The sequence below is a fragment of the Carettochelys insculpta genome, chromosome 27 (assembly GCF_033958435.1).
Source record: "Carettochelys insculpta isolate YL-2023 chromosome 27, ASM3395843v1, whole genome shotgun sequence".
Lineage (NCBI taxonomy): Eukaryota > Metazoa > Chordata > Testudines > Carettochelyidae > Carettochelys > Carettochelys insculpta.
This window is the reverse complement of record NC_134163.1, coordinates 10,567,361-10,811,153: the sequence shown is the minus strand read 5'-3', so window position 1 is coordinate 10,811,153 and position 243,793 is coordinate 10,567,361. Positions and strand designations below refer to the sequence as shown.

Genomic DNA, 243,793 nt, shown 5'->3' with positions numbered 1-243,793 from the left:
CTTGTGCACACTGAACCAACAGAAGAGGAGCCTTTTTAACCAGTCTCAACTGGTTCTTAATTGGCCCCAGGTGTTCTAATTAGCTTGATTGCCCTGATTGATTCAGGCAAAATCCTTTTAGTTTACCCTGGGACCTATTTAATCTGAGGCTAATATATTTCCCTGCTACTACTCTCCTGTAGCCCTCTGGCCTGACTTTGTCACCATGCCCTTTCTGGCCAGTTAGGCCATCACAGGCCCTGACAATGGAGTCTGCCTAACATAACAGCAGTGGTAAAACCACTCTCTCCTCACTGACCCATTTGTCTGCCAGGTTTCAATCTGCCCAGGCAGCTGTGGTCACCTCTCAGCCAGTTTTGAACCAATCAGGGTAGCCATGTTGCCAATCTCCTTAAATGTTGTTTTTCTAACAACTCAAAATACAGCTGAAATCAACTTCAGGAAGTGACATATCTTTACGTGTCCACTGATTTATTTTGAAGGCAGACTGCTGGCTGTCCGCCTGCCTGATGGTGACACCATCCTCTGGCTGGGCACAAAGCACATATGTTGAAATATCAGCCCGGAGTAGGCAGCACCCTTGGGTTTTCCATTAATTCATTCCAAATACAGAGTGATGTGCTGTAAGGATGGGCCCCTTGCAAAGGGTGCAGCAGCTGCAGGGGCTGGCCCCAGTGTTTCCTGTGAGCTGAGCACTTGGGCAGCCACCCAGGTGCGTAGCAGAGCACCCGCAGCCAGCCACCTGTGTTCCTATTGGTGGTGCACATCCACACATGCCTGAGTGCACATAACAAAATATATTTTGCCCATGGATGGAAAAAATTAGAGGGAACCCTGCTCCCATCCCCTTTATTCTCGCAGCAGCTGACCAAAGAGCCATGTTATGCCAGCATGGGTTGCACTGGCCAGCACGGCAGCCAATAGAGTTCAGATGTTGTAAGGCCACTTCCCTAATCCTCCTTCTCTCCCAGTTCTGGGTTGGGCAGGTGGGAAGGAAGAGGAGCAGCACAGCCTGTTTCATGCCAGCTTTTTTTTTCTTCCTGGGGAGAGGGGAATTGAGGATTTTAGCTAGGCCTCGTCTACACACAGGCATGCACCATTTTAATTAAACTGGTTCACTTAAGCTATTGCAAAGCCCTGTGTGGATGCTTCCTTTTCACTTTAAAAGTGGTTTATTCTTATTTAGTTTAAAACTCTGCCCCCCCTCTGCCCAACACCCAACTACGATGCAGGTGATACTCAGATCCAGCCAGGCTCAGCTGGCTCATCTGCCAAAGGCATGGGGGGGAAGGGAGGCAGGTTGATCCGGCAGATTGGACTTGGGGTGCTGACGCAGGGTGCACTGGGCACTGTGGGGTTTCCTCTCTGCCTCAGTCCTCCCCTCGCTCCAGCCCAGAAAGGCATTTACAAACAACGGGCCAGGCTGGAGGGAGCTGGTGAGTTGCAAGGTGTGGAGGGGTGGGGAGAGGTGGACAGAGCTTGGAGTTTGGTTTACAGCTGGGAGGGTAGCACTGTGCTATACAGCTGCCCTTGGGGCTATTAGAGGTGATACATTTTTAAGTCATGCCCAGGATGGCTAGAGTGTCCAAAGAGACATGTGCTAAAATACACATAAGCAAACAACAGCTGGTTAACAGATACCGAGTGCTGCAGGTTTGCCCGATGGCCATGAGTCATCCCGCACGCTCCTTGTTGTTTCCAGTATAAAAGGTTAGTGACTAAGGGCAAAAACATCCATTCCATCTTGTGCTGCTTGGCTGGCCCCTGGAGCCACTTCCAAACCCCTCGGCTGCACGCACATCTTTAAAGGCATTCTCCACCCATGTGAGGCTGTTGGAATGTTGCAGTGTGCAGCCCAGGGGAAGTAGCTGGGCTCCTGCACTGGATCCCTCAGCCGTCTGCAGCTCCTGCTTGGCTGGACGATGTACCCACGGCCTCCAACGGTCCCATTTCTCACAGACAACCGGTTCCCCCATGTCTGCTGTAAAGGGCTCAATTGAGTGACAGCTGCACTGGGCCTTGCAACCTCAGACTCCAGATTTGACTGGCAATCACACTGCTTTTGAAAAGACAAGCAGGGTCGGGTTGTTGTTATTGCATTGCTGACGGGAGCCTAAGGTTGGACATTTCTGTTGGACACTGGGCTCCACGCACCTATGGGGGAAACAGCGCATGGAGGGCTTTTTGCCCAACTCTGCTTAATTTTCTCTGCCTTCACCTTGATTGCAAACAGCTCCATTGGGAGGGTAGCATGGTGTCCTTGTGATTACAGGTCTAGGAACAAGGTGGAGATGGTTGATTCCCAGCTCTGCCACTGATTCCCTATATGATCTTGGGTGAGTCACTCCATCTCACCCAGGACTCAACTGACTCGGGAGATGATAACTTGCCTCTGGTCTGTTCAGACTATAAGCTTTTGGGGACTGGTGTATTTAGTCTTGCCTCCGCACCGGGGACAGGACCTAGGCGATCTCTTGAGATCCTACATTTCTTTGATTCGACTACTGTCTCCAATCCCCAGTAACCAGCCACACTCCAATAGCCTCTGTCTTCATAAAGGCAAATCCATGGTCCCCTGGCAGCCAGCAACATTCTGGGGCGACAGGATGTCATCCCTGCTGTTTTTACTGTCTCCACCTCCGCCGCTTCTCTTCCATCCCGCAGCTGTTCACCATACACCCACGCCATGCAGCGCACAAACCATCCTAACACCACTCAGCTCAAAAGGGAGCAACTCATTTATTACCGAAGCCTGTGGGAGAACACTTCAACCTCCCTGGACACTCAGTAGCAGATTTCAGGTTGGCGGTCCTGAAACAAAGAAATTTCAAAAAATATCAAATGGAGAGAGAAATCTCTGAGCTGCAATTTATTTGCAAATTTTACTCCATTAACCAAGGATTAAACAGAGACTGGGAGTGGCTCAGACCTTACAAAAACAGCTTCTCTGCCCTGGCTGTTAAGATCTCCCCATTACACTGGGACAATAGCTCATATCTGCCAGTCTGATCTGACTTGTTTTTCCTCTTTTGACAGGTTCTTCTGACAATGGGCCATTTCCAATTGCTGAATAAACCTTGTCAGCTCTGACCCTCCCTTTTACTGGGACCCCACTCTTTAAATACCCCTCTGAAACCACCCTCCCCCCTGCACTCATGCATCTGGTGAAGCGGGTCTTTGCCCACGAACGCTTATGCTCCAAAAAATCTGTTAGTCTCTAAGGTGCCACAAGACATCGTGTTGTTCTCTAAGCTACAGACTAACACAGTGACCGCTCTGACACACATCATTTATTACCCAACTGTTCCCTGTGCATTGTCACTTACATGACTTACAATCCGTGGGCTCAGCGGAGCCATCCGTGGCCCAATTCGTTGCTACCACAAAGCTGCCAAACTAGAAGCAATACGTGAATTCCTTGAGTGTACATGAAGGGTATTCAGCTCCCCACCCCGCAACACATGAAAGCAGCTGAAACGACCTGGTCCACAGCATGGGTTCAGTGGCTGTTAATTGCTGCCACCGTGTGGTAGCCTGGCTGTCTCGCCCCAGTCAAATTGTTTCCCACAGATCTTTACATAAACCAATTTTCAGAAGGGCTGAGCACCTGCCAACTCCTATGGGGTCAAGAGCAGCGGTGGGCGGCTGGCGTTGCTGCCACCAGGCCCTGTTCCCCATTAATTTCACCTGAATTTGGGTCAGGCACAGCTGGGAAGGGTGTGTTCACCCAGGGCGGCTACTATGGTTCTTCCACATCTACTTTCTTCCCTGACCAGCAGGGGGTAGGAGCTGGGAGCATCGTCTCCCTGTTACCCTGGCCAACTAGGCAGGAGAGAGACCTGCAAGCACTGTCCCCCAGGCCCTAATGTAGCATCCCACTTTCACCTGGCTCAATAGTAGCCCGAGGAACCACCTGACTCGCATGCAAAGTGGACTTCTGGCCTAGCACTCATGTCTTACTGGCCATAAGGGGAAGAGGATGAAGCTGAATGGAACTGCCCAGGAGCTGGTGACCATATATCCCTCCACATATCAAAGATCACAGTTTGCCAATCCCAGGGCCCCAAGTCCTTGTTAGCATGGTGTGATGGGCTCAAGGATTTATCCCATGAAGAGGATCTGCCTCCTAGGGGGGAGCTGTCACTGGGCAGGGGCATCAGATGAGTCTCCCAGCTGGGAGGATGGTCTCTACATTGCATCAGAGAAGTGGGGAATCTTTATCCCTAGCCCTGGCAGATCGCGGCCTGGGGCAAGAGGAAAGACTCCTATCTGTACGAATGGGTGGGTGAGGCCACAGAGGCTGGAGACAATGCGGCAAGGAGCAGGGGGTATGTGAAGCTGAGGGAGCGTCACTCAGATGGCAGTGCAAGGGCGTTGGATCATGCATGGAAATATAGACAGAGTGGAATGGGTAAAGATTTATGGTTGATGGGGAGGGAGGGGCAGTGAAACACTGATAAGGGGCAGGGGTCAGAGTTAAGGTTAATGGGACTAGAGGAGGGGTCAGAACTAAGGTTGATGGTGAGAGAAGATGGGTCAGAGATTGGCTGATGGGTAGGGGTGAGACAGAGTTGTAGATGGGGAAGAGTCAGAACTAAAGTTGATGGGGACAGAGAAGGTTGCTAAGGTTGCTCCCAGGCCCTTAGTCAAGGATTCCCTGACATTTTCTCATTTCAAGTCCAAAACCTGCTCCTACTGAAGCCAATGGCTGAGCACAACTTCAGCAGAAGCTGAGGACCTGGCCACTGTATTTGCAGGTTGAAGGGGAGGGTGGCTCTGTACCACTCAGGTGCTGGTGTAGTTATAGAAGCTCTGCATGACTACATCCCGCTGGTCAGGGAACCAATCCCGCGTGAGGCACAGTAGCTCCAGCCACCAGGGGTAAAACACCTCCCGTGCCCTGGTGGCTCCCCCTTTGATGATGGCAAGTGCGGCATCAGCAGCTGGATAGGCATACATGGACACCTTGCCCCTGTAAGGGAACAATCATCTGGTCACACAAGCCTACCTATCATGGTGCTGTCCTGCTCCTTACGAACTGACATCTCAGTATGAATGATGCAAACCACCTCCACCCTTCCACACTCATCCACACTAATACATGCACACACTTGTGTTCACACTCATGCACACACACTTGTGTGTTCACACTCACGCGCACACACATTTGTGTTCTTACACTCATGCATGCATGGGGCAAACATTCTTGCCCCATTCTTTTACACATGTGAATGCCTGGATGGATGCGCACATTCTTGGGCATGTACACACACATACCTTATCTTTTCCAAAGCCGCGTCAGTGTTGATCAGCCCCAGAACACAGAGGGTGATGCACACATCTTGGTTCTGCATGGCAAGCTCCTGGCGCAGGGAGCCAAAGAACCCATCCAGAGCAAACTTGGTGGCAGAGTAAGAGGCTGTGAAGGGGGTGGAGAACTTCCCTAGAAGGCAAACAAGAGAAGAGGGAACCAAGTGAAAACTCTGGCAGACCACGCTGGGGGGCAAAGGTACAGCTAGGAGAGAACTCACTGGGGGGAAAAAAGATCCAAGTGGGAACAGAATATTTGCTACACTGCACCAAAGCTATTACTCTCAGGTTCTCTCACCTCAGTGCTGCTCAGTACTGGATGTATTAGAAGACAGAAACATCCAATCTCATAATGGACCCAGACAAGCATTACTGACATGGGGGAAAAGATTCCATGGTGTCTGGGCTGCCCCTGTAGCAATCAGTTTCACATTCTTGGCCAAAGTATTCAGGTGCTAGTTTGGCTGCTTCCCCCCCATGCCCTAGGACTGGCTACATTTCACTGGTGTGGCCAAGTGTTTGTGCCCTGGGAAGTGCTCAGAAGGTTGGGGCCCTAGAGGAACACGAAATGACGTAACCCACAGAAGCCCTGACGAGGACAAAGTCCTATTTCCACTGCAGTTCTGACTCCTGCTGCAGGCAGTGAAGCACTGCATGCAGGAGGGATACAGTCTTTACCAGCTAGAGCTCTGAGCAGGCTTCAAGCACTAACCCGTGAGGGAAGAAACCACAATCAGAGTTCCTTTACTCTCAGCCAGACTGGGAAGAGCTGCTGATGCCAAGGCCACATAGCTCAGGAAATTCACCTGGCATGAAAGGAGACAAGACAGGGGAAAAAAAAATGAGAAAGTAGCAGCCAAGCCTTAAACTAAACATTTGTTGGTAGCAGGAGGGCTGGACATGGGATTACCCACCCAGTGCATAGGTCATGAAACGAATGTTTGATTTGCTATATGAAACACCCAGGGAAGAGCTGCACCTATCCAGGGGTCTGGACTAATAGGATAAAAGGACCACTGCACTTTTGGGTACTTTAAGATTTGATTAATAGGCATGATCAGAGTTGAGGTTATTGCTGGACATTCACCCAACGATTTCCTGGGTCTATACATGTGTAGCAAAGCACAGATAGCTGTTCTCAAGGTTTTGGCCAGTAAGGCAGTGTCATTTCTCACCCACGTCGTAACAGCCTGGATTTGGTCCAAATTTCTCCTCTTCCTGGGTTTACCTTTATTGTGAACTTACTTATTAACAAAGAATAAGCATCAGGGTAGGGCTCCAAGAGGTAGCCTTGCTAAACTGTATCTGCAAAAACAAGGAGTCCTGTTGCACCTTAAAAACAGATGTTATTTCATGGGTAAAATCCACTTCATCAGATGCATCTCAGAAACCTGAGGTACATCTCATGAAGTGGGTTTTATCCATGAAAGCTTAAGCCCAAATAACTCTGTTAGTTTTGAAGGTGCTTCAGGACTCCTTCTTGTTTCATCAGCCTAAGTTTTCTCTTGACCTTGACTCTTCTTTCCTCTCCCAATCTCTCTGTCCGGAGCTCTAGTTCTTGTTGTTCTGAGAAGAGGCTCCAGCCCTTTCATATCATGGAATGAAGTTATTAGGACTCACCTGATGTAGCTTCCCAGTGAGTCAGAAAAAAACAGTTCAGCATCGTTAGGGTCCTAAAACCTGACTTCAGTTGTTAGGTCCTATTAGTTTTCCCAAATTAACATTCCTCGGCTTGGCAGGGTTTGTTTGCCTCTAGATTGGCCACAGTGTTACAATTCATTTCAGGGAGAGGGCCCTGGCTTACATGAGAGAGACACTCAGACCTACAGAAGACCTTTTGAATTTGAACCATCAGTTCTGTCACAAAAAAACACAACATAGCAAAGAAGACAAAGATAATCCAAGCAGCTGGGAACTTGCATAATTATCCCTTTGCAGGAGCCCTGTCGAAAGTAAGATGACCCACCAGAGGTCCTTGACATAGCAGGTTCTAGGAAATCTTCCTCTCCAAATGCCATCTTTAATCAGAGATTTCTTTTAACACTTGCTGTGTTTCAACTGGTTTTCCTTATCCATGTTTCCTCAATCTAACATCTTGGAACTGATGCTTATTAGCACGTAACCCAGTCAGTAACCATGGTATTCTTGTGCTTCTTCCTCTGTTACTGTTCCAGACTTAAAATATCTAAACTTCGTATAAACTGGAACCTTGCTGTACCTCTGATGGGTAACAACACCACTTGCTGATAGCAGCTCACTATCCTGCGATGCAAGATCACTTCCAGAGCCGTCTTTAGGCCAAATATGTTGGTTAGTTTGACTAAGAGATTGCCCCACAAGCTAATCACCTGCAGGCTTTTGCATCATTACTTTATACCGCTCCTAGACCATACATAGCACAAGTCCATCTGCGTATGGCACAATAGCTGACCACACATTGAGGTGATTCAGCCAAAGATGCTGCATCTGTAAGCAGGGTCCTTGGAGCCAATGACATGTTACGCGCCCTCACTAGCAGGTACTGCAGAAATCAGATAGAGCTGGAGAGAGATTGAGAGGAGGCAGAGTGGGCATAACCTAACCAGATCAGCTCCCTCCAGCCACATCTCTGACATCTCAGTTGGCTTCTCAATCCACAGCAAAGCATTACAGAGCTTTTCACGGCACCTTTGTTTAGCATCAAGGGCTCCATTTCAGTGGAATGGGCCAGGTCTGCATTTGTCCCAAGTCTCCCAAAGCGAGGGCTGATCCCACGAAAGAGCACTGGCTGCTGCAGAAACCCACCTGCATGAGCCAGCGGGTGTGTTCCACATCCCCATCCCACATCTGGAAAGGGCTGCTGCCAATGTGATTCAGCACCAGGTGATCCAGTCCCCCTGCAAGCAGCACAGCAGGATGGGGGTCAGGGTCACCCAAGGGTCAAGACATGCTGCATAAAGAGGGAAGCAAACCAGATAACAATTGTGTTTGGATTGCTGGGAAGAACTCCATCAGCTGGAGCCCAGGACGTGCCCAATTCAGGCAACACCCCTGGGCACCCTCAAAGCAGCTCCTAGAGAGATGGCAATGAATGTCTCTTTACAATGCCACTTGGCTCCTGGTGAAGCATTGCATGGTGGGAAACGTAGTGCCTGCCTGTTGCATCTTTATTTTAAAGGCAGAGGGCAGCTGCAGGCATTGTTCAATATCTCCTGGGGCACACACATGGCTCTGCCTTGGGCACTAGGTAGCTGGAATTGGCTATTCAGTTTACACATACACTCAGCCAAACAGAGGTATTGCTGGGACTGCAACCGCAACCAGGATGGAACAGATGCACAAAGGACACCCCTCACACATCCATCCATCACTGACTGAAGTGGGTATACTGAGGCACTCAGACATGACGCGATGGGGCTACATGAAGCCATGTCAAACCCAAAGAGAATGAAGCCAGGCACAGAACCCAGGAGTCCTGACACCCCACTCCCCAGCTCTGACCAAGGCCACACAGCTGAAATTGATCAACAGCACAGCCAGTGAAGGAAAGGAAAAGACAACTCCCTCCCATGCTTGTAGTAAATAAAAGCAAATCCTTCCAGGGAGTCATGCAGCAAGAGGAGCCTTGTGTGATGGCTTGTGACCTGGAGAGTCCTGCAGCTCAGCTTTCCCAGGCATTTTTGAATTTGCATTTACCAGAATCGACGCCAGGTGTTCAGAGGGAGCTCAGTGGATAGAGACTCTCTCAGGTCTGCGGCTCCCAGTTTCGATTGTCCTTTTGGGGTCATTGGGGCAGGGTGTAACACAGCCTGAGAAAAGCTGGGGCAGGCATAATCTGCAGCTAAACTAGAGAAAGGCCCCCATGTGGTTCTAAGAGACTTACATGACTTCCTGTGGCAGCAGAGTCTGAACACCTTGCAATCTTTTTAGGGTAGTTTCTTTCCAATTCTCTGTGGAGCACAGCAGGGTATTACGAGGGACTGAGCCATAGAGTGGCAAAGTGAGTTGCCCAAGGAGAACTAGGAAAGCTGTGGCACAGCAAAGAACTGAACCAGTCTCCTACAACCTTCCTCGGCCAGTGCTCTAAACACTGAGCCATTCTTCCCTTCCAACCTTCGCATCCCTAGCAGACAGAGCCTGCAGCAGGGTCCCCTCCTGACCTAGGGAAAGTCTGTCAGCACATCCAGTCTGTTAGATTCCCCCTCAGTCCAGAGGGACCCACTCCCAGAAGTTCACAGCCCACTGAGTACTTAGTCTTTTGTTAGAAGCTACTACGGAGGAGCACCTGAGGCTAGATGGGATGGTGCGGTCTGTGATGTGGACATGCATCCCTTAAGATTGGACTGAGGATTCCTTACACACACTGTCCGCATGGGAAGAGTATTCTCCAGCTAGGCCCGATCTGTTGGATTTAATCTCACTGGCACTTGTATAGGACCAGCCACCATAACAACAAGGTCTGATGCTGAACTGCCCTGTGCCTCATTCTCCCCCTGTGAAATCAGAATAACACTGGCTTCTCTCCATCCCTTCCTCAGAGAGGCATTGTGAGGGTTAATCAACTACCACCACTCAAAGATGGAGGGCTTGATTTGCATCTGAAGCAAGACCCCCTTAACATTGCTCTGACAGTGGACAAAGGATATGAATATACATCCACTTCGAGGGTGCTTTAGCAGAGCAGTGTAAATGAGAATCAGACTCAGAAATTCGGTATTATTAGGGAACCTTTCCCACCAGGCCATTCAAACTGAGACATATGCAACCTTATTCCCCTCCAGCCAAGAGGAACCTGGAATTGTTATAGTCCGAGCCTCCCTTTCACAGAGGCACCTGTTCTCCCCTAGCATCAGTCCCTTTTCTTCAGACAGCACAATACGCACCCAGTTTTTGCAATGCAAACTGCACCACCTTTTCAGGTGCTTGTGAAGAAGACATATCGGCTGGGATGTAAAAGACTTTCTTTGCTCCCAGCTGCAAACATTTCTCCATCACCTAGAGGAATAACAACAACCACAAACAAATCAAAGTATACTTTCTTTGGTGGGGAGAGACAAGAAGCTGTTTCAGCATTCACCTCACAGTTTTCATGTCATTGTCAGTCACAGCCAACCATGAATAAAGCCACGTGCTTTACACCCACATTTACTTCCATCCAGCTCAAAAGGGAGTGATTCTCATTTAACCAATAACAATTATAATGCTTTAAATTAAACCCCTAACCACACAGAATAAGAGTGCCCACATGTAAAACTGTACTAGACTAAACCAGGGGTCCTAATGATTTATTAGGGAATAAGCTTTCATGGGTAAAACACACTTCATCAGACAGACGGGAGTGAAAATACAAAGTCAAGAAAATTACTACAAAAGAAAGAAGTGACTATTTATTCCCCTGGGCCCAGCCTTTTCTGTCTCGCTTCCAACGGACTTCTGTCCCCTGCTGATACTTGTGAGCCCTCGCTGGGTGTGTCTCCACAGCAGCCTTATTCCGAACTAAACTATTCTGGAAGAGCTTATTTCGAGCTAACGCTGCTATACACAAAGTGCATTTCAAAGTAGCGCTCAGCTGTCCCCAAATACAGCGTCTACACACAGCCAGCCCATCTCAGACTACTCCAGAAAAGCTTATTTAGAACTAACGCTGCTACACACAAAGCGCATTTTGAAGTAGCGCTATTGTAAATTAGGGGGAAATCAGTCAAGGCGACTGTGGTCATTCAAAGTACCTGATAGGGAGATGTGAATGTCTCTGAGGCTAGGTCCACAGAGCAAAGTTATTTCAAAATAACTATCCTAATGTCTACACAACACAACCACCATTTTGAAATCATTTCCAAGTAGCAGCTGGCTTATTTTGAAGTTGGTAAACCTCATTCTACAAGGGATAGCTACTATTTCAAAATAGCTATTTTGAAACAGGTGTTAAGACAGGAAATAGAGCTTATTTTGAAATAAGCCATAGTGCATCCAACGGCTCTATTTCGAAATAGGCTCTGTGTGAGTAGATGCCGTATTTCGAAATAGCTAAGTGCCATCTCAAATGCATTTTTGTGTACAGCAGCCTTATTTCAAAATAAGCTATTTGGGAAATAAGGCTGCCATGTAGACATACCCTCAGATTTTATACTGGAATAGCTGTTGTATTTTAAATTTATAGTTTACCTTAATCTGAAATAACTCTCGAATGCAGACAAGCCCTCAGGCCGTGGCACGGCAAAAGGGCCTGTTGTACTCATACAACACGAACAAGAATAAAGCCTAAAGGTGACGCTTGGGTGAGCCCCATCCGAATACAATGTTCTTACGTTCACCTTCCTCAAGACCCAACCCTTCAGAATGTTACACGGGGCCTGTTCTCACATGACTTCTGTACTCCAGAGATGGATGAGTTTGTATTTCCAATTTACCTGCACTGATTAGAAATCTTCCCCCCCCCAAAGAAAATTTTGAGTTTTCAGTGATATATTTTACCTCAGAACGGAAATCTTTCAATGCTGCTCCCGTGCCTCATGTGAGCTGTCGTCCAAGTACCTCCCACTTCCATATCTCCTCTGTTGGTGGGGTTCCCTCGTGGACTACATCTCCCATGATGCACCCCGGCTTCAGCTCTTGGTGAGTCCATATGGTGAACCATAGCCATTGCGCAGTGGCGTTGCATCATGGGAGATGAAGTGCGACTTGACATCTTGATCCACGGACAAGAATGGCAGCATGTGGTACTCAAGCTGCAGCTCCCAAAAGGCATTTTGTCAGCATTTTAGAATTGAAACATTTTGGTTTGGCAGCACTTTCCAGCATAAAGAAAAGTTAACATTTTACTACAGGAAGCAGACGCTGCCCACGTAAAAATGAATATGGCCAACCCTCCCCTCTCAGCCATTTCCTAGGCAAAGACAGTTTTAAGGAAAATATCTGACCAGCCCCAGGGTCTACAACTTGCAGCTCTGGAGCTGCATGTGGCTCTTTAAGGACTTCTTTGTGGCTCTCAACACTATAATAGCAAAATTAAAAAACAAACAAAAAAAACCCCCTCCTGATTATTTTTGATAAATGTCGAACATCTAAAAGCCCAAAAATGAACAACTCGTACCTAAATACAAACGATGTGTAACTCCCACTTTAACATGTGCAGTGCATTGTGGGACATGATACTGTATCTGTGTTTTGTTCGTGTTGCTAATAAAGTCTTCTTTTTGAAAAGGAAGAAGCTTGCGGTATTCCTGCTGCGAAGGGCAACGCACATTTTAAGAAAGAAAACGGCAATTAAACCTGATGTAAAATTGGCATAATTAACGTGGGTTTGGGAGTGAAAGTCAAGAAGCACTGGTATAAACACACACGTAAAGTGTGAGGAAACAGAATATGTAAAGAGTTTGTGAACGACCTGCAGTAAACACATATCACATTGCTAAAGTGACTAGAGCCGTGTCTACATGTGCACGCTACTTCGAAGTAGCGGCACTAACTTCGAAATAGCGCCCGTCACGGCTACACGTGTTGGGCGCTATTTCGATGTTAACATCGACGTTAGGCAGCGAGACGTCGAAGCCGCTAACCCCATGAGGGGATGGGAATAGCGCCCTACTTCGACGTTCAACATTGAAGTAGGGACAGTGTAGTCGTTGCGCGTCCCGCAACTTCGAAATAGTGGGGTCCGCCATGGCGGCCATCAGCTGAGGGGTTGAGAGACGCTCTCTCTCCAGCCCCTGTGGGGCTCTATGGTCACCGTGGGCAGCAGCCCTTAGCCCAGGGCTTCTGGCTGCTGCTGCTGCAGCTGGGGATCCATGCTGCATGCACAGGGTCTGCAACCAGTTGTCGGCTCTGTGGATCTTGTGTTGTTTAGTGCAACTGTGTCTGGGAGGGGCCCTTTAAGGGAGCAGCTTGCTGTTGAGTCCGCCCTGTGACCCTGTCTGCAGCTGTGCCTGGCACCCTTATTTCAATGTGTGCTACTTTGGCGTGTAGACGTTCCCTCACAGCGCCTATTTCGATGTGGTGCTGCGCAACGTCGATGTTGAACATCGACGTTGCCGGCCCTGGAGGACGTGTAGACGTTATTCATCGAAATAGCCTATTTCGATGTCGCCACATCGAAATAGGCTACTTCGATGTAGGCTTCACGTGTAGACGTAGCCTATCTGTCCCGTATTAGGCAGGAGGGTCCCGTATTTGGGATGCCGAAAAGGTGCCTTGCCTCATTTTTTAAAAGTGATGAATTGTCTCGTATCTGGGCCGTTCCCCACCCGCAACCTTTTCCGCCAGCAGCTGCGCAGGCACAGCTGCTGGCAGAAGTCACTTCCCTGAGCCTCGGGGAAGCGGGGGAGTGTGGGCAGCTGCTACTTCCCCAGGGCATGGGGAGTGCTGGCAGCTGCAGCTTCCCCGGGGCTCCCAGGAAGGGCTGGTGGCTGCCGCCTCCTTCCCGGCTCCCTGGGACTTCAGGAAGCCGGGGAGGAGACACCCCTCCCCCAATGTCTCCCTGTCCCGCATTTGGGACAGGAAGATAAGGTCACCCTACGCATTACAATTCATTGGGCTTGTCTACACTACCACCTTCCTTTGAAGGGAGGATGGTAAGTAGGGTGTTGGGAGTTTACTAATGAAGTGCTGCCGTGCATACGCAGCACTTCATTAAGTAAGCTCCCCCCACAGCAACTTTGAAGTTTTAAACTTTGAAGTACCGGCACGTGTTTAGCCACGGCTCACCCACCGGTACTTTGAAGTTTAAAGCTTCAAAGTTGCCACAGGGGGGAGCTTGTTTAACCAAGTGCTGCATATGCATGGCAGCACTACTCCCAACACCCTTGTAGCCAACCAGGCTCGGGTTCCCCAGAGACGAGGCTGCACCCAGAAGGCGAGTGCTATATTTGGTTTAATGAAAGCACGTGACACCCGCGATGGGAGCCCCGGAGACGCCGCAGTCACCAGTGGGGAAAAGCCCGATGCGTCGGAGCTTCGCTCGGGGAGAGGCTCAGTAACAGGCCTCCTAACACTAGCTGATAAAGCTGAGCTCATTAACATAAGATTGCCTAAAATTGCCTATGCATTTCTTATCACTATCTCTGGTGGCCTACTGCCAGCGTAGCCTTGAAATCTTGGCAAGCGCAGCTTGTTCTGCAGCTGTTCCCATGGCAGTTTGCAGCTTTCACCTTGCACAGACTGGTCTGTTTAGATTCTCCTGAGGATTCACAGAGGGGTCGATCTGCTCTCATGAGACCGTTACAAACTCTTCTCGCACCCTACACCCTAATTACCATCCTTCCTTCGAAGGACGGTGATAGTGTAGACAAGCCCATTGTGTGTGTGTAGTTCTTAAAATAGAAGTTACAAAAGGTATGGTTTGATGTTATTTATTAAGGACTGTCTTGTACTCACATGCATTGCGGCTCTTGAATTATTGACTTTTTACTGGATTTGGGGAAAAAAAATGGCTCTTCCTGCTATTTTGGTTGCGGATCCCTGGACCAGCCCCACACGCTATATATTTTTACTTCCCATAGCTTTACTCCTTTTGCCTCTTACTGCATGAGGCGGCTCTTACCTTCTGCAGCAGCGTTTCCCTCCTGGCAGTCAGAACTATTTCAGCACCAAATCTGGAATAATGATATGCCATCTGCTCTCCGATCCCCATGCTGGCTCCAGTCAGGAGAACTCGAGTGCCAGAGATGGTATCTTGGGGTGGGGGTGGAGGTGGGGATGGAGAGAGAGCACAAAAAGAAGGCATTAGTGGAAGAAGAATTGGAAGGATTGGTGCAGGGAGCTCCCAAGACAGGAAAGTTCAGGTGAGTGTCCACAAGCCTGGATGCTTCTCCCAAACCATGGCAGATGTAGGATTAAGCAGGAGATCCCATGACTTCAGGCTGACCAGTGACAATCACAGGCCCATTCTGCTTCAGGCTGGGTTGCAAATACCATGGAAACATCAACTTTCCTGGTACTGGGGTCTCCACTTCTGACTGGTATCCGGAAACACAAAGGCTAGCCATGGTCTCAACAGCTGGTTCAACCCCATCTGCACTGAGCCATCTTAGCCCATCTTCCACCCTCACCCCTCTGGTCATGCTACAGCTGACACCACCCACCTTCTTCCCCCTCCTAACTCCAGTTGCCTTGCAGCAATCTCAGCCTGCCTTCCTGTAAGTCATGCTGCACCTGGTTCATCTAATTAAGTTGTAACCCATTTTTTCCATCCCTAGTTACTCAGTCTGATTCATCAGTCCCTTGCTATGTCGTCCTCTGGGGCAATGCAGAGACCACAATCAAGATGGAAGATTGTCACTAAAGAACCCCAGACCCAACAGACTGACAGGTCGATTGTTGAACTGCTGCTTGATTAATGAATCAGTTTAATGTTGGTACCGTGCTTTGAGGAGGTGAGTGCTAAGTATTGCTGTTATTGGATACCTAGGTAATACACCTTTAAACCTCAAATTCTGGGATTGACTGCCTTCTTCCAATGTAAAAACTGCACAGTGCAAATCTCCAGCAGCACTTCGTTCTTCTTTCTTGCCCCTTCCCTATTTTGGATAGGTGGTTTGTATGTCCTTCCTCCAAAGTCATGATTGTACTCCAGGCTGTCATGCAGATAGGTCCCTCTGAGGCCTGCCAATACCAGGACCGTGTGCCAGCTCCTTTGGTTACCCCTTGCTCTCCCCCTCTGTCTTCCAAGAGCTATCCCATGCATTTAGCTCCCAGGTTTCTGCAAGATAGGCACTAGCCTCCCGCAACTTGTCTTCAATTAGAGCAACCCTCATTATGCCCATAATAATTTCATTTACTTTCCCATCACAGAATCACAGAACACTAGAAATGGAAGGAACATCGAAATGTCATCAGATCTAATTCTGTGCCCTCAAGGCAGGACCAAGCACCATCTAAATCGTCCTGGACAGGTATTTGTCTAATCTGCTTTTAAAAATCTCCAGTGATGGGGATTCCACAACCTTCCTAAGCAATTTATTCCACTGTTTAATCATCCTGACAGAAAGATTTTCCTAGGCCGTGTCTACACTAGCCAAAAGCTTCGACATTGCCATGCAAATGGCCATTTCGAAGTTTACTGATGCAGCGCTGAAACACATATTCAGCGCCTCATCAGCATGCGGGCGGCCGCGGCACTTCAAAATTGAGCAGATAGGAATAAGGGGACTTCGAAGTCGCCGGGGTCCTTTCGAAAAGGAGCCCCGTCTGGATGAGCCGCGCCAATTTCGAAGTGCCGTGGCCGCCCACATGCTAATGAGGCGCTGAATATGTATTTCAGTGCTTCATCAGTAAACTTTGAAATGGCCATTTGCATGGCCATTTCAAAGTTTTTGGCTAGTGTAGATGTAGCCCTAATGTCCAACTTAAATCTCCCTTGCTGCAATTTAAGCCCATTGCTTCTTGTCTTATCCCAAGAGGCTAAGGAGAAGAATTTTTATCCCTCTTTGTGTAAAGCTGACAGACCCAGGTCATTCACATGTGAGACTGAACCTGGGATCTTAGGAGCTAAACCATACACCTCTGCCACGTAAACTAAAAGCCATATGGCCCTTAGCTGTAAGGAAGACTTCATGCTCCCTTCTTCAGTGGCCTCAGTACCTCTGGGTTACAGTTGAAACAACCTTTTAGGTACTTGAAAGCTGTTCTGTCCCTTATCAGTTCTCTTTTCCAGACTAGCAATCCCAATTCTTTCAATCTTCCCTCATGAATCATGTTTTCTAGACTTTTAACCATTTTTGTTCTTCTCTGGACCTTCACCAATTTGTCCCTGAGGTCTAACCCCCTAGTCCCCACCTCCACGTTCTTTGCTGAGCCGTTGTGAGGGGAAATGAAGATCCTACAGGACCCCGTTCATGTCAGGAGACAGCTGAAATGCTGCTTCCTGACCCAAATGAGCTGGCGGGGATCCCTCCCTGCTGTGGCAAGGGGAAGGAAGCAAGCATGTTGGAGCTGGGAGGCAGTTTAAATGCTGTGTCCTGGCTCCAATGGGCTGGCAGTGAGAGGAGCCTGCTTGCAGTGGTTATTCATTTACTTAACATCCCTAGTGTGGTGTTGAGCAGATTTTGAAATTGTGTCTATGCTCGCTTTTAAAGACAGTGCATTCTGTGGTGGATTTGAAACATTAATGCATCTGACCCTTGTTTAGCTTGTCGCATGCATTACTATGTTGCAAACCTCTCTAGTAAGACTGTCACCCAAAGCAAATGTGGTATTTATGAGCTATCAATTCAGCTGAAAAAAGTGTGTGCACCATGTTACTGAAAACACTGGGAACCACTACTCTAGACCACAGGCAAGGGTTCTACAGACCACAAGTTGGGAACACTTCCCTTCCCCCATCTGCCCTCCGCAGGTGCTGGAATTAGGGGTCCTGCCACACCACACGGATATAAATTGTTACCCTTGTAGACAGGGTTTACTGTTTGGCTCCATAACTCTCACCCCACTCGCAACTCTACAGATTATTCCAGCATCCCTGGAAGCCTCTTTCCAAGCACTGGCTGTTTCCCCTCTCCACCTACCTGGGTTGAAGGTGTCTCTCCAGAAGATAGCCAGGAGCCCAGCTACAATCCCAACAGCACAAAGCACTTTCCCCAGCAGGATCATCCTTGCAGAAGCTGTGGGGACATGGAAGAAGAGAGCTTTGAGGGTGAGTTCCCTGTGCACTGTGAGCTGGCCTGTGTGAATAATGTAACCGCAAATGTGCGATGTGTCAAGGCAAGGCAAGGCGAGTCCCCAGGGACAGTTAGGAATAGCCTGGGGAGGTCTGACTGCAAAATAGCTGCAGTTGTTGGTTGCAAACAAAGCTGGGCGGGGCCTAGCTGATCAAAGAAGCAGCTACCAGAGTTCCTATGGTATAAATTCAAAGGGCCCTGGAAGACCCTGACCCTAGTGCTGTAGGGTTGAGTCTCCTTTAGGATGCAGTGCAAGCCGTTTGGTTTCCCAAGGAGCTAGGTCATTTCAAATTTAGACACCCCTTGGCTAAGCCACGCTACAACTGTGCCTCTCCTTCACCAGGGACCTTTGATACACGTTTGATAAGGCCCCTCCTAGCAGTAAACAAGAACAGTGCAAGAACCAAAGTCTTGGTTTGGTTAAAAGTTCACAGGAAAGAAAGCAGAGGCACAACAGCACAAGAAAGCTGCCTCCCCCAGCAGAATTATTTGATTGGGTCCCCGGACTCCAGGCTCAAGATTCCCTGCCAGAGCCTCAGCGAGTGTAAATCAGCATTGAAAACCAGTGGAAAAGAGTTTTGCATACTGCCAGGTTTCACACGTTAGTCTGTCTCAGCAAAAACAAGGAGTCTGGCAGCACCTTCAAGACTTACACATTTATTAGGGCATCAGCTTTCATGATGTGCAACAAGGGGTGTCAATTAACGGGTTAATGCTTGCCATTAATGCAAGCCAGAATTAACAAGCTGAAAAATGAAAGCCCGTTAACGGCAGATTTGGAAAACCAGCATGAGCTGCTCTGGAAAGGCACAAGAATGCAAACCGCCACCAGAAGGCACACGGAAAAATATCCCAGTTCCAGCAAGACCAGACTGTGACACTCATCCTGCTCCCCCTCCCTGGGGACCTTATTTTTAAAATAAAACAGCCTGGCGGGAGGGGAGAGCTTGCCCAACCTATCCCCCTCATCCCTAAGCCCTGTGCCACCTGTAGTTGGGGGCTGAGCCCCACCCCCCAACTCTGCACTGCAGAGTCTACCCACCTCTGGCCCTACGCCACCCACAGCTGAGACGGAGATAAAAAGGAAAGGACTCTTTTGAATACGACACAAATATACTGATTATATAGAACATGGGGATCCAAACTTTTGGCTTGCCTGGGCCACATTGAGTGAAGAGGAATTGTCTCGGGCCACATATAAAATATATAATATAGTTAATGTGTATAAATCACATAATAATGTTAAAAGTTTACGATCTTGTGGGGCCACATTACTAGCTGTCCAGGGCCGCATATGGCCCGCGGGCCACAGGTTGGACGCGCCTGATATAGAAGAATGTATTGCATTATTCTATTATTTAAATAGATAGCCTTATTATTGTATAACAGCCTGACTAATCACAATTAACTTTTTAATCGCTTGGCAGCCCTAGTTGCAGCTCAAGACAGGTTACGTCCTAATAAAACTGATTTACAGCAGTTGAGTGTCTGACCCAGAGGGGGCAACTTTCCTCACTGCCCCAAATGCCAGTGCAATGGCAGCTGGAACGAAGCGGCTCAGAGAAAGGAACAGTTGCTGGAGGCAGGGGGAGAGGGGTCCGTCTGTGATGTACTCTTGTGAAAATCAAGAGGAAAGTGTTCTGAGGCTTGGTCTACACTAGAGAGTTAAGTCGACTGCAAATACACCATTCTAGCTATGGCAACTGTGTATTTAGAATTGACTTATTTCCACTCAGCTTACTTGGCTGTTTACCCAGAGGGCAGGCCCATCAACCTCCCTTACTCCTGATGATATTGAGAAGTACAGGGTTTGACTGTCGAACCCAGATAGAGATGTGCAAAATTGAACTACCAGGATCACAAAATCGAACTCCAGACGATCAACCCCGACTTGGTTGAACTTCCCAGTAGTGTAGGCAGACCCTGAGTGCCCAGTTACTGCCACCCGGGAGGTCTCAGGCAGAGCCAGGCAATTTGAACAACAAACATACTAGTAGCATTTTAGCCTTCCCGAGTGGGACCAGGGAGGGGTGTCACATGCACAGTCTCCGGCACCCGCAGATCGGACGGCATTATCCGAACAGGCACTGTCTGCTCTCATTTGCACCAGAATAAATCAGTAGCAATTCCACTGCAGTTAATATCTGTAAATGCACGATCTGTCTAGATGAGATCATTCCAAATCAGCTGCTGCCTGCACGCTGGCTTGGAGAATGCCTTGCCCTGAATCTGTGTCAGTTTGGACTTGGTCTTTTGATAAGCTTCCCCTCCTGGATCTGAACCTTCTGCGTCATGTTAAACCCCAGATTGATTTGAAATATAAGCTTTAAGAGACTCACCTGTTTAAGAGTCTGCCTTTCCGTGACCAGCCAGAATGGGTAATCTGCTCTGCGGCTACATGGCAATTGCTTCTAGAAGGTTCTCCTCAGAGGAGCTCACCCTGCTCTGTAAAATGGTGTTTGACTCAATTGCACTGGAATTTGAGAACTAAGGACAAAGAAATCTTCAGCAAAGCACAATACATTCTACAAATTGGCCAAGCTAACAATAGAGCTTTGCGTAGGCAGGCAAACAAACAAACAAACAAACCATTTGTATCAATCATCCCCCTTCCTCTCCACGCTAGCTCACCAATTTACTATTCCGGGTTTCAGAGCCCAAAGCAGTGTTTCTTCCCAGGAAGTGTCAGGAATAAATCAAGAGGGACACAATACATCTGATACATGGTTGATGCAAACCAGAAAGTTTTTACTTAAAACTCCTTTTATTTAAATCTTAAGCGTTCACACACACAAACACACACACTTATGTTATAGCAATAGGTCGGTACAATTTCCAAAGCCTGCAATGGTTTAGAGGAAGCAACAGCAAGTTGTTGATGGCCTTTCCACTGTGGAGTTTGGGGTACTAGCTTCTTTCCCCCAAGAAAATCTCCCATGGACTTCTTTGAGGTATTTACTTTTACCTAACTAGACTGTAGCTAAATTAAAGTACAAAATCAGCTCCTATTGGCCAGAAACTGGCCAATGGGAGTTGATAAATTGGGGGTGCATTGTCCTACTACTAGCAAAGTCTCTCAGTTCCTATTGGCCAGCTGCACAAAACTGACCAATGGGAACTGAGAGATTTTGCGGAGGGCAGAGGCAGTGCAACTGGGGGCAAAAACTGGAAACCCTCCCCACCAGCACAGAAAGATGCATGACACACATTCTGGGCTGGGGCTGCTGGCAGTCAGGAAAGCCTGCCCAAGAGTGCCACTGGCCAGGAGTCTGCTTCCGGTACCACACCTCAACTCCCTCCCAGATCCCGCATCCTCTCTTATGTCCCTCCCCCAGGCCAGAATCCTTTCCTGCACTCCAATAACATGCTCCAGGACACAACCCACACTCCGAACTCCTTCCTCAGACCTTCCACTGTCTTCTGTGCTCCAACTCCCTACTTGAGCTCCCTTCTGCATCAAACTTCCATCCCAGACCCCACACCTACTTCACAAAAGAGTGTGGTCCTTCATCACTTACCAAAACCTTGGAGTGGCAGCCATCAACAACTCCTGGCTTAAAGAGTTGCTTTCTAGCCTTCCATCTTTCCCCCTCTTGGCCTTTATGTTGTGTTCACGCACTACCCAAGCACTTTAGCAGTAGCTGAACTATTGATGGCCTTAGTCGTGTAGACACACACCCACTGAGATCTATAAACTCCTAACATGCAGGACACCATACAGCCATCAGATGCTGTTAACTTGCTTTCACTGCGCTTTGTCAATGACATGGAGCGGAAAGGCATTATATGCTCTTCAACTCTCAATCTCTACGAAACAGCTATGATTGTCTGTTCCTTGTACCTCACACCTGTCTGTTTTGAATGAACAGGATTTAAATAAATAAATAAATAAATAAATAAATAAATAAAAAGCCATTTCTATCCTTAGCTGGACATCACAGCCAAGAATTTCAGAATCAGCACCAACACTCAGCTTTAGCCAGGACCTGAAAATCTCAGTTTACATTAGATTCCGAATACATATATCTTATATATATATATATCTTATGAAATTTGCACTGCCACAAACTCTTACACCAGGGTCAGCAACCTTTCTGAGACAGAGTGCTGAAATTTGACCTTTTGCCCTCTATGTACAGTCTGAGTGCCTGTGATACTTTTAAAGTCACTGGTAGCATTAACTGGTCTTTTGTTAATCCACAGGCAGCATGGCTTTGAACACGTTCCCAACTGCATGGGGAAGAAGCGGTAGGGCTGAGCTCCTGCTCCACATACCAATTAAAACCTGTTCGTGTACCACTCACAGATTGCTGACCTCTATTCTACGTAATCCTCAATTTATATAAAATCTGACACACAAAACAAATTAAACCTTTTTTTAGCAGCATCAACTGATTCACCTGCCACCGCACCATGAAAGTCAACAGTCACATCTAATTCCAAGCCCCAGTAAAATAGCCACGCTTGTAACATGTTACACTTTTTACCTGTGGGTTCAAAGTAGTAGGCGCAAGTCAAGAGCTATAGAAAAGAAGAGTAACAGAGAGGGAGCTGTGCTAGTCTATATACCATCAAAACAAAACACAGTCAAGTAGCACTTTAAAGACTAGCAAAATAATTTATTAGATGAGCTTTCGTGGGACAGACGCCAATTCTTCAGACCATAGCCATACAAGAGGTGTGTGTGTGAATACACTTGGAGGGGGGAATTTTTTATTGCGACTGTGTTACCGAAAATTCGGTCTGCCTAGCTGAGAGCCAATAACAACTGGACAGGGATAAGGAAGATTTCTTTATTTCTGCATAAAGAAAGGAGAGCCAAGTACCTTGGTACAAAGGCTCTACCTGGATACAGAGCCAGGTGTCTTTTATACAGCGGTTACACTTAGCCGTTCCCTGATTGGTGGTTCACAGAATCCTTGCAAAACATCACTTTTGCAAGTTTAAGGCTGGTTTTAGCTGCTTCAGGGTTGCAGACGGGGGGCCGGGGGGGTTGATGTGTCCGCTTTCACATCACGGCTGCTGATTTGAGATGGCTGTAAACTGCCCAGGCTGAACTTTTGCGTGACAACTGAAAGGCTACAATCTGCACCAGGAAAAGCACAGCCCAGCTCTGAAATGCAGGGCATGGGAGTAGTGGGGGTGGAGGAAAGGTGCAGCTTGGCGCATGCACTGGGGAGCTGCAACGGGAGACTGGACGAGTTTCTTACAGAGGGGGCGGTGAGAGCCATTGAAACTCACTGTAAATCCTGGGTGCAACGGAAAACACTTCAAGACAGGGGCGCTGCGGTACCCCAACTCCCCCCGTCCCAGCACCAATGACCTGCAGCACCTCGCACGCCCACCCCGCGCTGAACGCACGCGCGCAGCCACAGCCAGACCTACCTGCCCGCGCTGGGGTGACCTTAAGCGGCAAAGCGATCACGTGTCTGGCTTCGCCCTCACCTGAACCCCGCCCAGCCGCCATGGCAGCTGCCGAGGCGGCGAAAATGTGCGCGCCTGAACCACGTGGCTAGCCGGGGGGTGGGGGGCTGGGTACGTTGTTTTGCGCGGGTAACAATGGTTACCGCCTCCGCCCCCCTGCCGCTGGCGATGACCACGTGACCAGTCGGCCCCGGCGGGAAGCGGAGACTACAACATCCGAAGGCCTTTGCGGCGCGAACAGGCCTGGCCGGGCGCCTGCTCGCCGCTACCCTTGGGCTGTCCTCATGGCTTCCTCGCGGCTCGTCCCCGTCATCAGGTGAGGGAGGGCCGCGCCTCGGGGCGCCGCCGCCGCCGTGGGGGAGCGGGGGGTTCTCCGCTCTCCGCAGCGACCCCCGCCTCCCTGGCCCCTCCCCCCATTCCCCCACCTCTCTCTTCAGCCGCCCCTGCGCTGCGCCCTTCCCCGCACTGCTCCCCTCAGCGGTCCCTTGAGATCCTTCTTCTCTTGGGCCCCCTCAGCGTCCCCGCCCCCGACCCCTCCAACTGCCCCTTCCCCCCCACTGTCCCCCTCAGCCTCTCCCCATTGCCCCTGCTCCCCTTCCCCCCACTGTCCCCGTCTGCTTCCCCCGCCTCCCTCAGCCTCCCCCCAACTGCGGCCCACTGCTTCCACCCCCTTCCTCTAACAGCCCCTCTGCCCCCCCCCCCCCCCCCCGCCGCCGCCGCTCCTCTCAGCCTCCCTCCAACTGCCACTTTCCCCAGTACCCTTTTCGGACTCCCCTTCCCCTCATTGGCCTCCTCCCAGCGGCCCCCCCACCACTCCAGTACCGCCCCTTGAAGCTCTCCCAGTTGCTGCCCCCCATTTGGTCCGTTTCAGTCCCCCACCCCACAGCCCTGCAGGCTCCCCCAGCTGTCCCCATTGCTCTCCTTTAGCCTCTCCCTGAACCCCACATCTGCCCCCACCTGACCCTCGGAAACCTCCCATCTCCCCATGCCTCTCCCCAGAGTCCTGGGTCCTTTGTCTTCAGGTTCCCTTCCCCACAACCTTCTGTTTCCTTGCCATGGGTAAAGGGTGGGGGGATTGGGTAGGGACTGGGAAACTTTAAAAAAAAAACAACTTGTTTCAGAATTAAACAGCCCCCTCCCTTGCTGTCTGCCTGGGGTGGGGCACACTCTGAGCTCGCATTTTTCAGGGAAGGAGTGGAGCTTGTTGAATCTTGAGCAGAGAATTCTTTACTCTGTTGTGTTAGCCAAGTATTGGCCTTAAATGTCAGCCAACAAATGCAATGTTTGAAATAATCTGATTATAAATCCCTTGCTCTCTCAGTGACTAGTTTTCACGCACTCTGCTCTTGTGATGTCACCATATGACCGGCCTCTAGTTACCACAGGGTCTTGTAGATTAGATGGGACCTGAATCATAGAATGACTGGGCTGGAAGGGACCTCAGGAGGTCATCGAGTCCAGCCGCAACTAAATCATCCCAGCCAAGACTTTGTCAAGATGGAGATTCCACAACCTCGCTAGGTAACCCATTCTAGTGTTTCACCACCCTCCTGTGAAACAGTTTTTCCTAATGTGCAACCTACACCGCCCCCTCTGTAACTTGAGACCATTGCTCCTTGTTCTGTCATCTGTCACCACTGAGAACAGCCTCTCTCCATCCTCTTTAGAATCACCCTTCTAAAGGCTACTATCAAATTGCCCCTCACTCTTCTCTTCTGCAAACTAAGTAAGCCCAAATCCCTCAGCCTCTCCTCGTAGATCAGGTGCTCCAGTCCCCCAATCATTTTCATTGCCTTCCACTGAACCTGCTTCAGTGCAGCCACATCCTTTCTGTGCTGGGGGCCTCAAAACTGGACGCAATATTCCAGATGTGGCCTCACCAGGACTGAACAGAGGGGAATAACAACTTAAGAACATAAGAACCCTAACTTCTCTAGATCTGCTGGAAATCTTTCTACTAATGCACCCCAATATGCCTTTAGCCTTCTTTGCTACAATGGCACACTGTTAAGTCACATCCAGCCTCTCATCCACTGTAATCCCCAGGTCCTTTTCTATTGCACTACTACTTAGGCAGTTGGTCCCCAGCAAGTAACGATGCTTGGGATTCTTTGTCCCAAGTGCCGGACTCTGCACTTGACCTTGCTGAACCTCATCAGATTACTTTTGGCCCAATCCTACAATTTATTTAGGTAACTCTAGACCCTATCCCTACCTTCCATTGTATCTACCTGTCCCCCTAGAGAAACATTTCTGCTAAGTAATCTGACAACTTATTGGTGAGGTGCAATAGGAACCCTTTAAACATGGATTTCTTATTCACAGCTAGAGCTGTTCCACTTCTTGAAAAGGGTAACTTAATTTTTTTTTGAAGTCCAATATCTTCATGATCCAGTTACATTTGTGAGAGTTTTTAAAAAACTGAAATAGCATCAGTAAGTCTGTACAATCTATTACATGTGGCTAAGAGGTTGACAAAGGCTATTTGACTGTAAAGGTCCAGGGTGGTAGGGAGTGGGAGAGCTAGATTTTCTTTACTTTAGATTGTAATAAAATATTAATGCCTTGTGACTGACCTGCCCCTAAATGTTTCTCTCACCCCCGATTGCCTTATGTGATTCCTCTTAAGGGTCAGAATCGGCTGGTCAAAAAGCATCCCTCTGTAGTAATGCAAACTGGGCTTGTGCTGCTTCTTATTCTGTTTCAGGTTTGTCATCAAAGGTAGCCTGGCTGGAGCTGCTGTGTATGTGGCATGTGACCAGGGGCTGCTGGGGAGTGGCAGTCAAGGAGCAGAGGCCCTCAGAAAAGCTCGAACAGCGCTGCCTCCAGCTATACAGGAATGGGCAAATTATGCAGGCTGGGAGGTAAGGTCTGCACCAGTGGTTTTCAACTGGTATGCTGTGAGAACTGTCCAATGTGCTGTGGAATGTCCTTCATTTCCCCTCAGTGCAGTTCTTGTCTAGCTTATTGTATGCACTTGTGTGTTGCAAACCTCTCTAGTAAGACCATAACCATACTAAATGTAAGTAAATATGACATGAGCAGTCAATTCAGCTGGAAAAAAGTGGACATGTTGTTTGTCTCATTGAGATGTAGTGTGTTACTGAAAAGCTTGGGAACCAATGGTCTGTGCAAACAAGCCTGCTTAGCAAATTCTCATGGTGTTGAGGGAGGAAGGGAAAGAGTGTGGGGTGGGGAAGGAGTGGTAAAATTCTAGCTCCATTGATGTGAATGGCTGTTTTGTCATTGATTTCAGTGGAGCCAGACTTCTCCCCTGTTCTTATTTGTAATAGGAGGGAAATGTAAAGGAGAATAGATCTTTAAACTTGTTGGGAGGGAGAGAACTTACTGAGTTGAGATGTGAAAGGGGTAATTTTTAAAGGATGAGAGGAGAGAAAATGGAAAACTTGATCTGGGAGGGTTTTTTTATAATGGTATGCCTGAGCCACTTTTCATCTGAGGATCTTTAAGCTCTTTATAGACACTAATGCATTGATCCTCCCTCTTAAAGACCTGTTTTCGCCTGATGCTTATCATTAATCAAGTTGCATATAAATTTTGTACTGTGTTTGTAACTGGGGCATTTTTTTCCCATCACCCAAACTGTCCTTAAATTGTGAGCAACTAAGAACAGAGACAGACTTCTTTAGAATGTTTAGAGAGCACTTACCATAGTGTGGAGGTGACCATAAATATTTAATAACAATAATGTCTACTCCAATCCCTAAAATATGAAAGTATAGTTAAAATTTTCTAAGTCACCTTAGTGTGTTGCATAAACTGCTTTTGAAAATGTTGCCGTTTGGTTCACTTTAACTGCTGTGTCAGCTGAGTCGGCATTTACTGTGATTTGCACAAGGTGACCCCAGTAATTGGTGGTAGATTCTAGATTTTGTTATCTCCTTTAAGCTGTTGTTTAGCAGTTTTGTAGCTAGATAGTGTCCACAGGCAATTCTGATTTTTCTCCCCTTGCTTTTCGCTCTTTTTTTTTTTTTTAAAGCTTCCATCCTCTCCAAAGTTTGACTTTTCTGTCTCTGACTTATGGAACACAGGTAAGACTTGACTTTTTAAGTATCTAAACTATAGAATGGATGGATTGTCAATGAGAGAATGTATCCTAGAATGCTGGCCCAGTAGACTGAAGGAGGCAGCATGGCCTAGTGAACTTGGTACATCTGGGTTCTAATTCTTCACTTTGCCACTGGCCTACTGGGTGACCATGGCCAAGTCACTACTTCCCTGTGCGTCAGTTTCCCCATCTGTGAAATAGGGATAATGATGCTGATTTCTTTAGTAAACCCCTTTGAGAGTTACTGATGAAAATACTATATAAGAGTTAGGGATTTTTATTATTATGATAAGCAGCAGGTAATTTAAGACTATAAAACTAACTACAATTATGGCATTAGCAGCATGAAGGGACACTATGATGACTTTTACTCCTGAGAACTACCATCCCTGGTTAAGGATTGAAGAGTTTATAAACACAACTGGCTTGTTGTATAAGGTTTCTTAGGGCAAAATTTGAGTTCAACTGTACTACTATGCAGGTGTGAAAAGGTAAGATGTTTTGCTGTTCTCTAGCAATTTTAATTGAGCATTTCAAAGCATCTGCAGGCACTTTGCAAATTAATTCAACACACTCATCGCGCAGGTAAATTTTCTCATTTTAAAAATGTGGAAACTCAGGCCCACCAAGGTTGACTTGATTAAGATTACACAGAGGGAATCTGTGAGAAAAGCAGGAATAAAATCCAAATCTCCCAAGTACTTGTGCTGTGTTTTCAGACTTGGTGATGTGGGACAGATTTCCCCACCTCAGGGTCCACTTACAACAGTTGAGACAGTAAAACCTCAATAGTCAATAATTACTCATGCTTATGTCAGAAAGCTCCCTAAAGGACAGATCTCAGCTGTGGAGATCTGTGTGATCTATCCTGAATAACAGTGGCAAATTCAACTTGGTAATGTTTCTCAGGACACCCCTCCACTGTTTTTCTTGCAGGAGTTCAGACCACCATTGCTACTCTATCTGTGGCTCCCACCAGGATCCATGAATACAGCCAGGATGGCTGGAAGTACGTGAAGAATCTCATCAAATGAATTCTCTCCAAGTTTTTGCCATTTCCTCGCTGCTCTGCCTCTGGGATGAGATGTAGTGCACAGCACTCGAGGGCAGCTCAGCCATGCAAAGGCTCCAATAAAAGACTCTGGAACATGCCTTTGCACCTGGGTTGATGTTGGCATGCAGGCTCTGCAATTATTATTTAATATAATTTTATGGTAGCATCTAGAGGCTACAAAGGAGATCGGGGCCCTTTTATGCTGATGCTGTGCATATACATATACTGCCTGCCTTAAAGAGTTTATACTGTAAATAGACTGTCAGGAAACTTCATCCATCTAGAAAATCCAGGATAAATTACCAGCGACGCACAGTCTAAAGTTTGGGAGGAAGGACAAATAATGCAAATTACTGTAAAACTCTGTCAAATAGGCAGGAAGGGAGCATCACCCCTTACTGCCCTAAGCATGTTAAATGATAGGAGTAACAAGTGTGTTTTTGACGCTTATCTCAGGCTGTGTCACCACAATCCTTTTGTCTCCCAGCATGAAGTCTCCATTGAATCTATTGATCATATGGTCTGTATTGGCCTCACAATTGATGATTTCAGTGGGATCACTCCTGTAGCATGGCCTATAGGTATGACAGAATCAGGCTCCTATTAGCAAAGGAATGTTAGATATCCTAAATGAAAAGCATTAGATTTCTTAAAATATATATTTAACGTGATATGATTTATTGGGCCTGGTAAAAGCAGCAATGGGTAACTTTTCAGTTCTTTTGTCTGTTTCTTCTAAGAACTGATCTGAGTGCTTTACAGACATTAGCTCTCCCTGTACCTTTGAAGCAGACAGGAAGAATCACAGACCAGTGAAAGGATTTGGCCAATAAGCAGACCTGGAGCAGGCTGACATGCTTCTGCTATATTATTGTCTCATACTCCTGGTGCAACGTTTCAATGTAGAGTGCCTCGTGTTCCCAGTACATTGTTTTCATTTTCTCAGGTTGTTGTCTGAGTTCGTTCTTCATAACTGTGCTCTGTTCACTTTTCATTTCTAAGTAAAAGATAAAGGGCAAAAACTGTCATTAATGATTCTTGTAGAGCAGCTTCCCTATTGTTAGGTAACAAGGTGGTAATACCACTGATGAATTAACAGTTGCATCTCTAATTCCCCTGTGGATGCATTGCCTATAACCAAAAGCAATGAATGGTGAAAATTTGAACTGTATCTATTCTGAACCCTTCCAATGATAAGCTGTGTTTGGAACAAGAGTTTTTGTTTGAGCCCCTTTTTCTGCTTCTGGATAAACCCACATGAGGCTTAGTTTGCTTCTGATTTGGAGGAGCATCTCAAGTGGTAGCTTTTCTTGGATGCTGTCAGAGGACAAGATGCTGAGCTAGATGAGTCCTTGGTCTGTCCCACTATTGCTATTCTTATGATCTTAGAATCATAGAACACTAGAAATGGAAAGGACCTCGCGAGGTCATCAAGTCCAGTCACCTACCCTTGTGGCAGGACCAAGCACCATCTAGACCATCCGTGACAAATGTCTGTCTAACCTTAAATAGCTCCAATGACAGAGATTCCAGAACCTCCCCAAGCAATTTATTCCGGTGTTTAACCGCCCTAGCAGGAAGTGTTACCTAATGTCCAACCTAAACCTCTCTTGCTCCAGTTTAAGCCCATTGCTTCTTATCCTACCCTCAGAGGCCAAGGAGAAGTATTTTTCTCCCTCTTCCTTATAACACTCTTTTAGGTACTTGAAAACCACTATCATGTCCCCTGTAAATCTTCTCTTTTCTAAACTAAACAAGCCCAGTTCTTTCAGTCTTCCCTCATAGCTCATGTTCTCTAGACCTTTAATCATTCTTGTTGCTTTTTGCTGGACCTTCTCCAATTTCTCCACATCTTTCTTGAAATGTGGTACCCAGAACTGGACACAATACTCTAACTGAGGTCTAATCAGTGCTGAGTAGAACGGAAGAATGACTTCTCGTGTCTTGCTCGTGACGCTTTTGTTGATGCATCCCAGAATCATGTTTGCTTTTTTGCAACAGCATCACACTTGACTCATTTAGCTTGTGGACTACTCCATCCCCTAGATCGTTTTCTGCAGTGCTCCTCCTCAGACAGTCACTTCCCATTCTGGATATATGAAGCTGATTGTTCCTTCCGAAGTGGAGTACTTTGCATTTGTCTTATTAACCATTACCCTATTTACCTCAGACCATTTCTCCAGTTTGTCCAGATCATTTTGAATTATGACTCTGTCCTCCAAAGCAGTTGCAACCCCTCCCAGCCAGGTATCATCTGCAAACTTAATAAGCGTACTATCTATGCTAATATCTACATCTTTGATGAAGATATTGAATAGAACCAGTCCCAAAACAGACTCCTGTGGAACTGTGCTTGTTATACTGTTCCAGCATAATTGTAAACCCTTAATAACTACTCTCTGAGAATAGTTAGTCAGCCAGTTATTCACCTACCATATAGTATTCCCATATAAGTTGTACTTGCCTAGTTTATTGATAAGATCATGTGAGACCTTATCAAATACCTCACTAAAGTCTAGGCATACCACATCCACTGCGTCTCCCTTATCCACAAGACTTGTTATCCTATCAAAGAATAAAGCAGTGTTTCCCATATTATGGTACACTAAAGGATTTCAAGGGGTATGCATCAGAAAATAAACTATTAAAAATCAGAAGATAAGCACTGGGGGAGTTGGTATGCCAATGAGGCCGAAATTCTGAAAGGGGTACACAAATAAGGTTGGGAAGCACTGTCTTAAGGAGTTGCATAGAGAATGGAATTCATGGCATGAAGCCTCTGTGCACAAAAACCTTGCTAAGGAATAACTGTAAATGGCTAGGCAGCTGAATGACCCCAGACTTATGGGAACAATGATATAAATGCAAAAACTAGCAACAAACTTTCATTTAGGCCCTGAATTACCTCATATTTGAGGAATTCCTGGAGACTGATCTGAATCCTCTTAACGGATTCTCTGCTGTGTTCTGCACTCAAGCTAGTGGCAAAGTGAAATGCACTAGAGTCCCCAAAACAAGGAAGCAGTCATGTAGCACCTTAAAGACTAATGACATTTATTAGGTGATGAGCTTTCATGGGACAGACCCACTTCTTCAAATCAGGTCTGTCCCACAAAAGCTCATCACCTAATTAATTATTTTGTTAGTCTTTAAGGTGTTGCATGACTGCTCGTTTGTTTTGTTAGACTACAGACTAACCTGACTACCTCTGTTCCTGTTAGAATCCCCAAGGGTCTCTGCCAGTCTGACCTGAAGAAAATTCCTTCTTGACCCCAAATATGGCAATCAGATCCAGAGCATGTGTTTGAAACTGACTAGCAAGATACCTGGGAAAGAGTTCTCTAGTAGCTCAGAGTGCTCCCTAGGTTGTGGTCCATCTCTGCATGTTGGAAATACTTTCGAACAGCGGTTGCAAGTGAGTGATATGCCACTAGTCTGTATGTTTTTTGAGGTCAGTCTTGAAACAAGATTTTTTTTTCCAGAACTTCCTTCCTCTGATGATTAGAAACTTTCCATTTAATTCCAAGCCTAAACTTGCTGATGGCCATTTTATATCCATTTGTTCTTGTGCCAACAGTAGCATTTTAATTCCTCTTCCTCCCTGGTGATCATCTCTCTGATGTGTCACTGGCTGTTATGAGCTGGAGTAACTAGGGGTCTCTCTAAATCTTTACATCAGGGTGGGCAAAATATGGCTTGTTGGCCGGATCCATAGAGGCCTGCAAATCTGTAGATATCTGCATCTGTGATCGCAGATTCTGCAGCTGACTTCTGCAGATATGGATGCGGATACAAATTATGTATCTAGACTTGGCAGATACTCACTTTATATCTGCAGGTTGCTACCTCTGCAGATATCTTTGGGGCTCATTTTTGCAGATGAAGGTACAAATTTTATATCTGCATAGGGCCTGCCACAGTCCTCTGAGTCACTAACGTCCTGTGGCCCATCAGGACCTTCAGGTAGGTTCCCTGGTTGCCATGGCTCTGCACACGCTGCTCAAAACAGCCAGCTGCTGGGACAAGTGTGTGTGTCTGTGCACTGAGATTCTTGCAGGGAGAGGGTCTCTGTGTACTGCCCCTGTCCCCAGTACAATCCTCACAGCTCTCAGTGGCCAGAAACCAGCCAACAGAATTTGCAGAGGAAGTGCTTGTGGACATGAGCAGCAGGAGAGACCTCCCTTACCCCAAGAGGTGCACTGCACAGAGACACCCACTTGCTGCAGCAGTTGGCCACTTTGAACAGCATGTGGGGCCATGGCAGGCAGTGAGCCTACCCAAGGGTCCCACTGGGCCACCAGCTGGGAGCTACCTACAGTAAGCACCTCCCAGCCAGAGCCTGCACCCAGCACCCCTCCTTCTACTGCAGTTCCCTGCCCCAGGTGACCCTGCCCTCGTGCACCCAACCTCTATCCAAGACCCTGCACCTCTCCATTAATATCTTGGAATGGTCTCCCATCAAAAATTACTGCCTACCCCAGCTTTACATCAAGATTTGAGGTCTTCAGTAACTTAGCCAGATGTTACGGGCCTAATACAGTAATGGGTGGGTAAGCTTCTGTGGCTTGTGATGTGCAGAAATCTTGAGTCCATGAACAAAACAAGGGTGATGGAGAGGAACATAGTGACAAAGATCTCTGGTGTGGTACCTTACAAACCTGTGACACTTGATCACAACTGTATAGGTAAGAGAGAGGCTGATCAGGGAGATGCTGGCCCATTAATGGGATGGAGCAGGAGATGTATTACGGGAGCAGGGAGCAGTTTTGCAGTGGGCAGTAGGTGAGTGTATAGAGAGAGCCTGCAAAAGAGAGAAAGTGATTATATGTAGGCAAGGCAAGGTTTGGTGAAGGAAGGGAAAAGAGCTTAATGGCTTGTGAGGAAGTGGAGGGGTGCAAGGATTTTATTCCCTTGGTTAGGTCGCATGTGTTTCCTACCATCCTGAAGTGACCTGAGGTGAGTACTTCAGTTTCCCTAGGCCCAGCATCAGTACATAGTGGTGAAAAGAGTTTCAGTGTGATGACGTCTCACACATAGGCCAGGCCCTCCTTGTTCATTGTAACCTAGGCAAGCAGGTGACACCTTTCTTCCCTGGGAAACAGGACAGAGGAGGAAGGAGAGGCCTGGCTTAATTGAATTGAAACTGGGCATTTGAGTGGGGCAGTCTCGTCTGGCTGGAGAGGAAAGAAGAAGGGCCAAAGCCCCGCTTGAGGGCCCCCTCTCCTCGAGATGGATTGTACTGACAGCTTCTGGTTTCTGTGCTGACGAGTCTGTTCTACGCTGTGTCCCTGTTGACTAATAAACCTGTTCTACATGCTGAATGAGTCACATCTGACTGTGGATGGGGTGCATGGCCTGGTGACCCTCCACACTCTGTAACATGGCTTCAGAGTCTGCAATGGTCAGTTAGGGAAAAACCCTGGGGAGTCCAATCCAGAAGAGCAACCATCCAACTGTCTAGGATGCCCCAGACACCAAAGATGGCAGGATCCCAAAGCCCAGATGGCTGTTCATCCAGCCTGAAGAGGATGTGATTTCCAGAAGTCGCAGAAACTCTTTTGCATTGTGTCTGCTGCATTGAGCAGAAGATGTTACCATCTAGACAGTGTGCAGCATTGCCTAGAGAGGATTCCTTCTACACAGTTGGTGGCAGGCTGTAGCTCATACACCTCAACAGGGGTAAGTGCGGTCTGTTTGTTGGCTGCCTTCTGAGGAGGCAAAAGGTTGCTGTGTGCAGCCATGCAGGTCTGTGGTCACCCCAGTAGTGAGGGAAAGAATGCAGGAGAGAGGGTTAATGGGAAAGTGTTAAGGAATTACACAGCTGCATCTCATAATGGGTCCTCCTGAAATTTTCACCTGGGTACAAGTTACAGGCTCTTCACCTCCTAGCAGATGTAAGTAAGAGTGATAGCTTCCATTTGTAGCCTAACGCCTGTGTTAGAGATAGAAGTAGAAATCAGACTTTGGCCTAACTCAGGCTAAGCAGAGAGGCGTACGGGAAAATAAGTCTGTTAGTAATGAGAAGTGAGAGAGAAGTAGCAGATAAGATGACAAAACTGAAGGTAGCAGGGACATAAGCCAGGGTTATGTTTGGTTATAACTGGTTTCAGCAGGGGTTTAAATGAGTGATTTTGAGAATTGTGGTTCTTTTTTGAAAATGTTACCTGTACCAAGAATATTAGAAGTGTGTTGGGAAAATGTTGATTTAAATAATGTGTAGTGTAAAGAGGCAAGAAAGAGGAGCTGATCATGTGGATGTGGTAATAGATAGATTTTAATGAATTAGTCTTCTAATGGGTTAGAAAAAGAAGGGGCCTTGCTACATTGGTGAGAGCTCCAATTGGCACCAAAAGGGTACCAGTAGGTTACAGGGTTATAAGCCATTTTGTCTTTGAACATAAGTACAACAGTAGTACCTGTTGTAGGAACAGCAGTGATCTGTATGTCTAAAAGCCTGTTACACCTCCCCACTCCTGTCTCTCATTGAATGCCTGTGAGATGGCTTTCCCTCCCATCCTCTCCTGGAATGTGTGTTGAGATGAATGGGCTGTCTGAGCAGCTCCCAGGTACACAACACAGCTGGGACCCTGATTGAGCACCAACCACATGCCCCACATGTGGACACTGCTTGAGGTGGGGTTTGACTAACTAGACAAGGCCAAGTCATCTCTAGCCACAGACCAGAAGGAGCAGGTCCTTAAGAGGAGAAGGAGCCAAATGCTCGGCAAGCACACTCACAAGATTGCATCTCCTCGAAAGGCCCTTTGCCCGGACTGCCTGGCCAGTGGTCCACCGCGTCTCATTCTGTCATGCCTTGGGAAGACTTACCTCCATTGCACCATCCATCGCTGCGCTGTGAGAAACATACCTCGCAGAATCCTGACATCTTCAGTGCTGTGTGTGTCCTGGGAGAATCCTGACAAGTATCAGAGGGGTCCCCGTGTTAGTCTGTATCCACAAAATCAAGACATCCTGTGGCAACCTTAGACACTAACAGATCTTTTGGAGCATAAGCTTTTGTGGGCAAAGACCCGCTTCATCAGATGCAAACTTCTGACTTCTCATTGGATTTTTTTTTTTTTTTTTTTTGGCGGGGGACATGGGGAGGTAGAATCCTGACATCTCTAGTGCTGTGCCTTTCCTGGGAGTGTGAGTACGGATATGCAAGCGTGAATGTGACCCCCTTCCCCAGCCCTTTCTTCAGCTTAGTTATTAGTGTAATAAATGTGTTGCTTTCTGCCAAACTCTGGTGGGTCATTGGTCCTTCCTAAGCTTAGTAGCTGGCCCAATTTCAGGTAACAGTAACTACACAAATAATAATTCTACACCTGTTTGCTTCACATTGTCCTATTTTAAATGAAGTTAGGGTCTAGCAAATTGTCCCTCAGGGTCCTTTATAAAATCATAATGCCTCTGCCCAGCATACAGACTGAAACCTGAAAACTGAGTTTGGTTTACTGCATCCTTAGCTTGAACAGTTTAATATTAATTGGGAGCATTTAAAAATCAAGGTTACACGTGGCTCCTCTGGTATTGGGTTGTGTGTGTAGCCCAGCAACTGTTTTTACATTGGTGTTGGTTGAACAGAAAGTGCCGGAGCCACTAAGCTGCATTTTTCCTGACCTTTTCTGGGACGGCGATTGCTGACAGACAATGTACTTACGCTGCTTGAGGAAGCAAGGAATGGACTGAATCAAATGGGAGTTGCTTAACGCAGCGACTTGCCTTTTTCACTGTCAAGTGTCCTTCCAAAGAGAAAGATGGTGCTGGCCATCAGAGCTGCCAAAGTTAGGATCATCAAAAGCACAGCCCACCAGCGTCTCTGTGGAATGGAACCAGAGCAGAATCCGATCACAAAGGCAATCTGAGCCCCATGCACCTCAGAGGGAGCCAACAAGAGCTCTGAAAACCAAGCTCTGGGTAAAAGCATGTCACTGTGGAAAGGAGTGTGGGGACATAACACTCAGCATGGTGTCCAGGCAGTTTTTCACTCCTGTGAAGGAGGATGTTGTTACCACCTTTTTAATAGGTGTAGAACGTAGGAGAGGTCACAGGATTTGTCCAAGGTCACATGTCAGCCAGGGATAAGAATCCCAGCTCTCAAGCCCCTTGTCTTAACTACTCACTCACCCAACACTTGCAGACCTACAGGCCTAGGCCTGAAAGGGGCCTGACTCATTGAAAATCTAGGCCCTAGTCACTCTGAGGGAAGGAGGAAACAAGGGGAAAAAAATCTCATGCAGCTGTTTACCTCCATCCAGTTTGATATGTCCTCCAGCTCAATGAAATCCAAGAGGGCGTTCTTCACCCTGGCTATGGGGCCATCTTCATCCACAAGCCGGCAGATGTGAAACTTATCGCAGTAGCCCATCTTGTCCTTGCACGGAGTGCCTGGGGTCAGTGGGATCTGTGTGCCGTTGAAGTACTGCTCCAGCAGAGCAGAGGATGTGCTGGCACATGTGCCCGGTTGGCCTAGAGCAGTGGTTTGAAAAGCAAAGCCTTAGGGCTCAACATAGATACACATGCCATGCACCAGAACATTGGGACTGTCTGTAAATAGATCGTGGAGTATCCTGGAGAGCCTTAAGCCTATTATAAAACAAAGCTTTGGAGTTGTGTTTTTATTGCTAGGGCCGGCTAAGGTTACTGTGTCAGGGCCTCCTCTTGTAATACATTCTCCTGAGCGGCTAGGTCTTAAAGTCCATTTGCGGCATAGAGCTGACAACTCTCCCCACACCCACCAGCCCTTGTCCTCCCCTAGCCCCGGGCTTCTGCTGCGCCTCTTACTCTAGGAAAAAACAACGTCAGGGCTTTTCAGGCAGCCAGATGGGGTTACATACCTGGCTGCTGGCAGCAGAGGTGGCATTTCGCCCACATGGACGTACTGATGCAATCACATTGCTCCAAGCCATGCTTGATGCAAAGTGATCCAATGCAGAGCTGTAATACCACACAAGGAGAGGAATAAGGAATGGGATTTATGTGGGGAGGGAGGTTACTGAGAGTAAGGGACCTGTCCAGAGCAGAGGAACCCAGAACCTTGATAGTACCTGGGCATCTAACTCTTGTTGATTTCAATAGGAATTTGGCAGCTAAATTTGGAAGCTACAGGGCTCCAGAGCAAACCATGAGGAGTCTATTTGCTGAAAGACTGAGCTCTTCTGGCAAATATTCGTGCTGTTGAATGATGGGGGGAAACATGTTTCCCCAAGTCTGGTCCAATTGGATCTATTTTCAGTGAAGGGTGCTCGTTGCCTGGATTCCTCTATTCACTCACAGAACAAACAGGGCTCCAGTAGCTGCAGGACAAACCATGAGGCGTCTACATAGAAATGGTCAGTCACGATCAGACATAGGGTCCATCTAGGCCAATGTCTTCTCTGTGCCAAGGGCCAGAGCTAGCTACTTCAGAGGAAGGTGCAAGAAACACAGCATATTGCACTTTGGCAGAACCTGCTCACAGGAAATGTTGGTTCCTAAAGGCCAGTAATCAGAGGGTTGGTTTGTGCCCTTATGTGCCATGGTTTAAATCCCACCCAAGGCTCTTGTAAGTCTGGAAATTCCTGCTATGTAAAAGTTCAGTCCCCTGTGGACTTCTGCTAAAGTCTAAACTCAGTCTGGGCGCTCTCCTGTGGCAGTGAGTTTCACAGGCTCATTGCACCAGACGTGGGGGAAAGCCAACATTGTTGCTGGTCTCTGCTCCACCTGCCCTGTGGATGATTATGGGGCTGTAACCTCCAGGGCTATCAATCATGCAGAGGGCTCCAGGTCAGTCACAGAGGTAGCTGAACACACAGATTCTGTGACTTCCCATGAGCTCAGTGACGGTTCTGCAGGGGCCAGTGTGGTTGACTCCAGGGCTGGCAGAAGGACTAGCCACACCAGCTGCTGCTGGAACAGCCCTGCAGCTGGCCACTCGGGTGCCCTCTGGTCAGCTGCATGGGCAGTGTCCAGGGCGGTTGGAGCAGTTGCTGTTCAGGTTGCACTAGGTAGCTGGTGCCAGGGCTGCCTCCCCTCAAGATTTTATAAGGCATGTTTATAGTATAAGTTCTGGATACATCAGGGTTGTCCATTCTTATTAACCCATGATCCGTCCAAAACTGTTACTCAAAATACCCCTGACTAAATCGTAGCCTCTATCATGCATTAAGAAGGGTTATGTGCCCAGCCATCACCGTAGGTCTTTTTCCAGCTCTTAGTCTCCCCAGCTCTGCCTCTGGCCCTGGGGGGGTGTTCAGTCGGCTTTGAGGACTAACCCCATTTACACAGATCCATGTCCCCATGCTGCAGAGGGTGTAATTGGCTTTGGGTAGAGGGGCGGAGCATTCAGCTGTCTGTCCAGAACAGGTGCTCTGGAAGGTGCAGTCCAGCTCCTTTTGGCAGAGCTTCCCTTGGGGTTTATAGACACAGTCATGGCTGCAGCACAGACCTTGGCTTGAGCTGGAAGAGACAGAAATAGTATATAGGAAAAATAGGTCAGTAACCAAAAATATTCCCGCTAAAGTTTTCCATCCATGGGCAGATTTTTTTCCATCCATGGGTGGAATAAATTTTTATGTGCACAAAGGCATGTGCACCACCAATAGAAACAACACTTAGCTGTGGGTGCTCTGCTAATCTGCTGGGCGGCATCTGAATCTCTCCTGAGCATACAATCATACAAGCGCCTGGCTTACAGGGAACACTGATAACCAACAATATTACTTGAACTAAATAATGCCAACACTAGGCAAGTTCTCAAGTCTTCCTGGCTCTGGTCAGGGCTCAAGACCCTTAAAACTGCCATTCACCTTCCCAATTATTTTTCCAGGTGGGTTTGGATAGCAAAGATGGAATTTAACTGATGTGTTGTGTATGGAGCACTGCAAGGCAGGAGTAGCATGGGAACCAGGACTGCTGGGTTCTAGTCCCAGCTCTGCAAGTGGAGCAAGGACTAGTGGTTAGAGCAGAGGAGAGGCAGTCAGACTGGCTGGATTCTTGACCCAGTTCTGCAACTGCCTTGCTATCAAATCACTTTCAACCCAGACCCTCCAAGGTATTTAGGCATCTACACTGATTTCAGTGGATATTAGGTCCCTAAATTTGAGGCTTCTGTTTCTGCCTCTGTCAAATGGGTCTAATAACACACACCAGCCTCTAAGAGGGACAGGGATTAAATAATGAATGTTTGTAAGGGGCATTGAGGTCTCTGGAATAAGGTGTTCTAGAAATGGAAGGCAGCAGAGCCCTCCAGAATCAAATGGAAGAAACCAAGACCAGTAACATAGATGTATCCAGAGCCAACACCTCAGGGAAGATACAGTAAAAGTCTGGAGGCAGGCAACCTTCTTGGAACATACTCAAGGGTCTTTGGGCTAAAACTGAGCACTCCCTGTTATTGTTACTCTACCTCCTTGCCCTGCTCTGCCCATTCATCTCCTCCATGTGCTCTGCCTTGGAGCCTGGGAGCATTTCCTAGATGTCTATGAGTCCCCATAGATGCCCCACCCTTGCAGAGGCCTCTGGTACTTACCACAACCTTAATGAGTAATACACGGTAATTGGAACACTCTCTAAATCAGTGAGTTACTACTACTGAGTGGCTGTTGAAAGAAGCCATCTGCACTCTTCCAAGAGAGGATGTTTCACTGATGCCTTTGAAAATGACTAAACTCTCAGGAATCACAGGGTCAGATCCCAACAAGCCTCTTGGATGCTTCTCGTAACAAACATGGCTCACTCTCTGCAGTTCCTAGGTAGGGCAAGATCACACCCTCAAAGCCCACCTTTTAAGTGACCTCTGGCATCTCTAGCAAACCATCACATGGGGATTTTGGAATCCTAGAATGCTAGAACTGGAAGGGCCCTCGAGAGGTCATCAAGTCCAGTCTCCTGCCCTCAAGGCAGGACCAAGCACCATCTAGACCATCCCTGATTGATGTCTATCTAACCTGCTCTTAAATATCTCCAGTGATGGAGATTCCACAACCTCCTTAGGCAATTTAATCCAATGACTGTAACAAATGCCCCCTGCAGAGTCAACATGGGAGAGGAAAGAATTATTGATGAGATAGTACACCAGTGAAGTGTACTTGGACGGCGTGAAGGCCAACATTGCTCATGCTGGTTTAAAACCAGATCAGCTAGAGCAGCATGCAAAAGATCGAACAGGCTGGCATGCTCTCGTACGACATGTGTATGACAACTTTGAAGGGCAGCGACCTGTATGCCTTATTGATGCTTGTGAGAGGAAGAAAGCAACAGCAGCAGCTGCACCAACAGAGCCAGGACAATTCTCTTGCTCCTACTGTGAACGCCCATGCTGTTCAAAGCTTGGACTCCTCAGCCACATGCGAGTCCACAACGATGAGCCTGTGCAAGCTCAAGACGTCGTCGTCGGACATGATGCCAGTGGTTGTCTACCAGGGTAGGTGTACTTCCTGGGGATATAGCAGCTCACGTAGATATTTGCCTCATTTTGCAATAGCTACATAAAAAACACTAGCAAAGTTTGTACAACCTAAACTTTCATGCCATGACACATTTATGCAGCTCAATATTTGTATTCTGATAGATTTATTTTAGAATTATGTGGTCCACACGAGAAAGTCAGCAATTGTGTATTCCTGGGACTAATTTTGAGGATGGATTTTGTAAGCAAGTTGTTTAAGTGAGGTGTAGCGTGAGGGGTTACAAGACAAATCAAACTCCTGAAAGGGGGATAGGACCCTGCAAAGGGGGAGAGGCACTGCTGCGTACACCTACCTGCATTGCGCTCCTGGCTTCAGCCGACACTGGATACCGTTTGGCTCCTTGGCGGCATAGCAGCAAAGGTCAGATTCATTGTTCCCCACATCACACTCCTCGCCGGGATCTACTATTTGATTCCCACAGATGGGGCGGTCGGTTTCTGCCGGGGAGGAGCAAAATAGGCAGAAGGTTGAGAAAGAGACACAGTTGTGGTGATGGTTAATGCTGCATGGGACCCTACCAGGTCAGATCATTGAATCAGCAAATCTAGCAGTGGGAATCCCCTGATGCTTGCTGACACTGTCCAATGATGCTTTAAAATCATTTTACAATGATGCATCTCTGGGAAGTGCAGGGGAAGAGCAGAATTTCAGACGTGGCCCCTACATCCCGTCTGCAGAGCCCTCCCAAATTCACAGCCATGAAACATGCACCATGGACTGTGAAATCTGATCTCCCTCTGTAAAATGTGGTCTTTCATGTGCTTTTAAAGTCTAGCTGCTGTGGATCCCACTACTCTCTCTACAGTGTCTCTGATGGAGTCTTTTCTTGCATTTATTCTGAATTTTCACCTGTCGGTTTCATGGAATAACCCCATATTCCTGTAATGTGGTGCTGCTGAAAAAAAAAGAGAGAGACTGAACAATCTTCAGCGGATCCTTCCTAATTTTAAATATCCCAGTCAAGTCCTCTCTGAGTCTATCGCTATGCACCACTATTGTCTTCCCTCTCTCCCAGGCACATGTATGTGTCTAATCACCATAATACTCTATTCTGTTCTATCCCTTGCGGGATGGCAGGTTTCAGAGATAGCCGTGCTAGTCTCTTTCAGCGAAAACAACAAGGAGTCCAGTGATACCTTAAAGACTAACAAGTAATTGTGTTTAAATTCTGCCCTTATTTGGTATGCAGGCCTTGCAAATAATTCACTGGTTCTTTGCTCAGAGCCAAGAGAGCTAACAATTTTGTTATGGCATAAGTGTTCGTGAGCTGCAACTCACTTAATCAGATGCATGAAGTGAAAGAAAAAAGAAACAGATAGGAGGAAGAGAGAGATGGAAGTGCTACTATCTGTTTCTTTTTCTTTCACTTAATGCGTCTGATGAAGTGAGTTGCAGCTCACGAAAGCTTATGCCGTAATAAAGTTGTTAGACTTCAAGGTGGCACTGGATTTCTATTCTATTCTATTCTGTTCTATTCTATTCTATTCATGAACTAATCCCCACCTCCCATAGCTATGATATCTATTTGCCTTTCCAGGATAAGTAATTCTAATTGTTGCAAATATCTTGGCATCTGTGAGATCTGCCAGCAACTCGGGTGAAGCAACACCTATCCCTTTATTATAAATTATTTCCTTTATTAAAAGCTCTCTAGGCTCTGAGCAAAAATCAGCGAATTATTTGCAATGCCCGCAGGCCAAATAAGGACAGAATTTAAACACAATTACTTGGGACTTACCTACAAAGCACTGGTCCTTCTTGGCTCTCAAAATGTTCTCAATGTATTCAAGGCTGCATGGGGAGAATTTGTCGTTGTTGTACTGCCAACCGTCGGTGGCGTGGCTGAACATCAGATAGTTCCCTTGCATGGTGTCAAAGCTGGAACGGGCACATGCTTCGACGTCATCATGCTGAAAGAGAAGATCAGCCTCTTTGAATACAGGAAGAGAGATCAAGCTGATTCTATTGGCTGAAGATAAAAATGGGGTTGGAACCTTCGCCATCCATATATGTTAATATACACTACAATCCTTTGATGTTATTAATGTGTCCTAGACTCATCTCAAATTGTTTCATAGACTTTATACGGAGAGTCAGTGTCATCTAATGCTCTAGGTTTCTAGACGTCTGGTTACAGTCTTACCTCTGCCCTCAAGTGCTGGGTGACCTTGGCTGGGTGACCTCCCTGGGCCCTGCCTCAGTTTCCTCTCCCACTGTTAAGCTGGTTTATTTTTAATAAAACCCAAGAAAATATTCCAAACCCCACAGTTCTGACTCCCCCACAAAAAAGGGGGAAGTGCCACAGATGCCACAATATCTGCTAGGCACTTAACCGTTGCTGTTGACTTAATGAGGAAGGTGCTCAGAGAGCAGGATAAAAACCTGAAAGAGATAGACAAATACGTAAACTTACAGGCTCTTCAGAGCAGAGACTGTCTCCTACTCTGGTTATGTACAGCACCTAATGCAATTGGGCTCTGATTTCATTTAGGCCCTGTAGCGATACTGCCTTGTTGTTAATGTAATTATCTTGCACAGAAGCAGCATATGAGTCATAAAACATGTTGTGTAATGATCAACCACCACCACAACAATAATAAACTAAAGGCAACCGAACTACTTCACTCAATGAAATGCAGCCACCTCTGGGACAGAATACATCAGCCCAACCTTGCCCCATTTCATCATCTGCCTGCCACCATTGTTGATATTTGCAAACTGCTGTTCTTTCCAGTCAACTTTTCCAGCATCCCAGGGACTGTTGAGGGCAGTAAGGGAGGACAAATACCTTAGGAAGCTCGTCATCCCAGCCCCAGCTAATGCAAAAACCCCAGATAGGCAGAGTCTGGGTTTTAAACAACGGCTCAGCAGAGCATCATAAATCAATGTACCTATCTCATGGAATCGGAGTCTACAGTGGTGGGACATGATCCTTTGCTTCAGGGTAGCTAGTTATTGTAAACCCCAAGGTAAAAGTACTAAATCAGCCTCTCAGTATTCCCAGTGCAACCACATGCAACAGGCCTGTGTGTGTGTAGCAGGGCTGTGAAGGGTACAAATTCCCCATCTCTCTCTGCATGCCTGGTTTCTCTCCCTTCCTCCTTGCTGCATTGCAGGGTATGATGAGGGAGCCCAAGGCACTCTGTGAGCTGTAGTTCCTTGGCCAGCTCCCTGCCTAGCGACCTGGCCCTGGAGCAAGGAAAGGACTACATTTTCCAGCATGCCCTTGGCTGCTAGCAACAGGAAATGGAGGGGGACAAGGAAATATTGTTTTTCACTTACAATATTACTGCAAGATCCCAAAAGGTAATTTCTAGAAAACTGTTATTACTGTATTAATTTTTACTACATTATAACAAATTTTTTTACCAATCACTGTTTCCACTCAGTTTTTTCATTAACCTCTTTATGCATACTCATTGCACAGCTATTTTGAACTTCTTTGTATTTAAAAGAAATTGCCATCCACGTTTACAAAAAAGCAATCCCCCTGTAAAGGCCAATGCAGCCACACAAGCATGGCTTACTCTAGGCAGGTAAACTCACCCTGAGTTGCAGTGGCATCGCCAAACTGAGATAGGAGCTAGTAACCCAGCAAATTCATCAGTGCAAGCTCCATATTTCTTTACACTTTGCAGATTCCTAAGAACTATTACAAAGCACTGGACTCAATAACAGAAGACCATACATGAATTCAGCAGCAATATCTTAGCAACACAAACCAAGCCATGAGTAGAATCACAGATTCATAGAACACTAGAACTGGAAGGGACCTCGAGAACTTATTGCATCCAGTCTCAGGCCCTCACCGTAGGACCAAGCACCACCAAGACTCTAGACCATCCCTGACAGGTGTCTGTCTAACCTGCTGTAAAACATACCCGGTGATGGAGATTCCACAACCTCCCTAGGCAATTCATTCCAGTGTTTAACCACCCTGACAGTTGGGAAGTTTTTCCTAATGTCCAACCTGAACCTCCCTGGCTGAAGTTTAAGCCCATTGCTCCTTGTCCTATCATCAGAGGTAAAGAAGACCAATTTTTCTCCCTCCTCCTTGTAACCCTCTTTTAGGAACTGGAAAACTGCTGTCATGTCTCCTCTCAGCCTTCTTTTTTCTAAACCAAACAAGACCAGTTCTTTCAGTCTTCCTTCAGAGCTGTGCATCTAATGAACAGCACTCCAGCCATGCACTTTCCCAGGGGCGTGGTAAGCATTTGAACGCTGGCCATTGGCATGTGCATCCAGTTTCCTTGAAGCAAGAGTTTGTAAAAACTAGGCAATGTGCCCAGGCCGCAAGATTTTGACGTGCTCAGAACCCAGGGTTTGTTTCAGAAACGTTTCCAAAACTAAGGTGTATTCCCATTTAGGGCCTGACCCAAAGTCAGTGGAAAGCTACGTAGTGACTCTGTTGGTCTTTGGAGCCACCCTGTGGGAAATGAGAGTGGGCCAGCAGATAAGATACTGGCTTGCACCTCTCCCCCCACAACCCTCCCACCAGGCCAGATTCCTTGGGTGAGCCTGCAGCTGCTCTGTACCTCAGTTTCCCTGCTCGTGGAAAGCAGGTGATGGTGCTGACCAGTGTCTGTAAACTGCTTTGAGATACATGGGAAATGCAATGTATTATTGCAGTTTTCTCTGCCCAGCTGTTTGCTTCTCAGCATCAGGCCCACTGTGTAATGCAGGTACTGTACTCACCGGGGCACCCAGGCTGTGGCCAAGTTCATGGGCCAGAGTGATATGGAGAAGCCTGGGAGGCAAATACTGGCCGTATGTCTGCAACGTGATCAACCCGGTGTTCAGAGACATCTCCTTGTCCTGGAATTTCCAGTGCTTGGAACATATGCCCCCAAAGTCACCTGAAACAGAAAGAAAAACCGAAGACCTTGGGGATGCATGCTGGAAAAGCAGGGAGCAAAGTACCTGGATCTGGAAGCTGCTCAGAACACAGATCTCCTGCAAATCTGAAGGTGGAGTTTGGCACTTGGACGAGCTACAGCACTTGGCCTGTGGGATGGTGCAGGAGATAGACAGTTGTTGATCTGTGTTCAAGGTTGGGGCCTTTAGGTACTACATTAATGTTAACAGCAGTAGCATGTCTGAGTTTCCTGTCAGAGCAGAGAACTCAGTGGTGCAGAGGATGTGTGCTTGCCAAGTGCCATTTATAACTCCTGTCCTGGAACAGAGGTGGACATAAACAGCATGCAGAAATGCCTCTGACAGACCTCTCTTTCCAAACTCCAATGCCCAAAGCAACTCAGCCCCGCTAATCAACTCTAGTTAAGACACTCAGAAAGGAAGATCTCTTGCTATTTGCAACAGCTCCCCAAAAAAACCATCACAAAACCAAACGACGACATGTTTATTTAACCCCAGCATGCTGAGCACCGGCTAAGTAAAACAACACTTAAGACTATGTGCAACAGCACCACCCGGTGGCTCCACTAGTAATAACAACCCCCACTTACCTCTGGACAAAACTTAGTACAGGTTGAAGTTCTCTAGTCTGGCACCCTCGGGACCTAACCAGTGCCGAATGAGAGAATTTGCTGAACCACAGGAGGTCAATACTGTCTAGCAGCATTACCAACACTTCCACTGCTTACTCGGCTCTTAGAAGACATTTAGGGGTAAAGTACATCTAAATAATGGACAGAACACAGAGAACCAGGACTGGTGGCTGGAAACAAACTTTATGGGATGGCAGAAAACTTGCCACATGATAAGTGGTTGTCCAGTTAACTAAAATCATGCTGGATTATGGATACTGCCAGATGAGAGAGTTCTGGACTAGAGAGGTTCAACCTGTACAGATAACTAAAGAGCTCTTTCTTACCCACTTGTCCAGTAAAAGCAATCCCAAGAACTCCACTGTAATCCCTGTCAGTGAGGAGATAGGAGAGGCAATAGGTGTCCCAGTTGGACTTCGAGTGCAGCATCAGGAGCATCTCTGGGCCGATGAAAGGTGAGCCAGATGGATCATCCTCCTGGATTAGCTGCAGAATGGATACAGCACAAGCTGGGCAGGGAGTTACTGTCTGTGATGCAGAGCAGGATAGGGTGTTTCTACCACCTGCTTTCACAGAGGCTACCCGATGAAAATTGTACTCACTACTACCCTCAATTAGATTTAAATGAGCAACCTGAGAATGAAGGACCCCGGCCCAACTTGTCCCTTTCAAATCAACTCTTATCTATGCTAGTTTTTATTCATCTCTGCAGCAGACAGCTGCTTGCTAGAAAATTCAGTCTGAAATCCCGTGCTGGCATTGGAGTTCTGAGACAAACCCAGCCCTAAGTGTCCAGCTGACTTACATTGAGTGTCTTCACTTTGAAGTTGATGTGCCTGATGCCACCAAAATTTGCGCCTTCGTAAATTGCATTCACAGCTTTTATGTCGCTAGCAATCTGCAGGGGAGCCAGACATGTTAATACGACAAAAAGTAAAACAAAACCTCTTTTGTAACTGGACCCTGGAGCACAACTGAGAGCATCTGGGTTTTTATTCCTTACTCTGTTACTATGCTGCTTAGGCAGGATGCCAGGTGGATGCACTGTGCCTCAGTTTCCCCACCTGTAAAACAGAGATCATGATACTGACATTCTTTGTGAAGCCTTTGAGCTCTGCTGATGAAAAGCACTCAGTGAAAGGGAGGGAGTATTTTTATTCTCCTCACACGAGAACTGATTGAAAACAGAAGAAAAAGGCAGGGAGAAGCTCTTATTGTTCTTGCTCTGATGGAGGAAAAAAATGGATTCAGGTTTACAGAAGGTTGGTCCGCAATCTAACGGGAGCAAAATGCTACAGCAAACCCCACAGGGCAGAAGAGTGCCTGTTGCAGTTCCCCTGGCAATTACGTACCTAAAACTTGGTATTTCTAGGGCAGCTGTCCCGCAAGGCCCTGTCCACAACCATAGATGCTGGAGACAAAGAACTTGTAAAGGGGCAAGGCAGACAAAAGAATAGAGTCTCCCAGTTTTAGAGCTATGAAATTGGAGCCCAGAGAGATTAAGTGACTCTCCCTAGGCCACCCAGGAGGTCAACAAAAGAGACAAGAATTGACCATGGACCTCCTTAGTACAAACCCACAACAATCTCTCAAGCATAAATTGATGCCACTTCGAAGTTTTAGTTCACATCTCTAAGACCTGGTCTCCACTTCCAAATTAGAGTGAACTCCTGTGAGGGCTGAGGGCCGTAAAAAAATATTACTGTACTTGGGCTGACCCTAACCTCTGCTGCACACATGGCTAGGTCAAGAGAATTCTTTCATCCACCGGGCTTCCCGCTCTTGGAGAGGTGGGTTACCTACATCTGGGGGAGAACCACTGTAATGTAGACATGTCTTAACACTTTTCACAAGGTTGTCTAGATGTACAGGCTGAACCTCTCTAACCCAGAAGTCTCTTGTCCAGCAACGTCTGTAATCCTGTATGATTTTAGTTAGCTGGACAACCACGCATCAATGTCTTTTAAGGCCACAGTAAGCAGTGGAAGTGTTGGCAATATGCTGGACCCTATCGACCTCCTGTGGTCTGGCAAATTCTCTCGTTCGGCACCAGTCAGGTCCCCAGAGTGCCAGACAAGAAAGGTTCAACCTGTACTGTTAAACACCTGCCATGTTCCCCCACCAGAGGTGGCTGCATTTCAGTGGTGGGTGAATGGATGGGAATTGAATATGCCATTTAAACATTGTAACCTAATTCTATAATGATATTTTTATACAACAGGACAAGAACTGTAATAGCATGATATTTATCAAATGTTCTTTCTGGATGACACAATGGAAATTCATACACATGAATTAATTACACCAAATTTCTTACTTGAGCAACCACTGCTTCTGTGGTGCCAAATCTTTGGTAGAACAAGTAATCAACTTGAAGGTACAGCAGGCAGGACGTCCTAGAGTAATCCAAACTCCTCCTCTGCCTCTCCAAGGTTTCTCCCTGTTTGGCAGAAGTTCAGAAACATGGAGGAATATTCTCAGGTAAAATTGAACAAATGGCAGCAGGTTCAGTTAGGAATGTAGGCCCGATTCAGCAAAGTCCATGGAATTGACATGCATCTGTGTAATGTCCAGTTTGGGATTAATACTTTGCTGAAGAATAGTAACCAAGAGGTAGCCAGGTTAGTTTGTAGCTTCACAAAACAAGAAAGCAGTCCTGTAGCACTTTAAAGACTAACAAAATAATTGATTAGGTGATGAGCTTTCGTGGGGCAGACCCACTTCTTCAGATCTGGAAATTCTGCTGTAGTGGAAATAGCTCATCACCTAATCAATTATTTTGTTAGTCTTTAAAGTGCTACATGACCACTTTCTTGTTCTGCTGAAGAGTGATGCTTTGCTATATCTAAGCCACAGGCATGGGCCAAGTGGATCAGACCAGCGGTCCCTGTAGTTCAGCATCTTGCTGCTGAGCATGGCCAGAACTAGCAGCTTCAAAAGGAAGTGGAAACACGATGGTTAATGACTAGCCTTAGTTTGCTTAATGACTGCAAAGATCGACCAGTCCAGCACTACCACCACCACAGTGGGAGGGGATGACCTGGGAGATGTGGAGCAGTTCATCTGCTTGGGCAGTGTTATGGGCAGAGATGGAGGGACAGACAAGGGTACCAATGCCAGCATAGGGAAAGCAACAGCTGCATTTAAGACTCTTTGTCCCCTATGGAGTTCACAAATAATATCTGCAAAGACAAAACTGCGGCTCTTTGACACAAATGTGAAGAGTGCGCTCTTGTATGGATGCGAGACCTGGCATACTAAAAAATTGTCAACTCACAAGCTACGGACATTCATCAACAGATGCCTGAGGTGCATCCTTCACATCCAATGAGAAAATATTGTCACATATGAGCTGCTCTGGAACAGAGCAGGACAAGAACCACTTGACGTTCAAATCAAGAGAAGAAAGTGGGGATGGCTCGGCCACACTCTCAGAAAACCATCATCCAGCAGAGTCCATCGAGCTCTCCCAGGGAATCCGCAAGGAAAATGCAAAAGAGGAAGACCTCGGACAATGTGGAAAAGATCTACTGAGAGTGAGGGACAACAACTGGGGGACTCCTGAAATCAGCTAGAAGTTTTGTCCCAAGACAGAGAGAAATGGAGGAATCGAGTAGATGACCTATGCTCTACCTGGAGTACAAGGGTGTAAAGTAGTAGTAGTAGTAGCAGTTAGTTTGCTCATCGGGGAAACTAGGACTCTAGTTCACCTTTTAATTTGCTCCAGCTCCTCCAGGCTCCCATCCTGGGTTCAGAACCAACCCAAAACTTCAGAGCTGACTTCTACTGAAGCCCTCTCTCCCTTTGCTTTGTCTCGTGTCTGACGGAAGCCAGAGACTGAAGGGCTCTGGTTGGCAAACAGCAATGATGTGTTTCTAAGGGCTTTTCACCTCTTTCAGCAGCATGGGGCCCAAATCACCTGCTGGGATGATCGTGGCAAACCCTACCTAATCAATTTCTTGCCAATGCAGGGGTGTCAGGCAACGGTGCACTTCAGTCTCTTCTGCTCTTTGTCTGGGGCACACAGCAGTTTAGTCTGCTTGGGTTACTGGGCTCATAGAGGCATATTTGGATGAAATTAAATGGCCTGTGCCATATAGGAACTCAGACAAGATGCTCTAATGGTCCCCTTTGAACTCAAAGTCTATGAAGCTATGAAATGTAACCTGATTAAGCCCAGCTCATTGGAGATCTAATCTGAGATTCTGAGGGGTGATGGAAATGAGTGTTGCCTGGACAATACTAATTAGGGGCCCAAACAACTGCCTTCCTTCCCTGCTCCCAACACCCTAGTTCTCCCCAAGGAAGCTGATGGAAATGTTTCACAGTTTGAAATTTCAGTGAACTTTGGAATGGGGATGGAGAAGGAGGAAAAAAAATGTTCATGGTGTCTTTGCAAGTCCCCGCTGATCCCTGCCCCCCACCCCCTTTTTGCCTCCAGCTTGCAAACATTTTTAAATGTCAAATTTCTGACGAAATTGCAAATTCTAAAAATTCACAAAAAATGTTTCAATTTTTTTTAAACCAACCAACTCTCCTCCCAAGCGCAGTGGGAGTCCAGAGCTGGACCTTGCATTCTCCACCACGTAATTAGCCTTGCATCTCTTTCTCTCTGGGAACCTACAGACCCATTTCAGTTAGCTATGAATAAGAGACACCTGCCTCTCAAAAGCTAAGTCCTTAGAATTCCATCATGTTACATTCTATGCAGAGAGTGTCAGAAGGGTCTCCGGGTTAGTCTGTAGCTTCACAAAAAAAACCCCAAAAAACAGCAGTCCTGTAACACCTTAAAGACTAAGGGTAGGTCTAGATTACACAGAAGATCAACCTGGCTAGGGTTGATTTTCCAGAGTTCAATTTTGCGTGCCTGGTAGAGAAGTGTGAAATCGAATGACCTGGGGTTGTACTCATTGATATTGCAAAGAGTAAGGGAGATCCATGGGAAATTTTCTCTCATTGACCTCCCTCTGTGAAGACAGCCAGGTAAGTCAATTGCAGATAAGTCGATTCTAGCTACACAGTTGCTGAAGCTAGAAGTGCACATCTACAATCGACTTACTTGCCTAGTGTAGACTAAGCATCACCATTTTAAATTGTTAGTCTTTAAGATGCTACAGGTCTGCTTGTTATTCTACACAGATGTTGTGTTCAGAAAATTCAAAGCAATCAATGGCCTCAGCAGTGGTTTGTTGCTCTTGTTTGTTTGTTTGTCAGCATAATAATTGTTTAAATTTATTTCATTTTCGGCTAAGAGGATTCTTTTCGATTTCACTTCACCTTTAATTTGAGCTCCTGCTGCAAATTCTGCAAGGCCTGATGTGTTCTCCTAGCCGATAAAGCAGAAGCTGGATCTTCTAAGAAGGAATAATCTAGAGCAGAAATGCAGATGTTATGCAAAGAAATATCACCATGTGGTGATACATAAAACTAATCATGCAACTTTCAAACACCTGTGGCACTCCTGAGTGTGCTTGTGGCAGAGGGCTGTGCATCAGGATTCCTGAGGCTCGATGCTCAGTAATAGGTGGGTAGAGAAACCCAAGGTAGATTAGGGAGACATAGCTCCTGGGTTCATTCATTCTCAGCTCTGCCATTGATTAGCTGGATGACCCTGGGTGTGTCGGCACCTCTGGGTACGTCAGTTTCTCATGGGCAAAATGGAACATCATAATGCACTGTTGAAAGGGGGGTTGATTGTGAGTCTTAATCAGTACATAAGAACATAAGAACGGCCATACTGGGTCAGACCAAAGGTCCATCTAGCCCAGTATCCTGTCTGCCGACAGTAGCCAATGCCAGGTGCCCCAGAAGAGGTGAGCCAAAGACAATGATCAAGTGATTTATCTCCTGCCATCCATCTCCTGCCTTCAGCAAAAGGCTAGGCACCATACCTTACCCCTTGCTAACATCCATCTGTGGACCTAACCTCCAAATATTTATCGAGCTCTTTTTTAAACTCTGTTAGAGTCCTGGCCTTCACAGCGTCCTCTGGTAAGGAGTTCCACAGGTTGACTGTGTGCTGTGTGAAGAAAAACTTTCTTTTATTAGTTTTGAACCTGCTACCCATTAATTTCATTTGGTATCCTCTAGTTCTTATATTATGGGAACAAATAAATAACTTTTCTGTATTCACTTTCTCCACACCATTCATGATTTTATATACCTCTATCATATCACCCCTCAGTCTCCTCTTTTCTAGACCGAAAAGTCCCAGTCTCTTTAGCCTCTCCTCATATGGGACCCATTCCAAACCCTTAATCATTTTAGTTGCCCTTTTCTGAACCTTTTCTAATGCCAATATATCTTTTCTGAGGTGAGGAGACCACATCTGCACGCAGTACTCAAGATGTGGGCATAACGTAGTTTTATACAGGGGAAGTAAGATATTCTTTGTCTTATTCTCTATCCCTTTTTTAATTATTCCTAACATCCTATTTGCTTTATTGACTGCCGCTGCACACTGTGTGGATGTTTTCAGAGAACTATCCACTAGTATTTCCTGTAAGCTGAGTGCTTGGGCCCAGGAGAGATTCAGGTGCTGCCCAACTGATTATTGGAGCACCCACAGCCAGCAGTGTGAGTTTCTACTGGTGTGCTCATCTACACATGCATTGGTGCATATAACAACATTTATTCCTCCCATAGACGGAAAAAAGTAGAGGGAACCCTGCTCTTAATTGCTGCATTGAGTGTTTACCAAATCCTTAGTGCTCCAGAGAGGAAAAGCCTCGTTACTGAGGCACAAAGGGAACAGGCCACAACAGCAGAGGATGCTGACGTGCAAAGATTCGTTTTACTACAACCAGTCGTGCCACAGCCCAGGAGAAGACTCACCGATGTCACTCTCATGGTGGATGGAAGAGTGGTCTGGAGATGTCCCATTGCTGGTGGACGCTCTGGAAGACTCCACATAGTAGGTGCCATTCTTGGTTCTGATAAACCCTTCGAATAGACCGTTGATGATGGCGCCATGACACAAAGATCCAGGCTCATCTGTTTTGCAGGCCCCCAGGCACAGACAAAGAGAAGGAATGCATTACCTGGTTCCCCCTGGTAACTAAGGACTGGTGTTATGAATGCCGATCAGCTGTTCATGTCTGGGATAGGACTGGCCCCTGGATTCTGAGTATGGATCATCACCAAGGTGTGGAGAAAAAGTAGCATCATTCCAGAGGCTTGTGGGGTACATACTGCAGCAAGTAAGGGACATAACTGGTGTTCGTGGTAAGCTGGGAGCTTGGGCAGCCGCTCGGGGAGTCAATGCTGCTCAGATGATTAACACAACGCTCACGGCTAGGTATTTTGTTTCTACTGGTGGTGCACATTCACGTGTACATTGGTGCACGTAAAATTTATTCCACACAAGGATGAAGGGGGGAAAAAGCCACACATGGATAGAAAAGATTAGTGGGAAAATTGTATGTAACCCTCTGCCCCTGCCTATTCCAGCATTTGGGCTCCTGTGTCACTCCTTGCCCGGAGGTTTTAGTGACTCCCTAGTGCAGTATCCACTGCTGAGGTATACCGGCGCCCCTTCCTTGCTCCCTGCGGACTTGATACTGCAGTGAACCTTGCAGTGTGTTTGCACATGCATGTTCCCGCAGCATTTCAGCCACTGATGAATTCTGCCCCAAGGTTCTAGAACCCCTGTAGGTTCCAAATCCGCCCCCCCCCTCCCCCCGTCAAGAGTCTTCACCACTGCCAATGCCCTTCTGGCTGCTGGCTCCATGGAAGTTCCTGCTACAACAGCCCCAGGGCAAATCAAAAGGCTCCTGCCCTGGTCCCAGCCATTGCTGACACCGATGCTCCAGGATGCACCAGACTGAACTCAGACCCCCACATAACATTGATAGTTTGCTGGCTGACTTCTGGGAACAGTGGTGACTGGGGGAGGGGGAGCAGAGAGGGCCATGCAGAGGGACAGGGAGGAGGCATGTGGGGGCACACATTTAGTAATTAAACTTTTGGCAGGGTTATAGGTTGGGCAGTGCCTAGTGTGCCCTGCAAGCTGAGTGGTTGGGTGGCCACCCAGCAGAGATTTGGGTGCTGCCCAGCTGATTAACAGCGCTCCCATGGCCACTCAAAGTGGCATGTGTTTCTTCTGGTGGTGCACATTTGCACAGGCCTCGGTGCATGTAACAAAATTCATTCCATCCACAGATGGAAAGTATAAGTGGGAACACTGGGGGTGCCCCTCCCCAGTGCTACCACAAATCACCTCTGCCTGGGAATGTTGGCAGCACAACACATAATCAAACCAGGCACCCAAATCACTCTCAGTAAGACAGAACTGCACTACCATCTGTGGCCGCTGTGGAATGAGTTTGCCCAGTCTCAGTCCACATGCCATCAGGCAGCTGCCCACAGCATTAAACCCCAACATGTGTAAGTGGAAAGCCCTGAAATAGAAGGGGCCCTGCAGACTGCTCTGACCATCCTATCACAGAGTTTCATTCTGCAGGGTAGCAGTTCTTTTTTACCTTGCAAGACACCAGAGTAAACATAAGAAACATCTGCAGGCTCTGAGGTGGCCTTTCCGGTTATCTTGAAATCTCTGGTGAAAGCACTCGTGTCCCTGCTTAATCTCAGCCTGAATGTCCTAGAAGGTAAGTGAAAAGGTGAAGCATCAGTCACCGGACGTCAAGCTCCTGGTCTGAGACTGGACCTCCCAGGTGCTACTGAGGTACTGTAGTAATAATTTTAGTAATAATAATGCTATGCCTACCATCTGAATCAAAACAGAACAAGCAAATGTGTTAGCTCAGTTCCCACGACAGATGGATTGATCTAGACCAGTGGACTTATTTTATGTTCATCTAATTTTTTGTATTTATCCTTTCTGCACAGTGATAAGTATGATGGCAAGTCGATTGCCTATGGGCAATTCCTTCCAACCAACCAGTTACGATTAAGTTGTTTAAACAAATGTGTTGCAATGGTTGAAAAAAAAATTGTGGGTCTGAAAATTGTAGGTACTGAGGTACTTATTCTTTTTGTTTCTTTTTTTAAAGGAGTATTTTATTAAAAAAAGTTGAGAAACACTGGTCCCTACAGTACAGATCTCCTTGATTTCAAGAACAACCAGGAGTCCTGTAGCACATTAAAGACTAGCAGAATTATGGAGCATAAGTTTTTGTGGGTAAAACCCTCTTCATCAGATGCCCTGGAGTGGAAATACAGAGGAAGGGGTAGATGCAGAGATATACATGCAGGATGAACCTTTCTAGTCTGGCAACATCGAGAGAGGTTCAACCTGTACTAGTGTATCAACAGAAGGGAGATATTTATTGAGTGTCGAGCCAATGCTGACAAGGCCAATTCAGTTAGGGTGGTTGTGGATCCTTCCAGCAGCTGATGGGGAAATGTGCATACCAAGAGAGGGGGAAATTGCCTGGGTAGTGAGATAAACTTTCTGAATCTTTATTCGGTCCTAATGCAATTATGTTAAATTTGCAAATGAATTGCAGCTCATTTCAAGCTGGCTATTAGGCTGCAAACTGCCCTCACGTTAAACTAAGCAGGATTCTACCCATCTGCGTGCACTGTCTGTAAAGAGATGGAGTAAGGTACCTCTGATAGGCTTGGAACTCTAGCTGAATGTTCTTTTCATGCTCTTCTGTAGCTCTTTTTGCCCTCTGGTGCATCCTCCCTAGAGCTGCTCTGGCATAAGTCACTTTCTCCTGGTACTTAACAATGGCCTGAAATAGTTGCCACTATTGGCTAAAAAGGGAGGAAAAAGACATAAAAATGAAAGCAGGATTTGACATTCAGGGGGTTGCATTTGCTGTATTACTTTGGAGGAAGAAATAGTCTAGTGCAGGGAGGCCAACCCGCACCTCTTGAGCCGCATACAGCTCTTTGGCTAATGCAATGCAGCTCCTGGTTGGAGCTACACCCTGGGATTGCTCATCTCTGCTCTGCACAAGTGCCCCAGCACCTGGAGGGAGAAGTGCATGGCAGCAGCTCTGGTGAGTGCCAGGCATAATGGGCATTGGGTGGGTGGGGGAATGAGGGGGACTGAAGGGTGCCTGCCTCTGGGAGAAAGGAGGGAGGTTGGGTTAAATAGTGGGGAGCTGGCGATGCCTGGTTCTGGAGGAGGGCAGAGGGACTGGGTTAGAGGGGAGGAGCTGGGGGTGCCTGGCTCTGCAGGAGGAGTGGGAGGGCATTGAGCCACTTATATTTATTTTTATCTTTTTATGTATCTATATAGATATGTGATATATATCCATATATATCCAGATAAATAAAATAAATATAGAACACGTGGCTCTTTGCGCTCTGTCCACAGCTATTTTGGCTATGTCTACACGAGAAGGCTCTGTCGCCAGAGGTCACTGTCAGAAGGGATTTCCCAGCAAAACTTCTGTCGACAGATTTTCTGTGCACATAAAATCAGATTGAAAGAGCAATTTGGTCTGTCAGCAGAGAGCAGCCAGACTGCCAGGCCCTCTCTTGACAGCACAGCGGACCAGAAGCTCTGCAAACAGGGCTGCCCGGTAAACCGGAAGCCCTATCTGTCGACAAAAGGGCCCCGGAGCGTCTACACCACTGTTGTGTCGACAGAACCCTGTCGAGAGCGGCGTTACACCTGAACGGGGAGAGGTATGACGCTGCTGGTGGATGTGCCAGTTTTTGTCCACAAACTATCAACAAAGCGCATTTTGTATATAGACGCTCTGCGTTTTTTCCCTACTAAAGCCCACTGTTACTGGGAAAAGTCTTGTGTGTAGATGTGGCCTTACTCTGTAACGGGTTGTCCACCCTTGGTCTAGTGGTTAAAGCACAGGGCTGGGAAGTAAGGCCGTTCGCACAGCAGCTGAGGACAAACCTCCCAGCTTGGGTAGACAGACTTCCGCTAGCTCCACCCAAGCTAGCATGCTAAAAATAGCTCCAGAGAGACTGCAACATGGACACTGGGTCACCGAAGCTCAGGCCAGCCACTTTCCTAAAACACTGAATCGGAGCTCCGCTGGCTAGCCTGTATGAAGCTGCCTCTGTGACAATCTTCATCCCACTCCCAGCCCGCTAACATGTCTGGGTTGGACAACATGCTCCCTCGTGCAGTGTAGACAAAGTCAAGGAGGCTTGTCTCTTGTTCCTGGCTCTGCCAGAGATCTCCCGTGTGCCTTTGCTGCCTCAGTTTCCCCTTTTGTAACAACAGCAGTGATAACACAGCCTGATTGCATACAGTGTTAGAGCCCAGAGAACCTTAAAGAACTTCCTTAAAAAGCCCTTTCCTATCCCTGGTCTTTCAGCAAAAATCTGCTTGTGATGGTCAATTAACCTGACGCCCAACCAAACTCCCTCTGGCCAGATCAGGTTGATCACACCCAGCACCCTGCACAACACCACCACTGCCCCATGCCCACAGACCCACCACAACTGACCAGAACTCCCATTCCCTAGTGTCCCAACACACATCTTTCCTGTCCCCTCACAGCCAAGCACCTCCCCCCAGCCCTTTTTATCCTATGATCTGCCTCCTGGCTGTGCTCACTAAACTGGTGGGAGGCAACTGTGTCCGCTGGGCTGAGCCAGGGGTGACTCCAGGGTGTGGAATTGTTCCACCTAGGCTCACCCAAGACCCATTTGCCTGGAGGGGCCCAGCCAAGTCCCCCAGAATGTCCACAGATACACACCTGGCTGAAATTAGCCAGCCTTCTGCACCAGTCGCCAGGCAGCTCAGCTCTGGGGAGACAGGCAGAGCCGCACCAATGGTGGGAAACAACTGCTCGGAGCTGGAGGTGCGCTGGGGTCCAGCCCCAGGCAGAAGGGCAGAGAGGAGCAGGTGGCTGATGCCAGGAGATTAGAGAAGCCTGTGGTTAGCTGGCAGGCAAGCTGAGAGGATCAAGTGGTGAGTGAGGCGAACCAGTGGGTCTTGGGTTGCTGTACAAGTGGTGCAGGCTAGGCGTCCTTCTGAGCATGGGCTCAGCTGCATGCAACCGCAGGCCCCATTGTAAACCCAGCACTGCTGGGCCCCTATGGCCTTGCACCAGAGTGCAGAATGGGTGTACAACCAGGGCTGAAAGCAATTTAAATAGCTTACCAGTATATTGGCTCAGCTGTGAGTCACTGTAAGGGGCGGGGACTCAGGCAGAATGTGGGGGGCTGGTGCCAATCTTCCCTAGCCAGCCCTTCACCACTGCCCAGCCTGCCAGTGGCAATTTCAAAAGCCCAGGGCTCTGGTTACTGCTGCCGTAGTGGCTGTGTCAGCCAGGAGTCATGGCCCCTTTTAAATCACTGTGCCTGGAAGCAGCCATACCCCCACGCTGCTCCCACTGGTGGCCCTATCAGCACTGTTCTATTTCCATCTATATGCAGAATAAATTTATGTGCACTGAGGCATGTGCAGATGTGCACCACCAAGGGAACCAGGCTGCCAGCTGTGGGTGCTTTGCTAATCAGTTGGTTGGCACCTGAATCTCTCATGGGTGGCCACCCAAGTGCTCAGCTTCCAGGGAACAATGCCTCCCAGTATGGTCCTTCAAGCATTGTTACAGCAGGGCTTTAACTTTGCCTGTGTACAGATTCATACTGGTGTCCATCTTACTGGTCTGTACCGGCTCTCTTCCCTCTCTGTGCACACCACCCCTGTCTCGCCCTTGCCTACATGAGCCAGGTACTTGGATTTAATTTGGGGTGTGATTCAAAACTTAATTAGTGCAGCCAATACAAAGCCCCGTGGCTACACTTATTTCAGTAGGAGGCAGGGTTATTTTGGTTAGGGATGGGTTTAAACCAGACTGACACAGAACACAGTCGTGCTGGTTTACAGACCAATCGGAGTTAAATCAATGCACCCATTCCGACTAACATTTCACAAGCGCTTTGCACTAGTGCAAATGACAGCACGGGGGGCCCAGAAAATAGAGAATCTGAATTCCATCTTAACGCTCAGGAGCCTGACTGTGATCTTAATTATGAAAACATCCTACCACTCCCCTGCTTTCTCCCTTACAAGATTCCAGCCCAGATGGTGCAAACAGGCCAGAATGTTTTTCGCATCAGGGACCAATGAAAATCTACAACCTGGCCTCAAAGTCTAATGAGCAGTTAGAAAAGACAAGCCTAATTCTCCTTACACCACTTTCACACTAGTTTCACAGCATGGGCTGCAGGATGTTACTCATTTACACTAGCACCAGCCTACTCTCACACACCGTTAACTTCTACAGCCCCCTCCTTGCACAGGGGCCATTCTGAGCCCCAGCTCAATACTCCCAGGGATCTGGCTTGGTGCCTTTTAATCAGGGCTGCTGCCAGCTGCCTCTCTGTTATACAAAAAGAGCATCGGCATATCCTCTGCTGTCCCAGTCATGCTGACCTCTCCTAGCAGCAAGCGAACACCAGCAAAATCTGCCTACCTGAGCCACCATCTTGGGCAACGACAATGCTGCAGGCAGCTAAAATTACAAAGCACCGAGGCAGGATCATGGCGCTGGCAGGAGTCTCCTTTGAGGAGCGTTAAGGGATTCTTCCCCCCAGGGCATCGAGCACAGGAAAATGCGTAGGCACTCATGACCCTGCCTGCAAGGACTTGTTTATGTGTGCTAAACACTTAGCAGTCTAGGGATGAGATTTTTTTTTTCTCCAAAACTCACAGGTGTGGGCCTGCAGGTTGCTCCTGTTGGTTTCTTCACAAGCACAGAAGGAACCTAGCACTGATTTTTCAAAGAACTCTTCAGTGCTGTCCCCTCTTTCAGTGGTATACGTTGATCTCCTTTAACAGGACTTAGACTTTTTCCCATGGGGGCTTCTACATGCTGCACCTAATTCACATTAGAAGAGGGAAGAACTACTAACTGTTAGGAAATTTGTCCAGCAATTGCGGGGTTTGTGGAGAGTCACTGAGGCCTGGTCTACACGAGGTCATTAGTTCAAACTCAATGGAATTAGGTGGAGTTTATAAAGAATGGATCTACGTCACTATGTCCATCCCGCCAACTCGAAGGGCCTCTGAAGCTCAGTTTTGGCATTGCTGCTTTTCACAAGGAGCAAAGCCAAATTTGAGCTTGCATGGTCAACTGAAGGGTAGTACAGATGGAGTGTTGTGAACTTCAACATTCTTGGCCTCCTGGAGGTGTCCCACAGAGCCCCTGTGACCACTCTGGCCACCACTTTCAGCTCCACTGTTTCCAGGTGTGCAGGAAATGGCCCAGAATAGTTTGAATTTCATTTCCTGTTTGGCCATTGTGGAGAACAGAGCAGGCAGCACAACTCAGCAGCACATCTGGCCATAAATTCCCAGGGTCACAGACAAGCTCCAGCATGGGGCATGCAGGGATGAACCAAGTTCTTGTGAGGGGATGAAGCTCTGCTGGCAGAATTACGAAGGAGTAAAAGAAATGCAGACATCTATGCCAAGATCTCACAAGGCATGGTGGAAAAAGGATACATCACGAATGCCCAGCAATGCCATGCAAAAATAAAGGAGCTCAGGCAGGCGTACCAGAAGATAAAGGCAGCAAATGGATGTTCTGGTCATTACTGAAAACATGCCACTTCTGCAGGTAAGTGGAGCAGCTGATTTCACTGGCAGCCAGGTGTTTTTTTTTCCCCCCAAGCCAATCCCTTCCTCCCAGGGTGTTTTGCAGCCAGATCCTGACAGCAGGGAGGGAACCTCTAGTGAGCTCTCATTTTTAATCACGCTACAAGTAGCTTAAGGCAATTGGGTGCTATCTGTGGCAGGTGCTGTACCTACAAAGGCCACACCCCCCAGAACAACTTGTAACATGTGGGGGTGGATCACCAATCCTCCCTGCACATGGCCACACAAGGTTTCTGGGGAAGCCTGCCTTATCTCAGCAAACTGAGTGATTGGGCAGCAAAATAGCAAATGAAATTTAATGTGGGTAAGTGTAAGGTAATGCATGTTGGAAAAAATAACCCAAATTACACGTACTACATGATGGGGTCAAATTCAGCTACGACAGATCAGGAAAGGGATCTTGGAGTTATAGTGGATAGTTCTCTGAAGACATCCACGCAGTGTGCAGCGGCAGTTAGTAAGGCAAATAGGATGTTAGGAATTATTAAAAAAGGGATCGATAATAAGACAAAAGATATCATACTTCCCCTATATAAAACTATGGTACGCCCACATCTTGAGTACTGCGTGCAGATGTGGTCTCCTCACCTCAAAAAAGATATATTGGCATTAGAAAAGGTTCAGAAAAGGGCGACTAAGATGATTAGGGGCTTGGAAAGGGTCCCATATGGGGAGAGGCTAGAGAGACTGGGACTTTTCAGTTTGGAAAAAAGGTGATTGAGGGGCGATATGATAGAGGTATATAAAATCATGAATGGTGTGGAGAAAGTGAATATAGAAAAATTATTTACCTTTTCCCATAATACAAGAACTAGAGGACACCAAATGAAATTGAGGGGTAGTAGGTTCAAAACTAATAAAAGGAAATTTTTCTTCACACAGCGCACAGTCAACCTGTGGAACTCCTTGCCCGAGGAGGCTGTGAAGGCCAGGACTCTATTAGGGTTTAAAAAAGAGCTTGATAAATTTTTGCAGGTTAGGTCCATAAATGGCTATTAGCCAGGGATAAAGTATGGTGCCCTAGCCTTCATAACAAGGGCAGGAGATGGATGGCAGGAGATAAATCACTTGATCATTGTCTTCTGTTCTCCTTCTCTGGGGCACCTGGCATTGGCCACCGTCGGCAGATGGGATGCTGGGCTTGATGGACCTTTGGTCTGACCCAGTATGGCCATTCTTATGTTCTTATTCCAACATCGACAATAGGACACCTTTCCACACCAAGCCAACAGTAAGGCTGTGTCTACATTTGCATTCCTCTTTTGAAAGAGGTAGGCAAATAAGGTAAATAGAAAATTCAAATGAGACAAATTTGCATATCTGGAACCTCATTTGCATATTCTTATTTCAAAAGAGCTTTTTTTGAAAGAAAACTAGGGTAGACACTGCCAGGGTAAACCCCATCTTCGAAAAATCCTTCCTCTTTTTTTTTTATGGGAAGGATTATTTCAAAGATGGTGTTTAGCTTTCAAAAGAGCAGTGTCTACACTGGTTTTCTTCTTTCGAAAGAAGCTATTTCACAATAAGAATGTGCAAATAAAGTGGTGGACATGTAAATTTGTACCTCTTTTGCATTTTCAATTTGCCTCATTTGCTTACCTCTTTCAGAAGAGGAATGCAAGTTTACACACAGCCTAAGTGAACTGGCATTATTGCAGCCTAAGGCAGTGCAGCATAAGGACCAGTCTTCTGTCTGCATTGTCAGGATCCTCTCCTTATCATTGAGTGATTTGGAGAAGACTGGCAATTGCACACTGCAACCTCGATGAAGCAGGGGAAGCTATATGTAACCGAGAGAAACTTTTAGCTGTCCCAAAAAGGTGGGTGGAAGCATCTGGTAACAGAGCCAGACAGCCCCAATAGCACAAGCTCCATTGATTGCCACACCTGTCCCCCACCTTCCCTCCATTGGCTCCTGTGGGAAGGAAAAATTTCAGTGTCCCAGAAAAGCAGGGGAAGCATGCAGCAACCATAAAAGCCACCGCCCCGATAGCCACGATACTCTCCACCCTCCTTCGCTAAGGCCGAGGCTTGCACAGCTGCAGGACCTGCTTTTTGCATCCACTGTCCCACACGTGGTTTCAAAACATGCCCCAATCCACTCCTTACCATGTCTGGCAGCAAAGTGAGTCAAGCTGCTCCTTTTAAGGTCTGTGTTGTACCCACTGCATAGGACACTTGAAAGCAAAAATTTGTCCTTGTACATAACACATCCCTATTGTTTTCCACGTAAGTTCTTTCACGAAGCTAACTTGTGTGCTTTAAAACATCTAGTCTACAGTGAATGAATCTCCCCAATGTCTGTTGTTCGTTATTTTGTTCCTGTAGGTGCAACGAGCCCTTTTAACACCTCGCCTGCACTTCCAGCTGTTAAAGATTAGCACAGATGTGAAGGCGAAAACGGATTTGGGAAGAAATGTTCCTTGAACACATGCAATCCACCTTGGATGGGGCGCAGTTAAAGGCATGGAGGAGAATGATGCTGCAGAAGAGGATGGATCATGAGGAGAGGAGAGTTCTCAGGGAACATGAAGTCCAGATCTAGAAAATGTTGCAGCTCATGGTTCAGTAAACAGTTGCTGAGGTGCCTAGTAGAGGAGACAGAGCCCCACAGCAGCCCATGCTGAACCACATGCCCTCCTCCCCAGTGTCTAATTTCCATTGGCCGCCCTCCAACCCCCAAACCAGGCCCACTAGACTGTGGGATGGTAGGGAACTGAAGGGCAGCCTTCCATCCAACTTACCGACACGTGATTGCAAAATACACCCTTCCTCCTCACCCGCTTCAGAAGCTCCTGTCATGAACTCCTTTATGGTCTGCTTCGTTTTGTTCTTTAAAACAAAATGCATAACCTCTCAACGACAGTGTCTTTATTGCTTGTGCTCCACAAGTCGGGACAGGAGATTTACAGGGTTTACACATCATACAAGGGACACCTCATTAATAGCAACAGACATGACTCATTTTGCTGTCTGGTCATTCATAAAACTGTTTTTCAAAGCCTCTCTGATTAGCAATGCCTCCCGCTGTGCTTGCTCTCATTGCCATGGTGTCTGGCTGCTCAAGAGTGGCCAGGTGATCTGCCCTGGCCTTCTACCCTAGCATGAAATTTTCCCCCTTACACTCTCACAGAGGAGGCTGCCACAAGGGGAATGTTGCAAGTCAGTAAACTCCTAAATCTGGCCTTTAAACAGCATGTTCTATTTCCACTCCGCACTTGCTCAGCCTGTACTTAAACTGCTTCTTACTGCACTCCAGGCTGCCTTTATATGGCAGCATGAGCCAAGGAATCAAAGTATAAGTTGGATCCTCCCAGGATTACTACTGACATCTCCACATCTCCAAATGGCAATTTTCCAGTCTGGGAAGAAAGTTCCATTATGCAGCTTTCTGAACAGACCAGAGTTTCTAAAGGTGTGTATGTGACGCACCTTTCCCAACCATCCCACACTGAAGTCAGTGAAACAGCCCTTGTGACCACCAATGCCTGCAACACCATGGAGAAGTACCCCTTGTGGCTAACGTTCTCTGTGACAAGATGGCCTGGTGTCAAGATAGGGATGTGCATTCCACCTACTGCCCCACTGCAGGTAGGGAACTCCACTGTAGCAAAGCCATCCACTAGGTCCTGCACATTTCCCAGAGTCACTGTTTGTCTTGTATTGACTGCCTTGGCTACTTGGATCACAGCAACCCCCACTGTAGGTTTACCCATTCTCAATTGATTGCTCAATGACCATTGGCTGTCTGGCATTGCAAGCTCGCACAGAGCTATTCCCACGCACTTCTGAACTGTCAGAACAGATATCGCGTTCCTATCACAGCGCTTTAGGGCAGGGGGAAGCAATTTGCAAAGTTCCATGAAAGTGGCCTTACACATGCGCAAGTTTTGTAGTCACTGCTGATCACCCCATACCTACAAAACAAGGTGCCCCCCCCCATTCTGAGCTTGTTTCATGGCACCACAACTGGTGCTCCAGTGCATACAAAGCACTGAATACAGTCAGCATCTCTCCATTCCTCCTCTCCACTGTGTCACATCCGTATGTTTGTGTCCTCCTCGGAGCCTTCATCGCTCTGAAGTCTGCTTAGGTTTTGCATATATTACAGCACAATGTGTGAGGTGCACATAATACTTGCCATAACAGTTTTAAGCTCTGTGGGTTCCATGCAAGCCTTGTAATGGTGTCTACTCTACACAGTTATGAAAAAAGGGTGTGAAAACACGTTTTGCCATTGCTTTCCAAAAGGAAAGGGAAAAGACAAGTGAACTATGAGATGCTGAGAATGCACACCCAGAACCATTTGGCAACACATTTTTGTCCCATCAGACACTGGGACAGAAACCCACAAAGCAATGCGGCAGCAGGAACTGGTACCTACATTGCATTGCCGACAGTCGAAGCTGGCAAACCTAATGGGGACATACTCCGTTGATTTTATGTACCAGTGTGGACATGCACCTGACTTCATAAAATCAGGTGCTAGAAAATCAACCTTAACAAATTCAACCTAATTTTGTAGTGCAGATATGTCGTGATTTCATTCTGCTACAAGTATTCACAAGGGGATTTGGACAGACCTAGTAAAAAACAAACACTGCACACAATCTTTGCCTATTTCCTCACCACTTCAACAGCCCTATGGGATTTAGTTCTTTTCTGTATCACAGGAGCCCCTTTTTCTCCTCCCTCTACCCTGTTTTTCTCCCCCGATCAAATTCAAACCGGTGTTTGTAGAGCCACTGAGACACAAGACAGTTAACTGTAAATTGGTTTTATTTACGGAAAATGGAATGCTTCATCGACGAACATTTTAAATGGGGAGTATGAACAACACATTACAAAAACAAAGGAGTTCACATTGTATTGAGTTATATAATGTGGCAGCAGCTTAAAAAATTACACATTTATGGTATCCCATCAGTTACAGGTTAATGGTAACCCTGGGTAATAGAGAATTCAACTCTGTTGCCACCTCACATTAAAAAATTAAAACACATTCAGTAGCGACGGTTGAAACGGGGGTCACTGGGTCTATTTGCTCTCTCCTGGCCTGCAAATCCTTCCCCTTGCATTCCTCTGCTATGTATCATCTGGCCTTGGCTGCCACTCTGCATGAAGCCTCCACGCCTACAAAGAGATTCACACACTAATTTTTCTTCAAAGTGTAAGTTTTCACTGCAACTGATTGTCAAATTTCTATAATCTGTTGCATTTACATTTCTTGTATGATCTTCGCTCAGTAAGTGTACCAGATAAAACCATGGGAAGATTTATTATTCATTGCTTTTATATAAACTGAAAATCACAAACACTCTTGAATGAAATGTTGCATAACTCCAAATTACTTTTGCTCTCTTGCAAAAGATTCCACTGATTAATTTAAAAATGCAAAGGAATGACTGCTCCAGAGGGAAGGGAACTGGAATAAGAGGTACAAGCCCCAATTACACTTGATGAAGTGGCTTACCCTGAGAGGCCTCCCCGATGCATTGTATGGCCTGGTCTGCCTCTGCTACCACCTATAAATAAAAAGAAAGTTCAAGCATTCCCTTTACAATTACCCCTCCTCCCAGTTTTGATTTGTTGATCCTAAGAACACTCTGGCTATGTCTACACTTGGGACCTGGTAATCAGGGTGATGGGAGATTACTAATGGAGTGCTGCGATGCATACGCAGCACTTCATTAGGCAAATTCTCCCCCAACTTTGAAGTGTCAAACTTTGAAGTGACAGCATGCCATACAGGCGTGGGCACTTCCACAGCATGCTGGCACTTCGAAGTTGCCACGGGGAGAATTCGCCTAATGAAGTGATGCATATGCATCGCAGCACTTCATTAGTAATCTCCCATCACCCTGATTACCAGACCCCCTTGAAAGGGGATAAGTGTAGACACAGTCTGTGTTTACCAGCACAACTCCAGCAGCAATTAGCCACAAAGCAGTAAGTATACCTTGCCATCTCTCATGATCTCGTCCCATCATTCCATCCGTACTGCCCTGCCATGAGCGATCTTTATGCCCCTCAAACTTTCGACCATGGTCTCCCCAGTCACGTCCCTCTCTGTAAAGAAAGAAAAATTGTTTTGGTATGTTTCTTACCAGTTCAACAGCACAGGGTGAAACCAAACCTAACAACATCTTATCCATAAACATGCTACTATTTATCAAAATACAAATTTATGAACCTGGAATCCACACTGGCCATCTGCTTAACCATAACTTAGTTCAAGGAGTCCTCGGGTCTACGTCTCCCTGTTTCATGCTGTTCTGCATTTATATGGCTGCCAAAAAGCAGAATCATTCCGTTTTGTTTCTTTACATTCCTGTGCCTCTCTGACACATCTCCCTCAACCCCCTCCATTAGAAATAAAGGGTTCTAATCCTCTTGTCAGTGCTAGCGGAATGAGTGATGACAGTGAATGTAAGCACTGCCACAGCAGTGTGGTTCTGATGGTTATAAAGCATAGCAAAAAAGGTGAACTTTCTGTTGAGGCTGCTCGCCATCTTGGACTGCAACCAAAGACCATGTGTTCTGTTATCAAGAATGCTGAAGACATAAGCAAAGCAAAGCATGCATCAAAGCATTCCCCTTCACAAATCACACAGCACAGGGCTAAAATGAAAAAAATTAAACAAATATTGGATATATAGCTGGAGGATTTGCGAAAGAACAATACGCTGGTCAGCCTAGGACATAAAAATTGATGGAGACTGCTGAAGACGTTCTCACTGCAACCCAAAGATGGTTTCACCAATTCCAGAAAAGGACCAGATTTAAAAAGGTGAGAGCGCAGGGAGAGGCAGCTAGTGCTGACATGAAGGCAGTTGAAGCATTTCCTGAAATGCTAAAGAAAGTGATTGATGAAGGCAGCTATGACTTTCTCCAAGGTTTTAATGCAGATAAGATGGGTATGTATTGGAAATAGAAGCTGACTAGGACTTGTATTTCTATTAACAAAAAGTGATCCTAACTCTGCTGGTAGGGAGCAATGCTAGAGCTGACAGAAGTTCAGGACATTGCTTGTCTATCAAAGTGAAAACCCATGTGAAATCTTGGCTTCCTGTCACATGAAAATCATACAGAAAGGCCTGGATAACCAGTCAAATTTGCTGTGATTGGTTTGTGGAACACTTTGTGCCTGAAATTAAGCAGTATTGCCAGGAACAAAATTTGACGTGTAAGATTCTTCTGATTCTGGTGCTACTACTCATGACCTGGATTATAAAGCCGTCTTTTCAAACATCAAAGTTTTTTATGCAACCTTGACAACACCATTCATGAATCTAATAGGCTGGGGTACTTTATTTGAGGAGGCAAATTTATTTGAGAAGGCAAATTATTTGAGAAGCACATTTTGAGCACTCATCTAGGAAACCCTTCTCTATTATTGCTCTTCAAACACTGTTTCCAAAAAGCGTTACCATTTCAAGTGCTGGTGAAAGACTGCCTCATTCACACATACTAACCGAGACTGTGGAGGTATCCCTCTACCTTCACTCATTCTTCTGTCCGACCCGTAGCCACCCCAGCTGTCTCGTGATTCTCGTGAATGACGATCTGGTCCTCCATGACGCTCTTCTGGATAATGCTGAAAGGTGAAGGGTACACACTGAACTGCCGTAATCTGATCCTCAATTTTGTAAGAGCTGGTCAATAGAATTTACTTAATTCTTTAGCCTAGTCATCAGCACAGGGAACGTAAGGACTGCAAGACAGAAAAGCCCATCAAGGACCATCACCACCGTAGCAAAAATTTTCCTCCTCTTAAATGCCATCCATAGCTTTTTTGTCAAGTCCATTTTGGCCTAGTTTAATCTGAATGTTACTGTGTGGAATTAGATTCTTCCAATGACTTCCCACCTCATGTCTACTTCTATCATGCCTTTGATTTTCTATGCACCCTTTTGGAACAGTTTAAGTGCAACTAGTGAGTGTCTCAGTGTGCATGTCACATACAACTCACCTGCCCATCACGATCTCCCATCACTGTTCTTGATCCTTCTCTCCTGAAAAGGAATAATTCTAATCAGAATCTTGCAATAATGTTAAACAGTAATTTATACAAACTATTTAAGGCTGTATTTTCACAGGTACCAAGCCCCAGTGTCTGCTGGAATTGCAGATTCTCAGCCTTAAAGTATTAGATTTCACATGCATACATGGAAACTGTGAAACATTCTGGACAGTTTAAAAATCTAGTCAGTCACGACATAAGAAGATAAATAGAATATTCATATATAAAGATATTTATCTGGTCTAACACGAGCTTTTAAAATATTGCAACTTTCTGACTTGCAACACTGGGAATACGCGAATACAAGAGAAACACATTAGCCATAGGGAAAAAAGTGCTGTGTGCTCATGATGCTCTTTCCGGGATTTTGAGACCCTGTATAATAAGTTTTCCTTGTAATGCTATGTCCTGCATTTTAATCAAGTTTGCTTGAAATTTATGAGATGGCCCAGACCATGCAAACACCTTGTTTTGTGAAGTTTGTTCTGGTAATATGGATTTCAAAAGTAAACACAGCAGAATTACAATCCTTGGCATAGAAAAACAATACACAAGTTCAGAGGTCCTTTGTTTGATAAATACCACCGAATTTTTTTCAAGAGGGAAAAATGCCATACAGTAAGGCCTCAGAGTATGCAAGAGTTCTGTTCCACGCACTGTCGCATAAACCCGGATTTTGCACAAGTTGGGGTCTGGCTTTTTCCCCTGTAGAACACACGTACTGCAGCTGGGGAAGCAGCTGAAAGGTAAGTAGTGCGCTTGGGGTGGGGCACCTGGGGAGGGTTAAGCCTGGCAGTGGGTTGAGGCTGTGTGAGGAGGGGTGGAGCTAAGCCTGCAGTGGGTTAGGGGCTGCAAGGGGGTGAGGGGTGGAGTTGAGCGCGGGTAGTGAGCTGGGCTGTGGGGGTCGGGTGGGTGGTGTGTGGAGAGTTGAGCCGGAACCAGAGCTGTGCCTGGGTGGCAAACCAGCCGGGGGAGGCTGCATTGGAGCCATGCGGGCGGGTGGGGGTGGGGGGGGGGGGTGGGGGGGGAAGCTTGTGAACTAGCCGGGAAGTTGCACAGGAGCAGTGTGGGGCGGGGGGAAGGCAGGCGGGCAGCTTGTGAGCCGGGTGGGTGTGTGTCGTGCCAGAGCCACGCGGGGTGGGCGGCTTGCAAGCCGGTGGGGGGAGGTCGCACCGGAGCCACAAGGGGCAGGCAGCTTGAGAGCTGGCAGGAGGTTGTTGCACCGGAGCCGCTGGGGGAGGGCAGCTTGTGAGCTGGTGGCGGGGGGGGAGTTGTGCCAGAGCTGTGCAGGGCGGCTTGTGAGTCGGCAGGGGGGTTGCGCCGGAGCCAACCAGAGTGGCTTGAACAAGAGCCGCTTACAGGTGGTTTAAATGGGACCAAGGGTGGAGTTAGGGTCAGATGTGTAAGAGTGGGGTTGCGCACTGTGAGTTCGCCTACTCTGAGACCTTACTGTACTGACTACACTACTGCCTTTACTTGATTTCAGGTAATATGCAAAAACAAATCACTAACCTGTCCACAGAATGGTCTTGATAGCGGCCACGATCCCTGTGGTCATAATCATGGAAGCGATCTTGGCGGCTGAAATCAGAATGGTATCTGTCCTCCATCGCCATTCGCTTTGCTTCTGGCCAGTAGGAGTCATCTCGCCTACAATAAAGTACATATTTAATACAATATTGTAGACCAGACAGAATGATTTTTTTTCATTTTGTTCTCTCATTCAATTACTACCTTTTTTAAAAATAAGCATAACTGTTGTCAACATATTTGCTTACAGAAGAGGAGAGGTGACAGATTTGAGAAAGGAATACAACAGGGCTGAGACAAGTAAAGTTAAGTGTATACAGAATTATAAAAATTATATGAATTACATTGAATCAGTTCCATCCATGTTTAGTCCATGTTTCTTTGAATCTATATTAAGGAAATACATTATTCAATTACTAATCTGTGGGTTAACATTCAATAATTAGATTATTAAAATCTGATCTGCCAAACTGGTATCTGTGCTTTGAGTTTCAGGAGGGGGAAAAAAAAAAAACCCAACTTGCTCCGGTTTACCCTGTATCAATCTTTACCTTAATCCTGCCTATGCTGAAACAAGCTCTGCACTTGTTTTATGATTGTCTACTGTCAGTCCATCAGTCACAAGGCCCTTCTGTATTAAATATCAGCGCAAAGCACACTGGGATGTAAATTAACCTTGTGCTAACCAACCATGCATTGGGTAGACTCTGATGCTGTGCCCTCAAGATTCCCCACTGTGCTTTGCTCTACCCCTCTTCAGCTGGTGTCCAGAGAGTACAAGGCAGGCTAGCACAAGGTAGCTTTACACTCCAGCATGTCACAAACAATTGTATTTTCTTCTGTGACCTCCTGAACCAGGCTGCTTTAACTCCAGTCAAAATTAGATTCATATCAACAAAAGCAGAAAGGTATAGATTGAGCTAAGTTTTATGCAACTAAATGGAGCTTCCGAGCCACCTTTAGGTGAATTTACTACATTCTAATTTTTTTTCAGGTCAGAACAAACAGTTAAAGAAAACTATCTGAACAATTTACTGTGTTTAAGAATGGATACTGACTGAACCATTTCACAGAAATAAACATTTTTGCATGTAACCTATTTGGCACAAAAGCCCTTCAATGACAGTTTGCCTATGCAGCGCTCTTGCAGAGAGAATTAAGGAGTGCATGAAAGGGGGAATAATTAACTCACTGTATTTGTTGATTTTACCTCCCATCTATGTCATAGGGTCTCCTCAATGCAGATCTCCGTTCCTGTTCATAGCGAAGTTGCTCATGCTGACGACGCAACTCTTCTCTCTCTCGTTGTATGCGATCCTGTTCTCGTCTCCTTTCATGTTCTATGTGCATTCGCTCTCTCTCCAGACGCTCCCTTTCCATCCGTTCTCGTTCAAGACGCTCTCTTTCAATTTGTAGTCGCTCTCGAGCTATCTCAAGCCTGTCTCTTTCTTCTCGTTCCCGTATGGTTTGCAAATGCTGCTGTCTCTCTCGACGCTCACGGGTGCTACATAAATACAAGGACAAAAGTCTTAAAGATGTAACCTTCAATGCTGCAAATGAACTACAGAGCAAAAATAAGAACTGTAACAATCCTAAGATTTGTTTTGTGAATTTCCTTTAACCAGTCTATGGGGTAGTCAGCACTAAGGACAGAAGCTCACCTGTAACTGGAGTTCAATTATATCACCTCCACAGAAGCATGCACATCCTCAAAGATCTGAACATCAGGTGCAAGGTCAAGGGACCATGATGCTAAATGCCCTAAATTCATGCCTATAACTCAAAATATCATCCAAGGACTGTGAAGAAGCAGGAAAGGAGGGTTGGTTAGTGTGAATCCGCACTGGTTAAGAATTTCACTTACAGGTGGGCGAGTAACCTCTCTCGTCCTATCAAGAAATGCCCTGGAATATCCAGGGTTAAGAGGCTGAAAACTGAACACAAAGTCTAACCCATTTAGATCTATGAAAAGATGCAGATTCTCTGGACTTGTTCAAAAAAATACCAACTCCATGCTAAGTCTTATGGAAGATTTTTTAAACACACTATCCAAATCTATGTTTCCCTAAATAAACTATGAAGTTTTCCAAAGGATGGGAAATGGATGCATGGCTAAAATGGAGTAAAGACCAAGGAATTCATAATGTGGACTCAGTACAACCCTTAACCTTTCATAAGTCACAATGAAAGGAACACCAGAGATAAATAAGCATCTGTACTACGTCCCTCTGAATGGAAAGAACAAAAATGTACCTCAGAGGGACAGTTAACAAGCTATTTCTATACCTGAACACATACTTTGTATATATGTGTAACTAGCTTTTTTAAAAATTTCACATTACTTGTAAACGTTGAATGCTCTGATGAGGCAAGTCATCTAAAAAGGGAGTTAAGATTCATAGCACCAAATGAAATAAATCTGCACGGAAAACTGCCCTATTTTGAGAGAGAATTCCCTTCCTCCTCTGAGATATCTGCCTGAAAGCACTGAATGGGGCAGGCTGGAATCATTATGGGAGATCTTCCTCTTTTGCCAAATAATCTGTGCACCCTGACCCAAGATGTATAACACTGAAAAGGCAGAGGAGGACAACTTGAGCTATGTTGTCACATATAGTATCACACTCCACGTTCAGATCCAAAAAGAGTATATGAATAACCCCAACATTCAGTGCTTTGCAGTCTCTTCCAGGTCAGATGGCCTCCTGATGTGTGATCAAACAGCAGGCATTTGAATGGACAATGTCCAACTAAATAGAAAATTAACTATACTTCAAATACAAATAATGAAGGAACTACATCCCTTTTACACAGTTTTAGTGAGAAAGTCACCAAAGTTCTTAAAAAAAAAGGGGGGGTGGGGGTGGGAATTCAAACAACTTTGCCACTGAACTTACCGGCGTTGTTCTGCCTCTCTAATTTTCCGCTGTGCTTTGATTTTGTCAAATGGCACAATTCCTTGTCTCTCTTTGCTCTCTGATTTGCGGTCCTGGCTCTTAATGCTCTGTGGTAAATAAAAAAGTTGATAAATGCTTACTGGAGTGCACTTGTAAGTACACAATTATGATAAACTAATCAAAGAACACTCATAATATTCTCTCTTCACAAATGGTATGTCTAAGAGCTTAGAATCTGCGTGATTTTTTTTAAGTACAGACAAAAACACCTCACAAAAGGAACATAACTTGAGTGCAGTACTGGAGTTTTGTGACAGCAGCTATTTAGAAGCTATTTTAATAATGAGAATTTTGAACACAAAAATTAAACTTACTCTCTCTTTTGATGTAGTTGAAGTTTTCACACTAATAACAGGTTCTCCTTTGGATTTGTCCATTACTACTATCCTCTCTGCTCCCTTACTTCCTATACAAACCACAAAAAAGGCAGATTACATAATATAATGGAAGCTGTAACTTTCAATGGTAGACATCATCAAAATGGACATATTTTTTTAAAAACATTAACCCCCTTTTCAAAATACTGTTTCACAGAAATTACTTTGAATACTACGTGCAATTTGTAAGCATAAAATAAAGTAACATTTTTAGTTTATCTTTGCTACCTTACAAACTAAGTAACACAAGGAGCAGATCTCTTGTAAGACTTCAAAATGCTACTTGATATTAAAGAGATATCTAAGTGATTAGGTACATAGTGAATACCTAATTATACAACTGTTTCAATTCCTAAAGCCTATACTAAATATAAAACTCGTCAGCATAACCTGAAACAATCAATGGTGATTGTTATAACAAAAACAGAATCCATAAACAAGGTATCTATTAAGTCTTGCAATCTGGGCAGTTTCCATTGGATTTCTACTGACCAGTTATGGTTAAGTTTTACATACTATTTAGTTTACTAAGTTATAGTGTAGACTACCCAGTGTGTGCGTATATATATAAATGTATCCAGCATGGAGACACAGTTAAAACAGAAAAACCAAAATTCTTTTTTTCTTGTTCTACCCAGCATTTGTAACGTAACTAGGGTGATGTGAAAGTCTAGTGTGACTTTTTTGATCCACGTCCTATTTCTTCTTACGTTCATTTAAAATATATATTCTAACATATATTGCTGAGTGCTTGTTTTTAAGCTTTCCCCTCTAAAAATTGACCTAATGGAGCAAATGTAATTATTTCAAATATGCACATCTAACATTTCAATTTTTCAAATGACTGATTTCATAAAGTCTTGATAGAACATCCACAGCATTTCACACCCAAATTATACATAACAACTCTCTTTAATGTCAACACCAAAGCACTTAGCTACAGTACTTTTTAAAAAGTACTACCCTGCCTTCCATCTTACAATCCCAGAAGATTTTACAGAACATTAAAATTATTTGGTTTGGGAAGAGCTAAATGTAAGCATGAATCACACTTAATATTCTGTTACAGAAGAGCAGTTTCATTACCTGATTTTGTAGTCTTCAATTGATCTGATGAGCCAGATTTCAGCTCATCTTTCTCTTCCTTTTCATCCTTTCCTTCTGTCTTCTTTGCATCATCCTGTTGGTCAGCCTTCTCATCCTTTTTAACACTGTTAGTTCTATAGAAATTAAAATTGAAAGCAAAACGAAAACTGATTTAAAATTGAAAGCAATAACAAACAAAGTAACAAAGAACCATATCAATGTATAGAAAGCCTGAGCTAAAAGCATATAAATATCCTTTTAGCATACAAGACATTGACTTAATTTGGAAGAGACACATAATATGTCAAATGGCACTTACATGGAAAATGCCAATTTGCCTGTTGGCATGAAATGAAAAAAGATCAGAACTTACTGTACAAATTCAAAGAAATTTTGGCTAGCATAAGATCAGGATACACAACAGGAACACACACACACACACACACACACACACACACACACACACACACACACACACACACACACACACACACACACACACACACACACACACACACACACACACACACACACACAGAGAGAGAGAGAGAGAGAGAGAGAGAGAGAGAGAGAGAGAGAGAGAGAGAGAGAGAGAGAGAGAGAGAGAGAGGTGTGCCTACTGACACAAGATTCCTGAGGCCACATCTATACTACAGCCAGGATCCACGCTGATATCAATCCACCAATGTTTGATTTAGTGGTTATAGTGAAGACCTGACTCACTCTACTCCAAGAAGAGCATTCCTTCCCATGGATCCTCCATGGCATAAACCCTCCTGTATCTTGACCTAAGGTATATCGACTACGTTATTTGTGTAGCAACTGACTTACTCTGAGAGAAAAATGACAAACAATGCAAACCTAGCAGCGTTTTTTCTAGTAGGGCTGCTGAACACAACAAAATTAACACTATGCAGTGGTGGGCAAAGCCTTACACAGAATTAATTAAGCCCTCACCTCTAGAAGCTTTTAAATAAAGCCAAAAACTAGTTATCAAACAGCATTTGACAAGAGAGTTATGTTTCAAGAAAACATTAAATGAGAGGACTCATCTGAACCCTTCTGACTGGTATCAGTAGTACTAAAATGAAAAGCATTGTGGAACTAAAGAGAACCATGGGAACAGAGTCTAGAACATCTGGGCTGCGTCTACACGTGCACGCTACTTCAAAGTAGCGGCACCAACTTCGAAATAGCGCCCGTCGCGTCTACACGCGTAGGGCGCTATTTCGAAGTTAACTTCGACGTTAGGCGGCGAGACGTCGAAGTCGCTAACCTCATGAGGAGATAGGAATAGCGCCCTACTTCGACGTTCAGGACCGTGTAGACGATCCGCGTCCCACAACGTCGAAATTGCTGGGTCCTCCATGGAGGCCATCAGCTGGGGGGTTGAGAGATGCTCTCTCTCCAGCCCCTGCGGGGCTCTATGGTCACCGTGGGCAGCAGCCCTTAGCCCAGGGCTTCTGGCTGCTTCTGCGGCAGCTGGGGATCTATGCTGCAGGCACAGGGTCTGCAACCAGTTGTCAGCTCTGTGGATCTTGTGTTGTTTAGTGCAACTGTGTCTGGGAGGGGCCCTTTAAGGGAGCGGCTGGCTGTTGAGTCCGCCCTGTGACCCTGTCTGCAGCTGTGCCTGGCATCCCTGTTTCGATGTGTGCTACTTTGACGTGTAGACGTTCCCTCGCTGCGCCTATTTCGATGTTGGGCTGAGCAACGTCGAAGTTGAACATCGACGTTGCCGGCCCTGGAGGACGTGTAGACGTTATTCATCGAAATAGACTATTTCGATGTTGGCTGCACGTGTAGACGTAGCCCTGGTGTCCAACTGCTGATTATCATAGCTGCACTAGATAACTTTTTTCCACGAAAGAATGTCTTGTGTGTAAGAAGTTCTAGCATGGGAACAGACTAATGTATGGATCAAAAGTCTGGAGTGGCCCCTAGGTTTATGATACTGGCATGTAGCAAGCTTCACTGCAGGCAGGCAAAAGACGACCTAGACATACTGGAAAATCTACGACTGAGAAAACACGGGTCTTGTATGCCTAACAGGTCACGCAGCTGAAATACCTGCACTTACGGTTAATGATCAGAAAGAATAGTCATTAGAATAAAATAGCAGAGAGTCAGAAAAACTAACAGGAAAATGGTACTGAGAAATGGAACTGAGGTAGGGACTAAAGTTCTAAGTGCATACAAGGGAAAATTAGCATTCCAGGAAAATAATCAATTCCTGAGATGGTTTTTTCCCCACAACTCCCAAATAATCATGATACTTCAAAGTCTATACAGGAGTCCAGGTGGAAACCTTTTAAGGAAAGTCAGGGATTTGTGTTTTCAGTTGTTTTTTTTTTTTAACTGTTTCTTTTTGCTACTTAAGTCTTGTTAGTTTCTAGTTAAACAGATACAGGTTTGATTTCTGACAGCATACATGATGAACAGTAACAGAGAGGAAGCCATGCTAGTTTATATGCTATCAAAACAAAAAGCAGTCAAGTAGCACTCCAAAGACTAGCAAAATAATCAGACCATAGCCATACCAGAACAGACTCAATATTTAAAGCACAGAGAACCAAAAACAGTAATCAAGGAAGACAAATCAGAAAAAAATGACCAAGGTGAGCAAATCAGAGAGAGTGGAGGGGAGGGGTGAGGTCAAGAATTAGATTAAGCCAAGTATGCAGACGAGCCCCTATAGTGACTCAGAAAATTCCCATCCCAGTTCAAACCAAGTGTTAATGTGCCGAATTTGAATATAAAAGCCAGCTCAGCTGTTTCTCTTTGAATAGCAGTGTGAAATTTTTTTTTCAGTAACACGCATACTCAAGTCATTAACAGAATGCCCCATTCCATTAAAATGTTGACTAACTGGTTTGTGGATCTGGAGTGTTTTGATGTCTGTTTTGTGCCCGTTAACCCTTTGTCTAAGGAAGTTAGAAGTCTGTCCAATATACAAAGCATCTGGGCATTGTTAGCACATGATGGCATATATGATGTTAGTAGAGGAGCATGAGAAAGTGCCCGTGATTCTGTGAGTAACCTGGTTAGGTCCAAACAAAAAGCAGTCAAGTAGCACTTTACAGACTAGCAAACTAGTTTATTAGGTGAGCTTTCGTGGGACAGACCCACTTCTTCAGACCATAGCCAGACCAGAACAGACTCAATATTTAAGACACAGAGAATCAAAAACAGTAAGCAAGGAGGACAAATCAGAAAAAGATAATCATTTATCTGGAGGCATAAATTGTTCCACTAATCTGGAGGTATAAATTGTCCCCAAATCAGAAATAATTGTGTGTGAGAACAAAGTTACAGAAGTCAGACACCAGACTGGCTGTGATGACATCAGGGATGGTATTCCTGATTGCTTGTAATCTGTCTTTATGTGGAATATTAGTGTACAGAGCCTCTACATCCATTGTGGCAAGGATGGCGTTATCAGGAACTTTTCCAATGTTTTGTAATTTTGTCAGGAAGTCGGTGGTATCTCGGAGATAGCTGAGTGTGTTGGTGGCATAGGGTTTGAGGAGGGAGTCCACGTAACTGGATAGTCTGGTGGTAAGAGTGCCAATACTCGAAACAACAGGGTGTCCAGGGTTTTCAGGTTTGTGGATTTTGGGAAGTAAATAGAATAATCCAGGCTGGGGCTCAGATGGTGTGTCTGAGTGCATGAGGTCCCGAGTAGCAGCAGGGAGTTCCTTCAGTAATAGTTGGAATTCCAAAGGAAATTACAAAGTGGGATCAGCGGAGAGAGGTCTGTAAAATGTGGTATTGGAGGGTTGTCTGGCTGCCTCCTGTTCATAGTCTGATTTGTTCATGATGACAACAGCACCCCCTTTGTCAGCGGGTTTGATTATGATGCCTGGGTTATTTTTGAGGCTCTGGACAGCATTTGCTCTGATCCAACTGACAGAGACCAAAAACTACAAGATCTTTACCAAGTATTCATAAACCTGAATTACCCATCAGGAGAAGTAAAAAAAAAACAAATCAACAGAGCCAGATGAATACCCAGAGACCAGCTACTCCAAGATTGGCCCGAAAAAGCCAAGAACAGAACACCACTGGTCATCACCTACAGCCCCCAATTCAAACCACTGCAAGAAATTATTAAAGACCTACAACCTATCCTTAATCAGGATGCCACGCTCCAGAAGGCCCTCGGTGACATGCCTGTTCTCTCCTACAGACAACCTCTCAACCTTATGAGAATCCTCACAGACAGCCACAGTCTATACCCTAGAAGTACCAGTCCCGGAACCATTCCTTGCAACAAAGCCCGCTGCCAGCTTTGTCCGCATATCTTCTCTAGAAATACCACCACTGGACCTAACCAGGTTACTCACAGAATCACGGGCACTTTCTCATGCTCCTCTACTAACATCATCTATGCCATCATGTGCCAACAATGCCCAGATGCTTTGTATATTGGACAGACTGACTCCCTTAGACAAAGGGTTAACGGGCACAAAACAGACATCAAAACACTCCAGATCCACAAACCAGTTAGTCAACATTTTAATGGAATGGGGCATTCTGTTAATGACTTGAGTATGCGTGTTACTGAAAAAAAAATTTCACACTGCTATTCAAAGAGAAACAGCTGAGCTGGCTTTTATATTCAAATTCGGCACATTAACACTTGGTTTGAACTGGGATGGGAATTTTCTGAGTCACTATAGGGGCTCGTCTGCATACTTGGCTTAATCTAATTCTTGACTCCCCCCCACCTCCACACTCTGATTTGCTCACCTTGATCATTTTTTTCTGATTTGTCCTCCCTGATTACTGTTTTTGGTTCTCTGTGCCTTAAATATTGAGTCTGTTCTGGTCTGGCTATGGTCTGAAGAAGTGGGTCTGTCCCACGAAAGCTCACCCAATAAATTATTTTGCTAGTCTTTAAAGTGCAACTTGACTGCTTTTTGTTTTGACTGCATACTTGTGATCAGAAATGTTATAATGAAACCCAAATATTGCTTCCATTCCTATTCCTATAAACACTAACCACAAAAAGCTACCCCTCAAATCATTTAAAACTCATACTAAGAAGTGACTAGGTGAGAATAAAAATACAACAGGACTGTTTTTTTTATATCTGGCAAAAACAGAACTAATTTATGTTGAAATACCTCTAAAATATTTGTTTTTTTAGTTAACATTGATTCTTGAAGTTACAATTACTGATGTTTTCTTTGGCTGTAAGTAAAAAACCAGAAACCCAACACTATGCTGAAAATATAAATTCTGAGACAAAATAATGTGGTGGTTTTTAATAAAAATCATACCTTTCCTATTTTAGTGATGTACTCGTTTTTTAATAAGCTCTGATGCAAAAATATTTTGCATGCATCACTCCAGACTTCTCCGCATATTCATCTTGCTTACTTAAGAAACCTTCATTTTTCCAGGCAAAGCAGAAAATACCCAGAACTACCAAACTATTTGTCAGATATGTAATCTATAAAAGGATACCTCTCACTAGCACATGGATCTTTCTTCACTTCACTCTCTTTTTTCTCTACAGGCTTCTTCCCAGCAGGCTCATTTTTTGCCTGAAATTATATTGGAAAAACACCAGTTGAAATATTTCTAAATTAAGACATTCTTAGAGGGATTACTCTAGCTTTTCTTGAGAATTGTCACTTACCTTTTCTACAGAAATTATTTTCCCATGTAATTCTGTTTTGTGAAGGTGTGTAATACATTTTGTTGCCTCTTCTGCTGTTGACATTGTAACAAACCCATAGCAGCGAGAACCAGGACTGCGAGCATTGGTCACCACTTTTGCACCAACCACCTCAGAGAGAACAGTTATATAGTCATTCATATATAAATACACATGCAGCCATTTCTAACCTTAGAAAAATATTAGCTTGTTTCCTCCTCAAACTCTTAGGCTGCATTGGAATAGTTATATCATACCTGGAACATTGTTTTTGCTTTTTTTTAAAGCAAGAAACTATACTAACAGTCTTTTGGAACCAAGCATGTACCCATTTTGAGAACTGCAATGTTGTAAAAGTTCAACTGATGAAAAGTAGACAAAGTGAAATATATCTATAAGAAATCTTTCAAAATCAATTAGCTTTACTGGGCATCACCAGCATCATTTTAATGAATGGCAGCAAGAAGAAAAATGGTTGAGACCAAGTGCAATTTCCCCCCATGTTGATGCTAGTTTAACAATCTTTCAGGATGATTCCCATTGTCAGCAGCAAAAATGAAACTTTTCAATCATAAGTACTTGTACACATAAAATATTAAACAATTTTAATTTTTTTCAAATACAATTCAGTTTGAGAGATGGGAAGCACCCACCAAGAATATGATTTTAAAAGTCTACTTATATGCTAGAGAAAAAATGGAAGAAAATGTTGAAACAGCACATATAGATAAGTATTTCCATGAAAGCTGTTTGTTTATGCAGATCAAATCTACACAGCACACTACATACACCAAGGGAATAAATCAGAAATTCACATAGGCTTCGATTTTCAAGTGCAGCTAGAATATGCTTATTAACAGACATGTAATTTACAGCAGATGTACTTTTGCCTCTTGTAAATTGATAATTAATATCCCAAAAGAAGAATTTGGATTTTTTTGTTTGAATTACACTGAACGTTGTCAGATTATTCAGGCAAAAAGGAAGACAGTTATCACTTGTATTTTTGTTTCATGTGTTTTGTTTCAGATCAAATGAAATTTTGGACTGAACTAAACAAAATGAGTATGCTACATTTTACGAAAATAGTTTCACATTGTTAATTTCTTTAAACAAAATGCAACAGCCCCCAGCAATTCAAAGACATCCACAGATCTGCTGAACTTAATTTGATTTACTGTAAGATCACAAATTTTGTTTCTCAAGTTAAATTTGTGGAAAGCCATCGAATCTGCTTTCAGTGAAACAACATTTAAGTTTTGTCAGCATCTGACAACTGTTTTAAAGGACAATACTGAGTCTCTGAGAAAGTACTTCAATATTCCCTCATCTATGAGGGAAGTCACTAATTTTAGCATCAATCAACTATTAAATCCAGCTCTTCCATTTTTCTTTTTAACCCAGATATAAGATTTAATAAAATCATATCCAGCATATAAAACCTTTTAATATCTGTGTGAATGCTAGACAAAGCAAATCTTTGGACTTTAAGCATTTTTGGAGATACCATTCTGACATAGTACATCAGAAAAAAAGAATTCAAATTCCACTATTATTTCATTACATTTCAAATATATCCCCTTCAAATTATTATCACTGAGGCTATGTCTAGACTTCAGGCTTCTGTCCACAGAAGTTTTGTTGACAGAGTACATGTCCAGACTGCATCTCTCTCAAAAGAGATCTGCTGGTTGGGAGCATTCTATCAACATCCCTGTACACTTCGTTCCATGAGACGGAAGGGATGTCTCGACAAAGGAGTTTTCCAACCTTTGGCCCCATGAGCACAATTTGCATATCTTTTGTCAAAAGTTCTCAGCAATCTAGACATAGCCTAATTGACCATGAGGGTGACGCTACAGAAAATGCAGAAATATATTAGCCTGATTCAAACCATTATCAGAGAAGTAAATGTTTTCTTATATAGGCGAGGAATAAAACTCCAAGTTTAAATAGCTTATATTTATACATCTTATTTGCTGCTGCGTGTAGCAAGAATCTATTTTTGATAACTTGCGTATCTAATTACCTGTAACTCATCTCTGGTACTAGTATTCAATTAAAATACTTTAAGTAGCAAAAACCAAGAGCAAAAATACCTTACCTTTCCATACTTGCTGAAAAGATTCTTCAAGTCTGTAGCTCTGGTAGTGGAGGCAAGTCCACTCACCCAAAAGTTTCTACCAGAACTGCTACTAGTGCGACCTAATAAAAAAAAAAAGTCAATTAAAGAAAGCAATTCCAGGCCACATTCTTTAGTCACAGGTCAACTGAAATATAATGTGTAAAATTTACCTTCACCAATTGATGATCTTGAAAGTGATTAATACTTTTAAGTTCAAAGTATTTGGAGTTATAACAAACTACAGCCTTTGACACACGATAAAAATATAGTGTAAAATTGACAAAGACTCCCACTCCACTAAATAGAGGTGGTTACTCACCTTAGGTAGCTATGGCTATTAGAAATGGTATGTCCACGTGCATTTTACTTAGAGCACAAATATTCATCAAGTATGAGAGACTGGAATTTTGACCACGAGACTCCTAAGTGCCTAAATAACTTTAAATTATGGGACGAAGCGACTAAGTCCATGCTGTCCATACTGAAACATAAGTTTTGATCAATCCTAGTACCACTTGTTTACCAGTCTCCTTAGCCTTCTGAGTGGTCAAATGTCCTCCTTAAGTGGGTGGTGCTTGGTCTATCTATTTGCAAATTAACTAACAGTTGCTCAATTTGGAGATATTTCTCTTTTGGCCTTTTAGAACTGCTCTGATATTCCTTCCAATTTCTTCACCAAATGCAAACTAGCTTTACTAGTGCCCTTCTCTGATCTCTTGACAAAGTTCTCTTTGACAAAAAGCACCATTCTTTCTCCATAGGTTCTTACTTTCAATAAGCGCTGTGCATGGGAAATGTTTCTCTGTCAATCATCCAGACTAATAACCTTACAAATGTGGTTAGCAATGATATGTGTCAACAGCCTTCTAAAAATAGTTTTGTATACAAGAGTTCTGCATATGTCACTTCACCTCAATTTTTTTGGACTACTGCATATAATCTGCTCAGATACACAGGCTGTTCTCCAATATGCTCAGAAGTTTCAAAAACTGAGCTTTCAGCTCTGAAGCTCTACCTCTTCCGTATGGCTTTTCTTGACTTTTAAGACAGTATCCAGCACTTGCCTTGGTACAAGCTACTATGGCTATCCTCACTGCTGGGGTCAATGCACTCTCAGTCGTATTCCCTCCCTGTATCTCAGAGATTTCATTTATCTTCTACAAATTCTTCTGTTTAAGCTTGCCAGGTGGGATAGTCAACCTCTCCACAGCATCTTGCTGAACTGCCCAAAAAACCATTTCAGTTTAAACTATACATCTGCCATTATTTGTCTCACAGGCAGATTTCAAAAGCTGCTCCTGAAACAGACAAAGATTCATAACAGGAACAGATGCTTCCACTGAATGACCACCTGTAAGGCAGCTACCTGTTAAGCCACTAGTTTGTCAATCAGATGGGTAAACAACCTGTCAGTATCAGATCCTCTCAAAATGTTCAGGATCCCTATGCTCACTGCTCTGGGAATCGGGGAGTAGTCTAGTAGATATAAGTAGCACAACTTATGTTAAATAGATATAGACCCTACAATGAATAAATATCAAACCGCATCGCTTCACCAATCTGCATATTTCAGTTTCAACCCTCTCCAGGCATATTAGGGAGGCAGGACCTGGAAAAGCACAGCAACTCACAACTGTTCTTCAAAGCTCTGATCAACTGCCTCACCATATACCCATCTAACAGCTTGCCGTACTGCTGCCATGCCATCAGTATGGGACATGATTCAGGAGAATGAGTATACAGGAATTCAGCCCAAATATCTGCAAGTACCCATGAGTCTAGACAACAGAATCAACACTGTACATGTACAAACACATACTGCCACTCTATTCTCTCACTGAATGATGCTGATTGTCTCAGAAAGAGAAGTTAGTTAAAATGTGTAAGCCCCAAGTCCCATGTGCAGCAGGAAGGAAGGTAGCTGAAGAAATACTACATATAACTATAGGTTGAAACTCTAATACAGCACCATTAGGACCTGACCAGTGCCAAATGAGAGAATTTGCTGGATCATGGGACGTCAATATTGTCTAGCAGCATTACCAACACTTCCACTGCTTACTGGACTCTTAAAAGACAGACACTTATGGATAAGTTACAGTTAAACAACAACACAGAATGCTGAAAACCAGGACAAGAAGCTGTAAACAAACTTGAAGGACAGAGGGAAATTTGGCCACACCCATTACAAGCGATCATCCAGCTAACTAAAAACATGTGATTATGGATATTGCTGGACAAGACAGTGTCAAACCAGAGAGGTTCAACCTGTATTACCTTCCTGTTTTTCCTGCACCTCAGTGTAACACTTTGCTGACGCACAACACAAAGCTCTCTCTTTATACATTAAGCAAAGCTAAACCTCACAACTATTGTATGTAAAATCCTGAATACATCTGTTAATTGTTAGCTTCAAAGAGAGAACTGTATAATTTCTTAGGTAAGTTTTAAGGCAAAAATATCGTAAAGCGTATTTGAAAAACAAAACTTCAGAATATAACAAACACCGGGGCTACGTCTACACGTGCCCCAAACTTCGAAATGGCCACGCAAATGGCCATTTCGAAGTTTACTAATGAAGCGCTGAAATGCATATTCAGCGCTTCATTAGCATGCAGGCGGCAGCCGCACTTCGAAATTGACGCAGCTTGCTCATGGGAATAAGGGGACTTCGAAGTAGGCGGGGTCCTTTCGAAAAGGAGCCCCGTCTGGACGAGACGCGCAGCGGCGAGACGCACAGCAGCAAGCCGCATCAATTTCGAAGTGCGACTGCCGCCCGCATGCTAATGAAGCGCTGAATACGCATTTTAGCGCTTCATTAGTAAACTTCGAAATGGCCATTTGCGTGCCCATTTCGAAGTTTGGGGCACATGTAGACACGGCCTGGTAGATTCAGAGACTGTCCCATTTTATTGCTGTTACATATATCTAAAAGAAAGGTTTCAACATAACACGTGATTGCATACCTTAGAGCACACACACAAACAAATCCCCACTGATTTTATTCTAAAGGATTTTTCAGCGTCTACAGTGGGGTACTAATACATATACTCATCCCTCACTTTACAAGTGAAATTGATTCCCAACTTTCTGCTCCTAGGCAGAAACTTGTAAGAGGGACACTAAATTCCTATTAAATTATGTGTAAAAGTCTGATTAGTTCCGAGGGCTCACAACTCAGGGAAGGAGTGGCAGCAGGTGGCACTGCTTTTGAAAGGTGAGTAGCCTTGGGTTGGGGAGGGTTAAAGGCTGAGGGTAGTTTGGGGCTGTGAACAGGAGGGAGGGTTAAAATCTGGTGGCAGGTTCAGGCTGGCACAGTTTGGTCCACGTGGTGGGGAGGGGTTGGGCTGAGGGGCCGCGGGTGGTTTGCCTGCGGGCTGGTAAGGGGGTCTGGCTGCCGTGGTTTGGGGCCACAGGAAGTCAGGCTGCAGGGGAGACAGGTGTCAGGGATGTCAGGCTGCGGGGGTTATAGGCAGCAGGGTGTGTGTCTGGCTGTGGGGCCACAGGGGGTACAGGCAGCAACGGAGCGGTCTAGCGGTGGGGGGTACAGGTGGCCGTGTGAGTGGGTATGGCTGCGGGGGGTACAAGCAGCAGTGGGGTCTGGCCGCAGAGCCAGCAGGGGTGTTGGGCTGCGGGACCCACACATGGCAGTGGGGGGCGCATGTGTTCAGGCTGTGGGGCCAGTGTAGTTTAGGGCTGTGGAGGGGGGGGGGGGTGTCAGGTGGCGGGGCGGGGTCTAGCCGTGGGGCTGGCGGGGCGTCAGGCTGCTGCAGTTTGGGGCTGCCAGGCCATGGGGACTACAGGCAGCAGTGGGGTGTCAGGCTGCTGCAGTTTGGGGCTGCCAGGCCATGGGGAGTACAGGCAGCAGTGGGGTGTCAGGCTGCTGGAGGGGGGGCATACTAGAGAGGCTGGAACAGTGGGGACGGGAGTAAGGCTCATATGAGCAGGGGAAGTTCACTCAGAGTGAACTACTGTAGGTAAACGTGTCCCTCGTTTAAGCGAGGGAAGAATGTATAGCGCTGAATGGATTCCTCAGAGCTTGAAATTAATGGACCAAAAGAGGAATTGCTGGTTAGCACCTTACCAGTAAACAAAGATCTGAAAATCCTAACAGTTCAAAGAATTCCTGCAGCATGAGGTTTAATGGTTCTTGGTCTTGGATGCTTGCAAGATAGAAACCTGAAGCCTATCCAAAGTGACAGACATACTGGGGTCAACATTTCACAGAAATGCAGGGAATCAGTATTTTAAGTGTTCACTCTAAACGGTAGTTCTTCCAGAAAAAACACAGCTAAACAAAGTATGAAGTTACAAACACCTTCAACCTCACTGAGCTGTGCCATGTTCTGAGACAAAACCCCTGTATTTCTTTCATACTTTTAGTTTCCACCTAATCTCTAATTGTGATTGGCTCAGCTCGACTGCTGAATGTGTGGGACCCGCAACACTTCTCACCCTAAATGAACTACGCTTTCAGCTTCAGAAGAAGCTAGTGAGCACATTTATTAATGCCACATGCAGCTTCTGGACATCCTGCATCCTTTCACTTGACTGTGGATCTCAAAGTTACCGCTGAAAGAATCCGAGGCTGATACTGACTCTGAGAAAAAAAATAAACTATTTGATGTTCCTATTGGCAAATTGCTGTATCATGGGAGGCTCTACCTCCAGAGTACTGAATATTGAGGCAAGTTTGTCCCTTGTAGTTATTCTGTAAAGGCGGTACTAAATCCACAGCTTGAATTTCTCCTGACAAAGACAGAATGACTGGTCACGCTCCTGCTTTCTGATATATTACTTTACAGAGTTTTTGTCTTTCAGAACCTGTACTGTGACTCTTTCAAGGAACAACAGAAATGATTTGTAAGCTTGTCAAATTGCCTTGAGTTTCAACAGTCAAATATGAATTAACGACTCTTCCCAGAACAACATGCTTTGCATTTAAATGAACCAGAAACCTGCTATGGAGACACTGCAATCTTTGTCACTGTGGAAGGACGGGTGCAGAATGTTGTTTCTCTCCTTTGCAGCTCAACTAGAGGTAGCATCCAGTGAAACTACTGTATCAGCTAGAAACACGAGGCAAATGTCTGTATTTGATGGGCTGGTAAACAAAACTTCAGCCAGCCTTGAAGGTGGTGAAGACTTGAAGTGTCATATAAGTGCACAAGGACATATAACTTAACAGATTCTTGATGTTATTGCAGCGTTTCCCTGAGACTTTAAACTCAGGAATATGACAGCCTCAACTGTGTCTTTAGAAGGTGTGCCTTTACTAAACTGGAATCTAGAAGAACCCCTATAAAATACTGTGGTCTGGACGGGCCAACCTCAATTTCAGGATCCAGAAAGGGTCCAGGACAAAGAGCTTGCTGTCCCTATATCAATACTGGTAAGGAGACTTAGGGCAGAGCCTTCATTTACAAAGTCATAGACATGGCTACATTGAATCAGATGAGATGCCCATCTAGCTCAGTATCCTTTCTGCTGATAGTGGCCAATGCTAGGTGACCCCAGGGGAACAAAGAGAACAAATAATCAAATTATCTCCTGTTGCCCATTCACAGCTTCTGACAGAGGCTAGGGGCACCATCCCTCCATATCCTGACTAATAAGCATGGATGGGCCTATCCATCATGATCTAGTTTTTTTCTTGAACCTACTTACAGTCATGGCCTTTACAACATCCACTAGCAAGCTGATTGTACATTGTATGAAAAAAACCCACTGTTTACTTTAAATCTGTTGCCTGTAATTTTATTTTTAACACCTATATAATACTTCCTTATTTATTTCATCCATACCTGTTATATTATAGACATCTACCATATTTGCCTTTACCTGTCGCTTTTCTAAAGCGGAAAAGTCCAAATCTTATTAATCTCTCCTATGGAAGCTGTTCCATGGCCCTAACAATCTTGATGCCCTTTTCTGAACATCTTACAATATACTTTTCTGAGATGGAGTGACATCTGTACACAATATTCAACAAGTGGGCATACCATGAATTTATATAGAAACAACATGATAGATTATCTTTTCTACTCCTTAATGACTTCCAACATCCTGTTTACTTGACCGTTGTTGCAGACTGAGTGGATGTTTTCAGAGAATTATCTATAATGATTGCAACATCTCTTTTGAGTGCTAACAGCTAATTTAAACCCCATAATTTTATATGCATAGTTAAGGGTTGTTTCAGGAGTCAGAGAAACAACTTTTCAAATGTAATGCTACATGAACTCTTCAAGACAGGAGTATTTATAGACTGACAAAATTTTGGTGGAAAAAGATCAGCATGTGGTCCAGAATGTAGTCTTCATAAAAACAAATCATACATAAAGAGTGTCTACCCATTAATGGAATAAGTCCATCTGGCTTCATGTCAGGTTTAGGCTCAGCCATTAGGTGAAGAGTGACCAACACACAATCAGAAGGAAGAAAATTTAAAGAAAATCATTAAGACTGCCAAAAAGGCAGAAAAATGTCCTTAAAGAGCTTACAGTAATTACTAATATTTACAAAATTGATTTGATGAAAGGGTGACTGCCAGCAGACTCTGACAAGTTCAGTTTTATTGCTGTAGTGGTAAAAGAGAACAGGATGCATAACCTTGAATGGGGAGGTGACAGAGGTGAAATGAGAACATGCAGAGACAATGGGGCCCTGCTGATACTCCTGGTTAAAAGAGTATCATCTCGCTTGTATATGGTATGCACGTGCCCTTTGAGTGCAGTCCACAAAGAAATTCCAAGAAGAAACAGAAAAATTTGACAGAGGGCTTTAGAAGACTCGTGGAAATATACTGTTATCACAATTCTGATTATCTGCATTAAAACCCTTATTTTAGGGAAGCAGATTATATATGAATATACTAAATAAATTTATCAAACTAAGTGTTGAGTGAAGAGCCCTTAATAATAAGGTGACCATGAGAATTCTGCATTTGCCACATATTAAAGGTTTTCTCTCAAGTCAACTTGTACACTTGCAGGATACACTCACCTAACATACTTACAAAATAATCACAACAACAAACATTCCACGGTACACACTATACATTTTTAAAAAAGGTTACATATTGCAGACAGACAAAACTTTAGACCGAACCTGCCACTGATTTCAATAATACACATTTACAATAACCTATTATGCAAAACCGGCAAAGACATTGCACAAGTTTTACCGCATGAATCCTACAATGAAAATTACTTTCCTTCACAACATACCTTTCTCCTCTTTTGACACTGTCTTTGTATCTTTTTCCTCCTCGGTGCTAAAGACAAAAACTAATGTTACTCAATGATGAAATAAAGTAAAATTAATTCTAAATTTTCGTACTAAAATACCTACCAGAAACTAGTTGAGAAATAAGACACCTTAGCAAACTGTATTAAGAAATCTGACATGAAATAAGGGAAGTCAGATTCCTAAACTCTCTCTGGCAGAAGATAAAAATAAGAATAATTTAATAAAACAACCTTTGAAGGTTGAGAAAAGGAAGGAAATCAAACCATCGGTTAAAAATTGAACAAGAAGAAATAAAAGATTCTTTAGGAATAGACTACAATTTCATCAGTCTTGCTGGCCAATTGAAGGAAACAGCCTATTTGCATCACTTAATGACCAATGAAAAAGATAGCATCTGGTCTAAAACTGAGAAAAAACAAACCTCTTTTTCTGATCACCGCCCTCATTGGTAGAGGACTCTTTAGTAGCAGATGATTCTTCTGAATTAGCTTTCTCTTCTGTTTTCTTGACATCTTCTGTACTATCTTTGGTTTCAGGACCTGCATCTTTATCCGCTGTTTCCCCACTAGAGGCTTCCAGACCTTGTGATGGTTTGCTACTCTGATCACTTATGTTTTCTATTACTAAAGATTCAGAGTCCATTTTCTCTTCATCTAGTGTCTGTTCATTTGTCTCCCCTTTTGCTACAACTAAATGCTTTGCTTCCTTCCTTGAAAGAACTTGTGCTGACTTGCTGTCCCAATCTAAAGCATCTTCCTCCGACTGACTGGCTGCAAGAGTGTCCTCTTCCTCTGCTAGCTTTTTGCCTGCCACGGAGTCACTTGCTTCTTCTGCATATGGCTGCTCCACTTCAGAAGTTTCTTCTTTAAGTGGTTCAGATTTACAAGTTTCCCCCAAAATGTCGAGTATTTTCTCATTTTCTATGGATTTAACAGGAATAGAATGGCACAAGATTTAATCACCAGGGAAATAAAGCAATCACAAATGTGGAACTGGCATGGCTGCCACACTAACACCAAGAGAAGTTCTAAGCTACACAGAGATTGGAAAACCCTAATGTACACAGTATTAAAAATTCTAAACTATTTGCAGCCTAACAAATTATAGTAAGCCCAAATGTTACAGGGAAGAAAATGCCCCCAACAGATTAAATAAAAACCTTCTGGTTGGTCCTTGACATTCTTCATGAAATTGTTCTGTTCTGGTTCTTCTTAATTTAACTTCCACAATCCAAGAAGCTTACTGAATGCATCAATGCACTGAAAGTTCAATTTTCTAATTTCTGTGAAATTCTTTTAGCAGACATTCCAACATGAAAACTGGGACATCTTCCGATGGTGCATGAGTATATTTTCAGTCCAGAAAGTGAATAGAATCTGTATGGCATTTCCATGAAGAAATTGTCTTCTTTCTTCTGTATCCAGTTACTAATTTTTAAAATTTTACTTCCCTACAATGGCTTTATACTGCCTTTTCTGCTCTACTAGTAAAAGAATTAAAGTACCGTGTGATATCACAAGATCTGTTTTAAATGTAGAATCTTTAGCTTTAAACTGAAATTAACTTTTCTACATACATTTACATAGTTTAGGAGGCTTTTAATAACCACTGTATGTCAGTGAAAATATGTAAATGACAGACATTACTTCACAGATCTGGGGATATGATTGGGTTTCCAATCTCTATGACCCTTGCTTGATCTGGATTGTCCACCACAGGAATAATGCAAAATATAACATTGCATTTTTTGGATAAAATAACTAGTGTTTTTAAAAGAATTAGTTGAAAAAAATTGGATTACATTGGTCTTTTATAATACCTGGCTCCAAGGTAGATTCTTCGATTTTCTGTAAGGAAAAAAAATAAAAACATCAAAAACACTATTATAATCTTCATAAATAAATAGTGTCAGCTACAAACAAAAATGGAATTTTAGAAAGTTATTTCACATTATAATTCAGATACTGTACTTAGAACTGATTTACCTAGAACCATTTCTCAAAAAAAAGAGAGACCCAAAGGCAGACACTAAAAACACGGGACACACCTGGTCAGAATTGAAAAAGACTGCTTATGACAGGGGACGCTGATGAATGATCTTCAATGGCATGTGCTCCAAGATGTAGGAGTGGAAGAGGCTTATTACTATTTTCACAGAAATGTTTATATATAATGTGTATTCGATTAAACAAAAACACAAAGCAAACCAAATTATCTGAGTTTCAGCTCCATTCGTTGTGTGTCTTGCTAGCTAACTCAAAATATGTCTACACTATGGACCTTATGGTGGCACAATTGTATCACTGCGCAGCTGTCTTGTTGTAAGGTCTCTAGTGTAGCTGTTCCGTGACGGCAGCAGAGATTTCTCTTGCTGGCATAATTAAACAAGTCCTAATCAGTGGTGGTAACAATGTTGGCAGGAAAGCATCCCCAGCTGACACCACACTCTCTATACAGATATTTTGTCAGTCAGGAGCGTACGTGCTTTTTCATAACCTGACAAAAATTTTACCCACAAAAGTGCTAATGTAAATACAACCTCAGAATACTAAAGGCATCAAAAAGGACATTTATGTCTATTATGCTAAAAACAACTATGGAGAAAACACTACACGTTGATACTAATCACTGCAATTTATGTGAGAAAAGAAAATGATGTGACATGAAAATCCGATGATGTAATGTTAATATTAATGTGGCAATTCTTCATTTTTCTCTAAAATGAAGTTAATCAAAATACGTATAAGCAGTGATATGTAAGTTCTATTGGTGCTTATACAAAAGTAACTGAAGCTTTCCAAACTAAAATCACATTTCTTTACAACTCAAATAGCAGAAGACGATGATTGCTGAAAGCGGGAAGCCAAAATTGGCAGATATGTTGAGTTTATAGATAAGCTTGTGTTCCAGACTCCAAAATAAGTTGCCACTACCCTGCTGGAGCCTCATCATTCATTATAACTGGACTGAGCATTACAACACCTATACTAAATTATAACAAATTCCAACCCGAACTGAGAGATTAATCAGCAGTTTTCTATGTAGTATTAACAATAACCACCAGAGCTAAAACTTTGATTTACCTTCATCATACATAAATCAGATGAGGAAGAGTCCAAATTGTTTCCAATTTCCTCACAGTCTTCCTGAAAGATTGAACAGAAAAACATTTCACTGTTTACAAACAATTTAAAAGAGAAAAACCCAAATAAAAAAATTGAATGGGAGAAGAACACACTACTTTGTCTGATTTTTCCCAGGAAGATACCATTTGCATAAATAGTCACAAAAATAAATAAATAAAAACAAACACACACACACACACAGAGGAACTCTGGCTCTCAAAATGCTAAAAAATGCCAGGATATTTTCCCTCATTTTTAATGAAATTATTCATTAGCAATTAAATATCAATTTACAGTGGTCTTGTGCACATAAAAAAGCTCCTAATCTGAAGAGAAAATGTGTTAATTTGATAGTTTTAAACGTGAGTATGTGTCTCATTGCCTTACTTCTGTTTCCAAAGGGAAAAAAGTAGCTTAAATTAGTAAACAAGACTGATACTCTGATTATTTGAAAACAATGCCAGTCTTACAAGTAACATACTTAGCCCCTGCTCAGAGGTGGACAATAAGATTTATCCCTCAGAGTCCCATTAGGAGATTCACAGCTGTTTTAACTTGTGGAGCATCAGAGGTTTTATCTTCCACATTAAAGAGCAAGCGCTGCACTGGCAGAACTTAATATGTAAAAATAGTAATATCAGTACAAAACTGCCATTCTTAAAATAGACAAAGGCAACATTGGGGAAAATCCTGAAGTCAAGAAAATACTTAAAATTCTCTGTTAGCCCACTAAAAATATACTGTGCAATAATGCACGTGGGTCTCTCACAACGCTCTCATGCATATAAAAGTATCATTTACAAGAATGGATATGAAGAATTAGAATAAAATAGAATATAAACACCCTTGAAACCTGAATAATTTCAATGAGAATGTTATTTACATACACATGAAGGAAATACTAATGTTGATTCCTGACATTTGAAATACACATTACCTACAATGTTCAGAAAAATATATAATAAAACCCACATCTCCCGTTACCTCATTTTCTGTAAGTTGATCTGGAAGTTCTTTTATTTCTGCATCAATATTGTCTTTACTATCAGATAGTGAGTCAAGAATATTATCAGCATTGTAATCATCTCCACAGTCTACAGCACTGCTGTTATCTATTTCAGCTTCATCTAATACGCTAATGTCCATCATGTCAATATCTTGCAAGTTATCCAAACCTGCTTCAATATCCTCCTGTAAAAAGAAAAAAATAATTGTGTATTCATTGTAACTTAAAAACAATTCTTTAACCTTCACCATGGTTTCACATACCTGTTCATCCCTAGAGTTTTCCTCCAGTCCATTGTCTTCAATGCCTTCCTCTGGTTTTCGCCCTGAAAACAGCAGCATTCAAAGAATTAAGCTAAGTATTTTATTCAGAATATACATGCTCTTTCCTTAATTATTTAACCTTGAGCTAAATTACTCATTAAGACCATAATTCTAGGGCCGCAAATAATTTGGGCTGTATTTATCACTACATGGCATCAACTTGAAAAAGTGCAGTACATCTAGTGCCTGTTCTACCCTTAGAACTTAGGTCAGGGTGGCCAACATGTAGCCCACAGGACAGAATCTGGCTCACAAAGCCTTTTCATCCAGCCCCTGAAGCTTTTCCCTGTGGCAGTGGTCCTATTTTACACAAGCTGACAAAGTGATCGTGGGGTGCAGAGTGTAGTCAGGCTGGGACAGGGTTTGGCAACTTGTGGCTCCAGAGCCGCATGCAGCTCTTTAAGGAGTCAACTGGGGCTCTCTGGCCTGCCGTGGCTGAAATAATGGAACTAAATTTAAATCTGGCTAACGGCTGACAGGAGGGATTCAGCTTGAACCAATTAAATTTAGTTCCATTGTTTCAAAACAGCAGTGCAGGGCACCGCTGGTGGGCAAAGTGAGCAGGAGAGCTGGGGGAGGGGTAGCTGAGTCTAACCCTCTTGGAGCTGTGAAGCCCTGTTGAAAGTGGAAGGGTGGCAGTGGAGGTGTAGCAGCAGCAGTGTGCGGAGCTCATTTTCTGATTGTCTGAGGCAGGTAAATCCTGGGAATGGGGGGGCCAATTTTGAGGCTAAGAGGGGTTAAGCCAGAGATCGGGGGCTGAGTTTGGGGCTGAGTGTTAAGTCTGGGGATTGCAAGGTGGTGGCAGGTTTGGGGCTGAGAGGACTTAAGCCTGGGGGCAGGGGCTTGTGGGGGGCTGGGGATGAGACAGATTAAGCCCATGGTGGGGACAGAGCGGGTTTGGGGCTATTTTGTGTTCAGCCCCCAGAACGTATAAAAATTGTCATGCAGCTCCCAGTGCCAAAAGTTCAGCCACCTCAGACTTATGTTGATTTAGCTGTGTTACTCAGGGCTTGGAAGATTTCATGTACTGAACTCTGCAATTAGGAAAAGCAACAAGGGGTCCTGTGGCACCTTATTAATTAGGCTGACCTAATCCCAGCACAAATATGGCTAGGTTAACCTAGCAAGGATCTTCTGGAGAGGTATAACAGCCTCAGCAGGCCCCCCGCAACCCCCAAAACCCCACATTCCATTGATAAGTAAACATGAAAACTATGTGCTGCTGCACAACAGTTAGACCCCTGATGTTTAGCTTTCTCTGTATCATTCTCATCCCTAAACTCCTCAATAAAGTGCATTATAAAGATAAAACTTGTTTTTAAATTCAAAATTATAAGCAGACATTTTTTCCACAATTTATTTCTTATTTATGACAAAAACAGATTAATCAATTTTCAGTTTATAATTTACCTACCACTATTGCAAGCAGATCCATGATCTTACTTTGTTGAATCAAAGCTTTTAGTTTTCAGAACACATCATGGGTAGCTATGACTCTTACTACACAAACTTTTGATTATATAAATATTATGAAGTCAATTTCACTTTCTGGATTCAGGTACTACCATAATATACAAACAAGAAAATAACTAGACAGCTAGTAAAATTTTAAATATGAGCTAAACGCAATTTTAGAAAATACGTCTTCTAAGCCAATTTTTAAGGTTTTGCAACCACATGGTTTAATAATAAGTTTATCATCTCCTTTCAAAAGAAAAGGAATTTCTTTCTAAAACATGAACTCTACTAAAAGAAATCTTACATTTAGGATCCGTTTTACTTGCTTGTAAACTGACTACTCCCACAATTGTATAACTTATTGGTTTTAAAACTCCAACTCACTGACAATGCAGGTTTTAAATCCTCACGGAAAAGCTGACATCCCACATCAAAACATAGTTAGAAAAACGGAATTAAACAAGGGTGCAGGTCAAGATCAAGTTGAGGAGATCTGGTAGAGATCTGCCTGAGGGCTTTCAGAGCAGCTGTCTCCCTTATGCCTGGCAAAATCCTGTATTCATATCACAAGTACTAAACATAGACTTGCAATTTAAAAATATGTTCACTTTAGGGTTGAAGGCCGAGTAACATAAAGTATATCTGAACTGCACAAGAATAATTTTAAATTATCTTCTTTGGTCAAGGAAATAGTGCTATAAAGGTAACGGCTGTTGATAACATAATTTCAGCTGTATATGAACAAACACTCTAATGAAAACCATAAAATTACAAGACAACTAATCATAAAGAAAACTAACAAAAAAAGAAAAGGAAAGAACTATATTTTAGATACAAGTTCCTTATGAACCAGGAGAGAGAGTGTGGTCTATTTTGTACCTTTACTAGTTCTCTTTGGCGTTCTTTTATTGCTAACTTCTGAAGCCATTGGCAGTTCATCAGGATCTCCCCCTTCTTCTTCAATGGCCTATAAACACAGAAAAACCCATTTTTGTTTTGATGACTTTTAAAAATCTGTTTTCATCTTCCCAATAGGATCGTCTCATACAGGAGAGTCAGATTATCAGCCAGCAGTAAACACCTCCGTATGAGGAGACAAGTCAGGGTGCACTGCTCACAATTTTCCAGAAAGCAATCTGCATCAGAGCATCCATTCCGTACATGACAATACCCTTAAAAGCCAGGCAGGTGACCAAATCTGTAAGCTTTCCGGGGGGCAGGAAGCAACCCTTTATGGGTAAGTACAGAACGTAAAACGGGGGCCGCCGGAATAAAAATCCTCCCTCGCTGTCTCACCAGAGCTAAGCAGAAGGGTGGGGGCAAAGCAGCGCAACAGTGGCTCCGCGGGATCAGTCTGTACCGGGAGAAGCGGTGCTAGCGGCCCCAGAGAATGGAGTGGCGGCTAATGCCGATACCCCAGGGAAGGTGGGGGGCTCTAGAGGCCTAAGAGAAGGGTGCGGAGAGGGGGAGCGCTAACGCTTCCCGAGAAGGGCGTGGGTCGCGGGACGACAGACACCGGCCAGTCGCGCCGGGTGCTGGCAAAAGCCCAGGGACCGTATCGGGGGCAGTCGGCAGCCTTCGCAGCGGAACGAGGGAGAGGGGTAAGAGCGCCCTCGAGGGCGCAGCTGCGCGGGGAGGTGGCGGACAGCTCGTTAGCGCCATTTTCCCGGGGGGGGGAAACGAGGGCTCCGCCGGGCTCGGGCCGCGCATGCGTCCTGGCAGGCTCAGCCCGGGGACAAAAGGCCCGGGAGAAGCACGGCCGATCGTCCCCTCCCCCATGGCAGCCTCGCCTCGCACCTTCCGAAGCCGCTCCATCAGGACGCTCTTGTTGCCGCCGCTGTCCAAGTTGCGGCGCTTGAGCTCGGCCCTCAGGTCGATCACCCGCAGCTCGCTCAGCCGCCGGGTCTCGGGCTCCGAGCCGGAGGGCGCCGCCCCACCCAGGAGCGGAGACTCCCCCAGCCCGGCCGCTGACTGACTCTCCGCCATGACGCCGCTGCTCCGGCTCTCTCTCGCACGGGCCTAAGTGGGATAAAAGCCGCAAGCGCGCCGCGATCCCTGCACAAAATGGTGGCGAGGCAGAAACGCACAGAGGGAGAAGGGGGCGCGGCGCGCAGGCGCGGCAAGCTGGGAGGGATGGGGTGCACGCATGCGCACCAGCTTCGAGACAGAAGGGCGGCGCTCCATTGTAGAACTTGCAGGCCATCAGTGTGCGTGGTGACTGCGCATGCGGATGATTGCAGCCCTGAAGCGGCTCCAGCGCATGCGCCTGGTTCTGAGGCGTTTCACTCAACGAAGGCTGTGGCGCTTGCGCGCATCCCTCAGGCCCGCTAGTCTCCCCGGAGTGCGCCTGCGCCGCGGCCTGTGTGCGTGTGCGCGCCTGTCTCGCTCGGCTTCGTCCCCACCATTTTGTGCTGGGAGCGCGGCTCTTCTGCCCACTTTAGTCTGCTTCCGTCCCGCGCGCGTGAGAGCCGGAACAGCGGCGTCATGACGGAGAGTCAGTCAGCGACCGGGCTGGGGGACTTTGCGCCCTTAGGCGGGGTGGCGCCTTCCGGCTCGGAGCCCGAGACCCGGCGGCTGAGCGAACTGCGGGTGATCGACCTGAGGGCAGAGCTCAAGCGGCGCAACCTGGACAGCGGCGGCAACAAGAGCGTCCTGATGGAGCGGCTCCGGAAGGTGAGGAAGGCAGACGGCGCGCGCTGAGTGGGGTGGGGGAGGGGGGGGATTTTGAGGGCTGAAGCGGCGCACGCTGTCCCAGGCCCGGGCGAGACACGGTTGAGAAAATGGCGCCAAGCACAGGGCAAGAGGCGTCATGTGACACGCCACCCCCCCGCCCCCTGGGCACGGCGCCACCGTCCCCTGCGGCGTTCTGGAACGTCACGCGCTTCTCACTCCTTCGCCTGAGGGCACGTGTTCTAGTTATTCCCATGACAGGTGGTAACCTCCTAGCCGTGGGATACGTACCCTCTTATCGTGCACGGGGCACCTGCAGGTTTTAGGCCGCTGGGGGCCCTTGTCCATTTCTCTCCCCTTAGTCAGGATGGTTGTGCAGTGTGTATTGCAGACACTGGCTGATCTAAGCTTAGACGGTGGGAGCTGGGTGTGCAGCATGGCGTGCTGTAGTGGGGGTGCTGTGGCATCACTGCCAGAAGCCCCTGTCCATTTAAAACTGAGACACGCTCATTAATTTGCTCACGTGGGGCAATGGGAAGGTTACCTGTTGATCACAGTCCAGAAGGTGTCACAGATGTTGCTCTTTTCCTGATGTCTCAGTGTTTTACTATTTCACTTTCATTGGGTCCCACTTGTATTCCATATCATATGAATCTTTTTGCACATAAGATCTGATGGGAAGCTGTTTAATCTTGCAAGGTTGAAGGCTAAGTCTAAGGTGCGGGGAGTCCTCATTAGAGATATGCTGCTCACAGATGATGCTGCTGTAATGACACACATAGAAGGCCAGCTTCAAAAATTGTTGGATCAGTTCTCCAAAGCATGCAAGGACTTTGGGCTTACCATCAGCCTAGAGAAGACAAACGTACTTGGTCAGGATGTTGCTGAACCTCCATCAATCAGCATTGACAATTACATGCTTGAGGTTGTCTAGGAGTTTACTTACCTTAGGGTCCACCATCACTGACACCCTGTCGCTGGAAACTGAGCTAAACAGGAGAACTGGAAAAGCAGCCATAACGCTGTTTAGACTTAGCAAGAGAGTGTGGAACAACAACAAGCTGTACACTCACACCAAAATGCAAGTCAACAGAACCTGCATCCTCAGCACCCTCCTCTATGGCAGCGAGTCTTGGACCTTGTACGCCCATCAGGAAAAGAGGCTGAATGTCTTCCACTTGCGCTGCCTCAGGCGCATTCTTGAGATATCATGGAAGGACAGAGTGCCCAACAACGCCGTCCTCGAGCAAGCTGGAATTCCAGCCATGCATACCCTCCTCAGGCAGTGGCAGCTCTGCTGGCTTGGCCACGTCCACAGGATGAATGATGGAAGGATCCCAAAAGACGCCCTGTATGGCAAGCTAGCCTCTGGCAAAAGACCTCCAGGACGCCCCCAGTTGTGCTACAAAGACATCTGTAAGAGGGACTTCAGGTAGACATCGACCCAGATAGTTGGGAAGAGCTGTCAGATAACTGCAGCAGCTGGAAGCAGGAACTACACAAGGGCCTTCAGAAGGGCGAGATGAAGAGCAGACAGCTGGCAGAGGCAAAGCGAGCCCGTAGAAAGGACAGCAAGGACCTGCCAGACACCCACTACATATGCAGCAGATGTAGCAAGGACTGTCACTCACGTGTGGGCCTTCACAGTCACAGTCAACACTGCAAATGACAATCTTAAATGGAGTTATGAAGGGCGTGATCCATAGTATACGCAGACTGAAGGATGCCTAGGATAGGATGAATCGCTGTTCATTTGAGAGAAGTAGATTTTAGTCATGAAAACTCATGACACAATTAATTTTTTTTAGTCTCTAGGGTGTCATAGGGTTGCTTGTTGTTTGTCAGACTGGCTTTGTTGATTTTTAGAATTTTGCTTATTTTAGTGCCCTGGAGCAATAGTACATTGTGAATAAATAGTGGTTTTATATTTGTTTCCAATAGGCAATTGAGGATGAAGGGGGAAACCCTGATGAAATTCCAATGGTGCCAGAAATAACCATCAAGAAAACACCAAAGAGAAGCAGCAAAGGTACAAAATAATTGAGAGGGGGTTTTCTCTTGGATCTTGCACCTACAAAGCAGAAACTAACTTTTCTATCTTCTTTTCTTTCCCTGCTTATGTTTTGGAATGTATTTGTATCTTAATTTGACAGTGTGAGTGAATTTATAGAGTTTCTGAAATTGTGATTTGAGTATTTTGTTGAGTCAGACAAGAACACCATCCAATCAAATGTACAGTTTAGGCTAGGGGTGTGCAGCCTGTGGCTCTGGAGCTGCAAGTGGCTTTGTAAGGACTTCACGTGGCTTTTTAAGGATAACTTCATGGGTCCTGACACTATCATTGCAAAGTAAAAAAACAAACCTCCCTGATTATTTTCGATGAACAGTGGGTATCCTTCAGTAAATATGTATCACATTACAAATTGTTGCATGGGTTACAAAGAAGTACAAGTATGGGAGGGGTAGCCGTGTTAGTCTGGATCTGTAACAGCAACGAAGGGTCCTGTGCCACCTTATAGACTAACAGAAAAGTTTTGAGCATCAGCTTTCGTGAGCACAGACTCACTTCATCAGATGTACATCAGAAGTACAGTTTGAAGTTACTTATTAAGGACCACCTCGTATTCGAGTCTGCTGCGGCTCTTGAATTAAGTTTTCACTGGATTAAAAAAAATTGGCCCTTCTTGCAGGTTTGGTTGCTGACCCCTGGTTTAGCCCAGTTCAGCTCACTCTCACTTTCAACAGCTTGTTTTACTGATCCACTTCCATAGTTTCAGACAATCATTGGTATGCTACAAAGTCTATCATTAGTGACTTACACATTTTGTTAAATATTAATCACAGAAATTCTGAAGGGGGTGGGTGTTGCAACCACATAAATAACAAATTAAAGGTAGTAGGTCTTTAGTACTAGAATTGTGCGCAACAGGGGTTTTTAAAAACTTGTAATTGATTTTAAATGCCTCATAAAAAATGGTTTAAAGCTTTCCAGTGTGTTAGACAGAGAGTTAGTGGTGATGCGCAAATGCTCATCTAATAGTATATGCCTGTCTCAGACCAATGCTTTTAGTCACTTAACGTTTGTGGATTATGTTAGCTAGTAAATTACTTTAGATCATGTTTCTCTATCTGGAAAATACATAAAATATGGTGTAAACATTTCACTATGTTACAAGGTTTAAAATGTTCAATCTGAGGTGTTTCTATTTGTAGAAGGGCTATTTCAGTGTCCGAAAGAAATTTAACAATTGCCATGGCACTGCACCCCGGGTCCCCTCCCCCTGCAGCCTGGCATCGCCTCCCAAGCCAGGCGCTCTTCCCCACCAGCCAGGCACCCTTCCCCACCAGCCAGGCACCTTCCCTCCCCATGCAGAAAGTGCCAGTGTCTCTCTGGAGCCCTGCCACCCTGTGGCCCCAAGTGAGCCTCAGGAGAAGCTGCCTCCATGTGGTGGGGCACAGGCAGAAAGCACTTCACCACAGTGCAACATTGTGGCGTCCAGTTCAACACAGGTGGCGAACGGACCACGCATTGGATGCTGCAGTTCTGAAATCTTTGGTTTTTTTATAATGTGCTTGTATTTTGGAAGGAAACACACACACACCTATAACTGTGTGACAAATTATTGGGTTTTGGTCTGTATTCCCTGTTGATCTGAGCCAGAAGTGAAGTGTATTGTTGCAGTAATGAGTGTTACCTCTAATATTATGGTTCAAGCTGCTGAATGAATTTCCAATGTAGGAAGATTTATAGACAAATTATATTAAAATTTAGAAAAGAGAAATGGTCTTTGAAATAAATATTTAAATATTAACATCATGTAGAGAAAAATAATCTAAGTATCACAGGGGTAGCCGTTTTATCAGTATCTGCAAAAACAACAAGAAGTTCTGTGGCACCATACAAACTTAACAGATATTTTGGAGCATAAATTTTTTGTGGGTGAACACCTGCTTCATCAGATACATCGAGATGTTAGAAGCCACTAAAGCTTACATTTCAAATTATTTGTTAGTCTATAAGGTGCCACAGGACTACTTGTTTTTGCAAATAATCTAAGGGTACTTCTAATTTAGACTTGTACAACTTACATTTTGTTGAATATTCAGAGTGTTCATTGTAATTTACAGAAATGTGGTGGTTAGGGTTTTAAAACTGTCCAAAATAAGATAAACCATGTAGCTTTTCTATAAAAATGGATTTTATACCTCATTCTGGGAAGATACATAGTCTAAAATAGCAATTTGTGAGTTCATCATTCTAATATTCATAATGTTACCAGGGCGTAGACTAGAAGAAGAGGGAGTTGAAGATAATGGACTAGAGGAAGATTCTGGAGATGGGCAGGTATGTGAAACCACATTTGAGGTGAAAAATAGTAGTGCTGCATTCAAGTCACAATGACTATTATATATACTTTTTTTCTTTTTACAGGAGGATATTGAAGCAAGTTTGGATAACTTGCAGGATATTGACATGATGGATATTAGTGTGTTAGATGAAGCTGAAATAGATAATGGCAGTGCTGTAGATTGCGGAGAGGATTACAATGCTGATAATATTCTTGACTCACTGTCTGATAGTAAAGAAAATGCTGATGCAGAAATGAAAGAACTTCCAGATCAACCTACAGAATATGCTGTAGGTAACTTGGAGGCATCTCCACAGTTTTCAGAAATTAAAGAAGAATCAAGAGAAATACCAGTAGTGATGGTATGGATCTCTTACATGTGTGAAATCAAATTTTTTTTTCAAATTAAATAGTGCACCATTATTTAAATAATAGCAGAAATAATTTGGGGATCTAAATTTTGTGTCCATTTTTCTGTTTGTGACAATAGCATTCTTGATTTTAAAACATGTTTAGGTTTTGTTTGCATGCATCATATTGCTACTCACAGTAGTAGTAATCTAGAAAGCATCATTTTTATTAAATTGTTTGAATGCTCAATTTTGCCTTCATTTTACATTCCCGTTTTCTCTTTTTGCATTGTTTTAGAGGGCAGTGAGGTATCAAAATGCTTTAATTGATTGACTTCATAGTTGCATAATATGTTGCATTTGGACTGAGTCAGTGTACTTAAATTGTTTTGCCTAGCTTTGGGGCTCTCAGTCAGACATTTGGAATGCTTTCATGCTGGCTTTCTGTGGTTATCATCTAATAATGGACCGCCATTCCAGCTTTGTCTGTGGTTGAAGATAAACTTTACTATGAGTCTTCAAGTTAATACTCACTTGAAACGTACAGTGGAGCAATGAAAGATAGTATTCTCTAGCCTCAACAGGAACTTCTGAATTGCATTGTGCAACCTGGGTTATGGGGTTATGTTTTTGCTTTACTTCAGGAACAGCAGAAATAACCAAAAAATAGTGTTTTTTTTCTTTTGTCAAGGGAAAACTCATGAGAACTGAGATTTTTCCAGGTAGTATTTAAGTAGATCAACTCATTCTTTAGAAAAATTGACTTTCTTGCTTTGTTTTTTTTCTGTGAAAGGAAAATGAGAGAAGTGTCTATATAGAATTTTCTGTTAACATTGAATGGCTTTTTTAAAATAAGATCAGACTTAAAGTAGGCAGGCAGAGCCTGGAGACAAAAGAGAGAGCCCATCGCCTTTGTTTTTCTTTTTTAATCCAGTTATCTGTAACCATTTTTCATCTCCGCTGCTTTGTTGAATGCTAGAAATACTTGTCTAATAGCAGTTATCAGGAAAAAAAATCAGATAAAATATTTTGCCAACTTCACAATTTCTCATTCAGGTTTCATTATCGATAAAGATGTGATGACTCTTCTGTATAGAGTGATGTATTTTTGTTTCTTATTCTTTTAGGCAGAAAGTGAGGATGTTGGAAACATTTTAGATATTACTTCATCTGATATAACTGTAGCAAAGGTAAATTCTTTTTCCTTAAATTTTATGTCAGTAATGACACATGCTGTATACATATATATCTTTTAAAACTCTTTTTCTTGGGGGAAAAATACAAATACTTAACATTTTTAGATCCAGAAAACATTGAATTTTTTCTGTAATTTGCTATTATCCATAGTAACAAAATTATGTGCTTTTCCTATGTGGTATTTGTCTGGTGATTGGAAGAGTTAAGACTTTTTATACTCTGTTCAAAAATAATTTACTGTCAAAAGGTTTATGTACTTATAAATGTACACATGTTTGTATATGTTAAATTTTCTAATGTTCATTACTTCCATAATTGGGTGTGATACAAATTAACGGAAACACAATGCCTGGTTTTCAGAAGCCTTTGAAGATCCACAGCTCCTGTTGACTTCAGTGGGAGTTGTTGGTGACTTGTACTTTGGCAAATCAAATTAGTAGTAGTTGCATGGTGGTATGAAAATGCCATTAGGCAAAGGTATTTATAAAACTGCTGATTTGTTTGCCTGTATTTTAAAGGCACTAGAGTGAATGGGTCAGTGTACTTCAGCTAATTAATATTGGTTATTTTTATTTTCTTTTGTCACCCATCCTTTGTATGGTATCAGTGGCTTAGTACTGTGTACATGCTCTGAATGTCCATAAAAACAGTTTTTTGTATTTGTATTTAACCTGTGGAAATTATAAACTACTTTTAAAATCTTACCAAAAATGATTTGTTTTAAAATCTAAAGTTTTCATTTTCCTTAACTTTTCAAAGTTGATAAAAGTTAATAAAACTTACAGGGATTTTTTTTCCTCCATATTCTCTTTTGTAAATAATTTAGCCAAGGTCAGCATATTTACATAAAATGATGTTTTGTAATATGTATATATGTTTTTCCTTATAGGAAATTGAAGAATTACCTTTGGATCCAGGTACTGTTTGGGGGGAAGAAAATAAAAAGCTATGATTTGAAATGGTATCACTCTTGCACCAAATTCCTCTTGTAACCATGTGTTTTATTTAATTGCATTACTATAGTGTGCATCATTCTAATGGTGCACAGTCCAGATCATTCAAGGATCATAGAGATTGGAAACCCAGTCATATCACCAGATCTGTGACAGTGTTATCTTTGAGAAATACGTTCAGTGTGATGAAGTGGTTGTTTAAAACCTCTTGAAGTAAATGTGTGTTAATTAATCTAAGCCTTAAAACTTGAAGGTTCTGCACGTAAAACAGATCTTGTGATATCACATGGTACATTAACGCTGTAATTTTGAGTGAAGGAGTGCAGGTAGTGTGTAGGTGGGAACTAAAAGAGTGCCTGGATTTCAGAAGAAGGAAGACAGAGTTTCTTCATGGAAATTTCATACAGATATTGTTCACTTTTCTGGACTGCAAACATGCTTATGCACCATCAGAAGATGTTCCGGTTTTCATGTTGGACTTTTCTGCTAAAAGAATTTCACAGGAATTTCAGAATTGAACTGCCAAAGAATTGATGCAGTCAGTTAAGCATCTTGGACTTTGGAAGCTAACTTAGGAAGAACCTAGAATGCAACTTGAAGAAAACTGTCAAGGAACAGACAGAAGGTTTTGTGTTAAGTTTTGGGCTTTTTCTTCCATGTAGCTTTCAGGCTTTAATATAATAGCTTGTTAGACTGCAGATAGTTTAGAACATTGAATATTGTGTACATCAGGGTTTTCCAATCTCTGTAGCTTAGAACTTCTCTTGGTGTTAGTGTGGCAGCCATGCCAGTTCCACATTTGTGATTGCTTTATTTCCCTGGTGATTAAATCTTGTGCCATTCTATTCCTGTTAAATCCATAGAAAATGAGAAAATACTCGACATTTTGGGGGAAACTTGTAAATCTGAACCACTTAAAGAAGAAACTTCCGAAGTGGAGCAGCCATATACAGAAGAAGCAAGTGACTCCGTGGCAGGCAAAAAGCTAGCAGAGGAAGAGGACACTCTTGCAGCCAGTCAGTCGGAGGAAGATGCTTTAGATTGGGACAGCAAGTCAGCACAAGTTCTTTCAAGGAAGGAAGCAAAGCATTTAGTTGTAGCAAAAGGGGAGACAAATGAACAGACACTAGATGAAGAGAAAATGGACTCTGAATCTTTAGTAATAGAAAACATAAGTGATCAGAGTAGCAAACCATCACAAGGTCTGGAAGCCTCTAGTGGGGAAACAGCGGATAAAGATGCAGGTCTTGAAACCAAAGATAGTACAGAAGATGTCAAGAAAACAGAAGAGAAAGCTAATTCAGAAGAATCATCTGCTACTAAAGAGTCCTCTACCAATGAGGGCGGTGATCAGAAAAAGAGGTTTGTTTTTTCTCAGTTTTAGACCAGATGCTATCTTTTTCATTGGTCATTAAGTGATGCAAATAGGCTGTTTCCTTCAATTGGCCAGCAAGACTGATGAAATTGTAGTCTATTCCTAAAGAATCTTTTATTTCTTCTTGTTCAATTTTTAACCGATGGTTTGATTTCCTTCCTTTCCTCAACCTTTCAAAGGTTGTTTTCTTAAATTCTTTCTAATGTTTATCGTCTGGCAAACAGAAGTAATTGTCTGTTTAAACATCTGACTTCCCACATTATCAGATATGAAAATGTTTACAAAGGTGTCCTTTATTTCGCAACTAATTTTCTGGTAGGTATTGAATTTTAGCATACACAATTAAGAGATCTATTCACATTTTGTTTTTCTTGCTTGAATAACACATTCTTTTGTCTTTAGCTGTGTTGAGGATACAGATACAAAGATGATCGCAAAAGATGAGAAAGGTATGATGTAAAATTGATACTGAATTGGAAAAATGTTGTAATGCATTGTTTAGGTCTGAATCTGCAAACATTTAAGCATATGCTTAATGTATACTAGTGTCCTATTGAAATCATTGTGACTACTTACAGTAGTAAAATTAAGTTCACATGTAAGCATTCAGAAGGACAGGGTTAGGGTTAGACCCTAACCATAAAAATGGTTAGACCCTGATCATAAAAAGTTCCTTCCTGTTTTCAGTATAACTTCTAGCATTTTCTAATCAGGATTGTCCATGCAGTGAATTTTTAAGCTTTAAAGTAATTGAGGTTAGCTTTTAGATTATGGCAAACATTGGTTCTATTTCAAGTTACTAACACAGGATGGTACAGGTTGGAACTCTCTCATTTGGCAACATCCGTAATCTGGCATGATTTTAGTTAGTTGTATGACCGCTTATCATGGGTGTAGCCAAGTTTCCCATAGTCCCATAAAGTTTGTTTCTAGCTGCTAGTCCTGGTTCTCAGTGTTCTGTTATTTAGCTGTAATTTACCAGATGAGCCCACTAACCAGTGAACATGTTGGTAATGCTGCTAAACAATATTGACCTCCTGTGATTCAGTAAATCCCCCTGTCTGGCACTGATCAGGTCTTGAGGGTGCCAGATTAGGGAGGGTCAACCTATATTTTCCATTTTGATTTAATGTAATTTTGTAAAAAATAGTTGATTATTGGTTAACACAAAGGCAAAATTTATGGAAATTTTATGTAAATGCTTCATGATCAGATTTGTAAAGTTTTGGCATTCTTCAGATAACTTCTGCTCCAAAGGAAGTCTAGTAGAAGCAGGCTAATTAGATGCACATTTCTTATACTTTCATTATTCTTTATGTCAAAACAAATAGGCTGTCTCTATGCTTGCATTCCTCTTTCAAAAGGCATGCAAATGAGGGAAATCAAAAATGCAAATGAGGTGCAGATTTACATATCTGGCACTTCATTTGCATATTATTTCAAAATAGCTGTTTGTTTCTGTTTATGGGTAGAAGGATTCTTTTGAAGATGGGGTTTACTTTCGAAAGAGCAGTGTCTACACTGGTTTTCTTCTTTTGAAATAAGCTATTTTGAAATAAGAATATGCAAATGAGGTGCCATATATGTAAATCTGCACCTCCTTTGCATTTTCGATTTCCCTCATTTGCATGCCTCTTTGAAAGAGGAATGCAAGTGTAGACACAGCCATAATGTTTCAGATTGCAAAAGTAAAACTTAATATATTTAAAAGTGCTTGCCATTTTAAAAATTGAAAACAGAAAATAGTCTGAGGGGTAGCCATAGCTCTGTTTTGAATGAGCTTTCAGGGATAAGATCCACTGATGAAATAGGTCTTACTCACCAAAGCTCACTACCTCATAAAATTGTTAGTCTTTTAAGGTGCTACAGGGCTGCTTGATTTTTGCACAATAGCAGAGCTTTTCACAGAATGGGAAGAAAAGAAATGGCTACACGACAGTGCTAGGACATCAGGATGTACCAACAATTTCTCTAATTTTAATATTAAAAATATCCTGTGATGAAAACAATGGAGTTTCTAGAACAATAGCTTTTCACTGTGCTGTTTTTGTGATATAGTAGTGATTTTGTTTTGAACCAGGTCGTACAAGCAGCAGTTCTGGTAGAAATTTGTGGGTCAGTGGACTTTCTTCCTCTACTAGAGCTACAGACTTGAAGAACCTTTTCAGCAAATATGGAAAGGTATGTACCTTTACATAGTGCTTTTAAATTAAGTATATATTTTTGTATAATAGCTTACATTTAAAGGGTGACTTAAAATATAGCTGTAGTTAACATAATCATGAATGGCATGTTGGAATAAATTGTCTTGTCTGCTTTTGCAAAACCTTAAGAGAGAAAATGGGATTGAACAGGCTAAACTGCTAAAACATAGTTTTGCCAGTTATTGAGGGACAGGTTTCCAAAGTTCGAGGCAATGGGAACTGGGTTCTTTACTGTCTTTTACGCCTTTTGAAACCTCCCGCAAGAGTACAGTCTTCTGTTGACATTCTCAGAAATGTACAATGAAGTATTGTAATGGTTGCCCAGCTAGACACGTCTACAGAAAGTGTCCAGGAGATGTAGCATGCCTGTACAGATGAATACAGGAGTTTCCAGGGATCTCCCACCCTCCACTTCATAGTCACTACTTCACCTCCCGGTTATCCGACTGGAAGTTAATGCTGTCTCACATGGTATTGACTTAGCTGGTTAACCCTTCCACATTTGCTACTATGAGAAATCCAGTTATCCAGAAATCCAGACAGCAATGTTTCTTCTGGAGCTTGTGTAAGTAAGGGAGGAATCTGGAACAGCAGGTAGCCACTTCTGATGGCACTCCCAACCAAAAAATAACCAGGATACTCTCTGAGATGCATGTTGACTGAGTGTATTGCTTAGAGAGATGAATTTTTCACATCTCTCAGTGACATAGTTGGTTGACTTAACTTTTCAGTTGAGACCCAACCCTAAGTCACTGAGGCTTTTCAGGCTCAAGTCATTCATCTCTTCAGTAAAGGTCATCTCTGAATGCTTATAAATGTTCCAGTGAAAGTCATAGTTATTGCAAATTTATTTTGAGATATATCTAAATGCTGTATTACGTAATGGGATTGAATAAATTGGTTATGTTCATGTGGAGATTTATGCTTCTCAATTTTTATATAATTTAAAGTACATTAACCATGTCATACTAATAATGGTGTTAATAAGACAGTGCAACAATTCTGTTTAGTGCTGCAGAGTGTTAATTTGTAGCTGTCACATCACACTATATAAATGGAGTTCGTGTTTATATGCACACTACTATAGCAGCACTGAGTTTTTTTGTATTCATTTTGACATTGTCAGGATGGAAGCTCCAGAAGAGGAGTGCTTATTTCAGCAATTCTGAAATCTGCTCTAGAATTTTAAACTCTGGTCTTTTCGGCAACATTGCCGCAGCCATGGGCATGTAGGGAAATACTATTAGTATTAGTATTTCACTTTGCTAAGTATTTCTCAGCACAACATTTTTAGAATACTACTGGCCAAATTGGGTATACCCCTGTCCCAAAATGTAACCTTGACATCCTCAAAATGTGGATAACTGAACTCAGATGGTTTCTTAGAAGTGCTGGAAGCTTTTTGGGGTAGGGGCTGTGTTTTTGTTCTATCTGTACAGCACTTAGCACATTTGGAGACATGGGCCAAGCGTGGGGTTTCTAGATGTTACAGTGATACAAATAATAACTAATGGAAAAAGATGTTTGAGTGGAATGGTGCCAAACCAAAGTTCCTGGCACATAGCTGGCATTTTATTCTGTGTACTAAGTACATTGTATCAATGAAGTGGTTCTCTGTATCTGGAGTTCTTTAAATCATGATTTGAGGACTTCAGTAACTCAGCCAGAGATTAGGGTTGTATTACAAGAATGAGTGGGCTCTGTGTGTGGTCTGCAACATGCCAGAAGTCAAATTAGAATAATCGTGATTCTCTTCTGACTGTGAAGTTTGAGTCTAAATATATAAGACTGTATGATTGAAAATGTTGCCAAAACAGTAATTAAAAATACTATTTCTTAAAGGTGCATGAGTGTGGGGGGTGGTTTCAGAGGGGTATTTAAAGAGTGGGGTCCCAGTAAGAGGGAGGGCCAGAGCTGACAAGGTCTAGACAACTCTGGCCCTCCCTCTTACTGGGACCCCACTCTTTAAATACCCCTCTGAAACCACTCCCCCACTCATGCATCTGATGAAGTGGGTCTTTGCCCATGAAAGCTTATGCTCCAGAATATCTGTTAGTCTGTAAGGTGCCACAAGACTTTTTGTTGTTCTCAAAGCTACAGACTAACACGGCTACCTCTCTGATGTTTCTTAAAGGTGGTTGGTGCAAAAGTGGTGACTAATGCTCGCAGTCCAGGGGCTCGCTGTTATGGTTTCGTTACAATGTCAACCTCTGACGAAGCCACCAAATGTATTGGTCACCTCCACAGAACAGAGTTACATGGGAAAATGATCTCTGTAGAAAAAGTAAGTGGTAATTTTCCAAGATGGACAACATCATAGGAGTGCATGTGTTATCTCAGATGTGTAATTGATTACATTTTTGATATATACAATTCCAGGCAAAGAATGAACCAGCTGGGAAAAAACCATCAGACAAAAAAGAGGGTGAAGTGAGGAAGGAAAGAGACAGACACCATTCTACAGATTCCAAGTCTGAAAAGTAAAGCTTTTGTTACAAAAGAACTATTTGAAAGACGTATCTGTGAATGATAAAAAGTTTAATGGAATTTAGTTTTATTGGTATTTTTAAAGTACCCAAACATACTGTTTCATGCTGCACCTGAATTACTGATTGATCTCAAGGAAGAATATACATTTTTATTGCATTGCAAATCTTGCTTCCTGGGGTGCTGTGTTTTGTCACCTCAGGACCATGAAATTGAAATATCAAGAGGTTGTAGACAGAAATTACTTCCTTTGAAAGTTCATAGATAGAAAAGCTTGCATAAAGGGGTGTCTTCAGTTCAGTACTTCCATTTACTTTTAAGGCTTCAGAACTGTCCTGTCACCCTGGTGCAAACATTTCTGACTTAAACTGGGATGCTGTAGGAAGCTGCGGAGAATATATGTTGAATTCATGAGACAAATAAGCTGACCAAGAATCCTCAATGGCAATAAATCATTGCGTAATGTTTTTTCTTCCATATTAGCTTAGTTATTGGTAGGCAAATGTTTTGGGCCCTATATGGGTATCTCCTGTTCAAGTTCATTCTCATGTAAACCCAGATAGACGCCATTTTCATTGTGATTGTTTGTGTCATGTATTTTGTCTTTATCAATGAAATATTGAAGTGCCTCTTTGTAATATTAATGCGCACCTGCGTCAGCACTCTGATTTTAAACATCTTCCTTTTGTTTAGGCAGCTTCATTTCTTAAAAGATTGTTGGAATGGCTCACAAGATGTTTGCTAAAATTTATTTTCAATGGGGCATGATTATTTGAGGGAAGTTTTATTTCACAGTATTCTTATATGCGACATTCTATATTACATTTACTTCACAATATTCCGATTGCTTATTTGACTCTCTTACTTGAACTACGTTTTATGGCACAGCTATGTGCCCAAAGCTTTTGTTCTACTCCAGTCCATATAGATATCCATGCTTAAGTGACAAAGTGGAGATTCATTATGGATGGAATTATTAACAATTTGGAAAACTTCTGTTAATATTCCAAAGGATCACCATTAAAGCCTCAATTTATTTATAGGGCTGTCAGTATTAAAAAGGATGAGAAAACAGATAAAAAAGATGATACTAAGAAAACCGAGAGAGATGGAAGAGATGAGAAAGAAGGAAAAGAGAGAGATGAACAGAAAACTTCATCCTCCAGTCGCTCTAGGACTAGCAAATCAGGTAATGTAAATTACTCAGTAGATAGCTGTTGCAGATGTGGTACATGTGTACAACTAAGTGACAAAAGATAGATGTTCCAGATGAATTAGATTATTATGCCATATCCGTTCCCTGTGCTTTAAAAAAGAGTACAAATAGGGAAAAGTTTGAGAATTGCTGAGTCTTGGGAATTTAAATCTGTAATCCAAATTATTGTGACAATTTAGTGTTCTTCAGAATACTTTAAATTTGATTACATTGTAGATAAAAGCTTTTATCTGTTTTTCAAGGTTTTTTAAATTCAGAATCAAGTATGTTTATACATTGTAAGAAAACTTGTATAGCATTAGGTACATTTTAATATGAAGACCCAGTTAATTTAAGGAAATCTTTATTATTTTACTTAAGTTATTGCAATTTAGAATGAATATTTATTACTAGAAGATTTTCCCGATATTGCCCAGATCCCTGATGTAATTTTTGGGTTTTTTTTTGGAAGATAAAATGAGAATGTACATGTTTCTTTTATGTAATTGCTCTGAGGTTGGGTGTGGGATGATGCGTTCAGTATTCAGACTGACCCAGGTAGAGAGGACTACCCTAATCCTCTATCACCACAGCAGTTAGAAGTCAGGAGACAAGCACCTCACCAGGGCTACCACAGCTCCAGTGGGCACAGCTGGGGGAGGGGTACATGTACCCCAGCTGGGGCAGGTCCAGGTTCATTTGCTCTGTGTGCTCCCTAGCCAGAATGAGGAATTCGGCAAACTTTCAACCGAGCAGCAGCAATTTGATTTAGGGTATATTGGGTTTATATTTATAAAACTGCAAAGTATATGGAGAAAATATATATTTGACTTTTTGCATCTTTTTGTTGTTTGTGAAAGTCTTGCTTCTGGTATCATTGAGCAGGCAGCAGATTTAGTTTTTGTGATCTGTATAGAATGTGGTGCAGTTCATGGAGTGTTCTTTGAATGAGAATCATAGTTTTGTGTCATGAAAAAACTGCATTTTAAGGTGAAAGAGTGGACTTAAATTTACTATTTTAAATCTTAGTCCTCTTGAGATAAGTTTTCCAAAGTTTAACAAAAGTAAGCATTTTGAAATATTCCCATTTTCTTTCATAGAAATGTCATATAAAGGTTAAAAAATAATTTCCAGTGTCTCAATTCAAAAAATTCTATAAGCATGGTTCCGCCATTGTATTTATAAACCAAGATACAGCAGGTTGTTCTTACCACAATTTAAATTATATTAATTTTTGTCTTTTTCTGGTACATTTAGGAAGTCGAGGAATTGAAAGGACAGTAATAATGGATAAATCCAAAGGAGAACCAGTTATTAGTGTGAAAACATCTACTACATCAAAAGAGAGAGTAAGTAGAATTTCAGTAAAAAATTATCCCATAACATACAGTTAAACAAACTTTCCCTGTACCCCAGCAGAATATTTGACTTGCATTTTGAAAACTGTAGTTGCTCTTTATAAATAAGGAGATTTGTCTAGTAACACGATACTACAGTGGTAAATGCTTATTTTTTTGTTAACACTTTCTTCACTGCTACTATAGGCAGAATTGCACATATTTAATGTAACAAGGCCACTAAGACATCATGCTGCCCCAGATGTGTAGTATGGGGAGCAATGTCTGTCACTACACCTTTAAAATGGTACGTTCGGGGTTGTACTGGAAACAAAACCAACTACCAGACTCTCCTCTTGCCTACCCCATCCCCTGAAAACAAAACAAATGCAGCCAAATTATTGGTATTTCTCATGGCTTTTTTCTTTATTAGTTCATGTGAAAAGTGCCAACAATTATTTGTCCCTCCGCTAAGGACTGGGGGATAATATGGGTTGTTTTTGTTGGCATTTGTCTTATCTGGTTGCTGGAAATGTAATTCAAGCACTGATATTGTGTTTCATGTGTTTTGATTAAACACAGAGCTCTAAGAGCCAGGATCGCAAGTCAGAGAGCAAGGAGAAACAAGATATTTTGTCATTTGATAAAATAAAAGAACAACGAGAGCGTGAACGGCAGAGACAGAGAGAACGAGAAATCAGAGAAACGGAGAGACGCCGGTGAGCTCAGGATCTTCATTACCCTGAGTATCAGAGTATCAGGAGTCATACCCACCCAACTGAGCTCCAACTATAACTGCACCCTGACCGACAGACCAACACCGCCCCACCTATCAAGCATTACTTTCCCAGTACCCAGATCCTGTGCTGAACCCTGCCTATTTTTATCTGGACTCCTCTGCAGACTCCACTTCTCCCTGCACTCAGTTAGCCCCTGTGCATCCATATCTGCACAGCACCTAGATCCCCATTGAGAGTAATCCCGCCCATTGGCTGTGTCTACACTACAAAAATAACTTTGAAGTTGCTTACTTTGAAGTACAACTTGGAAGCTGAGTGTCTACACACACCCTACTTCAAAATTAAACTTCAAAGTAGGGCACTACTCCATTCCCAGGAATAGAGGAGGGACTTCGAAGTTGGGCTCCCTACTTCGAAGATAGCTTCAAACTAAGGGAAAAATGTTTGTAGACTCTCTGCTGGCTATTTCGATGTAGTGCCTAACTTTGAAGTTAGTTCCTAGTGTAGACGCACCCATTATGTATGAGGAGCAGTTGGGCCAGAAGCAGCTTCCCTTTCTGGCCAAACCCAGTGCATCCAGACACCCATCCAGAATTCCCACCAAGCGTCACCAGCTGCAGAAAATGCTTTTTCCTCCCCCTCAAATGGTGCAGAGCTTTCTGCAACTCAGGAGGGAGGTTTCTGAGGATTGATCTGACCCAGTCCCAGTGTTCTGTGCAGAGGGAGGAAGAACTCTATCTCTGGAAATGAGCAGGATCTGAATGGTGGTGGGAGGGAGGATTGATTCTGCACATGTATAGTGGTGCAGAATTCCCACAGGAGTAAATTATGATGTCACTAACTAATTGAACTGTTAATTCAAACGATTCATATTTAGTTTGTTCTTATCCTGGGTTGCCTGCAGAAACACTGACTTCTTACAGTTTTGTGGTTCATAATGGCCTAGTGTCCAGTTTAACTAGCAAGGCGTAAGGGTGCTATATTGTGTATTTACTGTGTTCTGAATAACTTACTGTCCCTAATGCATCAATAAGAATCATCTTGTATAGTGGAGAGAAATTAAATATTCCTGCATCACTAACAGGGCAAAACTGGAATGTTTTATATCACTTTTTATTTAAATTGTCATAGAATATGACCTAAGGTCATTTATCGTGCTTGGAAAATCTCTGCATTTATGTAGTAACAAGAGATCATTACCCAGTGATGGTATCCTATGTTGTGAAAATGACAGTTTAGTATTGGAGCTGACACTTCATTCATTGTTATATTCAGCTTCAAAGAAATCCTGTAGCACTGTAAAGACTAACAAAGTAATTTATTAGGTGATGAGCTTTCATGGGACAGACCCACTTCTTCAGATCTGGAAAATTCTCAGCAAGTGGGTCTGTCCCACAAAAATTCATCACCTAGTCTGTGTCTACACTTACCAAAAACTTCAGAATGACCATGCTAATAGCCAGATTGAAGAATACTAATGAGGCGCTGAAATGCATATTCAGCACCTCATTAGCATGTCGCCAGCTGCAGCACTTTGAAATTGCCACGTTTCGCGCCCGTGCAGCTCGGCTGTACAGGGGTCCTTTTTGAAAGGGCCCCACCAACAGCGAAATCCCCTTATTCCTATGAGCTCATAATGAGGCGCTGAATATGCATTTCAGTGCCTCATTAGTATTCTTTTATCTGGCCATTAATATGACCATTTCGAAGTGAGTGTTGACGTAGCCCTAATGGATTATTTTGTTAGTCCTTAAAGTGCTATGAGACTACTTTTTTGTTTTGTGAAGATACAGACTAATATGGCTACCTCTGTGACTATTCAAAGTTTAGTCTCCTGTATCTTTCTCTGTTGTTCTGGGTTTATAGTTTTTTTTCCTAGTGCTATTTATTGCATGAGCAATGAAGAGACACTGCCTGGATTCTGCATTAAAGCTTTTGAATTTAAGTAGAATCTTTGTTATTCAGTAGTACTCAAGTATTTTTCAAATTTTGCATTTAACTTTCACGCTGAAGGGAAAGCAAAATTACTTTGCCCCTTCTGTAAGGCCATTGCATGCCTGCTGACTTTTTTTCCAGAAGTGTGTAAACAGGGACATAGAACTCATCACCTTATGGAAAAGCATTTTCAAAACTGGGAAGGGGGTGTCATCACTGTAACATTCTTGCTTCTCATCTTTTTGTATATAATGTTTTTAACTATTTTAATTGTTATTGATTTTTGCTTAGTGGAAATACTCAGCTGGGTTGTGGGAGAAGATCCCGGAAGCCTTCAGAATTTCACTTGAAGGCGTAGCATGCTTTTTAAAACAAACACATCTCTACTTCCCTTTTTCAGAGAAAGAGAACGACGAGAGCGAGAGCAGCGTCTTCAAGCCATTCATGAACGGGATGAAAGACAGAGGCTTCAGAGAGAGCGTGACCGACTTGAATTTCAAAGGCAGCGGCTTGACAGAGAGCGTTTGGAGAGGGAGAGGCTGGAGAGAGAGAGGATGCACATAGAACAAGAAAGAAGGAGGGAACAGGAGCGCATACAGCGAGAAAGAGAAGAACTGCGTCGTCAGCAAGAACAGTTGCGCTATGAGCAAGAACGGCGGTCTGCAGTTAGAAGACCTTATGACACTGATGGAAGGTAAGTGATTGAAGCGAGATTCCAACTTGTAGTGTGTGTTTTATGGCAGGAAGCTTAAGGCCATAATCAGTAACTACAATTAGTATGAAGTCTTATTAGAACATATGCTAAAGTCCTGGGCACCACTACTGTTTCTAACTGGGTTTGTTTATTTTATTCTGGTTAATTTAATGTTTTTAAATAATCGCAATCAGCAAAATGCACAAATGTGTATTAACAAGCTCAAAAAGCAGTAAGTGCACTTTCTAAATAGACTGCAAAATAAAATGCCATAAACAGCCATAGTAAATGATGTATTTAATACTTCTCGAAGGCATCTGTTACAACGGGGTGTTCAGCTATGCAGATTAAAATTACATCCATGATTCTTGATGAAAATGAACTCTCTCATCTCTCCCCATTCTATGATGCAGCTTTTTATCTACTTCTACCTGTAGAATGGTGGGAATATCTTCCCCATTGGCAGTGAAGCTGCTCTTCTTTAGAAAGTTCATCAAATAAATTCGCAGTAGCCTCATGGTTTTGTATTTGAATTTCAGTGGATACACAAGCTGCCAATTCCTACCCCTGAAGTGCTGCAGTTTTTCCAACAGCAGGGAGGCCTGCTTGTGTTTTTCTTCTTGGGGGCGGGGGGGCGTTGACAGGCTGATCCCATCCTGGTGTTGGAGGCAGTAGGTCATATGGAGTCTGGTGAGTTAAGGTGCTTGGTAGTTGGGATTGAGGGCGTCTCACCAAATGGCTCTATGCAGCCTACCAGGGGTTGGACCTTTCTTTTTTGTGTGCCCAGCTCTGGCCCAGGCTGCTTGCCATTGCTTGTGATAGGCCGGGAGTATGCCAAGCATTAACTCTGCCTCTCATCAGGAGCCACTCCATCAGTCCTTCCCCAAGCCCCCAGCAGGCCTGAAGGAAGTTATAATGCAGTTGAAAGTGCGTGAAGGGCCCTGGATCAGGGTGAGAACAGAATCCATCCCTCATTTCACTCTCCCCTGCCAGTGCAGGATACTTTACAACCCAGCCTCCAAGTGGATGGTCCCATTCTGTGCTCCTTGCCAGTTAGTACTGTGGTATCTCCCTGGGCCTGGTGGCAGCAGCTGCATGGCAGGCTGAGTTGGGTCTCCTGAAATGTTGAGCATTGTCAGTTCTGCCCCTTTTCATTGCTGGATTCCCATGTCATGAACAGCTGAGTCCTCTACCACTGCCTCTCACCTATAGGAAAAATCATGGTATTGGGCTAATTTTCATTTGTGTGGTTTTTGAGATCTTGGTTTACATAGTGCCTTATTTAAAGTCAAGAAACATCTTAATCAGTTGTATCTTTTTCAACATGATTGTCTGACTTTCTGTGGCAAATACAATAAAGTTCAGTTCACATAGCTAGATGAATACTCAGTGCGTTTGAATTACACCTTTTGTTCTCAAGATTTTAAAGCATGAGTTAATACAATAGAGTCTGATGGTGATTCCAAATTAGTTCTTAATCAGGTATCCCAAGCAATTTTGATATTTGACAATCCAGCTGCACACAGCTTTACAAATGATGATAATGCTCTAAAATGTGTCTCATTTGCTAGATATCAGTTTATCTTTCCTCAGTGTCTGTCTGCCTGGGAAGGTTGTAGGCTGATAGAGGAATATCACACTGAAATGCCTGAATTTTGAGTGTTTTGAAAGCTGATTCATGCGTATTTTTTATGATAATACCTGAAATCTGGGGACAAATTCAGCTGTGGTTTAACTCTGTTGAAGAGCTGGGGGATTATACCGGGGTCAGTTTTGCCCTGAGTTCATACTCTGGAGTCCAATTTTACTGCAGAAATAAAAAAATGACTCATTGGAAGCCGTTCTGTGATGTACATAATACGACATGACAGCACTCATTTATTTCTTTGACTCCTGTGGAAATTAGACTCTCAAGGGAAATTACATGAGGAACTGTAGAAATTGTGGACCTGAATCATAAAACACAAATGTCAGAAGGATTAAATAGTCTTTCTATGCTCACTTCAACATATGCTGAGATTAAAGAGTGTGTGGTATTAATGCAATTAACTTCTGTTCTGAAACTGAAATGAGAAGTCAGTTTTGCACTTCAGGGATTTTAATTATATCAAAAGTATAACTATTGACTGTTCAGCTTAACACACAGGTTGCTTTAAGTGAAACTTCATTTAGACAGAGGAAGATGGATAAATTATTGCTTCATATTGAATTAAATGTTCACTTTCTTGCAGGCGAGATGACTCCTATTGGCCAGAGGCAAAGCGAATGGCAATGGATGATAGATACCATTCTGATTTTAGTCGCCAAGATCGCTACCATGATTTTGATCATAGGGATCGTGGCCGTTACCAAGATCATCCTGTGGATAGGTTAGTGAGTTTTTTCTTCCCTTGTATTGACTGAAATTAAGACAAAATATTTAATATCTTATCAGATATACTAATTGCTTGTAAAATACTACTAAAAAGGAGTATTAGAACTTGTGTGTTCTTATGGCTATATGTATATCTGCATTTTGCAAGCTTGTATATGTTACTTATGAAAATATTGTCAGAGTTGAAAAAAAATTATTTGCTAGTATGCATCTGAAAAACCATAGTGGACTTGTAAGGCATGAAAATAAGCGCTACAAAGAAATCCACTTTCTGTACTATTCCACGAAACGTGTGGAAATCCAGAACATCGCACCTGATTGCTAGCTCCTTGGCACAAGAATAATGGAAATGCCTTTTCTTTTTTCTTTCCTCTTCATTTTTTAAACTGTTGAAGATTGATAGAAGGCTCCTTACTGGCTGTTCTATACTTTGTATACCTTCCCTCCCTGCCCCATCCCAAAGACTGCACAGGGGAAGGGGATGTTACTTTCCAGGTATTCCTGTCAGTGAGATGTGTGAGTATTTTAAACTGCAGTTGACAGAGGACTTTTTTGCGGGATCTGTGCCACTGTGATTATTTCTCCAGCTCTGTGTGTTGGTGTTATTTTTAGTATTGTTTTTTGGTCCCAAACCTTTCTTCCTGTTAGATCTGATACAGAGCTGCTGCCTTAGGTGCTTTGGCACACTAGTGAAACTGCCTCTGCGTTGCATTGACACACACAATTTTAGTGCCCTGTTATGTGTTTGTTTTGGTAAAACAGTTTCTCAAATCCTATTATATTTCTAATAAAGGAAGTTTTATCACTCCCATGCTTTAGAGTGTAACACATACCAAATTGGAAACTCCAGTATGATTTAACCAGAAGATATATCCATTGTTACTGACTTTTTCTTTTACTCTGCCCTCCCCATTCCCCACTTACCCTGCAGAAGAGACATTTCAAGGGCAGTGGTAGATCGAGATGGACAGGTAGGTTAAGTATAAATTTTTGCTTCATAAAAGTGTGCATTTAGAATAGTGCCTTTCATTTGGAAGGATCCCAGGGTGCATAGGGTTTTTGTCACATGCTGCTTAAATGCAGCTGCCACTGGCATGAAATGCAACAGCTGTTCAATAAACAACCAGTTTCCCACACTGAATGTGCAATGGACAGATCAGTTGGTAACTATGGTAGTTGTCGTGTATTCGGAAAAACATGTTTAAATGATTGAAGTTGCCACATGGATTCTCTTTTTGGGGCTAGTTAGTGAAAAGGAAGCGTTCTGGTTATTGGCTTTACATGTGTTATTGGTAATTGTAACATAGGCAAGACAGTTATCCTGGCACTCCATCCATGAACAACAAATTCATTGCCTGTAATATTGGAAAATGCAAAAGGTACAATAACACACAGGGCAAATATAACCATTTAACACATCCCACCTTTTTAAAAAGACTGGGGAGGGAGAGGTTGGATTGGTGCACTGGAAATCTAAGAATTCTGTTGAAACTTAGTGGAAGACTTGAACTAAGAATAGTTAATGTAAATTTATTTGATCCCGAGGAGAAGAACTGAAGCAAAGACAAACCATTAAAGCAGTTGTTTTCCACAGAATTATTAATAATGCACAATTTTAGAGTAGTTTGAAAGTTATTTGAAGGAAAAATACTGCTTCACAAGCTCATATGAGTAGGTAATCAAAGAGGGGTTATATAGAAACTTGCTGTCACCAGTGCTTTATTAATTTGTTCGATTGTGGTACTGGCTAAATTCAGTTGACTGGCCTTTACCAATTTGAGAGTCAGATTACAGCATTACTGTATATTTTTCAGCATTATCCGGATGAGCGCCATGGAGGACCAGAACGTCACTCGCGGGACTCGCGGGATAGTTGGGGTGGCTATGGGTCTGACAGAAGAATGAGTGAAGGGAGAGGGATACCTCCACAGTCTCGGTTAGTATGTGTAAATGAGGACAGTCATTCACCAGTGCTCAGTGTTCATGTCCTTTGAAACTTCAGATGAACTTTCTGAAGGATCATGGTGAGAATCAGTTTTACAAGTGCAAATCATCTGTCCAGATAGTTTCACTGAGGGTCTGTTTTCTCCTGGATGTGTCGTGATCTTACACATAGCTCTTATTTGTATCAAGAGAATAGAGCCCTGTAGTAAGTAAAGAGTCGCTGTACCATTCTGCCAGTGTTGTCATGATTCTTTTGTAAGGGGTAAGATCCAGTTCTTTCACTCATGCTCCAGAAATCCTCTGAAAACGGAATAATTTAGTGGTCTGGATTTGAGATGGTATTAATAGAAAGCAAGCTAGAATCTTGGTAGAAAACCTGACATGGGACTATTCTGAAACCCCAGCTGTTTCTTTTAAAGCCAGCCAGCCAGACTTTGCTTTAATTATTCTATTTAAAATGTTCTTTCCCGAAGTGATGTTACACCATAACTCATGTCATTAAGTATTGGGTGTTGCACTGTGTTGTGATATTAACTGATTATAGAACATTAGGAAAATTCAGTTTCCTGCAATGTTAAGAAGATTGTTCAACGTGTTACTAATTTGCTTTTATCTGCTGTAAATAGTGGATTTGCATAGTTATAGCTTGGTAAATGATTTAATAAGTTTATGTATTGGATATTGCATGTGGTTCACCTTTAAACTATCAAAGTGATAAAGGACACACCTAGAAGATGTTTTTCTTTTTTTAAGAGATGGACGTGACTGGGGAGAACATGGTCGAAAGTTAGAGGGGCATCAAGATCGTTCATGGCAGGGCAGTGTGGATGGAGAAATAATGGGACGGGATCATGAGAGATGGCAAGGTACACTTGCTGCTTAACAGTTTTTAGTGCATTACTGGTGTGGAACTTTTAGTGGTAGTTAAAACTTATTGAGCACTACAAAGAAAGCAAGCAAAATTCTGTGAACAAAGTATTGCTTTTTTAAAAAATTGGTCCATTTAAATACTTTTCTATTTATTATATAGGTGGTGATAGAAGCATAGCTGGTCAGTCAGGACCAGGTCATGTGATAAACCGAAGTGGAATGTCAGGGTAAGAAACTTTGTCAAAGATTTTTGGTCCTTTTCCTCTAAATAGCATGTGTGAATGCTGTAATGGAATTAGGTCAGAAAGATTTTCCATTATTTTATATGGTACATTTTGTTTCAAGAATAAAAATCATTTAAAAATATAAATAATACAAAATCACAGCACTGTTTCAAATTCAAACTTGCAGTGAAGATTAAAATGTTTTAAAAAGTTTGACTTTGTTCCTAGGCGTGGGGGCTTCATGCAGAGTGGAAACCAGACTCAGATCATACAGACTAGTGGAGTGCAAGGAGCATTTGCAGACCAGGACAGAGCAAACAGACCCAATGATCCCCGCTTCACTCGCCGCTACTGACAGTTTTAACTTTTCCTCAATGCAAGATGGTGACAGTGGTGAATTCTGTTACCTAGAGTCACCTTGAATTTATGTAATTAAAAATCTGCTGCCATATTGTAACTCTGTGTGAACTCATTTGTTTTGTTTTTTTTTTAAATAAATGTGTTCTTGTTCAAACACCACTCACGTTTCTGTTAATGAAACATTCCATTTTTCATAAATAAAATTAGTTTACAAGCTAACGCTCTTCTTTGTTTTTGTGCTCTTTGGCCATTCTTTCTTACAATACAGGTATTAAAAATGTGAATTTACTTAAACCTCCAATGCAAAATAACTATTCCTCTGAAAGAACAAGTAAACTGTGTGTGTTGTGTATGCCTGAGAGAGCTATGTACTGGTTCAGTACACTATGGCTCCTGTAAGTGAAGTGAATAACAATTTCTGCTCTTGTAAAAGTACTCGGATACCTTTAGCCACAAGTAGGCAGGCATATTCTTTTATTTCATCTGAAAGATGGCTCACAATGTTCTCTAACCAGGGTATGTGTTTGCTTGCTGATGTATGCACAGCTCTTTTGGAATCTTTGGGAGTGGCATACGTATATAAGGGGCATTGAAACCTGGAGACTTACATGAATTGAATATGTGACTTTGGGTTTTATTGGACATGTCTGAGTCAGAGGCCAAGTCTACACTATGTCAAAAAAATCACAAAATCGATTTAAGACAATTTCATGGTTAGTTGCTGTATCGTAAATAGTCTGGTTTTTTCCCTCCCCTCCACAGCAGGAGGTTGACTAGAGAAACTTTCACCCCTCACAACAGTGCCAGTGTCGAAATAAGAGACCACTATGCATGCTAAAACGAACCCTGGAAGAAAAAGTTGAACATGGTTAATCTTCCGGTAAGTATAGATGTACCCAAATAGAGAAGGTCTCCTGGTCAGCAGTGAGATCTGATGAGGTGATGCTAATGGCCAAAACTCACATAAACAGGCATCTCATTACTGAAGAGGCTGAGAGATTCTTCAGGGAACTTGTTATTTTGCTGTAAGGTGTGTACAGGTAGAAAATCCCAAGTGCTTACAAGTAAAACAAAAGCTAGAGCCATAGCTCATTATGTATTTTCAGAAGACTTTTGCTCTGACAAACTTATGTTATATAAGTTAGAATAGGTTATGGGCTTTACTAGCTTTAAAATCTAAGCATCTTCCTAGGACTGAGTCAGCTTGACGCAGGGATGACTGAGTTAGCAGGAGTTGTACAAGAGGTCTGTCAGTTCTGTGTAATACTCAAAGCACAGCCCCAAAACAGACAAAAAAACCTTTATATTTCTTAGAATGAGAAAGCTAAAGTAGCCAGTGTTTTCATTCTGAACACGTTCACCTTGGTATGGAGACCAAGTTCAATAAAATAGAAATGAGTGGCTGTATTGGAAAGGATCGTGGATGTTGTATTCTTCCTCAGTGAATTGCAGTCTCTGACTATTGATGGATAATCCATCAAGGAAGAAAAGTTGCATCTTATGAAAGGCAGGCCCTGTTCTGTAATTGGTTTTGCACAGGTGGTTATCTGGAGGTCAGTGGCATTCTTTGAGGGTAGGTCTGCACAGCTAAGTTATTTTAAAATAACAGCTGTATTTCAAAATAATTAACCTAGTGTCTACACAAGGCAACTTCTGTTTCGAAATAAATTCAAAAATAGCAATTGACTTACTTCAAAATTGGTAAATCTCATTTCACGAGGAATAGTACCTATTTTGAAAAAGCCATAGTGCACTCAATGGCTCTATTTCAAAATAGGCTTTGTGCTTAGATGATTTATTTCAAAATAGCTAAGTGCTATTTCAGAATGAGTCTGCTGTATAGACATACCCTGAGAATGCAAGGATCAGATTGAGCAGGAGCAGTTGCAGGATCAGGGCATGTTGTTGATTTGTCTAGCTGGTGGAATGCAAGCCCAGGATGTTAAGTGTTCAAGCTAAATGTTAAACATGTAGTCCAAGGTCTTCCTGCAGTAGAAAAATCTGTCACATGGTGAAGGGTCAGTAGAGAAGAACTTGATTGCGGGGGGGGGACGGGGGGACTTTTAAAATTAATCAGCTGTAGAGTGAATTAAATTGAGAACATGGAAGAAATCAGCTTTATTACTGCAATTTACAATATTTTAGTGCTTTCTGATTTAGCTGGGGAAAAAATCCTACATTTTTACCTAGTCAAGCAAAAGGACTAGTCACAAAATCTACAGGTGGAATGTTGAAATGCTACAACTACATTTCTCCCACTGTTCCACATAAGTGGCTCTGCTTATAAGTGAAGTGCTGTGGGCTTCCCAGTGGCACTGAACGACATTTTAAAGTGGAGTTCAATAACATGCACCCACTTTTCATCGCTATTTTGAAGACTGATTTTTCACAAAAAACCAGGTGGAGGGTGATTTTCTTTTACTATGACTTCACTTTAAAATAACTGCTTTATGTTGTAGATCTCTCTGAAGCCTGTGGTCCAGTTTCTTCCCTTTATAAGGGCTCTGGCTGGCCCTACAGATCTCTAAGTGTGGGTGGAATATAAGTAGTTAAGAATTTTAATTTAAAATATCTCCGTTTTAAGTGGCACAGGTGAGGATATATACAAGGTTAGCATTGTTGAATGTAGAGAGAATAGTTTGGAAACTGTTTTGAGCAATTCAGAGTTTGGTATCCAAAGGGGATGGCAGCGGGTGGGAGTGTAAGTATAGTCCATTGTGATAATCTATTCTGACCTGTATAACACATCACATAGAACTTCCCCAATGTGATTCTGAGAGAAACATCCAATTTTGATGGTTAATACACCACAACTCTTAGTAAATTGGTCCAGTGATTAAATACTCTGCCATTTACAGTTTATGCCTTATTTCCACTTTGAGTTTCTCTCTTTGCATCTTCTAGCCGGTGGATCATGTTACACCTTCCCTGCTAGATTGAAGAGTCCAATAGTAAATATTTGTCTCCTAGGTAGAAAATTGCAGTGGGTAATGAACTTACCTCTTGACTTTGTTTGCTAGAGTTCAGGAGTTCAAGCTATTCAGTTTATCACTAGGCATGTTCTATAATACTTTAATTATTCTCAAGGCTATTTTCCTATACCCTCTCCAGTTTATCAGTATCTTAGAATTGAGGAGACAAGAACTGGACACAAGATTCGAGCAGCAGTTATATCACCGCCAAGCACAGTGATAAAACAGTCTCATTACTCAAGATTCCTGTGTGTGCATCCCAGAATGGCTTTAACAGTTCTGACGCCAGCATCCTACAAGGAGCTCGGGTTCATCTGAGTGTCCTCAAAACCCTGAAGTCTTCAGTCATTGCTTCCCAGGATAGAGTTCCCTGTCCTTTTGAGTATGGCCTTTGTTCTGTTTCCAGATGTATACGTTTGCCTTTAGCTGTATTAAAATGCATGTTGTTTACTTATCCCTAGTTTACCAAATGATTCAAAGTGCACCCAACCAGTGATCTGTCCTCTCTGGTGTTTACCACTCCCCCAGTGTTTGTCATCTGCTAACTTGTATCAGCTATGATTTTATATTTTCTTCCAGGTTATTTGATAAAGACGTTAAATACTGGAGCCTGTTAAGGATCTCATAGAGCACACTCCAGTCACTGTAAGAGCCCCAGAAGACTATTCCATCTCCACAACATCCTAACTCACCTCCCCACAGGGAGGAGAACCGAGTTGCAACAGAGCTGAAAACAGCTCAGAAAGAGGTCTCGGAACCTCAGCATGAGCTTACCTATATTTCACAGACACAAACAACAGCTAAAATTGCCCTTCCTATTAATCCTGCTATTCTGGATCCTGCAAAAATAATCTGGCAAACACTGCAATTACACCACCGACCTGTAAGACAGCTGCTAGTAAGTATTATATGCAGGGGCTCCCCTTTATATGTCGTGGTTAGGGAGCGTGAATTTGCAATGTAAAGTGAAATGACATATAAAGGGGAATTTTCCCTGTATAAGACTACACATAAATACAGGGGCGTAGGGACCTTGCATGTTCCCAGTGAGCCTCCTCTTTGCAGGGTGGCCCTGGGGCTGCCCCCTCCGGCTCACCAGGTGGCTTGTCGGCTTTGCCAGATGCCCGTGGCTCCCAGTGCAGCGAGGTGGTGAACAGCACTGGAAGCTGTGTGGAGTTGGGAAGGAGATGGCAGCTACCTGCCTGCCCCAGGCTGTAGCAGTCCCCAGCACTCCCAGGAGCCCCAAGGAAGTGGCAGGGATGGGGCATCCATGGGGCTTCCCCACCCTGCCCTAGCTGAGCCCTGGGCCACAGCAGCCCCCAGCAGTCCTGGGAGCCCTGAGGAGGTGGCAGGGTCATGGCATCCATGGCACTTCTCTCCCGCCTTCCCCAAGCCTCAGCGGCAGGGACGCAGCAGCTGCTGTGCTTCCCTGCAACCCGAGGAAGCAGCAGGGCTGGGGCATGCCCAAGCCCTCCCTGCTTCCCTGAGGAAGGATAATGTATGAGTGGGGAATTTTTATGTCTTTGGCCACAATATGTCCATGATGTAAGTGTGAAACAGTACAGTGGGGTGACATATAAAGGGGGACCCCCTGTGCCACCAAAAGGATCAGAATTCCTAATCACACATCCAATACCTTTCTAGTGCATGTGGCTCACCAAAAAAATAGACATTTCCACTCAACCCCGGTGGATAAGGACCGCAAAAGGCTCAACCTGTTTGGCAGGAAAGTGTATTCCCTATCAACCCTCCAGTTCTGAGTGTCTAGCTACTCAGCCACCCAAGCCAAATATAACCATAGAAACTATGCCAACCACCTGGACTTTGTAGAAGCTAAAAGACTGCAATTTAAGGCAATTGTGGCAGAAGGACCCACTACTGCCTGCACAGCATTACAAGTGGCAGTGGACACTGCTGACACTGTAGCATGTGCTACAGCTACTATAGTAGTTATGTGCAGGGCATTTTGGGTTTTCATCTACAATGTTCCTTAGAGCAGTGGTTCCCAAACTTTTTAGCATCAAGTCCCCTTTTTTGATTTTTGAGAAACCCTTATACCCCCATCCTCTTCTTCACCATCCTCCAATCCCTGTTTAACAAAAAATTCAATTTGTACCCCAACACGTTGAAAGGCAAAAAAAAAAAATCACATTTTGTTGTATGAAATTTGAAATTTAAAAAATGTTTACGGCAGTGTTTGCCCATCTTTTTACACCCAAGATCACTTCCTAAATGTCAGGGCAAGCCCAAAGACCCCTACCCCTTTCTTGAGCCCTGCCCTCTCTGTTCCCTTCCTCTCCATCATTTGCTGTCCCCAGGCTTTCTCACTCTCACGGGGCTGAGACAAGAGGTACAGGCTCAGGGGTGCAAATATGTTGAATATTGGTACACTAGAAATGGTTCCTACACGATACAGGACAAAAGGCTTTTTTTAACTCCTGCTACCTTTTAACTACAAAGAAGGTTAGTCCAAGGGCTTCTCTGACAATGCTGCAACTGGGACCAGCTTTTCAAAAGATCTCTGCTAAAATGGCAGGAATTTGAAAAATGTTCTCATTGTCTTGCAGGACCAGTTTCTTGAATCATAGAAGAGTAGGACTGGAAGGGACCTCGAGAGGCCATCGAGTCCAGCCCCCTGCCCTCAGGGCAGGACCAAGCACTTTCTAGACCATCCCTGAAAGCCATCTATCTAACCTCTTCTTAAATATCTCCAGTGATGGAGATTCTACCAGCTCCCTTAGCAATTCGTTCCAGTGTTTGATCACCCTGACAGTTAGGAACTTTTTCCTAATGTCCAACCTGAACCTCCCCTGCTGCAATTTAAGTCCATTGCCTCTTGTTCTATCCTCAGAGGCAAGGAAGAACAAGTTCCCCCCCTCTGCCTTATGACACCCTTTTAGATACCTGAAGACTGCTATCATGTCCCCCCTCAATCTTCTCTTTTCCAAACTAAACAAGCCCAGTTCTTTCAGCCTTTCTTCACAGGTCATGTTCTCTAGACCTTTGATCATTCTCGTTGCTCTCCTCTGGACCCTCTCCAATTTCTCCACATCCTTCTTGAACTGTGGTGCCCAGAACTGGACACAATATTCCAGCTGAGGCCTAACCAGCGCAGAGTAGAGCAGGAGAATGACTTCTCGTGCCTTGTTCACAACACACCTGTTAATGTGAAAAGGCTGACCCATTGGAAAGCTGGTCATTAAGTCCCCTGGAGCCCTCAAAGGATACATGAGTGGTGTCTTGGACTTGAACTGGTTCCTTTGCACAGTGGTGAATTTCATCCAGACAGTGCAGGAAGCCTGCAGAGTGATCTCCCAGTAGTTTGGCAGGGGTTAAAGTCCCCAGTGCTCAAATAATTTCAAACCAGACTGGTCAAAAACTAGATGAAATAGTGCGGGAAACAGCCCTGTGCTGGTTCCGCTGAGCAAGAATGAACAAGGTGACCCACTAGGTGTTTTCAGTCAGTGGCTTTCATGGGAAAAACAATATAAGCTTGATATCACTGAGTGTTGGATTAGTATGGAGAGAGTGGGTGAGGAAGTAAAAGAAAGTGCTGCTGGGACTGCAAGAACTAAAAAAACGTGGACCATCATGATGTTTTTTACATTCACAAAGCACTTTTCCTCCCAGGAGGAGTGGGAAGAGGATCAGAGCTGGAACAGATGGTTGGAGCACGGGGTGGAGGTGGGGAAGGGATTCAGACTCCAGGTTATGCTTACCTCAATCAGCTCCTAAAAGCAGCAGGATGTATGCCATCTGGCTCCTCGGCAGATGTGTGGCCAGGTGGCTCTGCACATTGCCCTTTCTGCAGGCACTGCCCCCAGACCTCCCACGTTGTGATTCCTAGCCAAGGGTAGCTGCAGAACCAGCACTTGGAGCAGGAGCCAGAGTGGGGATGTGCTGCTGCTTCTGGGAGCTGTGCAGAGCCATAACAGGCAGGGGGTCTCTTTAGCCCCACTGCACCACTAATTGAACTTTTAACAGCAGTCAGTGGTGCTGACTTGCGCTGCCAAGGTCCCTTTTCAACCAGGCTTTCCAGTAAAAACCAGGAAGTTGGCAATCTTAAATTATGGTGCTGCTGGAAGGGTTCCATCGTTAAGGTTGCATTATTGAGTTTCAGTCTAGCACTGGAAAGAATGCAGACTATTTGGTGTTTTTTGAGTGAACTTCAGTAAAATGAAAAATGGCTAATTATGGATTCTCTGGTTAATTGGATGATGCAGTTTAGAGTTCTGGAAAGTTTATAATAAGCTGTTGGAAAAATAAATGTCTCAGGATGTTTTTCAGGGGGAGCAGTTCGCTTTTCTTTTTATTCCTTTTGTGAGAAATCTACCATACTCTGAGTTTTCTCCTTTACTCATACTGTGGCTTCTCATATTCTCATTCCTAAGGCATTACTCTGGCAGCAGGAGTGTGTGTTTAGTAACTTTTTAGTTATAACAGCAGCAGATATGCACAGACCTCACCCCCCCAGCTTCATTATTTGCACTCTTAACACAAAACCTGAACAGAATGAAGGCAGTGACTGTCCCCAGTGCATGGAATGAGTGGTAGTTAGATGTGCTGATCTGTTGCTATCGCAGATATAAAATCAGTGTGTGAGTGGCTTAACACTGGGGTAAGTGTTGGTTTTGTTACCTATTGGAAATGAAAGGCTTAGGGAGCACTGGAGTTTGTTCTCCAGTGTAATCAGCTGAAATAGAATGCATACATCTTTCCCCTTATTTCCATGCTTTTAGGATTTTGGATGGATGAGCTGTGTCCTGCTCTTGTCTGAACTCTCACTAACAGAACCTTTTGTTTGCAAATATATAGCCTTCCTGGCTTGCAGTTAAATTGTATTGGAGAAACTTTATTGTATGATTCCTTCATTCATTGTTTATTTCCAGCCTTCACAGTTTCTTTAGGAGTGTTTCACAGTATGAACCGCCCAGGCCTTTGGAAGGTGCTGAACCAGTTGGAAGCTCAAGCCATAGTGTTCTACACACTTGGAAATTAGGCCACGAGTAGTTGGCCACTCAAACCTCCTCCCAAAAGAACCGGGGGTCTGTGTAACTGACCCCAGTGCAGTAAATAGATTTGAAACTAGGACCTTTGGAGCTGTGCGAGCCTCTGCAGCACAAGCTAAAAGACACTATCTGCTAATGGATACAGCAGCAATCATAAATATATAATCTATATTTGTCATTAGAGGGTCACAAAAGCAATAATTCCCCCAGTATAAGAAGGCCTAGTTTAAAATGGTGCCTCTCATCAGCAGGTTTCAAAAACCTCATTCATCCTCACTCATCCCCCCATCAAATTCTTGGATTGTTGGGGTTCTTCCCTCTTTAATAAAACCTTAGCTTCCACTAAACAAAATATCCAGGCTTGTCTTGTCCTCCCTGCTAAACCTCCTCTCTTGCTGCACCTGGTTCAAACCCTTTCTTACATACTCCTGTACTGGAGCTAATGGGAAATGCCTGGTAAGGAAGCAGAAATTATCTCTGTAGCTCTGAACAGAAGCCCTGAGAGCCTGTCATTTTGAGCCTTTGTGGTAATGTTTCAAAGGGCATGATGTGGTTAATCCCATGTACATATCTTTTGAGATGCCCACTGGTTGGGCAACCTGTCTGCAAGTGCCAACATCTGATGCTTCAGAGCAAAGCGAATACCATCCCACACATATACTGATAAGCACTGGTTAGGCCTCAGCTGGAATATTGTGTCCAGTTCTGGGCACCGCAGTTCAAGAAAGATGTGGAGAAATTAGAGAGGGTCCAGAAAAGAGCGACAAGAGTGATTAAAGGTCTAGAGAATGTGACCTATGAAGAAAGGCTGAAAGAATTGGGCTTGTTTAGTTTGGAAAAGAGAAGATTGAGGGGGGACATGATAGCAGTCTTCAGGTATCTAAAAGGGTGTCATAAGGCAGAGGGAGGGAACTTGTTCGTCCTTGCCTCTGAGGATAGAACAAGAGGCAACGGACTCAAATTGCAGCAGGGGAGGTTCACGTTGGACATTAGGAAAAAGTTCCTAACTGTCAGGGTGGTCAAACAGTGGAATGAATTGCCTAGGGAGGTTGTGGAATCTCCATTGCTGGAGATATTTAAGAACAGGTTAGATAGATGTCTATCAGGGATGGTTTAGACAGTACTTGGTCCTGCCATTGGGGCGGGGAGCTGGACTCGGTGGCGTCTCGAGGTCCCTTCCAGTCCTAGTAGTCTATGATTCTGTGATATGCCTGGCTAATAGTGCAAGCAGTGCTGTTTGTGGAAAGTGACTCCATCATCATCTTTTCCAGGAATTTGGCTGTCCTGATCAATCTTGGGCTGGTTCTATCTGCATCAGTGACACTGCTTATGTCACAGGTATGCACCTTTGTTGGCAAGGGCAGGTGATATTTCCACCACCATCCTCCCTTGAGGTTTAACGGTGGTTTCAAGTGAGGACTTTTTTGCTCTCCTACTAAATGAAGCCTGTGAGGAATGTCATGCCCTGGCCAGGCAATTCTCAGTAGTCAGCCCGGCCACTCTGTCGACCGCTCTTTCCAACGGCTTTTTGGACTGGCTGTGATCTTGCAACAATAACTTCTGTCAACAGGTCTCTCTAGTGTAGACATAGCCTGAAGGTCCTTAGACATGTTTAGGGTCATAAAATATGCCCTAGGATGATCACACATGAAGTTGGGGTGAAGAGGTGTAGAGAATTGAACCCTGCTTTCCAAAAACCCAGTCAAATGCTCAACTCTTTAAACTCTCCTTCCTCCCTGGCAACAGGTCTAATTCCATTAATTCCAATGGGCTTTAGCTCAGGTCCCAAAACACCAGGAAGAGTATTGCAGGGAACAAGCTTTCTCTGGTGAAAAGTACGTGAACCTGCTGCAGCTCTTAATTTCTGTGGGTGACTGAAGTTCTGTTATGCTCCTTTTTGGACATGGGATGGCAGCGCAGCTCAACAAATCTGCTTCCTCCCTGTACTGCTGCTATTGGAATAGCTGGAATATCCTTAAATGCTTTATTTCTACCCAGTTCACTTTTTAAGATCAACATATTTCTGAATCTGCTTTGTCTGCAGATGAAATGCGCAATTGTAGCCTTGCATCGGAGGATGCTAAAATCTCCCCTGGCCTTAGGGAGCTGGGGTAGTTTTCTCCCCCACCGAGGGTTACTTCCAGACATGGAGGGTTATTTTCAAGGCTGCCCAGCAATGAACCTTGTATCTAGATTTTTTTATTGTTTCTGTAAGACATTTGGCAAATTTACTTGTTCCATAGCTGCTCCTGGGCTTGGCAGCCCTGTGAGTCATGCGCAGGCCATGGGGTTCTCTCTCAGTCAGGCTCATGAATCTCCAATCCCGGGAGTTATAAAGAACAGCAGCAACAAATAACACAAGAAGTATTCCCCTCCCCTTCCACCATACCCCCACCCCGATCCATTTTTCAGCCTTCCTATTGTCTGCAATTGACTAGATCATTTAACATGTGAGTGGTTGGTTTTTTTTCCCCCCTACGCTGGCAAATTCCACCAAGTAACCTCTAACTCTCGTTCTGTAAACTTGCAGGTGTTCTCTGTGCACAGAAAACAGGGCAGTTTTCTCTTTCAAAGCAGGATCGGAACGGCTTTTTTGTGCCTTTGCTTGCTGTGAGTTTTAAATTCCAACCCACACCATGCAATTTCCCCAGACCCCCAACAATGCAATATTGATTCCAGGCAGTGGGCCAAGGAAGTGGTGAGGACTTTCAGAACCTGATTCTGAGCTCATGCTGGGGTTCACCTTGGTTATAACTTGACTAGCTTCAGCAAAACTAGTCCTGACCGGCACTAGGATGAACAAGCTCAGCGTCAAGCCTCTGTTTTTGTGAATGCTACTTTTTTTTTTTTTTTTGCTGGTGATAGACAGCTCTTGATCACTCGCCTGTTTGGAGCAGAGCAAAGGGGGAGTTGAGAAAGGCACACTGTGGATTAATTTCCAAACTAAAGCAGAGTAAGATTACCCAGCCCTAAGGCACGTGTTCTACAAATCAGTACTGGCTAGGCAGTGTAATAGCAGGGTGAGGGACTTTCAGCTATTGATAGTTATCTACTTCTCACATAGGCTGTGCCTACACTACAGTGATCTTTTGAAGGAAGATCTTCCAGAAGATCTCTTCCAAAAAAACATCTTTTGAGACGGTGTATCCACACACAAAAAAAGCATGTTGAAAAAGCGATTCTCTCTTTCGACAGAGTGTGTCTACACAGCCCCTGCTCTTTCGAAAGAATGGGCTGAGGATCGAGAAATCTGGTGCCATGAGGACTGCTTTTCTGAAAAAAGGGTCCACGGACCACCTGCACATGCTTTCTTTCGAAAGAAGCTTTCAAAAGAATATGCTCTTCCTGATCAGGGAGCGGAAGAGGACTTCCAGAAGAGCAGCTGTGTGTTCTTTTGATTTCGGATCGAAAGAGCACATTTTCTGTGTAGATGCTCCAAGTATTCCAAAAGACTTGTGTAGACGTGGTCATAGAAGTTAATACAATGAGTACATCATGTTCAATGCAGCACAGTGAGCTGTGTGGTGCATTTCCTAGTGTTCTTACCCTTTCTGATTTGCAATGTCCTAAGGAAAGAGAAACTCACCTATTCCCACAGGAGCTTATTCAGCTTCACTTTATATTAAGGATCTATTTTTAATGATTTATGAATTTTTAATAAGTGATTAATAGCAGCTATAAGCATGTGATATAAATGAGCCCTGTATGTTCTAGTTGGCTAGAAATAGTCAACTGAGAATTTTTAAGACCGTAAGAGTGGCCACACTGGGCCAGGCCAAAGGTCCGTCTGGTCTAGTATCCTGTCCTCTGACAGTGGCCAGTGGCAGGAACCCCCAAGGAAGTGAACAGAACATGTAACCATCAAATATTTCAACAGAACATTTGTCATCAGAAAATGCCAATTTGCTAAGATTGAAACTTTGCGCAGAAGCATGTTAGCTTTGATGAATGTTTTTAGTTTTGAGAAAAAAGATTGAATTAATCCCATTTTGACTCTTTTGAAATAAGATGTTTCAGTTTTTCAGCTCACAATGACTTTTCATTTAGAAATGTACATTATTTTACCATAACAAAAAGCAGTCAAGTAGCACTTTAAAGACTAACAAAATAATTTATTAGGTGAGCTTTCGTGGGACAGACCCACTTCTTCAGACCATAGCCATAGCAGAAGACTCAATATTTAGTCTGTCCCATGAAAACTCACCTAATAAATTATTTTGCTAGTCTTTAAAGTGCTATTTGACTGCTTTTTGTTTTGATAGTATATAGACTAGCACAGCTCCCTCTCTGTTACTATTTTACCATAGTGTTTTTAAATAAGAGTGTTTTACAGCTGAACAAAATGTTTCAAATAGATTGACGTGAAACACTTCAGTTAATATAAAAAATGTTTCTGGATTTTTGATTAATGAAAAATTTTAAGAATTTGGCTGACCATGCTGAATCAGCCTTGTATTGAATCTGCCGGACACTAACAACATATTTACCAGCTGATTAACCATTTATTAAAATATTCATATTGTATTGTAAATGAAATCCTACTATACAATAGGACTGGCTTTTTTTCCCCATTAATGAACAGATCATTGTCCCAGGAGAGTATTTCACTGTACAAATCAAGGCCTGTCATTAAGTTTATAAGCTGTTTGGCGCAGGTACCTTCCTGTTTTATTAGTGTGTAAAGCCTCAGGCAGAATCTGGCCCTGCGTGCACCTGTTATGCAATAGATATAATGATTGTTTTTACTGTTCCATAGCACAGGAGATTTGGGCATTTCATGAACTAGCTCTCAGGTTACATTTTAGATTAAATAAAAGGAAGGGCATCTTCCCACGGAGTGCTGTTGGCTGGGCTATGGCATTGACTGAGGGAGCAGGTCAGCATCAAATGCTGGGACTGGATTTAAAGAAGTGCTGGATAATTTGGGGATCGATGGTAATATTTGTAGTGATGCAGAGCAAGATAAGGGCAATAGAATGTCAAGCTCCATCCCCTGCTGTCTACCTGCTCCCAGGCAGCAAACTGATGAAAAGCCTTACTGTTTGGCTTTATTGACTGTGAGGCACGAGATTACAAAGCTCCGGAAATCAGACAAACTTCCAGTTCACTGACAGAGTGGCTTGGCTGGAAACATCATATTATCTTGCTGGACTTTCCCGGACATGGGCCTCTATCCGCTGGATTTCTGTAATTAAAAACAATAAATAAATAAGAACCAAAAAACACTCCTGAGTGGTTCGTGTCCTTTGCAGCAATGTCTTGGCTCTTGCATCATTCTAGAATAAGAAAATGGTTGCTCGAAGAAAGCCTGGCAGATGGTGAATTGTGATCACTGCTACTGAAAAGCTAAGAAATGTTCCCATCTATCATGAGGATAACGATCCTGATCTCCTTTGTAAGGTGCTTTGAGATCTGTTGAGGAAAAGCACTGGATAAAGGCTAGGGATTATTATTGCTGCTATATTTGTTTCTATGGCTCCTCTTCTTTCCCTGCCCTGGCACATTTGATGGCTTCATCTTCTTGTTATGTTGTCACTGATGAGCTGATGGCAGGGGATCAAAGACATAGATGATGATATAAAAGTACAAAATGATAATTAATAATCTGCATTATTAACCCTGGCTTGGAGATGTGTAGTAAAATACAGTGGTTATCAGGATGATTATTTTCTTTTAAGCTAACAATGAATGTTGTCTTTGTACATGTTATGGAACTGAATCTACTAATTCGACCCTGTGCCTCACTCTTCCAATGACTTCAGGCCATTTACTCTTTCTTCTCTTTGCCTCAATTTCCCACTATGTGGATTATACTCCTGTAATAAAACCTTTGGCTTCCTCTCTGCTACTATGTAAGTCCAGTGGCACCTTATAGACTAACAGATTTATTGGAGCTTGAAAGTCCTGATTTTATACCACCCAGGATCACATTAGCTTCTTCTTGGAGTGATTGCTCATGTGCATTCCAATTTAGGTGTGCACTGAGCACATGCCCAGTTGCCAGAAGCTTTTTGCCCTAGCTGGTAGCCCTAGGGTCGATGCAGCACCCCCTGGAGTGGCGCCCGTATGGCCACCCATATATGTGCCGCCCGCCCTGCCCCACCCCAGCTCCCTCGTTGAGAGTTCACTGGTAGCCTTTATTGTTTCAATTAGTTGTAAATTGTTTAGATAGTTCCTCCTAGCACCTAGTGGGCCGAGGTGGGTCTCTAACTCCCTCGGCGCCATCCAGTAGCGGATGTTAGAGGACAGGAGGTATGTGCACGTGTGTGTGTGTGCACACGCGTGCGCGCACAAGTAACTGACTTGAACTTGGTGCTTAGTGCAGGAGCCGCTACAATTTGAGCTAAAAGCCTGCTGGCTTTCAGCTAAGGCTGTAGAGGAGACTCATTCTTTCTCTGGGTAAGTGGTCTAGGTGCCACTGCATGGGACAGTGAACCATACCTAGGGGTGTGGGTTACATACATTTACTTTCCAGCTGATTGCAATGTTGGGCTGCCTTTGTTAAGCATATTGAGATGTTCATATGTCAGGCTTTATAGAAGTGTAAAGTTCTTTCACTATTGTGTTATCTCTGCCCTTTTGTTACTTGCATAGGAGTGTTTATGCCACTAATCTATGTGACTTGGGCATAGTTTTGCTCTCATTTACATCCATCTAGTGCTGCATTATTCTGTACAGCGGGACCAATTCTGCACTCAGTGGGACCAGGCCCTGCTTTCAGGCAACCTGTGTGAGGTTGCATTTGTCATCCCATGCCCCATTTTGGGAGGAGAGGTGTGGGGCAGCAGCCATGCATACTGGGACTCTGCTTGCTCTTATCATAGAATCATAGAACACTAGAACTGGAAGGGACCTTGAGAGGTCAAGTCCAGTCCCCCCCGGTCCTCACAGCAGGACCAAACACCCTCTAGAGTCTCTAGAGCAGGGGTCAGCAACCAAAATAGCAAGAAGAGCCTTTTTTTTTTAAATTCAGCAAAAAAATCAATAATTCAAGAGCCGCAATGCATAGGAATACAAGATGGCCCTTAATAAATAATGTCAAACCATACTTACTGTAATCTCTATTTTAAGAACAGCATGCGCACAATGATTTGTAATGCAATACATGTTAACTGCAGGATGTTCACGAACTTTTTACATATTTGATTTCCTCACACTTTACGTGAGTGTTTTTACGGCTGTCTTCCTGACGTTCACTCCTGAAACTACTTTAATTATGCCACTTTTACTTCATGTTTCAGTTTTCTTTCTTAAGGTGAGTGTTGCCCTTCACAGCAGGACTCCCACAAGCTTCCTTTCTGAAATCAAGACTTTCATAGCAACACAATCAAAAACTGTATCAGTATCATATCCACAATGCACTGCACATATTAAATGGGGAATTATTGAACGTTTAGTGATCACATATGGTTTGCTACTTAGATACGAGTTGTTTATTTTTGGGCTTTTAGATATTTGTTTACTGAAAATAATCTGGAGGGTTGTTTTTTATTTGTGCAATTATAGCACTGGTAGCCACAAAGAATTCCTTAAAGAGCCTCATGAGGCTCCAGAGCCACAGGTTGCAGACCCCACTCCAGACCATCTCTGACAGGTATCTATCTAACCTGATCTTAAATATCTCTGGTGATGGAGATTCCACAGCTTTCTTAGGCAATTTATTCCAGTGTTTAACCATCCTGACAGTTAGGAAGCTTTTCCTTATGTCCAACCTAAACTGGGCTTGCTGCAGTTTAAGCTCATTGCTTCATGTGCTGTCATCCGAGGCCAAGGAGAACATGTGTTCTTCCTCTTCCTCGTAAAACTCCTTTTAGGTACTTGAAAACCACTATCCTGTCCCCTCTCAGTCTTCTCTTTTCTAAATTAAACAAACCCAATGCTTTCAGTCCTCCCTCAGAGATCACGTTCTCTAGACCTTTAATCATCCTTATTGCCCTTCTTCCCTTCTGCTGACTATCAGGGAGCAAGGGGAAAGTACACAACCTGCGTGCTTGCCTTTCACATCTGGGCAGAGAGGGAAGTGGGGCAGAAGAGTAATTTGTGGAATCTGTGCACTTTCCCCTTGTTCCCCAAAAATCAGGGACCCAGGAGGAAGAGCAGGCAGCATCCCAATACACACAGCTGCTGCTCCCTCGCCCTCATGATCTCATGCTTCAGAGCTGAATTCTAAAGGGTCAGGTAGGCCTTCTCCTTCCTCCCCCATTACTGCTACTATGGACAGTATTGCATTACTGGTGTATCAAGCAGATTCTTGTTTTTCTGGCCACCAATGGCAGAGGATCCTTGCCTTCCTTGACAACTGGTCAGATGACACAACGATACGTGTTAAGTCCTAGCTGGACAAGGTCCTGGCTGGGATGACTTAGTGGGGGTTGATCCTGCTTGAAGCAGGGGGCTGGACTAGATGACCTCCTGAGGTCCCTTCCAGCCCTGTGATTCTGTGATCTCTGAGGGTGAATTCCATCACAGGGCAAGGAGGTTAGCTACCATTTAAGACTTACTTATACCATACAGCAAGTGCTAAGGCTGTGAGTGGGATGGGAACAGTCCATGCCCTTGTCCTCTGCGCAGGGGTAACTTTCACTCAAAATGATGATTTAGCGTGGCCAAATTCTGCTTTGCATTCCTCAGGCATAAGTCTGGCGTAATTCCACTGAACCTGATGGATCTACTCTGGATTTACACTACCATGGTCTTTTGCTTTTTAGCCAGTCATATGCTCTTCCCAAAGTCTTGTTTTATTGATGCTCAGTTGTTTGCTGCTGGCTTTCTGAAGCGATGGATATGACCTGAAATTCATTTAATTGCTGAGCCTGCTTGGTCCCTTCATTCATAGAACAACTGGGACAAACTCTTTACACTGGTTGAAGTCGCAAATTGCAGGGGAATTTTTCTTCTTAGGCATTTTGTAAATGAGAGAGGAGTATGAGTCCCTTTTGGCAACAAGGAGACTGCCTGACTTTACCAAATACTAGTGTTTTGTTTCATTTAAAAAATGTATTGTATTTCATAGCCCACCTGCTTTCAAATTGCTTTTCTTGTTTTCCTAATGTGTGTTTCTCTGTATGCTTGCGCGTCTTCTGTTTGCCTTCAATATGGGAAAAAAATTAAGTCAATAAGGTTTGATTTGATTTGTAAATAACACTGGGGATATGTATTATCACACAGTCACAGAGCTCTGATCCCCGATCTCGTCCTCTAGACAGATCTGACAGGCCAGACAAGGGGTGAGTGGAGGAGGAAGATGAAAATAACTTTGAGGGAAGCATATAGAACTTTATCCTTTACCTCTGTTTAGCCCAGAAACCACAGGGAGCTTGTGAAATAATTACCTTAGACAGATAATAAAACATCCTCAGGCAAAACTAAGGTACTTAATATACTGCCCAAGTCAATTCCCCTTATTTCTGCTGTCCTTCTGCTTTTAATAATGGCTTAATGAAAAATTCAAAATTAATTGGAACTGGCATTAGACATTCACAGGACCCAGTATGGGCTGCCGAGCTTAAATATTTCATCACCTAACTTCTCTGCCATGTTCTCCTCTTCCACAGGCTGGACTGTTGGGCCTCTCCCCAAAATTAATGCCCTAGAGAGGGGGTTGGTGGAGGAGCCCAAGGAAGTCTGCAAGCTTCTTGCAGGTGAAATTAAATAAGCCCCAACAACTAGATCTGAGTGTTTTCCTTCTGCTGCCATCTTTCCCTCTCTATTTAATGATACGCAGCTGAGGCACGATTGGAAAGAGCAGCTCTAAAAATAAACAGGAGCTGTCTGAAAGGTATTTGTCAGTTGTCAGGCTGCCACACAGGCTAGACGAATGAATTGGATGAAGTGGCTGACAGCAGACAGGCGCCTTTGAAATGAGAGTGCTTTGAGCTTCCCCTGGCACCCTCTGGGCAAGTGGTGCTGGCCAAAGAGTTCAGACCTGGTGGCGTATGGGGAGTGATCCAGCTCTGATCTGTGTGAATCAAGTCTATGCTTTCACATCAGTGGCATATGGATCTGTCCTGACTGAAGCCAGGTGAAGGGCTTTACAGCAAGGGCGAATTTGACCTCTAGAGGGAAATTCAGCCATGACAGAGGCAATACACCAGGCCCTCTGCACAGGGGTGAATTTTACCCAGGTCTAACTTTGGCTATTAAGTCAGGGGTTGTATTTTCAGCTCCAGCTGCTTCTGTTGGACTTCTGGACCCCTAGTTCTAGTGCCAAGATAAGAGATGAGCCACGTAGGTGTAGGCACAGAAATTAGAAAAGCTGACTTTAACTGTTCTGTGCCTCAGTTTCCCCCTTTGTAAAATGGTGATCATATCCTGACTTTACCCAATGACCTACATTTGTGACTGTATCCAGGCTCATGATAGTAAAATCATAGAAGATTAGGGTTGGAAGAGACCTTTGGAGGTCCTCCAGTCCAACCCTCTGCTCAAAGCAGGGCCAACTGCAACTAAATCATCCCAGCAAGGTTGTAAACACTTTGAAACTCTCCAATGGAAGGCACCACTGTGGCGGACAGTGCTGTTATAAGATCAAAGGCAGTCATAATAGCTACCCAGTTCCCAAGCAGGTTTTCTTTGCTCCCTTTTTACAGATGGGGAAACTGAGACAGAGCAGTGATGTGACCCACCCAAATTGTGAGTGACAGTAGTCTAGAGCAATGGTGTCCAAAGGAAATTCTACCAATCTCCATAGGACCCCCACCCCACTTCCCCTACATGAGATCATTCATCGGAGCTGCGCAAGCCACCCTGGGCTGAAGCCATGCTGCACGAGTTGCCCTGCAGCTGGAGCCTCCGCCGCTGCCACCATGCTTATCCCACCATGTGGTGGGGTGCGTGCACAGAGCAGCCAGAGGGGCACCCCATGTGTGCGGCTCTCCTGAGCCACATTTCGCAACACTCTGCTGCCCCATTCACCACATGTGGTGAACAGGGAGCATATTGGACACTGCAGCTGTAGAGAGTAGTACTAACAGTGACACAGTGAATCAGCAACTTGACTTAAACCCTTGTGCTCTGAGTCATCTACACGTCTCCTCCATTTCACTCTGTGTCGGGACAAAACTTCTAGCTGACCCCAGCAGTACCGCAGTTGGTGTCCTTCACTCTCAGTAGATCTTCTCCACTTTATCCAAGGTCTTCCTCTTTTGTGTTTTTCTTGCTGGTTCCATTGGAGAGTTTGTCTGTCTATGTTGGTGGGGGATGGTTTTCTAAGAGTGGTCTTGCCATTCCCACTTTCTTCTCTTGATTTGAATGTCAAGTGGTTCTCGTCTTGCTCTCTTCCAAAGTCAGTAACACAGCTGTTAACTGGAGCCAGGCACCCTGGCTTCCATCAAGTCACGATCTCTGAATTATATTGTCTGGATTCGCAAAAGTGCTCAACATTCAGCAGCTTCCACATTCTTCGGGGATAATGGGGATGATTGTCCATTATTCTTAATTGGGGGTGGGAAGGAGGTGTAGGGATTTTTCCATGTGTTTAGTGAGGCGATGGTGTCTGTGTACATGTGTATGTTTCTCCATTTTTCCCAATGGAAGCTGCAGGGAGTGGGCCATATCTGAATATCTGGCCACTTCATTTAGGAATATAATGGGAGCCAACCTCCTTTGAGAAGCTCACTGTGGATAATAAAGCAAAGACTTTGAAAGCAAGCGTCCTGCAGTACTTTGGTCCAAAGACACTATTCCGTGTATAAAAGAATGGCTCTGGGGAATTAATTCATGTAATATGACTGCAGGAAATTGTGTATAAGATAAGACTATGACCTGATCTTTTGGGAAATAAAAACATGACTTCTTATCTAGATGGCCTTTGCTCTAAAAAGTATTAGTCTCCACATCTGCCACAAACTGCCCTGGTGATCATTCAGTTATAACAGGCTTCTATAGCTGGCTTTGCTTCCTCCACCACAGTGGTATATTTAGATTTAGATGGGGACAGTTTATTTCCACTGGTATTTAGCTTAGAGCTATATGAATAATGGATTTTTCAATTTGCCAGTATCTCAGTAAGGCGCGTCAAACTGAAGATATCAAAATGGTTCAATTTGTTTGGAATTTATTTGTTTGTTTGTTTATTTTTGCTGGGGGGTGGGTGGAGATTAAAAACACAGAATTGAAACAAGCTGGAAAAACTAACGTGAATTTGCAGAGTGTTTTGATGTCGCTAAATGTGTTTTTCTGCCAAAAAAAAAAAAAAAGAAGTTTTGGCCGCTAATTTCCCACCTTCTCTGGTTTAGGTGTCTGCATTGTTTGCAGTGCTCCCATGCATTTTTTTCCTGCAACTTTGTGATGCTGTAATTTCTCACAGTGCAAAGCAGGACTTAAATACTCAGAGGCAACACCCTCAAGGAACAGGAAGTAGCGCCGATTAAGCAGCACAGGCTATTGATGTTTCCAGTGACCAGATGTCCTGTTTTTAAAGGGACAGCCCCATATTTAATCCCTCTTGAGGGTGTCTTGATTTTTTCTTAAAAACGAGCACGTTGTCCTTTATTTTCTTTCTCTTCCCCCTGCATCAGTACTGCCCACCCACCAGCCGCGAGTGGCAGGTTCAGTGGCGAGTGATGATGGTGGGTGTACAAAGCCGGTGGCAGGGTAAACCAGCTGCGCCCAGAGCCAGCTGCTCCCCCTCCTGGTCCATCAGGGCAGCCTCTGCTGCGGGTCAGTAGGGCTCTGCTCCCCTCCCATTTCCAGCAATCACTGACTGCAGCCGATGACTCGTCTCTGCTGCCCACCTGTCAATACTTCACATGCTCCCTTTTCACTGTTATGTCCCTTCATGCTCACCTGAGGGCCCAGCCAGCAAGAAGGGAGGAGAGCGCCAGCCAGGCAGGGTCAGGTCAATCACTCATCCCACCTGTGTAAGGGAGTTGTCTCTTCCTCTTCCCATGTGAACCCTAAAGCCTTAAAGATAAGAAGGTAAATAAAAAGAATCCAGCTCTGCACTATTTATGTCTAACAGGGGCTCTGTCAACTTGATGTTAATTTGAACATTTGTACTATTCAGTTCTGATTGATTGCCATTGAATTCACTTGAATGGAAGTAATTTTACCAGGTCCCATATTCTACACAGGGAAATATGTTCACCCTATTTATCTGGCTGAGTCCACATGGTGGTGGTAGGAGCTCAGGGTGACACACAGCCTAGGCATGCGGTGAATGTTACTTAATCAGTGTACAGTATGGTGCTGCAGCTGAGATGTAAAGCAAAGATTGTGATGGTAGGATGAGGTATTAATTAGCTTTGAAGTCCTGCCCAAATTTCCACATGTCTAATTACATGCTGCCTATCTAATCTCCATTTCAGGGAGTTCTCTTTTCCTGATTTAAGCTGCCATGGTGTGTTGCAATGTGACTGTTAAAAAACAGCTGGTACATTCCACCTCAGAAGTGACTGCATTTTAGTAGTAATGGAAGTGATTTTAATGAAGCTCTCCAGTTCTTGAATGCACCCACCTATCCATTGTCTGTACTGGGACCCGTCCTATTCAACATATTTATACATGATCTGGAAAAAGGGAAAAGCAGCAAGGTGGCAAAATTTGCAGATGATACAAAACTACTCAAAATAGTTAAGTGCCAAGCAGACTATGAAGAGCTACGAAAGGATCTTAATAAATTGGGTGATTGGGCAACAAAATGGCAGATGAAATTCAATGCAAAGTAATGCACATTGGAAAATATAATCTCAACTATACATATAAAATGATGGGGTCTGACTTAGCTGTTACCACTCAAGAAAGAGATCTTGGAGTCATTGTGGATAGTTCTCTGAAAACATCCACTCAATCTGCAGCAGCAGTCAAAAAAGCTAACAAAATGTTGGGAACTGTTAAGAAAGGAATAGATAATAAGACAGAAAATGTCATAGTACCTCTGTATAAATCCATGGTATGTCCACATCTGGAATACTGTGTGCAAATGTAGTTACCCCATCTCAAAAAAGATATATTGGAATTGGAAAAGGTTCAGAAAAGGGCAACAAAATGATTAAGGGTATGGACCGTCTGCCATATGAGGAGAGATTAATAAGACTGGGACTTTTTAGCTTGGAAAAAAGATGATTAAGGGAGGATATGATAGAGGTATATAAAATCATGACTGGTGTGGGGAAAGTAAATAAAAAAATGTTATTTACTCCTTCTCACAACACAAGAACTAGGGGTCACCAAATGAAATTAATAGGCAGCAGGTTTAAAACAAACAATAGGAAATATTTTTTCATACAATGCAGTTAACCTATGGAACTCTTTGCCGGAGGATGTTGTGAAGGCCAAGACTATAGCAGAGTTTAAAAAAGAATTAGATAAATTCATGGAGGATAGGTCCATCAATGGCTATTAAGCAGGATGGGCATGGAGGGTGTTTCTAGCCTTTGTTTGCCAGAGGCTGGAAATGGGTGACAGGGAATTGATCACATGATGATTACCTGTTCTGTTCATTCCCTCTGGGGCACCTGGCACTGGCCACTGTTGGAAGACAGGATACTGGGCTTGATGGACCTATGGTCTGACCCAGTATGGCTGTTCTTATGCTCTTTAGGGTGCTTTGGGAGCCTTTTGCACTTTGCAAATATAATTATAATTATTATGGCATTGGTGGGGGCGGGGCAGGAAAAGATCCCTACAAGCATTCCCCAGACAGCAGGCTTTGGAAGGGGATGTGTGTTTTTGGAAGGCAGTCCCTGAGATGAGCTCTCTCTTGGAATGCAAAGCACGCAGTATAGCAGCTGGGAAGAACAGGTTTGGCAAGAGGTGTGGAGTGTTGACTTCAGGAAGCTCATTCACAGTCGCGTCTCTGCCTTCCACGCAGCTGGATGCCTGGCAGTGCTGGGCTGGTCAGCCCACCAGGCCCAAGAGGATGGACACCTTGCGGAGAACCCTTTCCCGCTGGAAGAGGTACCACATCAAGGTGCATCTGGCTGATGAAGACCTGCTGATGCCCCTCACTGTCAAGCCCACAGACACAGTGATGGACCTGCGGGCTCACCTGGTACGGGAGGGCATCACCTCCTGGAAGAAGACTTTTTACTACAACTCCAGAGAGCTTGGGGAACAGGAGACTGTCAAGGAGGCCCAAATCCAGAATGGCTCTGTCCTGCTTCTCGTCAGCCACAAGAGGTAGGTGGAGCTCAGGGCTGTTTCCACAAAGATGAACTTGGAATAGGGGATAAAGGGATGCTCAACTGATTCTTTGCTGGAACTTTAAGATCAGCCACGAGGGCTTATGGGTGCTCAACTCCCACTGCCTTTCAATGGGCATATCAGTGCCTAAATCCCTTAGTCTTCTTTGAAAACACTCTATGCCTAAAGTTGGGGCAGGGGCTGGGGGGTTGAGGTAGGGACTTCTCAATCCAACCAATCCCTGTCCCCACCTGGTCCTGCCATTCCTGACAATGCAATTAACTTATAAATAGAGGAGAATGAAGAGAGATCCTCTTGAATCCTTTTAAAATGCGCTGGGCTAAGGGAGTTTTGCAGATCAAGGAAATGCTGTGCCTCCTCCCAACTTCTCCTCCCACCATGTAGTAACTTGCTCCTTCTTTCCCAATTTACTAACCATCTGTGGGCCAGGTTTGGGCTTGCACAGTTCTTGTCCAGGGTCCCCAGCATTGGAAAGTCAGCAGAGTACCAAGTCTGTAATGATCCAGTGTGTTATGTGGCTGGACATACACCCAGAAAGTGCCAGCACTGAGATGCAAATGGGACTGGCCAGGAAGCACAAGAAGATTAGATTTAACTATGCTGGTTGCTGTAGATCCAGTGGATCTTCTCAGCATCTCTCTTACGAGACTCGTAATGGAAAACAAACAAACAAACAAAAAAGACCTTTTTACCACCAGAATGGCTGAGGGCATCTGGTGGACACAGGGAGGTGTAATTTACATCTTGCTTCATCATGCTTTTGTAATCTGGCCCCTTGCCCTCAGGTCTGCTGAATTCTATAAAGCATTTTGGCGCAAGGAGTTGAATTGCACTGTCTCCATCTTGGCTCCTTGACTCCAAACCCCACTGAACTGCTTGAGAAAAGGTGAGACTCAAAGTCACTGAGCCACAGTGGCCATTGAGGTTTTGGTGCCTGATTGGAGAACAATCCAGAATGGGTCTGTTTGCTACTTTAGAGGCCCCAGAAATCTCTTGAGGGCTGCTGATCTCACAAAATTTCATCTATTTTCTGGCAGAGCCAAGGCAAACATATGAAATTTCAGCATTGTCCAACCTCTCCCTAAGCCTGATTCAGCTTCACACCCAGACCATGCAGGTTAATCTGGATCAGTATCTTTATCCCTCCTTCTCCTCCGCCTCTTCTCTAGTTGTAAGAACCCTTTTTGATCTCAGGTGGTTATTTTTTTCTTGAAATGTTAAGCCTCAACTTTCAAAAGTGTCCAGTGATTTTGCATGTTAGTTGCTGGGGTGCTCAGCCTGAGACATTTTCAAAGAGGCTCAATTTTCAGAAATCTGAGAGAGAGTTTTGCTATGCAGTGCTTCAGTGGCGCCTGGATCCCACTCTGTAAAGTGGTGTCTCTAACTGGGCATCCAAAACCACGGGCTGCTTCCGAGAATTTAGGTCTAGTTCTTATGTTAGGGATGTTCTGGCTCAAATTTTTTAAAAATTCTTTTGAAAAGTGGGGTTTTTAATATTATTTCCCTTGAATTTTATCAAAAATCTCCAGCACCCTGGAAATCACTTTCTAAGCCAGCACAGCATGGCACAGGAATTGTCAGTGTCTATTTATCCTCCGGGCTACATACCTACATTCCTAGAGACACCAGGGACTGTTAAATCTGCCACCCCTTTTCAGTGGTGCTTTGTTGACTAGGCATGAGATCCTAGCAAGCTTGAAGGATGATTGGGTTTTGCCAATGCCATCCACAAACAAGATTCAACCAAGCACAAATAGTAAATGTCCAGGTATTTGGGCTGTGCAGCTCAGAAGGGGTGCATGGGTCTCTCTGAGCTATATATTTGTGGGCTACCCCCCCACTGGGATATTTGTGGGAGATGGTCACACGTGGGGGTAAACAGTAATTATTGTCCTGGGTGTGGGGCTTGGCACTTACTCAGTAGCTGGTGGATTGTGGGCTTTATGATTCATTGCTTGGGCAAGCTTTGTGTGCAAACAAGTACTGCTTTTACTGGGGTGCTTGTTTGTGAATTGTATTAACTGTATTACTCAAACCGACAAGCCAAGAACACAGGGACGGGGTGGTCAGCTGGGCCTGGGACCTTCACTGTGATGACAACTACAGCCCTGGTCCCTTTTGGGTCCCTGGCAGGGTTCCCTCTAATTGTTTCCATCCGTGGGTGGAATAAATTTATATGCTCGAAAGAATGTGAGGATGTGCACCATCAGTAGAAACCTATGCTACTGGCTGTGGATGGCTGTGGAAGCTTTGCTAATCACTTGGGTGGCATCTGAATCTCTGCTGGTGAGCCACCCAAGCGCTCAGCTTGCAGGCAACACTGGTCTCTGGGTGCATCAGGTAATAAAGAACATCCTGCTGGGTCTGCCTCAGAGCTGCGGAATATGAGAGTAATAGAAAATGTGGTGGAAAGGGTTGGCTAGTGTTTCTGGGGGTACCACAATCTTCAAGAAAGCAGTTCTGGTTCTGGTCAGTAGCCCCAAGGCTTTGAGAGCTAGTTTTATATTTCCTAGCCTTAGTGTGGTTCTTGCACTCCAAAGGTCAGTCCAGTTTTTTTTTAAGATCTCCCTACACAGCCCACCATCACCTGCCTGCCCCTCTGTATCAAGGCCCCAGCCAAGCAGAGCTGTGTTATTTCCCAAAGTGGAGCTGCTCTGATTGCCAAGTTTTGTGAGTCAATGTTGTGTCCATAATATGAATGATGACGTTGCATGCAGTGTGTCCTTCACCAGGGGCTTGTGGAACAGTGAAAATGACTCTATTTTTCATCCTTCCCCTTTTAAGGCTCTTGCGGCTAGCTGGCATTTAGTGAAAGCGAGTCAGCACTTCTACCACCAGCTCCAGTTTGCTGGGGGTTTTAGCCATAAACATTCGCTAAAGGCTGCAGTTTGGCAGAAGAAGGCTCAGCCCAGGCACTAATATTGAACATGTGTTTGGACTGTAATGTTCCCAAGTTCGAACAAGCCATTCTGGAGTTCAGACAGCGTGACCTCTCTCCCCTACAAAACCTACAGAAGGGTCAGAGATGCGAATAACATTCATTTCTCAGCATGGTCACTAACTGGATTATAGTGGCACCAACTGAGATCAGGGCTTCCTTGTGCTAGGAGGGGAGGACACACATGGCAAGAGGCAGTCCTTACCCTGACAGTGCTACAAAGGTAAGAGCAGGAAGGGGAAGCAAGCACAACAAAGGGAAGTGATTTGCCTGAAGTCTCCCAGTAGGTCCTTGGCAGAACCATGGAGAGAACTGGTTTCTGGACTCACAGGTTAGTGTCCCTTGTGACTGGGCAAAAACTGCTTTGCCATTCACAGAGCATGATTTCAGTGAGGCTCAAGTGGTGCACTAAATAGGGGTCCCCTGGGTGCTCCCCACCCCTATGCACTTATTGCACACTGGGACATCAGAGCCCTGCACTTCTCTGCCCCTCACCCTTCTCTCAGCACTTTTGGAGCACGTGAATCACCTGATTCATGATCCATTCTCCACTCTTCCCCCTCCCTCCCAGATCTGAAACGCCACCAATCAGCTGTTTGTAGTGTTCCATTTCTGGGAAGGAGGAGGAGGAGGAGGAGTGGGAACTGAGCAGGAATCACATGATTTGCATTCTCCAAAAGGGTTGGGATGGAGGCAGAGAAGCAGGTAAGTGCAGGGCTCTGGTGCCCCAGTGCATGAGAAGCAAGTGGAGCAGGGGGCAAATGGTGGGGGGCATGGGACTGTAGGTGAATCCTCAGTGGGCCATGGTCTGTTGCATCCACTGAATGAAGGTATGGCCCTTGAAGGCATGGCCCCCTATTGATGGTTGCCCAGCCTTGCCATAGGCCCATGCAGCTTTCCCAGGAACATGAAACCAACGCAGCTGAAGTCAAAGGTGTCCCATCCCTGCAGTAGAGAAGTTGTTGAGTGTTTGGCATAAATCAAGAGCAAGACTGGGGTGGCAGGACCAAAGCACAGCAGGACTGGCATGGATTTGGTCCATGGTGCCAGTCCAGTAGGGCTATAACTTCTCTGGGCAGCAGTGAGGGCTCTCTGAATCCCAGCGTGGATGGGGATTTGAGGGTGTAGCAGGGCAGGGACTGTGGATCCTCAGTTATACAGATTCGTCACTCACTCCACCCACTCCTGCTGCACTGCTCACACATGCATGTACACACATTCCCCTCACCCCCCGCCCCCCACCACCACCACTCCTACAGGTACAGACTTCAGGCTGCCCTATCAGCCTGTGGGCAAAAATTTCTGTGCAGAGGGCTAGTCCTAGGTTCTTATTCCACTGAAGTTCTCAAATTGGGGCTGAAGTGCGACTTCTCTGGTGCCTTGTCCTTGTGCTGCTCTCTGCACAGAGGGCAACCGAACACTCAGCAGGACTGTGTAGAGTCTCTCTCCTCTCTGACTGCTGTGAACCAATCCCTGCATGGCTGGACACAGCAGTAAGCTACAATCCTAAGCCTTCAAGAGCATTGCATGAGTCTCTCTTCTTAGACTGAGCCACTTAGGACCTTCAGCACATGTGCAGACTCAGCGTAGTTTTAACATGCTTAAAAAGAGCCACACAGAAACACATTACCCTGTCAATAGCTGGGGCCATTCTTGCTTCCCCAGCCCCTTGCTTAAAGGTAGGCTTTGTGTATATGATGCATCCAGGTTTATCCAGCTAGCCTGGGACAGGGACATGGATTTTATTCAGATGGTCCAGAGGGCAGGAGCCTCTCAGAAGCAGGCAGGTTGGTGAGAGTGAGGTAGAATGAGGGTCTTGCAAAGAAAGATTCATGCTACCCAGCCTTGATCCCTGGTGTAGGCTTTCAGCTTCCCTCCTGTCAGATGAGGGGGTGGGTTGTCCAGGGGCACATACTGGAGGGGAAGGAGTAGGAAGGAGACTTGCGGGGTGACTGAAAACCTGGGCAGGAGGAGGTCAAATCTCTTGCAATGAGAGAGAAGCATCAAGTCTAGGACCTGGGCATTATAGTGGATGAGAGGCTGGATATGAATCAATAGCATGCCCTTGTAGCCAAGAAGGTGAATGGCACATTGGGATGCATTAGAAGGAGCATTTCCAGCAGATCTAAAGGAGTTATTATTCCCCTCTATTCGGCACTGGTGAGGCCCCATCTGGAGTATTGCATCCAGTTCTGGTCCCGCCTATATAGAAAGGATCTGGATGCATTGGAGAGGCTCCAGCAGAAGGCAACCAAAATGATTAGGGGACTGGAGCACATGACTATGAGGAGCAGCTGAGGGACTGGGTTTATTTAGTTTGCAGAAAAGAAGAGTGGGGTGATTTAACAGCGGCTTTCAACTTCCTGAAGAGGGCTGTAAAGCAGATGGAGAGAGGCTGTTCTCAGTAGTGGTGGATGAAAGAACAAGGAGCAATGGTCTCAAATTACAGAGTGGGAGTTGGAGGTTGGATAGTAGGAAGGGTGGTGAAGCACTGGAATGTGTTACCTAGAGAGGTGGTGGAATCTCCATCCTTAGAGATTTTTAAGTCCTGGATGGGATGATTTAGTTGGGGCTGGTCCTGCTTTGGGCAGGGGACTGGACTTAATGACCTCCTGAGGTCTGTTCCAGCCCTAGGATTCTATGATTCTAGTCTTGGGGGCACTTAGTTGTGGTTAGGGGGAGAAGGTCTCAGAATCTAGAAGTGAGCTCATGATACCCCTTTGAGGTCTCACCAGAGGGTTACGAGGTGTCGAGAGAGGGGCAGTGGCCTGTCATCAATTGTGTGTTGTGAGCCAGGCTTACCTCTGAATTCTTCCCCTGCTAGCTGGGCTGGCTCTGCCACCTTGATGTTTGTGAAATGTGCTGTTGATTGAGACCTAAGTGTCTGCATCCTGATGGCAACTCCCTGTTTCTTATTTAGATAACACCATGCCGTGGAGCCGAGGCAATGAGCAATGGGGCGCATAAGGAAGGCGGAAAGGAAGCGGATGGAAGAGACTTGGTCCTGATGACCGTCCTTGGCAAGTTACTCCTCACACACAGGCTTGACGGCCAGTTCAAAACACATCTCAGAACGTTCCAGCAGAGTGTCCAGGAATAATCTAACTCAAAAGGGGAAAAATGTTCTCAGGACCTTGGCCTGTGTTCTGAGACACCAAAGGCAAAGAATCCAGTGCTGCTCCCTACTGTGGGTAACACAGACCAAGCTCCTTTAGTATGGTGGATCATCAAAGCAAAGTTCTGAGAATGTGTTTAATTGTTGTTTGAGTTTATCACAGAGTGAGGAGAAGGACAGATGGTCAAATAGTTAAGGCCTCTGGAGGATGTGGGCTAAACTTCAAGTTCTCCTACAGATTCCCTGAGCGACCTTGGTCAGCATTTATTCTGGGCTTCAGTTTCCCTGTCTGTAAAATGGAGATAATAATTCTGCCTTTCCCCAACCCTGTGTCTGAGATTGGAAGATTTTTCAGGATAGAGGCAGATTCACTCTGCATTCATGCTAGGCCTGGTCTCAGATGGGGCCTTTGGCATACAACAAAAATAATAATAGATGACAGGCGAATGATTGACAGCCCTGGAGTCTGATGGACTTGATTTATCCATAGGACAGTGTCAGCCTGGGCTCTGAAAGGTGAACTTCGCACATGTTGCCCTAGCAATGTGTTCCAACTCTGACCTGGTAGGACGGGTCTTGCGGGGAATTACATCTGCATGACCCCATGCTGAGTCTGTAGGCTAGGTCGGGTCAGTTGTGCTGATGGCTTTTGTGAGCTACGTATATGTACATATAAAGAGAGAGTAATTTATATACAATGTAAATCTACTGTTGTTTTTCTTCCCGCTTAAAGCTATTGTCCTCTATATTATGTTGTCCCCCAGCCCAGATCAGACTACCACATGCCAGGCACTAGAGCTCCTCATCCCTTTTAATTCAGAATGACTTTGAAAACCAAAATAGAATTTTCTGCAGGAAATACTAATTTCCAATGATTTTTTGCTGAAACTTGAAACTCCAAACAGTTTCTTCTTTTTTTGACTGACGATTTTTGAATCAAAATTTCTGTAGAAAGGAACATCTTTTTCGTTTGCATTGAGAAAAATATTTTTTGTGGGAATAAAAAGCATTTCCTGAGCACCCCTCCTAAACACACAATTCTCAGAAGAACTTGCAGACTAAGGCCTGGTCTAGACCTAAAATGTAGGCTGACGTACCTCCTTTGTCAAGTCTATGAAAGATATCATGCCCTTTGCGATGCAGGTTAGATTGACCAAAGGCACATCTGGATCAGTGGAAGAGTTCTATTGACGCAGTAACAGCCTCTGAGAGGTAGATTGCCTACATCAATGGAAGAAACCATTCGATTGCTGTGGGAAGTGTCTACGCTACAGAAGCACCACTGTAGCTGTACTGCTATTTCTGTGTAGTATAGGCAGACTCTTTCCATGTCTGTTCCCTTCCCACTCTTTGTCTCATCTATTGAGGGTAAGTGATGTGTCCAAGGTCATGCAGCTGGTTAAGAACAAAACAAGGAATAGAATGCTGGTCCCGGCCACTAGCCACGTGATCACATGGCCTCTCTACTTTGCACGTTTGCCTATCCTTAGATTATAAGCTTCTTGGAGCAGTGCCAAACTCATCCTCAGTGTTTGGAGAGTGCCTAGCAAATAATAAACCCAACTGTAAGTAGTAACGATACAGAGACTTTCATTGGTTGAGACCTTCCTGGCTCAGAAATGGAGACTCGCTTTCATGTTACTGTTGTTTTGAAATTTGGATTTTCAGAAGATGCATTTTTGTTTTCCCCTGTCTTTTAAAACACAGTCTTCCACTCCGTAGGGGCCAAACAGTTCTGCCTGGAATTAGCTATGCTTTCTGCTGAGATACCTAGTGTCTAGAGATGGCAGCTGGCTTTGGAAGCCTTTTTGCAGCTCAGGGGGATTTCTGCAAGGAATGACTTAACTATGGTGGTTCAGGGAGTTGCCTGTAATGATGTTGTTCTCTGAGATAGGCTTTGAATGACATCTGTGAACTGCTTGACAATCTTTTATTCTAAATGATGTTGTTTCTTTTCTTCAGAGCAGGAAGAACCAGCGTGGTGCCATCCTTCAAGTGACAGATTGTTTTGCTTGAGGGGAGGGGTGAAACCCATCCAGAAACACTGAAAGGTACATCATGGAAAGGAGAGAAAGACAGTCAAATTTCTTAATGATACTTCTATTTTCCTCCTTCTTCCTGTGGTACAACACATTTAACCTGTAAGCTGGCTAAAGGAACAGAATTCTTTCTTTCTTTCTTTCTTTCTTTCTGTTGTCATTTCTCTTTAAGAGATTTTTAAAATTAGGGGACAGAGACTGCATTACCTTCTAGTGGCTGGATGAATGGAAAGGTGGCAGAAGGGTACTGCTGCTCCTAATTTATCCCCCCTTGCATCTTTTAGCTATTAGTCCCTCTCCTGTTGCCCCACCTTCTGCCACTGTCTTACAATTTTATGTTTTAGTTATTCTGTTAGTGGTTCTTGCTAAATCTTGAGATCAGACCATTAAGCTGCCCACAGAATTGACCAAGCCAGCTATTTATAATCTGTTTTCGGCATCAAGGGTTCACAAATGCAGGGGTGGTTAAATAAAGGAAAATCTCATTAATATGTGGAGGTATGTTTAGGTTTCCCCTCTATATCTGGGTGGCAAGATGGCTCTCTTACAGGGGATAGTACCTCTGTATCCACTGTGAAACAGTCTGGGCTCTTTCAATTAGCTTTGCAAGTTATTATATGTCTTAATATCATAAAGATGCCTATTATGCAAATGACTCTGAATGGATCTTCCCCTTGTTCTCTGTAAATTGCAGGTGTGGACAAGGCAAAGGCACAGAAAGCTGCAGGGTGTGTACACTCCGGTCCACATTCCATGCGGGTATCATCATGGGGTGTAGGTGCTGGCCGGTCTGTGCTCTACACCGCAGATCTTTGTGTCGGATTTATTTGTCTCCGGGGCCTGACTGTTGCTGTGACATCTCCGACTGGGTTACTGGGAATACTGCCGTTGTGTTCAACTCCCTCCAGTACTGAGCTGCAGCACTGGCCTCGTGTAACCCCCTCCTAACTCTTCAGTGGGAGAGAACAAGACTAGGCAGGCAAGTCCCACCCAGTTGCCTCTTTCCAGAAGTTGCAGTCCAGGCTGAGGCATGCTGATAGGAAGCTGGAACTGCCGCTGCATGCCTGTGCTTTATCCAAGTTAGGGAAACATTGAGGGCTTCTGTCTCCAGGGTCATCAGCCTGGCAGCTTTCCTCAGCACTAAATTTACTTTTTAAAGAGATATCAGTGTAACACCCAAAGGGAATGGAGGAACAGATGCAGCCTGCAGAGTCTGGCTTTAATTCATCTGCTTCGTTTAATTTCCTACCCTGCCTTCTAATCAGTGACATTGCACTCACGGCCCTGGGAATACAGCAATTTCGCGTACAGGCACTGTTTAGTACAACACAGTGCATGTGCCATTTTGGCTTGTTCACAGGATCTCACTCAGGACATCTGTGCCACAGCACTTCACTGGAGCTCTCTCAGCCAGGGTGGCTGTGCCACATTACCTCATGGGGCTCTTTCAGTCAAGGCCTCTATTCCATGTTACCTCACAGGTGCTGTCTCAGGGCAGCTGTGCCAAGTTGCCTGACAGGGCTACGCCACGTTACCTCAGAGTGGCTCTCTTGCTGAGGGAACCTGTGCCACGTTACCTCACTGGGAATGTGCCACGTTACCTCACAGTGACTTTCTTGCTGAGGGCAGCTGTGCCACGTTACCTGACTGGGCTCTGCCATGTTACTTCGGAATGGCGCTCTTGCTGAAGGAAGCTGTGCCGTTACCTCACGGAGTCTGTGCCACATTACCTCACAGGGACTGTGCCCCGTTAGCTCAGAGTTGTTCTCTTACTGAGGGCAGCTGTGCCACATGATTCCACAGGGGCTGTTCCACGTTACCTCAGAGTGGCTCTCTTGCCAAGGACATCTGTGCCAGGTTACCTGACAGGGCTGTGCCAGGCTATCTCAGAGCAGCTCTCTCACTCAAGACGTCTGTTCCCTGTTACCTCACAGGCACTGACGGGCACTTGTATCGTGTTACCTCACAGGACTGTGCCTCATGACCTCACAGGTGCTGTCTTGCTCAGGGCAGCTGTGCCATGTTACCTCAGCATGCCTGTCTCAGAAGGGCTGTGACTCAGGTTTGTTGGTTGACCAGATTTCCACCTCCCTCTTCTTTATATGCTGTTAATGTTCACCCCAATCAGTACCCCTTGTTCAGTCAGTTATCCACAGCCATACACTTGGATGCCAGGAAGATATTCTTCTGGGTGACTATCGTCGTTTTGTGAGGCTCACGGCATAGCCTGAGCAGCCCTCTTAGGAGCTAGTGTAATCTGTATCAGATTGCTTTCACATGCGAAAATGGAGAAGTAGGACTGAGCAGTAATTAAATTGCATGGTGCATTAGAAACTTTAGGGAGCACAACCCAAAATAAATATTCATGCCAGCTTTTGCCACTATGCATTGGGTGCCATACAACTGCTGCTCACTGTGATGAGTTAAACAGGACCAAAACTGGTGTGTCTTTCTATTGTACAGGAGTGAGTTGTAGAGTTATCTAAGACCACCTTCAGGCACATGTGGGCCTTAGTTAATGTGTATAGATCTAAACTTAATAGGACAAGGTAGGCCTGCTGATAGCAATTCTGGGTCCCCAGACAGCACAATCAGCAGACCCTCAGTTCCTCTCCCTCAGCTGGATCCGCAAGCCTCCACACCCAAATAAAACCAGAGTGCTCCCCCTGGAACAGAGGGCCCGCTGGCTGGTAGCAGCCCTGTCCTCCACGTGGCCAGAGGAACCCGAGACCAGGTGCAGTCGTGCTACCCCTCCTTTCCCCAGGCCCAGCCCACTCAGGGATATTTGCTGCTCTGCTCCAGGCCCTGCATAGGGTATATCAAAAATATTGTTGAAGAGAGGCTTTTCTGCAGAGCAGGTTGGGACATTGGGGGCAAGGAGCTGTGTCAATCTGGGACTCCTCTGGCCAGAGGGCACTCCAGGCTTCTCCAGGAGTGGGATTGGTGGCTCTGGCCAAGGAAGTGGGGTATGGAGGGGCTTGCAGCTGTGGCCAAAGGGGGAAGGTGGGATTGGAAAGAATGGAGCTGGGGCCCAGCATCTCTGGGTGGCATGGGGTGGGGTCTTCACCTCTTACCCCGGGTCCATGCCTGTGGCCAGCCTGGGTGATGTAAAAGGGCCCGGCAGGGTTCCTGGCTACCGCTGCAATGCCAGAGGCTGAGGCCCCTGGGCCCTTTTAAATCACTCAGGCCCCTGGGCAACTGCCTCCTTTGCCTCTCCATCCCCTTCAGTGGGCCTGGATCAAGACTGCTACCTTCCTAAGCATATGGTGATAGCTGCAGCCTTTCAGGGCTCTGTCATGTATGTTGTAGGCTTATGCTGTAGTAAGTGCTGCCAGTGTCCCTCTTTAGCATCAGTGCATGGAACAATTTCTTACTTTGTCTGAGTGACGCTCAAATAATATGATGAGATATGTTTTCAGTGATTCCATCTATGTTTCTCTCGTACACTAAAGAACCCCTTCCCTGATGGCCTGTTAAGAGCTGTTGTGACATTATTTATTGTTTTATTATTACATGTCTATTGTTGTGTTCCCAGGTGTGATGCTCACTTTTAAATTCAGATGTTCAAATTCAGAGGAATATTTAAATAAATACATGGATTTTTACAAACAAAACCAAGCCCTGCTTCTTTGGAATTTAACAATGTGGAAGATGTATTTCTTCAGATCTTCCCTATTGTCCTGTGTCTTCTTTTATACCTGTTCAAAATCAGTGCACAGTGGGTATGAAGTGTCAGTGTTCTGATTTAGGAGCACTTTGGGCTGGCCTACAGGAGGATGCAAGACACAAGCAGCTTATTTTTAGAGCAAACCCACTTTGGGGCACCTAAATTGGCTTACCTGTGTTTCTTGACCCATTCATTATGTCTGGCAGCCAGAGGCAAGAGTTTAAAGGTTAGTCGGGCTTGTAGAGTTCTTGTCTGCCTCAGGTAGAAAACAATCCCAATACATGTCCTTTTGAAATGGTGGCTTGCAAAGGAGTGCATAGAACCGGAGCAAGAGGTCGTGAAACAAGATGGATGAGATGGGTTCAGTGACCTGCTAGAAGCTACAGCTCCAGAGCTCATACTTCTGGTTGGAAAGGCCTTTACAGCTGCCATAAAAGCCTCTAAATAGCCTTATTTTCCCTGCCAGCAGAGAAATAAGCAGCTTCAATGGAGAGGAGTAAATCCACTTGATTGGAAACATTGCTGGGGCTAACCTAGTTATAAGCAATAACCCAATCTATCCGCAGTAACACTGCCACCCAGAGAGAGCTGGCCTCATCCACCAAGGATTCAGTGTCTCACTCCTAACATTTCCAGTTACAACCGAACAAGGGCCTGGGAAAAGGCATCTAGGGAGAATGATTTGTAAGAGGTGAAAGGGAGCATAGGTAGTATAGGTTATAAACAATGCATGAGCCATGAGCTAAAAGTCCAGGACCTTCTGATATTATAATGACTCTTTTAAAGAGTTTTGTATAAGTAGGAAGAGCCTGATTCTCATTTATAGTCTGACCATTTTACCTGCCCATCCTGTAGTGCAAAGTGCCCATAATGCCTTTTTTCTACTGCAAAAGTCTTGGAAAGGGGATTGAGGCCTATAATGTTTGGGTTCCTTGTCCTCACGGGTATAGCTTGCCCCTCTCTCCATGTTTCAATATATACGGATGACAAGACAATGGATATGTCTACACAGCATAGTTATTTCGAAATGCTATTCTTGTGTCTACCTGACATGACCACTATTTTGAAATCATTTCAAAATAGCGATTGAGTTATTTTGAAATTGATAATGCTCATTTTACAAGGAATAGCACCTATTTTAAAATAGCTATGTCGAAATAGGTGCTATTCCCTGTCTTAACAGTGCCTATTTTGAAACAAAATAGGAAGAAGGGTGCTTTTGAAAGGGGGGTTTCCTTTTGAAAGAACCCCATCCACATGGCTGCTTTGGCTTCCGGAAATAGCTCTTCTGGAAGCCAGGTCACATGGGAATATGCAAATGAGGCATGTGATATTTAAATCTGCACCTCATTTGCATTTCCAATCTCACTCATTTGCATGCCCCTTCCGAAAGGGAAGGGATGCATAGACGCAGCTTGTATGTACAGCACCCAGCACACTGGGGCTTCAGTCATGGTTAGGTTTTCTAGATGTTACTCTGACATAAATAATAATAAATGTATTATCTGAAGAAAAATTAATAAACAATATCTTGCATTTCTTTAGCACTGCACCTCTCAAAGGAGCTTTGCAACAGTCACTAATTCATCCCTAAAGTACCCTCGCTGCTCTTTATCCTCAGTCTACTGATGGAGGAGAACTCAATGCTCAGTTTAAGGACCCACTTTAACAAACTAGGTGAAATTCTGCTTTTATTGAAGTTGATGACAAAACTCCCATTGACTTTAGTGGGGCGTGGATTTCACACCAGGTCTGAATAGCCATAAAAATGCTCAATCAGAGTGGGTCAAATTCTGTTCTCTTTTATTCTTTGTAAATTCAGAGTAAGACCATTGAAATTAGTGGAGTTAACCTAATACAAAAGAGATCAGACTCTGGCCTCAATACACAATGAAAACTAATTGAATTATGGAAAATAAGAGATAAAGGCATCCTCTGCACCAAAGGGTGTGTCTATACAGCAAAGTTATTTCAAAACAACGACCACTATTCTGAAGTAACTTTGCAAGCATCTACACAACACAGTCATTATTTCAACATAATTTTGAAATAGTGGACAGCTTATTTTGAATTTGGTAAACCTCATTCTATGAGGAATAGCTTATTCTGGAATAAGGCTGCTGCGTAGACATACTATTTTGGCTGTGAGTATTTTGGATTAGAGCCTCCGAAAGCAGTGCTTCCAGGTGCTATAATCCGAAATAGGCTCTATTGTGTGCAGACGCACTATTTTGGAAGAAGTTTTGCTTAGTTTGGGCTTAAAACAGGTATCAACAAGTAATCCTGTTCATGTCAGTAATGGTATTGGTATCTGTTAGAGCAGAAACAGGAGACTCAGGAGTGGATGAAGTAAATGGACCACTTTAATGCAGATGCTCATTCCAACTCGGATCCCCAAAGCACCTTTCAGAGTGAGCAGTGATTTGGCACCTGTTACATACTTTTATCTATTTTAGTATGCAAAATCACACATCTACCACTACTTCCTTGAAACTGTTGTTTAGTCATATTAATTCTTATACAATAAACGTTCATAGGCAGGTGATGAATGTTATTATACCTGCCCATTGACTTTTTCTTTTGTTAAAAAAAAAAAAAAAGGAGCTGGTACTCAGATGGCTCCTCACCCCCACACCACTGGGATTCGTGTGGCTGGGGCTGCTGGCGGAGCTTTCTGCCTATGGCAGCCCCATGGCTGGCAGCCAGCTGGGTCACGGACCCCTGCCAGCAGCCCCAGCTGCGGGAACCCAGTACTGGCACATACCACCACAAAAACCCCCACTGTATCCGCCCGTTTACTATTTACAGGTTTTTCAGTTAGATCAGCACTTTTCCACATTACATACTCCCTGAATCAGCAGGTTACAAATGGTGCGAAGGATGTGACCCTGCAAGTATTTTTAAAGAGCGAACGCAAACAAGCAAGAGGAACAGAAAGACACTGTTAACAAAAGATGTACCCATCAAAGTTACAGTCTTAGTACAACTGTATGCTTATCTATTTTTCCAGGCAGCAAGAAAGGAGGGGAAAAAAAAGTAACTATAAATCAGAAAGGACAAAGCTGGCTTCGGCCAACCCCTTCCACTATTGTACTACCTTCCTGGACCCATATTAACTCTTACATACCCCAATAGTATCCTGGCCCAAAGTGTCAGCCGAACTGGGCCCTAAGAGAAGTCAGAATCAGGCCCAGTCATTATGAGTCCTGAGCCAGTTAACCAAAGCATAAGCCAGCAGTGTCCTCGCAACCTCCCGTCATTAAAACTCTTTTACTGTAGCATTAATTTTATTGTTTCTACTTCTAAAATCTCATTTGAATAATTCCCACAATGCATTGGTGCTAGACTTGAGATGTCTACAGGAGCAAAAAGACTTTTGTTTTCTATTTTTGTCAAGAATTTCTTTAAACCCGATTTCTAACAAAGGCCGAGTGCTAGGCTGGGTGTTCAGCTGTTCAAATAGACATCGCTTTATTGATTTCAGTGGTGTAATGTTGATTTTCACCATTGAGGATCTGGACTAGGAACAAGAGAAAAAACAAACCAAAAAATGAACACAGGCTTATGAGATATAGACCATCTGACCAGGGAAGAGGTTCCTCTGAGTGAAGATTATTTGTTAAAAAATTGATTCTTCTAAAATGGCAATCCTGTCCATTTGGGGTATTAATGTCTGTAGCACATGGCTTGGTGACCCAGTGCTGCCCTTGAAAGAGTCTCTTTTAAAGTGATGGTGTGATTGAGAGCTTTCTTATTATCTTCTCTGCCTTCCTCGGCCTGTGCAGGCAACGTGTGAATTAAAGTATTTCATTGCAGAAATCATAATAATTTCATTTTTTACTATAAAGCCCCAGGCAACAACTCTTGATTGTGAATCCTACACTACACTAGCACAGAAGATATTCTGTATTATTACATTAAAGTGAATTTAGTGCTGGGGAAAAGAAGTGTTTGAGTGTCATGATGATGAGAACATGATGATAGCTCGATTAGATTAGATACATATGGTAATAAGAAAGAAAGAAAGAAAGAAAGAAAGGTAAGTGTACAGTGATAGCTCAGAAAACCGAAGTCCTCTGCTTGTCCACAGAATTCTGTTCTTCCACTTCAGAGAGGTCCTCCTGGAGAGGAGCACACCCAGAGAAGACCAGCTTGAGGATGTTCATGGAAATTCACTGCCATCACTAGAGCTGTAAAGTCAAGAACTTGGCCAGGTTCAAAGGAAAAGGTGAGCTGAGAGGTGGGAAAATCCACAGAGCAATGAAATAAGCAATAAGAAGAATAGATGGCTTTAAACTCTCACACTTCCGGGTATAGGCAGACAACTGACTGGATTTAGGAAGTAGTTTCATTAAACTTCCCCAGGTTCTGGCATGCTCCCCTTGGCAGCTGGTGTTGGCTGCTGGCGGACACAGGATGCAAGAACAGTTGTTAGCCAGTTGTGCCATGCCCTAGATTTTACAGGTTGACCCTCTCTAGTCTGGCACCCTTGGGAACTGACTGGTGCCAAATGAGAGAATTTGCCTAACCATAGGTGGTCAAAGTTGTCTAGCCACACTACCAACACTTCCACTGCTTACTGGGCTCTCAGAAGACATGGAGGGGTAAATTACAGGCTAACAGCATGGAACGCTGAGGGGCAGGACTAGTTGCCGTAAACAAGCTTTATGGGACCGCGCAAACTTGGCCACACATAAGTGGTCATCCAGCTCACTAAAATCATGCTGGATTATGCATGTTGCTTAAGCAGAGAGTTTTGGATTACAGAAGTTGAACCAGTAGTGTTGCTAAGCCTGCAGGGACGGTGACAAAGAGGTGCCTATTTTGTTGTGTCACAATAAATAGTCACTTTCCAAGTCTGTCAATCCAGCACCTTTCTCCCTAGCACTACATGCATTTGTCTTGGCCAAGACTTATTCCCTTGGCTATCTTAAAGCTGGGATGGCTCCCCTATATTTCTAAGGAGGGATAAGAAATATTCTTCTGGGTAGATCCTCAGCTCAAGACCCCAGATTCTCAAGTCTGGATGTTCTTCAAAAATATCTGCTCTAGGAACTATTTTGGGGAAACTGTCTGCCCTGTGTCAGCTGAGATGATTACAATGGTCTCATCTATCCTTGGAATCTCTGACTCACCAAATTAAAAATGTTCATGATGATGATGATGGGTAAACCCCAAAAGCACAGATAAATTAAATTAACCTCATCTATGAAGCTTTGTGTTTCTCCACAGCACCTGTGTCTCACCTGTTGCATTGATTGATTTTGTATGTTCCCCTTCTTTTCACAGCAGCAGGAGGTTTAGAAGGCAATTGCTAGCCCTCTTCCCTCTCTGTCTGTTGGTCTGTTCTGTGCAAATAGTTGTATCTCCTAGGGATAAGGCTGAAGATAATTATTTTAAGTGGCAATTAGGCACCAGGTCGTTGCAGAAATCAGCAGCTTTCTCCATCTCATATGGAGAAACTGCTTGGGACATGGTTTTCCTTTCTTCCCTGTAGCTGGGAGATTTCTTCTTCTTTGTTTGGTGTTGGGCATTGTGATAGCCTAACAGTGTCTCCAGAGTAACCCAAAATTATTGGCTCAGCAGTGGGAAAAGGAAAAGTGCAACAGAAGCCATAAAGTTTCTGACGCCCTTTGGAAATGTACCCATTTTTACAGCAAATAGCATTATGTAGTAATAACAAGTTGTTCTCTCTGTGCAAACACAAGGCCCACTTCTGCTTTCAGTTAATGCCAACAATTGGTTGGTGCTGGCCAATGTCATAGACCATGCATTCAACTAGGTGGACTGTTGCTCTGATCCCATGTGGTAGTTCTTGCAACACCAGTAAAGTTGCACAGGTATAACTCAGAAATTAGTTTGATTAATTGTAATTAGGAACCCTGTAGGTATTGTTAATTACCAAGCCAGCCAGCCAGCCAGCATTACAGTAACTGAGTTGAAGTGATTTGCCAAAAGACACATAGCCAGTCACTGGCAGAACTGGGCCCAGAACTCAGATCATTTAACATTCAAACTCTTGCTCAAAGACTTAGACCAGTGGTTCCCAACCTTTTCAGTACTGTGGCAGACTTCAACGAGACAAACAATTTCACTGCACACCCACTTTGTTCAGCTAAATTGATTGCTCATAAAGGGCCCTCCTCCCCACAAGCCCGTTGAAGCCAGGATGCATCATTTAAATTGCATCCCAGTTACAGCAGTCTCCCACCCTCCCTCCCTTCCTTTCTCTTTTCCACAGCAGGGAGAGGGATGGAATCCCCACCATCCCATTCAGGTTGGGAAGCAGCATTTCAGCTGCCTCCTAATGCAAAGGGGCTCCTGCAGGGTCAGCATTTCCCCTCTACAAGGAGCCACTGTGGGGGAAATTGACCAACCCAGTGCCAGCTGGGACTCAGGTGGCCTTGCTGCTTGAGCCCCAGCTGGGATGGGGTCATCAGTTTCCCCCAGCAGTCGCTCTGCAAAGAGGTGCAGCCAGGGGAAAATAACAAAATCTCACGGCACACTTGGACAGTTCTCACAGCATACCAGAGTATTGTGGCACACCGATTGAAAACCACTGTGCTAGACCATACACGAAATTACCATTCTGAGACAGTGCAGGCATGGCTGTGAATTTGAAGGGAGGAGGCTGAAGCTATTGCTGTGCTATGCCTATTCAAAGGCAACAGTAAAGTCCCCATAGCAGCTCCTACTATAGGAAGCGGGGTGGGAAAATATTTACTTTATTCAGCAAAACTCTTGCAAATTTTCAAGAATGTTATGCCTCCATACTCTGCAGTATGATCTGGGGAAGCTGCTTCTTAACCCTCCTGTGTAGTGCTCCCTCTATTTTTGACATCTATGGATAGAATAAATTTTGTTAGGTGCACCAAGCATATAGAGAGGTGCACCACCCATAGAAACTCATGCTGCTGGTTGTGGGCACTCTGCTAATCAGCTGGGCAGCACTTGGATCTCTCCTGGGGGACCGTCCATGTACTCAGCTTACAGGGAACACTGCTCCTGTGTTACTTAGTTGATGATGAACTTAGAGCAATGATGCCACACTGGACCACTCCCTAACAAGGTTTCAGCCACCAATGGGATGATAGGAGGGAGCCAGAGAAGGGTCAGGCATTAGCTCACTGCATTTTGTATAAGGCTCTGCAAAGCTCAGTACATTTTCTTACATGAGCATTACTTTAGAAATAGCCTTTCTGTGCCTCTGTTGGAAATAGGAATGCAAGTGACCAGCTCAGAGCATCTCTTTCAGGGAGGTTCATTACAAGTGGTATTGGATAACTGGGTGTTCCTTTTTCTCTTTGGTGATAATGAATTATGCACCATTGATAAGAGTAACTTCCTCTGATTTGGACAAGGGGTGGAATTACAGCTCTTTTTGTTTGACATGCTAACGGAATCAGAATTAATATCTTACCTGCTGGGCTTATCTTAGCCAGACAGGAGGCACTGACTTCACCTGCTCTGTTTTTCTTGCCCTCCCTGCCCTAACTAAAATAATTTGATGTGGGGCTGTACTTGGAATAGGAAACACCCCGAATCGAACATCAGATTCTCCAACATGAGTCAGAACTTGGTGCAACTGATCTACAAAATGCCTATGCAGAAGCTGCAAAGTAAAAGTGTGAATACTGCAGGGTGGGCTACAGCAGCAAGTCCTCTGGGTTGTAGCCCTGCTCTGCTACTGACTTGTTTTGTAGTCTCTTGTGTCATTTCTGTCCCCCCAGTTATCTCTTCTATAAGATGGGCACAACCAACCAGCCAGCATTACAGTCTGTTTGCCAACTAGATGCAAAAACCCATCAAAGATCTGTGCCTGCTGTGGAACATGAGCAGAGGTATTTATTCTGCAGAAGGAGACATCTCCGCTGTGGCCTTTGTGGCATTGCACCCCTAGCCACTCCTGGGTGTTTCTGTTGGGTTACTGAAACATTAGCCAGCAGCAGATCAAGCAAGAGTCTGCGAAAAGTCTCAGCACAGCGTTGCAATAAATGAGGAAAGGCCATGGATGTGCACTGGGAGATGGGTATCATAGCAACCACAATCCAACAGATCAGAGGAAGAGGCTAATGGGGACACTAGTACCACGAGCCTGGTGGAACAGCCCCCTTGCTTATCTAAAGCACTTACAGAATTGCATCTCCTCCGCCTGTCCTCACCATCTTCCTAACTGCCTGCTCCATCATGGCATGGAGACTAGTGAGCCATAAGCACCTGCTGACATATTTGCCCTTCATTTGTCTTGGCTTCTTATTCTCCTGGAACATGACTCATAAAAGAGGGTGACCCATGTAGGATGTTGGTTGCATGCACAGGTTGCATGTCATAGCCACCTTTTCTAAGCTGCCTGAGTGAATGGTAACAGCCTTGTTGATTTGTTTCCCATACTATTGTTTAGACCAGATTCAGCTGCTTGTCATCTGTGTGGGCATCTGGGCTGGCTGTGCTTCTTATACTGGTAGCTCAGTGTCTCATTTTCTTGTGTGTGGATAGCTGTAACTGTTCACAACATACTGTATATCATCGCTGTATCCATCCATCTGTCCAGCCACCTGCCATTTACCCTTCATCTCTCAGAACCACGCAAAGCATTCTAATCTCCTTTACCACTTAAAACTCAGGTTGTGCCTTGCTGATCACCTGGCTGCATGCTGTCTTGCCCTCTTAACTGAGTAGAGGAATTGAAGTTCTGCCTCTTCTGCATGGCATTTAACATGTCCTATTGCTACCCTGTCCCCTCAGCCTCTGTCCTCCACTCATGCCTACTCCTGACCTTTGGCCTATCTTAGGCTAGGTTAGGGCTTAGCAACCTTTCTGAGGTGGAGTGCCAAAATTTGACTTTTTGACCTTTATGTACAGTCTGAGTGCCAGTGATATTTTCCAAAGTCCTACTTGCAACCGTCCTACTAATAGTCGGATGAAGTCCTACTTACAATAGTCCTACTTACAACAGATTCATTAATAAATAAATGAAGATGCAGAGCTTTCCTGTTTAGGTAGTGGTTGGTAGCATTAGCTGCTCTTTTGTTAATCCACAGGTGGTGAGGCTTTGAGCAAGCTCCCGGCTGCATGGAGGAAGAAGGGCAGGGCTGAGCTACCACCTCACATGCTGATGACAGTTGGCTTGTGTGCCAATCTTGATATCTGTGCCAGAGGTTGCTGACCCCTGGTCTACAGGGTGAAGAGATGGGAGCTGCAGCTGCTCCAACTCTCTTGCTAATTTTTAGCTTTAATACCATACAGCATTTTAACATACTATTTGCATGAAAGGTGAGTTACATTATAAAGTTTCATTGTACTGGATGAGATCACCAGGGACAAAGATCCTGACACAAGCTCAATCAAGAGATTCAGGCTAATGGATAATTTTATGACTAATAATAGCTTTTGCAGTGATACATACTAAGGGCAATCATGTCTCCTGCTTCAGGGTAGAAACTGATCATTCATAGTTTAGTGTGCATGTCCATGCATGTGTATGTGTGTGCAAAGAACTGGACACATGTAACTATGTGTGCGCACACAGGTACATATGTGCACACATGTAATTGTAAATGTCTGTGCTCACACATATATGTCTTCATGTGCATTTACATGCATGCACCTGAGTGTACAGATGTGTATTTGAATGTACCTGAGGCATATCTCTATGCATGTGCATTTACGGGCTTGCATATGTATTTGTACCTGCAGCTATGTGTGAGTGTGGGGAGGACATTCATTTTCCTTTGAAGACTCAGGGATTAGCAGTTCATGGAAGCAGGATAGATCCGAAAATCAAATGTGCCAAACACCGCATTGCTATGCTCTTCCTTTGTGATGTCTGCTCACCTTGTGTTGAATTACAGCCACTAATATTGGGCTTTGCCTCCTGTTGCGTGATGTTATGCTGTGCTAGATTTTTTACCTATTACATTGTTTGTCTTCCTTTCCTCCCACCCCCTTCTCTGAGTTGTTTGTTTTTGTTTCATATGTGACATCAAAAGGCTGTTTGAACAGCAACTATCCCATCTGAATGAAAGGGACTGTTGCATTTGGAAGACTGAACGGATGCCTGCAGCAGACCAGATACTAAATTATGAATTAGCCAGTGTGTGTGTTTTTTTTTCTCACCCTAATTAAAATGTAGTGGCCATGAAGCAATAATGAAAGGCTGAACACACACTCATTATTTTTATGACTAAACCCAAGTGGACCAGAACTCTAAAAAGGCTCTGTTTGGAGTCCCATCTCCTGCTATAAAGACGGTCATAAATATCAGCTGCATTGATTTTCTTTCCCAGTGAATCCGCTGCTATTTGTTCTGGTCTAAGTGCGCTGAGTTTTCCTCAGAGGTTTCCTTTTGCTCTGACTGTTCTATTATTTTCCCACCTCCTCCTGTTGTTGTTAATCTGTGTTGAGTGTGTAATTGAGATCCTAAGAGGGAGATTAGTAGAAAGCCTCTTGGGAAGACATCTGACCTACAAGGAAGCTAATACAGAAAGACCGAGCCCGAATCATTGGGGCTAGCTCCACCATTTACCCAGCTGGTGCCATCAAGAGCTTCTCCAAGCCCCCAGAGCTGAGCTTGATCTCTGTCATTAGAGGCAGGAATGTAGCTTGATTTCTCTCTTCATTTTACCCCACACCTGATTATTTTTTGAGTCAGATTCACCTCTCATCTGCACTTGGCTTGCCAGAGAAGGGAAGATTGCAGATGCTGGGGATGGAAAGCCCCGGCCTGATGGTGCACAATAGATTCTTTGGTGGGATGATGGGCTGTGGTTTCGCGGTGCAGGAGGTCACATGGGTACTCTAATAGGCTCCTTCTGGCCTTATGGGGGAGATTTTTAAAGGCATCTCCTCATTGCTTTTCTGTGGGCATTTGGGCTCTGGTCCTCCAAGGTATTTGGTTGCCCATTTCCCCTGGGTGTCAATGGGAGTTAGGTGCACAGGAGCATTTGAAAATCTAATTAGGCACCTGTCTTCATCTGGCCCCATAGTGACTTGTCCTACAGAGAATCTAGGGCAGAGCTAAATCTTTGTTTTCTGAGTTGCAAGTGATTGCCTTACCTGCAAACTCAACCTCCTGCCTCTGCACTGGTTCACACCCACAGCTACAAACTGGGATCCAGTTTGCAGTAGTTTTTTCTCCATCACCATTGGATTTAGATCTTTTTCTTTCACAGTCAGCCATTCTCAACATAAGGCACCTTATCAAGGTCAGTGTTCAGACAGAAGCTACCAAAGCAATCACCTGATTTTCCCTCCCTATGCCACTTATGTGATGCCTAAATGAGAGACAATAAGCCTTTGAGGCCAGAAGCATCTCTCCCTTTCTAGAATCACCTCTGGCATGGCCACATTTTGCTTTTGTTAATACCAAGGTCTTCACTAAGTGCTTTCCATCAGCAGCTCTCACGGAACTTGACAAATGAGATCACTTTACAGGTGGGGAAACTGAGGCACAGGGCGGTGCTGTGACTTGCCTAAAGCCACTTAGCAGAGCTGAGAATAGAATCCAAGTCTTCCAAGGCCCTGACCTTTACTCCACCCACTAGGCCCGATTGCCTCCTCAATGCTTCATTGAATAGCCCACCCCAGTACATGAATGTCATTCCATTGACTGCAATGGACTCTGAGACAAACCCTATCTGCTACCACACTGAGCCCATTACTCCCTACTAACGTTATTGGGAGTCAAAGACACAGAACTGGTTAGAAGCAATGTTCTCTCTATTTTTCTCCATCTATGAGTGGAATAAGTTTTATAACCTTCACCAAGACACACGTGGCTGTGCACCATGAGTAGAAACACATGCTTCTGACTATGGGCAGCTGTGGGTGCTCTGCTAATCAGTTGGGCAGCATCTGAATCTCTTCTAGGTGGCTGTCCAAGCGCTTACCTTCAGGGAGCACTGGTGACAAGGCCAAATTCTAAGGTCTCATTCAGCAATGAAATAGCTGGAGGTAAGCTGGCATAGCACTGGAGTGGGCAAGAATGAATCAGGCTCACAGTTTTACAGGGGCCAGTAAAGCTTTTTTTTTTTTTTAACATGATAGTTGGGGCATAGGAACTGGGAAAGGTGCCTAGGTATTCTCCCCAGTGAATGGCTGAGGGATATAAAACTGTCAGCAAAGAATAAAGAAGTTTGGGAGTGATGGGGAATTATAGGCACAATGAACAGTAGCATATTAATTCTGGAGGCCCCTAAGCCCCACTTGGAATGGAGCATTGGCCCTCCACTCCATGTACCAGTAGATATGTCTATTTGCCCTCCTTTATTAACAAACTGAATCTGGAAATCCTTATTCTGAGTTCTTCAACTCCCAGCCTCCCTTGCCTGTCTCCTGCCTGCAGTGATGTATGGCAAATATTCAGAATTAATTATTGACTGCTCACTCTACTGATTCCTGAATTTCAACAGATAAAGAGTTTTTAGTGTTTTCTTAATGTTACTTTGTAGTTTATTAGAGGCCTAGGAGGCATGAGGGGAAAGCTAGCGATGTGACTCAGAAAGGCCTGTTCTCAGCATTTGGGCAATGCGTTTCCTTTTCAATCTCATTTGTAACCAGACTATTAAAAATAAATTATCAATGCAAAGTGGCAGAGGCAAAGCGCAAGCAGGAAAAAAAAAATGTTTCTCTGGGCTTCTCAAGATGCAAGAAGCGTAGTACAGTACATGCATTTCAATAATGCACAGCCAGGAAATGTTTTCTGTAAGCCCGGTAGTGCTTTCCCATCGAGGGGCAGGAAGTGTCAGGGATCCACAAGGGGGCTCACGTCCTCTGCCCCCTCTCGCTGTACCAATGCGCCAGCATGGTGGTAGGAGGCGCTGTGTTGCTGGAGATGCTCTGGAAGTCGTAGTCCTCAGCGTGTTGGCCCCATAATTATTATTTATTTTAGCAGCATTACAATTGGCATCACCTCTGTCCTGGGGCCAAATTCTTGCCAGCAGTGCAAGTGGGCATGTGCCGGCAGTCCCACAGCCAGCCGAGGGAATGCAGCATGGAATCGGGTGGCTCTAATGCTGGCCTGTAGCAGTGTGGCTGCTTGTCATGGGTGGCCTGGTTTTTCTGAATGACCCTCCCTCTGCTCCGTTTTTTCAAGACGTACCCTATGGAGCGGTGTAGTCTCTCTCCAGACTATCGCCCGCCCTTCCTTCCAATAGGATCAGTAGCCCGAAGTAATTCATAGTGGTCCTCAGTGTCCCGCATGCAGGGCTATCATAGAAGCCACATAGTTCAAGGCCTCCACAGAGAGCTTATTCCACTGAGTAGATGTCTAGCATTCTGGCTCAGGGTGTCTTTCTGCATTTGCCCCTCCTGAAGCTTCCTGCTGCTATTTAGATCTGTTTCCCTGATTCGTCTTGGGTAAGTCTCCTTTTGTAGTCAAAGCTGCCTTTGCCCCAGGATCTCCGGCCCAGGGGCAAGCTGCCCTGTTCTCTGGCCCTTGTGCAATATTGCAGAGTCTGCAGATCAGCTCTGACAAAAACTACAACAGGGCCTGTTGCCTGCACATTAACTTACCCCGTGCTCCTTGTCCTCACCATGGCCATTTTACCCAGCCGAAATGCTGAAGTAGCATTCTGGGTTCAATCACATCTCTGTGTGACCTCACTGCATTTGCCCACCTGATTCCTATTTGTTTTACTGAAAACTGTGCTCCTAACTCCTTCTAGATAGCTTTGCAAATCAGCCTTAAGTTCTCTCGTGCCTCAGTTTCCCACATGTGAAAAGTGGATGATGATCCAGTCCTTACCTTTGTTCAGGGACCCCATTGGCTGTCCAGCAGGCTTCTTGTTTTACTAAAATATTTTTTGCTATTACTTTTTTGAGTTTTTTAGGTAGCTGTTCTTCAAATTCTGTTTTGGCCTTCCTAATTATATTTTTACACTTCATTGGCCAGAGTTTAGGCTGTTTTTTATTTTCCTCACTAGAATTTAACTTTTCCTTTTTAAACTATGCCTTTTTGTCTCTCCCTGTTTCTTTTACTTTGCTGTTTAGCCACAGTGACTCTTTTTGGTTCTCTTGCTATATTTTTTTAATTCGGGGTACGCATTTAAGATGAGCCTCTGTTATAGTACCTTTAAAAACTTTTCATGCAGCTTGACGAGATTTCATTTTTGGCATTGTGCCTTTTAATTTCTGTTGAACTAACTTCCACATTTTTCTTGTATTCCCTCCTTCTGAAATTAAATGCTACCATGTACAATGTTCTCCCGCCTACAGGGATGTTAAATTTAATTATGGTCCTTATTCCCAAGTGGTTCAGCTTGTATTCACCTCTTGGACCATGTTCTGTACTCTTCTTGGGGGTTCTAAGACCTAGGGTATCTCTTCCAGGGTTCGATTTCGCATGCTTAGAGGGGATGCAGGAAATAGAACTATCAGGGGTCTACTGTTGACCCCTGTATGCCTCAATCTTGCGAGGACTCAGGGAGATCGACAGGAGAGTTTCTCCCATTGACCTCTCTCTCAGTGAGGACCACCAGGAAAGTTGATTGTTGATAAGTCGATTCCAGCTTCGCAATTGCCATAGTTGGAATTGTGTATTTACAATCAACTTTAAGGTCTAGTGTAGACCTGGCCTAATTAAAGGAGGTGCTCAGAGTGATGTCAGTCAGTGTCAAATTCACTCAGCCTGGCATGGCAGTGCTGTGTGATCACAAGAGGACCTGGCTCCTCCTGCCGCTGTGATGTTTCTATCAGCCCAATTTACAGGGTTGTGTAATAATGTGAAGGGTTTATCATGAGTTAAAAGAGCACTGCTGAGTCAACCCTCTTGCACAGTTCATTAGAGTGATTTCTGTTTTCTTTCAAGGGTTGGCTGCAGTTGGGAAAGAGGCAGGGCCTAGTCGGTGGGGTTTGGGACATATCTGTGCCCGTGTCACTGATTAGGAAGTGTTCCAAGCTCTGGCTTGTATCTCACTTAGGGCCTGATCCTGTTTCTCTTGAAGTCAATGGCACAACACCCAAAGTGTAGGTCTACACAGCAAAGTTATTTTAAAATAACAGTCCTTATTTTGAAATAATTTTGCTAGCTTCTACACAATGCAACTGCTATTTTGAAATAATTTGTCTTATTTTGAAATAGGTAAACCTCATTCTACGAGGAATAGTGCCTATTTTGACCTATTTTGAAATAGCTATTTCAAAATAGAGGCTGTGTAGACAGAGAATAGAGCCTATTTCAAAGTAGACCACAGTGTATCCAAGGCTCTATGGCCACGTCTACACTCAGCACCCCTTCCGGAAGGGGCATGGTAATGAGCGGATTAAAATATCTCATATCTCATTTGCATATTCCCACAAGATCTTGCTTCTGGAAGATTCCCTTCTGGAAGCAAAAGCTGCTGTGTATATGGGGCTCCAGAAAGAAATGGGAATCCTTCTGAAGGAAATCCTCCCTTCTTGAAGATCCTTCTTCCACAAACCTAAAGGGAGAAGGAGCAGACTCCTATATTTTAAGAACCAGCTTATGCTCCCATTCACATGAGTATAAATTCAGAGCAACTCCAATGAAGTCAATAGAACTTTAAATTTATACTAGTGAATAATTCAATTTAATACTCTCTGGACTTGCAGTATTGTAAATGTCTCACATAACCACTTGAATCCTGGCTCTGGGGTGTCAAGAAAAGACACCAAATTTCAAGAGATATGGGATAAAATCACAAGAAATAGCAAGACTGGATTTATGCTACCATGATCAGGAGTATAGCTGCATTCTAGCTTTGACCAACTGCCCTGTGAAGCCACCATTCCGTTCGGAAATGTCTTAGAAGGTTTTCTGTGGAAAGGAAATGGATCTAAGTTCATTGGAATATATTTTAAAAACCTCCCTCCACTATTGAAAGTTTTATAAAAACAATATTAACCTTTCCATACATGCCAAAGAGGGCAAAAATCCATCCAGTTTTTCTGTTAAAATGTATCTATTTGATGATTTCCTTAATACTTTTATAGATTTCTTTTACTTACTCTGTCTGGAGCATTCTTGCTTGCAAGGGCTAGCAGAAGATATTTACGGGGGGAGGGAAAAATAAATGTTTGCACTGGCAAATCTTTGCAAATTTGTAAGCCACAAATGCACATAAATAATGCAACACTTTGGATGTATTTGCAAAAATACACTGAGTTTATGGGCTTGCTTTAGCTGTAACTGGGATCCCCAGTAGGCTAATGCAGCATTTACAAGCTTTTTGAAGTTTACAATGGAAGCAGTGCCTGTACTGTCTTGTTGGAGTTGTATTTCTATAGGTCTCACCCTATTTTTATTAGCAAAGCTCCAGGTGCCAACACTGTGCCACAACAGACCATGTGCTGCTCAATGATTTTGCCAACTGCGCTGGGTGTTGTAAAGTACAATGGCCTTAGAAGGATCCACCTTTCTAGAACCCTCTTTGGAGGAGATTGAAATGGGCTCTGCACCAGGGGGAGGGGATATGTAGCACTTTAGCTGCGTCTACACGTGCACGCTACTTCGAAGTAGCGGCACCAACTTCGAAATAGCGCCCGTCGCGTCTACACGCGTCGGGCGCTATTTCGAAGTTAACTTCGACGTCAGGCGGCGAGACGTCGAAGTTGCTAACCTCATGAGGAGATAGGAATAGCGCCCTACTTCGACGTTCAACGTCGAAGTAGGGACCGTGTAGACGATCCGCGTCCCGCAACGTCGAAATTGCTGGGTCCTCCATGGCGGCCATCAGCTGGGGGGTTGAGAGATGCTCTCTCTCCAGCCCCTGCGGGGCTCTATGGTCACCGTGGGCAGCAGCCCTTAGCCCAGGGCTTCTGGCTGCTTCTGCGGCAGCTGGGGATCTATGCTGCAGGCACAGGGTCTGCAACCAGTTGTCAGCTCTGTGGATCTTGTGTTGTTTAGTGCAACTGTGTCTGGGAGGGGCCCTTTAAGGGAGCGGCTTGCTGTTGAGTCCGCCCTGTGACCCTGTCTGCAGCTGTGCCTGGCATCCCTATTTCGATGTGTGCTACTTTGACGTGTAGACGTTCCCTCGCTGCGCCTATTTCGATGTTGGGCTGAGCAACGTCGAAGTTGAACATCGACATTGCCGGCCCTGGAGGACGTGTAGACGTTATTCATCGATGTTGGCTGCACGTGTAGACGTAGCCTTTGTGTCCCTGGGTTTCAGCACAGGGTCCTGGTACAATGTGGCTCCTTACACAGAGAGGATGAAGGATGAAGCGTAACATGCAGATAAAAGGAACCACTACGTTTGAACTAGAAGGCATGATTCGCAGCTGGAGCAGACATACCCATACTAGCTAGTGATCTAGTGCCTACAAATAGCAGGATCTCCACAGTGGTGCAGGTGGTTGCTCAGGCCAGATGCCTGAATGTGTCCCCAGAGAAGCAGGCAGGCTCACACTCAGGGCTGCTAGCCTGAGTGGCTGGCTGCGTTGCCGCAGACGTATTGTTATTTGGAGGTATTGGCCTGAGCGCAGTGAGGGCAGGTTTGCATTCGTGAGCTAAGAGTCATATGTCCTACCTCTTAGGCTACGTCTACACGTGAAGCCTACATCGAAGTAGCCTATTTCGATGTGGCGACATTGAAATAGGCTATTTCGATGAATAACGTCTACACGTCCTCCAGGGCTGGCAACGTTGATGTTCAACATCGACGTTGCGCAGCACCACATCGAAATAGGCGCAGCGAGGGAACGTCTACATGCCACTGTGGCACACATCGAAATAAGGGTGCCAGGCACAGCTGCAGACAGGGTCACAGGGCGGACTCAACAGCCAGCCGCTCCCTTAAAGGGCCCCTCCCAGACACACTTGCACTAAACAGCACAAGATACACAGAGCCGACAACGAGTTGCAGACCCTGTGCATGCAGCATGAATCCCCCGCTGCAGCAGCAGCAGCCAGAAGCCCTGGGCTAAGGGCTGCTGCCCACGGTGACCATAGAGCCCCGCAGGGGCTGGAGAGAGAGCATCTCTCAACCCCCCAGTTGATGGCCGCCATGGAGGACCCGGCAATTTCGACGTTGCGGGACGCGGATTGTCTACACGGTCCCTACTTCGACGTTGAATGTCGAAGTAGGGCGCTATTCCGATCCCCTCATAAGGTTAGCGACTTCGACGTCTCGCCGCCTAACATCGAAGTTAACTTCGAAATAGCGCCCGACGCGTGTAGCCGCGACGGGCGCTATTTCGAAGTTAGTGCCGCTACTTCGAAGTAGCGTGCACGTGTAGACGCAGCTTTAGTGCGGCATACCCTGTGCTGTAGCTAGGGGGCTAAGTGCAGTGCTTCCTGTAAACACAGAGCTTGGCAGCCACCCAGGAGAGATGCAGTCATCACACAGCTGATTAGCAGAGTGTCCACAGCTGGCAGTGTGTGCTTGTACTGGTGATGTACATCTGCACATGCCTTGGTGCACATAAAATGTATTCTGCCCATGGATGGAAAAAAATTAGAGGGAACAACAGCTAGTGGGACTGATTCTAGTGCTGGCTGGACTGGACAATTTCACCTGAGGTCTAGCCAGCCCAGAAAGATTAAGAATCTCTCAGCTGGGTTTTGGAAGGAGTGCCTGATTGGCTGAGGGGAGCCAGCGCACCTGCTTTCAAACTCAGCAGCAGCGGCAGGTCACTGCTACTCAATGCTTCAGCCCAACTGCATCAGCTCCAGGGTTTTTACTCTTGCTTTGCTTTGGTCCTGCATCAAGCACCAGCAGTCCTGTTGTGACCTTGCCTATGCCTTGCTTTGGTGATCCTTCTCCAAATGAGTCTTGCTTGACACTTGATTCTGGTGCTGATCCTGCACTCTGGCTCCTGCTCCTTGATTCCAGCTCCAAGCCTTGGCTCTAATTTCCAGCCTCCTGACCCCTGTTGTGCCCATGTTGCTGCACAGCCAGTGCCTGAGTCAGAAAGGATGAATTTCACACAGGAATAAATGGATACTATCAATCTAACCACACAGTGGAGCAGGGCAAGCAAAGTGCTCAGCTGATGCATGCAATAGGTGCAACGTGGCAGAGGCAGTGCAGACAGCATCCTTAAACATAGGCTCTATGAGAAGACCAGCATTTAGGAAACCATTGTATGATTCTCTCCCTCTCTCCACCTGCAGCCATACATCACCCATAACACTCCTGGCTACAGCAAGCTGTACATTATTATTATTATTATTATTAATAATAATAATAATAATAATAATTAATACAGTTTGAACCGCTCTAATCCAGAATGCTCTTGTCCTGCAACATTTGTAATCTGACATGAATTTAGTTAGCTGGATGACCATTTATCATGGGTGTGGACAAGTTTCCTGTGGTCCCATAAAGCTTGTTTACAGCCACCAGTCCTGGTTCTCAGTGTTCTGTTGTTAGGTAGCTGTAATTTACCCCAAATGTCTTCTAAGAGCCCAGTAAGCAGTGGAAGTGTTGATAATGCAGCTCGATAATATCCACCTCCTGTGGTCCAGCAAATTCCGTCGTCCGGTACAGGTCAGGTCCTGAAGGTGCTGGATTAGAGAGGTTCAACCTGTATTAGGCTTGGCAGAATTTAATTTTAATTTTATATTCTGATGGGTAACATTGAAGTTTATTTTTAAGTATTCTTTATTTTTATCAATTTGAATTTTTCACAATTAAGTTTAAAATTGTGTCAGTGATCATAGTTGTGATTTTGTGGAAAATTATAGGGGCATTGGAAAATGGGAGGGGATCAGACAAAAATTATTGAATGACAGTACATTTTGAATTTCAGCAAGTTAAAGCTTTAACCCTGTTAAAACACTAAGGCTATGGTTACACTGAGGTTTGTATCCTGAAATAGAAACACTGAGGCCAAACATCATGCTCAAAATTCTAGCATTTAAACAGGGAGCTGATCTTAATCTTAACAAGAGGGGTGGGAGGATAGCGCAGTGGTTTGAGCATTGGCCTGCTAAACCCAGGCTTTTGAGCAAAATCCTTGAGGAGGCCAAGAGGTTTGGGGCAAATAAATGAAAAAAAAAATCTCTCAGGGATGGTGCTTGGTCCTGCCCAGATGGCAGGGGACTGGACTTGATGACCTCCTGAGGTCCCTTCCAGCTCTATGAGATGTGCGTCTCCAGTTTCCTGAGATGTGTATGTGTGCAATAGTGGTCCTGGCAGTCCTTGTGGTGAGACTGCCCCATGCCCAGAACAAGCACATGCTTTGTGGGGAGGGTGCTTTTAAAGGGCTTTTTCTAGCATGGTGTTTCATTCCCACTACCGCTTGGTGTGAAGGGGTAGCTGGATATTCAAAACAGGCACTTATTTCAAACTTCAGTGCTGTGTGGTTGCCACCAAGTTCAAAATAAGTGACCTCAGAATAACTTATGCAATTTGTGCAATGCATACTGTGTAAGTTATTTCGAGATAGAGCTATAGTTTAGCCCTAGCTTAACCGTTAACATAACACACAGAGGTGAAAGTGAGCCAGTGCGCACTGGTGCGTTGCTTGGGTAAGAGTCGGAGGCAATGCACCGCTGCAGGAGGAGGTATGATGTGCTCCCAGCCCAGCTCCCAGCATTCTCCTGTAGGTTGCCACCCTGAACATTGCCTAGGGAGATTGTGGAATCTCCATCTCTGGAGATATTTAAGAGCATGTTAGATAGACATTGATCGGGGATGATCTAGTGACTCTAGATGGTGCTGGGTCCTGCCATGAGGGCAGGAGACTGGACTTGATAACCTCTTGAGGTGCCTTCTAGTTCTAGTATTCCATGACTCCTGCACCCTCCATGCACAGCCCAACCTCTGCCCTGAGCTTCTGCTCACATCCCCAATCCAAACGAATGGGACCAAAGGCTTGGGGTGTCGATGCTATTAAACTGAAACCAGATACACCCCCTTTGAGAACTACTGCATTCTCCCAGGTTTCCTTCCCCTGACCTGCTGTGGGGGGTCAGGGGCCTGTGCCCAGCAGTGGTGATGCTTGGAGTCCTGAGAAATGGAGCTTTGCTGGATGGCCAAGTTGCCTCAGTGTTCATCTGCTGAACACCCTGCGGCTGGTGAGCATCCACCAGTTCACAAGCCATGTTCTGGACTGAGGATGACTCCAAGAAGCCAACCCATTCTGGTATTTAAACAGAAAGCCGATCTTAATCTTAATAATAGCAGGCCTGGCGGTCCTTGTAATGAGACTGCCCATGCCCCGAGCGAGCACATGCTTTGTGGGGAGGGTACTTTTGTATATATCATCAAAGGGGTTAAATAATGCCTAATAACTATTTCCAAGCATATTACAGACTACATATGTATGCGGCTGCACTATTAGGGTTGGTGGTTTTTGCAGTAGAAGACAGTGAGCCCCAGTAGAGGTTTCCCAAATTATTTAAAGGGATACTACCCCATTGCTATATAAGAATGCAACTTGCTGGACTCAAGATTAACCATGTTGTTAACATGTATTAATAAGTTATTAACCCTTATAAACTCTTTAAATTAAGTTTAATAAAATGTGTGATCCATTCTACCTCTGGGACATTCTTAAGCTCTCCTGGGGGAGATCTGGGTCAGCCCAAAAGGACTCAGATTAACCGTGTCTTTTATTTTCCTATGAGCTCTGTGTTCTTTTTTCTGTCGTTTCTCACCCCTTGATGGCCTCCCTTTGTGCTGCCTCTGTCATTTGTGTCTGGCTGTGGAAACATTTCCCTGGACACCTGATTCATTCATCATTGAGATAATCAGAAAAAAGCAGTTTACAGCTAGGAACATCCTTAAAAGCCCCAAGAAGAAATATTCACCTTGAACTTACACTGTTACTCTGACTGATCGTGTCTCTGAAACAATGTGGACATTTCTCTATATCAACCTTTTTTTTTTAAGTCTTTTGGTAACTTCTGAAAACCTGATCTTAGCTTTGGCAAATTTCCCATTGATGTTATTCAACCCAATAGTTTATCAGGATTAAAAAAGAGGATCAGAAAGGTATGTGTGCAATAATTATGTCCAGAGTTACTTTAGTTTGGATGAGCAATTATAAGAGACATTAACCCTCATGCTTTAGGACATAAGCCAACCACTAATTGCCTGGGGTTAAGAAGAAACATCCCCCATAGGCAGGCTGTCCCATCCTTGTCCGTAACAGGGATTCTTGCACATTCTTAAGTGTCACGTGTCGGTCACTAGTAGAGACAGGATAGTGGCTAGAACAGTGCTCCACAACTTGTGTGCCACCAAGCAGCACTTAGTGTGCCTGAGAGCCACGCACCAGGAGTGCCATCTGCTGCTCTGTGCATGCATCCCACCACTTCGTGGGAGAAGTGAAGGGTGGCAGCACTGGGGCAGACGCTCTAGGGGTGCAGTGGTAGCTGCAGCTCTGGGGTAGTAGCAGCAGTGGCGGCAATTTGGGTGAGTCACTGGCATCGAGTTAGAGTGCGCAGGGGAGGCTGGGGGTTCCTGGGTCTGGGGGAGTGGTGGAGGATTGAGTTATATATATTGGGTGTGACACGAAATTAAAAAGAGTGGTGAAGTGTGCCACGAGGTGATAAATGTTGAGCGCTGGCCTAGAAGGACCATTGACTTGGTTTAGCCTGGAAATTCTTGTGCTCCTTTGTCAGATTCTTTAGGGCTAAATTCTAAAAGGCAGTGGAAATTATTCATTAGGAGCTGAGCAGTGCAGAGGCTTCAAGGTGGTCCAACTTAGATTCCACAGACTTGAAAAAGGATTAAATTCAGGGGAGAGGTTACACTGATCTAACTTATGCTTTCTCCCAGCCCTTTGGCAGAAGTAGTACACCAGCTTAGTCTTCCTGCTTATATTCTCAATAGCCTTTTGCACTGATGCACTTTTGCACTGGCTGTGCCTGGCCCTGATCATCTGACTCAGCTTTCAGGGCCTGGACTGTGGGACTAAATATTGCAGTGCAGACGTTTGGGCTCAGGCTGGAACCCAGGCTGGGAAACATTGCAAGAAGGATTTATCTCAGATCCTGAACTCCAGCTTGAGAGAGTTTAGTTTGTCAGGCTAGATCAGCACTAGAGAACTACTTAAAATTCTCAGGGCATGTCTACACTACAGTGGAAAGTCTAATTAAGGGATGCAATTCCAGCTACATTAATTATGTAGTTGGAACCAACATACCTTAATTCAGGATTCCACGCCAAGGCAGCTTGATGGAAGCATGTACAGGTGATAGAGGCCAGGAATACCGGTGCTCATGCAGGCATTCTGTAAGTTTGATTTAGCATGACCCTATTAGGCATACTAAATCAAATTCTGGAAGATGTACCTTGGCAGGGTTATCTTCCCTGTAGTGAAGACATACCCTCAGTATAGGCAAGACCTAAGGTGGTGTAATTTACATGCCAAGAGGTTAGGGAAGAAAAGTGTATCAGGAAGCGTAGTCAACAGGAGAATATAACTTAAAATAGCCCTGTAAAGGAGTGGACTAAAGCCTGATGCCCTCGACAGGAGGTCAGAGGCCTTGTGACACCCTGTCCCAGAGAGAGGACAACACAAGAAGTCCTCCAGGCAGGATAGAGTGCCTGTCCCTGCTGCAGCCAATCAGGGCCCAGCAGGCCAATATAAAAGAAGCTGCTGGGCTAGAGCCTGGCAGTTCCTCTCGGGAGCTCAAGCCTGGCAGATCTGTATACTGTCTGGGTGTCCAGCAGCACTTTGGACAGCTCTGGGTGCAAGCTAAACTTAGATCTGGGCAAGGCCCAGGCCCAGTAGCCAAAGACTGGCCACAAGCCTAACCCAAGAACTGACACCATTGTGGACAGAGCTAGTCACATCCCAGTCCAAGAGCCTTGGAGACAATCAGGCAAAGCCTTTACATGGTACCCCTTTGCCACAAAGGGGTGCTCACAAGTGGGTGTCCCTGTTACAAGCCCCTTTTAGTCTTTCTTTCCCTTGTTTCCCTCTCCTTGGCCAGTAAGCTGTGCCAGGAGGGGGAAAGCATGAAGGATTCTTATTGGATAATTGGGCAGATGGGTGACACAGCTTGACACAGTCATTAGGTGATGGTGCCATCTCGATTGCACATCAGAGAAGACTGATGAGGGTTTCTCTCCTCCTCCCCTTGAGACCTGAAAAGGAAATGGAAGAGAGAACCACTCTAACTGGAAACAAGCCTGCACTAGACTCAGAGAGCTTTGCTTTTTTCATGGCAAATAGGAATGTGCCACCAAATCAGCTTGCCCCCACCTCACTGACATGGTAATTCACAGCCTCACACACACTGCGTCTGATGTTTTCACTAGATTCATGCATCCTTTTGTACAGAAGAGATTGCACTCCCCGGGAACAGTTAAAATCAAATAAACAGTAGAATGAATTTAAACCAAAAATAGCAATTCAGACTCTGTGTTCTAGTCCCTCCACCCACCACCATTTATAACTAATTGGGGCTTTGTAATACACTCTCACCCAGTGACAGATAAATACTAAACTCCACTGGTTAACAATAATCACCCTAATTATACCAAGATGACATTTGCAATTCAGGCAATTGCTAATCCATTACCTCACTCTGCTGAATACTGGAACATTCAAATTAAAAGTTATTCACCCACAAAGCACATTGTTTTAGTAGCTGAAACAGCTTAGTAAAGGAATTTATTACGGTAATTTGCAGCAATCCCATAAATAAAACATTCAAGAGTTGTCTCCCCTCCAACACAACATCACAAAAAGAAGTATACCATAGATCTTTTATGATAAATCTTTTCCTGCCTCCCCTGTATTGTGATTTAAACAATTGAAATTGTCAGGCAAAGTTTGCATACTTAAATGAACAGTGCTTTTGGGTGCACCTTAAATGGTCTGGAGCATATGGATCAACTGAAATAATTGCAAATACACAGTTGTAAAACTGTCATAGCTATGAGAGCAGTAGGAATAAATAGATTTTTTGGTTCACAAGCAATTTTTAAAAACAACGTCTTTGGGTTGATAAACTTTTTATTGTTGAAATTTTTGGAAATTGGAATGCTAAAAAAGTTAATTTAAATTTAGATGATTTTTAACATGGTTGCGTTTTTTAAGAATCAATTTGAAGGAGCCACCAGAATAAAGTGGTTTTAAACTGAAAATTTTCAAAGCACTTTGACCAGAAAATAAAACAAAATATCAACTTTTCCAGAAGGCCATCTTTTCCCCACAACACAAAAAATCTCATAAAATAGGGAAATATTTCTCTGTTGCCGAATCTGTGGGTTTTTTCAGCAAAAATATGTCACATAAAAATTTCGCTTAGCTCTAATAACATTAATGGTTTTGCAGCTCCTTTCACACCACTAAATGTCCCCTGGGTAATCTGCTGGTGACATCAGTTGAGGCAAGATTTTGCTGCAAAGATTCAAAAATGATGAGTGAATACTCTGCTGGAGATGGTCAGTTATGCAGAGTAGGTATGAGAAAGAGAGGAAGCCCAGAGTAGAAGGGGGCTGCAGGGAGAGAGGGAAAGAATTCAGAGAGGAACCGGAGGGCAGTAAAGACTGGAGCCATGGAAGACGCGAATACCTCACTGAGGGCACATCTACACTACCTGGTATATCGACTTAGTGAAGTTTGATCTTCTGGGGTTCGATTTAGCATGCCTAGGGGGACACGTGAAATCGAACTATGACGGTTTGACAGTCAACCCCTGTACTCCTCAATCTTGTGAGGAGTAAGGGAGGTCGATGGGAGAATTTTTCCTTTTGACCTCCCTCAGTGAGGATGTCCAGGTAAGTTGATCATAGATAAATTGATTCCAGCTACGCAATTGCCATAGCTTAGATTGTGTATCTACAATCAACTTTAAGGTCTAGTCTAGACCTGGCCTGAGGGAGGTTACATAACATAACATAAGAACATAAGAATGGCCATACTGGGTCAGACCAAAGGTCCATCTAGCCCAGTATCCTGTCTGCCGACAGTAGCCAATGCCTGGTGCCCCAGAGGAGGTGAACCGAAGACAATGATCAAGCGATTTGTCTCCTGCCATCCATCTCCCACCTTTGACAAAAGGCTCAGGGCACCATACCTTACCCCTTGCTAATAGCCATCTATGGACCTAACCTCCAAATATTTATCGAACTCTTTTTTAAACTCTGTTAGAGTCCTGGCCTTCACAGCGTCCTCTGGCAAGGAGTTCCACAGGTTGACTGTGCACTGTGTGAAGAAAAACTTTCTTTTATTAGTTTTGAACCTGCTACCCATTAATTTCATTTGGTATCCTCTAGTTCTTATATTATGGGAACAAGTAAACAACTTTTATGTATTCACTTTCTCCACACCATTCATGATTTTATATACTTCTATCATATCGCCCCTCAGTCTCCTCTTTTCTAGACTGAAAAGTCCCAGTCTCTCCAGCCTCTCCTCATACGGGACCCGTTCCAAACCCTTAATCATTTTAGTTGCCCTTTTCTGAACCTTTTCTAATGCCAATATATCTTTTCTGAGGTTAGGAGACCACATCTGCACGCAGTACTCAAGATGTGGGTGTACCACAGTTTTATATAGGGGAAGTAAGATATTCTTTGTCTTATTCTCTATCCCTTTTTTAATTATTCCTAACATCCTATTTGCTTTACTGACTGTCGCTGCACACTGCGTGGATGTTTTCAGAGAACTATCCACTATAATTCCAAGATCCCTTTCCTGATCTGTTGTAGCTAAATTTGCCCCCGTCATATTATATGTGTAATTAGGGTTATTTTTCCCAATGTGCATTACCTTACACTTACCCACATTAAATTTCATTTGCCATTTTGCTGCCCAATCACTCAGTTTGCTGAGATCTTTTTGAAGTTCTTCACAGTCTGCTTTGGTTTTGACTATCCTGAACAGTTTGGTGTCATCTGCAAACTTTGCCACCTCACTGCTTACCCCTTTCTCTAGATCATTGACGAATAAGTTGAACAAGATTGGTCCCAGGACTGACCCTTGGGGAACGCCACTAGTTACCCACTTCCGTTGTGAAAATTTACCATTTATTCGTACTCTTTGTTTCCTGTCTTTTAACCAGTTCCCAATCCATGAAAGGATCTTTCCTCCTATCCCATGACCACCTAATTTACATAAGAGCCTTTGGTGAGGGACCGTGTCAAAGGCTTTCTGGAAATCTAAGTATACTATGTCTACTGGATCCCCCCTGTCCTCATGCTTGTTAACCCCTTCAAAGAACTCTAATAGGTTAGTAAGACATGACTTCCCTTTACAGAAACCATGTTGACTTTTGCTCAACAAATCATGTTCCTCTACATGTCTGACAATTTTATTCTTTACTATTGTTTCTACTAATTTGCCCGGTACTGACATTAGACTTACCAGTCTATAATTGCTAGGGTCTCCTTTAGAGCCCTTTTAAAATATTTGTGTTATATTAACTGTCTTCCAATCATTGGGTACCGAAGCTGATTTAAAGGATAGGTTACAAACCACCGTTAATAGTTCCGCAATTTCACATTTGAGTCCTTTCAGAACCCTTGGGTGAATACCATCCGGTCCCAGAGACTTGTGACTGTTTAGCCTATCAATTAGTTCCAAAACCTCCTCTAATGATACTTCAGTCTGGGACAGTTCCTCAGATTTGTCACCCATGAAGGACGGCTCAGATCTGGGAATGTCTCTAACATCCTCAGCCATGAAGACTGAAGCAAAGAAATCATTTAGTGTTTCCGCAATGGCATTATCTTCCTTGATTGCTCCTTTTATGTCTCTATCATCCAGGGGCCCCACTGCTTTTTTAGCAGGCTTCCTGCTTCTAATGTACTTAAAAAAACATTTTACTATAATACTATAATAATAATAATAATTCTGTACTATAATATAGTATAGAAACTCTCCTGTCAACCTCCCTTATTCCTCATGAGATTGAGGAGTACAGGGGTTGACTGTCGAACCCTCGTAGTTTGATTTCGTGTATCCCCGCTAGGCGCATGAAATCAAACCCCAAAAGAATGACCTTGACCAGGTCAATCTCCCGGCTAGTGTGTGAGGCTGATGGAGTGGAGCAGACTGTGAGTACTGATCAAGGGCCAGGACCTGAACCTCCTGGCTGGCATTCAATAAGGGAGTGGAGCACAGGGGAAGCATAACTGTGGAATCTACTTAACTTAATGATTTTATTATTTGCATTGGGGGAGCACTAGGAACGAGCCCCAGTCATGCACCCAGCTGCCATTGTTCTAGGGGTAGTGCATGCCTAGCGTAAGACATGCTCTGTTCTCTAAAGAGCTTATGCTCCAAGTGCTGATATAGATGGAGAGTTAATGCACAGCAAGTGGGAGTGTAAATCTAGGGCATGCAAGCATCTGGTGAACTAGCTGGCTGTGACCTGTGGTATGTGCACAAAACATTCCCTAATGTGCACTGACCTATAGGAGTAGTTCACAGGACACTAGGGCCCTTTTCCAAGGTTGAGCCTAGGCACCTCAGGCGAGGAGTGTTTTCTGGCACTCTCCCACTTGTTAACCATTTGTATATCTTATTTATATTGCATTTGTAGCCAGCATCATGACCAGCAGGGCTGATAGCCACTGAGAGCCCCAGGCAAGGTGGGATACAGGCCTGGCTTTGCATCCCTGGAAGAGAAGGGGCCCAGGGAAGAAGTGCCACCCAGGCCATGGCACTGCCCTCCTCCTCCACCTCACAGCTGCATGGAGCAGCACTGCTGCAGCAGTTCAAAGAGGTGTGGAGCTCAGGTCACTGCTGAAGTAGCAGCAGTAGCCAGAACTCCAGAACCCTTTGAAATGCCAGGCCCTAGGAAACTGCCACTTCTCACGCTCACATTGGTGGGCCAGATCATGACTTTGATGCATGATTGGTAAGCATGATTTATCCCTTTCACATAAGACTATAAATTTGCACACTAGGATCTATAAATCTGTATCTATTCATACCATATATGAGCAAATATGGAACTCTTGAAACATGTTATTTTAAACATTTTATTTTCCTTTTGCTGCTAACACCAAAATCAGCATCCTGAACCCGGCACCCAAAATTCTCTCTAATTTTTTCCATCCATGTGCGGATTCTTCTCATCCATGCATGGAATAAATTTTTATGTGCACCAAGGCATGTGCAAATGTGCACCACCAATGTAAACAGCAAACCTAGCTGTGGGTGCTCTGCTAATTGGCTGGGTGGTAATTCAGTCTCTTCTGAGTGGCTGCACAAGAGCACAGCTTACATAAAACACTTCTGCTGCCCCGCAAGCTTGGCACCCCAGACGATTGCCTGGCTTGCCGTCCCTAAAGCCAGCCCTGTCTTTTTTGGTGCATAATAGCAGGTCCAGTTAGTGTATGGAAGCTGGGCTGTACATCTACATCATGCTGGTATGGCACCTGCTAACTCTCCATTTATACAAGCCTAATACAACGATGTCTGTGCTCCTTTGTTCCCATGGAGCAACTAATCTACCTTGTCAATAATTATCTAGCAGAGCAACTTGGTCATACTCTTTCTGTGAACATGTGCAGGGCACTTTCCATCTCCTTCAGGCTGCTTGCCATCATGGCGTTGGGTAATAGACTCACTCAGCAGCTCAACTAAAATGTAAGCAAAGAAACCACAACAGGCTTGGCCCAGCCTGACTCACTTCCAAGTGCTTGTGTTCTCCCAAGCTTGCAAGTTGCTTCATCGTTGCTGTGGTTCATGTCACTGAGCATACCCCATCACAAGGGACATCTTCCATGCAATGTCGGAGTGCATGAGTGGAGCTACCTGCCTGAGAAGAGAATCATGCTCATTGTCAAGAAAGAGGCAGTGAGGGATTTTAGCTTATTTAGTCTACAGAAGAGTGAAGGGTGATTTGATAATATCCTTCAACTGCCTGAAGGGTAGGTTACAGAGAGGATGGAGAGAGGCTCTTTTCAGTGGTGACAGCTGACAAAATGAGGAGTAATGGTCTCAAGCTGCAGTGGGAGAGATCCAGGTTGGATACTAGGAAAAAGTATTTCACTCAGAGGGCAGTGAAGCACTGGAATGCATTACCTAGAGAGGTGGTGGAATCTCCACCCCTAGAGGTTATAAGTGCCAGCTTGACATAGCCTTGGCTGGGATTTAGTTGGGATTGGTCCTGCTTTGAGGAGGGGGTTGGACTTGATGACCTCCTGATGTCTCTTTCAACCTTAAGATCCCATGATTCTATGAAGACAGCGAATTCTTCCTTCTTTCTCCTCTGGTTCTTCTCCTGAATAACAAATATTCTTCAAAGATTGCCGTTTGAGACAGCAGGGCCTGCTGTGCAGGCTGTGTGGGACAGAAGCAAAATAAGTAGACTGGGAGTCTCCAAAAGGCAGCTCAGGTAGGACAGGTGGAACATGTTTCCTTCCAACCTGCTTTATGAGGGGAAATCAGGTTTTTGTCTCAGCAAACATTTTCTGGGGAAGTGTCTGCCATCCAGGGGAAGTTTGAATGTTCTTGTCTCTCTTCTTTTATTTTCTGCTGAAATCTTTTCCACGAAAGGTTGAAATTTTCAACAGAAAAGTTTAGCTCAACATTTCCCTTCCCTGGCCTCACTTTCGTAGACATTTCCATCACAGCTTTAACTACTGGTGGCTGAGGATGGTGGGACAGCATGCTTATTGCTTCTGCAGCCTCAGTTCCAAACCATCAAACCATCAGTGTAGGTGATCAAAAGTCATCGGTATCTGATGGCTCTTTGGAGGACTCTGTGTAATGAATTTGAGACATCTCTATTCAATTCCTAGTGGACAAGTAATCACCTTGGAAAAATGTGCAGGCACTAAATGCAACGTACATCAGAGATGCTGAGAACCAAAGCCCAGTCCAAGGAAGCATCCTTATTTAGAAAGAGAGTCCTATGCATGTTCTTATGCCACCCTCATTACAGTAACACCTGAGCCTTCCAGAATGAAGTCTCCTTAAGCATGTACATAATTTTAGGTATATGCATAAGTCCCACTGGAGGCCACAGGACTTAAATGGGTATTAGGCATGTGCTTAAGTGCTGAGCTGAATTGTGGCTGGTGCATATGCCACACAGACTGAATTCTCCTCCTCTCAATAGGCAGTCACTGCTGAGGTCTCTTCTGCAGAGCAGGTTTGTGGGGAAGTTTGCTTTGCTATTTATTCTGGGGATAGAGTTCTGCATCACTGTGAAGTCTCATCCTGACTCTTCTCACCAGCACTAAGAAAGTCACTGGACTCTTTGAACTACCCCTTGTACTCTATGCTGGCTGGAGCCCCCATGGCCATCTGAGCCAGGGAGCACTTTTGTGAGTGTTATCAAAACTGAAACGTGCAAAGCTATTTGCAATAAAACAGCAAACCACAGCTAAGCGAGGCTTCCTGCTGGCCCATCTTCCCTCAGGCTTGATGCTGGGTACCAACCTTGGACCAAGAATAAGCTCTTGAGCTTCACAGAGCTCTCACTGGCTTCCCTTCACTCGTCCCTCCACTGACTGAGCTGTTTGCCATCCAAATTCAAGCACTAGCTTGCAATAGCAAAGCAGACGGTTCCTCCCACCATTGGTCTGATTACAGGTTACCTGCCACCTGGTCCTGGAGGTGGATGGGGAATTTAATGGGATGCTAAGGCATGCAAGGACAAGGGCGGTATGGATTAGGACAAGGTGAGCAATAATTTTTGAGGGGGGGCACGCCAAGATTTTGGTAAGTGGTCAAGGGCTGCACTTTTCTATGAAGCAGGTGCAGGGTCTGGGATGGAGGTTTGGAGCAGAAGGGAGTTATGGTTAAGGGACTGGGGTGCAGGATAGGGTGTGGGGTCTGAGAGGGAGTTGAAGGTGGAGGTTGTAACCTGGGGCAGGGTTTTGGGGAGCAGGGTCTGGGAGGGGTTCTGGATGGAGGAGAGGATTGTGACCCAGGGCAGGGGCATAGGAGCAGGTGTAGGTTCTGTGAAGGGGTTGAGACACAGCGCCAGAAGTAGGAGCTGGCCAGGAGGCACTTCCCTAAGCAGCTTGGTCCAGCAGCACTCTTGGGCAGGCTTCCCTGCCTGCCAGCAGTCCCAGACCACTGGCTGTTCCATGTCATTCTCTGTGCTGTGGCGGGAGGGCTTGGTGTGCTGTCCCCATCCACAGCAAAATCTCTCAGATCCTATTGTCCAGAAATTGGCCAATGGTAGCTGAGAAATTGTGTTTCACTTCTCCATCCCCAACATTTCTCAGCAACCGCTGGCTGGTTTCACACATTCATAGAATCATAGAATACTAGGACTGGAAGGGACCTTGAGAGGTCATTGGGTCCAGCCCCCTGCCCTCATGGCAGGACCAAGTACTGTCTAGACCATCCCTGACAGACATTTATCTAGCCTGTTCTTAAATATCTCCAGAGATGGAGATTCCACAACCTCCCTAGGCTCCCTGACCACCCTGACAATTAGGAACTTTTTCCTAATGTCCAACCTAAACCTCCCTTGCTGCAGTTTAAGCCCATTGCCTCTTGTTCTATCCTCAGAGGCCAAGAAGAACAAGTTTTCTCCCTCCTTCTTATGACACCCTTTTAGATATCTGAAAACCGCTATCATGTCCCCTCTTAATCTTCTTTTTTCCAAACTAAACAAGCCCAATTCTCTCAGCCTTTCTTCATAAGTGATGTTCTCTAGACCTTTGATCATTCTTGTTGCTCTTTTCTGGAGCCTTTCCAATTTCTCCACATCTTTCTTGAACTGCGGCTCCCAGAACTGGACGCAATGCTCCAACTGAGGCCTAACCAGTGCAGAGTAGAGTGGAAGAATGATTTGTCATGTCTTGTTCACTACACACCTGTTGATGCATCCCAGAATCACGTTTGCTTTTTTTTGCAACAGCATTGTCACCAGACTAATAAAATCTTTCAGTTCCTATTGGCCAGAAAATGACTGATGGGAGCTGAGAAATTATGCTACATTGGCCCTGTTCCCAGCTGTAGGGACCAGCTGTGGGCCGGATTGAAAGGTTTGGTGGGCCCGATCTGGCCCATGGGCCATACCTTGCCCACATTTGGCTTAGGATCAATCACTGAGTCTTGTATGGATGAAGGTTATGGCAGTCCAGGGAACCTACATGCCCCGTTTTGTCTGAAATTCATCCCTGCACACAGTCTGTACAATGCCTGTGACTTATGTCCCCTTTAACCTGTGGTGGGATTTCAGTCATAGCCTTCAGCCCAGGCGTGAGTTCCACTTGTGAATTTCTGAGGGCATGTCCAGGAGAGATTGCTGGTGAGCAGGCTGCTAGCTGGCTAGTTAGCAAACCACCCCACCCATTCTGCTTCCTGTGTCCACTGTGTTCAAACCTCTTGTCCCATTGTGCACTTTGCATCTTAGCCACGTTGCTCAGGGAGCGGGGAGAGCATCATAGGAGGAACCTTCAGAACGTGGGGATCAGCCTGGCAAAATACCCTTGAAGCTCAAATCCTTTGCTGAACCTCTTTAGGTTGCTGGTGTTTCCTGGTTTTGTTGGAGATGGAATAAGCCCGTAGCAGATTGGGACATAAAACAGTTTACCTGGGAGCACATAATTTCCAGCATTACAGTATATTAGCCCCCTTCAAGTATTTATGCACGCTACTTCCCAGCACCCCTGGAAGGTAGGGAAGTATTATTATATCCATTTTACAGCTGGGAAAACTGAGAGACAGAGCCATTTAAACACATTGTCCACAGTTATGCAGGGAATCTGTGGCAGAGCTGCAAATAACTCCAGATCTCCTGAGTCTGTGTTAGACATAAGAAGACCATCCTTCCTGCTCTGACCACTGCTGTTTGGTGAGTCCATGTTTAAGGTAGATCTTCTGGGCAGGAAAGTTCTCAGCTTCTTTCTCATCAGGCATGCGTGGTCTTTGCAGGGGCAGGGAGCAGCATTGACATGGGACATGTTTTACTGACAGCTGCTGCACTTCAGTCTCTCCCTGTGTGAATCTGACTGGTGGTAGCTCGGCTGCGTCTATCCGATACAGACAGATTGCCGGAAGGCTGCTCTCATCAACAAAGATCTGCAGGCTTGTGATCACTGCCACTCCTTCCTCCCCATTTCAATTAAGAAACAACATATTTTCCAGCTCGCCAGCTCAGCTTTTATTTCCTCTCTGTCTCATGCTTCTGTGGAGGTTTTTTTTCTTTTTTCCTTCATGCTACGGCAGCGCTGCTGCATGCTAATGAGAGAGTGTGCAATTCCCACTCTGGGCAATACAGCTTCACTAACCTTTGCAGAAGCGTAACTATAAGAACCATGCTGGGCTGATTATCCACTATGTATTTGTGAGAGCTTGCACGTGTGTCTGTTTAGTCAAGACCTTCTCCTAAACAAATGTGCTACATGGCTGCTTTTTCTGTCCTCCTAAACAGTGAGAGCTAGGATCACCAAGCATCTTCCTCTTAGTGTAACTTAAAGCAAGGTCAGGGCTGGGGTGTGCCAGGACAATGGGATGTGCCGGGAATGCAATTGTTTTTCATGAAATGCTAATAGAGGGCCCTGCGAGCAGGAACAGTTATACTGCAGAATGACTACAAAGGGGGTGGGTGCCCCTATAAGAGAGTGGCCAGCTGGGGGAGGGACTCTGCATGTTGACAGCCACTGGCACATGGATCCCATACCCCACACACTCCAGAAGCTGGTTCCAGGAAGCTCTCCCATGCCCCTAGGTGATCTGCCCTGGGGGGGCCCTGTGCCCCTTCATGCCTCCCAGCTGCAACTCCTGTATCCCCCACCCTAAGACTCCCACAGCTTCTGCTGATTCCTACACCCTCCCCCAAGCCCTTCCTCACCCGCCAATCCTGAACCACACACACCCCACACTCCTGCCTGAGCTTCCACCTTCCCATCAACCCTGACTCCTGCAACGCCCCCCACCCCCACCACACACACACACTCCCAGTCCTGACGGACCCAAGCAATGCTGGGTAACAGTTCCAGTTAGAATTACATTGGTAGTACCTAGGAACTGCAGGTGTAGGGCCGGGCACCATCGTGCTGGGCACTTGTAGTAATCCCTGGCTTTCCAGGCAGAAGGGAGGCCACTTTGGGCAAGGATAGTAGTCCCAGCTACTCCCCTTCTGGGTACATCTCCTTCAGTGTCCAGGTGTTGCAGGTGCAAATTCAGTTCCCAGGTGCCACAGCAGAGTGGAGGTCAGTGTTCCTGCTAATTCTTTCCATCCAGGGGAGGAATAAATGTTCTTACATGCACCAGGCCATGTGGGGATGCACACCACCAACAGAAACACATGCTGCCCCCTGTGGGTGGCTGTGGGGGCTCTGCTAATCAGCTGGGCAGCACCTGACTCTTTCCTGGGTAGCCACCCAAATGCTCAGCTTTCAGGGAACACTGGTGGAGGTGTCCATCTCTTTCTGTGGCTCCTGCTCAACAAAGCTGCCGAACCCTCCCTTTATACTTAGGGTCCCGGTATGTCCAGCGAGTGGGGCTGGGCAGGTTTGGGTCTGCCCAGCCTGGGGGAGGGTAGTGACCTCTCGCTCTCCAGTCCAGAGGGAGGCCACTCTGTCTCACCACATAGCCTTGCATGGGCAAGTAACAAAAAATCCTGATCTCTCTCCTAATAGCTTTTGTGTGTCCGCCAGGTGGTCTAGTTTCAATTGCTCTGAGATCTCTTGATGGGCACCCGAGCAGGGATTTCTCTAGTGTTTTCCCTCCATGGGTAGAATACATTTTTGTTATATTCATCAAAATGTGTGGATGTGCACACATGCTGCCCACTGTGGGTTGGGATGGACACTCTGCTAAGCAGCTGGGCGGCCCCTGAATCTCTCCTGGGTGGCCATTTGAGTGCGCAGTTTACAGGGAACACTGCACCTGAGGATACCTTTCATTCCAGGCCACTCAGATTTCAGCCTCGGGCCTTAAACTTCACCCTGATGCTTCAAGCCTGAGCACAGAGTGATTGCAACAGCTGTTTTAGCTTGGATGGTGCCAAGAGATGAGCGGGGGGTCAATAGAGCTAAAAGCACAATCTCTACAGCTTGCGCTAAAGGACCAGGTGCTCAACAGGTGAGTTATTCCCAGTCTTTGTGGCTTGGGAACGGAGAGACACATAAAAGCCCCACCAAACAAGGATTATACAGCGTCTGGAAGGCCCATCAACAGCAGGGGTCAGGTGGGCAACTGCAGAGGGGTCCAGACCTCACAGCTGCTTTTGAAACACCACAGGAATGTCACTCCACCACTCTGCACAGCTTTTGAGTGCTGGGGATTTGTGCTCTGGATGGCACTAAGGGCTGGCTGTCCTTGGTTCTGCCCCTTCTGCCTGAGGCTCTGCCTCTTCTGGGGCATGGAACCAGACTCCCCACACCGTGCCCCTGGCCTGTGGTAGCTGTTGGCCATGCTGATGTCTGACACCCGGTGGAACATGTTAAGAAGGGTCCTGATTCACAGTGCAGTGCCTGACCCATAGGGTCATGCTCCTGTCTAACTGTCACACCTAAATTAGCTGTGCAACACCTCAAAAACTTGGGCTTTGTGGATCACATCCTGTTTAGTGCTGATAGAAACAGGTGATGTCAGCAAAAATTTTGGCTTTCGCAGCTCAGTTCTTTTCTGTGTTGCACTAATTCATGTTGAGGGCAAACACTACAGGCCAGGGCTGAGCATCCTGGCTCTACATGAAGTCAGTGAGAGTTGCATGTGGCTCAGTAGAAACAAAGGTGAACTCAGCACCTTTGTATTTGGCGAGGGGAGATTTGGGATTAAGACTAATATTGGGACAGACCCAAATTCTGAGGATTTGGTTCACACCTGAAGTCTTCAGTGTTTCACTTACACTGTCAAAAATCACCTCTTAAGTATAAAGCAGGAGACCTCCCTGTGCACTCAGGGCATTTGTGACTTTCCTGGCCCTAGTTCTCTTCAAAATTGTCCATTTTTTTAAACTTGTTCCCTTCCTTTCCAATCAGCCCAATTTGCATGCATTACACTTTGCTCTCCTGTCCCCCATTAAATGACCAATCTATCAAATTATTACCCTGCCACTAATGTGCAGCCATTTCTCTTCTGATTGATAAGACCAGATATTTATCCAATACTGTGGTCTGTCTGCACAACCATTCTTCTACTTGAGCCATCAGAGAGGTTGGAAGCCCAAGACTTTCAGTGCTGAAAACCCAAGCCTGTTAGCTAGCAGCAGTAGTACACTCTCATCGGCTATGTCTACACGTGCCCCAAACTTCGAAATGGCCATGCAAATGGCCATTTCGAAGTTTACTAATAAAGTGCTGAAATGCATATTCAGCGCTTCATTAGCATGCAGGCGGCAGCGGCGCTTCGAAATTGACGTGCTTCGCCGCCGTGCGGCGCGTCCAGACGGGGCTCCTTTTCGAAAGGGGAATATGCATTTCAGCGCTTCATTAGTAAACTTCGAAATGGCCATTTGCATGGCCATTTCGAAGTTTGGGGCACATGTAGACACGGCCATCCTCTTACACAGACCAGTCTCCAGAAGGAGACAAAGACACATTCCCTACTAGGGTAGGCTACAGAGGGTCCCACAATCTGTCATGTATTTTGGAAGGAGAAGAGGCCTTCTAGACCTTGCATTTTTTGTTCTTTTCTCCAACTGTAAATCTGAATTTCAGACAGTGAGAAGCTCAGCCAGCTATCAAGTCTGACCCCTCTTAGTCTCTGACACTGGTAACGTGCAGAATTCATTGTCTCACCAAAGTAGGGAAATCGTAATTGCCGCTTTATCTGTAGATGCTAGTTGTTTAGCTGTGAGTAGTGGCAAAGGGTTTCTTGGTCTATATTCTTAAAGACCTGGCAAGAAAGAGGTTTCTCTTTTTTTGCTGACCTCAGTTATTTTCTGTCCTTTTCATTTCAGGCTGCATATTTCTTTCCTGCCAGGTTGAGATTTTTATGTGACAGTGGCTTGCTGTTACACTGAGAATGCTCTGCAGCCACAGTATTGATGAGGGTAACAAAAGAAGAACCAAACCACTTCTCTTTCTCCCATTTTAGTTCAGGAAAAACTCTCCAACTTTCTGAAAGGCCTGCTGTATCAGAGAGGAAAAAAAAACATTAAATTTGTGAACATGCAGTGAGTACTTAGCAGACAAATTACATTTCTTCTGAAATGTTCCAAAATGCATTCATTTTCAGAGTACATTACTTTCATAATACTGTGTGGAACATTAAATGAGAATTTCCCTTTGCTGGCTTCCAGAGCACACTTTTATATTTCATCGTCTGACACGGAGTCTGGGATAAGTAATGAAAATCTTTTAGAAAAGTGACAATCTTGTCTAGCAGCCTGGCCTGGTGAAGAGATTGCAACATAAAACAGATGAGTGCACTGCTTGACAGCTAATTGTGTCGGGCTTAATTACAACAAGCAGAATTTAATCGGCTGTGCAGTGCAGTTTTTTAGGCTGGGGGGCACCATCTGGAATATACCTTGCTTCTGGGCTGATGGAGGGGAAGGGTGTCATTGAATTGTGAAGACAGGGAAGCAATGGTGCATGTATTTATAGACAGGAGAAGTTGCTTAGTGTATTTCATTGGAGTCCAATGATGGATTTCAGGGCTGTTTATGCATACATGCATGGCATTACCTGATGGCTGCGAGGCCTTGGAAACATCCCAGAGACGATTTGGTGGGCCTGATTCTCCATAGCCCTATGCCCTGCACCCCTCCAACAGCTACCAACACTTGCTCCTTCTGTGATGAGACCTGCGGCTCCAGAGTTAGTCTGGTCAGTCATCAACAGACTCACAAATAGCAGGGTGACATGCAGATATGCTACTTGTTATCAAGTAATGACCAGCAGAAGGAGCCCTATTCCTTTTCCTGCCATATCTCCATAGCCCTATGCCATGCCCAGGCCATTTTCATCAGTGCAAAGAGAAAAGAATGATTGCTATTCAAACCTGCTGTGCATTGTATGAATGACTGCATGTGGTGCAGAGTGAGGGAGAATAGGGCTTAGGCTCTAGGGTTTCTTTGCTGTCTGACAGCCATGTGGATGGCCTATATGAAGGAAATTTGACAGTTCTCAGCTCAATTCTGGCCATTTCTATTGGCGCAGTTGATCACCTTGCTGGCAGTTTCAGTCGCAGTTTTTCCTCTAATTTTTCCATCTGGGGCAGAATAAATTTTGTTATATGCACCAAGATGTGTGAATGTGCACCACCAGTAGAAACACATGCTCCTGGCTGTGGGCAGCTGTGGGCGCTCTGATAATCAGCTGGGTGGCACCTGAATCTCCCCTGGGTGGCTGCCTAAATGCTCAGCTTACAGGGAACAATGATAGCAAGAAAGAGGGCTAGATGAACTGATGGAGACTGAACTCTTCTCTTGTACCATATATTGCCTGGATTTGAGAGGTGTGAATGCCCCAGACTGTGATCAAGCCAATTACAGCCGTATTCTGTGCTTTCAGCCATCCTGAATTAATAAAATGGTGTAACTCTCATACCTAGGTGTCAGTCACTGTCCGATATAGTGGCACCTAGACCACTTATGCAAGAAAGAATGAGTGTCTTCTACAGCCTTAGCTGAGAACCAGCTGGTTCTCATCTGAAACTGTACATGCTTATGCACGAAGGTCCAGAAAGTCCCTGGTTTGAGACCATTTGTGGGTGGTTACAATAATAGACTGTAGTGGTTAAGGGTGAGTTTAGAAATGTGCTAGCTTGGATTTCTGCTAATGAGAAAGGGTTACAAGTAAAAAACAGAGGCTGAAAGCCTTGATTCTAGGTGCCTCTGTTATTTGAAAGTTAGGAACAGTGATTATTAGTAGGGGTAGAGTGTTCTGCAGAAGTTTGTTACAAAGATTAGGTAATCGAGCGTACTTTGGAGCAGTTCTTTCAAGTCATCTTGAGAGAAGTTTTTCCTGGCACCCTTTCTCCCAGGTGGGTGAGCAACTGGCCCTGCCAACCTGCTGTTAATTACTCAATACCGTTCCAGATGTTAGGTGAATATCTTGGATGTTCTAAACATATTGCTTATGTTTGTGTGTACTTAAATCTAATAAACTGCAGTTTTAGACTGAGCACACTTATCAGATGGAATCGCTCTCTTCCTGTTGATTTATTCCTGTCACCTTCTCTTCTCATCTGTTATCATTTTACCATGATGTGAGGTACATGGCTATGGAGAGTCAGTCCCATTTTGTAGGGCAACAGAGAACCGGGCCCTCACTTGATGGGCTTGGTAATCTTGTATTTTCCACCTGTGCTGAAGCCAGATGAAATTGGGTTCAAAGAAGCCAGTATTCAGTAGGTCAGGTTAGACCTTAAAGTCGATCATAGATATGCAATTCCAGATATGGCAATTGTGTAGCTGGAATCGATGTATCTAAGGTCAGCTTATCTGGCCGTCCTCAGTGAGGGAGGTCGATGGGAGAAACTCTCCCATTGACCTCCCTTACTCCTCATGAGAATGAGGAATACCAGGGTTGACTGTCGGCCCTGATAGCTCAATTTCGTGCATCCCCACGAGGTGCATAAAATCAACCCCCAGAAAATCGACCCTGGCCAAGTCGATCTACCAGGTAGCGTAGATGTACCCTTAGAAAAAATGGCACTTTGGTTCCTGGGCAGAACATGAGGACCTGTCCAGTAACTTCTGATGGACCAAGTTTTGGCTCAACGAGATTAAACTGTAGACACTCTCTCATATTGACTGGCTGCAGGCTGAAAGGCCATGTGCAGTCCCCCACAAGCTACAGCTTCAGGAAGTTATTCTGGGAACTGTGGGAGCGCAGAGAGTGCGCTATACTGCAGCGCAACTAAAGACACGGGGCAAAACAGCAGGTGAAAAGAGAATGGGTAGCGGCTGCATGTGGTACTGATGGCTCTCACCTGGGCTGAGCTAACGAGGGTTCAGCTTTCTGCGCCAGGCACAGTTTTAGAGTGAAAAGGCCTTAGCCCAGGGCTTTGTCCACACTGCCAGTGGAAGGAACCCTCCCCTCCCTCCACCGAAAGACAAAGTTTTGCTGCGGTGTGAATGGCTCGTTGCGGACGGGCTCATTTTCCTGTCAACCACACAGACCCCGCCCTTAGGAGAGGAAGTATTTTGTCAGCAAAAGTATTTTGTTACACGGCCAGACTTTTAGCGACAAGACCTTGTTGCTAACAGCTGTGTAATGTAGACAAGCCCAAGCTGGGTGCTAGGAGCTTCTGAGCTCTGTTCCTGATTCTACCACTGACTTGCTGTGTGACCTTATAGAGATCACTTCCCTCCTCCTGTGGTGTGTAATGCCTAGTTACTTCCCAGAGGGGTTATTGGTAAATATTTTGGTAAATGTACTTGCTCACCAGTGTTACAGAGATATTGCAAGCTTAAAATAGACATAAAGTGGCCTTAAAGCTCTATTTTTGCACATTGTGTGTCAGACAAAGAATAGGCTGGGAGGTATAAAAGAAAGTGAGGGTAGTGGGGTGCTTAATCGCAATGGATTTGTACCTGTGTGGTGACCCTCTGAATGCTCGGTGAATTGCTGGAGCCTCGGCAGGTGATCTTACCTGGCTATTTCATTGCCGGTTATTTGATTATCTACAGATATCACGCCCTCATCCCCACTATGCCTGGGCACTGCTCCAGCTTTGAAGCTCAGTTTTGGGTTGCCAGTGAAGCCTGCCTCACTTGTGACGTGGCGATAACTGGCTTTTCACCAGCCACTCCTCTGATCTTTGGACCTCCCACTTCTCACCCCATGTTGCACTGCCACCGATGGGAGTCTGCACCAAACACAGTCCCACAGGCATATTGCTGAGATCTTTAGGATCGTTTCAGGCAAGGGTCTCTGACTAATGGCCCATGGGCCATCTACAGCCCAAGCAGTTCAACAATCCAGCCCATGCATGTCTGGTGGCATGTGAGTCTCTGCAGCCCTGGGGGTGGTGGTGGTCTATATCTTTCCCCCACGCCCAGCCCCTGCTATACCTCCCAATCGCACCCCTTCCCCCAACTATATCTTCCAAGGGACATAGCCTTGGGAGTTATGAGGGGGAGGCGCTGGCACAGGGCAGCAGCAGGGATCAGCTCCCCACACATTTCACCACAGTAGGGAGGTGGATCTCTGCCACCATCTCGTTGGGCAGCTTGATTACTCCATTTCACCACAGCAGCAGGAAGTGGAGCAACCAGGCTGCCCTGTGAGGTGGCAGTGGAGAGGATCAGACTGCTGTGTCACTCCATTTCCCTTTGGCTCCTGCTGCCATGGTGAGCTTGGGGAGGAGGGGGCCCAACTCCTGCTGACGGCCGCAGTCCACCCATGGGCTAACCTGAGTATGGGGGATTGTCCCATCCATAGGATGGTTGTGGCAGCTGCCTTGGGGCCCCCAAAGTGCAGGATCCAGGGCAGCTGCCCCAAACTATCATATGGATGGGACAGTCCTGCACACACGTGTTGTAGATGGAGATGGTGAGGAACCCCAGGGGGTTTTAAATTGCCAAGGGATGGCAGTTGGGAGTGGGGATGCATAGGGGAGTGCACAGATACCTCTGCCACCCCAGGGGCCCTGACAGAGGAGGGTGCCTGCTGGCGGGCAAGGAGGATTTGAGGACTAGCATTGGACCTCGGTTAAACTGAGTTTGAGGCCTCTGCTTTCAGGTCTCCAGAACCACGCTGATTCTCTTGTCTCTTGTCTTGGGCCTACATTCATGCTGTGTAGCACTAGCATCCATAGAACTAAAAGGGGAGCATTATTGTCTCCAGTGGGAAAACTGAGGCATACAGTGGGGCAGTGATGCGCTTGGGGTCACGTAGTGTGTCCATGGGAGCAGCTGGAGAGAGAAACCAGAGTTCCTAACTCCCAGGTGAAGACTCTAATTGCTGGACCACCTTAAAGATGGTGGGGTTTTAAGCCTAAACCCCATTTTTTCTGTTGTCTGGATCAAAGGAGCAGTGTTCTACTGAGAAACAGTCTGTTTCAATCCAAAGGAACATGATGGACAGCTTGTAAAAGCTCTTTTTCAGATTCGCTCACATGGTTCTTTGTAGAACCCTCTGGCATATGCTAGGAGGAAATGGATTAACCCAACATTATTCTGAAACATCTATTACTTCTGCAGCTGCTGCCCCGCTACTGTGATCTTAGGTGGCTGGGTGTAAATACTCTCCTAACTGCTTTGCATGATCCTTTGGGACAGAAGGCTGTGCATGAATGGAAGATATCACTAATTATCAGCACCTCTTGTTCTAATAAAAGGCCAGTGTTTTTCAACACGAGGGTCTTGGATTCAACAATCATCCTTCAAGCAACCAGGTCAAGCAGCCTCACCTTAAGCTCTTAGTGCAGCGAAATCTTTGCCAAATATAAGCCGACTTCTAAGCCGTGATGGATAGAGCTATCCTTCCTTCCCTGCCTCAGTGATCAGACAGCGTAGCCAATACTGCTGTGACAGATGAGAGCTCTTAGAAGTGTGGAGTCGTCAGAAGACTTATTCTCCTGGGATGTGCCAGACACCATAGGCACAGAAAATATTAATGGACCTTTTTTTTTATCAGTTAGCGTAGTGTGTATTTTAGTGTTTCTGGATTGTTGGGTCGGTTTCCTGTGGCATCTGGAATTATTAATGCAAAGTCCTCCCTGGCCACTTATGCAGATACTCAGCCTTTGAAGCTTTGCTCCCTAGGGAATGGGACCCTGATGGGTTTCACCTGTCTCAGGAGGACTTACATGACTTTTAAACCCTTGCGCTCTGAGTGGAGCATAGGTCGCCACAAGTATCCTCCATTTCACTCTGTCTCGGAACAAAAATTCATGACCCCAGCAATACCCAAGTCATTGTCTTTCAATCTCAGTAGATCTTCTCCATGTTGTCTGAGGTCTTCCTATTTTGCGTTTTCCTTGTGGGTGCCATTGGGGAGGTTCCTAGCTCATGCTACTCTTAGGCCATGCCACTCCCGGGGAGGGCAGGGGTCTGCCCCACACACCCCTGAAGTGGTGCAGTGCGTCCGCAAGAAGAGGTGGGTAGGGGCAGAGCAAGGGTGGGGAGAGGGTGGGGTATGGGGGGGAGCAGAGGTGGGAGGAGTCAGGCTTGGTCAGGGAAGGGGTGGAGCATGGGTGGAGCTTGGGCAGGGAGGAAGACATGGGCAGGCAGGAGGCTGGCAGGGGCATGTGGCCAATGGCTCCCTTAGAATCCACACAGCAGTAGCCTCTGCTAGATCCCACATCCCATGGCAATGTGTAACCCACACACCTGCTGGGTGTGGTTCTCTGTGTCATGTAGTGGCACCTAGACTACTTAGAGAGGGAAAGAACGAGTTACCTACATACAAACATAGTTACATAAGCACTAACGCCATCCTGCCTGAGTACACTATAAGCATCCAACTGTGGTCATTCAGCCCCTTTCCTTCATGCTTCCCCAGCTGCCCCTGCTTAAGTGCCACCCAACAGGGCCACAGCCTTCTGTATCTCCTGCCAGCCTTCACAGAGCTGGTAGCTATTCCCGGTTTTGCTGCTTTAATCAGCTTCCCTACTTCTGCTGTTTGTTTTGACATGGCTGCATGGAGAAGTTCCCTCACCTCATGCAGAGTTTTTCTTGGTGTAATTGACTTACTGCATCTCTTCTCTCCGTCCATTTTACCCAATCTTCCGTGGCTTGATCTCTGAAAGGCAGATGCAGGCTTCCTGCTGTGCTGACAGCACTGCCTACACTGCCTGTCAACTTCTCCATCCTTTCAGCACTTTCCAACGGGGCTGCAATGACACTTGCGCTTTCCAGGTAACGTGGATAGTCGCCGATTACCACCACCCCGTGCTAAAGTCGTGTTTACTCATCCCCTTCCCCTCCACTGAATTCTTTCAAAGCAACGGGGATGGGATACAACCCTGCTGTGCTCATGCAGCCACGACGGTAACAAGCCACCCGAGGTATCTTGGCATTAGAGTGGGACGTTCTAGGATGCTGCAGAAAAGTTCAGGTGAGTTCTCCTCTTCTCAGGTACTAAGTCCCTCTGTAAAGATACAGGTAAACTGAACGTGGAGGCATAATGGCAGGTGCACCTTGCTTGCATTGGAGCATCTCTTTTGGGGGCACATGGAATGGAGGCCCAGGTCAGAGAGGTCCCATAAGTAAGTCTTAGGAAAAAGCAATCTTGGAGAGCAATGGGGTCAACAGCTTCACCAGAGCAATGGAGAAAGGGGAGGATGCTTTGTGCCCTGGAAGGGGCAGGGCCTCAGATGGAAGGGATGTGGCTGGGGGCAGCCAGCCCTCAGCACCGTCTGGATTGCAGCAACCCCCACCGATCGGCACTCTGGCAGCGACTTAAAGAGCCCAGGGCTTTGGCTGCCACCACTTGGGCCTTTCTGTATGGCTAGACCAGAGGCAGTTGCCCCCCTTTCCTCTCCCTTCTACCCCATCATCAGGCCTGTTGGGGAGATAGCTTAGGCTGAAACTTAAGTTCTACTTGCTCTGATTTTGAATTAACATTACAGCCAAATTCCAAGAAGGGTAAACCTGAGACTAGATACATGGGTCTAAATCTTAAGCTAGGGTAAACTGATGTATCTCCATTGAAGTTAATACAGTGACACTGGCTTGCACCAATGGAGTTGTTGCCTGGTGTCTGTCCACGGTGTTTGGGGCATGGAGGTGGTCTACTTGCTCACAGTGCTGTAATGCCCAGATGCCCTTCAGAGCTGAGCACTTAAATAAAAGTCCACCTCCAACCCCAGTCTCTCATCATCACCTTCTGGGTGCTCACCTGGACATTAATGGGCTAGCTACACAATGACTGCAGCTGGTGGAGACGTACCTGAGCTAGCAAAATCAAAGAGAAGCAGCTTCACTGTGAGCTAGACCACCAAGCATGCTCTAGCTGGGATACGTCTGCATGAGCTGCAATCACACCAAGTGCAGACCTACACTTAGGTGTGGTCTCCACTAGGGAGGTAAGTCAATTGCAGATATGCAATTCTAGTTATGGCACATGCGTAGCTAGAATCCTCTCATCTGCAATTGACTTATGTGGCCATCCACACAGGAGGTCAACAGGAGAGATTCTCCCATCAACATCCCTTACTCCTTGCAACAATGAGGAGTACAAGGGTCAACTGCCAACTCCAGAGCAATCCCAGCAGGGGTCATTCTTTAGCTTTGCTGCTCTTTCACTGAAAATTTCCCAGGTGATAGAGTTGGGGGAGGAGAGAGAAGAGTGAAGTAGCTTTTCAATCAGTGTGGCTGGGGGCAGACGGTGGTGGGGGGAACCTCACAGAAACAGTAGAGCCAGAGATGCATAAATACAGAAAGCGCCCTACTTTCCTCACACTCCTGGCTAGAGGAGAGGCAGGAGCCAATGTCCTGCAATGGCAGGGCTCTTGGGGGAGATGTGGGGAGGGGCAGTGCCTCCCTGTCCCCCCACAAATGACACCCTGGTTGTATTCCACTGATTTCTGGATAGCCTTGGGGAAGGCATTTTGTTGCCCCATTCATGGAGGTATTGATACTTCCTTTCCCTAGTAGAGGAGGTTTGAAATCCTGTGAGTGAAAAGCAGCTGAGTGTGTATTTAGTATTGTTATCAGCACAGAGCCCTTTGAAAGACATTGCACCTCAGCCACATGTTCAGTGTTCAGATATTATAGTCTCCTGTCTTTGCTTCTTTGTAAATTGTTTTCGTGAAGATGTGAATAACAGAACAGTAATTAAACAGAGGAATTAAACATGACCACCACCATCCAAAAAAAAAAAAAGTACAACTATTCTAGTAGTATGCATAGGCCTGAATCAAGATCAGAGCCCCATTGTGCTAGGCATATGTGTGTGCGCACACACACACACACACACTCCTACCATAACAAGTTCACAGTCTAAATGGCTGAGGAAATATTATTATCCCCATGTATTTGAGGTACAGAATCATAAAGGGTCAGGTTTGTAAAGCTATAGAGGCTGTGCAGTATTCAGTTTTGCAATACCAGATCAATGTATGAACTCAAGTTACAAATGATTTAGGCACTTAAAGTCCAGGATCCTGTCAACTATCAATGGGATTTAGATGCAAGTGCCCAAATTATTTTTGAAAAATTAGAAGTAAGCTCCTAAATAGTTAGGCATGGCAACCCTGAGTCCCACAATGCACAAAAACCTTTAAAAATCTGAACCTAAGTGACTTGCTTTCAGCCATTCTGGGCAGCAGTGGCATAGTTTAGGATGGACTCTTTGTCTCTTGATTCTCACTCTTACTGGAGAAGTTGGTTTACTCCCTTAATTGTGACTGTGGGCTGCACATCCTTCAAGCATGCAATTCAAAGCCCATCACAAATGTTAATCCACAGATCCTTGAAACACTCCTGTGAGGCAGAAGTCATCATCTCTGTTACAGTGGGGAAACTGAGGCATGGTTTTGTCCAACGTCATACAGAGAAGTGTTGTCTGAAATAGGACACCTGATTCTCAGTCCCTTTCTTTGACCACTAAACAAGGATACTGCCAGAAAAAAATTTCTGGAAAAAACAGGTGACCTAAAAATGTCCACACTGGGGCAGACTGCAGGTCCATTTAGCCCAGTGACCTGTCTCCTGACAGTGGCCAATGACAGATGTCCCACAGAAAGTGAAAAGAACAGGTAATCATCAAATGAGCCACACTCCCTATTGCCCATTCCCAGGTTCTGTCCAACAGAGGCGAGGGACACCGTCCCTGGCCAACCTGTCTAACAGCCATGGATGGACTTACCCTCGATGAATTTACCTAGTTCCTTTTTGAAGGTTGTTATAGGCTTGGCTTTCACAACATCCTCTGCCAGAGAGTTCCACAGGTTGACTGTGCGTTCTGTGAGGAAATATTTCCTTTTGCTTGTTTTACACCTGCTACCTATTATTTCATTTAGTAATCCCTAGTTCTTGTCTTATAAGAAGGAGTAAATGCACTTTTATTTACTTTCTCCCACCAGTCATGATTTTATAGACCTCAGTCCTATCCTTGTTATTTGTCTTTTTTTTGTCAACTGAAAAATCCCTGTTTTATTAATCTCTCTTCTTACAGGAGCCATTTCATGCTCCTAGCTGCTTTTTGTCAGAGGGGACACCGTGTTATTCTGAATCTGCAAAAACAATGAGAAGTCCAGTGGCACCTTATTGACTAACAGATTTATTGGAGTATAAGCTTTCGTGGCCAAACGGAAATCTTAAGTTCACAAGATCTTATGTTCCAATATATCAGTGAGCCTATAAGTTGCCACTGGACTTCTCATAGCTGTTTTTGTTGCCAATTTCTGGACATTTTCCAATTCTGATATATCTTTTTTGAAATGGAGCAACTACATTGGCATGCAGTATTCAAGAAGTGAGCATGATATGGATTTCTAGAGAGGCAATATGATTTTTTCTGTCTTATTATCTATTCCTTTGCTTAACATACTATTTGCTTTTTTTGAGTGCTGCTGCTCATTGAGTGGGTGTTTTCAGAGGACTATCCACAGTGTCTCCAAGATCTCTTTTTTGAGTAACAGCTATTTAGATCCCATCATTTTATTTGTATAGTTGGGATTATTTTTTCCAAAGCACATTGCTTTGCATTTATCAACATTAATTTTCATCTGCCATTTTGTTGCCCAGTCAACCAGTTTTGTGACATCTTTTTGTAGCTCCTCACAGTCTGCTTTGGCCTTAACTATCTTGAGCAGTTTAGTATCATCTGCAATTTTTTCCCACCTCACTGTTTATTCCATTCTCCAGATCATTTACGAATATGTTGAATTTGATTGGTCCCAGTATGCACCCCTGTGGGACACCTCTCTCTATTCTGAAAACTGATCATTTATGCCTACCTTTTGGTTCTCAGTGTTCTGTGCTGTTCTCGGTGGTCACTCGATATCTAGCAGGATGTCTTCATGTCACCCTCCTATTTGTGAGTCCGTTGATGGCTGATCAACCCAATTCTGGAGCCATAGGTCTTATCACAGGCAGGAGTTGGAAGCTGCTGGAGAGGCATAGGGCAGTTTTTGCGCCTCTTTTCTTCTTCTCCTCTCCTCATCTGCACTGCATCTGTACTGCTGTGTATCTTTAATTTATCCCTACATGTCTTCTAAGAGCCTAGTAAGCAGTGGAAGTGTTGGTAATATGCTAGACAATATTGACCTCTCGTGGTCCGACAGATTTTCTCATCTGGCACTAGTAAGGCTCTGAGGCTGCCGGCAGAGAGAGGTTCAACCTTTAGCAAGCTATTAAGGACCATATCCTGATGGCTATTACATTGGTGTAAATCTGGAGTAACTTCACTGATTCTAGTGGACTAACTCCAGACTGACACTGCTGTAACAGAAAGCGGAACTTATGCCTTAGAGTCTGAGCCTCTTTTCAGTCACACTATTTTACACCCAGGTAACTCAATGGGACCTGATCCCCAACTGGCAGAGCTCCCCTGACTTCAGTGGAACTATGATTTGCACAGGCTAACACAGTCCATTGTCTCCAGTGGAAAGAATGCTAATTTACACAACCGTAGAGTAATCAGAGTTGGGCCCTCTCTGCAACACCATACCACAGAGGGCGGCAGATATGCCTGGCGCATCCGGGGAAAGAAGATCCATTAGGAAAGGACAGGTGAAGAGGAGAGGACAAGGATTATCAAAGGGTTATCAAACTTCTAATCTTGTAATAACATTTCAAAGCACGAACATGACTGCGGAAGGCAGGGGCAGCCAAAATCCAACATAATTTGCCTGAAACACATCCAAAAAGCAGTGCCTTTTGCTTACATTTTCCTGTTCGGAGTTACCTTGACAGCAATGACCGCAGGGCTAAAACAAGCAAACAGCCCTGGTACTGCACATGCTCCTTTTGGAAAGGGTAGGTGAGAACTACAACCATGCTGGATATGCTCCTACTTGGGCACTGCCTTGCTAATAACAACCACAGCCCTTAGATGGCAGTGGCAAGTTAAAATCCAGTTCGCTGCTACTTTCTGGCTTGCATGTCAGAGGGATGTGCCTTGGCATGCTGAGGACCTTGAGTATTGATGAAACCCATAATGCTTATTTAGCTCAGGGTGGTTCTCTTCTCACTGGAAATGAAACTCTCTGTTTTCCCTGGGCTCGCTTCAGAAGGGAGCTGAAACTGTTAAAAGGATTAGAGGCCTCTCTTCGGATCAGTCAAAGGCCAAGCAAAAGGGAGGAGAAAAGGTGCTTGGATAGGAGAGGCAGTAGAGGAGTTATTAGGGGGCAAGCCAGGGGAACATGGGGTGCAGGAGAGAAGAGCAGAATTGTGGAATGATGGTGCGAAGAGGACAGAGCTTAGCAATAGGCTCTGTGTTGATGGAAGTTCTGTGCAAAGGCTGCAGGCAGTTTGTAGTCCTGGGAGTGGAACAGAGGAAAGCTTATTGCAGTGTACAGTAGAACTGCAGCACTACGAATGCCACAGAATGGAAGTGGTTTGTAACTGAAATGTTCCTAATTCTGAACAAAATGTTTTGGCGGTTCTTTCAAAAGTTTACTGCTGAAGCTTGACTTAATGCAGCTTTGCAACTTTCCTACATAGAAGAAAACCGCTGCTTTTAACCATCATAATTGAAATGAAACAAGCGCATGAACAGCTTCCATTCTTCCTTAACTCCTCAAATCTTTTTCTTTTAACTCTCCCTTTTTTTAGTAGTTTGTGTTTAATGCAGGACTATGTTGTACAGTATTTGCTTTTTTTTTTCTTCCTTTTTAATCACCACTGCTGCCTGTTAGAGGGCTTTCCATTCATGCTTTCCCTGGGTCTTGTCATGCAGACAGGAATCAGAGGACCAAAAGTCCAAAGTACAGACAATGCAATGTTTATTGGGGTTAATTTCCAGCAAACATGTCTCCCATAATTCTGACACCAGAGAGCCTTGTTTCCCAGGGTTCAATACCCTATCTTCAAGAGGCATAAATATACCTGAAATACATGCCCAGAGCCACACCTCTTACAACTTAGGGTCATTTTGCATTTTGGGGCTGGGGTCTTTGTCATCTTTAGTAACCCCTGGGAAGGGGTGAGAGGTGAGAGGTTGTGCTACAGTTAGGGAGAGGATTTCTTTTCTGTTTTACTGTTTTATTCCTTCCCTCCTCATTCATTTGCCCCTTCCAACTCCTTGCTTGACTTTGCCTTGCAATAGAGGTTGAGGCAATTGTGTGCTCTCCAGTAACACTTGAACTGCTCTTGTCTGCTCCTGTTGTATTAACAAACCCATCTGACTAGGCAGAAGCAATATCTCTGTGTCTTTGCCCTTTGTTTACACATATTATTATAAGATATAAGAGTATTAAAAAGTCAAACCTCAAATTCTATCCCAGGCTAATAAATACACCTATACACTCACACTGCCTGAAGGCATACCTCTGGTTCTAAATGAGTTGCATGGTTGATGGGTCAGTTTGTAAATCTGTATCAGAGGGGTAGCTGTGTTAGTCTGTATCCACAAAACAACGAGAAGTCCTGTGGCACCTTATAGACTAACACAGGGTTTCCCAAATTTTATATAGTTAGAACCTGGTTTTTTTTCAGTACATTTTTGTGGCTCAAAAATATAAATGCATATAAAAATGAATGAAAAATGAATACATTTTCACTGTTTATTATTTATTCACAATAATAATAGTACATAATAATATAAATCTTGATATAAAACACATAAGTGCTTAACTTATTGTTATTACCTTAATTACATGGGAAAATATTAAATGTACTGAATTAATAGGATCATGCACGATAATTTGTATGTTGTCTAAGGACCATTATTTTTTTTCCAAGGATGAGTACTGGGCCACGGACTTTGGGAAATGCTGGACTAACACATTTGTTGGAGCATAAGCTTTCGTGGGCAAAGATATGCATCTGACGAAGTGGGTTTTTGACCATGAAAGTTTATGCTGCAAAAATCATTTAGTCTATATGGTGCCACAGGACTTCTCATTGTTTTTGTAAATTTGGTGTTTGTAACTTTGAAGATCTGCCACATTTACTTGCACAGTGGCAGGCAATTTACATACAAGCAGAAAAATAGGGTTCCACTCCTTAAAGTGCTTTCCCATTGCAGGAAGGATAAATGGATTAATATGAGTGAATGCACTGGAGAAGCGGGGGGAACTGAGTGGCAAGAGACATTTTTGCTTTACGGTTGGGAAGATGGGAGACAGGACAGGACACCTGGGTTCGGGTGTCAGTAACAGAACATCCTCTTGACTTCTAAGCAGTTGCGCATTCATTGCATGCCATTTCCTTTTCTGTTCCTCATCCACATTCCCAAGCTGCAGTCATAACCCAGCAGGGCCAAGTCTATTCCTTGGTGTAGCTCCCTCAGGAGCGTTGGAAATAGGCAAAATCAACAGGGTTATGCTAGGGTGAAACTCTGAACTCTGTGGGGCAGGGGATGGTGAATTCTTCTCTCTGGAGAGTGCCTCACGCCTTGTGGGCACTACAAGAAAAACAGGGCCGTGCATTAGCTGGTTAACCCCAGTGACTCTTGGTGTTTCTTCTGCGGGGTCCCCGCTTCCTCCTGAAGTCAATGAGACATGTCTGAGGGCCTAAACCAGTGTTCCCTGTAAGCTGAGCTCTTGGGCAGCCACCCAGGAGAGAGTCAGTTGCCACCCAGCTGATTAGCAGAGCGCCCACATCCACCCACAGTGGGCAGCCTATGTTGCTATTGGTGGTGCACATTCACACATGCCTTAGTGCACGTAATAAAATTTATTCTACCCATGATTAAAAAAATAGAAGAACCCTGGCCTAAACTATGACTCCACATATCACAGGCTTGGTGTCAGGCCAGAGGCCTAGGAAACAAGGGTCAAGACTTTGCTAATATTAAGGTAAGTTATGCTGCGAACCAGAGGGATGCCCTGCTCACAGACGTTGGCAAGAACAGGTCTGATCATGCAGAAACATACCTAACAGGTATGAGGCCCAAGCCATTCCAGAGGGGTGGCAACAGGACACCTTGTTAGGAGATATCTTGCTGGCAACACACTCCCTAGAGATAACAGGGACATGCCGACCCACATTCAGGACAGAGTCCGACATGACAGCGTAATGGATAGCAGTGTTTTGATGGAACCACCGCGTGAAGGTAATGGGTGGTAAATAGGCAATGTCAGAGGGTGGCAACCCAGTACTTCAGGAGTGTTGTGTAACTTGTATAAAAATGTACCCTAAGGGGATTGTCGTCGTCTGGCCTATGGGGCACTGGAGAATCCTCCTGTTGACTGAGCTGGTCTGTTGCGACGAGCCTACATGTGTTAACCTCTCTGTAGACACCTGATCCAGGGAAGCTAGCACCGTGCCTTATTTATAATTAACCGGATGTGGTATTTTTGTCCCTTATCTGATTGTGTGGTCTTTAGGGGTTCCCTCAGAGTCTGGCGCTCCAGCAATCTGCTCAGAGACAGTGCAACCTACAGGGGGAGTTCACACACTCTGCGGAATGCTTATCATCATTGCACGGAGTACAATATCTGTCAGAACACCATATCAGTGACTTCTGACCACAGTTCCATGGGTGAGTAGCCATCTACTGTCATTTGCAACTAATACGGATCCCAGTTTAGCATGGTGCCTAAGCAGGTGACCAGTTCCTTCACTGGGGGTTATTTAAATGGTTAAAGTTAGGCATGTACAAGATTGGGTGTGATTGTTTGTCCATTACCCCCCATGGTTGATAGCTGGGCTGCAAAGCCACAGATCACAGGTTCTCTCTCTACTGATGATGACCCAGCCTTCATGTTGTTCCATTAAGGGTGGAAGCTCTCATTGGTATTTTCAGGAGGCCAGGTGGAGCCTCGCTCAAATTACTGTAGAAGGAAAAAGGGGGCCTTTCGGCCATCTAAATTTGCTTCCTAACTTGGACCATTCCTTACTGACTGGATCTTTGACCCACAGATGTGCCCAGTGTGCAAAGCACTCAGGTTTAAACAAGGTATCATATTGCATATTTATAACAAGCCACAGCTGCGGGGAAGGAGAGAGCTATTAACATTTATCTAGCACCTCTGGCTTTCTTGTCAAACTCAAGCAAAGTAGCCCCAGTGAGCCTGATCATATGAAGAATGCAGCCTCTCCTGGAAGGGACCAACCCCTACTCAACTTCTGGTCTTGGGGAGAGAGGATCAGGTCCTCTGATATAGCCTCTTATGCTCCAAAGGATGAAGCTGGCTCTTTTGGAATGGAAATGGAGTTCATTATTGTTGTTATTTTCCCCCGCCATCCGTTTCTCCCTTGTTTCTTTCTTTCTCGCGGATGCATGATGGAGTTGTCGTCTCCATGTTTCCAGGGTAACAAAAATAACTTTCTTCCAGCCCAGAGGTGCAGCAGACCCATTCTGCTGGAGAATTCAAAGCAAGGATTAAAATTTAGAAAACAGCGCACGACCCAGTGCACCAGCAGGCTGCTCCCTGCCGATTCATCTGAAGCACCATGAATAAGTTGCAAAGCCCTGGCTGCTTTAGGATTCCTTGTCAGGTTCCTCCTGGTGGAGAAAACCCAAGGCTAGGTTGTAATAGATAGAAAAGGGATTTTTTCCCCTGAAGTCTGCTGGATATGGACACATTCTTTGACTCCTTCTGGACCTCTAGTGTCCCGTCTGTGTTACCTAGTGAGTAAAGAGAAGTAATGATATCCAATGGACAGAGCATTGGAGTAAAGACCTGGGCTGGAGAATGAAGGAGTTCACTTTTTTATTTTTTATTAATATTGTGTGTACCTCAGCGGGAAACACAAACAGAATGTCTTAAGTGCTAAAGATAAGTATGTGTCTAAGTACCTTATCATGTAAGCAATGACACTAGTCTTGGAAAAATAGAATACTAGAACTGGAAAGAACCTTGAGAGGTCATCAAGTCCAGTCCCCTGAACTCATGGCTGGACCAAGCACCCTCTAGATCATCCCTGGCAGGTGTTTGTCTAATCTGTTCTTAAAAATCTCCAGTGATGGAGATTCCACAACTTCCCTTGGCAATTTATTTCAGCTCTTAAGCACCTTGCCAGTGAGGAAGTTTTTCCTAAAGTTTGACCTAACGCTAACACTTGTTGCAATTTAAGCCCATTGCTTCTTGTCCTATTGTCAGAGGTTAAGGAAAATAATTATCATCTTCCTCCTCGTAGCTACCTTTTAGGTACCTGAAAGCTGTTATCATGTCCCCTCTGAGTCTTTTCTTTTGTAGACTAAACTAACCCAATTCTTTCAATCTCCTCCTCAAAGGTTATGCTTCCTAGATCTTTAATACTTTTTGTTGCTCTTCTCTGCGTCTTCTTGAATTTCTGTGCATCTTTCCTGAAATGTGGCACCCAGGACTTGGCACAGTACTCCAGCTGAGACCTAATCAGTGCAGAGTAGAGTGGAAGAATTACTTCTCGTGTCTTGCTGACAACGGTCCTATTAATGCATCCCAGAATGATATTTGCTTTTTTTTGCAAGTGTCACACTGTTGACTCATATTTAGCTTGTGGTCCCCTTCTGCAGCTCTCCTTCCTAGACAGTCATTTCCCATTTTGTATGTGTGAAACTGATTGTTCCTTCCTAAGTGGAGTACTTTGCATTTGTCCTTATTGAATATCATTAGTTTCAGTGGTAGAGCCTTGTACCACAAAGCTAGTGATCCCAGGTTATATCTCTGATAATGACGCTAGAATCATAGAAATGTAGGGCTGGGAAGGACCTCTAGAAGTCATCAAGTCCAGCCCTTTGCAAGGCGACAGCACCAAGTAAACCTCAGACCATCGCTGACAGGCGTTTGACCTAAGATTAGACATCTCTGCCTGTAAAGCTTCAAGACAGTTGGGTAAACAATGGCTGGGCTATTAATTGGGAAGATATTTCCCAGTGCCAGGCAGTGGGTTTACTGAGGCTGGGTGCCCAAAATCAAAGGACACTAAACTGTTAGTGTCCTTCTTCCTCTTGGGAGGAAGTTGCTAGGAGCTGTTTTGTGGAAAGCAGATGGACTAAAATGCAGGGTATATGGCAGCTAAGATTACCCCAGCTTTGAGGCAAATGGTTGGACCCAGGAATATAGGCCTTTGATTGTTTTAATCCTCTTTTCGGGTTGCTATGTACCTGTGGGAGAATAAACAATGGTTATTTCAGAGAAGTTGCTTTGAGTCACTTTAATCAGTTACTGGCCACAGGATCCTGCAGGGATGTTTCTTGAGGAGCTAAATACGGTTGGACCAGTCTTGTTCACATAATTAAGAAAGGGGAGGAGGCTGTGATTGAAACATCCCAAACAAGAGCAGCTCAGCATTCCAGCCTCAAAAGAGGTAAAGGAAGTGACCCCTGTCATCTGAGAAGGAGAGCATAAGAACATAAAAATGGACAGACTGGGTCAGACCAAAGGCCCATCTAGCCCAGTGTCCTGTCTTCTGACAGTAGCCAATGCCTGATGCCTCAGAGGGAGTGAAGAGAACAGGGAATCATCAGAATGATCCCTTTTCTGTCATATAGTTCCAGCTTCTGACAAACAGAGGCTAGGGACACCATCCCTACCCACCCTGGCTAACAGCTATTGATGGACCTGACCTCCATGAATTTATCTCATTCTTTTTTGAACCCTGTTAAAGTCCTGGTCTTCGCAACCTCCTCTGGTGAGGAGTTCCACAGGCTGCCCCTGTGCTGTGTAAAGAAGAACTTCCTTTTATTAGCTTTAAACCTGCTGCCCATCAACTTCTTTGGGTGACCCCTAGTTCTTATGCTATGTTAACTTTTCCCACACCTGTCATGATTTTATAGACCTCCATCATGTGGTGTAAATCATGCCTGGAACGTGGCTAAAACTCTCCAGACTCTAATGCTTGTCCTTAGAGAAGGAGGGAAATTTGATTTGAAGCCCTACTTTGCCCCTCAACCTGCCACCAGAACACATTAGCACCACCGGTTGGATCTCAAACTAGAAGGAACCTATTTTCTTAACTGCAGTCTGGGTGAAGGCCAAAACTTCCGAGAGGGGCTCCCAGTACTCTCTTGTCTCCCCCTAGCACAATGGGTCCCCGAGCCCTGCGTGAGCAGCATACGCACTAAAGCTATTTGCACTTCAGTAGTGCCACAGTCCAGGATTGTGCCCCCTATTGTGCTAGGTGCCGCGCACACACACACGGCAAAATTTTCATGAGGGTCTAAAATAGGGTTGAGCAAACTTTTTCCTTTGGGCCCCATTTTTCATCCCTGCAGTTAGCAGGGCCCTTCAACCTGTATAATGGAATCCGAACCGATGGAAATTTTGATTATGTTCATAGGAAAAAAGGAGGAAAACCTTCACCATGGGTAGGAAAATAAGTCTGTAGAATGTAAAAACTTTATTAATCGGTATGTAAATGTGAATACACAGACATAAAAACAGTAACGTATCTCAACATGTTTAGTGAGATGGATATGCCTGAGACCCAGCAACCTATTGTGCTGCATCCCACCCTTAGGAAATTTCATGTCCCTCCCCGCCCCCGCTGAGGGACCCCTCTTTGCGCATCCACGGTCTAAAACACATTTTCGAAAGTGACTTGGGCACTGAGGCCCAGACTCATAACGCTATTTAAGCTCCTAACTCCCATTCAAATCAATGGGCATTAAGTAACTAAGTGCCTTGGACAATCTGAGCCTGAGGAGCCCTTCCTCTAATTGGCTTTTAGTGAAAAGCAGGATCCTAAGCCACTTTTGAAAATGGCAATGAGGCTCCTCATTTTTACCCTCACCCCAAAAAGACAGTCACTACCCCAAAGATCTCACAGTCCATAATAAGGCAAAATGAGAGGTTGATGCAATAAGCAACTACAGCCACTAAAACTGAAATAATAGTCATATTAATAAAATTCTCTTCTGCGCTAACCATTAATTCTCCACTGGAAACACCAGTAACATTTGCAAAGAAGAGCCACCATGATTTTGCTGGAGCATTTTCCATCTTGCTTCAAACATCTGCCTTGTTAACTGTGAATGGGATCCATTAAAATGCTGTGTCTCTCTGCAATCAACTCATTGGCACGTTGCTAAGCAAAAGCCGCCTGGTGAAATATTAATCACCAATTAATACCCTCTGATTTTACATCCATTGAGTGGAGTCAAACTTTGGAGAGGAACAGGAGGCTGGCAGCGCTCTGTGTCGGCAAAGGGCAGATGGCACCATTCCATCAGTGTCAAGTTGGCTGGCAAAGTGGAATTAGTTGTGTGAGGGGAGATGCTCTATTTATGACACAGGGAGTTAGACACTAAGTGATACCAAAGCCTAATTACTAATAAATGTTTAATTAATGGCTTATGAATGTGTTGATAAGTTTATTAAAGTGATGCATGAGCGCCTGAATATTTCTGAGCGGGCATGACTCAGGAAAGTTATTGCTGAATAGTGTGTTAACAAGGTGATTAAACTGTTTACATGTGGAATTTACAAGAGCTACATTCACTCCAGTTAGTTGAGCATTTTATGGCCCATCTCAACTAAGCTATCCCCATCCTGATTTTCCTTTTCTAAATAAATCCTTCTTGTATTGGTTGGTTATAAATATATAAAAATAAACTGTTGATTTTAATTACATTTTCAATTAACAACATTATCCAGCAATGTGAACCAAAGCAGACTTTGTCGTGACTTCTGAGGGACTTACCACTTTTGGAACCAACGCTTCTAATGGGGCAGCTGGGTCAAGCTGCTGATATGCCAAATAATTTAGAACAGGGTGGAAATTGGCACTGCATGACCTTGTATACTCACTTGCTCCCCCTCTCTTCCGTAACAGCTCTGGGGGACAGCTGAATCCTACATGCATTTGATCACGGACGCCCACCTGTTTTGATTAGAAAAGGCCTCAAGGCATAGTCCCTGCTTATTGCTAGTATTTTTCACTCTCCTTTTGCCTCTCAAAATTGGCAAACAGGTTTGGCTGCAATAAGAATGCCAGGACAAAATTCAAAAGCAGCCTGATTTTGGAGGTTTGAAGAAATGCCTTTCTATTTTTCAGCATCTCTGCCTGGACTGGTTTGGGCCAGGACCCCAAGTAGAAGAGTAGCATATCAGAAAAGGAGATGTGCTAGCTAATCTATTTTAACTAAACATCTTGCAATCACTTCATTCTGTTAGCTCAACTTGATATTCTAGCTAATCCATTCTTTCAGTATCTGGATTCCAGGTGAGAATCAAAAGCATCTTTCAATGAAAATTAGACACTGATGTGCCTAAGCCACTTTTCAGTGAGACAGGCTCCTAAATCACAAAGATACTTTTGAAAATGTTACCCTCTTTTATTGTATAGTCACAGGCAGGTGGCCATGTTACTCTGTATCTTCACAAAAGAAAAAAGCAGACCCATAGCACTTTAACAAAATGATTTATTAGGTGATCAGCTTTCGTGGGACAGACCCAGTTCTTCAGATTTGGACATCTCCTTTATTGTAGTTTGCCAGTATTGACGCCATGATAGAACATTCTTGATTCTCTTGCTCTCTCTCCATTCAATGTTCTATCAAGTCACTTCTACCACTTACTAGTCTACAGTGTCCGACCTGTTTGAAGGCTTCGGTAAGATGCTGACTCCTGTTATGTTTAGGCTGTTCTAGTCCTGCAGAGTGCCTTGCACTTTGTGCTGTTATTTATGCTGTGCCCTGCTGGGCGTAGCCTCTTGTTCTGCCTGAGAGGAGCATTTCACTCATCTTGCACTGGGATGGGTGACTGCAAATGGCACAGGATAGAAGAGTCGAAGATCAAATTCAGCTTGCATGTAAATAAATTATGAGTGAGGGGGCAGTTTATTTTCATACATATCATACCTACATATTTCTTAGAACTGGAAGGGACCTCGAGAGGTCATCAAGTCCAGTCCCCTGCCCTCACAGCAGGACCTACCGATACCCCGACAGGTTTTTTTATTTTTTAATCTAACCTGCCCCATGGGATTTCCAGATCAGGTTTGAACACCCAAAAGGTTAATCTAATTTGCAGATTTGGGACTCTTTCTCACTCTTGAACAATCAAACCCTTGGTTCTCTCATCCCAGGAAAAACCTGTGCAGCTGAAACTACCTCATGGAAACCACCGTGGGCTTTATGTGTTTTAGATAGCACCCGTTGTCCTGGTATCTGACCACCAGTAGCAGAGTGCCCCCAGTTAGCCCTTCCCTGTCAATTCCAAATCAAGGGGAACAGACTGGGGTTGATGAGAAGGCCGGCTGCCAAACCTCAGACTAGCTTCAGGCCTTTTCAACACCAGTTGGCTACAAAAGCTGGGAAAGTGATAGAAATGGGGGGCTGGGAGAGCAGGCAGCAAGGGAGCTGGAAGCCTCCTAGCTGAAGACTGACTCTGCCTGTAAGAAGAGAAAACCCATAAAGGCTGTAAAATACAAGCTTGATTTTCTGGCATCCCTGGGGAATGGGGATTGCTGGGTAATCCAATTTTCTGGTTAGTTGAGCACCGCCCTAGGACAGCGAGACCAGCAGAGCAGCTAGCCCCGGCTTGGAGGCCGGCCCCGGCTTGGATGCCAGCCCCTGCAGAGTGGCTGGCCCCTTCTGGAACAGTAGCCCTGCTGCTGCTGGCAAGGCAGCCAACTTGCAGCCCCCTCATCCAAGCAGCCCCATGGACCGCCATGCTGGATAACAGAACTTGCCAGTTACCCAAGTGCAGGATAACGTGACTTTTACTGTACATAGTTTGGCAGTGGTGCTGGGACAGGCTTAGATGAATCAAGACTTGGGTGTATGCAGCTCTGAAGACTCTGAGCTTATCTGGGGCTGGTTTACACTACCCCGGAATTTTGACCCACTCAGGGTTGATCTTCTGGGCTTTGATTTCGCATGTCTAGTAGCGACACACAAAATCGACCTTTCAGGAGTTGCAGTCGAGCCCTGTTTCCTCACACATTTAAAACAGGGTGCTCAGCAGCTCATCCTGGGAAATGCACGTAGCCCCCCACAATGCCATTTCCCCCATGCAGGGAGCATCTAGCTACTAGAAAGGCACTAAGGTCTATTGGGTAAGGACTCCTGGATTCTAATCTTTGCTTTGCCACTGCTGTGCTGGGTGACCTTGGGCAAACCATGTAATTGCTCTGTGCCTCACCTTTCCCATCTATAAAATGGGGATAATGATACTGCGCTCCTATTGCCCAGCACTGTATAGGAGCTAGGAATTATTATGACTTCCCCTCCCATCTGTTATCTATTCATCCTGTGACCACATCAATGAAAGGAGGCTTCTTACTCTCAGATGTTCAGGTATTATAGTGATGCATTCAGTATAAGAATAATAGAATCATAGAATACTAGCACTGGAAGGGACCTCAAGAGGTCATCACGGCCAGTCCCCTGCCCTCACAGCAGGACCAGGCAGCACAGATCATCTCTTTTAGATATTTATCCAACCTGTTCTTAAAATATCTCCAACATCTTCTGCAACCACCCCCAGGCAATTTATTCCAGTGCTTAACCACCCAGAAAGGAAGCTTTTCCTAATGTCCAACCTAAACTGTAATTTAAACCCATTGCTGTAATTTAAGACATTGTTTAAGAATCTAGATAGCATAGGATTACTGTGTGTCTCTGCAGTGCCTAGCACAGTGGGGCTCTGTTCTCAGCTGGGGCCTGTAGGTCGTACCATAATATATAAATAACAATGCAAGGGCTGGGGCACATTGGGGATAGCACAATATGGGCACCTGATGTTTAAAAAATCCAGCCACCATGGAGATGTGTCCAAATGAACCAAGAGGAGGAAACAACATAGACCAATATGACTTCCCTTGCTGGGATATGCCCACATTGTTGGTAGCTGCTGACTGTGCAGAGCACTTAATTTAATGTTAGTGAAACTCACCCTGGAGCGAATAATGATATGGAAAAAAACCCCAGCTTGCGATCAAGACAGTTCCAGTTATTAACAACTGAGTCTGGGATAACTCAACCCTCATTAGCCAGAGCATAGACTCTGCAATGTTCAGTTTATCTAAGAGCCCAGAGAGAGTCCCACACCCCCACTAGATCGATTGTTCTTTGCCCTTCCCTGGCTCTGTCTGGGATCTAGGCTGGGAGATTTGCATTTACTGTCAAATTCATTCCAGCTTCGCAGTTCCTCTGCTCCCCTCCTGGCAGAGTAGGGCTGAAAAGGGAAATGTTCTCTTTCTCTCTGCTTACTGGGGGCCTGATTCTGACTTCAATCACACAGACTGCAACTGTGCCCACTTAAACATGATTACTTCTCCCTTGCACCAAACTAGTGAGATCAGACCTAAGGCATTGCAATCTACATCGGCATGGCCAACCAGTTAGAGATTAAGAGCCAAAATAGCGGTGGATAGAGTGCAAAGAGCCACATATTTTCTATCTATCTATCTATCTATCTATCTATCTATCAAGGGACGGCATTGAGCCACTATCTCAGATAGATAGATAGATAGTGGCTCAATGCCCTCCCCTTTTCCCAGAGTCAGGCACTCCTAGCCCACCCACTGTAACACAAACCCTCACCCACAGCCAGGTGCCCCCAGCCCCCTTTCTAACCCTATGCCTGAGACTCAGCAGAGCTGCCACCGCCACATCCGCACGCTTCTCCCTCCAGGTCTTGGGGGTGTGCACAGAGCAATGGTGAGCAGTCCAGGTGCATGGCTCCGAGCAGAAGCCACATGTCATTGAGCAAAGAGCCGCATGGGGCTTGAGTCCCCTGCGTAGGCCACCCATCTATGCACTCCTGCTGCTGCACTGCTCTGTCGCTTCCTTCAGAGATCTCCAAAGGGCTATGTTCCAGGCCCTCTGCTCTACTTCATATTCTGGAGCAATTTCCCAGATCACACTGGAGGCTTCTCAGCCAGCTAGTCCCCTCTTCTGCAGCTGGATTTCTGGCCTTACCTGCATTCAACGCTTAGCCCTCCTACCTCCACTTGCCAGTGCTAGTTCTGTTTTCTGGATGTGCATCCCCAATGAAGTGGTGGCATCCCCCAAATCATGAGACCTACATCACGCTGCACATGGAGGCACGTGGTGGTTGGGAGCAGTGATCCCTGGCCACCCCGGAGAGATTCAGGTGCCGCCCAGCTGGTGAGGCCACATCTGGAATCCTGTGTCCAATTCTGGGGCCCCCATGACAAAAAGGATGTGGATGCATTAGAGATAGTTGAGCGGAGGGCAACAAAAGTGATTAGGGGGCTGGAGCACATGGCTTATAAGGTGAGGCTGAGAGATTTGGGCTTGTTTGGTGCTTGAGCGGCGGCTGGACTTGATGACCTCCTGAGTCTTTTCAAACACTCTAATTCTATGATTACCAGAACACCCCCTACCCCCCACCCCCGGGCTGGCTGCATGAGTTTCTATTGGTGATTACATCCACATCTTCCCTGGTGCACATAACAAAATTTATTCTGCCCATGGATGGAAAAAATTCAAGGGAACACTGGCTTGGAGTCAGGCTCCGATAAATTGAATTGGACATGACCAGGACACAGGCGTTAATGGCAGTTCCCGATGAACAGTGCCACAGCATCCTTAACACGCCCAAACGGCTGGGACCTGGCTTTGACTAGTTAAATGCCTGTCAAGGGCTTTGAAGATGAAAAGCTCTGTCTAAATGTTAAACATCGCTCCACTTAATGGCATGCAGCTCACCCCGAAAAGAGCAATCCAGCCCCGGTAATTGTTTTGTGCTGGAAAAGAAAGATAATGGTCACTTGAAAATAAATAAATAAGTTAATTAACCACGGGGCTCGTGATGCCTGATAGAAATATGATGAGGGCACGATGGAAGAAATGCCACTGCTGGCTCCAGTGAAACGCTTCTCAGTTTCAAAACGACGTTTGCGAGATATATGTCCCAAGGGTTGTTTATAAAGAGATCAAGTGGTTTTGTTTACATGGGCTCTTGGAGTCTGGCTATGGGAAAGTCTGAGTCCTTATTCCCATCTAATGAACCCCCTCAGCTTTGTCCAGGGATTTCCCTGAAAATCTGAGACCAATGCTCTTTTGAAGATGCACAGCCGGGGGCTGGAAAGAGGCAAAGGATCATTCCAGGCTCCATGAACAAGCAAGAAAAGCCCATGCACCAACCTGCAATGCACAGAGGAAAGGGACTGGCTGATCTGATCCACCGGCTCAAAAGCGACCAGGATCTACAGCGGGGATGGGCAACCACCAATAGTGGGGGGGGCGGGGGGTTCTCCTTCACCTCCATGGGCTGCCCACTGGGGTGTCAGCTGCAGCCCTGTGGGTTCACCCCTTCCGTGTGCCTTGCTGATTCAAAGAATTCCAGCACGGGGAGAGAGGGTGAGAAGCAGGGACAGTGCACGAATCAGGTGCTTGGTGTGCTCCAAATGTGGTGCAAGGGAGGGAGAAGGGCAAGGAAGTGCAGGACTCTGGTGCCCCAGGGTATGAGCGGTACGTGTGGGAGGGGAGCTGTGGGCCACAGGTGGAACCCCAGCAGTGGTGGATTAACATAAGGGCAAAAGGCGCAGTTGCCCCAGGGCCCCCAAGCATGAGGGGCCCCAAGGACCCATCATTCTATTTTGTTTAAACAATCTGCTTGAATGGAACAAAAGAAATGTGACACGGCATTCTTATTTGCAAATTAATCAAAGTGTAATTTTATTAAGCTTCATGAGTAATAATAAGCACGAATAGATTTGAAAGCATAAATAATGACATTACATTAATATTTTAATATACTGGGGAGGCCTCTCATGGCTATGTTGTCCAAGGGCCTCACCCCGGTTCTTAATCCACCCCTGAGCCCCAGTGGGCTGCATGCAGCTGTTATCTACTGGCTCTAGACCAGCTGAGTTACTGATGTGCTGTGTGGCTGTTTTATCCAGCTTTATTATTTGTTTTGTGGGGCGGAGGACTTCAAATCATGACTGGTTCCATTGGACTGGGTTCTGTGAAATACATAGAACCACTTGGGCCCATATTTCAGTGGCTGTTAAGAACCTAAACACAAATGTGGGTAAAGGCCGTGGTCTCTGCTCCAAAGTTCATGAAATGTAGAGCCAAGATATGAAGTGGTGAGCTCTGGTGCCTATTCTGAGGCATCTCAAATGGCCTGAATTCCAGGAGGCACAGTGCTCTAAAAATCAGGTCCTTTGCAAGTGTTTTAAGTTGGGAACCCCAAAATCGAGTCACCCAAAAGCACCTTTAACTTTTGAATACCTGAGCCACTCTCTTCATTACTTTTCCCTGAGTGTTTCTTTCCTGGGGATGACACATACCTGTCTCACAGCAGCATTGAGAAGCTCAATCAGTCCATCTTTGGAAGCTGCATTTTACAGCTAAGTGCAGTTATTAAAACAACAGAAAAATCAACAAGGAGCTTAGTGACACCTGGGCCAGGGTGATAAGACTCACTGTAATGTCGCTGTAGAGATGCAGGCTTGTGCATGGCTAAGAGACCTGGGCGGGAGATGGTTGTCCCATCCAGTGAAAATCTGCAAGTTTTTGATGTTTTTCCCGTCTCAAATTGGGATGGAAAGTTAAAACCTCAAATTTTCACGAACCTAAAACCAAAAAAAATGTGGTTCATTTCAATCAAAATGTTTCACTTTGATAAGTTCAAATCATTTTGTTTTAATTTTGATATATTTTTAAAAAAAATAACATTCTAAGTTAGCTTAAATTTCTAAATTCAAGATGGATGGCAGCTGGAAAATGGGATGTTTAGCCCATTACAAAACTTTTATGTTTTTTTTTCCCAAAACTTTTTCAGGCTGAGAAATTTGCCAGAGCAGAGTCTTTCCCTCAGAAAGTTTTGGTTTTGAGAAACCTTTATTTTTTTTTTTTTTGAAGCATAAAACATTTTGTTGAAAAATTGCCTAGCTACTCTTGTGGGTAAGGATCTTCCTGCACTATCCTGGATCAGTGACTAGTGACAGAGCAAGCAATAGCAAAAACTCATCTGTTTCCTCTCTTGCCACTGTACCTCCACCCGGCCCTAACTGAACCACTCATAAAGATAAGGTAGTTCAGCTTCCATGGCCCCATCTCTTCAAGGTGTGTGTAGACTACGTGGAAGACTGACCTGGTCTGGGTCAATCTTCCAGAGTTTGATTTCACATGCCTGGGAGAGACATGCAAAATCAAACTATTGGGGGTTGGCAGTCAACTCCTATACTCCTTGATATTGCAAGGAGTAAGAGAAGTTGATGGAAGACTTTCTCCTGTTGAGCTCCCTGTGTGAAGATGGACAGGTAAGTTGGTTGCAGATAAGTCAATTCTAGCTACACAACTGCAATAGCTAGAATAGTGTATCTGCAATTGACTTACTTGTCTAGTGTAGACCAATCCTCAGTCTCTCTCTGGTGCCACTTGCGGTGGTAATCATGAAGTGACATCAGTCCACTAGGAAATGAACTCAGATTATAAACTCATAGGACTGGAAGGAACCTCAAGAGGCTGTGAAGTTCTGTCCCCTGCACTCACAGCAGGACCAAGCACCATCTAGACCATCCCCAACAAGTTGTTGTCTCGTTTTCTCTCAACAATCTCTAATGATGGAAATTCCACCACTTCTCTAGGCAATTTATTCCAGTGTGTAACCACCCTGACAGTTGGAAAGTTTTTCCTAATGTCTAACCTAAACCTCTCTTGCTGCAATTTAAGCCCCTTGCTTCTTGTCCTATCCTCAGAGGTTAATTTTTCTCCCTCCTCCTTGTAATCACCTTTTAGGTACCTGAAAGTTGTTATGTCTCTTCTCAGTCTTCTCTTTTCTAGATTAAACAAATCCAATTCTTTTAATCTTGCCTCATAGGTCATGATTTTGAGAACTTTAGTCATTTTTGTTGCTCTTCTTTGGACCTTCTCCAATTTGTCCACATCTTTCCTGAAATGTGGCTCTCAGAACTGGAGGCAATACTCCAGCTGAGACACAATCAGTGCAGAGTAGAGTGTAAGAATTGCTTCTTGTGTCTTGCTTACAGCATCCGTGTCTGTACATCCCAGACTTATGTTTGCTGTTTTTGCAACAGTCACACTGACATATTTAGCTTGTGGTCCACTATGACCCCTTGATCCCTTTCTGCAATACTCCTTTCTAGACAGTCACTTCCAATTTTTTCTATGTGAAACTGATTGCTCTTTCCTAAGGGGAGTACTTTGCATTTGTCCTTATTGAATTTCATTCTGTTTACTTCAGACCATTTCTCCAGTTTGTCCTGATCCTTTTGAATTATAACCCTATCCTCCACAGCACAATATGGCTGTTGTGGCAAAGGCTGACCATCCAAGTACAAGCCTGCCCAACCCTTCCTAGGTGCATGCATAGGGTTGCTAACCTTTGTGCCTTGCCCATTCTGTGAAGTACACACAACTCTGTGGAATACCCTACCACGAGTGGAGCTAGCACATGTCTTTCATCCAGGCTGGGAGGTTCAGAGAGGTCCTCTGGGTCTCCATCTCCCAGCTTGATCTTCTTTGTGTTACTGAACTGGGTGTCCCTGAGCTTTGGCCTGTATTTGGCAGCCAGGGAAAGGACTGTTGGCTGTCCTCCATGGGCGATTTGTCTGCTCCAGATGCCATGACCGTGTTAGTTGGGCTGGCCACACACTTGATAGCTCCAGGACCAAGGAGTCCTATATGCAATCTGATGAGGACCCCAAATTGTCCCCATACCTGCTGTGTGTTTCTCATATTGGCATGGAAGACAATGTGGAGACATTGCCCCCTCATCTGTGAGCCCATTGGCCAGGAGCTCAGACTGGGGATAGTGCCACTGTGTTTGTTCTGAAGCTTTACAGCTGCTGGTGGGGAGCCCCAAACAAGGAGTCTGTAAACAGGAAATAAAATCTGTCTTGCAATCACCCCAGCCATGGTGCTCTGTGCCATACACAGGTGGCCGAGAATCATCTGCCTGCTGTCAGAGAATGGAGCTGATGCCACAGCCTGTCAGGGTTCCGGGGGCTGTCTTCTGAATAAGACCCTATATGGGCCTTAAGAATCCAATGGGTCATTGTGTAAGGGGGGGGTGGGGCTTTAGTGCTCTCTGCATCCTGGATTGTTTCCAGGTGTCTGGCTAGGGCTGCAGCAGCATCCTGAGTCCCCTGTTTCATCGCAGGGTTTGGTCATGGATCCTTGGAGGCAGATATGGGCATGGTGAAGCTGAAGAAGTGGCATGGCACCCTCCCTCGGCTGGTTCTCGGACCTGGAGGAGGGGCACAGAAGAGTCTGGGGACAACAGCTGTGAATATACAGGCTTTGCAAGTGCATTTTTCCTGCGCTTCTCAAGGACAGGTTGCATTTCACACAAAACATGGCTCATCCCCTCATTCCCATTTATGGCCCGCATGGTGTTTGGGGCCCAGCCTTGCGAAAGCTGCATTGAGGAGTAACCCAGTGTGGCAGCTGCCAAAGGAAAAATACCTGCAAACAGCCCGGGGTCTGAATCTAGAAGCCTGTCCCTCTCCTTTGGGGTGCTAAAATCACAGCTGGTGAGCCTGCCAGAGACACTCTAAGGGACAGAGAACTGCGTACACCTGCCTTGTGTCTGGAATGCTGCGTCCTCCCGCAGTGGTCTGAACAACCGGGGGAACTTTCTGGGCAAGCCGGGGTTGGCCAAGTAACAGTGCCTTCAGCTGTGTCTCCTTGCTGGTGGATCGCCCTCCCTTTATCCCGCAGTGACTGGATCTTCCAACCTGCTTTGGTTCCCCGTGGGCAGCTCCCCACTGGGTTTCTGTGCTGGTTTCTCCCTCTTCCCCTCCTCAGCTTCTCTTTGTCTCTCGATTGGGTCACGTTGTGAGCGAGAGGGAGGTTAACCCGCCAGCAGTCACTGAAACAGCGGCATCCTCCTTGGCGACATTCTGGCACGCAGAGCTCCTTGTCAGGTCAAGCGCGGTGGCTTTTAAATAATGCATCTTGTTTGTTATTGTGCTGGCATTTAAGTGCTGGCTGAGAGTGGGCGAGAGGCTCAGGGTGCAGCCCTGTGCATTCTTTATAAGTTGGCCATGAGACGTCACACCGCACCCTGTATACATGTACCACATGATATCTCCCGCCCCCACAGCCAATGCAGGCACAGCCAGGCATCCCACATGGGCCCTCCCTCCTTTCTGACCCCCCCACATCCCACACAGACCCTGCTGTGTCCCAGGCAGCCCCTCCCCCCTTGCTGACCTCCCATATCCCACACACAAAGGCGGTCACCACCCACCTACATTTTCACTCCCTCTCACAATCACTCTCCTGCCATGTTCTCACCCACCCTGCCTCCCACAACCACACTATCAGCCATTTCAGATGGACGGACAGAGAGCAGCACTAAGCTGCATCTACAACAATTTCATGCCGTGATGCAGCTGTATTACATTGTACCAAAACAACACATCACCCTATGAGGCAACATTGCAACCAACCTGTTGGTGCTTTAAGGGTCTGGTAGCTGACATGGGGACCCTTCAATATCCTGCCAGCAGCAGCAGGTATTTTTAGCCTCCAATAAACAAATTATTACTATTATATTTATTGCAGCATCAGCTTAAGGCCCCTAAGGGGAAAACATGGACCCAAAGGGACAATACTAAAATCTGAGAGGTTGGCAGCCCTAAGCAAGTGATGCATTATTTGTAAGTAAGAAGAAGCCAGAGAAATCACCCGTCTTTAAACCCTTACCTTCCTGGCTCGAGATGCAAAATAACTCAACAGCCACTATCTTGACTCTCCACCTCTTGTGTCCATTTCCCCACCAGGCTACTTCCATTTTCAGTGGCTACTGTTACAATGCCATCCTCCTTCCTTCAACTGGCAGCGCAGATTCCTGAATGTTAGATTATGGCTACACTAGGCTTAGTAAGTCGACTGCAGATATGCAATTCCAGCTACAGCAATTGCATATCTAGAATCCACACATCTGCACTCAGCTTAGTTGGCCATCCTTACTAAAGGAGGTCAGTGGGAGAGTTTCTCTCTTCGACCTCCCTTACTCCTCACCTGCGACCTGGGAAAGGTCAATTTCATGCATCCCTGCGAGACATGCAAAATCAAACCCCAGAAGATCAAACCTGAGCTTCCAGGCTAGTGTAGATATAACCTAATGTACAGCAACCCAGAATCCCCATGGTGCTGAGAGTGACAAGCAAGCCACCAACAGGCAGACTCAAACCTGGACCTCTGGAGTTTGGTGCCTGAGTCTCTACAGTTTGCTAAAAGCCAGCTGGCTCTCAGCTTGGGGCGTAGAGGAGACTTGTTCTTTATCTGTGAAGTGGTCTCGGTGCCACTGCATGGTACAGTTGGTGTGTGGTTTACACCTGCTCCTGTCCCCATCCACCCTGGCTTGTCCCCTGCACAGGGCAATTTCTTTGCCCCCTCAATGCAGTCTGTGCAGCTGGAGTGGGGGCCGGAATCCAGCCTGTAGACTTTTCAATGAGCATTTTAGAGAACTCAGCCTGAATTTCCAGGCTGGTGACTTGATGCCAGAAGCTGTCACTTCCACTCGCATTCGTCAGCTTGAGTTGCGTATTAGCAAGTGGCGTCAGACATCTAACAGGGGTCAGTGAACAGAGGGGATTTGGAAGCAGACGTGTCCTCCTTACTCTCTGCTGTTTGTCAGTGTGCTGCATTCTACTACGTATGTCATTTCCTTTGATGCATCACGTTAGTGCCACTTACAACGGAGGGTAACTGGCAATGCAGTCTGCATGCAGCACAGGCTTTCTTTTTCCTTCCAGAGGCTCAGTTTCCTGGAGCTGTCCTGGATACTCTGGTTGCTAATAGTGAGGTAATGCTTTATTTGATGCGGCTTCAACTGTTGCTTGTAGTGTGCCAGCTTTTTCACAGCAGGACCTTGACACCGAGCGTCCTCTGTCAAGCAGAGCAAGAGCACAAGGCTGCAGGGAGTACCAAGGCTATCACTTCTCCTCCTGCAGCTTACCAATAGCTGGTAAATGTGCTCAACGAGCAAGAGGTTGGCCTTAGGTGCCAGGCGCTATAGCACAACATAGGTGCCCTGCGCATTGCGCTGTCTTTACAGCAGCACCATACACTTCTGCAGCACTTCCTACCCAGAGATCTCAAAACAATGGGGAGAAAATAACATGACCTCAGTTTTGTAGATGAGCAAACAACAGAAAGGGACCAATTTTCCCAAGGCTCCGATGAGTTGGTGGCAGACAAGACTGGAACCCAGATGTTCTGAATCTTAGTCCCCTGCACTGAGTATAAAAAACTGCTGCTTTTAAATGCCTGGAGTAGTATGCCACCACCCCCTACAGCAGCCTGCTCTCTAAAAGCAACAAAAATGTTAATCCAGAGGTTGTCCCGGCTAATCTTTTACTGAAAAACTAATTAACGACACCCCTCCCTTTCCTCCCCAGAGACCCTCCCTCCACCCCCGGACTGCTCTCCAAATACTGAAACCGCTCAAAACCCAGCTCTCAATAGCTGATCAAAGCCTCTTTCCCTCCCATCACACAATCACCCTTCTGAGGCACTAAAACATACAAGAGAAAGAGCTGAGGGGAGGGAAAGGAAACCACTGTGATTATCAAAACAGCAACACTCACTAGCTGCATCTACACGTGCACGCTACTTCGAAGTAGCGGCACCAACTTCGAAATAGCGCCCGTTGCGTCTACACGCGTCGGGCGCTATTTCGAAGTTAACTTCGACGTTAGGCGGCGAGACGTCGAAGTCGCTAACCTCATGAGGAGATAGGAATAGCGCCCTACTTCGACGTTCAACGTCGAAGTAGGGACTGTGTAGACGATCCGCGTCCCGCAACGTCGAAATTGCTGGGTCCTCCATGGCGGCCATCAGCTGGGGGGTTGAGAGATGCTCTCTCTCCAGCCCCTGTGGGGCTCTATGGTCACTGTGGGCAGCAGCCCTTAGCCCAGGGCTTCTGGCTGCTTCTGCGGCAGCTGGGGATCTATGCTGCAGGCACAGGGTCTGCAACCAGTTGTCAGCTCTGTGTATCTTGTGTTGTTTAGTGCAACTGTGTCTGGGAGGGGCCCTTTAAGGGAGCGGCTTGCTGTTGAGTCCGCCCTGTGACCCTGTCTGCAGCTGTGCCTGGCATCCCTATTTCGATGTGTGCTACTTTGACGTGTAGACGTTCCCTCGCTGCGCCTATTTCGATGTTGGGCTGAGCAACGTCGAAGTTGAACATCGACGTTGCTGGCCCTGGAGGACGTGTAGACGTTATTCATCGAAATAGACTATTTCGATGTTGGCTGCACGTGTAGACGTAGCCACTGTGTGATCTTGGGGTGCAGATCCCATCCCCTTCAAGGCTTTATGGCGCCTTGCCCTCTACTGCATCTCTGATCTTTGTGCAATACCCCATTAGCCTCCTTTCACTGCCTGCATGGTGCCTTCCGCTATGCACTCTGCCTCTTATAAACCAGGCATACCTCCTGCTCCCTCCTTCCCAGTAACCTAGCCCCATTCTTCCCTTGCTTTCTTGGGCCTCGGCTTGCATTCGTTTGTGCTGTGTATTTTATGATCTAACTCCACTTTCAGTTACTACAGTGGAAATCTGGAGTAAAACCATGTAACTGAGGACCAAATTTAGCTCTTAGATGACCAACTAGTGTCAACCAGCATAGGCCAATCAGAGTCCATGGAGCTAGAGAGATTTATGCCAGGTGAGGCTCTGGTTCCTATCTGCACATGCCTTGGTACACATACTACGTTTTTTCTGCCCAGGAATGGAAAAAATTGTAAGGTGTGCTGTGAGAACTGTCCAAGTGTGCCATGAAATGTTGTCACTTTCCCCTCACTGTGGCTCTTTGCAGAGCCACTGCAGTGGGGAAATTAATGACCCCATTACAGCTGGGGCTCAAGCAGCAAGGAATGGGGTTCAGCAGTTCCCCACTGGGGTGGCTCCGTGCAGAGCCACTGTGAAAGGAAATGCCAACTGCACAGGACCCTGTTTGCGCCGTGAGGTAGCTGAAATGCTACTTCCTGGCCCGAACGAGCTGGTGGGGTGCCTGCCCCCATCCCTGCTGTAGCAAGGAAGAGGGAGGGAGGGCAGAAGCCTGTTGGAGCTGATACACTTTAAGTGCTGTATCCTGGCTCCAAAGGGCTGGCAGGGAGTGGAGTTTGCTTTCGGTGGTTACTCGTTTACTCAACATCCGTAGAATGACGCCGGGCAGATTTTGAAAATGTGACTGTGCTCGCTGTCTAAGACGGTGTATTCTGTGGTGGATTTGAAACTTTACGCATTTGAGCCTTGTTTAGCTTGTATGTGCTGCTGTGTTGCCAGCCGCTCTAGTAAGACCAGAACCATAGTAAATGTAAGGCTAAGTCTACACTAGGGAAAGAAAATCGATTGCAGATGCACAATTCCAGCTAGGACAATTGCATAGCTAGAATTGACATATCTGTAATCAACCTACCTGGCTGTCCACACTGAAGAGTTTCTCCCTCAACCTCTCTTACTTCTCATGTCTTGCGACGAGTACAGTGTCGACTGCAATCCCGGAGAGGTCAATTTCACTTGTCCCTACAAGACACATGAAATTGAACCCCGGAAGATCAACCCTGAGCGGGTTGATTTTTCAGGCTAGTGTAGACATAGCCTTAGTAAATATGACATTTCTGAGCGACTGATTCAACTGAAAAAAATGGGTGTGCCGTGGAATTGTTTGTCTCATTGAAGCGTGCTGTGTTACTGGAAAGATTGGGAACCACTGGTCTATGTTACATAGCTACCATGGTGAGAGATGCAGGAAGAAGAACAGATATTCTATACTATGCTGTACGTACTCAGGCCAACATGCTCAAAAGTGGCCACTCATTCTGGATGCCTCAAAGTTTAGTGACACCACTTTCCCCCGACACACTTGGCTTGTCTCAATCTGGGTAGCTGAAGCTGAAGGCACCCAAAATTAGAGGTCTTTTTTAAAAACATTGGGCCAGATCATTAGCAGATGGAAATCACTGTAGCTCCATGGATTTCAATAGAGCAGTGCCATTTTACACCAATATATTAATATTAGTCATTCCTCATTCTTACCATCGGTAGATCTCAAATCCAGTGATAAAAGAGCTTGTGGTCATTCTCTCCACTGCATAGCTGGGGAAACTGAAGCACAGAGGGTAGCAATAACTTGCTCAAAGTTTCCCAGCAGGCCTATGGTAGGTAGCACTTGGAAAAGAACTGGCATGTTCTGAGCTCTTGTCAAGTGGTCTGCCTATTAGGCCATAGACACTCTGGCCTGACATAGGATTGAATACTCAGGTCAGAGACTAAATTCAATCTATTCCAATCTAGGTATTGGATAATGTAATGAGGCATTAAGGAGGAGACAAAATTGACCAAGGGTATGTCTTCACTATGTAGTCAGGGTTGATATTCCGGGGTTTGATTTTGCGTGACTAGTGGGACACTCAAAATCAACCTATCTGGAGTTGACAGTTGACCCCTGTGCTCCTCAGTACCATGAGGAGTAAGGGAGGTCGACAGAAGAATTTCTTCCATTGGCCTCCCTCCGTGAGGACAACCTGATACGTCGATTGTAGATATGTCAGGTCTAGCTACCCAATTGTCATAGCTAGACTTGAATGTCTACAATAGACTTTAATGTCCAGTATAAACCTGCCCCAAGGCTTAGGGCACTATCAAGCAAAGGGGAACACCGAACAGTGAGAGATGAGGAGGCTGAAGGTGATTTCTCACCCCACATGTGAAACTCAGTTTTCAAAGGAGTCTAAGAGGTGCCTAAAATTGTATGTGCCTAAAATTCCTTAACCCTGAAAAAATACCACCTTCTTGTGTGTGCTGATGGAGCTTGATTGCAAAAGGAGTGGCTCCACGAAAGTTAGTGACTGACTCTTTATCTACAATGGCATAAATGTAAAGAATTTTGGCCCAGGTTGTGCTGTTTTCTTTTTTAAAAGGGAATTAATTGTCACAAGGCTGTGATGATCTAGAGCCTGGCCTGACCACGAAAGCTGCATCAATTGTTACGTCAGATATTTCACTGCCCCATTCATTCTTAAACACCATCAGCTGGTGCAGGGGTCAGCAACCTTTCCAAGTTGGAGTGCTGAAATTTGACCTTTTGACCTCTGTGTACGGTCCGAGTGCCAATGACACTTTTTAAAGTCACTAATAGTCCCTGATTACAACAGTTTCATTAATAAATAAATGAAGATGCAGAGGTTTACCATTTAGATGGTGGTTGGTAGCATTAGCTGGTCTTTTGTTAATCCACAGGCAGCCTGGCTTTGAGCAAGCTCCCACTACATGGGGGAGCAGGGGCAGGGTTGAGCTCCTGCCTCATGTGCTGATGGAAATTGGCTCGCATGCTACTCTTGGCACCCATTCTGGGGGTTGCTGACCCCTGAATTAATGTAATAAATTAATAAAAACTGAACAAATACTGTATTTAGGAATGAAAGCAGAGAAAGGATGGTTCTGCTGGTCTGTAACTGATGATTATCAAGCCTTCCCTAAATGCTACAGGCAGAGCCTCAGACGTGGGTGAGATTTGACTCTTCTGATCAGCAGAAGGAACATCTGAGAGCAGAACAAAAGGGAATAGTTCCAAACAGTATTACTAGATACTTTTAGAATGAAAGAAAAAGAAAACAGATAGAGCTGTTTATTCAACCCTGCTGGCTTAACTGGAGTGACACGATTAATGTGTTTGGCCCTCGGTCTGTGGACATAGATTGCGTGTGTGATTTTTTTCTATTTAATCTCTCCCCTTCTCACCACGCTGTCTGAATCATTTTCACAAATAAGACAAATCTCGTATGTTGCTGGCAGGACGATTACCACTGTCAGATCTGACGGAGGCACTGGCCCTGATGAATAATTCATGTGGGCTAATTATAAACAGGCAGGATTTCTGGTGCTGGAGAGTTGAGAATCTCCGGTTCTCAGCAACCTGCTCAAGTCCTTCTAGGATGTCAAGGCAAGCAAGAAGCTGCTGGAGCAATGCTGGGATTGAGGTAACAGTCAGCTAGGTAGTTCTGACTTCTTGGACATGCAATGAGTTGGTTGGGACCTCAGCCCTAGTGAGACAGCTGTCTGTGCTGCAAAACCACTCTCACAGTATGTCAGGTGCTCCCCACATGTCTGTTGTAGCTCAATATGTCACAGTTTTAATGTATTTATCCTCACAACATCCCGATGAGGCAGGGCAGGCCTATTAGCCCCATTTCCCAGCTGGGGAACTGAGGCACATACCAGCTAAGGGACATGCCCACGGTCATGTAGGATGTTTGTAGCAGAGCAAGACCTTAAAGCCAGTTTTCCCAATCCTGAGGCTAATCCCTAACCATTAGGACTCTACTTCTTCTCAGAGAGACTGCTGTCAGAGCTGGCATTAACTGGCAAAGAAAGAAGCAACCTCCACAGAATGCACTATGGCATAACTGTTCTCACCCCTGGAAGTGCTTCAGAGATGCACCATGGTAGGACACCTGGCTTTTGGGTGTGTAAGAGAAGCCTGCACTTCCATTAGTTAGGGGCCATGGAGCCTAGCAGTGAGAACAGACAGCTGACAGTCAAGGGAGCAGAGAGCCATTCCTAAGAGCACCAAGCATTAGCTCGGGCTGGACACATCTCGCCACACGACTTTCATAAAGCTGGGAGCCCTCCCTCAACTTATTTGTGTACTTCATTCGTAACTCAGAGGAGTGGTGCTGGCACGAGGACTTCGGGACTTTACCCACTGATAGGGAGCGATCAGAATTCAAGGCCCTGTATGAAACTATTGGTGAGTGGCAGGGAGCTTGGGAGCCAAGGCCCAGGTGTCTGAAATCCTAAGGTGGAAAAAGTACGCAAAAAGTTACTTGAGTAAAAGTGCTGGTGCTTTCACTTCTGGGTACTTGAGTACAAGAAAGATGTGGTGGGTGGGTGTGTGCACGCCCGCATGTACTTTTACTCAAGTAGTTTTCCAGATGGACACCAGTGACTTGCACTTAAGTACATTGCCCCCAAAGCAGCTGTACTTTTACTCAAGTAACTTTTCCCACCTCTTCTGAGATCTGTCGTTCATCTATCAGGAGCAGGCAGCATCCTAGAGTGCTCCTTAAGCAAACAGAGTGAGACGTACAGGTGTAGATAGAGCAGATGTGGGGGACTCATGTTGGATCCAGGGGCAGATGTTTGTACCAGAGAACCATGGATTTTACAAGTGATGTCTTTCTTTTGGCACCCTCTTCAATTTTCCCTTCTGCCTTCAGGGCTGAGGGATCCAACCAAGGTCATTGTGAAGCCCATACCTCACTGATGGAAGAACACCAGCCAGGGCTATTCTCTGGCTGTGGTTGGGAGGGGTGGAAGAAAAGTGAGGAGTGGGGTGAGGTGCAAGGGTGTGACTTTGGGAGGGCACGGGGCGGGGCAGCAGCAGTGACAAGGGAATGGGAAGAAGAGCAAGCAGTGTCCTGGTACACATAGCAGCTGTCCCCCGCTCATGAAACAACACCCTTGGACAGAGGATGGTGAACAGGAGGGGAAGAGAAGTGGGGCTCAGCGGCTGCAGATAGGCGAGAGAATCCCTTTAAAGAGGTGATGCCATGGAAAAGTTTGGGAATCACTAGGACAGGGTCTTCAACAAAGATCTTAGCTAAGTGCATATTAAAACACAGCTCTGTAGGTTCTCTTGGCAATGCTACAGACACATACCACTCTCCCTCTCGCTCTCAGACTAACTTCATTAACCAGCGACACAAGAGCATCCTGTCACTTGTTATGTGCAGGAGCTGCATTACAGAATTTCACCACTCATGCTCCTTCCCTGAAGGCTGAATTGTGTCAGGCAGCATCTCTCCAGTCCATTCCTTTCAGAGAGCCTGAAGCCACTAGATCAGTGGAGCATAGCCCAGCTGGGGACCTGTCAAAAGGATTGTTTCATCCCTATGGCCAACAAACCCAAACTGTCACTTTTCCAGGAATCGTGGCTAAAGGAATAAAGAGCAGCCATTGGAAGGAAGCCAGTGCAGGGACATATCCTCCCACAGAGGTGCAAACAAGCAACTTACAGCAAACTTACGTGTAAGCCTTCTGCCAGGTAGAGCCAGAAGCAGCCAGGTCTGGTTCCAGTTTCCAGGGGTTCCTCTCCATCCATCTGTCCAAAGCAGAACTGGCTCAAGCCCCACCCAGTAACCTAGGAAATTCATGAAGTGTCCTGAGAGGTGATGCCTCCCCACTTGCCAGCACAGAGTCTGAGTGTAGAAAGAAGCTTTTAGTAAAAGGGAGGAAAGTAACTTGGCATTAATTGTGGAAAACACCACAGAGTTCATAAACAAAACCATGAGGAAAAGTCTGCCCCCAAGTACTTGTCCGGTACTTAAGTCTAGCAACCCAAATGTCTTCTTTCCATGCCTGACCTTTCTCTGCACCTCTCCCACAGTTGCTGCCCTTGGTCAGGGCAGACCCAGAGTTCAGGGATGCTTCTCCATGGTTCACCTTCCAGCCTGAGTAGGGAAGATAGAGCAGTATCTTACTCCACTGGTTACTTGCCATCCACCTGCTTATTGCTCTCCACTGAAGAAAGATGTGGAGAAATTGGAGAAGGTCCAGAGAACAGCAACAAGAATGATTAAACATCTAAGCTTTATCTACACAAGCCCCTTCCAAAAGGAAGGGGCTTGTTAATGAGTGAGTTCAAAAGATGCTAATGAGGCACTGACATGAATATGCAGTGCCTCATTAGCATAACGGCAGCTGCGGTGATTCGAAAGTGCCGCTTTTGAATCGCATGCTGCCTGTGGAGATGGGGCCTTTCGAAAGGAACCCCCAGTCTTTGGAAAGCCCCCATCTCCACGGGCATCGCATGATTCAAAAGCGGCACTTTCAAATCGCTGCAGCCACTATTATGTTAATGAGGTCCTGCATATTCTGACCTCGCTCATTACCATGCCCTTTCAGAAAAGAAGGAGCTGATGTAGATGTAGCCTGAATGCTGGAGAGAAACCAGTCTCACAGCTCACACCTAGCAAGCATGTGCCTTCCTTGTTCACCATCCTCCCCTCTTGTATCATCGAGTTTCGGGTCCCTTATCCCCCCAAGATTGTTCAAAGTCATGAGCTATTGTTACACTACACTGCTCTGTCGACAGAAACTACTGTTGGAGGAGATCGTCTGACAAAACTTCTGTCAACAGATTGCGGCCGCGCACAAAAGCAGATCACTCTGTCCAGCCACACTGTTAACAGAGAGCAGCCAGACTGCCCAGCCACTCTCTCAACGGCTAGCCAGAAGAACAGCTGACAAGGCTGCCCAATGGCCAGGAAGCCCCGTCTGTAGACAGAAGGCCCCCTGGAGCGTCCACATGACCTTTTTGCCAACAGAGTCTGTCAAGAAAGGCATTCTGCCTCCTGGGGGAGAGGGAGAAGGCTGCCAACAAAAGCGCTGAGTTCTGGAGAAAGTCTATCAACAGAACGAATTTTTAGTGTGGACACTCCGTGAGTTTTGTTGAACTCTCTAGTGTAGATGTAGCCACAGTGTCCCTCTCCTTATGAAACGTGGTTAAAATACACTGTCTTTTCTGTGTTCCCATAATGACTGCGAGCATCGGTGATCATATTTCACAACTACTGTGCTTAACATTGCACAGTGTGTGGCCTCACAATAATCAGATTGGTTACAATAGGCAAAACACCACTATATCAGCTGAATATCTAGCAGATCTAAGCACATGGGAGCAAACTGTATTTACATACGCATGCCCATCCCTTCATGCCCTGCTTACATATGGAAATACATGTTACTCAAGGTATTTCTCTCCCCTCAATCTACATCCCAAAAATTGGCTTGAACATAGGGGACATATCGCACTGGAGAAGGGTGCTTGCCCTGCCCCCAGCGTGTTCCCTTTAAGCTGAGCGCTTGAATGGCCACCCAGTAGAGATTCCGGTGCTGCCTAGCTGATTAGCCGAGAGCCCGGAGCTGGGAGTATATGTTTTTGCTGGTGGCGCATGTCCCCATATGTGCTTTGGTGCATGTAACCAAATTTATTCTGCTCATGAATGGAATAAAATGAGATGGAACCCCATCCCAAAGTTTTGATTGCTAAAGGGGGGTGTCCAATGCAAGCCCCCTTCCTGTGCTCCTACCCCACTGCACGCACCCATGGCCTACTGGCCTGGCTTTTTAGCTGTTCTGCATTTCTGCTGGCCTCCGTGCTGCAGCAAAGCCCTTAGCATCCTGCATGTCAGGTGGGGGGGATCCATGTTGACTGCACACTTTTACGGAAGAGGAGGACACAGGTGTTACCCAGAACAAATTTTGTCTCTTTTTAAAGTACTGCTACACGCTCTGTTCTCCTGTTGTTTGGCAACTCAGCAAAAAGGAATGATGACATCTCCCCTTTCTCTGTGCTCACAGTGACACTGCTACAGCTACCAGCAATGGGGCATTGGCCCTAAATCGCAGCAAATGGGTCAGGGGTCACTCTCTGACAGCTCCCCCACTGGGAGATTCCTTCTCTCTTCTTTGCAGCTAGGTTAATGGCAGGCACCTCCATGTTCTCAGTCTCCAGCCTATGTCTCTCTTACTGCAATGATGGAATGGAAACATTCTCATTCTGGGCTCACTGCAGCTCTCAGCTGGGTATATATCAAGAGAAAATAAAGCCCCCAATCCATCCTAGCATGTGCTAAGGTCATCCCAGGGCAGTGAAGCCCGGATGTGCCTGCTTAATTTCTAATGCTGTCAACTGGACTTGCTCAAAGTTAAGCATGTTCTTTAAGTGCTTTGTTGTACAAGATGGATAAATCACTCTCAAAGGAATAGTGGTGGGGAACAGGAGATATGAGAGAGAGAAAGAAAGAGATAAGGTGCAAGGCTAAATTCTGATCTTTAGTTGCACCCATGTAAATATGGAACAATGTCATGGACTTAGGGCTTGTCTACACTTTTTTTGTGTGTGTGTGAAGGCCAGGGGGAATCCCTTTTTCCAGGAAAAAAACAAAAGCCCTTGCAGCCAAACTGCAAAACTTGTTTTTCTGGAATAACAGGACATTTAATGCTAAATAGCAACTCCACCAAAATAAATGACTTTCTCTGATCCTCTGCCTTTTAATTTTGAAATTGACTCAGTGTGTACTAAGCAAAGGTAATTACAACTTAACTGGCTTGCAAGGAGGCATCCTGTCATTGCTCTTATTTCGAAATTGGGCTCTCTAGTGTGAACTCCCCATTTCAAAAGGCTTTTGAGCTGTGTCTACACTATCGTTCCTCTACCCAAAGAAGCATACGAGTGAGGAAATTGAAAATGCAAATGAAGTGCTATTTACATATCTGGCACCTCATATACATATTCTTCTTTTGAAAGGAAAAAAGCGGCGTAGATGTTGGTTTTTCGAAAGTAAACGCCATCTTCAAAAGAACTCTTCTTTCCTGCCCCCAAAAAACGGGAAGAAGGGTTTTTTCAAAGATGGAGTTTACTTTTGGAAGAGCCATGTCTACAATGCTTTTCTTCTTTTGAAAGAAGACTATGCAAAGGAGGCACCAGGTATGTAAATCTGCACCTCATTTGCATTTTTGATTTCCTCATTTGCATGTCTCTTTCGGAAGAGGAATGCAAGTATAGACACAGCCTTTCAGGGAGAATGTTTGCTTCAGAAATAACTTATTTAAAATGTTAAAGTTACTTCTGAAAAACCCTGAAGTGGAGTTACTCCAGGTCTACCAGAGGATAACTGTGAGCAGAATAGAGTCGGAAGACAGACATAGCTTCAACTGGTGCTAGTTTCCAAAGCAAAGTTCTAGTGGAGTGGACTGTATTGAACTGCAGTGGCCCTGCCATATCCTTCACTGCTATGAGGGGCTGCCACTCTGGCTCAAAGAAACTTGCATTTCTGTGATACTTATGGGACTTTCCAGAGTTTTCCCTGCTGCCAATCATCCACTGGAAGATACCAGCAGGGACAAAGGTCAGATGGAGGTCCCAGCTCAAAGTAGCCTCCACAGCAGCCGTTAAATTCTGCATCAGAGTTCAGTGAAAATATAAATGCATCCCAGAGTATCTCCTCTCTTCTTCCACCGCCAGCGTTAGCCAGAGAATGACCCTGAGCCCACACTCCAAGGCACTGATTGGAGATTTCGGACCGATTTCCAGGCTCCGCACTGAGCTAGGAAACCAGAGCCAAGGACAGAGGTTAATGAAGAGTAGAGACTTCATGACCTCAACCCTGCTGTGTCAGAGAAATGTTAAAGGCAAATTTCTTCAGGCATGACTGCTTCATTAATCTTCTGATGGTGGTTATGGGCTTTAACTGTGTTAGTCCTGGGCATTTTTGGTACAGTGCAGGACTCACAGGTTTGAATCAAGCAGTTCTATAGCACCCTAAAGACGAACAATTTTATTTATTAGGCAATGAGCTTTCACGGACTCCAAAATCTGAGCTAGTGGGTCTTCATAAAATCATTCGTCTTTAAGGTGCTACAAGACTGCTTGTTTTCTTCTTTTTTTGTGAAACTACAGACAAACAGGACTATCCCCCTGTGGTTTAAACCAGAGAGCCTCAAGTACCCTTGGGTATTTTGTTACACCCTGACACTAACGTGGTTATCAACAATAAAGACATGAGCAAAATGAGCTAACTTGGACTTTTGCTTATTCCGTGACTACCAAACTGAGCTGAAAATCACCATCCCCCCATCACAAGTTAGCTAAGGCCTTTCAGGCCTGATTTTAAACTTTAGGGTCCAAAGATCTTTTGCATTTGGTAATTATTTTAAGGAGAGCCTAGAGTCAGTAAGAGGGGAATCAGCCCTCAGGACTGAAGAGCTGTTCTTTGCCTTGCACATTGTGACAAGGGGCACAAAATGGGGCCAGCTCAGCAAGAGAGGATTTTCCAGCTTCACTGTGTAACCCACACACCTAGGTGTGGTTCAGTGTCCCATGTAGTTGCACTAAAACCACTTGCACAGAGAAAGAATGAGTCTCCTCTGCCCCTTTAGTGGAGCGGCAGCTGGCTTTTAGCTCAAACGTTAGAGGCTCATGAACTAAGCTCCAGAGGTCCCAGGTCAAGTCTGCCTGTGGGTGATTACGGTTGTGCTGGTGAAAATACACAAGGTGCAGGATAACAGGGAAATGGACCAAGATTTCTATCTCCAGAACAAAGCCAGCGCTGGTGGCAGCAGAGCAAGCTGCTTTCCTGTTCTCCCACTAAGCTATTTCTGGAATAGACAGGCCAGATGATCTGTTCAACCCCTGGAAGGCAATTGGAACTAGTGGGAGTCTGGTACTTTGGTATGCAGATATCTGCCCACTAAGAATGAGCCTGAAACCATCAGGTGATTGATGTCACGTATCCCCAAAATTTATCATTGCCCTCTTTCAGCACTTTTACCCTTAAACATCACTTGCAACTTTTAAAAACATAGGATGGCTGCCTCTTTTGCTTCCTTATAAACAACAAAGTAAGTACACAAGGGCTGTTTTTTATTCCCAAAACAAAACAGAATGCCTTTTCTCTTCTGAAATATTAATGAAACAAAATCTGATCTTCCTTGGTTTTGTTGGAGGGCATGTTGGGGATCTTTGATTTTTTAACCGGGATTTCCCTTCTCCCACGTGTGCTTTAAATGTTGGGATTAAACACCTGTTAACTAGAAGCCCAACTGGATTAAGGGTCAGATTTTTAAAAGTGCTTAGAACTGCAGACAGGATGAAGTGGGAGTGTTGAAAGCTATTGAATACCCTGGGATTTAAGAACATAAACACTTTTGACAATCCTATTAAGTATATGACCACCTCTGAGGGCACCTAAATATCTATACAAATCTGATTCTGATTCTCTAATTCTGCCCACAGCCAGACTGGGTCAAATCAAAGATACTTCTAGCCCAGTATCCTGTCTCCCTACAGTGGCATTGTCAGGGCCCCACAGAGACTGAACAGAGCAGGTCACCATCAAGGGTACATCTAAACTACACAAAAACCAGGTTGAATAGTAACAGAGAGGAAACCGTGCTAGTCTATACACCATCAAAACAAAAAGCAGTCAAGTAGCACTTTAAAGACTAGCCAAATATGGTCTGAAGAAGTGGGTCTGTCCCACAAAAGCTCACCTAATAAACTATTTTTCTAGTCTTTAAAGTGCTACTCGACTGCTTTTTGTTTTAAAAACCAGGTTGGTCTTCTGGAGTTCAATTTCGTGTGCTTGGTAGAGAGGTGCAAAATCAAACAATCAGGGGTCAGCAGCCGACCCCTGTGCTCCTCAGTATCACAAGGAGTAAAGAATGTCAAGGGAGATTTTCTTCCATCAACCTCCCTCTGCGTGGATGGCCAGGTAAGTCGATTGCAGATAATTGCCATAGGGGGAACTGCATATATGCAGTTGACATGCCTGTCTAGTGTAGACCTGCCCAAGTGATGCCTCCTCTGTCACCCATTCCCAGCTTCTGCTAAACAGAGGCAAGGGACACCATCCCTGCCCATCCTGGCTAATAGCCATTAAGGGATCAATTCTCCATGAAAATATCAAGTTGTTATTCGAACCCTGTTATACTCTTGGCTTTTACAACATCCTCTAGCAAAGAGTTCCAGGTTGACAGTGTGTTGTGTGAAGAAATACTTACTTTTATTTGTTTTAAACTTGCAACCTATTAATTTCATTCGGTGACTCCTAGTTCTTGTATTATGAGCAGGAGTAAATAACATTTCTTTATTTACTGTCTCCATGCTAGCCATGATTTTATAGACCTCTGTCATATTCCTCCTTAGTCATCTTTTTTCCAAGGTGAAAAGTCCCAGTCTTATTAATCTTTTCCGATATGGAAGCTGTTTTTGTTGCCCTTTTCTGAACTTTTTCTAACTCTGATATATCTTTTTTGAGATGGGGCAACCTGATTTGCCTGCAGTATTCAAGATGTGGATGAATCATGGATGTATATAGAGGTAGTATGATATTTTCTATCTTACTAACTAATCATTTCTTAATGATTCCCAACATTCAGTTCACTTTTTAAACTGTTGCTGCGCATTTTCAGAGAACTCTCCACAGTGACTCCAAGATCTCTTTTTTGAGTGGTAACAGGTAATTTAGACCTGATCATTTTATATGTACACTAAACTCTTTCATATCCAGCAGTCTATCTTCAGGAACTCTGAAATAACCAGCATTTTAAGCATAAGTAAATTTTAGTTATGTTTTCCATAAGTACCATATAGCAAAAGAAAATAACAACTAAATACAGCAAATACAGTATGGCTATGTTTATGTGGTGTGCTGCTGACAGCAGGGTCATGCAAATAAGGGTACTTGACAATGCAAATGGAAGCTCATTTGCATAGTCATGCACCTTATTTGCATAGTCACAGGAAATTGCTGTCCCAACAGAGGCATCTCTTGTCACAAAACAAGCCATGTTGACAGGGTTCTGTTGATACCCCACCCCCTTGTGGACTGCCCCTTACACCTGAAAAATATGAGTTGGGATTATGTTTTCCAGTGTGCATCACTTTGCTTTTATCATCATCAGCACAGCAACTTGTTGCCACTGACATTTTTACACAGTAGGTATATCACACTGTCACTTGTGTTAAGTTCTGGGCATCCCACTTGGAGAAGGAATTGGACTGACTGAAGCAAGTCTAGAGAGCCGCAAAAGTGATAAAAGATTTAGAAAATTTGCCCTATGCAGCAAGATTAAAACAACTGAGAAAAGACGACTGAAGTTATGAGCAACAGAATGAGCAGCTCTGATAAGCAGATGTTATGTAAATAGCATATATCCTGGCATTTGCTTTGAAATCATTCATATTTTTGCAATCAGCGAGGTAACAGGAATTGTGCCACAATAATAGATCATCAAGTCATGGACACAATCAAAGTTTTAGTCATTGTTTTCCATGCAGGGTATAAAAATCATCCTCTTGAGTCTTTTCTGCCTCACTTCTTTTCTTTCCTGACATCTCTATTGCATAAACACCTGTCCAGCAAAGAGATTTTCCCCCCAGCAGTTCTATGCTCCATAATGTTCTTTATTATGCATTGTATTGCAAGGGGTGTGCATGTGTTTATGTGTGACTCTTTGGTGTGAAATTTAAGAGCAAGAGTCATTTCATTTACAGAAGAAGCAAGGTCACATTTCTTTATTCCTGTCAGCATAG

General features: G+C 44.8%; 6 protein-coding genes across 16 annotated transcripts; 3 read left to right on the top strand and 3 right to left on the bottom strand.

The window, feature by feature from the left end:
* Positions 1-481: 481 nt before the first annotated feature.
* Positions 482-23,430, bottom strand: HSD11B1L (hydroxysteroid 11-beta dehydrogenase 1 like). 8 transcript variants are annotated; one of them, XR_012642667.1, is made up of 11 exons: positions 23,328-23,430; positions 20,282-20,387; positions 17,790-17,885; positions 14,828-14,958; positions 10,173-10,284; positions 8,095-8,186; positions 6,023-6,116; positions 5,278-5,443; positions 4,783-4,972; positions 3,327-3,396; positions 2,739-2,811 (listed from the first exon to the last, which is right to left on the bottom strand). XR_012642667.1 is itself a non-coding variant. In XM_074978545.1 (10 exons), the coding sequence occupies exons 3-9, from the start codon at positions 17,872-17,874 to the stop codon at positions 4,786-4,788; spliced, it is 867 nt and encodes a 288-aa protein (XP_074834646.1). In that variant the 5' UTR covers positions 17,875-17,885; positions 20,282-20,387; positions 23,328-23,430; the 3' UTR covers positions 2,739-3,396; positions 4,783-4,785. The 8 variants fall into 8 exon arrangements, 5 of the variants coding, with proteins under 5 accessions (XP_074834647.1, XP_074834646.1, XP_074834645.1 ...); XR_012642666.1 differs by having other exon boundaries at positions 3,327-4,972; XR_012642668.1 differs by lacking the exon at positions 4,783-4,972.
* Positions 23,431-23,510: 80 nt separating this feature from the next.
* Positions 23,511-28,586, top strand: MICOS13 (mitochondrial contact site and cristae organizing system subunit 13). Its single transcript, XM_074978549.1, has 4 exons — positions 23,511-23,682; positions 26,074-26,230; positions 27,367-27,418; positions 28,372-28,586. The coding sequence occupies exons 1-4, from the start codon at positions 23,651-23,653 to the stop codon at positions 28,467-28,469; spliced, it is 339 nt and encodes a 112-aa protein (XP_074834650.1). The 5' UTR covers positions 23,511-23,650; the 3' UTR covers positions 28,470-28,586.
* Positions 28,587-28,684: 98 nt separating this feature from the next.
* On the bottom strand, positions 28,685-59,882 carry LOC142002105 (disintegrin and metalloproteinase domain-containing protein 10-like). The gene is made up of 16 exons (XM_074977936.1): positions 59,813-59,882; positions 54,929-55,090; positions 53,283-53,441; positions 51,726-51,817; positions 48,766-48,888; positions 47,254-47,346; positions 46,775-46,934; positions 45,637-45,797; positions 42,680-42,851; positions 41,234-41,378; positions 38,746-38,929; positions 37,330-37,429; positions 36,741-36,961; positions 36,215-36,311; positions 35,358-35,405; positions 28,685-29,486 (listed from the first exon to the last, which is right to left on the bottom strand). Exons 1-16 carry the CDS (start codon positions 59,880-59,882, stop codon positions 29,353-29,355), a joined length of 2,121 nt encoding a protein of 706 aa, XP_074834037.1. The 3' UTR covers positions 28,685-29,352.
* Positions 59,883-65,757: 5,875 nt separating this feature from the next.
* On the bottom strand, positions 65,758-98,035 carry LOC142002201 (scaffold attachment factor B1-like). Of its 2 annotated transcripts, XM_074978095.1 has the most exons (21): positions 97,717-98,031; positions 96,799-96,886; positions 94,402-94,463; positions 94,117-94,323; positions 93,091-93,153; positions 91,827-91,854; positions 90,429-90,927; positions 89,986-90,032; positions 82,736-82,836; positions 80,614-80,763; positions 80,439-80,518; positions 74,970-75,103; positions 73,821-73,912; positions 73,447-73,553; positions 71,760-72,053; positions 70,532-70,669; positions 68,969-69,011; positions 68,472-68,593; positions 66,956-67,065; positions 66,470-66,521; positions 65,758-66,129 (listed from the first exon to the last, which is right to left on the bottom strand). In XM_074978095.1, the coding sequence occupies exons 1-21, from the start codon at positions 97,903-97,905 to the stop codon at positions 66,000-66,002; spliced, it is 2,736 nt and encodes a 911-aa protein (XP_074834196.1). In that variant the 5' UTR covers positions 97,906-98,031; the 3' UTR covers positions 65,758-65,999. The 2 variants fall into 2 exon arrangements, with proteins under 2 accessions (XP_074834196.1, XP_074834197.1); XM_074978096.1 differs by lacking the exons at positions 65,758-66,129; positions 66,470-66,521; positions 66,956-67,065; positions 68,472-68,593; positions 68,969-69,011 and adding an exon at positions 70,894-70,936 and having other exon boundaries at positions 97,717-98,035.
* Positions 98,036-98,247: 212 nt separating this feature from the next.
* Positions 98,248-123,396, top strand: LOC142002200 (scaffold attachment factor B2-like). 3 transcript variants are annotated; one of them, XM_074978093.1, is made up of 21 exons: positions 98,248-98,592; positions 100,531-100,618; positions 102,870-102,934; positions 103,022-103,228; positions 104,416-104,478; positions 105,375-105,402; positions 106,302-106,800; positions 107,216-107,262; positions 108,894-108,994; positions 111,152-111,301; positions 111,397-111,497; positions 112,548-112,693; positions 113,957-114,048; positions 114,619-114,755; positions 117,112-117,405; positions 119,637-119,774; positions 120,711-120,750; positions 121,594-121,715; positions 122,477-122,589; positions 122,754-122,820; positions 123,046-123,396. In XM_074978093.1, the coding sequence occupies exons 1-21, from the start codon at positions 98,404-98,406 to the stop codon at positions 123,170-123,172; spliced, it is 2,814 nt and encodes a 937-aa protein (XP_074834194.1). In that variant the 5' UTR covers positions 98,248-98,403; the 3' UTR covers positions 123,173-123,396. The 3 variants fall into 3 exon arrangements, with proteins under 3 accessions (XP_074834194.1, XP_074834193.1, XP_074834195.1); XM_074978092.1 differs by having other exon boundaries at positions 103,022-103,300; XM_074978094.1 differs by lacking the exon at positions 103,022-103,228 and having other exon boundaries at positions 98,250-98,592.
* Positions 123,397-146,018: 22,622 nt separating this feature from the next.
* Positions 146,019-146,282, top strand: TINCR (TINCR ubiquitin domain containing). The gene has a single exon (XM_074978055.1). The coding sequence runs from the start codon at positions 146,019-146,021 to the stop codon at positions 146,280-146,282; it is 264 nt and encodes an 87-aa protein (XP_074834156.1).
* The last annotated feature ends 97,511 nt before the right edge of the window (positions 146,283-243,793 follow it).

What these genes read in the sequence shown, in the direction of transcription:
- MICOS13 (XM_074978549.1), top strand. Translation starts at nt 23,651, where the DNA reads ATGGCTTCCTCGCGGCTCGTCCCCGTCATCAG. An exon ending in CGGCTCGTCCCCGTCATCAG is followed by an intron (nt 23,683 to 26,073) that starts GTGAGGGAGGGC and finishes ATTCTGTTTCAG; the next exon opens with GTTTGTCATCAAAGGTAGCC. An exon ending in CAAATTATGCAGGCTGGGAG is followed by an intron (nt 26,231 to 27,366) that starts GTAAGGTCTGCA and finishes TTTTTTTTAAAG; the next exon opens with CTTCCATCCTCTCCAAAGTT.
- TINCR (XM_074978055.1), top strand. Translation starts at nt 146,019, where the DNA reads ATGGACACCTTGCGGAGAACCCTTTCCCGCTGGAAGAGGTACCACATC.
- LOC142002105 (XM_074977936.1), bottom strand. Translation starts at nt 59,882, where the DNA reads ATGATCCTGCCTCGGTGCTTTGTAATTTTAGCTGCCTGCAGCATTGTC. An exon ending in CCACCATGAGAGTGACATCG is followed by an intron (nt 51,818 to 53,282) that starts GTGAGTCTTCTC and finishes TTTCTGCTCTAG; the next exon opens with ATTATTCCTTCTTAGAAGAT. An exon ending in CCTCTGCTGCCAGCAGCCAG is followed by an intron (nt 36,962 to 37,329) that starts GTATGTAACCCC and finishes CCACTGCTCTAG; the next exon opens with GCCAACCGGGCACATGTGCC.
- LOC142002200 (XM_074978092.1), top strand. Translation starts at nt 98,404, where the DNA reads ATGACGGAGAGTCAGTCAGCGACCGGGCTGGGGGACTTTGCGCCCTTA. An exon ending in AAGATTCTGGAGATGGGCAG is followed by an intron (nt 102,935 to 103,021) that starts GTATGTGAAACC and finishes TTCTTTTTACAG; the next exon opens with GAGGATATTGAAGCAAGTTT. An exon ending in AAATGATCTCTGTAGAAAAA is followed by an intron (nt 111,302 to 111,396) that starts GTAAGTGGTAAT and finishes ATACAATTCCAG; the next exon opens with GCAAAGAATGAACCAGCTGG.
- LOC142002201 (XM_074978095.1), bottom strand. Translation starts at nt 97,905, where the DNA reads ATGGCGGAGAGTCAGTCAGCGGCCGGGCTGGGGGAGTCTCCGCTCCTG. An exon ending in GGCGGTGATCAGAAAAAGAG is followed by an intron (nt 90,033 to 90,428) that starts GTTTGTTTTTTC and finishes TTTTGTCTTTAG; the next exon opens with CACCGAGGAGGAAAAAGATA. An exon ending in AGAGAGGCAGAACAACGCCG is followed by an intron (nt 72,054 to 73,446) that starts GTAAGTTCAGTG and finishes GTATTTATGTAG; the next exon opens with CACCCGTGAGCGTCGAGAGA.
- HSD11B1L (XM_074978543.1), bottom strand. Translation starts at nt 17,874, where the DNA reads ATGATCCTGCTGGGGAAAGTGCTTTGTGCTGTTGGGATTGTAGCTGGG. An exon ending in GAGAGACACCTTCAACCCAG is followed by an intron (nt 14,959 to 17,789) that starts GTAGGTGGAGAG and finishes CCCCACCCCAAG; the next exon opens with ATACCATCTCTGGCACTCGA. An exon ending in GGGAAACGCTGCTGCAGAAG is followed by an intron (nt 10,285 to 14,827) that starts GTAAGAGCCGCC and finishes TTATTCCTCTAG; the next exon opens with GTGATGGAGAAATGTTTGCA.